We start from the raw sequence: 282,801 nt of genomic DNA on the forward strand, positions 1-282,801 counted from the left end.
ATATCCTATGATGAGCTTTTCACCTTTTCCTGAAATTGTCCAAGAGCCAGAACCCAACAGCTGCACTCTCTCTGGGAACTTTTTCTACAGTGTTCCATCCCATATACCTTGGCTCTCAGCAGCCTTAAACAAAAACGCCACAAAAGAAAACAAAAAAAAAGAAAGTCATATCCGTCAGAACTCTCAAGGGTGCTCCAGTAAAGGGTGGGGTCCATTAATGTAACAGGTCAGCCTCCAAACCAGATTTAAGTTTAAGAAACCAGTCTCTAATGGAAAATAACTGTCAGCCCAAACTGCCTCTGAACAGGAAAGGCAGGGATAGAAGTCAAGGTCAGATGGTAGAATCTGTTTTATGAGCTGCATCTTATGCTTATAACTGAAAAAGCTCATATAAGGTCCCTCTTTCTCCAAGCTTTTAAGGTGATCTAATCAATGTCATCCAAAAAGTTCCAAAGAATGATAATCACTCTGGAACCCTGGTTACACTTCTACAGGCCAACTAAGAACTAGACAGCTTATGTAGCACCTTGCCTCTCTCCAACGCCACACTTGCTGGTCTCAGCAGTCTGGTTGGCTGCTAGGCGCTATCCCAAAATAAGTGCTAAAACTTAAATCAAGTGTTCCACTATCCAGCCTCTATTCATGGGAACTCACCAGGCACTTCAATAGCCTACCATTCCAAAGACAAACTTAAGGGTATGGCCAGTATCGTTCAAGACCAATACTGCTAGTCGTGGTTACTTTTCAAACTGGGAACATCATAAGAATCCCTGCAAGTAACATAAGAATGATCCAGATTATCCTCAGGGATGACATTCTCCTGAAGCAAAGGTCACAAAATGTCTGACAGAGTTGCCCTTTTCATAAGTCACTGAAGTATTAAAACTGAGTTTCACCCTTGAGACTAGAGGAAGAGATCATATCCTCTGACAATGCAAGACAGAAGGGCACCTAATCAGAGCTTCATAAATGTCAGTCAGTCAAAGTGGAAGAATCTTACTTTTGATCAACACTGCTTTTAAAGAAAAAAAAAAAAAGAACCACCAACCTTCTAAGCCCCTTAATTCTGTCCTTCATGAACAGCCTAGACGGACATAAACGTTTAGCAAGCTGCTGTACATTGGTATCAAACATTTAAAAGAAGCTGGAGGGTATTTGTGCAAAGTATTTGTCTGAACAGAAAAACTGTCTCAGACATTAGAGGAAGTGATTTATTTAAAAAAAAAATCACTGACTTGCCTAAAGTAAGATCCTCCTCTGACAAGCACAGTGAATCTCCCTTTGGACTTCTGAACTGCAAAACAAGCATTATCAGTAAAATAGGACTTGACAAGCTTAACAAGTGGCAACATAATTGGAACTTGTGACAAATAATTAAGCAATAAGATCCAACATGCCAAGCTTTGCTGGGGAATAATAATGTGCTTCAGGTGATATTAAAGGCATGAGGCTGACAGCTGATGCCATTTAACCACTTAATTCCATAGAAGGCCACAGTTTATATTATATTATCTTTAATGAAATGGGACAGACTTTTTATAAGGGAAACAGTCACAGCCATTATTATATTGTGCCTTATTGACATGTTTATGACAATGAAATCGCTTCAGAAGCCTTGATTTGTATTTTAATTCTAGTTTCTTTTTTGGTGTAGCGTGTGTTTAAACACTTGTGGGAGTCAATGGAAAAATCACCCTCTGACTTCAGTGACAATGGATCAGGGCCCAAAGCAGTATTATATGCAAGGCTAATTAGATCTATATAAAACCAGTATTTTTAGGGTGAATGTTGGTAGACATGGTCTCGGTCTGAAGTTTTGATTTGTTCAGATTTTGTTTCTAAGAAAACGCTGCTGGATTTTAGTAGGCTCTTTAATGCTCAACTAAAAAGTGATTTAAATTTCTAAAATGGAATTACCAAACACTTATTCCCCCGCCCCCCTTTTCTATTGTTTTATCCACACCCCTGAGAGCGAGGGAAGAACTATTCCCATTTTATAGATGGGAACTGAGCCACAGGTTAGATAAAGTGGCTTATCCAACGTCAGAGTTTGTGACTGAGCTGGGAGTGGAACTGAGGTTTCCTGAAACTCACTCCACTGTACCAACCCATTTCCAAATTAACTATGCAATAATTGCTTTAATTGCAACTCCCATCAATCTCATTGCTCATTTTATCAACCTGTCTCCTCAAGAGCCAGAATGAATATTCCAGTTGTCACTCCAATATAGGAACAAATTTGCATTCCAGTAGGACACCTGCACAAACACTGGGATATTCTCCTGAAAGGTTTAGTACTATAGACCTCTAAGGGAAACTCCCATTGAATTCACTGGAAATTTCACATGCAGAGGTCATACAAAATTAGGATCAATTGTTTTATTATTGTGATGTGATAAGAAGTCTTCAGCTGAAAGTGAGAATCATTCACTGATAATCTCAGACATGATTTAAATACTCTGCTACAGTGGAAAGAGAAATAAAGTAATGGCAGGAAAATATCATTACAGCTTTCAGCAAAATAAATGCAAGTGTCCAAACCAGAACACTCCATCCCTGTAGTCTAGGATGGGATAGCTAGTGACAACACTGAATGTGATACTGGGGTATTATAGATCTGCAGTAACACTTGCAGCCTTTAATTATGTATGGAGGCATTCACAGCCTTCATCTAGTGGCAGTAACTTTCTATTTTTACATCTTTCTGATGTGCACACCCATTTATAGATCCTTTGGTGTTTGTGATGTCTAGTTTGGTGTAATTAAGATACAGCCAACCACCAGTGGTGGCACTATGCATAGTCAGACCAAACAATTGCTTAAGGCCCCGAGCAGCTCAAGGTGGCCCAGATTTAGCATTACCCCTAAAATACCATTCATCTTATTTAATATGGAATGTTTTGAACAAGTGTATGAGTATGTGTTATGTTGGTATGTTTTTGTTTGTGGAAATAATGCAATCAATATTTTTAGGATGTGGATGAGGGGTAAGAGGGGCCCCAAATATTCCTACTTAGTGACCCCAATAGGCTAGCACTGCCTCTGCCAACAACTGAAACCCATCCACTACTGCTACACTAGGAGCTTTCCAACAGACTTTATTCATCCACTTCCATTAAGAATGTACCCCATGGTAGCAGCATCAAGTCAAAACACTGCACTACAGGAATTTGTAAGGACACTACAGTAAAATAGCCAAATTCTTCCATCAAATTTATCACTATTATTTAGCACCTAGGAGCCCCAATGTGCTGGGCGCTGCACAAGTGTATCCCGTGCTTCCACATTGGCTTTAGCCAAGTTGCATGGATGTAAGTGAGGGCAGTTCTGGCTCTATGAGCCTGACCCCTGTTGCTGAGCATCCATAAGGCCAATGGAAGTGCTCAGTATTACAGACCCAATAAGTGTAATCTTAGGATAAATACATTTTAAAAGCCTTGTTTCATCCTGGAGCCAAGTAGCCCTTTCCATCCACCCTTAGGCTGCAGCGGGCACCAGATGTGCTCCCCACAAACAGGACCTTGGTGGGAGTGTGACGGTCCCCTATGGTGTTATCAGACTGGTGATCTGCTAGGTCACTCCAATCCTTGACTCTGGGAGCCAGCCTTACCCTGCTCTGCTGTGAGAACTCCTGGGCTGTTCACGCACAACCTCTGGCATGTAAGTTGCTCCTTGGATTGTGCAACCAAATGACACTAGCCAATATCTCTAGTCCCAGACACAACCCTAGGAACCTTCATCTTGCAGTGTCCAGTTATGCTCACTGGACGCGGCAAGCTTATATGAGTTCATCAGTTTAACAAAGAAATTGATGTGCACCAGGCTTGTTATCCCAAGGGCATCTCTGACATGCTTCAAACCAAACACACTGCTTCAGGTGGAACAAAAACAGATTAGCTACAAAGATAAAATTTAAGAGATTATAAATCAAAGCATAACAAGTCAGATCTGGTCAAATTAAATAAAACGCATCCTAAGCTGATCTTAACACTTTCAGTGTCCTTACAAACTTAGATGCTTTTCACCACAGGCTGGCTGGCTGCTCTTCAGCCAGGCTCTCCCCTTTGATCAGCACTTCAGTCACTTGGTGCTGTGTCTGTAGATGGAGGTGGAAGAGAGAGAGCATGATAAAAGGGAGACATTTGCCATGTTCTTTCCTCCTTCTTGGCTTTACCCCACCCCCCACTTCAGAGTCAGATGAGCACCTCATCGCAGTCTCACACTGACCAAAGGAAGGGGGTTGACTCACTCGAGAGTCCAGCAGATCCTTTGTTGTTGCCTAGGCCAGTATCCTTTGTTCCTGTGAGACTGGGCTGGGTTTGTCCCATATATGCCCTGATAAGGAGTGAACTGCCCCTCTGCTTCTGGAGAGTTTTTGCCTGGGCTTGCTTTAAGCCATGATTACACATTTTCAGCCTCATAACTATGTACACACACACACGAATTTATAACCTATAACATTACTGTAACAACAATGCTCAGTACATCATGAGCCTTCTGAAGATACCCGACATAAAACTTTCCATTAGATACCACACAAATCAATTTACAAGGATGAACATAGAGTGTGGGGTTTTCCCCTGCAGTAGAAAGCATCGTGGGGGGGAGGGGCTCCCTGATATATATCCCTATCTATATTATCCTACTATTCTATGTACAGGCATGAAGAGCCAGAACAGTGCAGTATTCCAGATTTTTCTTTTCTCTACACATGTTGTAGTCTCTCAAATATTTCCTGGAAGTAAAGTTCCTACACATAACCATACTATAATATAGTCATACTGAGGGGGAAGCCATCTATCATAACACCTACAGTATGGTCTTTCTGCAGAAAAAGAAACATGAGACCGGCCTTAGGCCCAAAAGGACCCAGTTCCTTTTGTAAGTTTGACTCAGTCTTTTAGTGAAGTTCCTGAACTTCACTCATCTGAAGTAAGTCTACTGGGACATAACTTCTTGGTTCACCATGCAGACTACTGCAAGTTCCTCCACCCTCAGGTCATTCAGTTACTCAATCTGACTAACACTTGCTGATGCAAAAGGAAATGAGGTACATATTAAACATGAAATACTTCCATGTAATACCCCAAAGTTCTAAACTGCATTATGCTAATTTAAACATAACTGTAGCATGATGAGTGGAACAAGAGTAAAAGATTAGATTTCTGGAGAGCCCTAAATGGGTGGGCTCTCAGCATTGCAGGCCAAAGACTCAGCAATGCAGGCCAAACTCTGGCTACTGGGAGGCAAATAGAGCCTTAGCACTATTCTGGCTTCTCAGCATGTTGAGTAAAGCTCTGTTTCACACAGCTCTGCTTCACACAGCTCTGCTTGCCTGCCCCATCACTTTGCTAGTCAACTAGTATTGTTCAGATTCATCTGTTGCACAAAGCAGGACAGAAAGCTCAGTTCAGTTCCATTTTCTTATAGAAGCTGAATCTACAAGTGGAACCAAGATAAAAATCTTGATTCCCAATTTCAAACTGTTCTGTACTGGTCCTAGGTTTTGGGGCTGGCCATTAAGAGGATACAGATCAGCTGTCAAATTCAGATCTAGGTTCAAAATCTGAACTCACTCTCCCACCTGATGTTGGAAATATTCGATCAGGAGCTTTGGCTCAGGATTCTTTCTAACTGCCACACATTCTACAGGTGCCAAACTTCTTTAAAAACATTTAAGTACATAAATAAAATGCTTTCCACAGGAGAGATCAACATTTCCTGCTCCAAAATACCACACCTTTCCCTTTGCTTGAGAATTACAGTAGGTGGCTTATGTTACTGCACGGTGATTGACAAGTTTGTTGCTTCTGAATAGGGGTTGGTGTATGAGCCCTGTACACCACAAATAAGTACTGTAATGCAGTGGTTCTCAACCAGGATACACATTCCTGGTAGTACGCAGAGGTCTTCCAGGGGGTACATCAACTCATCTAGCTATTTGCCTAGTTTTACTACAGGTACATAAAAAGCACTAGCGAAGTCAGTACAAACTAAAATTTCATACAGACAATGACTTGACTATATTACTCCATGTACTTACTTTTCAGTGTATAATGTAATATCTATATTCCAATTGGAATATAAGGATATGGTAAAAATCAGAAAGCAAGCAATTTTTCAGTACTAGTGTGCTGTGACATTTGTGTTTTTGTCTGATTTTGTAAGCAAGTAATTTTTAAGTGAGGTGTAACTTGGGGGTATGCAGGACAAACCAGACTCCTGAAAGGGGTGCAGTAGTATGGAAAGGTTGAGAGCCACTGCTGTGTGTGTGTGCGCACGCCCACGCGCCCACCCATCCTTCTCCATCCCTCTCTTGGATGGGATCAAACTGCATAACTGCGTGTCAGACTCTAGAGTGTCATGAGTTTAAGAGATTCCTCCTTAGCTTAGGTGGTAAGCACCTGTGTTTTTTGGATCAAGAATATATTGCTGGTTGCTCTGAAGATCTGAGTAGCCATGGTGTGCAACAGTGACATCTGTGAAGTTCCTAGGTAGTGATGGCTCTATTGAAATGACATCGAGCAGAAGAGAGCGAACAGGGAATATATTTAAGGATCTTTGGGGATAGGATGCAGCCGCTCCAACATGGAAGCATTAACATTAGAAAAATATAAATAAGAATATTTGGCAAGAAAAACTGGGTAAAGGAGGGTATGATGGGGGTGTGAAACTTCTATCAACCCATCTGTGACACAGCCAAACAAGATGCCAGCTCTTGCCAAGGCTTTAGGCCTCAGCTGAGCATTGACAAATTAATTGCGGGAAACCAGTCTGTGTCACCTATGTGTTAGTATGGTTGAGATAGGTATTGAACTTATAACAATGTGTTTAGAGTTTATGAAATGCTTATAAATTGCTACATGCATTAATCTCATTTATTATCAGCTTACAGCAGGTAATCAAGGACATTTAAGTTTTTGCTTTGTAACAGTAAGAAAAAAAAAGGTTTGCTCTGAAACGGTAAACCCAGTCCCGAGGGATTGTCTCCTGCCCATCAAGAAGGCCTATCGAAACTAAATGGGCCCTTATGGGACATCACAGTACAAAGACTTTGTTAATTGTTCCCTTGCCCCCATGAGGAGGCTACCTGCAAAAGGGTTGAATTCTGGAAGAAGGAAATAAATATAGCGGACAAGAAATCATCATCTCTTTTGCTGTTTGGACCCTCACAGGGCTGGAGCTACAAAACAGAAGTTGAGATCCCCAGGGTCAGCCTGGCTTAGCCCTAAAAAGACATTCAGAGCTGGCAAATTACTTCACCTGTCATTTTTTAAAACCAAAGACATTTGCGTATATCTACACTTGCATGCTTTAACCTTGATATAAACTCATTTGTATTCTTAGTTAATAAATCCTTAGATAGGCAACACTTACAGCCAGTCCTATAGTAAACTTTGTATCTTTGATCTCATGCCAAATTGACATGGGGTAAGAAACTGGTACTTTGGGACTGGCAATAACCTGAATAGTTTGTGATTTTTGATGGATAGCAACCATCTATCAGTAAGTCCAGCTTGCCGGAGTGGCAAGATAGACTGGAATGCCCACAGGGACTGAGACACTCCATGGTAAGACTGTTACTGCTTTAGGAGTTCACATGTGTTACTGGGTCAGTGAAATCTAAATAAAGAACATACCACCAGTTTGGGGTCTCTGCTTCTTAACAGCCTACCCTGAGTTTGGCACCCATGATCATGAACCTCTCTGGATAGCATGACACCATCTTTGTGAATCTGCGCTATCTGGAAGTATAACTGAAATTAGCCCCACCCTGATTTCAGATAATTTTGGCTGTTAGGCAAACTATTCACAAACAATGACAAGGAACTGCAGTGGAGGGCGGAGTTTGGGGAAGGATGCTGGAAGTCCAGTTCAGACTTTTGTTCAAGTGTAATGTCTCATCATTTGACTAGCCGAGTGAGGAGTTCCTCTCTAATATGGAAATAGTGCCTATATGTAGAGTTGGTGAGAAACCAGAATTTCTGTTCTGTGGGAATTTGTTTTTGGTCTGCATTGGAACAAGAAGAAGTTTCCCAGAGAATAAAAAAGTTGATTTGTGACCAAAAACATTCAAACACTGAAATGTTTCATTTCGATGATGAATTACTACATTAGAGTCAAAATGCAATTAATGGAAACAAATGCAAAATTAAATTTTATCCTATTGAAATGGTGTTCTGCATTGTTTAAACTTGGTGTTTCATTTCTGTGATTCCTTGTGTCTCCCCTGCCTCTTCCAAATCAAAAAAGTTGAAATTAGCATAGAATATCAGGGTTGGAAGGGACCTCAGGATGTCATCTAGTCCAACCCCCCTGCCCAAAGCAGGGCCAATCCCCACCCAAATCATCCCAGCCAGGGCTTTGTCAAGCCTGACCTTAAAAACCTCAAAGGAAGGAGATTCCACCACCTCCCTAAGTAACACATTCTAGAGCTTCACCACCCTCCTCGTGAAAAAGTTTTTCCTAATATCCAACCTAAACCTCCTGCACTGCAACTTGAGACCATTACTCCTTGTTCTGTCATCTGCTACCACTGAGAACAGTCTAGATCCATCCTCTTTGGGAACCCCTTTCAGGTAGTTGAAAGCAGCTATCAAATCCCCCCCCATTCTTCTCTTCTGCAGACTAAACAATCCCAGTTTCCTCAGCCTCTCCTCATAAGTCATGTGTTCCAGTCCCCTAATCATTTTTGTTGCCCTCCGCTGGATGCTTTCCAATTTTTTCCACATCCTTCTTGTAGTGTGGGGCCCAAAACTGGACAGTACTCCAGATGAGGCCTCACCAATGTCGAATAGAGGGGAATAATCACGTCTCTTGATCTGCTGGCAATGCCCCTACTTACAGCCCGAACTGCCATTGGCCTTCTTGGCAACATCTTGCTACATCTTTTTATTTTGACAGAGCTGTGGTTTTGGACTGAAAACTGCTGAAAATTTTTTTGCCAGCTCCACCTATATGGAAGATAAGCTCTGCTACTCCACCTACTGGAAAGAGCCCAGAGCAGCCCAGCTCTTGTAATGAAAAAGCAACAAGTATCCAGAGCCAAGGGACTAGGTCCTGTGTATTTGGATGACTCCATTAACTTTTAATTCTATCTTATAGAAAAACCACCACTGAAATGTATCTGCTTCCAGGGAGGAAGTAGCAACCAACTGGCAGACAGCACATTACACAGAAGTGTAAGGAAAGAAATATTTTGCTGAGGACACCAGGGCATTCACTGGGATGGGGATCCTTAACGTATATTCAGGACTCTTTTTGCTAAAGAAAAAAAAAATCAAATCAAGGGAGCAGATTCCTAAACAAGCCAAGTGTGAAACAACTGAGTGCTTGATTTTCAGATGACTTTAAATATACCAATCCAGCAGTTGCATAAGCTAATAGTTATTGGAGGCCATTTGCCCATGCAGTTATAGGGTTTAAGCAGTCAGGACAGTAACCACATATCGTATGCTTACCTTGCTTAAAAAAATCATCCCCATGGCATCTATGAAATAATGGTTTCCATACAGAAGTACCAGGGATTGCTTTTGCTTAGATTTTGTGGAGAAGGCCAGGAGCACCGGTGAAAAGACCCTTGAAAATCTGATGGATTCTAAAAGATGGCAACCTGTGAATCTGTCTGCTCACATCACAATATTTCCCGAAGCTCCCCTGAAGGCTTTGCAGCTCTGCACAGCCATTAACATGAGCTAGTGCCCAAATGGAACAATTTGCCCCTCTGCTAGGACAATCAGTTACAGTCACATGCCCCAACCCCCAGATTTGCTGGGCTGAGCATTCCAAGTAACATCTGCCAAACCACTGCCCTCACTCTGGGCCCCAGCATCGGCAGCTATGGGTCATCTCTGGGTTACGCTCAGGATTTCTGAAGCAGCAATCTCTGGAGAGAAGCATGAGGAAGTCCGTAGGAATTAGTTGCCTGCAGCCCTGCACAGATGGAGCAGATGTGTAGAAAATTAATCATTTTCCAGGGAATCGTGATCAAATTGGATCACGAGGGATATCTGATTCCAAAAGAAATGTTCCCGATTGCCACTAGTGTATTCCCAGTGACGTCTGAGGAACATATAGAGGTAGCATGGAAATAAAAAGCCAGTTAGTATGCAAGAGCAGTGCTTTAATCTAAATTACATCATGTGGAATCCAATTTATTTCCAGTGTAAATAATTACTCCTACCGACATTCCACATGTTCCGCAAGCTCTGGCTTTAATGGGAAAGAAATAAGGCTTCACAGTCAGGGAATGCATGCAGCTCAGTATTCAAACTTTAAAACTGAGGAGCCACACACCGTTTCCAAAACACCTTTTTGCATGCTTATTTTATGGGTCTCTTGATCACAACCTAAATCCTGACTGTTCTTCAGCAAGCCATTAATCTCCCAGATAGCAACTTCCTTGAATTCCATGTATCAATAAAGAATCAGAGTACTTTCAGAGTCTAATGTTAAAAGAGGCCAGAGGAGAAGGGGGAGAGAGGGGCCTTAATTTTAAGAGATGGTCTCCTGGCATCTAACACCCTAGGCCCTAGTGCTGTCTGCATAGCCATCCTACTTAGGGTCTGATCCTGTTCTCACTGAAGTCTATTGGGGCTTTGCCATTCATTTCAGGGAGAATGAGATCAGCCCCTATAAAGTCAGGCTCAGTAGAGAAGAAAGGTTAGATTATCTGCAGCATCCAGTTTCCACTGAGCTCAGCATCAAAGAGGGGCTGTCAGGGAGCACCGCACCCCCTTCCCCACACCCCGCAGGTCCTGGACACCCGGCAGTGGAGATCACCTACCAGGGACTCCCTATCACTGGGTCAATCACCAGCAGAGGATCTACAGGAAGCTTCTGCTCCCATTGCAGATTGTCACCTCTGTCTCAACACATATCCTTCTACTGAACATTTTAAGGAGGGAATCTAGAGTTCGTGGAAGAACTAAGTCCACAGCCCTGGAAACTGAAGCTCAGCCTCCACAGAACAAACACAGGCAGTGGAAGAGAAATCTTCCCCGCTGATAGGATTCACCGCTTCTCTGATGAGACCACCTTTAGGGGTGAGCCCCATTCTGTCCTTGACCTCTCTGCTGAGCCTGCCAACAAGGGCATCAGCTGTGCTGCAGACACGACCTAATAAAAGCTGCACTCAGATCATGGCCCCTGTCACATAAGTCACCAAAGAACTATAGATGGTAATGGCTACTAGCCTGGTTTTGCAGATGAACTGATGGCCTGTAGTGGAATTAGCAAATTCAGAATCTCACATTCTGACAGTAAGTTTACCAAGCCCCTGAGCCATCCAGCCTCCTATATAGCGAACATCAATTTTATATCAGCGTGACCTTTACGCAGAAGGTATGTAAGCATCTCCATAATTATTCAAAGGAGGGAATAGCAGTAAGTATCTGAAGTGCTAAAGGAATGGGAAGCACTTATGTTCATAGCAAATTGAAATGCCCTAAATCTATACCCTCCATATCGGTAAAGAGATAAGGAGAGGCCTGACAGATTGAATTCCTAGTCCTACAGCTCAGGAGACATTAGACACCTCAAGAACACACAAAAGGAAAGACACTCACTTGCTGTACCTTTGCCAGTTGAAATAGCAAAGTTCTCAAAACAAATATCTGAGGGAAGCACCTTTGTCTGGAAAATCATCAAGAATATATGGAGGGGAAGCCTCCAGCATTTTCACCTATGCTCTACCCCTACCTACACACACACACCCCTTATAATGGGACACTTGTAATTCCAAAGTTGCACACCTATGTAATGCACTGGGTAGGGGCCACTCCCCAGCTGGGGCACTCCCTCTTGGCCAGGCATGGTACAGCAGCCTCTTTGACTTTAGCACCCCTTATCCACAGTCCCTCCAAACCTTAGGTGATTGGCCCTTTCTCACAATTCATCCCTCTGGCCAGGTTGCTTCTAGTCCCAACACATACTGGGATAATAAAAAGAGTCCCAAAAAACAGAAGCCTGGTGACCTTATCTCAGGCCTACAACCCCACCCTGGATTCAAAAGCTCTTCTCTCCTCCCCCACCATCACATCAGGTGCACTTTTACATCTTCTTCCTTGAGAGACAGTAGGTAAACACAAGCACTCCCTCTACTCTGGGTTCAAGTCCAAAGGTGCTGTATTAAGCAGCTAAATTCTGCTTCTTCAAACACACTGCTGTTTCCCTGAGCCACTTCCTACCTTCATCTGCCTTCAGATCCTTCCACAGAGCAACCAACTCCTTCCAGTGCTTTCTCTCAAGAGGTTCCAGCTCCTTGTGCCACTTCCAATTAGTTTGTGGCTGATACTGGTAACACACACATCCTCACAGGATATGTCCTCAACAGCTACCCAGAAGGCTCTTCCCTAAATGCCTTTCCCTAGCAGCTCCTCTTCTCAGAATCTTCCAGCACCTGAGCTCTGGTAGCTTTCTGTCAGGTCCAGGTGCTTATTAGCTGCTAACCAGCCACAAAGCCAGTTAAATACTTCTAGGTAGGCCAAGATGGAGTCAATCTCCTTCAAGAAGGCTGTCATGAATAGACTGGGCCCTAACTGCCCTTAAAGAGGCCAGCCACCCTATGATCTGTCCCTTCTGTTTTATTGATGAAAACAATTTACAGGAGAAATAAAGAATCATGCAGATGAGGCTATAGAAAGAGTCCTTGGCACTAATGGAAGGAATCCCAAAGCATTTTCAGTTTCCTCCATTCATAATTTGTGTCCCTCTCATTTTGGGTCTTTGTCAAATATTGTGTCCCACTTTTGGGCCTTCACTAGGCAAGGGGTACGGGTGCATACACACAATCAAAAGAGTAAGACAAAGAATAGAGCAGGTCAGGGCAAATATCAGGCCATTATCCATCCAAATGCCATGTATGTGTAACCCACACACCTTCTGGGTGTGGTGTTCTGTCCCATTTAGTGGCGCGGAGACCACTTACAGAGAAAGATAAAATGAGTCTGCTCAACAGCTGTAGCTAACAGCCAAGTGGTTTTTAGCTCATGCTGCAGAGGCTCATGCACTAAGCTCCAGAGGCCCCAGGTTTGATGACAACCGGGGTCTGTCGGTGTTACATATGCACCTGCAATTCATTGGCAGCTGCAAAAATTTGAGCACCATCTTTGTGGGCACAAGCAATATGCCCACAAATCAAGAAGCTGGGCCAAGGCCTAAAGCATCACTATTACTTGCTAATACGGTACAGTGGCCCTCAATGAGAGTTAACTGCCACCAGCCATTTTTCCCTCTGGTAAAGACTCACAGCAAATACAGAGCCCTTCTCTTCAACCTAAGTTACATTCATTCCATCCATAGCTTGCTAAATCCAGGTAACATTTCATAGAGAGACTCAATCTGCAGTAATCCTACTGGGCTAAGAACAGTTAATAATAAAATGCAGAACAAGTGCCTCAGAGCAATATTGTTGCTGTTTCTTCAGTGGCAAAACATGATTAATGTTCGTTAAGAAAATAGCACTTCAGTGACTATGACTTATGTGCCGTTAATATATATCACCCACGTGCTACACTGGAGCTGCAGAGAAAACTTTACGCCCGCTGATCAAACCTAACAGCTGCATGACAGATTTCTTGGTATTGCTCAATTTAGAATCCTGTGTACGCAGCAATGGCTCAGATGATAACGTATAAGAAGAGAAAGCAGGGCGATTCACAAACCTTGCCCAGGAACATCATGTAATGGTGTAAGTGTGGAATCACATGGGGAGCATTGCAGCAAGCAAGGATGCTCACTCCCCCTCACTTCCTGCTGCTGCCAAAGATTTCTCTGCTGATCGTTACAGGAGCAGCAAAGTTCTAACCGGCTGGATTGTAATTTTTCAGCATCGTTAGACTATAGCTGCCGCTGTGATAGAAAAATGGCAAAGGGTCACTTTATAGTGTTATGTATCTATATGGAAAATGCCAACAATGATGCCCTGTTTAAGGTCTCAAGAAAAAGATGGTAATAATCAATGCAGACAGCACCTCTACACAGTGCTGGGTTTACAATGGCACCAGTGGCTCCATGGAGCCAGGCTCATACTCAGAAGGGGCCCCGGCCTGCTCCGCTTGCACTGTACCCTGAGACCCTGCTGGCTCCCCCCGCCCACCACTTGCTCCTCTCGGCCTGCCTGCTGGCTGGCTGAGGGCTCCTCTCCATCCCTGTCCCCACCCCCCTCCTTCTTTCTGCCCTCTGGCTGGACCCCAGTGCACCTCCGGCTCCAGGTAGTCTCTGCTTCCCACCACCTGAGGGGCCCCTCCTGTCTCCCCAGAGCTGAGCCGCCTGGGACTGGTGCAGAAGCCTGGCCAGTCTCAGCCAGGTGGAGGGGGAGACAGTGTGGAGGGCTTGGCTGGGCCCCTCCAGGCAAGTGCATCTTGAGGGAGCCCGTCCGGGGCAGGCCCTGGCCCAGCTGATTGTGCCACTCCCAAGGGGCCAGAGCGATTCTCGGCCCTGGGACCAGCCCTGGCTGCGCTACTTGCTCAGCCCAGCAGACACAGTCGCCTCCCAGCAGGGCCAGTGAGTGCAGCCAGGAGGCAGGGCTTAGGGGAGTGGGTTTGTAGGGAGTCTGGGGGGCAGTGCTGGGCTGTGAAGGGGCAGGGAAGATCTGTGTGTGTGGAGGCACTAGGGAGTGGGAGTTCTGTGGGGGTGCTGAGCAGTTGTGGTGGGGCTGTGGGGAGGGGTGGTGTTGTGCAGGGCACTGTGCATTTGTGGGTGGGTCTGAGGGGGCGCTGGGCATAGTGGGTCTGGGGGGCTCTGGCCATAGGGAGTCGGGGGTGTTGGGCTGTGTATCGCGGCATAGGCCACCTCTCCTCTCCCCGAGAGGAAGGGGCATGCTGGCAGCACAGGGCCGGGCAAGCCACTGTGTGTCTGGCAACTACCAGTTTGTAAATAGTGCCCTCGCATTGGGCGGAAGAGGGCTGCCCCTGCCATGCCATGCCCCATTGCCTCTGGCTGGCCCCTTGTTCTGGGGACTGACCTCCCCGCGCCATGCTCCACTGCCTCCATGGGGGCCCACAAATATGTTTGGCGCCGGGCCCACAAAAGGTTAATCCGGCCCTGCTACCATTGCTAGTATTACAGGGCATTTTGGGGGGCTGTGTGGCTAATATTCTAGAATAATATTTCAGTCCAAATATTCATAGGGCCTCATTCACCATAGTGTCTGAGCACCTCCAATGGATTTAAAAATAGAATAATAATAACAGTCACTTTCCGCTTCTTCCTTCCCAGACTGGAAGAAGCCTGGCTTGATTGGTTTACAGTTTTGTGTGTTGAGTGAGTGTAGGGTATAGGCCTGGAACAGAGCCCCTCTTTGTGGGAAAGCAATGTGAAGCAACGAGATTTGCATTTAGTTCTGAGCAGAGTGAACTCCGTGGTCATTCTGACATCATGCAGGAGTGAATTCAAGAGCTTCTTGTGAAAGTTCTGTCTCCCACACTCATGCACCTTCTTCTATTGGGTGACACTTTCATTGTTTCAGTGGAATACAGCTGTCATGGGAAACGAAGATTCTAGGACCAGTCCCATGGGAGACTTTGAATGTCACAACGCATCTTAAACAGAGCCCTGTGATCAATGGTCAGTTGAAGTGATGTGTTCATGTGGAGTAGTGTAGTTAAGCAGTTGAGTTTGAACCAGTTGGAGATTTTTCAGAATGTGTGATTTCTTTGCTAGATATAGAGAGTGACTATCTATCTTAGGTACTCCTCTGGCCGAATTACTGTATTATCTGAGCACCTCACAATCTTGAATGTTTTTATTCTCATAACACCTCTCTGAAATAGGAAAGTGCCATTATCCTATTTTACACATGGGGAAGAGAAGCAGAGAGGGTAAGTGACTTTCATAAGGTCACATAGGAAGCAGAGCATGGAATTGAACTTGGGTCTGCTAAATTCTAGTCCCTGCTTGTTCCCGCCTCGTCCAGCAGAGACCCCAGGTCTCCCTTGGCTGGGGAGTCCCTCCTCTCTCTTACCCACACAGTGACGAGCTGATGCCACCAGAAGTCAAGCTCTCAGCGGACCCCTCTGCACTCCACCATACAGAAACGGACTCCCCATGCACCAGGTCGCAACACTCTTTGGTCCAGACAGACGCGCATTTCTGTGGCATCGCAACCTCATGTGCCAAGTTGCAGCACCACTCATTAAAATTTGACCCAGCTGCCCCTCAATAGCATTGCAACCACACAGATGAGGCAATACTCCAGACCGCTCTGGTAGCAGCTATACTGACTTAGTGAGGGACCACTGCTTAAAAGTGGTCAGCCCATGTCCCCTTCCTCCTCCTATACGGCAGCCTATGGGACTTTGAGCAAGTTCAAAAACCTTTGGGAGGCATTTGCAACCCTTAGGCCACCCTAATTGACTAAAACAACAAGAAAAAGGGTAAGCTTGCTCTGTACTTAATTTGTAATGAAAGAGGTGCCGGGACTCAAGCAATTTTTTTACCTTGATAACTGATGTGGCAAGTCCAGAAGTGCGGGGGCTCAGCCCTGGCACAAATTAAGCACTGATTTGGCTATTATTTCTGGCCCAGGTGTACAAGGAAGTGCAGAGGCATGTGAAGATGGAAAAAAATAGCAAAAATAATTAACCAAATGTGTCCATAGGTAAAACACACTCAGTGATTAAACAACCAATTGTTTGGTCGGCTCTAGTCATTCTTCCAGCTTTCCAGTCCAAGAATTTGCATTTCTTACTTGGCGTAATGTGGATCTAGACTAATAACACAGCTTCTCGGAGGGAAAAAAAGAGCTTTCAGATGAAACCAAAGCATCTAAATATTTTAGCCAATACATGTATGAGCAAGAAATAACATAGGGCCACTGTATGGCCCAGATGTGCTATCATTTCATTCTATGGTACCAGGCAAATTGCTGAGGTGTCCTGTGCCTCATTTTGCCTAGCTATAACACCACTTACTTACCTCAGAGCAGGGCTTCCTTCATATTTATAAATGCTCTGAGATTCTTGGGCGAAAGATTCTATATAAAGGCAAAGTATTATTATACCTTATCTTGACTGAAAGCATCAGTAAGGATGCCTCTGTTACACTCTAAAGAGGATTATGTATTTGAGGCCTGTGTATCAAATATTCTGGAATAACATATTTATGCAGGTACTTATGTGATCGCCATCACCGTCACATCTGAGCACCAGATTTTTTAAACAATAAAATAACATTAACAGTCTCGCCTAATCTCTGTTTCCATCCTTCCCAGCAGCCTGTAGGAGAATTGACTTGATTAATTTATAACTTTATCCTCATATCCCCCCCAGGCAACTGGAAACAGGAAGCATCCGCAGAGCTGAACTCCTTATGTGCAGGGAGCGTATGGTGCCTGTGCGGATGGCAAACATCCTGTGTCCCAGTGCAGTAGACCTACAGCAGCACTGCTCCAGGCAGGGCTCTCTATGTTGGCAGAGACAAGGGCAGGATTTTCTCCTTAATTATTACCTAGACTGTATCTGTTGCAGATGAGAGAGTTGCCTATATGGGTGAGTATAACCCATTCTTTGGCCTGAGGACCCAACATCCCTCAAGGAGCATTACAAATCCACATGCTGAACTTGCTGCTGTATTTTGTTCAACAGGTGATCGCTGAGCTAGTTTATGAATAAAAACCACACATTGTTACCAATGTACGGCTCCATCAAAGAGACTCCTGTTAGCTAATTCAGCAAATAGATGATATACAGTGCTGCCATGAAATGTGTGCCTAATTAATGTGTTCATTTCAGAAAGGAGTATGTAAATAACTGGTGTGTTGGGCTAGAACCTTCTACATTTGGTCAGATTACAAGCCATTATCATCATCTCCAGCCCAGGCATATTAGCCATGAATCAGCCTAATTCACTTGTGGGAAATATCCACACCATTGAAGAATATAACTAAATCAGTATTTTTTCCCTCTAGCTGCCTGTGGACTTTAAAAACTAACTAAACTGAGAAAATATTCTCGCTTTGGTTTACAGTTTGTAAAGAGTAACACAGCCTCCTTTATTTTGAAACAATAACAAATGGTAGCTGTAAGGTCACCAAGCAATCTGTGAAACAGCTTTTGTTTCTGTGTCATTGCCAATCAACTTTTTAAGCTAAATGCTTGTTCTTAGCTTTTTCCTCGGCAAATCTAAGTATTAATTTAAACAAAGACCAAAAGCAAAGGAAATAGATACATGTAAAACGAAAGAGTATATTTTCCCCCTAGTTATGCACAATACCAGGATAGGCTAGAAGTCTATCAGGTCTTTGTCAAAGTGGCCATATTATCCTTCGCACTTTTTAGCTGGCTTCAGTGGTAAAGAGATCCCAGATATTATATTTTACACACTGTATATTTTCTTTTATTCCTCAATTTATTGTACCACAATTTAAGTGCAGAAACAAGCTAAACTTTTGTTGCCGAAGTTGAGCTGTATTATTTTCTTTCTTTCTTTATCTCCAGTGCTGTCAGAAGTCATTCATCAGCTTCACTGGTGTGGCCCCATCACTGCAATATGATTCAATGTGGAAGCTGGAACTTTACTTAACTCTTACCTAACTGGGGAAACCTCTCCAAACTCCCCAGTTCCAGTGCAACTTTCAGCAGATAGCAATGGCCCGTGATGCACTATTAGCCTGAGGGTGAGGGTGATGGCCAGGTCTGATCTATTCCCTCCCTTCCCAAAGGACCCTGACTTGACTCCAGAGTCCTGACCAGCTCCCTTCCTCCAGGCTGGAGGAGAAATGGGATGAGGAGAGCCACAAGCTGCATGGGACAGAGCCAAACAGCCTCACTATGCCATGTGAATGCCCAACACCAATGCCCAGGCAGCCCACTGGATTACAGAGATCTCTGTCAGATCCTTTCTAACCCCACGCTATCACAGTGGCACCTGTCAAGGTTGTGACAATTTTAATGTAAACCTCCCAAACCAGATCTCCAGGATGTTGAGTGGAAGAGGAAAAAAACCCACACAGCAGTTTGCTGATTTTTGCCAAATGATAAAAATCCCTTCCAGTCTCCCAAACTGTCCATTAACCAAGCCCCCTCACAGTGTCCCCAGAGCCCCAGCAAATAGATGAAGGATGGGGCTGAAACAGGGAAGACCACAATGTCTACACCACCAAGGTGGAAGACTGTATCAACACTTCCTCCCTGTCCACCAATACCACACCTGAGTCCAGCACCTCCTCCTGATGGCAGTAGCTGTGAATGGGACAGGCCCAGAGCCTCGGCCCAGACGCAGCCTGTGATCCTTCCCTCCCCCTGTGCCAGGCACCACAAGGATGTATGGAGGGGAAAAAGAGAAGAAGCAGTCCCCGAAGGCTGAAGGTGAAGGAACGGAGCTATGAAGGCTTCCAGCCCCACCCTAGCTAGCGGAGTGAGCAATTTCATAACATGCTTAGCTCATAGTAGTTTACTGGCTACATTTACAGTATAGAAGCCTGTAACTCTGCCTTCACTGGCAGACGTCACAGTAAAAACACTTTAATTTCTATGGGTTTTGTAAGATAAACATGTGTGGAGCTATCTCAAAGGGCCAGACTATGTCAACCTCCTTCACATGGAGTAGTACCTTACTCTATGAGTAGCCCATCTGGTTTCAGTGGAGCTACTTAGAGATTAAAGTCCTATTGAATGTGAGTGGCACAATCTGGTCCTAAATCATTAGTGAAGTTATCATAATTTGAAGTGAACATTCCAACTACAAAATATTGCTGAAAAATATGGAATAGCTGGTGGTGTTTAATATTCCTGTTTAAAATAGCAAGCAAATCTCAGTAATTAAAACCAAACGGTAATTTAATCTGAGTGGTAAAATATAGTAGAAAAGCATTTAAAACCAAATTGGAGATATTATATACAGTAATAGTAATAAATAATACAAATTTCCATTTAGATGCATAGTATCTATGAATCTGAAAGCTCTTTGCAAAAGGAAGGTAGAGAATTCCTACCCCATTTTGGGGGTGTGGGGAGAGGGTTCAGAGGTGCAGACAGAAAGGGTTATTCAAGATGATATCAGAGTCAGAAAAAGAACCTAGAATGCCTGATTCCCAGTTCTATGTTCAGTCCACTATCTCCTTCCACACATGGAGATATGGAAAATCAATTAAACAAGAAGTTAAGAAAAGGACCCATTACTGGACATCTGTTTCGAGTAGTGAACAAACATTACACCCAGGAAAGGTGTTTCTTTATTTAAATAAAAATTAGTGCCAATAAAAACAATAAACTATAAATACATAAGACAATTATATACAACTCAGTATATACACCATTTTTACAGATACAAATACATTTAAACTAAAATAAAAGGAAGGAGGAGAAAGCAATGGAAAATGTGACAACTCACATGTCAGTCTCAGTTGGAAAGTTTCAGGATTCAAGTGATTCCAGGCAAAGTGCCAAACTTAATTTGGCTTCTTTCAAACTTAAACAGCCCCCTTTGGAGTAAATCTATCAAAAGCTTTATATGGTCTGATCTAAAGCTTACTGAAGTCAATGGAAAGAAAATCACTGACTTCAAGAGGTTTTGGATCAGGCCCCTAGTGACCAATACAGCTTTTTCCAACCACAAATATCCCCTGCTGTATAAGAAGGCTGAAGTGATATGTCTGTATAGCCTCTCACATTATATTAACCCTTCAAAGTGAAAACAGCTCCCACTGCTAAACAGAAGAAGTACAGAGGACTTTTGCCTCAGTTAATTTCTGCTGTTGTGTTCATGTTTTTCAAACTGTCTCTCAAGCTCTAATGCCAATGGATAAATCACAGAGCTATTTTAACTCAGGAAATATGCAAGGACATTTTATAAGCATATTCCTGTGCAATGCTTTAAGATTTCAGTTCTTTGCTCTCATGCGTAAGAACTAATCTACGCATAATGTTATAATAAAATTTCATGCATGATTGAAATAATCATACTTTGATTCAATATTAACCTTTGCTTATTTAAAAAAATGAAGTAATTTAGTAGCTAATGCATTTGTAAAACCACAGTGTCATTCGATGAGGAAAATTATTACAACCGTGGTTTAAAAAAATTACTGATCACAATATAGAAATGCATGTGCCACATGCAAGCCAATAGTGGAAGAAAAAGGAACAGACAAAAAATTCAACCTGATGTTTATCTACACTGGTTTCAGTAGAAGAAGGGTCAAATTCTCTGATGGTGTAAATGGGCACAACTTCATTGACTTCAATGAAGAATTTTGCTCTGAATGCTTAGGGTAAAATCCTGGTCCCCTTGAAGTCAATGGGAGTATATTTCACCCTTAATAGTTAAAATTCTGCTCTGAGTTATACCCATGAAAGACCATTTATTTCAATTCAGTGCAACAGAGCAGAGCTGGCATTTTTAGCTCTTACAGTTTGTAGCAAAGATCTTTTAATGTGTTTTGCACTGAAAGATCTCTGACTTTTGCAATCAAATTTATATTGCTAAATGCACATTTCTAATTGGTCACGTGAAGTCTCAGGCATCTTCAAGTAAAACTTCAGTGGTCTGTGGCTTGATAGAAGGAAACAGTAAAAATACTTCTAGTAGATCAAATATCTCTGAGAATGGACATTAACAATGATTCAAAACTAGTCACTTACACTTGGATAACTACTCTCTACATTTCCCAGATATTTGCAGAATTCTGAAATATGCAGAGGATATATCAGTAATAGTTACCTACTGAGAAAAATATTCTCCATGTTCTTAGCACTTACAGTAAAGAAAACAGCATTCAATTTTCTAATTAGTTTTAAAAAAACTAATTTTTAAGTTTCACTTTGATGTTTGTGTATTTGATTCCTCATCTTGCCAGCTTTCAAGAACATATTAGGTTCTGGAGTACAGCTACCTGCTGAGAGTTTGTTGAGCAGGAAAGTAAAACTGAAAGATCTTAACGTTAGTTCCACTCATTCTTTTGCCAGCTGATGGGACTGTTTTTCAAAGGCCTGCAAGTGCTAGGAATTTTTGTGGATGTTTTCCGAAGACCCTTCACTGCTCTCATTGAGAAGGGCTTCTGACGCTTCCCCCAGCTCAGCATCCAGCACTTCCTCTTGAATGGTGAAGTGAATATCTGGTGAGGAAGACTCCGAACTCACACTGCTTCCCTCCATCGAGCAGACAGCACATGACAGAGATGGTACCATATTCTCTTGCAGCACATTTAGCATCATGGGGATCTGGATGGACCTCAGTCCTGACACGGTTGGCAGAGGTTTCATGGCTTCTCCCCAATGCCTTTCCTCATCTTTGTAGAGCAGAAGCAAAGTGGATTTCTTTTCTTTCCTCTTGGATTTCATGTAGCCCAGCATTATTCCCATTAAGAAGATCCCATAGAAAGACATGACAATCAGAATGTAAAAGTACTCATTGCCACTGCTGCTGTTCTTCTCCAGAGTCTGAGGTTCAGCAGTCAACATGGTTTGGGTCATGTTTGTATGATCCATCTTCAACATCAAAGCACTTTTGCCAGAATTTAAGCCTAGAAGAGAACATGTGTGTTGGGTATCAAAACTCCAGATCAGATATTTGAAAACAAGCCCCTATAGACATGCATGAATTAAAAACCCAAGCTGTTCTTTGTCACACACAGTGTGTTATCTTTTAAAAGCTGGCAGACCCCAACAGACTGAAGTTTGCATAGTCTACAGTATTTAGGCAATAACTAATCTTTTAATCTAATGAAATATCATTCAAATACAGAGAGTATTATACAGAGAGCACTCAATATTAAATGATAACAAATACAACTTTAAAATATAACAAAACCCAAATATGGACATTTAGCATTATGAATAAATGTGGAAAATACTCTACGAGTCACATATATGTAACTGAAACTGGCAATTCTCCTGGTTGCCAATGTTTCAATAGGAAAAGCGAAGTTAGAAGTGTTATTGCATTGAATGGTGTGGGAGAAAGGAAAGAGACGTGAGCCACTTACGTGACTATGCAATAATTCCTTACTTCACAAAGCTCAAGAGATCTTTCCTCTGCCAAATGCCGGGTGTTCTGAAAACTTTGCTCTGCTGCAGTCAGAATATATAGTCTCTCAAGAAATGTGTCATCATGAGTCTTGGATGCAAAGTTTATAATAGTTTTGGGTTGGAGTCAACAGATGAACTCAAAGTTCAACCCACTGAACTCTTGACAGCTGTGAAAAGAAAAAGGGTTGGGAATTCAGAGTTGCTTTTTCTTAACCAGCACAGCACCAGATCTTTCAGGTTGCAAATCTGTTTCCCCTCCCCCCCACACACACACAATATTAAATTTGAACACCGAAAGCTGTTGTACACAATGAAAAGTCTGCTAATCATAAACTCCCCTTTATTATAAAATACAGAAAAATACATTCACGGTTTTATAGTACACTGTGGAGAAGGCCTGTTGCAGCCAGGTGCAAAGTTACTGCTTTCCCTGAAGTCTGTGGGGGGCCAGATTCTCTGGTGCCCTGAACCTGATGCAGTCATTTAAACCACAACAAATGGAGAGCAAAATGCTTCCACATTGGAATGGTGGTGGTGTCCGTCTACTTTGCTCTCACTTTGCAGAGGGGGCAGGGCAAAGGAGAGTCAGGTCTTGGATCCTGAATGAACCTTTCTAGGTAAAACACCCTTGTGTATAAATGGTAATTTTCAGTAGCACCAGTAAGCTAATAATACTTAGTATTACAGGGTCATATTCACCCCGAAACAGATTTAGTGAAAGGCCCTCTGCACCATTGAAACCAATGGCTAGGCTGCCACTACAGGGTGCTTCTGTAACTCTGTATGAAAATCAGCGCTGGGGGTAGACTAGTGAGTGAGTGCACAGAACCTACAATTGCACTGATCAATGGACCCTAACCACTCTCTCCTATAAGTGGCACAAGAGGCCTGTGACTATTATGCCACCATAGGCTCCAGTACAAGCTGTAGGAGGCAGGAGGCCAATGTTGCAGCTTGAGGGAATTTCACCTCCCCATGGCCCCCACCCCCACACAAAGCCTGATTAGCCAGGCCCCATGCATATTATGTGAATGTCTGCCGTAGTGGATCACTTCAAGGATGTTTGTCTTCCATTCCAGACAATATTATACCGATGTTGCGGAATTTCCCCATTGTAGGTTCTGAACTTTTCCACAGTAAATTGTGGATTCCTTCAATAGGCTCCAAATGCTTTACAGCATCATGTCCTCTCCGCCTCCCTACACTATATTGGTTTATATTATTATACCCATTTTACAAGTGAGTATGCCAAAGTACAGAGAAGGAAAGTGATTTTTAATGAAATTCTTAAGTCCAGGTGACACAGAACACAAGCCCTATCCATTTTCTACTTTACTATGTTTCCTTTTTCTATAAGGCCCATGGATATAAAGATTAAACCAGAAGGAAGGATTCCCCTCCCCATCCCTTGAAACTGAGGATCTGCTCTCTAGGATGTTGATTTTATCCTCTCCTCACACATTCCCATATGGATAGCTCAGGAGATGTTGATGTTGGACTAATGTCTATTGGGATTTCATTTGACAAAATCTGTCTGCAGCACCCTCTTGCCAAGTCTGCATTTTTCCTCCCTGTTCCCTACAGATTACTGAGCAGAAAGCACTAACATAACAGTGGGCTTAAATGCCTATCAGTGCAGAGCTCCCAGTTGTCTGGTTACCTTTGACGATTTTCTTTGGTATTCCTGTCAGCTTCATATCACAGCCACCTCCCTCCCAGCCAAGAGGGCTAGATGGTATCCTGCCCCAATAGGCCTCCCACCTGGCTGTGGGAATTAAGAATTCAACACATTAAAGCCCATGGGTCATATTTTTCCCTCAGATGAACATGTGAGACTTCAATGGACTTGGACAGAAGACACAAAGATGCATCCAAGGTTAACATTTGGCCCAAGGCAATACATCAGTTAACATTTGGCCCATGCAATACAGGGACAAACCATCCCGATGTGTCGAAAGAATAGTAAATATGGCAGGCGACCAGCTTGGCTTAACGGTGAAATCCTAGCGGATCTTAAACATAAAAAAGAAGCTTACAAGAAGTGGAAGTTTGGACATATGACCAGGGAAGAGTATAAAAATATTGCTTGGGCATGTAGGAATGAAATCAGGAGGGCCAAATCGCACCTGGAGCTGCAGCTAGCAAGAGATGTCAAGAGTAACAAGAAGGGTTTCTTCAGGTATGTTGGCAACAAGAAGAAAGCCAAGGAAAGTGTGGGCCCCTTAATGAATGAGGGAGGCAACCTAGTGACAGATGATGTGGAAAAAGCTAATGTACTCAATGCTTTTTTTGCCTCTGTCTTCACGAACAAGGTCAGCTCTCAGACTGCTGCGCTGGGCATCACAACATGGGGAATAGATGGCCAGCCCTCTGTGGAGAAAGAGGTGGTTAGGGACTATTTAGAAAAGCTGGACGTGCACAAGTCCATGGGGCCAGACGAGTTGCATCCGAGAGTGCTAAAGGAATTGGCGGCTGTGATTGCAGAGCCATTGGCCATTATCTTTGAAAACTCATGGCGAACAGGGGAAGTCCCGGATGACTGGAAAAAGGCTAATGTAGTGCCAATCTTTAAAAAAGGGAAGAAGGAGGATCCTGGGAACTACAGGCCAGTCAGCCTCACCTCAGTCCCCAGAAAAATCATGGAGCAGGTCCTCAAAGAATCAATCCTGAAGCACTTACATGAGAGGAAAGTGATCAGGAACAGTCAGCATGGATTCACCAAGGGAAGGTCATGCCTGACTAATCTAATCGCCTTCTATGATGAGATTACTGGTTCTGTGGATGAAGGGAAAGCAGTGGATGTATTGTTTCTTGACTTTAGCAAAGCTTTTGACACGGTCTCCCACAGTATTCTTGTCAGCAAGTTAAAGAAGTATGGGCTGGATGAATGCACTATAAGGTGGGTAGAAAGTTGGCTAGATTGTCGGGCTCAACGGGTAGTGATCAATGGCTCCATGTGTAGTTGGCAGCCGGTGTCAAGTGGAGTGCCCCAGGGGTCGGTCCTGGGGCCGGTTTTGTTCAATATCTTCATAAATGATCTGGAGGATGGTGTGGATTGCACTCTCAGCAAATTTGCGGATGATACTAAACTGGGAGGAGTGGTAGCTATGCTGGAGGGCAGGGATAGGATACAGAGGGACCTAGACAAATTGGAGGATTGGGCCAAAAGAAATCTGATGAGGTTCAATAAGGATAAGTGCAGGGTCCTGCACTTAGGACGGAAGAACCCAATGCACAGCTACAGACTAGGGACCGAATGGCTAGGCAGCAGTTCTGCGGAAAAGGACCTAGGGGTGACAGTGGACGAGAAGCTGGATATGAGTCAGCAGTGTGCCCTTGTTGCCAAGAAGGCCAATGGCATTTTGGGATGTATAAGTAGGGGCATAGTGAGCAGATCGAGGGACGTGATTGTCCCCCTCTATTGGACATTGGTGAGGCCTCATCTGGAGTACTGTGTCCAGTTTTGGGCCCCACACTACAAGAAGGATGTGGATAAATTGGAGAGAGTTCAGCGAAGGGCAACAAAAATGATTAGGGGTCTGGAACACATGACTTATGAGGAGAGACTGAGGGAACTGGGATTGTTTAGTCTGCAGAAGAGAAGAATGAGGGGGGATTTGATAGCTGCTTTCAACTACCTGAGAGGTGGTTCCAGAGAGGATGGTTCTAGACTATTCTCAGTGGTAGCAGAGGACAGGACAAGGAGTAATGGTCTCAAGTTGCAGTGTGGGAGGTTTAGGTTGGATATTAGGAAAACTTTTTCACTAGGAGGGTGGTGAAACACTGGAATGCGTTGCCTAGGGAGGTGGTAGAATCTCCTTCCTTAGAAGTTTTTAAGGTCAGGCTTGACAAAGCCCTGGCTGGGATGATTTAATTGGGGATTGGTCCTGCTTTGAGCAGGGGGTTGGACTAGATGACCTCCTGAGGTCCCTGCCAACTCTGATATTCTATGATTCTATGATCCTAGCAGGGTGAAATCTCCTCCCCATGCCCAAAAACCCCAAGTAAATGGGCTTTGTGCAGGGAACCAACTGGTGCTTTGGAGGGGGCACAGAGACAGGGAGAAGGGCAACTCTTCAGATCCTCTGCAGTCACTGCTCCAGCTCCTGAACTGAAACAGGGACATGTGAGAACCCCCAGAACAAAGAACTGTGTCTACCTACATACTTGTAGCCTCTTATTCCACCTAAATTATAATGGTCCCACACTGTCCAGTCCTCAATCTTCCCCCATTACACCAAGCTTCCACTCCCTGCACTAGCAGACATGGCATGGAGCCCAGCTCCATCATATGCAGGAGGCAGAGCTCCCCTTTGCACCTGCTCTGTAGCCTCCCATTCCCCATGTGGTGAAATTGTAAGTAAAATAATACTGAATTAAATTGCTGCAGCCAGTCAGAGCACAAGAAAGTTGTGCAGGTACCACAGCCCACACAGTTATACAATTCCTTGAACATTGGCTGAGAGGGGAATGGATGTGCATAATGAGTGAATGGGTATTTCTCAAAAACCATTGTAACCATGGTTACTCAGACTGACTGCTGCCCACAGAATTCCCCCATCTGTCACACCATGTGACCCTACATTAAATACACTTGAATTTCAAAAGAACCATTTTTGCTAGGGGAGAAGACACTAACCCCTTTCAAAATGGTAAAGAGGGGGGGTAGAGGGACAGTGAGGTGAGGCTGGGTAACAGGGTGACATGGTAGAGATGATGTCAGATGTTAGATGGCCAGGTTGTTTCTGGGCTTGCGGATGAGACTTCTGCGGACAATAGTCAACTACAGCAGTGGATTTTATAGCATTCAGAGTGCAGGGGTAAGAGGATGGAGAACACCTTCCAGTTGAGTAATGGCGAGTTTAGGGTGCTTTCCTCAGTCTTTACACAGTAATAATTAAATCCTTGCCTTTGTCCTAAAAGATCAAACCCAGGATATTGTTATCAGCTCAGAAACAGGAAGTACTTTCAAGTTATTTGTTGAATACAAAGTTTATATAGAATCCAAAATTGCACTAACATCAGTGGGAGTTGGGTCTGAGTAAGGACAGCAGGGACTTGTCCTAAAGAGGTATCACATAGTACCGTTTAATTAGCAACTGTTGCTATGAAGGCAGAGTAGTGGTTATATCAGTTATATACAGCAGGAATTATGGGCCCGACTCTGTGAAGTGCTCTTGGCAGGAAGCACTCAGCACACTGTAGGACTGGACCCATTGTTTGATCACAGTGATGGCTCCATGTTCTGCTATTACTAGAGGTGGCTGAACAATTTCTTCCTGAATTTATCTTTCCTATCAAATAAGCAGTGTGCACCACATTGACCAGTGGGAATTGAGGGTGCTCAGTGTACAGTGTCATGTCAGTTTTGATGAAGTTTTGTTTGGAAAAAAAACTGGAATGGATCATTTTCATAAGGTTGACAGGCGACACTTAGTTTTTGTTTCAAAATGACTTCATTTCAATATTTTTATTCTATAACATTTAAATCAGAATGAAACTTTTTGATCAACCCAAAACATTTTTTCCAGAATTTCATTTTGCAGGAAATTTCAATTTTTTTTGTTCCATTTCAAAACAGAAAAAAATTGCAAAAATTACAGAATTTCCTGTGGAAAACAGCAGCTCTGGCTCCTGCACAGCTCTAGTTATTATCCATCTTCACTCATCTTTGTCATGAGGAGAATCTTACTCCCAGCATGGTCTATAAAAAGTAGTTTATGAACAGTCTGCTGTTGCCCCTCCTATTTCCATCCCCTGGAGGTGTCCAGGGCTACCAAAGGTGAGGAGCGGAATGGCCAGCTAATCAAGCAAAATTATTACACATTGAAAAGGTCACCACACCTCCCCCAGATTGCCTTGAGCAGCTAATCTGGGAAAGGCAATCACAGCCTAATGAGTCTTTTGTGACAGTAAGTAACATGAATGGAAGTGGCATATCTTTAAGAATAACAACAAGACTTTGCTCTTCTTTAAACACCCTTCATCCAGGGACTCAAATATTCATTAAGGCTCACAGCATCCCCGTAGGTAGGTATCTATCTGATGACAAAGGCTGTAACAAGGCCCAGGAGATGGCAGAACATGAACCCACACTCAACATAAAGGTTAGGAGAGGAGGAAGGGAAATGGCACAGACAGAATACATTATCAGTACAATGTGAGCCACAGCAAGCAGTTTCCCCCAGAGAGCCAGACAAGTTGCTGCAGGCTGAAGTGGAAAATACAGGCTTAACCCTTTGGGGACCACTGTGCTCCCAGTGCTGAATTTATGTGCCTGTTTCTATCTCGTAAGTCAGAAAGACTGCTGTTACATAATTACCCGGGCTTGATTACATGAGCTGCCGAAGCACCCTCATCTCCCATTAGATCATATGGTGTATGTACAAAGTTCTCTGATGCTTTTCTTCTCTGAAGCAATCGTTTTAAAATTGATGTGAAAGAAAGGGAATTGGCGGGGGGAGTATTGGGAGATATTTGATTTTTTTCTGTGAAGTGGAACTTTAATGGGGATGGCAGGTCGGATATCTAGAGCTGAAGGAGGAATTGGGAGACCTTTTATTGTACAAATATTTACTAAATTGGGGCTCAGAATCCTTGGATACTACAACGGGGAAGGGAGAGTAAAGGATAATTAGTATCTTGAGTTTACATTTATGATTTCATCTAAGCTAAAATTGGGGATCTTGAGGTATCTGACACCTGAAAGAGGAAAGCAAAAGGAGCAGTGATGTTTGATCGATTGTTCCTTTTTAAAAAGACCTGTCACTTTAAAATGTGTGCTGACATTTGGGCCCATTATGAAAGCATAAGCCTGTCTAAAGGTATGATCCAGATCACTGAAGTCAATTTCCATTAACTTGAATGGGCTTTGGATCAGATCCAAAGCAAATATCAGAGCAGAACTGACTAAGCTACTCTCATCAATCTCTCTTGAAACTTGTGAATGCGTAGGAGAAAAAAAATTTTTTAACCTGAGATCTTAATCTTAAAATAGTCTGCTTTTGGTCTAATGGTTGGAACAGGGTATAGTAGTCAGGCAAACACCTGAGTGTTATCCCCATTTGCCATTTCTTGCCTAGAGCAATAAAGTGAATTTTTCAGCAATGTATTAACTTAATCGTTATTCACTTCCCTTGTCTTTCCCTTGATTTACACATTTCTAAAATGGGTATTATAATAATAGCTGCCAAACTCTCAAAGTTGCTATGAGGACATGATGCTATAAAGCATTTGGAGATCCTTTCCTGAAAAGACACTGACATATAAATGCAAAACCATGATTAACCTGCCACATCTAACATTAGAGCACCTCTCACATTGCTCTGTGTTTTGATGTAACTTTCCCTCTCTCTCAGTTGTCTCTCATCATACTATATAAATGTATAACTTTTTTTCCTTACACACACACCTTCCCCACCTCCTTTTCTGGAGCAAAATAATCACCTGCTTCTACAGCAGAATCCACAATGCTGCACACATACCCACTGACAAGAAGTGACTCCCTTTCCAGTTAATAGCTGCTAAAGGCAAACATAAGCCCAGTGTTCATAGCACCAACTGGTAAAATGCAGCATTAATACTGATCTGATAAAACTATGGAAATGTTCATACAATATACAGTGAACTCTCTGTTCTCTAAGTCAAAATATATTTTTTTAAATCAGCAGAGCCTTCCAGTGTTCTGTTTTAAAAAAACAAAAACCAACTACATTAAGAATGTCTCTATATTATAGTATGCACAGTGTGCTGGGCACTTGACAAATATAAAAGACACAGCCATTGCCCTGAATACCTTCCAGTCTATGCACAGAATATTCAGGTGTAGAGATAGGAAGGGAGGCAACACAATCCAGTTTGACAGAAAGAAAAGGAGTACTAGTGGCACCTTAGAGACTAACCAATTTATCTGAGCATAAAAATAAATTGGTTAGTCTCTAAGGTGCCACTAGTACTCCTTTTCTTTTTGCAAATACAGACTAACACGGCTGCTACTCTGAAACCAGTTTGACAGAGGAGTAGAGTGTGACATATGTCCTGTATTTCCATAATGGGTTTGTTTTTTGTTTTGTTATTTAACTGTAATTTTATTTTAATTAATTTTTCAAAACAGTGGTTAGAACTACCTGTCACTGTTCCAGAATCACCACTGGTGAATGGAACTATCGTTTCTTTGGCTTTGTCTATACAAGAAAAATTAGGACCCATCATTCTTAATTGGTGGTAGCTAATCTGGAGTCGGTACAGTTTTTACCACTGTCTCATCTAATGCTGCTCAGGGTAGTTCTAGTCAACCTGGTGGTTAAAAAGGCAGTGGCTTTCTGCACTATCTTTCCTACACATGGTAGTGTAGTGGTGAAAAATTGCCCAGATAAGTCTGGTGTAGATATTGCCGGTACACCATGTTAATGATACTACATTAACTTTCCAGCAGGAAGCAGAAACTTTCGAGGTAGATTAGGTTCCTGCACTGAGGTGTTTACCTTAATAGCAGTGTTTTAGAAAAAGGAAAGGAAAGGAAAGGAAAGGAAAGGAAAGGAAAGGAAAGGAAAGGAAAGGAAAGGAAAGGAAGAAAGAAAGAAAGAAAAGAAAGAACTGTTGTTGTTTTTCCTGGAAAAAAATGTGATTTTTAAAAAAAAATTCCACTGGCTATACTATATATAGAATAGAAAGTGCTACAGGTACCACTGTCGGCTTGACTATGCCTATAGATGTTGATTTAATAGCATAGCACCTACTGTTTATTGTTATTTTTCTACACATAAAGAATTTAAGATGGCTGCTATCCTCCCCTAGTTTTAGAGATGGACTTTTTCTGTCTCAAACTCATGCTGAAAAACAAAATATAAGTTTCTGTTCTTTTAGTGACAGGAATCTGGTACAAACATTTACTTCCATCAGTGTAAAGATGTCTTATCATGGGATGTTCACGTATCCTGTGAAGCTTTCCTGATTTTAACATACTCAGAATCAGCATCAACTAGAAGTAACGGAGGAGGAAAAGGACCTTGGAGTATTGGTTGATCATAGGATGACTATGAGCTGCCAATGTGATATGGCTGTGAAAAAAGCTAATGTCGTCTTGGGATGCATCAGGAGAGGTATTTCCAGTAGGGATAAGGAGGTTTTAGTACCGTTATATAAGGCACTGGTGAGACCTCACCTGGAATACTGTGTGCAGTTCTGGTCTCCCATGTTTAAGAAGGATGAATTCAAACTGGAACAGGTACAGAGAAGGGCTACTAGGATGATCCGAGGAATGGAAAACTTGTCTTATGAAAGGAGACTCAGGGAGCTTGGCTTGTTTAGCCTAACTAAAAGAAGGTTGAGGGGAGATATGATTGCTCTCTATAAATATATCAGAGGGATAAATACCAGAGAGGGAGAGGAATTATTTAAACTCAGTACCAATGTGGACACAAGAACAAATGGATATAAACTGGCCACTAGGAAATTTAGATTAGAAATTAGACGAAGGTTTCTAACCATCAGAGGAGTGAAGTTTTGGAATAGCCTTCCGAGGGAAGTAGTGGGGGCAAAAGATCTATCTTGCTTTAAGATTAAACTCGATAAGTTTATGGAGGAGATGGTATGATGGGATAACATGGTTTTGGTAATTAAATATTCATGGTAAATAGGCCCAATGGCCTGTGATGGGTTTTTAGATGGGGTAAGATCCAAGTTACCCGGGAAAGAATTTTCTGTAGTATCTGGCTGATGAATCTTGCCCATATGCTCAGGGTTTAGCTGATCGCCATATTTGGGGTCGGGAAGGAATTTTCCTCCAGGGCAGATTGGAAGGCCCTGGAGGTTTTTCGCCTTCCTCTGTAGCATGGGGCACGGGTCACTTGCTGGAGGATTCTCTGCTCCTTGAGGTCTTCAAACTACAATTTGAGGACTTCAATAGCATAGATATAGGTGTGAGGTCTTTTTTAGGAGTGGTGGGTGAAATTCTGTGGCCTGCATTGTGCAGGAGGTCAGACTAGATGATCATAATGGTCCCTTCTGGCCTAAATATCTATGAATCTATGAGCATTGTAATGTGACACTGGGGAAGGCTTCTTTCCCAACAGGATGAGGATAAAGAGGTTGTGTTTTCAAGAGTCCCCTTAAGCATAAAAGATGAGCATCTGCTCCAGCTCTCTACATTTTTGTTCTTCTGAAGATCCTCAATGATCTCAGAAATACAGCTTATGCCAGCATTTTAGCAAGTGAAAGAAATAATGGGGCTAAAGAGTATTCAAAACATTTGAGTCCTTTCTTTAAATCCTTGAGTGACAGAGACAAGAACTTTGAGAGTACTCTTCTAGGGAAGTTAAGGTTTTCACAGCACAAAGGGAAAAATGACCTCAGAAATGAATGAGTACACTGCTGTCCAAATAGATAACTGAAACTAAGGCCTTGTCTACATTAACGAGGTAAGTCAATCTAAGTTTTACTAGTTAAGTTACGTAAGTTACGTAACTTAATTCGACGTAGTTTAGATCAACTTGCAGCGCCCTACACCGTGTCTACACCGTGCTATGTTGACAGGAGATGGTCTTCCCATTGATATAGCTTCTGCCTCTCATTGAGGTGGAGTACTGAAGCTGATGGGAGAGCGCTCTTCTAGAGACTTATTGAGTTTTCACCAGACCCACTAAATCAACACCGCTTCATCAATTGCAGTAGCGCCAATTTAGCCCATAGAGAAGACACGCCTTCAGGCTAAGTCTAGATTACAACTCAACTTTGTCTTTTTCAAACAAAACAAGTCCCTGTTAGCACATTTCTTGTTCTGCAGTCATAGTTCATTTACAAATCTTATTGCATTTATCCCTTCTGCTTTTCACTTTTGGTAGCTCAGTGGAAGCCCAGCATGGTTATTTGGGGTTTGTTTGTTTTTTTTAGAAACAACATTTATAACAAAGAAAGAAGAAAAGTGGATTGATGCACTTTATAAGGCTATCTTACACACAAGCCATGAAATGATATAGTAAAGACTGGGGATCCAGTAGCTTTAGAACTGCACTTTATTGGCAAAGATACAATGGGAATTCTCATGGCCTGTAATACTTCAAAGAAGGCTTAAAAAAATAGACAGGAAATTAATCACTGTGGAAACCAAATACCCTGAAGTCAAAGAGACAGTTGTTGCTTAGTTTTAACTAAAGCCAGCCAACTCAGTTACGTTTTTCATGTTACAAGAAACAGTAAAAAGGCCAATGTTTTAGACCAATTAGTGCAACGCTGCCTTACTCCCATTGAATTAAATGGGAATTTGGGGTATGTAAAGAATACAGCATGAGGCCCACTGTATGTTTTCTTCATAGAGTGAGAATGTGTTCTGCCTAGTTTTCTGCCTTTTCTGGGATCTAAAATACCTAACAACATATAGGAAATATTTCCTGTTACTAATACTGATTAACAATAATAATAGTGGTGGAAGCAATATTGGACAGGTTGGACAAAAATTAAAATAAACCACTCCAATAAGGGCATTGTGTTGCCTTCACCAAGGAAAATACTCAAACCAGCATAATCTCTCTCTAGGGCCACCAACAAGCAACTGTACCTAACTAACAGTTCAACAGGAACATCATCCTGACCTTCTCCTCCCGCACACCAAACCAAGCCATGAGAGGAATCTTCAGTCCTCTCTCCTAGAAAACGGTGTGCTGTACAGGATGGGTAGGATAAATTGTGCTTTCTCAGTTCCACCCATAAAATCCCACTGGTTCATTGAGGCAGTAGAACAAGCTGCACTATCTTATTTTTCCGAATCCCGGATAAAATGGTTTACAAAGTAAAAAGCTGTTCATGTTGTTTCACAGCCATCTCAGCATAGCATCCCAGGTCGCTATGACCTTAATAGCAGAACAGATGTCATTTTCACATAGATAACAGATGTTGAACTATATCTCCAACATACAAGGCACTCAGGCTTTCCTTCAAAATAAGGCGTACACATCACATGCATTTGTAACATTTCCTCCAAGATTTTTTCTTGAGATAGTCACACTATTGCAGTTGTTGCAAGGAAAATGCCATGCTTCATTAATGTTTGGACTACACCCTGATAACCTCTATCGTCGTGTGATTATAAATGAAGGCCAGCATTCTGCAGTCATTTTTGTATTGTGTTCTCTTCAAAGCCCAGGTGTTAAAATGGTTGCATTTATTATTCTCCAGTTTTGCAGCTCAGGTGATTGAGTCTAAGGACTGTATTAATTTTTGGCATAAGAATATCCTCAGAATTGCTCTTTGTACCATTATCCCAAAAGTCTGCATTAACACCAATAGCAGGAGGACAGGAAGACCACAGAAAGGAGGATGTATGTGAGTACATTCAGGTGTGTAGGAGAGAGGGCATAGATGAGCGTATGAATTAGGCCCATTTGGAAGGTGACATAGTCGTATATATATTTTTAATTCTGCATGCCAATGAAAAGGGTCTTAAATAGCAAATTCCTAATTCCAAGGCTGAAATTTTGGCCCCATTGAACTCAATGGGAGTTTTGCCATGGGGCCAGGATTTCCCGCCAGGTACATGGAGAGCAAGAAGAGATTAGTAACTAGAATGCACAGTGGTTCCTAGAAATGGGCTCTGATCAACCCATGAGTTATGACCTCAGAAAGCTCTAATGAAACAGTCCCATGAGTCCATTCACTTCTAGTCAATGTGGCTGTGATTATGGGGAATTAGGGCCCAGTCTGGTTGTGACTGCCTTATGAAGGCTCCACCTGGATTAATTAATAAACAAGCACCTGGACCTAATAAAGCTTCACCAAGCTCAGTTAGAGGGATCTCCAAAGGGAGACAGGAGATTTCTGAGGAAGGGAGTTCCTAAGAAAAGCCTGAGCAGGAAGCCTAGAAGGTAAGCTCCCTGGGGAACCTACCAGGACAGGGGACCTGTAAGAGGAGGAAATAAGAGCCTCCTAGATAGAGGGCTGCACCCAGCAGACATCCAAGAGGGCCTGGTCTCAGCCAGGAGTCCACCAGACATTGGCCAGAAGCCTGGCCTGGCAAGGGTCACCCACTGTCCATGGAGAAGAGTTGCAGTGGACAGCCTTCCAGAGAAAGGATATTATTCCAGTAGGGGCAAGAGGCCTAACACCTGAAGCAGAGACTGGTACCAAAAGAACCCTGGAGGAAGAGCCTGGGTAGCGGTGAACGCTGGACTCAGGTGGTGGACATGGACTGAGAATGACCTAGTCGCCCCTCTGGGATGTTGGGTTGAAAGTTTTATGTTCTATGCTGGCTTTTCCATTAATAAATGAGACCCTCCACCAGGAGGCGCTCTTTAGCATTTACTGGCTGTTTGAACTTATTGATAAGCTGTGCGAGGAGGGGAAAAAAATCGAGTAAAGGCTCATCTGCAACACTGGATCAGCCTGGAATGGTGACAGGTTGCAACAGCGTAAATGAGCAGAGAATTTGTCACCACATGCAAAATACAGGTCAGAAGACACCACCACCCCCAGTGACAGACAGGCTCTTTTATCCATACCCTGAATCACCACAACCCCAGGTAGCCTCCATTGTTGGAAGTCCATTGGAGTCCCAGGATCAAGTTACGTCTACTCACTTCCCTCAGAACTGCTGGGCAGAGGTGGCAGTGCAAACATTGCCTTCTAGTAAGGTGGGTGAGTTTCCCCCTCCGAGAAGCTGACAACCGGTAGCAGAATTTCAAGATAAAGGCCTTGACTACTCTAGAAAGTTGTACTAGCAAAGTGCAACAGACACAACTATTTTGACAGCGAGTTCATGCTTGTCTGCTTGCCCTGGCACACTATAGTTCACACAGCAGCCATTCAAGTTGTATGGGCAAAAGCACATTGCATGGTGGGTAGGCATCCCACTATCCTCTGCACTGTCTTCAAGCACCCTCCATTATGGAAACCTGTCACCCAGTATTGTCTCCCCTCCTTCCCCAAAAAAGTGAGTTATGCTGATACAATTTTTTAATGTAGACCAGGTCTATGCAAGTAGGTGGCTAGAAAATGAACTAAGATTTGTAAAAATTAGTATTTCATAATGCTGTAAGAGAAAGTCAAACCCAGTCTGAAAGATATTACAAAATCTGAATCTCTGCTAGCAGCGAGAAGGTTTCTCTGAGTGACACAGAGCCTTCCCTGGTTCCTTTTTCTCAGGCACAGATATTCACATTGAAGCATTTGGTGAGATATGATCACTCCTTGTATATTTTAATAATAATATTGTTAATCCAGTGGAATCACTATTTTCCCTATTTTAATAGTAAATTGTATCTGTTGGCTAATGACATGCAATTAGCCACCTAATGTAAACAAGGCACAGCTGATACACAGAAATGTGTGTGATTTTTTTGCTCTACATGCTAGAAGTGGGTTATTATTTCACAACGGTCAAAAAGAATTCAGTGAAAGGAAGTGGTGCAAGAACAGGGGATTCTGCAGTTTCACAAGCGTCTCTTGAAGTGAAGCACATTTGGGGGAAGATATTTTTGTTCCTGATTGGAAATATTAGAGAATAATATCCTCAGAGATACGTGTCAGAGGTGAACGAAGACTAGTAACATGCTCAATTCATATTCACTTGTATTATGCAGAGAATTTTGATATGCCCAATGTTTATGAATATTCCTGTGTCCCATTTCATGAATATTTGAATGCTCAAGTTTCAATCAAGTGCTAGTGAACAGAAAACATTAAATGTAAGTGTTAATACTTCCTGACAAAATTTTGAACTGTATGTTCAATTATAAAATCAACAGTTCAGGTGTGTTGGTTACTTACATAAAACATCTAATCAGGGAACAAACAATATAAAGGTTTATATAATTGTCCAATGCAGCATGACAAATTCTTTGCTAGCATGCTGCTGACCAGGAATCAATTTGCTGATTTCTTCAGCAGTCATTCTAAAGAAATCCCCATGTTTGAAAGTATTCTATCTGTTTTCAGACAGTTGATGAACAGAAGAAAAGGTCACATTTGGATTTTTTTTTATTAATTGCAAGTTATTCATTCAGCTCCAATACATACTACTCACGCTTGCAGGGATGAAAACCACGAGAAAGTGCACTCACATAATAAATGAATTTACTTGCCATACCTTTCTAGCTACCCACTCTTTTCATTCTGTCCAAATTATTCATCCATGTCCTCCTCTTCTCATGTCTTTTTGATAATTAACCTCATGCTACCCAAAATGCTGCTGCCAGAACCATGTCTCACATGTCACATTCATCATTTCACCCTCCCTCTGAGTCATTTCAGTGGCTCTTTGTTGGGCTATTATGTTAATAGATTTTAAGGGCACAAGAGACCATTAGCATGATCTTGTCTGACCTCCTACACGACACAGGCCATAGAACCTACCTCATCCACTAATAATTGTACTAAGCCCACAACTTCTGGTTAGAAAAAAACAAACAAATCCCATGGCTGTTCTTTCAAGACTTTACATCTTGCAGTCCTAGGCAAAAACCTGACTTTTGCCTATGAAAAGGAGGACAGGGCTAAATTATTGAAAAAGAAAAAAAATAAAGGTCATGATGTACATATCTCACTGAGCAACCATGTAATCTTATTCCTTGTCTTTCTCTTCCCTTGCTCCTTTCTCACATTTCTAGTTCTGAGCCTCATTCATTGTGTCATATCAAATCAAGGTGATGCGTTTTTCTGGGCAGGGACCATGTCTTTGTTTGGTGAGATAGCTACCATATTTCTGGGCACTCAGTAATATGGTATCATGCACTTGTGACTGTCTCACTCACTCTCCAGTCCTAAGCCATCTTGTTGTGATTCTTTCTGAGATTGCAAACAGCTGCCTTTTAAAAGAGAAAGCTGCCAAAAAAACACGTCTTCCTTTCCCCAAAATATGGAATTTCCCTACCACTTTTCCCTGAGGGTTATCAACCTAATAGATTTTAGCTTTTTACCACTTTTGGCACTAGAGCTGGTGAAATTAAACATTCCAAGAATGCTTAACAGGAATAGAGTTCTCTTGTTTTTAACTCCTTATACTCCCAAATGGCTGACTTATTTTTTATCAGACTTCTCAGAAACATTCTCTCTCAAACAGAGACCAAGGCATCTATTTACCTCAGTGCAGGTAAATCTGTGCATCCTCACAGCATACCATTGACTGGTGCATCTTCCCGGACCAGATCCCTAGCCTGGAAAATTTCCACCCAAAATAATCACCATTTGAGAAAACTGTGACCATCTGAAAACAGGAGCTTAGAATGAAAACTTTTATGCAAACCTAATTACTATTTAACAGTCATTATTGCTCTAGACATAATAATCTTAGCTTTAGCATTTGCTACGTGCCTGCACAAGAAAGAGTGATTCACTTTGATTAAAAAATCTTTGCCAATTAAACCTTAAGCCACTGAACAGAACAATATGACTAAAATTAAATTGACCACACTGGATTTTTCTCCAACCCAAGAACCGACAAGTTAGAACTTGGCAAATTCCCATCAGTGTTTTGAGTCAGCATTGATATAAAGTAGGCTTTTAAATATGAAGATTAATTAAAAAGCAGACATTATGCAGGCAGCCACTGCAAAATTGGACAACAGACTATCAGCTGACTGTGTTAGAGTTTGAATAAACAGAATAAAAATAAAATACAGCACAACTGTTATCAGATGTGAAGTTATTCAACAACAGAACATGTCTGAAGTTACATAGGATACACATTATATTTTGAATAATAGCTGCCAGAAATTCTGTGGTAAACAAATCTTTTGTTACTAGAACCTATAGAATTCTGGCTAAAAAGAACTTGCTAAATCAAGAACCAGGGAATCAGTTAATATAAGGGTAATATAAAGGGATTCTTCATGCACTCAGATCTCATTGGCTCAGTCCTCCTCCCATTAAACTGAATGCCTCAGTTCCCATTTATATCCATGGGCTGGGCTTATTGACTCTATCAGAACTTGAGGATGCTCCATATCTCACAGGAGGCAGTCAGCAGCTAGCAAGATCTCACCCAAAGGCAGTGTTTTTATATAATATGATAGATTGATAGACAAAGGAGCAGAAGGTGTCTTATGATATGATAACCAGCCATCCAAACAAAGGAATTCACAGTGTGTCCCATGGGGCTTAAATCTTAAATCCTTACTCAGGCAAAATTCCCAGTGACTTCTAATGGGCAGAATGGGCTTGACCCTGCAAGATGCCAAATGGGAGTTGAGGTTGCTCAGCAGCTTGTAGGATCCAGTCCTCTGTCACGGTTACAGGCATAGCTGCATCTCTGCCCCTTTCTGGATTCTGAGAGCACTCACCTCAGGTGTCAGGCCTCATTCTCATACCTGCCTCAGAGTGGAATCTTGCAAGTCTCCTACTCTCAGACCTGGGTATTCCAACCCCTTCTTACCCTAAAGACCCATCTCAGATTCAGGCAGCTACTTGATCCTCTCTTCAGACACCTGTGACCAGTAATATAGACCAGCAGCTTTCCTGAGGAAAAGTGTTTTTATTTAGCAGTTGTAACAAAGTATTTGAGATAAAAGGATTTTAAAACAAATTAAATACAGTCAATTTTAGTCTAATCTGACCTTATGCTTCGCTACAAGCCATGTCAAATAGGCTTTCCTCTTCAGGTACAGGAGCAGAAATGAACCAACACACAAGCTTCTAGAAAACAAGATCCTCCAGTGACCCACTCTGGTCAGAATGGACAGCACACCCTAATTTTCTCCTATACCCACTCCTCCTTGTAGGGGAATTTGCATTTAGTAGAAGAAAGGCCCTCTCATTCCAGAGGGAATCCATTATTATATGGCTCAGTCAATGTCTTTGTTCCCAAGTGCTCAGGTGTGAAGTCTCCTGGTACCTCTAACTGATTTCTCCCCACTGGCGTGAGCATCCATATGGGCCTATGAAAGAGGGACAACCCCCTCCCACATGGCTGCTCCTTTGTTTGCGTGGTTAGAAGAATTCAGTCTTAATGCATTGCAATCATTGGCCAAATAGCTGTCTCTCCCCACTGCACATGAGGGTGTACCTGAAGGTGTAGTGAGGATTGTATTCTGCCATCATGCGCCCTTAGCAATATGTCCAATTTCTCTTAACACTGTGCAGATAACCTGAGATCAAATCCTGCTGAATTTACTCACAAGAACAGTCCACTAAAGTCTTCTGAGTAAGGCAAGCAGAGTTTGGTCACTAATTGTCTTTTCACCTGCCTCTCTCCTGCATTTAAGAAGCAAAAGATTTTAAAACCACCACTCTCTTTGAAGAGTTTAGGTGCAGACTGTACCACAGTCCTTAGAAAACAGTAATAATTGTATTGGACTCAGCTGTCATATCCCTAACAATGGCCAACTTGGACCTTGCCAACTGCCTGTTGTCATAGTTACCTGCAATGTATGGAAACAAATGAGGCTATGTAAAATAAATTGTCATGGAAGAGAGGACATCTGGATGGTACTGCATAAAGATGTCACATTCAGGGTGCTGGATGACATTCTAATTAATAAAGAAATAAACTGCAATCCCCTTCATCTAGCTAATGCATGGCTTTGAATGAATTGCCATGAAATTAAGATTAAGGATGTGTTTTGCATGGGCTGTTCCAAAAAAAGACAGAGGATCTTGTTCAATAAATATGAATGATAGAGAATAATTCTTTAAAAATATATAAAAAAGAAGCTCATGTAGGATTTATATATAAATGACACATAGTAACTTCCTGCTTTGCACTGGTGTAAATGAAAAGAGAATCAGGGCCCATGTGTCTCAAATACACATGTCCCAAAGAGAAAGATGAGAAGCTTCACAGAAGGAAATACAATGCAAGGGGAGCCACACAGATGAAGCAGTGTAATTGTCCTGAAATTCCCAGTGCTTTCTACAAACGTCAGATGATGCAGTGGGAAATGAGATGCTGTGGTCAGCGGACGAATGCTCGGTCGTCTATTCCTGAAAGCAACAAGGTGCCTGAGTCTTTATTAGCAGAGAAGCATATGGCCATTGAAATTAGTGGGATTTTTGTCTCCCTATGGAGACCTGAAGTAATTCACAAATACGCCTAATAAACCCAAGAACTGCCAACTCTTGTGATTTAATTGAGAGTCGTATGATATTGGGGAGCTGATCTTTAGCTGGTGTAAATTGACATGGAGCTCTGACAGTCTACACCAGCAGAGCCTCATCCCCTTGCAGTTTTGTTTTGTTTTCCTTAAAGCCCCAGCTGCCGGCATCCGGTTATGCCATGAGAACCTCAGCTTTCATTTAAAACAAAAACCTCTTTGTTTCTAGACCTCATGAGTGTGGGGAAAATTTGAAAACATGACCCAAAAGTGCTCCAACACAAGATGTCAAATAAAAAGACCCCCCACAATATTAATTTTTAAATCTCAATTTTTTTGGAGCCCTGACTCATAAATGTTTGTGGTTGGCAATACTGCCAAACAATCCCACTTGGGCTCCCTTTCCTCCCCCCTGAGTATTCAGGAACCTTTATTTTTCATTTGAATCCCTCCTTATTCCCTGAAGACTGTAACAGAGCCTTTACATTTCTCAGCCACATTTCCCTTGTGTTTCAGGAAATGACCAAAGGCTTTAGGCAAGGGCAGGGGAATCAGTCATTCTAGGAAAAGTCTGGGCAGAGGCTTTTCATTAGCTGACTGGGAAAAGTTTACCAGAGCTGTAGCCAATGTGAATGACGGCATGGCCTGAAGTACAGTACAGCTGGCTGTGCAGTGAAACAAAGCAGAACGTGGCGTACATTGAACAGACCAGAGGAAGTTGGAAATTCCAACCAGATACTACTTCATCACTTTGCTGTGACTGGAACGGTCAAACTTTTATGTTCTCTCTATTTTTCATAAAGGGGGCACTGAAAGTGTTTATTATGCTGCTGCTTACCCTTCTGTTAACCCACTTTGGTAGAGATCAGCAGCATTGATCCGCAAGTCTGAGCTAAAAACAAGGACAATCAGCATTGAAATAATTTACACTTATATAGAACTTCTACTCAAAGGCCCTGGAGGTGCTCAATTAACATTAATGAATTAGTCCCAACACCCATATAATGCAAGTATTATTAATACCATTCTGTACAGAATTATTTTTTCACCAATATAAAGACACTGAAAACTTTTTAAAGTAAGTAAAACAGGATTGGGATGAACTTATTTGGAAGTATTACTGTAGGGACTCTGTATCAGTTCTTCTTCACAGGGGGCAGCTTGGGAACAAACATGAGAAAATAAATGAAGAAGAAAAAAGCTTAAACAACTCTTGGAGCATTTAAGGCAATGCTCAAATTGAACTCTGAACTGAAGAGTGGGGCTGCCTGTCCTCCCTCTGAAGTAAGGATGCATTAAGGTCTTTTTATTAAGAATTTGACCTAGTTTTTTTGTCTGAAAGATTCTTCTTCGATGGGTCCAAAAGGAAAAGGAAGGAGGTGAGAACTGTTGTTCATATCATCAGAATGTACAGCTTCTTTGCACTTAGTCTCAGCTGGTTAAACAATGAAAAAACCTGAGAATCTCATAGAATTACTCATAGAATCTGTTGCTCATGAGTATTTGTATGACCGTTGATTGATTTATGAAAATGGTCACAAATCACAGACACTTAGCACAGCTGGTTATTCCACTGACAATTCTAGCCAGAAATGTGTTATTCTTCTGTTTAAAAAAACGGCCTCATACAAATTAGGAGCAAAACCACTATAACACAACTGACATGGCAAATCAAACCCCATGGATGGCAATGGGCAAATTGTGGTAGATATATTGGAAGCGAATCACTTGCAAACAACTTATTGGCTAAAATTTATTCATATCAGTCAGCAAACATTTGTGAAAGCCAAATTCACCTCTAGTAATTAGGATCAGTCACCGTATAATCCATGAGAAGAAGAGTAAAATCACTGGCTGATTTATTTGAAACAAATAATTTGACTAGCTCGATTTTCAATAGAACATGTGGTTTGGATGGTAAGCCTATGTGGTATATTCACAGTGTCTGAATACCTGAACTAGGGCTAAGCACAGGGAACCAGCTTCTGGCACCTCCCCCACTGAATCCGCAACCTGCACCTGGCCAGGACGGCAGCCACGCTCTCCCTGTCATAGAATCATAGAATATCAGGGTTGGAAGGGACCTCAGGAGGTCATCTAGTCCAACCCCCTGCTCAAAAGCAGGACCCATCCCCAATTAAATCATCCCAGCCAGGGTTTTGTCAAGCCTGACCTTAAAAACTTCTAAGGAAGGAGATTCCACCACCTCCCTAGGCAACGCATTCCAGTGTTTCACCACCCTCCTAGTGAAAAAGTTTTTCCTAATATCCAACCTAAACCTCCCACACTGCAACTTGAGACCATTACTCCTTGTCCTGTCCTCTTCTACCACTGAGAATAGTCTAGAACCATCCTCTCTGGAATCACCTCTCAGGTAGTTGAAAGCAGCTATCAAATCCCCCCTCATTCTTCTCTTCCGCAGACTAAACAATCCCAGTTCCCTCAGCCTCTCCTCATAAGTCATGTGTTCCAGACCCCTAATCATTTTTGTTGCCCTTCGCTGGACTCTCTCCAATTTATCCACATCCTTCTTGTAGTGTGGGGCCCAAAACTGGACACAGTACTCCAGATGGGGCCTCACCAATGTCGAATAGAGGGGGACGATCACGTCCCTCGATCTGCTCGCTATGCCCCTACTTATACATCCCAAAATGCCGTTGGCCTTCTTGGCAACAAGGGCACACTGCTGACTCATATCCAGCTTCTTGTCCACTGTCAATCCCTCCAGGGTTACCTGCCATGCAGGCCGCTGCTGCCTCCACAGCCAGGCTCTCAAAGGCAGTCGCCACGCTGCACGGAGGCAGCAGCCTGGAGTGGCCACCCTCCCCTGGCAGGAGAAGTGGCTCCATCGCCCTCCCGCCAGAGACAACCCGTGTCTGCCGATGGGGAATGAGGGGGGCAGAGTGAGGGCAGTCGGCTTCAGCAGTGTTATTGAGCATGCTCAGTACAAGCCAAGCAGCAAATCTGGGGGGACATGTGACCCCACATTCCTCCCCATGCATCACCTCCACCATCCCCTCCGCTCCCCACCCAGGCTTGGATGCCGGGGAAAGGGGCCGAGTGAGCTGGAAATGTATCAGGGTGGGGGTGGCTCAGGGTGAGGACAGAGTCCCCCTGCCACCCAGCAAACTGAGCAAAGCAAGCCTGGGAGTAGCCCACAGGGCTAAGGTGAAGGACCGGGAGCTGGTGGGGGAGAAGCGCTGGGCGCATCAGGCTCACATGGCATATCACACAGAGCCCGGCCAAGGCGGCCATAGGCTGTTTGTGGGGCTGCAGGGTCAGTTCACTGTGAGCCCTGCAAGGGCAGCTTGGTGCTTGTAGAAATCTTGTGGGGAGGGTGCAGGACCTCCCGAGCGTTGCTTCTATTTACAGCAGTGTAACTCTATCCACTTCAACACATTTACTCTGGAATTTCTAGTGTCTCCTGTGCAAAGAGAAAAAGAATCAGAAAAAGATTGTGTATACAATTTCCTTTTTCTCCTCGTGAGTTCTGTTTGCATCAATTGCAATTATTCAGTATAGATGTTAAAAAAATAGAAAAAATATATTTAAAAATAATTAGGTGACATCTCTGTGTGTAGCAGCCTTTACTGCCTAAGTCTCTGTAAGGCCTATAACCCGCAATCCTCCAGGAGCTGGTCTCCCTTTTTTAGCATTCACTTCATTGTAACAAATTCAATTCTCAGGAATGATATTTTTGTTTGGGGGTGGGAGAGAAGGTTAGAGAGGGGCATATTAAATATACAGAGTGAACAAGCAATTTGCGAGGCTCCCAGTGCCCTTAACCTTTCCATTCACCATCATGATCGTTATCATTCATCCTTGGAGTCCTATATATTTCCCATGTGGAGGCACTACCAGTTAAGAATGACAGCACCATACTGATTTATATGACCCAGCTAGCTGCCTACTGAATATTTAGTGTAGCAGACAAAAGTGTTTAACAGCTTTTGCAAAAAAGAGGCTATACAGCCATATTTAAAAAACATACACTCTGTTCTATGCTGAAGTGTTCTTAGAGGTCCTCTGGGCATGATTTACTAAAACTATGGGGTTTCTGAAGGCCTTATTTAATGGACTACTTGGAATTATGACAATATTTGGTGTGCAGAATTTTAAAATAAAGTTGAATACAAAGCTTTCCTATAAATACAAAATATGTACACTAAGTTGTTTGGGACCCAAAACTGTGTGTGTGCGCATACATGCACAGACACTAATGGCTAAGCAGTTAATGATAAAAAAATACCTGCCCCTGAATGACACCACAGTGTCTAGAGCTAGAGTGTCTCCAAAAGAACAAAAAAGAGAGCCTAAATGTGTCTGGAACAGACCTGAAATGGACTTTTTCAATTCACAAGAATTTCTAAAAAATTTCACTTTTATTTTTTTGGAACTGCCTCCAAACCAAAAATGTATATTATTTGCCCAGCTCTAATGAGCATAATTTGCATGAGATTTCTGGTATGAATACTTGTGATTATGAATTTTAAATTTGATTTCTGCAAATATTCAGCAATATTCATATACAGTTCACTGTTTTGGCAAACGTTCCTGCCAGTAAACTTGTTCACTACCATATTCATGGAAAACCAACACAAAAGAGGTTCAGACACAACAAAGCAAACGTGTTGAAAAAATCAGTGACATGTTCATGAATAAAATTTCCAGTGATCACCCAGTCCAATTATCCCCATTCAGCCAGAAGATAAAGCTTACAAATAGTAAATTTCAGAAACAAAAATAATTATCCATCCACCGACTAAGAGAAACGTCAAACTTTTCTCAAGTGAAGGAACCAGGAAAGAGAAGAATGATCCAGTGGTTAAGAAAGTAGCCAGGGACCTGGGTTCAAATCAATCACAGACTTCCACCATGTCACTTCGGTGATATCACTTAAGGCTTGGCTTCAATGAAGCTATGCTAATTTGCACCAGCTGAGGGTCTGCCCCATAGTCTCTCTGTGCCTCAGTTCTCCATCTGTAACACTAGGGATACTAGTACTTCCTTACTTTCTCAGGGGTGTTATGAGGATAAATACATTACAGATTGTGAGGTGCTTAGTAACTATGGTGGTAATGGGGGTGGGAGGCCACAGAAGCACCTAGGACAGATGATAAAGATGCTGCAATAAATGGTGAAAATCAGAAGGGGAAAAATACCTTGGCTTTGTGATCTAGTTCTAAACAAGACTATTTGGATGTGCATGTGCAACCCAGAGACCAGTTTAGTAACTAATAAAAGGTGAAAGCAGGACAGGCTGTGTATACAAACACTGCACGTTGCTGGTGTTCTTGAAAGTAAAACAAATCAGAACAGGTTAAAGATAAATATTTAACCATGATGCATGGAAGTGGATTGAATCAAGTAGCCAAATCCCAGGCATCACAATGAATTACTCCTTCGAGACTGTAACCCCATGTTGGGTTGCTGATTTTTACTGGACACACCATGGTATGTACTCAACTAACGGAGACTAAAATCAAGACCAAAACAAAAAAGAGGAAGGAGCATGACCCCTTCAAATAACATTTTAAGTGTGATTAAAACACATGCACACAGCGGGCTAAATTGAAGGTATTTGCAATTGTAGTCCCAAGTGTTGGTCCTTAAAAATGCTTCTGAGAAGAAAAAAATAATCGGAGATCTTTAAACTAAACAGAAGTGAGGAGTACCTCATCATATCTGCCTCCTAGGACTAGAAACTTATCGTGGAAAAAAAATCTCCCTTAAAAAAATACTCTAGCTACAGGGCACAAAGATGCTCAAATTGTGACCTAAGCTTTTCAAACAACTTCCATTTGAGATGGTCACATGCACCACTACAGGAAATTATTAGAGGTGACATGCTTCTAAATCACCAAGGCTTGAGATCATTACCCTGGGAAATACAAATCAAGTTCATCATTTTAACCTCAGGAAGATTTAGTTATTGATTTTTTCCCCTCTAATAAAACATTGTTTACCTCCCTGGGGAGCTGACTTTACGATAGCCTTCATGATGTTAATTTTCTGATCTTCCTGACATCAAGAATTTACTGGGAATGTTATTTACTCAGGCAGCTGGTATTTATTACTGTGAAGGATTTGGCCTGTTACAGCTCAGAACTACACCCATCTCAAGGTTCCAGAAGTGACATTCAGTGTCATCACGGAAAACTCTTTTGTGAGGCTTGTTAGGACAATGAGTACAGATTGAGGAATGGGAGGGGCCAGCAAATGTAAAGAGGGACTTGAAGAGAATTCAGCTGAAAGCAGATATGCAAGGGATGGCTGTGTGGTACTGGACCTTACTATTCCTTGATTTACTGTCTTCAATACTATTTTTCCCTATGTTTCCTGAAGATACATTTACTCTCCTCTCTCCCTCGCTCCATGTCTAGGAAAACTGGGGACAAAACTATGTTTCTGTGTGGAACATATTTTTCATTTGTAAAATCACTGTGGAGTATTGTGTTTTTATTTAGCAAATAATGATGTAAGTAAACATTATTTTTTATTTTACTACTAGGTCTATATATCTATTTAAAAGAAAAGAAGTAACTGCTAGACATTGAAGTCAAATTCACCATTGGCTCCAAATGGTGCAAACCCATTGACTACAACAAAAGTTGCACCCACTTTCATCAGCAGTAAACTTGCCTGATTGTCTGTAAAATAAATTGGCGCAGAAGAGAACAAAGAGAAGTAAATAGGCTGTGGCTGGCTTAGATAACCTGTCACTAGCTACAAAGTACACAAACAAATGGCCAAGTTACACAAAGTGAGATGTGCACCACTAATGTTGACTTTGATGGCAGTTGTATGTGTGTGACTAAGGACAGAGTGTAAAGCTAACTTGGGATGAGGCCAGTTGGGATGAGAGAGAGAACAGATTATAATGCTGCAGAGTGAGAAGAAGAGGAAGGAATCCCATCGATAATGGAAAAGCAAGGGAACAGCTTGAGTAATGCAAAGAAGGCTTTAAAACAGAGTTTGATAAATTCATAAAAGAATTATGTATTGTATGCAATGTATTGTCTTTTATCAATTTTAAGGAACATTGTTAATGGACATCCCCTTGAAGACTGTGAACTATTAATTATGTTTCTGAGAATGACAGGTACTTGGTATCCACCAGTATTAGACTGGTTTAATCTGGATTTTGTTTTGTTTTTTTAAATAAATTAATTATTCATGCTTATGATTTCAATTTTGTAATAACTGTTGTTAGTTTTTAATCTTTATATGACATATAGAGTGTCAGATAGAACTGTGGATGAAATTCACCCCAGTGCAGAAAGCCTGCACAAAATCTGTGCCCCACTTAATGCCTTAACGCATAAAAAGAAATAGGTTGAGTAGGACCTTCCTATGCAGCCCGTGTTACTGAAGTCAATTGGACTATTCACAAAGTAGCTCACGAATCAGGATGCATCTGTGTGGCAGAATCCGATGGTAAATAAACATAGTAGTAATTGTAATGGAAAATTATTAAAAAGATTACAAAGTATTTATAGATAGTACAGTAAGTTCTATGTGCCTCTGAGTGCTATTCTTCCAAAATTAGAGAGATTATCTAAACACAGTTTATAAATCATTCAGATGCTGAGAAATATAAGAGGGTCTGAAGGCATTTGGTCAGATTATTAATGATTACGGCTGGTTGGTTGTCACTGCAAACAATGGCCAAAAAATGCAAAAAAATAAAAATTTTAGCTGAAGAATAAAAAGGATAATGGCACGGTAACCAATACAGTAATTCACATTCAATTGTTTGTTGTGAGGAATTATGACAAAAATCAAGGCATAGATTTTCAAAGAGGGTTAGGCTGAATGGCAGCCGGAGGCCTAGCTTCCTTTGAAAGTCCCAACCCAAATAAATATCCTTCATTTTACAAAGAATATTGTTTAAACCATATAACAACATGTAAAGAATAATGTAAAGCCATTTAAAAGCCCATACTCAGCTACACTGGACTGCTATAGAGGCAAATTTTTGATGACAAAGAACATGTCACTTCTTATGGAAAAAAAACCCTCAAAGTTATGGTTTTTGTCAAGGAAATTATGTCATAATAAACATATATTCTCATTAATGTTGGATCAGCCTGAACAAGTTTGGATGCTCAGTTAAGTTAAGCACTCCAAAGTTGAGATGTTTCTCCAAATCTCTTGAACAGGTGATCTTGATCTGAAAAATCTCACACCAACAATCTTGTAAGATTTTCAATAGTTCCTGCTTCAGGTATGTCATAAATATAAAGGGAAGGGTAAACCCCTTTGAAATCCCTCCTGGCCAGGGGAAAGTTCCTCTCACCTGTAAAGGGTTAAGAAGCTAAAGGTAACCTCGCTGGCACCTGACCAAAATGACCAATGAGGAGACAAGATACTTTCAAAAGCTGGGAGGAGGGAGAGAAACAAAGGGTCTGTGTGTCTGTCTATATTCTGTCTTTGCCAGGGATAGACCAGGAATGGAGTCTTAGAACTTTTAGTAAGTAATCTAGCTAGGTACGTGTTAGATTATGATTTCTTTAAATGGCTGAGAGAAGAACTGTGCTGAATAGAATAACTATTTCTGTCTGTGTATCTTTTTTGTAACTTAAGGTTTTGCCTAGAGGGGTTCTCTATGTTTTGAATCTAATTACCCTGTAAGGTATCTACCATCCTGATTTTACAGGGGGGATTTCTTTATTTCTATTTACTTCTATTTTTATTAAAAGTCTTCTTGTAAGAAAACTGAATGCTTTTTCATTGTTCTCAGATCCAAGGGTTTGGGTCTGTGGTCACCTATGCAAATTGGTGAGGCTTTTTATCCAACATTTCCCAGGAAAGGGGGGGTGCAAGTGTTGGGAGGATTGTTCATTGTTCTTAAGATCCAAGGGTCTGGGTCTGTAGTCACCTAGGCAAATTGGTGAGGCTTTTTACCAAACCTTGTCCAGGAAGTGGGGTGCAAGGTTTTGGGAAGTATTTTGGGGGGAAGGACGCGTCCAAACAGCTCTTCCCCAGTAACCAGTATTAGTTTGGTGGTGGTAGCGGCCAGTCCAAGGTGTAATATTTTGTACCTTGGGGAAGTTTTGACCTAAGCTGGTAAAGATAAGCTTAGGAGGTTTTTCATGCAGGTCCCCACATCTGTACCCTAGAGTTCAGAGTGGGGGAGGAACCTTGACAAGGTACGACTAGAAATACTTTAAGACCAGCATTTCTTATGGTATTTTATTGCTTAGGCATTCATAATTCTAGTCTCTGGTAAAATTTGGAACTACAGTAGGTGCAAAAATGAAAAAAGTAATGGAGGAAGGGGAAATAATCAAACTTTTTTGAACCTTAAAAAGATTTTCTTCAAATTTGGTGAGGAGATTGAGGCTGTTGCCTATTCTTTTGATTATGCAGCCATTCAAAAAGGATATAAGTGCTTCGTTTTCCTATTTAAAGCTGTAACAGGAAATTTTAGAATCTCTCACTTCGTGGTCTACAACATATTTTTCATGTCCTGGATGTATTTAATCACCAGAGGAACCTGAAAACCACAGCTGGCTGGAATATTACAAGTACAGGTAATTTCCTGCATAATAAGGCTATCCTAAGAAGTCCCGGAGCTTTTTTTGGAAAAGTACATAGAGGGTAAACAAGATGAAAATAATTAAAATCAGAATTACGAAAACAGGGGAGCAGCAGCTCTCAGTTATCCCAAATTGGTTTGGGACTTTAAATGTGATCCAAGCTCCATATAAAAGAGAAAAAAAAACCACTGCTGGCATAAGAAGGTGCAGCTGCCTTGACGTCACATTTATGCCAGCTGTGAATTCAGTCCAAGGCATATGATTGGCTCCAACATCTGTCATGACTTGAGGTTTGGTTTTTGTGAGAGCTTTGGGGCTGGAGCACACACACACACACACAGCTGGAGAGAAACTTATAATTACATAGATTTTAATGACAGGTATATGACTCTAGAGCACCCACAACATCCCCAAAGTCTGAGTGAGCATGTCAGATCAGGTCACCCCTCTCGAGAATTACATAGCACGAACGTAAGCCAATCTTCTGCGGCTGTGAGAGATACTGTGCTATGAACTCAGACAAACATAGAAACTAGCAGAAGAATCCAAGAAAGTTGTTCTCTCTCTCTCTGCAGATGTTGACCTGTAGCGTAGGACCAAAGAACTGTGTGATAGTTTCTATCCAACATTTCTTCAAATTATTTCAAAAAGGCATTCCTCTGGAAATGAGTATAAGGCTTTGCCTGCTTCATTTCATTCTCCTTGGCATTGCAAAGGGTTTTTCCTTTCTTCATCCTCTGCAAAGTAAGCTGAGAAGAAGAACCTCTGTGTTAAAAAATCTTGAAACAATTATTTCCATGCTGTATGTCACCCTCATTTGTCATATGGATGATAGGGCCTGATCCAAAGGCTGCTGGAGACACTAAAAAGATTTTCATTACTTTCCATGGGCTTTGGATCAGACCCACACTCATTTGTTTTGCAATGATCAGCTTCTCTTTGTAAATTAATACATGTGAAACATGCTTTGATGTAAACATGATGCAAGGCTGGAACCTCTAAGGTCCTGAACACCAGCAACTAAGAGTTGCAGGTCCTCCGCACATTTCTGCGTAAGCCCCACAATTCCTAGGCACAGTGGAAAATGGGAGTGAGTGGTAGGTATTGTCCTTTCAGACTAACTACAAATGAAAACTGCTACAAGAAATGGGCCTGACCCTGTAACATGCTGACCATGTTCTGCTCTTTTTGACTTGGGAGAGATGGGGGAGATGCTCAGTACCTCATGGGCACAAGTCCCAAGTATATCTACACCCTTAGATGAAGAGCAAGAAACAAAAATATTAGAGCAATCTACTATCCTGATAAAATCCATTCTGCTTAACATCAGAGAGAGCTGTGTTTCTCATTTCTTAGAGCATGATCCACTAGGGTCGCAAGGGGCCACAGTCCATAGATTTACCCACCTGTGACACCCTGGCACCCCAATATTCACCATTGTCATGGAATTAGGATATGTTTTGTACAAAGTATGCCTTGTGAGGTATCATTCTAAAAGCCTTGATCTGCTACACATTAATATCTTGTTGGATTGTGTGTGCTGTCGTCGTATGTGAAGTCATGAAGTTTGGTTATGTATGTGTTACTGAAACATATTGTGAGGCTGAAAACACCCACAAGCAGCCTTTCAGGTACAATAGTAAAAAGGCCAAACAACATTAATGGCGTGTTGAGGAAATGCACACAAGCACAAGGATTACCCCAGGGACTGTGTACAACAGAAACCTCTCAGCGATAGCACTACACAATGGAAACTGTTTGATCCAGGTCACAGCAAAAGGGAAGAAGATCTAAAAAAGGGGGACAATGACATCATGATGGTACCTCATTCTCCCTACAACACCACACCTGGAAACACCTGAGGAATAAAGACTGGACAGGTGGGAAGTGATAGTCTTAGGCTAAGGGATTGCTAGCCTGTGTATGAAAAATGGGAAACCCAAGCTGCAAAACCAAGGCAGCTTGTGCCTTAAGAATGTGCCAGCCTGTTTATCACGCAGGATGAGAATTTGTTAATTCATATCCTACCTATCTAGTACGTTAAGCTCAATTTGCAGGTTTGTTTATTTGCTGGATAATCTGTTTTGATCTGTTTGCTATCACTTATAATCACTTAAAATCTATCCTTTTGCATTTAATAAACTTATTTTATGTTTTAATCCAAACCAGTGTGCATTTGACTAAGGTGTCTGCGGAAAATATCAGCTGGTTACCACAAGTGCGCATGGTCCTCTTCACATTGGGAGAGAGGCGGACTGGATGTTAAACCCATATACTGGCCAGATTTGACAAGGGCAGGACAGTGCTGCTTTGGGGTCCTACGCTGGGAAGGTGAGTGTGTCCCTACCTGTGTGAATGCTGGTGAAAGTGCGAATTTGGAGGGCTTTGTAACTTGTCATAGCAGCACAGTGTGAGAGGACCCCATGCTGGTGGGTCAGAGGGCTCAGTGACACCCCAGTTCCAGGTGGCACCTCGGGGGGAACCCGTCACACCACCCCTTGCCCACAAAGGCACTAAGACCCAGGTGAGAATGAGCGAAGATACTCCTCTCTCTCCTTCTGCTGCCAAGGCACTACCCCTGCTCAACCTGCAACCTGGCCCTACACAGCTCTTCATCCCTCCCTTCCTCTCCCCAACCCCACCCACACAGCAGGCAGCACAGGCTCCATAGCATCTTCAAGCACCACTTACCCCACAGATGAACACTGTGCAGGTGGGGCAGGAGGGAGGAAGCCCTTTGCCTACCACCTTCTTCATCAGCCCCCCTATTCGACGTCTCTCCTCTCCTTCTTCCCGCCTTCCATTCAGCACATAGTAACTCCCACCTAGCACCCAAAGCCAGCTGTCATTTCTTTCTGTTACACAAAATCTGAGGTTAAAAATAAGAAACTATGGCTGGCGTTGCGATCCTGGATGGGAAAAAGTTGAGAATCCCTGAAAGAGAGGGCTGGAACTCCTGAATTCAACAAGTCCTTGTGACATCTATAGCTGATTAGTTAGTGCAGTGTAGTCAGTACAATATCTGTTGACTGGATTCTTCAGTAGAAGCCTGTCTAGCTATAAAACACCATACTAATCAGGAGTTTACATCTACAGAATACATTTAGCTCCATCAGAACAGCATAATCAGAGCAGAGGAGTTTGCAGCCTGTACCATTTTTGGGAAAAAGCCCTACAAAGGGACCATGCTGCTAAATCATCTGGTATATATCAGGGTCTGTTTCTGCAAGCTTCTCAAGACACGTGATTCATGTAAGAGTCTGTGCAGTTGTTTAACTCACACTTACTCTCACATCAGATAACTGCATTTTCTCTGACCTACTTACTCTATTTACTGAAAGTGCTACTGATGGATGAAGGAACAAGAAATTATATAAAAGAAAGAGGGAGGTTTGTATGCGAATTTGACTGGAAGTAAAATGATCCTTTGTACACATTGTACATCATAGAAAGATGAACCCACGTACATATGTAGATAAAGAATACACAGAAGACAGATAAAGATAGACTGGGCACTGAAGTATTTGCTTAATGTAGATCATCATTAGAATTCTCCTGTAGTACATTTGAAGGTTAGTCTACAGATAGATTCTTGACTAGTATTGGTCTTTCTTTCTGAGGTTTTACATTATAATCAATGCTATCTTCATTAGGGCAGCAATGCATAATGGGAAGCCAGCTAATGAAGATCATTAAACTGATATTGCAAACTATAAAACTGGTTTATGGAGGAGATGCACTGCACAGATCTTTAACATATTAATATATTCAATATATATGGTGGCTTAATCTTATTTTATGCAAAAGTGGTGGTGGGGAGGAAGGAGCTGGGCATAAGTGAAGAACATGTAGTAAGCTAAGAAAAAGGAGGCACATAGAGAGCTGGCACATCCCAGGGCCCACAGAGCAGCCTCAGGGTGAGAAAATCCAGCAACAAACTCCAATGGGTCTGCGCAACAAGCCAAGAGTGGCTCTGCAAGCCTGCAACCAATTAACTGAACCCTCACTACAGTCTAAAAGGATGGTGTAGGAGTGCCATGAGATACAAAACCCATTCAGAATGCACAGTTGTGGCTAAGGAAAGAAGGGTGGCGGGAGGCATCTGGAGAGTGCATGAAGAGGAAGTGGGGTGGCAACCATCTTGAGAGAGGCCAGACAAGCAGGGAGGAAGTGAGATGGTGGCCATGTGGAGAGGGGAGCAATAAGCAAGGAGGAAGTGACCCCAAAACATTCCGGGTTTAAAAAAAAAATAAACACAAGCTAGATGCATGGAAAAGGAAGAAAATCTTCCAATATAAAGATCTTTTCCCTCAAAAACAAAGACAGCACCCGGAAAAAGGGCAGCACCTTCTGCCGCCAAACTAGAGAGGCAGAAAGAGAATCACCAGTAACTAAGCAGAGGCTACACTGCAAGCTAGGGGTGTGATTCCCAGCTCGCGCACACATACGCTAGCTCTTTTCTGCGCTAGCATGCTAAAAGCAGTAGAGCAGCTAGAGTAGGGCAGGAAGTGGCAGCATGGGCCAGTCACGCCAGGTACGTAACCACTGGGTTCAGGTGGGTTTGTATTCGAGGCAGTTAACCTGTGCTGCCACGGTCTCTGCCTGTGCTACCTTGGCATCACTACTACTTTTGCGTGCTCGCTCAGGTGAAAGCTAATGTGTACACAGGCTGGGAATCGCACCCCCAGCTTATAGTGCACGTGTAGCCTAAGGCTGACCAAGAAGGCTTTTGATAAAGTGGGGAGACCTTACCTAAAAACAGGGGTATCAGAGCCAGCATGAAAACTTGGATAAATACATTATATAACTCTCCCTTCATTAGGATAAAGATTAAAGAATGTCAACTACATAGAGTAAACAGACAAGGCTGTTGTTATCCCTCTTAGAATCATAGAAATCATAGAAATGTTGGACTGGAAGGGATCTTAATAGATCATCTAGTCCAGTCCCCTGAAATATTATCTAAACCATCCCTGACAGGTGATTGTCTAACGGCACCTGTTTTTATAAACCTCCAGTGATGGAGATTCCACAACCTCCCTAGGTAATCTTTTCCTGTGCTTAACTACCCTGGCAGTTAGGAAGTTTTTCCTAGTGTCTAACCTAAATCTCCCTTGCTGTAATTTAAGTCCGTTACTTCTTGTTCTGTTCTGAGTGAGTAAGGAGAACAATTTATCACCCTTCTTTTCATAACAATCTTTTACGTATTTGAAAACTGTTATGTCCTCCCTTAGTCTTCTCTTCTCCAGACTAAACAAACCCAATTTTTTCAATCTTTCCTTGTGGGTCACGTTTCATAGAACTTCAATTATTTTTCTTGCTATCCTCTGGGCTATATCCAGTCTGTCCACATCTTTCCAGAAGTGTGGTGCCCAGAACTGGATGCAGTACTCCAGCTGAGGTCTTATCAGCACTGCGTACAGTATAAGAATTACTTCTCTAGTGTCTAGCTTACAACATTCCTGCTAATATATCCCAGAATAATGAGTGCGTGTGTGGTTTTTTTTTTGTTTTGGTTTTTTTGCTACAGTATTATATAGTTAACTCATATTTCATTTGTGGTCCTCTATTACCCCCAGATCCTTTTTTGCAATACTCCTTCCTAAGCAGTCATTTCTCATTTTGTATTTGTGCAATTGATTATACCATCCCCAGTGTAGACTATGGGATTTGGCTGCTCCAGTCCCATAGCCAGAGTTCAATGCATTTGTCCCTACTAAGTTTCATCCTATTTATTTCAGACCATTTCTCAAGATCATTTTAAATTCTAATCCTGTTCCCCACAGCACTTGCAACCCGTCCCAGCTTGGTATTATCCACAAACTTTATAAGTATATTCTCTATGCCATTATCCAAATGATTTATGAAAATACATTGCATAGAACTGGACCCCCAAGACAGATCTCTGCAGGACCCCACTCAATATGCCTTGCAGTTTGATTGTAAATCATGGATAACTACTCTCTGAATATGCTTTTCTAACCAGTTGTGCACCCACCTTATAGTAAATTCATCTAGGCTGTATTTCCCTAGTTTGTTTATGAGAAGGTCATGTGAGACAGTACCAAAAGCCTTACTAAAGTTGAGATATATCACATCTACTGCCTCCCCCATCCACAAGTCTTGTTACATTTTCAAAGAAGGATATTAGGTTGGTTTGTTATGATTTGTTCTTGACAAATCCATGTTGACTGTTGCTTATCACCTTATTTTCTTTTAGGTGCTTACAAACCGATCGTTTGATTATTTGCTCCATTATGTCTCTGAGTACCGAAGTTAAACTGACTGGTCTATAATCCCCTGGGTTGTCTTTATTCCCCTTTTTATAGATAGGTACTACATTTGCCCTTTTCCAGTCCTCCGGGATTTCTCCCATCCTCCACGAGTTCTGAAAGATAATCACTAATGGATCCAAGATACTTCAGCCAGTTCCTTAAGTAACTTAGGATGTATTTCATCGGGCCTTGCTGACCTGAAGACATCTAGCATGTCTAAGTAATTCTTAACTTGTTCCTTTCCTATTTTAGCCTCTGACCCTACCGCAGTTATACTGATGTTCACTATGTTAGTTGTCCAATTACTGCTAACTTTTCTGGTGAAAACTGAAATAAAAAAGGCATTTAAACCTTCTGCCATTGCCACATTTTCTGTTATTGTCTTTCCCTCCTCATTGAGTAATGGGCCTACCCTGTCATTGGTCTTCCTCTTGCTTCTAATGTATTTGTAAATAGTTTTCTTGTAACTCTTTCTGCCCCTAGCTAGTTTAATCTTATTCTGTGCCTTGGCCTTTTTAATTTTGTCTCTACATGCTTGTGTTGGTTGTTTAGATTCATCCTTCATAATCTGACCTAGTTTCCACTTTTTGTAGGACTCTTTCTTGAGTTTCAGGTCATTGAAGATCTCCTAGTTAAGCCCAGGTGCTATCATACTATACTTCCTATCTTCCCTACGTATTGGGATAGTTTTCTCTTAATAACATCTCTTTAAAAAAATGCCAACTGTACTGAATTCTTTTTTCACTTAGACTTCCTTCCCACAGGATCTTACCTACCGATTCTTGGAGTTTGCTAAAGTCTGTCTTCTTGAAGTATGTTTTTATTCTGCTGTTTTCCCTCCTACCATGCCTTAGAATCGTGAGCCTTATAATTTTATGATAATTTTCACCCAACCTGCTTTCCACCTTCAAATACTCAACCATTTCTGCTTGTTCATCAGAATCAAGTCTAGAATAGCCTCTCCCCTAGTTGCTTTCTCCACCTTCTGCAATAAAAAAATTGTCTCCAGTGCATTCCAAGAATTTGTTGGGTAATCTGTGCCCTGCTATATTATTTTCCCACAGCAGATATCTGGGTATTTGAAGTACCTCATCACCACCAAGTCCTGTGCTTTGGACGATTTTGTTAGTTGTTTTACAAAAACCTCATTCACCTCTTTTTCCTGATTAGGTGGTCTATAGTAAACCCCCTACTGCTACATCACTCTTGTTTTTTATCCCTTTTATCCTTATCCAGAGACTTTCAACAGGTCTGCCTCCCGCTTCTATCTCCATCTCAGTTCAACTATATACGTTTTTGACACACAAGGCAACACCTCCTCCCTTGTTTCCTTGCCTGTATTTCCTGAACAAGCTGTACCCTTCTATACCAGTATTCCAGCTATGCGAATTATCCCACCAAGTTTGGCAATGCCAATTATGTCATAATTGTGATTATTCACTAGTATTTCTAGTTCTTTCTCTTCCTGTTGATTCCCCATACTTCTTGCATTAGTATACAGACATACAAAATGTTCATTAGCTTTCCCCTTATCTTTCCATCTTATCTCTCCTTTGTCCCTGTTTTGGTTTCCCACATTGCACCCAGATTCCAATCCTTCACCCTTCTCCATGTTTTGGACTTACCGGCAGGTTTCTGTCTCCTGCTCCCATCAAACCTAATTTAAAGTCCATGAGGTTAGCCAGTCTGTATTCAAAGATACTCTTCCCCTTCCTAGATAGGTGGACCCCATCTCTGCTCAGTAGTCCTTCTTCTTGAACAACATCTTATGGTCAAGAAAACTGAGGCCCACCCTGTGACACCAACCATGCAGCCATGCTCTCACCTCCAGCTGTATATGTCTTTGCATCTATGTTTCTCCAAAATCAGTGCTGCCAACATACAGACTAGCTATAGCCACATGCCTGTCCCACACACAAATTATATTTCTGCCCATGGCAGACAATCTGCATGAGTCATAGGGGAGAAGGCCAGAAAATATGTTTGTTAAAATGTGCCAACCACAGGCCAGATCCTCAGCGGGTGGAAACTGGCATCTTTATATCAAAGTGAATAGACCCACATTGGTTTACAGCAGCTGAGGACCTTACCCAAATCTCTTGACATAATGTGCTGCCCCAAACCTCCCTTCCTAAGTTCTGGCTGTGGAGGACCTAAGGGGGTAGGGGTGGGGAGATGCATGCATGCATGAGAGAGTGTGTGTGTGTGTGCGTGCTCAGCTGGTCTAATTATTAGTTGCAAATAATTTATTGGCCTGGTTTGGCCCTTTTTTTCAATTTATGAATGATCCAAGAATAGATTGGGATTTGTAATAATTTGTTCAGTAACTGTAATTGCTAGATGAAGCTCTTATGAAAATTAAGGAGGTGGCTTTTCAAATTGGCCACAAGAGTTTAGTGGATGTGAATACACTCACATCTATTTAGGCACACTGACCTTCCTGATGCTGTTGTTGTGCATGAACTCTCGCTCATCTGACCAGACCAGAACTGAAAAGGGAAGTGAACATGGGTGGGATTTCAGAGGGGCCCAAGGGAGTTAGGCATCCAATTCCCATTGACTTTCCATAGGTCCTGGAAACCTAATTCCTTTAGGCCCCTTTGAAAACCCCAGAATACACAGTGTGTATTCGGCCTGCATCAGCTAATAAAAATTATGCTCCCTCCAAACTTTCTACTAGTTATACTGAAGTCTTATAGTTTATACACTTATGCAGGTAGATAGAGCTGAACATCTGTGAACAGAGTACACCTCCATTGACCCAAATGACTAGGGGCTATCCAAAAAGCTTTGGATAACCAGGTGTTTGGTTAAAAAGGAACATTTAACTAAAAGGGCTACACATAGATTCAGATAACTAGAATTTTTGAATAAAGGGAATTTGGATAACTGGACTTATACTGTACATAGTATCTGTCTGGACCAATGCCATTGCTCTCAACTCCCCTGACCTTTGGGAAAGTTTTACTCCTAGGGGAATTCTGTGCCAAAAAAATTAAAAATTGTGGGCACAATATTTTAAAATTCTGCAAAATTCTGCATCTTTTATTTTTCAAAATAACAATATAATCACCCCAGTTTAAATTATTTTTGGTCATTTATTTCAAAATACCTGGCATTAAATATGTCTGTAACAAACAACAAAAATTCAGGAAATATTTTTTGAGAAATAGATTCCTTACTAGGGATATTAATGCAGAACTCTGAGTAATAATTCATTTAAACTACAAAATAGAACCATATTTCTGCTGCACCTCAGAAGGAGTGCAAAGGCTTAGTGGAGTCAGGGGTAATGGAGGAGCTGAGGAAGAGAGAAGTAATTGCTCAGAAGGAGCCTGGGTGTGAATTTGGAGGGTTCTTGGGTATGGGTGGGAAATGTATGGAGCAGGTTTTGGGGGGGGGGGGGATGTGGAGAGGGATTGTTAGGGAGCTTCCCCCATGCAGACCTTGGCTGACCCTAACCTCTCCCATTCAGTCAGGCACATCTGACCCATCCCCATGTGTCCCTCCACCCCCACTCAGACACCCACTCCCCCCATCCCCATGTGGCCCTGCACCCCCTCCCCCATCCCCATGTGTCCCTGTGGCCCTGCACCTCCCTCCCCCTGTGCCTGTGCCTCCACTTCCATTCAGCCCCTGCCCCAGTCTGTCCTCCCACACTAGCTTTTGTGTGTCCCTGTCTGACCCCCCAGCAGTCCTATGTTGTCCTTTGCCCCTGTATCCTGACTTGGCCTGACAGGCACTGTGAAGAAGGCAGGCTCTCTCTCTTCCCTAGCTGGCCAGGAGCTGCTGCTCTGTTCTATCACCACAGCACCCTCTGGTGGGCAAAAGGCAGAACTGCAGCAACTTTCTGGCAGACGTTTTTTTCTGCACAAAAAAATAAAAATGTGTGTGGCTCATTAATTATATATGCATGCATATTGGTGCAGAATTCCTCCAGGAGTAAAAGTCTGGATCTGAACTTTGTAGTTCAGGTCCAGCTTTACAACAAAATCCATATTAATTAACATGGAGTATATTCTTTGAAGTGCTTTCATCTAAGACTCTAGGGTGGCTTTGGGATATAGCTGGATTTTATGTGCAATTATTGTAGTAGGCAGAGATATTCTCCTTTGCAGACACTTATTATACCCAATTTTTATATTTCAGAATTATGTTGCTTTCTCCTCAACCATCTATGTATCTTTACGAGTCAAATGTTAGAAACTGTGTGAAAGCCTAAAGAGATCTAAGAGAAGTTTTTACATGCCCTTTATTTTCAGAAGGATGGACATGACTATCTAATAGGCCTCTTCCAAAGTTAGCTAGTATGATTTTATAAATATAGCTTATTATATGGAATTGGGGCTGCTCAAAAATTTTCCATCAAAATGCTGAAAGATGGAAAATGGCTTTGTGATTAAATGAAAATTTCAGCCAAAAAAAATCTGTTTTCATCAAAAAATCTAAGAATTACAGTGAAAAAGGTTTCAAAGAAAAATATGGACATAAATAAAAAAAAGATTTCATACAAAAATTTTCCACAGGAAAAAAATAATTTTTGGTCAGTTTCATAATTTCTATTCACTGCTACAGTCCTCACTCTCCCCCTAATTGCTACCCACACTTTTTGATATCTGCTTTTTACCCTCTGCATTTCCCATAGCAGGATACATTATTAATCATCTTATCTTAATTCACTCACATGGTTTGAACAATTTATACTTGGGGATTCTTTTTAGAGACTAGAGATTAAAGTGGGGCATATGGCTTTTTTCTTGCTGTTGTTCTTGGCAGCACTTAATGGCCAACAGGCTGGAATAGACTTTTTTTTTCCCCTTTCCATGCAATGTGCATGGAGTTCTTCCACTGTCTGTAGTTGCTTTGCTGGTGGTGGATGTATGTTCATGGTGAATGTACTTTCAGTCTTTCTGAGGAAAATGTGATCTTTTCTTTTCTGCTCTACATCATCACACCTACCTTCTGAACTTGACTGTAATAGGTTGCTAAGTGCAAGGGTATGCACAAATTATTACAGTAGACCCTCAGCATTACGAACACCAGAGTTATGAACTGACCAGTCAACCACACATCTCCTTTGGAACCAGAAGTATGCAATCAGGCAGCAGCAAAGACAAAAAACAAAAAACAAAAAAAACCATTGTATCCGCAATGCAAATACAGTACAGTACTGTGTTAAACATCAACTACTAAAAATAAAGGGAATGTTTAAAAAAAGACGTGACAAGGTAAGGAAACTGTGTTCATGCTTGTTTCATTTAAATTAAGATGGTTAAAAGCAGCATGTTTCCTCTGCAGAGTAAAGTTTCAAAGCTGTATTAAGTCAATGTTCAGTTGTGAACTTTAGAAAGAACAACCAAAATGTTTTGTTCAGAGTTACAATCCTTTCAGACTTATGGACCACCTCCATTCCCGAGGTGTTCGTAACTCAGAGGTTCTACTGTACCATTATTACTTTGTATCACAGTAGTGCTTAGACACCCCAAATGAGATCAGAACCCTGTTGTGCTAGGTGTGCCCCTGCCCCAAAGAGCTGACCGTCTAAATAGACAAAACAGACAAAGGAAGTTTACAGAGTGATCAGGTGACTTGTCCAATGTCCCACAGGGAGCCTGAGCAGAGCTGGAACTGAACTCAGATCTCCTGAATCCCAGTGCAATGTCTTAAGTATAAAATCATCCTGCCTAATATTTAGCATTTATAATGCATTTTGCATCTTCTAAGTGCTGAAGAAACTGATGAAACTGACAAACCCTCATGATGCCCTGCAATGTAAGTAAGTAACATCCTCATTTTATAGCAGAGGAAACCAAGGCATTGAAGTGAAGTGACTTGCCCAAGGTCATAGAGCAAGTCCCTGAAAGAACAAGGATGAGCACTCAGGACCATCCTGACTCACAACCCTAAGCTCATTTCCCTTGATCGTGTTGCTTCCCAGTGAAGACTGATCCCGTGCTATTTCCATAACATGAAGTCATTTTAAAACTAACTATATATTATGGACACATACTAGAGCTTCTATAGTTAAAGCTGAGCTGAGCTTTCCACTTAAAGCAGGAATAAAAGCCCTTTTAAAAATCAATCAGTAAGAGAATTTAAGCTTCAGATTTTACACAGAAGCTGCTCCCAGCCTTGTTGAATTTGTATATATTCTCTGTGTGCAGCAGATAAAATTTTGCAGTTTTCTAGAGGAAGCATTTGAAAATGTTCTTTTGGAAGTTTGGGTCATGGTGTCTCACCATTTTTTCAGATCTCTCTAGTTAAAGAACCGTAGCACCTAGAAACAACTGGCTGCATGTGCACACAGTACACATATGCAATGGAACGCTGGTGTGAATTATCTAAATGAAACATTGTCAATGCTGTTCTCCTCATTCATCACAACATTAAGTAGCTCCCTGCCAAGAGCTACCAATGGAGTTCTACTCAAGTCATCCACTTCTTGTTTCTGACCCGCTCTCCCCAATTCATCAGCAAGATTCAGTGCAGAACTCCAGTGAGCCCAGGAGGAGGACTTAGCAGAAAGGGTCAATGGCTGTCTTGAGGGCAGAGGGTAAATCAGCAGTAACAGGACCATAGAGTTGGAATGCCAAAATTGTGGGAACAGATAAGAACAGATATAAGGTAGGTCTGGTTGTGGGGAGGGCGATACACAATCCTGCTCCTTAGCTTTGGGGGAACATGCTTCCCCTCACTATCACTTTTGTTCTGCCAAATAGCCTTTGGTTTGTCAGACAGGAATATCCCAGCTGATGAACTATAGCTCCCCAAAGAGGGATCTGAGAATCCTTTCAGTATCCAGCACTGGGATTGCTTATCATATTTATTCCAGTCTCTTTCTTTGGACATAGTTGGAAGAGACACAAATGGGTGGACTTGTTCCTGAAGCTGTTTTATAAACCAAGCTACCAGCCCTACTGCTCCAAAAGTTTTTCCTTTCTGGTAACTTATTTTTAGCTCTTCATTTGAGAAGTACCAGTCTGAAAAGCCAAAGGTCGTCAGTGAGATTGTGTCTACTGAATGTGAGGGGAAGCACTTCCCCCAGACCCAGCAAGAAGAGACCAGCAGCTCAATGTCAGCTCTGCTCATCTTCTCCCCTCCATTTCCCTATCCAAAATCCTGTTGTCTCCTGGACAGTCCCTTCTTCCTCTCTGTGATGTAGTGCTCTCACTTCTCGTGTGTGCCTCCTGTTGGCTGGGTGCGAGCCTGCACTCTTTCCTTTCTCTGGTGCCCCCTGTTGACTGTTGCCTTCATCAGGCCAGTGATGGACAGACAGGGAGGCCACATGGACAGACAGACAAAGGAGTCTAGCAAAGATGTAGGATTTGCAGGAGCATCCCAAGAATATCAGTCTGTACAGGAAATACTTGAAGAGCTCTTATTTTACTTCCTTTAGCTACTCCAAGAGCTGATCTAAGCTGCTGAAGACAATGGGAATGTCTTTCCACTGAATTCAGTAGGCTTTGGGATGGGAAGGACAGAGGAGACATTTGTGCTTTAGTCCAGTGAATCCCTCCGCTCTGTCTCTGAATACATTGAAACCTGAAGTCTATTGACTATGAAAAGTTTAGCTGGGAAAATAAAATTTGTTAAACTAAAATCCTAAGACTTTAGGACTTTTTTGATTCGAACAATTTTCAAACAGACTCTGACCTCAGGGAATGGAGTCATTATTTGAGAGTATTTTCCAAATCATTTGGACCAATCATTTCCCAGACTTTAGATGAATTATTCCCAATACATGATAGAATAAATTTTCTCTTTCCAATCTTCTGCTTTTCCATTTTTTTCTTATGAGAAATTATTGAACAAGGTGATGTATCATCTACTTGTCATGCATTGTACGTTCTGGTTACAAAGTTTCCTTCTCACCCGTGACTCATTCAAGTCACTACAGAAATCACAGATGATGTTTCACACATGTCAAAGCACTAGAGCAAAGGAAAATGCTGAGAGAAGACAGTGGGGCTACGGAAGGAAAGAGGAATATTTGCTTTGTCAGCACTGGTGTAATAACTCACTGAATGTGTGTGCTCCAGTAAGTTTCCATATTTATTTTATTGCTCTGCAGCCTGAATAGGTCCTTCATATGGGCTATGTGATTACAGATATTGCAAGTACAGTATCAGTTTATTTTTAAATGCTTATTTGATGCCCCTATCATTCCACTGGAGGTATATCATCATTCTACATGCACAGCTGGCCTTGGGTAATTGTTAGATGTCTGCAATTCAAAGCAAGCTCATAGAAGCTCAGTGGCATTGGTGTGGGCCTCTTGTTCCTATGGCTGACTCGAGAATACCCAAAGTCATATTTGATTGTCAGCTAAAGCAAGGCACCCATTTTCACAGTGGAGTGACTTGAAAGCATGTCAGGTTGACTCCAGCATCTGGGAAACATCATCAAAGCGAGATGGCAGATGTGTCATGTCGCCGTTAACTGCTTTGCAGCAAGGCACATTAACACATTATGTGATGTTAGGCAAGAATTAAAAATTCAGTTAGCAGCTGAGGCAGAAACCTACATAACTAACAAGTAGAAATACCAGAGGCCCAAGGACAATGGCAGCTGTAAACACTTGATAACTTAAATGGTCAGATGTCCGCCCAGTAACTCGGCCTCTCAGTAAGGAAGAGCAGTACAAACCCTCCACAGCTCTCCGGATATATGTGAACATTCACCCCCACCCCACCACTTCACCTTAAGGGTAGTCATAGATAATTGATGTAATCAGAATGGTTTCTATGCGTATGTTCTGCTCCTGTCATTGTCATGTTAAGTGTTCTCTCTCTCTCTCACACTCGCTCTCTGAAACAAAGTACAAGATAAAGGCAAATGGATTGGTAAGAAAAAGTATATAATGGGTCACTAACACCATACTTTTGAAGCTGTTTATCAGTCTTCCCGGTGCCGTGAATAAGCCTGTTCAGTATTGTCTGTGCTGCCTGATTCTTGGGGAAAAGAATCTCATTGCTTCACAGTGAAAATCATGAACCATGCAAATCAAAGTTACAAGAGCCTGCAATGGTCATGCACAGTCCTGTCTATCCCACTTGTAACTGTGTTTGCGGTCCCTGCATTGTCCTGACCTTGTATACATGTGCTTGTTTGCTGAATCCTAGTACATTAACATTGACGTGAGACACCATCACAGTATCAGTACAGTGTTGATAATCTTGGATTATTAGAAAGCTGTTCTTACCACTCTGATCTCTTCTTTTTAGATTGGCTTGTTTCAGTCCACATAATGGTGCTGGAGCTTATATTTCATTTTAACTATTTTGTTGGTTTAAAGAAAAATGCACTTATTAATTGTAGGATACTCTAGAAAAAAAGTCTCTTTTCTGCTGTGCATATGACAGGCTCCCTTAGATTCACCAATTAGGCTTAAGAGTAGTTTTTCTGATATGATATGATACTGATATGATACTCAGATATGATGTATATATAGGAGTCCCAAGCATTGATTATAAAGCAGAAAAATCTGCAAAACTATTACCTAGAATCAATATGCTGTGATATAATTGTATGTGTGACATAACCAGACTGATCTGCAACTGAGGGGTTTATAGCACACTAACCAGCATAGCAGGCTGTGGCCCTGAGTTGGTTTCTCCCAGCTGGCCCTTTAAATCACCCTCACGGACTGTACTCAAACAGGCAACAAAGGCTTTTAAATAAACAAACCTCAAAGAAAAACCTTCACGCCAAAGTTCTTTCCACCACAGAGTCTCTGCTGGGATGCAGTTTCCAGTCTTCCTGCACAACTTGGAAGATAGCTCAAGAGGAAAGGTCCAAACTCAGTACTAGAAGAGGTCAGCAGGCAGGCAAGAAGTCCTTCTCCTGCTAGGGACTTGCCAAGTACAGGGAAAGAAAGCACTTGATATGCTGCCCTCCCCTTCCCAGAACTTGCCATGGTTGGCTGAGTTCCTTTTCCCACTTGTCCTGGCTCCAGCCCAAGCCCAAACATCTGCACTGAAATTAAACAGTCCCGTAGCCCAAGCCAACTGACAAAGGCCAGCCGCGGGTTTTTAATTGCAATGTAGACATACCCTAAGATTCCACCCTCTGGCCTGAAAGAGCCAGTACATTGCATTTCAACCAGTTATACACTGAAGGTGCCGAAGGCTTTCAAAAGAGCTAATTAACTGTGTTAAGTCTGGATTCACGTAAGCATAGGAAAGCTATGTTCACACTGCATCTGGGAAGGTGCTTGCCAGCTGTGGTAGACAGACACACTAAAAAGAAGCAGTGAAACCAGGGGCAACACAGGTGTCGGCTTGGCCTTAGCCGCCTGAGTACGTACTTAAGGGGTCTAGGTGGGTTTGTACTCAGGCGGCTAGCCCAAGCTGCCACCAGTACTACCTCCAGCTACACAGTGATTTTTACCATGTAACTTGAGCAAAGCCAGCACGGCTCCCTGCCCACGCTGGAAAGCACAACTGCAGCTGCTGAGTAAATGTACCTGAGGATAGGTCTACAGAGTTTTAAAGCCTGCGGCAATGAGTCTCTGAGCCCAGGTCTACAGATTCAGGCTTGTGCTACAGTGCTAAAACCAGCTGTGTAGACACTGAAGTTTGGGCTGGAGCTCAGGCTCTGAAGCCCATCCTCCTCCCTGGGCTTCCAAGCCCCAGAGACACCCTGAGACCAAATGGCTACAGAGCTATTTTTAGCACTGCCGCACAAGCCCAAGACTGTAGAGCTGGTCTCTGAGACTCATTGCTGTGGGTTTTTAAATGCAGCGTGGACATAGCCTGAGATGCTTCACAGACAATTGCATAGATGTACCCTGGTATTGTTCGCAGTCTATTACTATGTAGTTTTAGTAATTGCATTTCCTCTCTCATTTTATATATATATATATATATATATATATATATATATATATATATATATATATATATACACACACACACACACACACCCCTACCACAGGTTGTCAGAATTCCTTTATTTATCCTAATAAATCTGCAATATTTTTCCAATTTTTTTCCATTTCTGGTTTATTATTTTAAGCCATTTGTGTTTTACCCCTTACCTTTTGTTAGCTAATGTGGAGGCTAAATCTAGATCACTGGAAAGTAGACTTCCAGTTGTATGTGCTCGACTCATCCATTATTCTTGTATCCATTTTTCTACACACGTTTGTCCGTCTCCTGGCAGTTTCCTTAATATAACACCCCTATGAAAATTAAGCTTTCCATAGGGTTACTTAATACTTTATCCCTTCTTAGTACCCAGAGTTAGATTAGCTTCTACAATAATTTACAGTCCTTCACTTCTATTTATTGAATTTAGCATTCAAAGAGCATCCTGCAGAGAGTTTTGCTGCTGCAGGGCCTTAGGAAAATTAAAGTCAAATTATCTAGAATTACTTTAAACTAAAAGTTTCCAGCTTTAGAAATATCTTTGAAGGTTTTGAATACAAGTGTGTACCAGGAGGAGTCTGGCATCTCACACACGGATGAAGGCAAAATAAACGGGCTGTCTGTTCATCAGGAAGGGCTTAGCATTCAGCCAGAGATCATTCTGTCCCACCAGGTCCATGGAGACTAAAAACCTACTGTGAGAGTGGGTGCATTTCAATATGAAGAATAATAGAACTACTGCTTTACAGCAACAAGATACTACTGTGATTAATGCAGAAATATAGGGCTAGTAGACTCACCCCCAAGTTTAAAACTAGACAGTTCACATGGCTGACACTCCGGCCCTCAGCCTGAACCTTTGCCATGTAATCAATATAAATGTGATAGTATCTGAGATTGACTCAAATCTTTGCAACTGATTTCCAGATAATTGCATTCATTTACGACACTCCAGCCCTCCAACACAATGGGTACCATAATATGGTCTAAAAGAGGTAAAATTAATCATTGCAACCAAGGTTGAAATACAAGAAATAAAGATGATATTTACGTATCATTTAGAAATTGCCAAGCAGAGTGTTATAATACTAAATGTCAGCATCACACAACAACACAAGTATTGTTATAAAAATAAGTTTGCATGGTCTGAATGTAATAGACAGTAAAAATGTAAGAGGGAAAAGGAAAAATTATTAGAGGAAGACAGGAATGTTATAGTATGTCACACACTTGTGCAAAAAGGTTTCCAACAAAAGGAGAAAAATTCAGAGTATGTCCCCTTTGAAAATAGCAACATTCTCAATGGTCTTAATTCATTACCATTTTTAAAAGCGGCAAGAACATAGTTTATATGTGAAGGGTTAGATGTGTCCTCAGCTGATGGACAAGTATACTGTTCCACCAAGTTAATGGAGGGACCCTAATTTACACCAGCTATGGTTCTGGTCCAGAATGATTTTTTGTGGGGGGAAAAAAACAACACCCTGAAAAGGTGAAGAACAGGAAGTGCGAGGCTTAATTTGTGAAACTCAATTTTATCTTTCTTTATTTTTGAAACTTAATGTCCAATTACAAATAAATAATTCATACAATATAAATCAGTTATGATATACACTTTTTCAGGCAGTTCACATTAACAACCAAACCAAGATTACATTGAAAATGAGTTTGCATTAAATAACCAATTATAGTATTATACAACTGGTCATTCAATTACATTTTCAGACTGGTCTAATGTGTTCAAACTTAAAAGGAGACCCCTCCTCTTAACCAGTATGGAAGACACAGATGTATACAATTTTCTTACAAGCTCAAACGAATGAATACACCACATTTATTAAAAAAAAAAATGCTGCAACACAAGGTCTAAGTGGAGTTCTAATACAGAAGAAAAGCTTGCCAATTTCAGCAGCATACATATAAAAGTTTACTTCCATGGACTCTTATCCCCTGTGGCAGTTTCTGCCTAAATTTACAAGCTTTGTAGAATGTTTTTATGTAGGGTTTCAATTCCATACATTTCTCTTCATCCTATTTATAAACTTGTTAGCACATATCTATGTGCTATATTTGTAGTTTCAATTGCACACCGCTTTGAACTTCAACTTCAGCAAAATGTTTTACTGCTGAGAAGACACAGCTTCCCCTTGAGGTACAGTCAATTTTTCTGTAAACTGCAATAGTAACAGCATCAATAAACTTGCCAGGTCTTTTCTGACCTCTAATTTTTAATTTCCTAACCACATCCAAACAAGCTTTGTTTATTCTCTGTAAAGAACACTTGTGACATCTAGATTGAAGTGTCAGTCTAAAGTCTTGAAACATTTCAAAAACCAACACCAGAAGATGTGTGCCAACTATTCATCTTCAGTCCTGGTTCTTACTAGGTCAGTTAATCCTCTTTTATACTGCAATTCAAAATTCATAGCTATGCACATTTCCACATGGGGATAAGTAGCTAATGATCACTACTATCCCACAGATTCAGAATTTTAGGAATTTTAAATTGCTTCTTGTCAAGATGCTTCTTTTCAAAGGCCAACTTTTAGGGCCAGAATAGACTCTCAGCGGCAGTTCCCACCCCATGTTCTTATTATGAGAACCTTGAAAATGTGGAGGCTAAATCTATTCCATCAGGTTGCTAGATTTCTTTCACTTTTGAGGGCTGAGAAAAAAGCCCCCCAGACCAGTTCATAATTGGAGTCTGGCATCACGTTGACTGCTACCATTAGGATTCCCATGAACCGCCTCCTAATTGAATTGTTCCTCTGCTAAGCAGCTAGCATGGCCCATGATCACAAGATGAAAGGATGGTGGCAGCTCAAGCACGCAAGAGATATCATTGCTCGATGGACTACAATCACAAGGGACACGTGCATTTTAATGTCAGTTATGACACAGGCTCCTTTTGTGGCCCTGGTCATTTAGTGTAACTTTTCTGCCTTAGAGCCTGCTCCAGAGAAGATCTGAGTACCCACAACAAGTGACTTCAACAGGAGTTGCAGATATTCAGAACCTCAGAGGATCAGGCCATTTGTTCCCCCATCTTTGAGACAGGATAATAATACTTACCAAAAAATATTTTTTAGGCCCATCCAAAAATTCAAAGGCCCTTTTCTCTTTAAAATTGTTCTACCGGTTTATTTTCACGTAGAGGAAACAAAAGCTTTATCTTTTACAAAACCAATCTGATCTCAACAGAAACTGGAACTATTTGTCTACATCAACTTAAAAGTACATCAGAAAAGAAAATTGGACTGAAAAACAGATGCAGAGTTAGATTACAGTTCAACCTTCTGGCAGAGCTGGAAGGAAAGTGAAGACTTGTTTCCAAACTAATGTTAAAACATCTGTTAATTTCTGTGATTTATCCAAAGTGCATTTAAGAACTTAGCATACTTTAAAATACTATTTCTTTCAGAATTCTTCTTCTGGGTTAATCAAATTTAGAATTTTATTAATACACTACAGAGTACAAGTGGTCTTAAGATGCTGGCCATATTACGTTAGCCATTTTTTGGATTATTTTTGTTTTTCTAGGATCACAAAAAAGCCATTTGCAACTTTAAGCAAAGTATATCATTGCTTCAAATGCAGGCTCTATTTATGAACCTTATTGCTTCTTGATGCCATTTGACAGAGTGCAAATCTATATTTTATTAAACATTTTTCTATAACTAAAACATGACGACACTTTTCCTTTGAACTTGACAGTTCATGTGCTCCCATTCTTCAATCAATTACTTTCCTACATTTAGGTTTCAGAGTAACAGCCGTGTTAGTCTGTATTCGCAAAAAGAAAAGGAGTACTTGTGGCACCTTAGAGACTAACCAATTTATTTGAGCATAAGCTTTCGTGAGCTACAGCTCACTTCATCGGATGCAACCTACATTTAGTCTTATCTGTATATATCTACCATGTGTTTATAACTTCTTTAAGATTCAGATCATGTATAGCCTGGATTACAACGGCCTCATTACTCATACAAATGTGATTTTGAACCCCTTTTAATTCTGACAATTCTATTTGACTAAATACACCAAACCTCACCAAAAGGTCCAGAGAGTTCTCCAGCACCAACAACAGTGCAAATCCATGGCAATCCAGTAAGAGCTATTAAAAATACAGCTCATTCTTCCATTATTTAAGTGACTGAAACTAGGTATGATACGTTCAGCTTTCACCAGCACAGGGAACCTACCTGACTTTGGTCTCCGATACAACTGAACAAGGAGTGTCAATTTTCATATACTTCAGAATTAACTTTTTCATCAGAGTTTGTGTGAAACCATCTCCTAAAACTCCCAACTTAAAGCTTTACCAATGTTAACAGCAGAAAAGGTTGGTTTTAGGTACTGCAAGTCTTTTGTACAGCCAATGCTCTGTTATCAAACTATTGCATCAAGCAAGCATGAAGACCTGACTTTTTACATTATAATTTCATACACCCTATGAGGAAAGAAATTTCAGCAAATTAAAGCCCTTTTAATACCTGGTCCACCACAAAATTTACTGATGTATGCCTTTCCATGTTCTCATGTGACCCTGATCAGAATATTTTCTCTAAATTAATATATTAAAAAACTAATAATAAAATACATATCTGAAACCAATCTAGAGGCTCTCACTTTAGACCTAGCTAGCACCCAGAACTCTGGAAATGAAAGCTTCACAGGACTATTTATAATCAACTAAATCAAGAATTTGGGTGCAACAATTAAACAACCAACCAAGTAAAATAAATATGACTCTTAACGTACAATACTTCAGACATCTGCCTTCAAAGAAAAAAAGATGATAAACAAAAACATTAAATTATTAATTTAGGGGGAAGATTTTCAAAGGCACAAATGGCAGTTAAGTGCCCACTTCCAACTGGTACCTAATGGGACATTTTGGGCCTTTAAGAAATTTCCCTCCAAAAGATTTGGGCTGCAGCTAGGTTTGAACATGACTGTTATCAATGATTTACAAGCAACAAAACGGAAAACCTGAATTGTGTACGTAAGACTGATGAGAAAAGAGATGATTTTGTTAAAGTCCCGCCAAACTTTCTGAATTCATTTTACTTAACACTTAAAAGTTCTCACAAATCTTAAACAATATAACTTCTGTACAAAATGGCCTGAAGATATTTTAAAAGTGAATTTCAATATTAGACAGATTATTCACAGATGTAGCTTTTGGTGTGTTAAATAGCATCTTTTGCATTAATAAAGCCTCAAACAACATATTCTCCAGGGCTGTCTGCTTATATACAGTGCTGTGCCATGCCCACCTTTCTTTTTCAGGTAAAAAATAAAATATTTAAGGATCAGCCATCAGGCACATATTTCAGGTGTATTTCATAAGTCAGAATGTCAGACTTTTTCTTTCTTAAATTTACAAAGAACAATTGCACAGCAACAAAATAATCTGGTCTTCCGTCCAACAGTGATTTGATTTATAAGCATTTTCAGATTACATAATTTCACAACATCAATAAGTTTTTATATTTAAATACTTATATAAAAAAGGCCCCCAGAATAACCATTTCTTACATAGCCAAGTTATCTGCCTGTACATCCAAACTTTAAAAAGTTGCAAACCGAACATTATACAGGATTTATAAATGATATTTAAAAACTTGAGGCTTCAAAAATCACACAGTTTCCCAAAAGAACTCAGGAAAATCCAATTATTGACAGGATAGCAGAGAATACTGGAAAGAAGGAGACAGACACAAGTTTGCTGCCTTAACATTTTACTAATCCTGACAGTCAACGATGTTGATGTTATCAGTTTAAGTTGAAAATGAGGAATGGTGTTTTTGTGTGTTGGTCTCAAGTACTGAGACATGAGATTCAAGTATTTCCTATTTGATCCGAGCTCACTGTAGCAAAGAAGCGCAGGAAAAGAATTATTTTGTTTTTCCATACATTCGATCAATGTCCATCTGGTAGTGTGATGTAAGCTCTCTGCGTTTTAATTTGAAGGCATCTGTCACCAGACCAGTCTCAGGGGTCCAAGGATCAGGGCTCAAACGAATTTTTACTGGTATTTCAAATTTCTCCAGATGAGCTGCAATAATAAAAAATACAAATAAGAGAAAGATTTCAAATGTATGTGGGTTTATTTTTGTTGTTTTTTCCCCTCCTTAACTAAAACATAGATTGAGGAGCTAAATCGTGCTCTCACACAGAAAAGCCAGTGCTATGGGGATAAAAGTACTCCTCAAATTTTAGTTTGATGCCACACAGAGAGGTCTTTAAAGCATGTGGCGTCACAGGATCTCTGGACAATTAAATTCGATTACCATGGAATATGTCCCATGTGCTTGGGCTTTTGTGCTGCTCACTGGCTTTGCAAATGCATGCTCGCTCATACACACAGCAGAACGGCTCACTCAAGATCTATCCTGCCAGGCCTGTTTTCTAACCCTGACCCTCTGAAAGTAGAAGGCGGCATGGAATTGAATTTATTTAGGCTCAGAATAGTGCTACTTTCTGCTGTTTATTTCTCATAGTATTTCTAGAAAGTTGCTGGGAGAACGTGTTGAGTACAGTAGCTGATTCCTTTGCTACAATATACTTCCCCAAACCTGCCCAACCCTAATTATACACTGTTTGTGCAGTTGATCTTCAGCGAACTCACTGGAAAGGGACACTGAAGGAGGAGGAGAGAGGGAGAATGTAATTTCCCCCTTTCACTGTTTTCCCACCCTTTTTGTTCTCTATGGAACACAACAGAGAGGAGTGTTTAACTATTACTCTTTAGCATGGAGGCTAAGGTTATGAAGTAATGTAAAAGTAAAGTCAATGGAACGCTGAGCTAATGAAAACAAATAGCCTATTGCATACTGAATGCTCATTAGCTTACACAATACTTAACTTGCTATATTATATATTAAAGTTTCTGAGACGGACAAGGAGAAAAATGTGGGTTACTTACCTGTAACTGGAGGTTCTTCAAGATGTGTAGTCCCTATCTATATTCCATACATGGGTACACACACTCCATATGTCGGAGATCAAAGATTTCTAGCAAGTAGAGTTTGTCAGTCCACACATGGGCAGTTTCTTCATACCAAGGGCATACATGGCAGTGCAGATGGACGTCTCTCCAATTAATCCTCTTACTGTGAATCCGAGAGGATCAAAAGCAGAGGGGAAGGAGGACAGGAAGTGGAATACAAATAGGGACCACACATCTTGAAGAACTTCCAGTTACAGGTAGAGTAACCGAGTGCTGGTCCCTATGTGTACCCCACATGTGGGTGACTGGTAAGCTGTATTCAAAGAGGAGGGTGGTGCAAGGATGCAGTCAATATAGAAGTCTGTAATACACCTCTGCTGCATCTGCAAAAGATGCCTGGACTAAGATGTTATCTTTGAGAGATATGGATGGAACTCCAGACTGCTGCCTTACAAATGTCCAGTATAGGTACTTCTCGAAGACATGCTACTGATGTTACCTGTGCTCTAGTATAGCGGGTCCTCAGCCTGTCCGTGGAAGGGAGATGCGCCAACTGATTACAAAGAGCAACACAGATATCAATGTAGAGAGTCCTTGAGCAGAAAAGCTGGTCCCCCAGAATGCTTTGCTATAGTGACAAATAGTCTAGGAATTTTCCTAATTGGTTTCATTCTTTGCACACAGAACTCTAGAACCCATCTGACATCAAGGGAATGAAATCTCCTCTCCTCATTAGAAGCATGAGTTTTAGTGAAGAATACCAGCAAGCGAAGAGACTGCTTCACATGAAAAACTCAGAAATTACCTTGGGGGTGATTTTTGGGTGAAGGTGAAGGGAAACCTTCTCCTTATGAAACGTGGTGTATGGTGGGTCGCCCATGAGTGCCCCCAGTTCACTCACCTGCTGACTGCTGTGATGGTGGGAAGAAAGACTACCTTCGTGGAAAGATGGGACATCAGGCATATGGCATATGGTTCAAAGGGTGGCCCAGTAAGTATTGACAGTACAAGCACAGGAACAGACTTCTGGTTTTCTCCAGGGGTGCTTCACCCGCGCTCTGCTCTGAGGCCCCGCCCACACTCCGCTCCTTCCCCCAATGCCCTGCCCTTGCTCCACCTCTTCCTGCCCCCACTCTGTCCCATTCCCCAAGGCCCTGCCTCCATTCCACATCTTTGCACCCCTCTCCGAGGCCCCTGACTGCCTGCCACTCGCTGCCCTCCCCCAAGCCCCTCCGTGAGCCACCAAACAGCTGTTTGGTGGCACCCCCAACTAGCTCATTGGGAGCATCGCCAAACAGCTGACTGGTGCTGAGCACCAGCTATTGGTTTTAACATGGGTCCTCCAGCCTCGGAGCACCCACAGAGTTGGCGCCTATAGGTACAAGCCTGAGGTCCCGCTGCAATGTTGGCACTGCTACTGGAGGGAAGATCCTAGTGAGACCCTTCAGAAATCTGACTATTGTCAGGTGACTAAAAATGGATTAGCTCTCTACTGGAGAATAGAAGACATTGATTGCAGCTAAGTGGACCTCCAGTGAGCTAATGAACAATCCTGACATCTTGAGGGTAAGAAAGTAGTATAAAATAGCAGATGCTTTTTCTGAGGATAACTGGCTCTGTTGCATCCACGTAGAGAAACGCCTCCATTTTGCTAAATACCATTTTCTGATGGAGTCTTTTCTGCTGCAATTGAGAATAGTCTGAATGGCCTCTGATCATGGCTATTAGAAGGGTGCTACTCACAGACTGAGGCCAAGGTACACAAGGTTTCCTCTGGCCTGGATCAGACTTGTGTCTCATGGCCTTCTCCATGAGGTTCTTCCTCAGTCGGAGCTCTCGTCTCTCATAGGTCCAGAGAGGGAAGGAGCAGCAGATGCTGCACTTAGTGGAGATATAAGACTCCACAAGACAGTAAAGGTAGTACTGGTGGTCATTGCTGACCAAGATGCGGGAGGGCAGGAGATACGGTTCTTAAATCCTGGAACTCTGGGAATAGACATAGTTCCTGAGGTGGGGACAAACTAAACTACACTAGACTATAAAATACTAAAAACGTTACAACTATATACAATTATACATGCAGATTATGAAAGATAAAGATAGCTTCACACACACAAGATTCCGACTGAGGCCACATGGTGGTAAGAAGGAACTGGAAAAGCATCTGTCCTCACCGCTCTTTATCCTGCCAGTATAGGGTATAAGGGGAGCAACTGTGCAGGTGCAGACCAAGAGACATTACTTACTAGAAATATCCAGTCTCAGACACATGAAGCACATATGTACCCACGTGTGGAAGTCACACAGAGACCAGCACTCTAAGAAGAATTACATAGACTATGTCCCCCACCCCTCCCACACACAAAAAGCACCCTCCAGTTAAAGTCAAATTTTGCAGAAAACACAAATACTTCATTATCGGCGGATTCTATTTTGGACACAAATTACTCATAAAACATCTTTTATAAATTCATATGCCTATTTTGTTTCTACTGTTTTATATTTTATACTTTTACAATACATTAAGTTCCACAAAGCAAATACAAATTTACCTGACTGCTCACCTGAGCTAGCAGCTTCAGTTACTACCTTCAGTACCTCTCTTTCCATTTCAGCACTGGTGCAGATCTCTTCCCACGTTCCTTTAAATCCTTTCTTTCGAGCTAGTTCTGTAAGTTCCTTTTGATTTGGCACAACAAATGCAATGACATAAGACTGGAAACTGAGAAGTATAAAATGTACTTTAGTATGAATTTGGTAGCATTAACAATTAAGTCATTTAAAAACAATTATAAAGTTAAACTTTTTTCTATTTTACATTGATTTTTAACTTTTGTTCATCTAGAATCTCACAGAATAAGTTCACAAAATTGGACCTCTGCCCTTTTTTAAATAGGTAGAAGTTTGTATTACTGAATATGGTTACTTATGCCATAACAGACCCATGTAAGTATTAAGGAGAAATATGATAGTGGAAGAAAACACACAAATTTAGAGTTGTAATTAATACCTAACTATAATGTCAGATTAGCCATTTTTAAATGTAATTTCCTTATTATGAGATAATTTGGATTGCGTATTTACATAATGAATAAAAATAGGGCATATCGGGTTCAAATAATTCATTGAGGGGCAAATCTTAACCTGACCTTTACAGATATGGAAAGTCCTCTTGCAAAGGAATCAGTGCAGTTCTGCTATACTAAGGTGAGGGGAGGCAGGGCTCAGCCTATGCAGAATGTGCACACCTCATACATAAGGAGGATATGCAAAGGTCCATTATAATTGGATGTTGTGTTTTACACAATATTTGTGAGAGCAAGCAGGAAAGCCTTATAGGTAGATGGGAGAATGAAGAGAGGAGACTTGCTCAGAAGTTCGAGCAACCAGCAAGGCATCCCATACAGAACACAAACACCAGGGGAATGCTGTCAGGGATGCCTACTGTTTGTATTTGAGTCACATGCCTGAACACGGTAGCCAGTGCGGTGTGTGTTCAGATGCAAACATTATGAGTGCTGGTGTACTGTGTGTGGGTCGTTGAAGTTGAATGGTCCCTATATCCTTTTGTAAAAGCTGATGCATTATTTCAGGTTTATTTAAAGGATTTTCTGTGTTAAATGCATTGATGACTCATAATGGATATATTATGTATAAATAGTTTTATTATGAAAAAACAATAAAACACCAAATACAAACCTTTAAATGAACAAATGGGAAAAAACTGTATTTGGAACCCCATTTAACCAACCAATCTTCTTAAATAACCAACTGAATACAAACCTTTCACAAGTGCAACAGTAAGAACATTTCAAATGCAACGATTTGGAAGAGGGATGCAGAAAGTTAAAGGCAAGTATACACCTGGCCTCTGTCTCTTCTCATCCACATAGGTTGAGCACTTTGGCTCAAAATTCTCAGAGGCATTGTAGGGCGCAAAAGAACTGGAGTCCCAAGTGCCTAGAGGTTGGATTTGAGAGGTGAATGGGAACTGCTAGAAGCATTGCTGTGGGCATGCAGAGGTTAGGAGTTAGTGCTGGTCCCCTAGCCAGAATTGTCCAGGGTCTGAAGAACATGGCTAGGTCCCAAATTATGGGACTTCAGGGACTGCTGGCCTAGCAGAAGCATGTTTTCAAAAGGACGTTCTGTCTTAGGATAGCATCCATGAGTTGTCTCAGAATCTCTCTGCCTTTTTCCATGCTCTTCTTCACCACGGTGATGCAATTCTTGGCTACAGCCATACTTTCACTGGTCACTGTGACGTTGTCCTTGCTCACTGCCACGTTCTCCTGGGACAGCTGCACTTCTTTCTCCCTCCCTCATATACAGTCTCCACTTCTCAGCCAGCCTGGTTTTCCTCTGTGTCTCTGCCCTGAGTTCTGCAAACACCTTGTCTTGAGTCTTCTTTTTTCTCCCCTTCAAGTTGACCAGCCTGTCAGCAGTTCATATCCTGTCCTTGATGATCTGGCTATTGCAGAGCTGTGGCTGTGGAAGTAGGGGGCAGAGGAGAACAACTGCTTATTGTTCATATCGCAGACAAATCATGATACCAGAAAAAAGCTATGTATATGTGACTTTACCTCCCCGAGACTCTTGCCATTCATGGGGGAACCTCAGAGATGCTAAGTGGTCTGCATGTACAGAGGAATTTGGGTGCATTTGGATTTCAAATCTACTGTATCTGCTTTCATGCTGTTGGGGTGATGTGGTTGGAGCTATGATCCAGGTTTGGTTTTGCAGTTTTGTTTGCGCCCTGGAGGTTCTTCTATGGCATTGGAGGTGTAAAGGAAGGACTATAGGGGGCAAACTGGATAGTAATTCCCTCTACATCGCCTTTAAGCTGTCCTCACTCTCCATAACATTATGCTGACGTGGCTGACTAGGAGGCAGAGAATGGTCTTATTCAAAAAGACAAAGGGCAGTATCTTGCTGCTCAGTTATTCACCAGGATGCCCCCCCCCAAAAAGCACTGCAGGAGTGGAAGGAGCTGACAAGCTATACTGAGAAGCATGGGTGAGTGACTATTCCCTGTAATATGCAAAACAAATATCAAGCTATTTCTCAATCTTAAGGTCTGCTATATCTTCCCTGTGGACATGGAGAAAGTGCAGAGAAGGACAGGGTCCTTCAATGATCATCAGCTACAATGTATTTTACCAGGCATTTGTACCTTAGAAGGGTCCAGTATTGTTTGTGTCTTGACTGGGCAGGCAATGTGCACTTATACCTCACATAAACTATGAAAACTAACCCAATTTCTTTTCCTGCAAGCATGGTCTCAATCAACTGTTAATTTTGCACAAATGAATGCTTTTGTTATTGAAATATGCTATGAAGGGGGGGTGCACCAGAGGAGGAAGAGGGACTAACTGCAATTGCACTATGCTGGCTGGATTTTGAAGCTGTAACAAACGGGATGTGGGTTTCTAGCTCATATTTGCCAACAATAATAAAATAATAAATTGTAAACATAGATACTTACATGCTGAAGTTTCCTTTATGGGATATGAGCCTTCAGGCCTGGCATGGGTTTCTGTCTGGGACTCTGGCTCAGCTGATGCAGGGCAGGAACAAGGGTCTGTTGTAGCAGAGCATGACGGGAGCTGGCTTTCCAGCTGGCCAGAGTCAGGCTCCTGAGTCAGGCTCTCAGGGGGCAGTGCCTCTTCGGCAACCTCCTGCTCATCCTCTGATGGGTCTAGATGGTCGTCCTCAGTGTGGGGGGGAATGCAGGCAACACTCTCAGAATAGTGCCTGAGATGGGTTGTACTATAATCAGGTAGAATCCTGTCTACTTCATGAAAAATGGAGAGATCATGTGCCCCGTCAGATTGTCTCCTTTTTCCCCCTCATTTCAATGTTTCTCCTGAGCTTTTGGCTTCTTATCTGGCACTTGGCGGCATCCTGGTCACAAGCCCCCCGCCCCGACATCTGCTTTGCTATGTCCACAAAAAGGTTCTTATGCCTGTGGCTGGCCACAAGAGTTTTCTGAACTGACACTTCTCCCCCAGTAGTGATGATCCAGGGTCCCAACATGGCTCCAAATAGCTGTGTGAGGAATGTTGTTGGGTTTCTCATGTGCTAGCACGTTTGTATCACCAGAATAATGATACACTGTAGTATAGGAGCAAATGGCCAAATCTGGCTCTGCGCCGCCCTTTAAAGAGGGGAAGGGTCATCCTGGAAACTCAACACCAGGGCAAGGATGGCACACGAGTAAATGGACAAGTCATAACGGTTGACCTGAAAAGCACTGTGGGATAGCCACTGTAAGCATGCAAAAAGGTGGACAGCAACTGTAAGCACACAAACAAAAGACTAAACTAATTCAATTAGGAGCAAACCTAGTTCATTTGCGGAGGATTCCAGAGTTCCCAGGAAATGTGGAGTTAGAGTGCAATGATGAGTTGCATCATGCATAAACAGGAATTTTCAAACCAGATTAACTGGATTTGATTCAGTTTAAAACCCCATGTAGACAAGCCCTCAGCGAGTTGCAACAACATTAGAAGCTGAAGAGCGGTTTTCCACTGCTGCCTCAATGTCTAATGGTGGATGGGTCAGGTGAGTTCTCCCTTCACTCTTGCAGAGATCCTCAACATATTCAGTTACTTGCAGCAGATATGTGGAACCAGATTTAGCTACAAATGTATTAATTTGGTCATGCACAAGTACTTATGCATCAATAAGAGATAGCTAACGCTTAATCTTTTCAAGTCTTAGATATGGTTATACCTGGAGCTGAGTGCATAGGCACAGTGCAAAACTTCAAAAAATACAGAACAAAACAAAAATCTCTTTCAAATGGGCAAAAAACTTGCAAGTTAGCAAAAGAGTTTTATGTGCAACCACTGTAGTTTAAATATTAGAAAATGTTGACCCCAAAGTCTTGGACACGAGCTCTCTTACCTGCTTGCATATGCACAAATATTATCTACCAGTGGAAGATTCTTCAAAGCAGCCTCAACTTTGCCAAGAGAGACGTATTCTCCAGCCTGGAGTTTTACAAGGTCTTTCTTACGATCTATTGATAAAGGGAAAAATTAAATAAACGTTAGTTGCAAAATGAAAACACCAAGGGCTTGCTGATACCCATTTCTGAGATATTAGTGTATAAAAGCAACAAACATATTTCTGTGTGTTTTAAATTGGATAAATAAAGTTCCAGTTTTTGGTACTGCACAGATTAGCAAAAAGCAATCTGCCCAGATCATTAGATGTGTCCTTCTACCAACTGTGATCCATATTTTAAACTACACAGAAACCTTTCCCCAATGAAATATTTGTATGTTTACTATATGTTTTATTCCAACTAGATCTTCTAGTTATATGGTATCTTTATCAGATGTAACAATATCTATCAGCACTGTAAGCGAATATAACTAGACTATAATTAGAATTATGTGAAAAACAGTATTTGGCTGAAAGAGAAGGTTACTCATACTCTGCAGTAACTGAGGTCTTTGAGATGGTTGTCCCCATGGGTGCTCCACTTTAGGTGAATCTGTGCCCCTGCGCTTGTAATCGGAGATTTTTTGTAGCAGTGCCTGGTTGGGTCACACATGCATGGTCCCTGTCCCTCTCTACCGCAGAGTCTCTAACATGAAAACTCCAAAGTAGAGGGGAGGGAGGGAGGGTAGTGGAGTTCCAGTACCTCAGAGATGGATGGTCTCAGTGTGGTCGGTACTGATGGGGTCTGCTGGGTCGGGAACAACTCTTTTTGGCAAATTCCCAAGAAGGGGAGGTCAGAGTTCTTTTCTTTGTCACCTTTTTGGCAAAGTGCTCCTTCCTCTGAGGGGGTAGCAGAGAACCTCTGTCAGATGCCACCATTGGGGACCGGTGCCTGGGGGTCCATGATCCCTAACCGGATGCCGGGCGCAGAGACTTCTCCTCATGACACTGGGATTGAGGACCGACAAGTGAGGCAATATTTAAAACCCAGGGAGTCGGGCATGCCACTTAGAATAGGGTTTCTCCCGTGAGGAAAGGTAACTATACTATACCAAGGGGGATCCTAATAACTGTAACTTAAATTCCTACGTTAAGACTTTTTTTTTTAAGAATAAAAGGGGAAGAGATAGTAGTTAGTTTAGTTTACTACCCTAATTAACTAGTATTCTAAAGTTAAGATAGGCTAAAGATAAATCTCAGAGGTGCTGCCAAATGCTCCATCTCAAGCTGAGAGAGGTGGAGAAGGAACTGGGGGGTGGGTTGGTCACACAGCACTATGTAACCGCCAGAAGCAGCACGGGACAGGGACAGCACATGTGTGATCCAACCAGGCACTGCTACTAAAAATCTCCAATTACAAGCGCAGGGGTGCAGATTCACCTAAAGTGGAGACCCAAAGGGACACTCTTCAAAGTAGTATGTTTCAAGCTGCTTGGCTACTATACATATGACCAGAAACATATGCAGGAAATGCAACGTTTTGTGGTATTTTATTATTTATTCTTTTAATTTATATTTTAACAGTTCATCTATTGCACAAGACACAATAATTAGAGATACAGGCCTCATTTCTCAGGTCTGGCTGAGGTCTCATTAATAAAGGACCCAAGTGGGGAGGATAGTAAAGTGACCCCCAATCCTGGATGTGGTAAGGAGTTGATTCAGACCTTGGTACAAGTGAGAGCAACTTGAAGGCTGTTCTATCTTGCACCAGCTGTAATGGCTTCCAAGGGGCTGTTGCAACAGACGAATTGCCAAGTGCAGTGGCACTTTGGCCAAACCCCCTTTCCCTGGTCATACCCCAACATGCTCTCTGGGGCAGCCAAGTAAGCTACTTTTGCAGCTATAGTGTCCTGAAAAACCACTGCAAAGGGACCTAGGACTTGGCCCATATCACAAAATAAATGAAGTCAATAGCAACAGTCCTCATTTTACTCTTAAATCAGTGCTCTGATTTTCAAGATTACGGAGCACCCAGAAGTTCCCACTAACTTCACTGGTGTTTCACACTTCTGAAAGTCCTGCCACTTATTTGGGTGCCTAAATATGGCCTTAGGAGCCTAACTTTAGGCACTTGTTTAAAAAAGTGTTGCCTGCATGTATTCCTCTTCCATTGTCTGTAGAGGACTCCAATTAATACCAAGACAAAGAAACACACCTTAGAATTACTGACAGCATAATACCATTACAACTTCACCCACCCACCCACCCCCCATCAAAAAAACAACAAAACAAACAAAAATCTCTAGAACTTAATACAATAGTTTAAATAGCTCATAAATCTTGATTTAGGAAAGTAGAGTCCTCTGTTGATGCACCCAATATCACAGCTAAATCTATATTAATATTCTAAAAGAGGGAGAACAATTGTAGTTTAAAATATTAACTGGAGCTTTGGGTTGAAGGATAAACATATTCCTTGGATACACAGAACAACATGAGCCCAAATGCCAAGTAGTCCACCACTTGAGAATTCTAGGTAACAACACAATAAAGCAGTTCAAGTATGTTATTTACCTGAACTGTGTCAATTGATAGGAGTAAATTAATCAAATTCCTTAGGTAACTCACCAATTATTTTTAGACATCCATCTGCATGGAACTCTCCAATGTCTCCAGTATGGAGCCACCTCTGTCCAGTCTCATCCACAGTGAAATCTTTTTTGGTTCGTTCTTCGTTTTTGTAGTAGCCCATGGTCACATTTTGGCCTCCAATAAGAATCTCACCTCTAGGATACGGTTTATCAGTATTATAATATCCACCTAAAAACAGAGTTAATTATTTTCTAAACATGATGTTGATTTAAAAAAATTGAAGTTAAACAAAAAAACTACAAAACAGAAACTATTCCAAGCAAATCTATACAGTTTTCAATGGATTGATGTGTTTGGTTTATCATCAAAATTAGATTTTATAGAGCAGGTTTAGATTAGAATAATTATTTTTGAAAGTATCTTTTTTTACAATAAATTTCTGAATAATTTAACTAGAGTATTAGTGGCTCCAAACCACTTTTAGCATCTAGTTAGCGAGGTGGGTAGGCACTGTTCATTAATGGTGAAATTCCTATGTGTGCAGAGGACCAACTTAAAGCATACGTATCACCTCAGTCCCATTCAGGGGACTTAAGTTAGACATAAGCCTTACACTGGCCCAAATCAAAGGGGTGAATTTCATTCAATGTTGTGAGACAAAAGCGCTCCAAAATAATAAAGCAGCTCCGCCATCCAAATTAGAAGAAACTGTGAAGGGAGGCAAAGGACTGAGAGGTACTTCAAACATCTAATTAGACCCATTAGATTTGGCATCTATTTAATAGGCTTCCATTTCTTTCTTTCTTTCTTTCTTATATTAATGCTAGTAAACTGCACTATGCCTATTGTGAAATTTTCTAACAAGAGGAGAAAATGTGTACTTGTAGTTTAGCTTGAACCACAGTGAATCCAACACCCCTGGTTTGGCACATACAGAATTTTGTCTCCCATTCCAGTGTGTTGACATTAAATAATTCTCTAGATAGGAGGGTACATGCATGCACATGCACAAACACACCAGATGTATGTTCATATATCATGTGACTAACAAAAAGAAAGAAACACTACAGTAGATTATTTATATTATCCTAGTGCCTAGGAGTTCCAGTAATGGACCAGTATCCCATGGTGCTAGGCATTGTACAAACACAAGCTGTAAATCAGAACTGTTTAAAAATATTCAGTGTGTGCTAATAAGCAAATCTATAAATATTTATAACATTTTACAGTGGCTTAGGAGCTGATTTTTTTAAAATCAAACTTGTGTGCAACAAGGTAGGAAAAAACAAACAAATATTCATCTACCAATCTAATATTATTGAAACACAGGAAGTTTCCGTTCATCCTGAAACAAAAACAGACTAATTCCATGGCTTTATTATACTAACCATCACCTATTTAGGCAAATATCAACAATTGTCTACATTTAAATTATTTAAACATTTTGTTCACTTCCTCTTCAGTAAGCAACACATGCACGGTACTTCTTGAGGTAGATTTTTCTCAATCCAGCTTGAGCAAGCTCTATAAGGGAGCTTGGTTGCAGCTCACTAATCCTGTGTCACCCAGGAAACAGCTTTACACTGTGGAGGATTGGGCATAGTGCAGCCAAATAAATAAATACTGACATAAGGTTCTTACGTGCATTTGAGTTTCATTACATAAGAGTTTTCTTACCTTTTTCCCAGTTCATTAATTTGATTTCACAGCAAACCAAAGGTGCTCCTACTCTCCCTGTAGTGTAGTCCCAAACTAAAATTAAAAATAATTTTCAATTAACAATTTGCAAGTAGTGATTACAAATAAATTTTATTTATCAAAACTGAACAGAGTTGAGTTAATTAATGAATTAATTCTTAATTTTAGTTCTTGCAACACAACTTTCAAAATGTGCAATTAAGATACAAGCATACTGATTAGGATATTGATCCTGCAATGGGGGAGCAAGGTGAAGACCTCAAATTAAGTCAATATGGCTCTGGGTAGTCACAGCAGTCCACCCTCATGAATCACATTACAGGACCAGAGCCTACAGCTGTAAATGGATGCTTGTGTGCTTGCTGATTAAGTCAACAATAAATAAAATTTCACAATAATTTATCAATACTGAATTTCTTTTCTGAACTACCTTTGAACAGACAATGAAATTCCAAGATGGGAATCCCCAATGCCAAATGATGCTCCATACCATGTAGTTCCCACTTGTGATCTCCAGAGATCACGTCTGCTCTGGCTCTCTGCCAAAGCATCCACACTCCAGGAAGGTGCACTGGTTGAGAGGGTGATCTGCAAATGCAGAAGTTCCAGAGATTGACTGCTTCTATGCAAAGAGGGGCAAACCATGCTTCCCCTTGTTTTCTGATATAGTAAACTGTTGTCATGTTATCCAATAGGCCTTGAACATGCAAGGTCTGAATAAAAAGTAGGAATCACTTGCAGGCTTTGTGCACTGTATGCAGCTCCAGAAGGTTTATGTGCAGCTCGGATTTTCGTTGGGTCCAGGTACTCTATCCAACACGTTTGCACAGATGGGAGGGGGTCTGTAGTTCATCTTTCTGAGGGTGGGGAGGGACAAAGCGAAGTCCCATGTTCCCTTTTTTCACACCAAGGGAGAGAACACAGAACTCGGGGCAGGGGGGGAGGGGGTGGGCGGGGAGAAGAGGAGATCAATTTGTCTGGACTGTGTTTGTTTGGCACTGTCCATAAATCAAGCCTGTAGACATCGAAGTCTCACCAAAGGGTGGCACATGACCTAGGCAGTTAGGACAGGTTCTAACTGTTGTCTGAGGGCTCAGTCAAAGCTAAGTGATGAAATCCTTTATGGCTTGGAATATGTCCTGGGGTAGGTATGCTTTGGCTCTGATTGAATCTAGGGTTGCTCCAATGAAGTCTATAGTTTGTGTGGAAGCTAAAATGGACTTTTTTATGTTTACTTGGAGTCTTGACAAGTGTAGGAATCTGAGCAGGATCAGGGTTGTCATCCATACTTGATATGGTGTCCCCATGTACAACCAGTTGACACTGCTCTGTGCTAGCCACCATTTTAAGGAGTTGATTCATACTTTTAAGATGAAGCTAGAATGCACGTGATGTCTGATTGCATCCATGGAATGATCCCTATGCATAATACTAGGAGGCCTAACAGTTGAAGGCTCAGTGCAATATCAGGCCTCTTGAAATTCCTAAGCAACACGAGGAGGTTCTGAATTTTCTGGAACCTCTTAAAGACAGACACCTCGACAGCAAAAATATGTTCAAAAATCTATGTTCATTCCCAAATGAGTTATTTGGGTGAACGGAATCAAGCTTTTCTTGATATTGATAATAAAGCCATGAACCTCAAGGAGATTCAAAGTCAGGGATGTAGCTCTATGTGCTGTTGCTGTGGATAAGAGCTCTGATTAGTGTCATCCAAGAAGGAATATAGGTGGATCCCTTGTGACCCGAGTCTGAATATGATTACCACCACCATCACTGTAAAGACAAAGAAGCCCGCAGACAAGCCAAATAGGAGCATCCAATATTGATAATGCTTCCTGACGTACAAAAACCTTAGGAACCTGAGATGGCACAGTCTGATCATGATATGAAGTTATGCATCCATCAGATCCACCAAAGTCAGAAAATTCCCTTCAGATAGGGATGACACCTTAGAAGTTAGGGTCTCCATCCAAAACTTTGTTTTCTTCATCCACTTTTTGAGCCTTTTGGGATCTAGAAGGGCTCAGCTTCTCCCTCCCCGTATGCTTCTGAACAATAAAGAATCTCTCTTATAAGGGAACACTTTCTATTACTTCCATATCCAGGAGGTAAGAAAACAGATTCTGGATTAGACCATGCTTTATGGGGTCATTTGAGATGGAAGACTGGATGAAGAATGGGAGGGGTGGAGCCTATAACTCAAAGGAACATCTCTAACTCACTATCTCCCTGACCACTAGTCCATGGTTGAAACAACCCATTCCCCCAGGAAATGATAAAGCCTGCTCCCAAGCTTCAGCTCCAGGCAAAGACCTAGATGGTCTTCATCACACAGAGAGGCTTTGGGAGCAGCAGGGTTCCTTCTTGGCTTTCCTCCCGAGCCACAGTTTCACAGCTTTCCTCTGGAGAATCTGCTGTCTCTTCATTTCTGCAAGGATGAAGGCCAAAAGGAATGCTTTTATTGCTCTTAAAGACATCCTGTAGCATTTAGAGGGAGCGACTGTTTAGATTTTTGCAGCATTGTCCACCACTACCTTGACTAGCTTCTCTCTGAAAAGCCAGGCTCCCACGAATTTGGTGGAGCACAGAACCTGCTGTGTGTGGCCATCCACCTTTCAGTCACGGAGCTTTAGGTGGCAACTGGTCACTGACCTAGAGACCATGACTTTGGCTGAGAATCTCCTTGTGTCCATTGAGGTATCAGCAATGAACTCTGTTGCCAGGGAAATGTCCTTTAAAACAGAGCCAAAGTCAGGGTGATCTCTATCTTTGAAGACCCTGAGATCTTCCAGTCAGGAGAGATGTGCTCACAAAGCAAGCAGCTGATAGGGATTCACTGAAGGAGACTGAGAAGGTCTCAAAGTCTTTTTTGAGAGTGGCCTCCACCTTTTTTTTATCCATGGGGTCCTTAGGCTAGAACTCCCCTTCTGAGGGGATAACCATATCTGTAGCCAGAGATGCTATGATAGCGTCAATCCTCCTGGCCAAATTGGGAAGCGGGCGGGGGGAACATGGGAAAAATGGACTGGGGGGGGGGTCTATGGACCCTGGTCCATTTTTCCCATGTTGGAGTTGTGGTTACTCCAGTGGGTGGGAGATTCCACATGCCTCTCTGACTCATAGCCCTGAGTTAGAGAGACAGAAGGCTGGGTGGAGGCTGGGCACAACTCACCATCTACTAAGCCTGGGAATACAGTCTCACAGATGGAGCACCATTTGGTGCATTTTAGGCAGCAATGCAATACTTGGATGGTTCAGAGGAGTCAGCAGAAAGGCACTGCAGCTGAGGCTCCAAACAGTTCCAACACCTGGCTAAAAAACTGGCCTGAGAGGAAACAGGGGCTGGGCGGGAGATAACTACTCACCACTACCCCAAATCTGACAAAACACACCCTTAGGCATATGTGAAGGCAGGAGCTGTAAAAATCGCTGTCCACACACTCTAACAGAGGCAGAGAAACTGGAAGCAAGCAAGGTCTGAGGGGACACAGCCAGACAATGTGGCTCCAAAACTCTGATCTGCCTCTGTAGCTTGCGGAGGGGGAGAGTAGCTCATATGTCAAGAATTGTGGGAAATTCTGGGTAGCAGAAAAGTAGGCTTTTATACTGATGTGCAGTGCTGTCAATATTAGCAGTCTTTTTACACCTCGACTGTTTGATGGTACCAGTGAGTTTTGAACTGATGGTCAGGGCAAGATACAACAGTACTGGCAATTCTTAGCCTGTTTAGATTGAAATGTCCTCCAGGGCACTGTATCAAACTCCTGATACTGGAGAATGAACCGGGCTTCTGTCCCTTTGTAGCACTGGCGGTACCAACAACTCCTCTCTCACTTGCAGTACTGACAGCATAGGTAGCATCTGGTTAGGACTGAGGATGGTCCCATCCCTTTGGCTAAGGATGGTTTTGAGGTACTCTTGCCTCTCAGTGACTTGAAACTGGTCCCATGCTCCTTGTGAGCGTCTGACACTTGTATAGTGGGGCACGGAGTCTCACCCGACTTAAAGGGTGTTGTGGAGAAAGTCAAGGTGAGCTTGAGTGAGATTTCTCACATTTCTTGTGAAAAAGTTCTCTCTCTTACCCTCCTCAGGTCTCTGCTTGGCAGGGTCGTTAGCCCTGCTCAGATTATCCTCGGATTCAGAGACACCATGCTCAGGAGGGTACTTCTTGGTGCCCCTGCCTGATGTACAGGGGTGGTTGACAGCCAGAATCAGACCGGGGCCTCATTACATGAGCCCATTGTAATCTTTTAAGCCTGTACTCATGGGCTTGACAAGTTCATCTGGGAAAGGACTAGCAGATGTTGCACTTAGAGGGGATATGAGTGTTGCCAGCTGGGAAAGCCCACAGACGAGACATACAGATCTTGGATCCTGGACATACTAGGCAGCCGTAGAAGGGGTGTCCAGTGGAGTAGGGAGGCAAAGCCCTAAAGACTACTAAACTACTCCAGCTAATTTGAAACCATCTAAAAACATGTTTTAAAACTATGTAAAACTAAAAATTCTGAAGAACGCTAGCTAACACTGCAGATACTGAAGAAGTTCTGTCTCAGAACACGAGCAGTAGAAAGGAATTAGCAGTTTGGAGTATAAGGAGGATAGAAACACGTGTGGACAAATGGATACTGCTAGCAAGAATCTTCCAGTCTCAGGTGCATGTCACACATGTGCACCTCAAGTGGAATACACATAGGGACCATCACTCAAAGAACAAATTTACTGCTGGGGCCTCAGGCTCAATATATGGGGAACGGTGAAATGTAATAGTCTATGATATATAGGTCAGACTAGAGGATATGATGGTTCCTTCTGGCCTTAAATTTTATGAAACATTTTTTTGGAATGACCAGCACAACTCAAAAACGTCTTTGCTACTCATGAGTAATGTAGACATTCCAATAGTATACCAATGAAGTCTTCACCCAATGATGTGGTGTATTCCCTGTTTATTAAGTACATGCATACTGTACATAAAGCAGCATAACCTATAAAATAAGCCTTTCACACAACTGTTGTATGAATGTCAGTTCATCCATAGTAACAAATTTAAATTTTTTTAGCTGTTTTGAAAAAAAACTAGACTTTGTAGTGCACACTTTCTATATTCGTCATGCATGATATGTCAAGGCTTTTTTAACCAGCACTCACTGTAACTCAAGGTATTTCAAGAATCCTGTCGTCAAGTACCGTATATATTCATGGTTCAGCTGAGTTATCTACTGTATATATATTATATATTTTTAAATAGATCTGTTTCTTTCTTATTTGAGTCAATACTATTGGCTTGATTCAAATCCCAGGAATACTGCATGAGTTACTGGATATCTTGGGAAAAAAATGTGACTGCATATTCACAGCAATGTGCATTCACATATTTGACTTATATATTTAACTTAATTACTATATGGTCTCTATCCAAAAGTAGAAAATCAAATTCCGGAGCCTGTGTACACTCAAGAAAGACTGCAGGTCATTGGTGAATGCATTATTCCCATCATGATGCTGGCCAACCTATTCTGCAGGCTTCTTGGAACAAATTTATTCAGTTCAGCTAGTATACACAAATAATTCCAAAATTCAGTTCAGACCATTTCACCTTTGTTTGCTATAATGAGAACATCAATTTATATATTCCTATGTTTTAGCACAAAATCCCCAGATTATGCCTTCTAAAATTAATTTACTCTTCAAAAAGCCTGTCACCTCTCAGTGCTTTCTCACTTACCAGTTTGTGGACATAAGCCCAAATGAATACTCTGTTGAAGATTATACAAACACAGATCACCGCATCCATTTGGACATGCCAACACTAACCTTCAGTGATTGTTCCAGCCCCGGCTGACTCAGTTAGTCCATATCCCTGTCCCACAGGGCAACAGAAACAGATGTTCATAAATCTCTGAGTTGCAGCAGAAAGTGGAGCTCCTCCACATAGTAGGACGCGAATTTTACCACCTAGCAGCAGTCGTACTTTCCGGAAAATAAGACTAAAAATGCAAAGTTAAGAAAAGATGATGTTTTTGTTGCTTAAAAATAGAAGACCAAGGAGATTATCTTGTTTTGCATGGGCACCAAAAACTTCCACTAACTCCAAAGATTTTTAGATGTGCAGAAAATGCAGGATGAGATCCACAAACAGTACACTTAAAATTTAAAGTTTTTAAAAACAATGTTTAGATAGAAAATTTTCAGGTTTTACTTTTGCATTTTACTCTGCAGGATAAGTCGAAGTCTCTTGAATATGCTTTACTGAGACAGCAAAATTCTAATGTTTATTTTGCCCACATTATTGAAAAGGAAAACAAAGTGCAGAAATCTGTTTATACTATATCTTTTAGTCTCAGCAAGGTCTGAAATCATTTAAATCTTACAACTGACTTGAGCTTGGAGATAAGTTGTATGATTTATACACTTTTGCAGAGTTAAATTGGACTTACCCATGTATCACGTGTATGCAAAAGGCTCAGAAAACATTAGCAGTAGTCTGTAAATATTTATGTGCTGTTTATTTTAATTGAAGTTTACAAGAGGATTTGAATTAGCTTGATGCGACTCTACCTTTCTGTCTGCATTTGTGAGTAACTACCTTTTCCCCCCATGTCTTAAGTTCTGACAGAAGCAGGGCCATAATCACAGAAATGTAGGTCTGGAAGGGACCTCAACAAGTCATTAAGTCCAGCCCTCAGCCCTGTGGCAGGACCAAGTAAACCCAGACCATGCCTGACAGGTGTTTGTCAGTATGTTTTTTAAAATATGCAATAATGGGAATTCCACAACCTCACTTGGAAGCCTATTTCAGAGCTTAACTACCCTTACAGTTGGAAAGTTTGTCCTAGTATCTAACTTATGTCTCCCTTGTTGCAAGTTAAACCCATTACTTCTTGTCCTACTTTCAGCGGACATAGAGAACAATTGATCACAGTCCTCTTTACAACAGCTCTTAACATAATTGAAAACTGTTGTCAGGTGCCCCTTCAGCCTTCTTTTCTCAAGACTAAACATGCCCAATTTTTTTTAACCTTTCCTCATAAGCAAAGTTTTCTAAACCTTTTACTGTTTTTGTTGCTTTCCTCTGGACTCTCCAATTTAACCACCTCTTTCCTAAAGAGTCGTGCCCAGAACTGGACATAGTACTTCAGCTAAAGCCTCACCAGTACCAAGTGGAGTGGGACAGTGACCTTCCGTGCCTTTCTTACATCATTCCTGTTAATACATCCCAGAATGATAACCTTTTTTGCACCTTCATCATATTGTTGACTCATATTCAATTTGCGAACCACTATAACCACCAATCCTTTTAGAAGTACTATCACCTAGCCAATTATTCCCCATTTTGTAGTTGCGCATTTGATTTTTCTTTCCTAAGTAAAATAATTTGCACTTGTCTTTACTGAATTTCATCTTGAATTCAGACCAATTCTCCAATTTGTCACGGCCATTTTGAATTCTAAAGCTTCCAGCTTGGTGTCATCTGAACATTTTATAAACATACTCTCCACTCCATTATCGAAGTCATTAATGAAAATACTGACCAGTACTGGATCCAGGACTGACCTCTGCAAGACCCCACTAGCTATGTCTCCCCAATTTGACGATGAAACATTTTTATCTACTCTTGAAGTATGGTCTTTCAAACAGTTCTGCACCTACTTTATAGTCATTTAGACCACACTTCCCAACTGTGCTTATGAGAATGTCATGTGGGATTGTGTCAGAAGCCTTATGAAAAATCGCAATATATCACATCTACTGCTTCCCCAATATCCACTAGACCAGTAACCCTGTCAAAGTAGGAAATTAGGTAGGTCTGGTATGATTTGTTCTTAACAAATCCGTAATGGCTATTAGGTGCTTACAAGCTGAGTGTTTAATAATTGATTCCAGTATCTTTCTAGGTATTGAAATTAGTCTGCCTGCTCTATAATTCCTCTGGTCCTCTCTGTTCCTCTTTTTAAAGACAGGTACTACATTTGCCCTTCTGAAGGATGGGGGAGGTCCCAGAAGAGTGGAGGAGTTCTCAAAAATAATTGCTAACAGTTCAAAGATTGCTTCAGCTAGTTCCTTAGGTACCCTAAAATGAATTGCAACAAGACCTGCCAACTGGAATACCTCTAACTTATCTAAATGTTCTTTAACCTGTTCTTTTCTTTTTCTGGCTTGCATTCCTTCCCCCTTGTTGTTAATAATAATAATGTTGAGTATCTGGTCACCATTAACTTTTTTAGTGGAAAACTGAAGCAAAATAGGCATTATACATCTTAGCTTTCTTGATGTCATCAGTTATTGGCTCTCTTTCCCCTCTAAGTAGAGGGCCTATACTTTCATCTTTCTCTTGTTCCTAATGTTTTTAAAGAACCGCTTCTTACTGCCTTTTATGTCCCTTGCAAGGTGTAACTCATTTCATGCCTTAGCCTTTCTGATTTTGTTCCGATATGCTTATGCTATTCTTTTGTGCTTCCTAGGAGTTTGTGCATATTTCTACTTTTTGTAGGGTTACTTTTTGTTTTTCAAGTTATTAAAGAGCTCCTCATGGAGCCATATGGGCCTCTTCCTGTTCTTCCTATATTTCAGGATAGTTTGCAGTTGTGCTTTTAATATTGTCTCATTGAGAAACTGCCAGCCCTCCTCAACTCCTTTTTCCCTTAGATTTTCTTCTCATGACCTTACGTAACGCTGACAGACCCCGGTCGTCAGCGGGAGGGACCGAACCGGGGACCTCAGTGCATGAACCTCTACCGCATGAGCTAAAAGCCAATTGGCTGTTAGCTAAGAGTGTAGAGCAGACTCATTTTTATCGCTCTGTAAGTGGTTTCGGTGCCACTAGATGGGACAGAACACCACACCCAGAAGGTGCGTGGGTTATACTTACAGACCAGTTGTACGATAAGGTTCACATTATGTTAAAAACAAAATATGATAAAGCCTTGCTAGGTTATAGAAATAGATTTTTCTCTCCAGGTATGTACAAAACCCCAGATTAAAAGCTAACAGGAGCAACACAATGACTTGAATAGGAAAAGATATCTAAGCTTTCAAATTACTGAAAGAAAAATAATAAACTTAACACTTTTATTATATTTATATTAATAAATGCTGAAGTAATCCCAACTGAACTACAGACTCATTGTGTGACTTTAGGCGAGTCAATGTATTGTGCCCCAATCAAACAGTGAGCTTTAAAACTAAACAAAAGTATGACTTCACTGAAGACCACATATTGCACTTATAGCAATATTTTGATGAGCATTTAAAAAGACCCCTATAGAAGTGGAATTGAAAATCTACCTGTCACAAAGTGGTGTAGTGTAGCCATTTGAAATCTGCTCCATTTTGTAATTGTAGGCCAATATAAACAGATTCCTTTGGAAACTGGTCATTTCGTTCACTTTATTCATGACATTTTTGTAGATCCGATCCATGATTTCCTAGTTACATTAAAGGATTAAATACAGATAAGCAAGTTAATAGCAATACTAAATTTAGTGCACTAAAAGGTAAACATGAGACGTAGAAATGCTAGTACATTTCAAGGCACAAATCCTTGCCTATTGCTCCCACTTTTACAGGATACCTGTATCTGGGGTAGGATCTCTAGGACAGACCAAGGTGACAGAGCAGCAGTAAAATGCACTCCCAGTCTGAGCAGGTGCACAGTGCAATCCTAATTTACATCCTGCCTGCAGCATAAGTGCTGTATAGCCAGAGGTCTTAACATCTCCTAACCAGCATCTCATGCTGCACTGGCTATGGTGTGCAAGCTGGCATGTTTGCTAACTCTCAGTGTTCTTAAATGCTATGGAGTTTACTTCTCCTGCTTATACAAGGGTGTGGACACCTCCCCTCACCCCGATCCCTTTCCTATCCCTTCAGCATTAGCAAAGCCTACAGAAGGACACCGTCCTCAATTTATAGTTAAATGGTAAAACATGGATGACCTAACAAAAATAATGATAAAATCTTAATGTACAAAGTACAGTATTACTCAAATATTTTGAGATTTTTGATGTCTTGCACTACACACTATCTGAATTTAGAAGTATAAAACTGTAATCTAATTACTGCTAAATACCACCTTTCCAATGTTTCATTAGTAATATACCTCAAGATGCAAAGCATACCCACTACATTCTTTGCCCACAAAAGGCCTAACTAGCTTGTATATTTTTTCCCTTTAAAATAACAAATGAACGAATGTTTACGCCAAAGCCAATTTTCCACATTCTTTTTACATAATGCTGGCAGACTCATTGCTCTATAAGGAACATTTCTTATTAGGAGACAATAGTATAGCACACTCATGACAAATAGAATAAAATGTCTTCTACAGATCATATTTAGCTAATTTTACTTAAATCATATTTATACTACCTACTATTAGCAATAGTGTGATAAAAGTTGAAATTCCAACGTGTAATTTTCGCATCTGGTTTCACATTTTCAAATAGTGTTAGTCATCTAGTATGTAAGAATGTTCACACCACCGTGTAAATATTTATATACTTTTTTTTAAATACAGAGGACATTATGTAAACTATCAACGCTAAAGGTCTTCTCATCCTTGTAATTTACAGTAACTATCAAGATATTATTCCTCTTTGTCATGTAACATTTGAATGACGAAATATCTTTAAAAGAAAGCATTAAACTTACCGGTACAGATGCCATTAGGGTAGGTCTAAGCATAGTAACATCTCCTTTGCTTCCTTTCTTTATTTTAGAGGACTAAATAGGGAGGAACATAAAGTTTAATGGAGGATTTGTGAAAGGTTTGAATATGTAAATAGAAAAGTGACAGTTTACTTAATTAGAAAACCAGTGATGTCAGTTTATAGAGCCTTCACCTTAAAAATTGCTTAGAAACTAGTCTAATGTATTGATATAGAACAAAAAATATACCCATTTATATTTTGGTATATAAAGATTTTCTTATTGCTTTCCTATTAAAAATGTTTAAACAGCTATTAAGAGATCCATCAAAAGTTGATCTTTTATTGTTATGTTGTGACATATACAAGTTACGTACCTGATCAGCTAATGTCTGGGGTGAGGAGTAACCAATACGGCATCCATGAGACAGACAAACAAGTTCAGCACTTAATTCCAGAACATGAGCAAGAGGCAAATATCCAATATAAATGTCTTTTTCCCTGAAAAGTTTTTAAAAGATACATTCATATTGTACTATTTAGTGTCTTCATGACAATCATTTAAAGCCAAACTGTATTTACAGCCTCCAAAGAACCAGAGAAGGTTAAAGAATATGTGTGTACCTGAAAACCAATCTCAGTATTCTTGAGCATATATGTGTGGTTTCAAAAGTTGTGAAATGTTCATTTTAAATTTAGGGGCACTGAGGAAACTGTGTTATTTACTTATCAGGGAACAAAAGATTCAAAAAGTGATCACTTATAACTAAGACCACAAAGACTTTTCCAGAGGCAAGAGTCTATGCTATACCAACTAGAGGTGCAGCATAGAATTGACAGCTAGAGGGGAAAAGAAGAGAAGGGGGCTTTACCCTACCTTTGTGCTCTCCTGATTCCGGGGTGCTCCGGTGCTTCAGCGGTCCCAGACGTAATTTAGACAGTTCTAAGGGGCTAACTTACATCAGCTTCCACAGACTGACCTCTGAGCCACAATGCTGCCCAAAATCTCTGCAGCACTCCCTACTGAAACTCTGACTCTCATATGCCACTGCTGCCCTGGCTTGTTATTTGGATTTTTGCTAGTCATTTGGATTTTTAAAAAAAAAAAAAATCTTTAAAAAAATAAATAAATAAAAATAAGTCACTATTCCGAATATTCCTAGTAAATGCTTTAACTTATCTTTCAGTGAGATGTCATGCTCTTATCTACCACATAGTAAATGGGCAAATAATCAACAGCACTTCCTTTGAAAAACTTGGATAAAATAGTTGTATGCCTGCTTGTGGTCAACAACTTTGCTGCTGATACAATGAAACTCTCCACATTAAGGGGAAAGATCATCCTTTTGGGACACAGAACTTACTCAGGGGTCAGTCCAAGACTGTGGAATGAACTCCCAATGGAACTAAGGACCACCACAAACCTCACCACTTTCTAGTCTAAGTGCAAGGCCCATTTTTGACCTTGCCATCCCTAACACAAATACATGGGAAAAAACCACATGACTAATATCTGTCAGAATAATAATGCACGACTGAAAAATGCCCAGATACTATGGTGGCAATGAGTGCAGTAGAAGACTTTATATAGAATAACTAGTTATACAATAATTAATCTATGATTGCATGTAATTACAAGCCATCTTTAATGAAAATTTCTATTGGTACATACCCCAAATGAGGAATTCTTTCAGCCATCCCAGTTATACCAGCAATAAGGTTGCTATGAGAAATCATGACTCCTTTTGGAAGTCCTGTAGATCCACTTGTGTACATGATTACTGCAATATCTGAGGGTACAGGCCTGGCCTGCTGTTTGCTTACTGTAATTTTTATTAAAAAAAATTATGCACAATGTATAGAAAGCATATAAAATGTAGCATCTTAAATACTAAAACATATTATAGTGATTATTCTGATAAGGAACCAGACATTACTACTTCTGTGACAATTAATCCCAGGAACCTTCACAGGGAGAAAGAAAATTTGAAGTGCCCCCTAACTTCTCTGCATCATCTATGAATACTGCGTAGCTACACTATGGTAAAAATCAGACTCTGAGTTTACTACGTCTCAACCACACACCTGGATGGAAATGGGTGGGAAGAATGGGGAATGAACAAAGCTTTTGTTCCCACCCTCAATGTGCTGGACAGCAGAGCTGCACTGGCATGCCAGGAGATGTCCGCTGCACCAGATATAGGGCAGGATATATACCCACCAGACCAGTGAGGGGAACCAGGAGCCTGATTGAATCAATCTGCTTGTGTGCGCTCCTGGGGCATAGCAACACACTACCTTACACACAGGGCTCACGGCAAAGCCACAATTGAGCCAATGTCAATTCTCAAAACCGTGTTCTGTTCACCTACTATAACATCTGTGAAGAAGGTGTAATTCATTTGAAATAAGCAATCTACACCGAACTGTAGAAATGTAGGCCCTAATCCTGCAATTTATTTCCTGTAATTAACTTTTTGCTTGAGTAGTCCATTGACTTCAATGCACTAAGTTAAACACATGCATAGGTGTTTGTAGAATTGGGGCCCTTATTTGTATATAAAATTATATTTGCTATATTTGTAAGTTTACTAGTGTTGGGCAAACTAAATCACCTTTTGTTTATTCTTTTGCCCTTGCATACAGGGTTCTGTTTTATATGCAGAGCTGGTAACAGTAAGTCACTTTCCATTATAAGACCCTATTTTCAGTTGCTTATAACATTACCAAATGTTCCATTCCAGGTGTCTGTTGGAGGTTGACTATATTTTTAATGTTTATGCAAAAACGGTTCAGCTGTTTCTCAGAATGAGATAATGGAAAATACACTGTTTTGCGCATGTTAAAAAAGTTTTACAACCATTTCGTAGAGCAGCTCTAGTGCCTATATATCTTGGAGCAGGAATCTGAAATACAACAGAGCAGTCTCCCAGGTGTCTGGGGCATGTCTTTTTCTGCCACCATGAAAAAACTTGTGCCATTTCTAAGCTACTGTTAGAATCTGGCAACTAACACCTCAGAAGATCCCATCTACACAGAACAGGACTATTCCTGCAACTGCTCTCCTGGCAGCCAGGGCCACTGTGGTGTTAGCACAGGGACAGAGGAGGGATACATGCTCTCAATGCTCTTACTGCTGGTATACACGCAAAAGAGGAAACTGCCTGACTGGAATGCAGAGTGGTGAGGAGCAGGTGTGACAGAAACATCTGTTGGGTGAGCAAAGGGGAAAACAGAGGCTGAGTAGGTAGGGAAAGACGGGTCTATAATCAGTAGATATCACTCCCTTCCAGAACCTGGAATAGAACCTGGGATTTAGAAGGGGGAGGGATAGCTCAGTGTTTTGAACATTGGCCTGCTAAACCCAGGGTTGTGCGTTCAACCCTTGCGGGGGCCATTTACACATATGGGGCAAAAACTGGTTAGATGATTTAACTGGGGATTGATTCTGCTTTGAGCAGCGGGTTGGACTAGATGATCTTTTGAAGTCCCTTCCAACCCTGATATTCTATGTTTTCAGAGTAGTGAATGAGACAGCCCTCTGCAGGACCCTGACTTATCTGCTGTAGAGGCTGCAAGGTGCATAGTGAACAATGCAAGGGACTGCAGGGAGAAAAGGGATATTCTTGTGATTCAGGCAGCTGAACGGCAACTTGGAGAACTGAATTCTATCCCTGTCACACAATTCCTATGTATTTAGGAAGTCACTTAAGCCAGATTTTCAAAGATATTTAGGTGTCACCATTGCAACGCCTAACTGATTAAGGAGCCTAAAGGTCATTTTCAAAGGGATTTAGTCACTTTGTCACTGAGATTTTGGTTTCTAGTGCCTAAATCCCTTTTGAAAATGAGATTTAGATTCCTAAATCTGTTTAAGTGTTGCAACACTGAGCATAGCAATACCTACAGACCTTTAAAAATCTGGACCTTAAACCAAAACTTTTCACAAGGGCCCACTAATTGGGTGTTCTTTATTTTATGGATGCTCCACTTGGAACACATAGGTTAAGATTTTCAAGAATACTGAACACTCAAAACTGCAACTGTAATCTACTCAAGGCTGTGCACTGAACATATGAACTGCTATACAAACGCTAAACACTCTAAAAAACCAAAATCAGGCCTTAAGCATCTCCAATTGGGCACCCAAAATTATCAATTACTTTTGACAATCATGGTCTTAATCTCTACAAAACCTCAGTGCCTGGTTTGTAAAATGGGGTAATGCTACCACATAACACATAGTAGTGTTATGAAGGAAAGGCCATTAATGTTTTTAAATGCTCAAATATTATTACAGTGATGAGTACTGCAGAAAAGCCCATGAGAAAAATAATAATTCTGTATTTAGAGAAGGGTTTGCATGGTGTGCAGTAAATATGGAATGGAGCACTGAGGAGTACAAAAAGAAGTATTGCATAGCTACCCAACCAGAGAATATTGTCCATCATGGGCACTGAATGAAACAGGGTCCAATGAAAAAAAAAAAAAGGTGTTCATGTAATTAAAGTGTATATCATAATGCATAGGACCAAGGGGGTTGAATTAAAGTTGCATGAGGAACCCTAATTATGGCATTTTCTAACTTCTGAAAGCTTTACTTTGCAAAGTTATCATTCTTTTAATGGAGTTTTTTGTATGCAATATTAAACAGTTTGAAGCAAGGTGAAACATAAGGCCTTCTATTTAGTAAAGTCGAACCTCAGAGTTACGAATACCAGAGTTACGAACTGACCAGTCAACCACACACCTCATTTAGAACCGGAAGTACACAACTGGGCAGCAGCAGACACAAAATAAAAAAGCAAATACAGTACAGTATTGTGTTAACTGTAAACTACTAAAAAAAACAAAGGGAAAGTTAAAAAAGATTTGACAAGGTAAGGAAACTGTTTGTGTTCTTGTTTCATTTAAATTAAGATTGTTAAAAGCAGCATTTTCCTTCTGCAGAGTAAAGTTTCAAAGCCGTATTAAGTCAATGTTCAGTTGTAAACTTTTGAAAGAACAACCATAACATTACAAACATTTCAGAGTTACGAACAACCTCCATTCCTAAGGTGTTTGTAACTCTGAGGTTCTACTGTACTTTGAACAACAATATTCAACTGATTCAACATGAAGTATAGCTGTACTAAGTTCTGCTGATAGTGGGCTTAACATTTTAATAGCACATAAGGCTAGCTCATCAAAAAGGAACACAATCATTTCTTTAAATGGAGAAATTAAGCCCTTGTAATATTGGGAAAAAAAACTGCCCAAAATATTATTCCCACGTAATTAACAGCATGTACTAACCACACACCCCTCCTCCTAAACAGTTCCATCCAACATTCACATGACCTAATGATTAAAAGGATTGTGTAACCCCAATAAAACACAACACTCAGAACTGGGGGGGGAGGAGTTCAGAGGAACTCCATGCATGACATCTGAAATAATCAGATTAACCAACTTTTTAGCACTAAAAGTGAGAATTTTCTGCCACTTAGTGAGATGCATTAAAACATTTAATGTCAGGGAAATTCAGATTTCTGGTTCTAAGGTGTTAAAGAAATTAAAATTAGAATTCAAGAAATTGGCATAATATATTTTGATACCTTCTAAAATACAGTAAAAATAATTTAAACAAAGTTTTAATAGCTCTTGATTTAAAACAGATTTTACGTGTTACTTCTAGTGGGTATTTATACCCAAATTTACCAAAGTGTACATAAAATACACTATACAGCTTTAATGCAAGTCTTTCCACCCTGCTTTTTTGAAAAACCCAACATGTCAAGAGAAAAAGCCATGTAGCCAAAAAAAAAAAAAGTGAAAGTGTGTAGATTTGTGTGTTTTTCAAATTAAAACTTTTCAATAACAAGTTGCATCAAAAAGCACTTTGTAAGATATATAAAATGTATACATAAATGATTTAACAAGATTTTCAGCAGTAAAGGGCTATCATCTTCCTCTCCTAACTCAGTCAGGTTTAGTTGGACAAAAGTTTCTCCAATCCAAATATTTAAAAGTACATACCATTATCTGCCTTGGCCCCCATTGCTTGCACGGAAGCCATAGTGTGAACAATGACACCCTTGGGGAATTCTGACCATGTTGTTGGTTTGCCATCCACAGTAATAATATGTCGCAACAGTGGAACCTGAGAAACAATTTCCTGTGGAAATGGATACATATGTTTCATTTTGCACAGAAAGCTAGTGCAAAAGTTTGTGCCAGGAAAGAAACAAAATATTTTTACTGAACATGTTAAAATATTATTGATATAAATGACTAAATTGTAATAAAGTCACTCTTTGGGTGAAAACTGCAGATTCCCACGGTCAAGATTTCTGGGACATCAGGGCTAATTTAAGCGTTTCTTTAAACATAAAATTAAGGCCAACATTTTCACAACTGTCCACTAATTTTGGGTGCCTCCATTTTTGTGTGCTCTTGTTGAGACAGTCAGATTTTCAGAATACTGGCCACCTGCCACTCCCACCAAATATTGATGAAAAGGATCACCCTGTCAATTCAAAGGTAACACTGAGCTCAGAATGGATGACTGAGTTTGTCTTCTCGGTTATTTCTTGAAATGCAATGTTTAGTATGGTATTTAAAATATGCTCTGCAGCAAATAGAAGTCTAGCAAAATGAATAGTCAAATAGTATTTATTACCAAAAGCAAAATCTAAGTTTTAGAGCACCTAAGAATACTGATCACAATTCTAAGGATACAAGGCAAAATATAAAATGCTGGTCAGAGAAAATTCTAACACTCATTCATTCTAGTTTTTATTTGTTCAGTACCAATTCTTGTAACTATCCAAAAGAAAATTTAAAAATACAGTTTAGGGATTCCTGACTCTAAATGGAATAACACAATTTTTGGCTTAAAAAAATGTGTTGCACCAGCTCAGGGGTCTAATGGCTGCACAATGTGCTACTAGGTGTGGAATGCAAATTAGAAGTCCCATCTGCAGTCAGTAAGGTCTTGGAGCACTCTGAATATTCTGCACTCAGCTTCTGGAGAAAAATGTAATTTGAAGACCAATCCAACAGTCCTAATGACTAATAAACTGTTAGGTATATATTAAGAATCAGTCTTAATACTACAATTAAGGGTTAGATTCATTTCTGAGTGGGAGGAATTAACTATTTCACAAATAGCTTTCACTAAGTCTATGAAAAATGCTTTCTTTTTAATAAAAAGAAAAGGAGTACTTGTGGCACCTTAGAGACTAACAAATTTATGCTCAAATAAATTTGCTAGTCTCTAAGGTGCCACAAGTACTCCTTTTCTTTTTGCGAATACAGACTAACACAGCTGCTACTCTGAAACCTTTCTTTTTAATCTTATCCAAACCTCTTTATGGAAATAGTTACAAAAATACAGTAACTAGTTATACTACTTTAGAATTTATAAAAAGGTAGTTAAATTTCTGCATATATGTATTAGCTAGTTTTTGGATCTTAAATTATCTAAGACTTCAAACTGAAGCCATAAATGAATGACAGAGCACTTCAGACTTTTGTTTGAGTAAAACTGACGCCACACTAAGTGTGGCCATTTTTAGGCTGGGGAAAATTCTCTCATCAAATTTACTTATTTTTCCAACTACCATGCTAAATTTAACATATTCTTATTTGTAATTAAAAAAGGATGCTATTAGACTTGGCAGGTTCAACCTTTAAGCTACTTTAATAAAAATGTTTAAGCTGATCTCCCATTTCAAAAATGACACTGACTCAAAAACAAAGGCTGCCACTCTGCACAATCCACTGTCTGCTGGGAAAACAATTAATAATAAACTAGGAGTGCTAAATTTTGTCACATTTATTATTGCATATATACTTTATGCATAATTCTGCGCTGCCTATTTGCTTAATTTCTGATCACTTAGGATACTGAAAATACATAACCATGATCTCAGAATGCTTTACAGAATACAAGTAGATCTAACCTCACCTGCCCTGTTTTCTGCTAAAGGTGACAGATTCAAGACTAACTCTTTTATTCTCTTTGGCATTGTTTTCACAAGCCAAATGTGAGCATTTTTCTGCACTAATCCAGCTCCAATGGTGCAAACTCTTTTGTACTGAGGTATTTTAAGCTACCCAGCTCAGTAAGGTTAAATAAGATATTAAAAATGCCTGCACCTTGTCTACATAATAGCCTCAATTGGTAGGACCAGTATAGCTGCACCAGTACAAGTAAAATGGTTACAAATTTTACCTGTGTAGTGGCACTACCCCATCCAAATTAGTCTACCGCAACCATCAACTTAGTATCTGAACGCCTCAACCCTAGTAAGAGAGTTAAATCACTGGGGTAACACTTTCTTAAGTCTTGTTCGGCTACTTTAGATGTTAGTAGATGGATAAATTAACATGTTTTCTTGCTTACTTATATAACTTATGAGTCTGATTCTGCACTGCACTGCTTTGCAAAAGGGTAATGGGATTATAAAGTATGTGTAAACCCCTAACAAAATTAGACTGGTAGCTTTTTACACCTCAGCACTATAACATACAACAGGTGGGCAGATTCCTGCTATCTGTAAGTAGCCCTTCTGGTTTCAATGGGGTTGTGTATGGGCTCACATTCCACCCATGCATTGCATATTAAAAGATTAATGCCTTACTTTGTACTGGTACAGATAACTGTGCAAGAGTCAAGGAGCATAAAATCAAGCCCTACATTTTACTTTAGATGTTTCTTGTTCTCTTATATGGTAAAAAAGAAATAAATCTGTAACATGTTAAATACATGCATTACAACAGGCAAGTAAATCAATAAATTGGGCCATATACATCAGCCTTTAGTCTCCAAAAACACCAGATCACATACACTACAACAGAATTATTCACAAAGAAAAGGCATATTCCTTACCTTCAATTTTGTTTGCATCAGTTCTTTACTAGTAATGATGGTTGTCACCTCACTTTCATTTAATCCATGTACTATTGCTGGGCCTCCTAAAGTAGCATACAGTGTAACAACTGTGGGAGAAAAATAAACGTGATGAATCCTTATAATAAATATTCAAGATATTTCAAAGGTCTTCCAGGAGGGAAAAAAAAGGGCCTCAGATTAGCTTGCCTGAGTTGGTTAAACTGCTAACCTGTGTTGCCAGCTAAGGTAACGGCCAAGAAGATATGTAGTCTTATGGTAAAATATGTTATATGCATTTAAAAGAAATGAATGCAAGTTTTAGTTTCTTATGAGAGAAATCAAGAACAAATGTTGCTTATATGAGTATTTGTAGTTAAGCAAGCAGTAACTGAATATTCCAAAAATCATACGAGCCTGTGTAACCCTCTCTAGACTTGCTCCTCAATCTTCCTAGCTTTTATCATTTTAAATTCAGGAATCTGTTCTTAATTTGTAAAATTTTACATTGTACTTAATCTTCCTGCATAGAAGAGGACTAACTTTAATTGATTAATTTCTTGTTCCAAAAATCATATATTCTATTACTAGACTTTTTGAACTGGTGACTGATCAGAAGCTATTAGTAAGTTGTAATTAATACAAGGTTGAACTTTTCTTAGTTTAAAAATGGGTTCAGGATTTCCCTTCAAACAATTTTGACGAATAGCACTTACAAATTTTTTTTCATCTATACTAACCAGACACAGAAAATTTGTGAATTGGACAGACATTGTAACTGGGAGGCTCTGAAATCAAGCTGCTTTTCTCTCCCTTATCCTCTCCCATCCATTCTCTATATATACACATACATACATATAAAAAGCTCTACCATATGATGCACTTCTAATGATTCCCATTGCTATTATCCATGCACATTATCTATAGCTAAACATCTGAAAACAATTAAATGGAAACAATCCTGATTCACACACTTTGTATGAGTTTGCCCCAAATCATTTCAGCTGTAATGAAGAAATAGGAGTTGGAGTGGGAGGATCAGCACTGGTTGCAATTATACAAATGCTATAGTAAATTCATATACTGATATTATTACTATTAAACAAACCCCTACACTGGTTTTCAATTATATGCAACATTCAGTTAAATTATAATATGCATAACTGTAGTTTTCAGAGGTATGTAGTAGTTAAAGGTAAAAGTCTTCTTGTGCACCAAATGCCAAATTCAAGTATTTTATTTAAATGAACTCACCTCAGATTTGTGTCTTTGAAATAGGGCTCACTGAATAGAGTATAAACATTTGCATAAACAGCATTGCTTTTACTTATAAATTATGTAAGTAAATAAATGTTTAATCTTGAAAGTCTAATTCAGTTATCTGCTAATGAAGTGAAAAAAAAAATTTTATTTCCTGATTTGCATACTGTAGAATATATAGTATGTGACACTTTATAAAGTAATTATTTGAAATATTTGTTCTTCAAAACAACAACTACAACGGTTTCCCTTAAATTTCCTAAGCTTCCTCTATATGACAAAAATAGGATCAGTTATCCTTTTTATTTTTGCGGTGTTTAGTAGATTACATTAAAATCACCAGATCTGAACTGCCTACTGCTGGTCTTTTCAAACATTGATTCCAATTCTGCAATCAGATCTGCATATGCAGACCCTTGTGCCTCTGTGGTAGACCCAATGAAGTCAAAAGGAGTCTGTAGGTTCATCTGTGGATATCCAACAGCACGATCAGAGAAGAATTGTTTTTTCATATGATAGGAAGAACACTAATAAAAGAATGCATAAAACACCAATCCTGGAGGAGGAAGGAGGGGGGGAAGATGGGTAATTTTGAATGTGTATGAGCAAGACAATATACCAATTTTTGTCCTTGTGGAGTGGGGCAGCTGCCCCATTCTGGCATGGAAGGGGTTAAAGCAAGCCAGAGAGGCTGCACAGAGCCCCAGCCAATCTTGGAAGGTCTTACTGGAAGCCAGTCAAGTGGAGGCTTGAAAGCAGCCAATCAGGGACAGGCTGGGCCCTATAAGAGGGCTGCAGGGTAGAGAGGAGCACACACTCTCCCTGGAGGGAAAAGGGAGAAGAACTGGCTCTCAGAGAAACATTTAAGACAGAACAGAACAGGGCTGGGCAGGATCAGTAGAGGCTAGGAGAGCTCTAGGCTGACGACTGCCAGACTGGGGCCCTGACACAACGGGGCAGAGAAGGTGCTGGGGCTACGGGGAAGTGGCCGAGGGAAGTAGGCAGTAGAGAAGAGCTGGAGGAGGGCAGTAAGTGGCTGCCGTTAGAGGGTCCCTGGTTGGGGCCCAGAGTAGCAGGCGGGCTTCTTTTCCCCCAACTTGCGAGTGATGAGCATGGCTAAGCCAGACTGCAGTTTGCCCTTGGAGTAAGGGGCTAGACTGAGGACTGCAGTGAGCCACTGAGGGGAGTGATAGAACCAGAAGCTGCCAGTCCCCCGGAATGGGGGGGGGAGAGGGGAAGAGTCAGCGGAGCAGATACAGCTGGAGAGCACTGTCCAGAAGCGGATGCCGCGGTCCGGGAGTGACATAGGTCCAACTGTGAGGACGGTTGAGACAGAGAGTAATGGTAAGCAAAAACACCACTAGCAAAGGCGCACCGCTTAAAGCACTAATTCCCAAACCAACCAGCAGGAGGCACCACTGTGGTGAGTGTGCGCCCTGTTACACCTTGCTAAAGTGTTTTTACACAGGTCTTATAAAGAACTGAACAATCTGCCTCTTCGTCCAAAATGTTTTGGGTTTCTCTATACCCAGAACATGCAAATGAATGGGCTTACAGCTGAACTAAGTAATCTCATGCACACTTCCATGTCCAGGGACTATTAGCCCAGCATTTTAACCAAAGTATGGTTAAGTAAAGCTTTTCTGTACTGGAAATCAGCATCCACTAGTATTCTACTTGAAACAATGTAGTAAAATATACTCTTTACGGTTGTTTTTTCCTACCTTCCTTATTTTCCTTGGAATTACTTGGGGGAAAAAAATATTTCCTATTGGTGAAGGCTACATTACACCAGAGAGCCATTGGTTTATTGCATTCACACAACTATTTAAGTAGGCAGAATTATAGATACAATGGATTAATTCTCGTCCCACTAAAGTCAACTTCATCAGGGCCAGGATTTCATGGTGAGAAAAACTGCACTATTCTGTTAAATACCTTCCATATTTTAAGAATAACTCATGATTAGGAAAGCTGTAAACCTCAGTAATTACTTCATACTTAAAAAAATTATACACCCAAATTTTATTATTACAATTTGTGGGAAGAGAACAGATGTCAAGGCTGATTCCCCACTCTGGCATTTCAAGTGCTGAAGGTGGGGGCCTGCAAGAATTCTAAAAATTAATACTGGCCACTCCAGGCTTGTATTAAACTCCCAAGATTACAGTTTCTCTCTGACCTTGGATGGGTAGATGCTGCCACCACCCAAATGCAAAAAAATCCTTTGAAACCAGAAAGGTGCACTTGGGAATTCCTTCCTGTGGGGTACCCTCAAGCCCTTTCACACACACACACACACACCCAACCCCCTCCCGGGGAACAACTGAGAAAGAAAAACAAAGGAAATCAGCTGTTGCCACTAGCTAATTTAACAATATATGCACAAACCTCTTAGGACACCAAAAAATCCAGCCCTGTTCTTAAAGGTAAATTTTATTAAAAACCAAAAAAAGAAAGAAAATAATCTGGAATTTAGGCTTTTGCTAGATTTAAAAAACCCACTTACAAAATTTAAACATCAAGAATAACCTTCTTGACATCCAGTTTAAAGATTATAAGCAAAACAAAAAGCATTTGGGGTTAGCATAGAGGAATCCACAAACCAATAAGAAATAAACCTAACTGCATCTTTCTAGACATTCCCTAATTTACAGCATATATATGTGCGGTTTCAGATAAGTAATCTCTAGGTATGATTTGATGGTTTTTCATCTGGCTTAAGCGTCTCACAGCATAACTGCTCCCTGTTCCCCTCTTTCCCGGAGAACCACAACACACAGACAAAGGGAACGTTTTTTTCCCAATTTTAAGAAGTTCTAGTCCTCCCATTGACTCTCTTGGTCAGGTGCCCACTCCTTTCCTTTTACCTGTGGGCTTATTAAGCTTTTACAGGTAAAGCAAATAGAGACCCACCACCAAGAGGGATTCCATAGCCAACTGGCTGGCTGGGAGTCTCCAAAAGGGAGCTATCCCCTCTCATTTATCACAACAGAAGAGGAGAAAGGGGCAGAAAGAACCATTTAAAGGGAAGGGGGGGAGGAGGAATTTACAGTATAAGTCTAAAAACAAATCTAACTTTACTTTTCCAAAATGGAATCCCAACTGAGTAGTGAAGAAAGTTTAGTGCAGTTCACCTCCTGGAACAAGTTGCAAGATCACTAATTCTTTTCACCTTTGACACAATCACTTATTACAATGACAAGTTAAAGCACAGAAGGTTTGTGCCATTATCAGAATCAGATATTTTTAAATTTCACTTGGGCTTTTATCTGGATTTAGTTTGCTGAAATTTTTAACCGGAGGAAAAACCCGTTACAGTTTAATGATATTATTGCATTAGCTTTATTTTAGTAAAGTTAGGTCCCAATACCACCAAAGAAAAAGTCTTAGCCTATCGGTGGATATGTAATTCCTGGAACTAACAACTCACTATGGTATACTAAGAAAAAGGCAAAAGCAGCCAGTTTCTTTTCATCAAAAAAGTTAATCATCAACCTTTATTTTTTTTCCTTGTTAAAACAGTCTATCATAGTTTGGAACTGTTGCAGGGCAAATGCACATGCACATTGTTTTCTTTAATTTGGTGGGAGAAAAGGACAGAAGAGTGCCTCTAGTTCCCACGAGCTCTCTCCACTTAGTCCAGTGACCCCTGTTATACAAACAACTTAGCAAAAATTTAGTTTCCCCGAGCCAGCTAGCGTATTGAAACTCCAAAGTACTTGGAAAGAAAAGTATAATCTCTCGAATAATAATTTATATAATTATTCACCTACAAAGCAAACAAGTGAAAAACAAATTAGTTATGTGACAGAGCTGACTAGGCTGAGAGGTTTATATAGTTTACAAGATGGTGCACTGACGTCATGGAGAAAAAGAAAAAGTGAGCTATGACAGCTGCTTGCCACTATCACCAATGCTGATCTGCAAAGTCATCACTACTCAGCAAAGGTATCTAACACTTTCTCAGGCACATCTGAGACTGCATTACATATACGATATTATTAAGTCTGAAATTTAACTTCTATTTGTATATTTGATTTTGGTACTGATCCAAGAAAAGTCAGAAAACAAAAACAAACTTCCAAGCACTAAATTTGTCAGCTGATATGAGGTGAAATCCTCACCCCATTGAAGTCAATGGGAATTTTTTTCATTGATTTCCATGTGGCCAAGATTTCACACATTAAGACTAGACTCATTCACTCCCTACTATGTGTCAAACAGACAAAGTATATTTTTCATGAAAAAGACTTCTGTGAGGGAGTCAAATCCATCCTAGAAAAAAACCCCAGAGACGTCCAACCTCAGATTATCAATGTATTCGGAGGCTATTAGGGAAAACGTAATACATGACCTTATGTTTTTGTGGTGTTACTTAACACTGACTCAGGTCTTTCAGTTGTTCCCAGTGGGTGGGTAAGAGGTTTTGTACATGAATAGATTTTGAAAGAGGGAAAAGTTCAATGCAACTTCTACATTACCTATTTAAACTAGTCATGTAAATCACTCACACATACACACAACTTCTTTGAAGCTTTAAACAATTTACAGGTCTCAAAATAAAAGGTAAGTATAAAAAACTGAATATGTAGGATTTTTCTAATTATCAAATCATCTTAGTTTTGTGCCATTCATGAAATATATAAAATACACCAAAATACAGGAGTAAGTCTGCTGATGGATAGAATGTTTTTATGGACTATCAGTGAGTATAAAGCTTGTATCACTAGTATGTATTTTGTTCATACTGTACCATAAAAGATATCATATTTTACATTCCAAGTGTATGGTGCAGTACTGAAGGAATAAGTCTTCCTTTCCATATCTGCAAATTGGGAAAATATTAATACTCATATGTATAATTTAGCAGCAGCACAATAAGTGAATCATTTACCATATTGCTAAAGTTAGTTAAAATATAATTCATTCTCTTCTGACTACGTGAACAGTGCATGATACTATCATCTGCCAACAAAAAAGTCAGCCAAGTTCACACAAGATCACATTCTGCTTAGACACTAAATAATATGTCAGACAGTGAGCTGAAGCACGTCTCAATGAGAGAATTTAAAACATTAGGCCAAATAAAATAACTCCACACACCACTCTACACCATGCATTGGGACATTTCACTATGTTAGAATTTTTTAAGACTTCTTAAAATTTGTAAATCTATTTCATTTCCAAGGATAAAATAAATGATCTGTGCATCTGCATCTTATTCCCTTGGGTGTTCATTCAGAAAATAATGGATTCCACAGATGTGGAAGAGGATGGATCTGCACAGGTAACATATTCTGAGGTCTCCAATTAGAGGTGAGTAACCCTGCTCATTTGAGAATTGCCTGTGCAGACCCCTATCCTTGGCAGATTATCTAACAATAGGGATATTTAAAGATTACAGGATTGCTTCCCTAGACTGTGTAGACTCAAACCTTAAAAGCAAAAAAAGACTGATAAAAATATCAGATAAGTCAATTTAGTTGCCCAATTTTAGCTAATACACCTCTACCCCAATATAACACGGTCCTTGGGAGCCAAAAAAAAATCTTACCGCATTATAGGTGAAACCGCGTTATATCGAACTTGCTTTGGCCTTGAGCATTTCCGTTAAGTCACTTCCCACACCCTGACTGACCCCTCAGAACTCCCGACCCATCCAACCTTGCCCTGCTCCTTGTCCCGACTACTCCCTCCAGAGACCCCCGCCCCAACCACCCCTCCCAAGACCCCACCCCCATATAAGCCCCCCTGCTTCTTGTCCCCTGACCGCCCCCTCCATAGACTCCCCTGTTCCTAATCACCCCCAGAACCCCACCCCCTACCCAACCCCCCTGCTCACTGTCCCCTGACTGCCCCATCCCCTATCCACACCGCAGCCCCCTGGGACTCCCACGCCTTATCCAACGCCCCCGTCCCCTGACCGCCCCACTCCCAGAACCTCCGAACCATCCAACCCCCACTGCTCCCTGTCCCCTGACCACCCCCCCAAGACCCTCTGCCCCTTATCCATCGCCCTGGCCGAGCACCCTTAACAAGCCGCTCAGAGTGGTGTGTCAAGCCAGATACGCTGACCCGCTGGAGCACGCAGCCCTGCCCCCAAGAGCGCTGCTTTACCGGGTTATATCCGAATTCGTGTTATGTCAGGTTGCGTTGTATCAGGGTAGAGGTGTATTGTTATAATTTTTATTATAATAGTGCCTACAGATCTCAACTAAGATCAGGACCCCATTGCGTTAGGCACTGTACAGATATTTAGGGATGAAGGGACTGTGTCTCAAAGAGATGATAATCCAAACATACAAGACTGGGGATGGGATGGCACAAAGGGGGACGGGGGGAGTTGTTTTCATAGACAACAAGTCTGTGAACTATATTTGCTATTTCAGCTGTGGATCTGTGAAAAAGTCACATGGGTTCTTTCTTGCTTTTATCTTCCTGATAACACTGAGGACTAGAAGCATAAGAGAGATGACATGGTAAATACTGACACAAGAATCTAGAGAACTGAAGAGAGCGTTGTGTCTAGTGGCAAAATAAATCTATTTGGGGGTTCCTCTGTTTCTGAAATATGGACTTGATTATAGCATCTTTCCAAGACCACTCATCATGAGCATAGTACTTGTGGGTCAGGTGATTTGCTAGGATGCTTTCTTTGTCTTGCAGATGGAGAGATTGTACAGCCCTTAACTGCCCTTTATTCCAATACACCGAGTCTGGACTCTTCCTGCTAATCGAACAGTTGGACTCAGGTGAGCCACCAGCCAAGGCTGGATGTATCTGTTACATGTACAGCTCAGGTAGGAAGAGAAAATGGGGCTCCCTGACCAGAGCTGTCCAGAAAAGCCCATCACAGCAGGGAATCTGCAATACCTTGCTGTGTGTTCAATAGAGCCTGGATTTCATCCTGCTGGGGCCAGTAAAACATGCATAATCACCAACACAGATTTCTCAGTGTGTTCTTGGGCTCTTCCAGCATCTGATCTCTTCTGGATGAGGTCTCCCAAATGAAAGATTCTGAGTCCAGCATTAAACCTTCACTCAAGAGGCTCACCTTATAACTGTTGCAGTGAAATAGGCAACAGAACAGGAATATTGTGGAGGAATATTGTGAAAAGGCAAAAAGGAGACATAGGTGCTCAGTTCATAATAGTGCCTTAAGAAAAAGGAGTAGTTGTGGCACCTTAGAGACTTAAAGTCTCCTCCTACACATCAAATAAAACAGTCTACTTACAATTTTCCCTAAACAATGCATGCATCCTAACAAATGTTATCACAGTCCTTCAAATGAAGCTAACCACTGTTTGCTGGACATCGTAAGTGACTAATAGACATCCTTAAAGAATTAAGAAAACATTTAAATACAGTGCCATAAAGCCTATATTACCACTATATTAAATGTGAAATGTAAGCAAGGAGGCTGCAATGACTCCTGACAGCTTCTGACATTGTCTTGGCTCTGAAATGGCTGGTCCCTATTTTAGGGTCTCTGGTGTAGAGTTTCGGTGCAAATACAGACCTTCTGCAAATGCTAGAGTGTGTACAGATCTCCAAACAGAATCAACATTTTTACTATTTCTTATTTCGTTTCTCCTTTGTTTTCACTTAGATAGATTTTTCGAATGCTGCTTTTACGAACTAGTCTTGAGTGTGTGAAAAATTCATCTCAAGAAACGGCTAGACCAATGTGATCACTTGAGGAAGAACAGCCATTTTCTTCGGCAGATTGAAGAAAAGTGGTGAACGGAAATGCAAGAGATCAGCGGGAATATAAATGCAGTAGGAGAAGAAAAGAGGAAGACGAGAGAATTAAGACAGATAAATGAGGTTTAGGAGACCTACATGGCCATCCAAAACGGGTTCCTCAACTAACATTATTAGTCCTAACCAGAACAATGTAGCTAATTAAAGTACAAGTGATTTAAATCTAGTTAACTTTTACTTAAAACAGAAAACTTAGGGCATGCCTACACTTACCTCCAGAGCGATCGATCCAGCAGGGGTCGAATTTATCGCATCTAGTGAAGATGCGATAAATTGACCGCCGAGCGCTCTCCCGTCAACTCCGGTACTCCACCGGAGCGAGACGCATAGGAGAGTTGATGGGGGAGTATCAATAGTCGACCTGCCGCAGCGAAGACGCCACGGTAAGTAACTAAGTACGTCGACTTCAAGTATGCTATTTTCGTAGCTGAAGTTCTGTAACTTAAACCAATTTAGCTCGCCCTCCCCTGCCCCCTGGGGTAGACTAGGCCTTAATTTGACAGGTCAATTCATGACAGTGAAGTGATAACATATAAGGTTGAAAGAAAACTGGGTAATCTCAGATACACTGATATACACTGTTGGTCTGATATAATAAAATAAATATAAATCCTTATTCAAATCAAGTTTATAACAGTGAAAAAGTCATCTTGTAATGCAAAACATAGCAAGTGTCCAATCTGAAATCTAAACCATATAAAGTGTAGATATACATCTGACTCACTTAATTCAATTAATTCTTATACGGTTTTTTATTTATTTTATTGTAAAGGAACTACAGCAACCTGCACCGATTCGACAGCAAAAAAAAATTGAAGATTGTAAGCAGGGCACAAACTGGTCTGAGGAAGGTATACTTACTTAACTTTTATGTATTTATGGAGACTCTACTACAATTGGGGATTGAGGCTTGATAGAACACACACAGGTTTCTGCATCTAGAGATTTGTAACGTTACACACCAGAACAGAATTGGAAAGACTTAGCTTAGCATCATAGATACTTTTCATTTGAGATTAAAATATTTTATTTTATAGAATATATAAAAATAATAAAACTTCTAATACATGAAGTGACCTCAAGATCAATTTGAATTTTCAGATTGTGTCATGATACCAAAAGGTATTAAAAATATAGGGTCAGTGAAGAAAAGTACTTACGTTGGTAATTGCACATAAAGCAGGCCTGTGCAACGATCATCCACTCTGCTCTAGTCTCACAGAAGATGGCAATGTTAGTCTTCGGTTGCTGCCCCAATATTGCTAAGCCATTTCCAAAATTAGTAGCTTTAATGTAGACTTCATCATATGAGAGCCAAGTGTATTTTCCAAGGATGACCTAATAAAGTAATATAAATTTATGTAAATGTAATTTAGAAAAGGGTAGGTCCCCAAGCTTCAGCGAAGATCTTTATTATGCCTTAACCCATGTGAAAATATGAACAATATAAGTCTAAAAATATTATCAAAGTTTGCCAACATTGTGGAAGTTCCACGTTTTGTCCGTCAAAGTCCAAGTTAAATGGCTCTGTACAAGAAAATTACGTGATTGTTGAGGGACCAGAAATTGGCTGTAGGATGGGTGTGGTATACTGGGAGCACAATACAGATGTAACAAGGAGTCCGGTGGCACCTTAAAGACTAACAAATTTATTTGAACATAAGCTTACATGGGTAAAAACTCACTTCAAATTTTCACTCCATGCATCTGAAGAAGTGGGTTTTTACCCATGAAAGCTTATGCTCAAATAAATCTGTTAGTCTTTAAGGTGCCACTGGACTCCTTGTTTTGTGGATACAGACTAACACGGCTACCCCCTAATACAGATGTAGTTCAAAATGCTAAGACATCCTCTCCTACTCTACTGTCCCTCCCAAAACATTTGCCCACTACCACCCCAGAGAACTGGCACACAGTTTGGGCCCACAATTCACAAGGACTGTGACATCTCCTAATAGATATCACAGTTTTTGTTTCTGCTCCCACACTTGGGAAGAACAGTATTTGAGGCCTTCTGAGGCCATGCTAAACACCACAGTAATTAACCCTTAAGTATTTAAAAGTTTATTCCATGCTAAGAAAAGGATAAAAGCTTAGTAGTAAAAAATTCTCTCCAATACTCTTTTTGCTTTACTGGTTTCCTACCAGTTCACCCACCTGCCAACCCACCCTTCCCAGCACCTCAGCAGCCTATCTTGAGGGCTTCTGGGAAATCTAGGCTCCCCAGTTCCACGGCAGCCATTTGGCTGAGAAGTCTGGGCTCCCCAGCCTTGGCCTAGGAAACCCAGGTTACTGCAAAGCCACAGAGCTTGGGAGCTCAGAAAGCTGACTGAAATGGACATGATGGTTGTCAGTTTCATGACTATCCCCCTCCCCCATTAAATAGCAGCTGTGAAACTGACCTAACTCTAGTTAACTTCATTTAGCTGATGCTTTTTGACAAAGCTGTGAACAAAATATTAGAGGCAGGTACTGGAGTTATTCATAAAGAAAACTCCCTCAACAAAAAATGGGCAACCAAGGAGTCAGGAGCCTGGCAACCCTGGCTCCCAAACTCCCAGCAGATCACCTGACTGGTTGGCACAAAGTCAGGGAGCCCAGGAGCCGATGGCTTATTCTAGTGGCAAAATAAATCTATTTGGTCACACTGAAATATTGGAAACACTGAAATATTCTGGCTGTCTCTGTGTTTTTGAAACAAAATATTGTGCATTTAGCTGGTCTGTAAAAAATTTTAAATTTTTGGATTTTCATCCTGTTTTGGGATGAAAAAATTTCCAAAAGACTGAGCATTCTTTGCAGACCTGGAAATCAGTTTCACTGCCAGCTCTAGATATAAAGTCACCTGGAGCAATGAGCAGCAGGACCCACTTAAGATCACCACCACCAAACTCTATTCTCAGCCTATTATACTAAGGGATCCAAGCAAGGGCCTACTGCCATGTAATATTTATCACTACCTCCCCGTGTGATTTACATCATCCACTCAAACTTAACATTACCTGCCAATATAATTTGCAGAAATACATGTGAAGGTCAAAACATCAAATTACTAGAGATCTGATAAGAGATCCCTAAAATAAGCAATGGAATTTCAACTTTAACCCTTCAACACAGATTTTTGTTTACATGTTATATTTAAAGTTTAAACTAATTTGGCTTACGACATCTGAACAAGGGGAGTCCTGCTTTAGCAGATCTTATGACTAAACCAGTGCTTTCCTTCACCAGAGCTTAGCAATGATACAGGTGTGTTTGGGGAGCTGGGAAGAGCTTTTATTAACAAAGGAAATTTTACCTCTATTAGCTGTCTCAGGTACTGAAGATGCAGCAGCGTACACCCCAGCACAGGTTGTACAAGCCTGCCTGGAACATTGGGTAACAGCACATGCTGTTGTGGCTTCACAAATGGTACTTCAGCTAGTTATATCAAAGCTAGCTTTGGTACATATACATGAACTGAAACCACACCATCTGATTGCTGTGTAGATAGATCCTTAATCTCCCTGCACGTACACATATGCTTCCTTGATTCCCTGAACTCATTTTCCTTACCCCAAATCCCATGGTCCCCTACATCCTTGTTTGTTCCTCTTTCCATGACATGCCAATGTCCTGCCACCATCTGTATGCTACTTCCTCCTGCCTTCCCAAGCACACATTTTCTGAGGATATGAACCAAAGCCTCCTTACCCCCCTCCAGGCTTCCAAATAGAGTGGCAGAAGACAGCTGTGAATGGGGGGGACAGTGACAGGAAAGGGTGCAAGGTGGCGCAAGGAGAGTTAGAGACTCAGCAGCACAGAGGCCACTTGCTCCAGGCTGGGAAGGACAATCCCAGTGGTTCCTACCTGCTCCTTGACCCAATCCTGGGTACTGCAGCAGCCACTCCAGCGCCTCCTGATCCCATTCTCATCTCCGCAGCTTTATGTATGGACAGAGTCCACAAAATATTTCCATTGCCCTTCCGGTTCTGCCACTCCTACCTCCAAGTACCCTAATTCCAAATCCATTTCCCTTCCAATTGCCTGACCTCATGTTTACACTTCTACCTAAACTGCCTCAGTTCAGCAGCTGGAGTTAGAAGATCAATTTATATTATAAGAGGTTGTTCTTTACACACTTGGAGACAACTCTGTCTTTTTCAGCAACATGACCCCCCTTTTTCTTCGCCCCCCCCCCCACACCAGTTAACACTACTCAGATTACTAAGGCGATTTTTTCTCAAGGCATACAAAAAATAACGTATAGATATTTACCTATCAAAAGAGTACTTTAGAATTTTGAAAAATATTTTTAGAATTCCCCTTGCACTGCTTCAGTATTTTTATTAAATGGGGTAGGGTGAAATGATACTTTCTTCCTCGTCATTCACTTTGATAGTTCAGAAAAAAAAAATAAGACACATTGGAAATCACTGGTTCAGAACCTTTGTAAGGTAATGCCTATAATGGATTTTTAAAATTATGATGGGTTAGTTTGCATTTTAATTTAGTCCTTGTTAAGAAAAGGGTTTACTGATTTTAAAAACAATTTACAATAACTTTGGTTCTTAATCCACAAAGAGTACAAAAACAACAAAGTGTGAATGTTTACACAGGTACTTTCCACTGTACAGCACTTAGTGCCAAACTTAATAACCTGTTTACCATATAAAGATCCCAATCCTTCGAACGCTTACGTACATGCTTAACTTTACACACTTCAGCAGTCCCTATGGGGACTACTCATAAGTAAAGTATGCATACAGGTGTTTATAGGCTCTACGAGGTCAAAAGTAATATAAGAATCTCTCTTATCACACATTTACACCCAAACATTGTCAGAAATACTAGGTATCGAGGCAGTGCTTAAAGGTCTCCTGAGGAAGTAGTCAACCTTAAGAGTGGAAAACAAAAAATAAATACTGCCCTCTAGTGCCTCTGATTTTTTAATTTATCTAAACAGCAAATTAACTGCTAAAATTATACTGATTATGAAAATTAATATACATGTTCATACTTTTAGTTAAACAGAAAAAATGTCATACAAATACTAAATATTTGGAAATGTTTTAAAACATTAAAGAATAATCATTTAGTGGTTCTTGGACAAATCTCTTTCACATATTTGTCCATGCAGTGTTGTTGTAGCCAGTCTGCTCCCAGGATACTAGAGAGACAAGGTGGGTGAGGCAATATCTTTTATTGGACCAACTGTTGGTGTGATAGACAAGATTTCAAGTTACACAGAGCTATTCTTCAGGTCTGGAAAAGGTACCAACAAAATAAAAGTTATTACCTCACCCACCTTGCCTCTCTACATATTTGTCCAGACATTTAATATATTAGGAGTGGGATTTTTTAAAAGTGCTCAGCCTTGGACCAACTCTACTCTCACTAAAGTCAACTGGGCTAAGCCAAGTCTGAGCACTTTTGAAAATATCACCCTACAAACATTAGAATATTGTTTTTTCCCCAACATTATTGTTTTAAAAAATAAAAATGAATAATAAAAAAAAAGCCAAGTACGCAAAACCAACTCTTGCTTCCCCACATTCACTGCTATAAATCCAAATGCAGTTTTTTATATATAGATATACACTCTCAGATAGAAGAAGCACCATGCATATATCCAAAACATAGGAATTGCCTATCCAGGAACTGGATCAGACCTATAGTCCGTCTCATTCTCATCCAATGTCTTGTTTCTGACAGTGGTCAGTATCAGATGCTTCCGAGGAAAAGTGCAAGAAACCCCACAATAGGCATAAGCAAGCTAATCTGCCCTCCACATAAGGTCTTTTCCTAATACACCTCTACCCCGATAGAACACGAATTCAGATATAACGTGGTAAAGCAGCGCTTTGGGGGGGGCGGGGCTGCGCACTCCGGAGGATCAGCGCGTCAGCATGTCTGGCTCCAACAATGCTGCTCTGAGTGGTGTGTTTAGGGTGCCGAGCCGGGGGGGTTGGATAAGGGGCAGAGGGTCTCGGGGGGCGATCACGGACAAGGAGTGGGGGGACTGGATGTTTCAGAGGTTCTGGGGGTGGGACGATCAGGGGACGGGGGCGTTGGATAGAGCATGGGAGTCCTGGGGGGCCTGTCGGGCGGGGTGTGTGGATAGGGGTCGGGGCAGTCAGGGGACAGGGAGCCGGGGGGAGGGGATTGAATGCGTTGGGGGTTCTGAGGGGTCGGTCAGGGGGCAGGAAGTGACTATTAATAACGGAAGTGCTTGAGGCCAAAGCAAGTTCGATATAACACGGTTTCACCTATAACGCTGTAAGATTTTTTGGCTCCCAAGGACCGCATTATATCGGGGTAGAGGTGTAGTTAGAGATCAGTTTAAACTCTGAAGAATGAGGTTTACTCTCTCTTCCAAAATTTATGTTAGCATTAACTATTACAACTTCAGATATTTTTGTTATTCATATAAATCTCCAGTCTTTCTTTGAATCATGCTAAGGTTTTGGCCTCAATAACATCATGTGGCAGTGAGTTCTACAGTCCCACATGGTGTGAAAATTGTGTTTCCTTTTACTAGTAGTTTTTAATTTCCCATTTTTTAATTTCAATGCACGTCCCCCTGTTCGTGTTATGAGATGGGGAGAACAGAAGCTCCTGAGCTACCTTTTCTATATTATTCATTATTCTACATACTTCTACCATGTCACCTCTCATTAGTCTTCCAATTCTAATCTTTTTACTCTCTTTTCTTATGAGAGTTTTTTCATTACCCTAATCAGTCTCGTCACCTTTTTATGAACAGCCAAACATTCTATTCTAATTCTGGAATATCCTTTTTGAAATGAAGTGACCAATACCCCATGCAATATTTTAGATAAGGCAAACACCACTGCTTATAATGGAATTAAAATATTTTCTATATTATTCTCCATCTCATTCTTTATGCATCCTAACATCTAGTTTACTTTCATAAACACAGCTGCACAATATCATTATAGATGATGATTTCCTAACTCAAAAAAGTTTCGCAGCCAACACAGGGAAATTCTTTTTTAGACCTTGTCTTAACTGATAAAGAGGAACTGATCACAGAACTAAAAATTAATGGTAGCTTAGGTACCTAATCACGACTTGATCACATTTACAATGTGCAAGCGGAATAACGTTCAGACCAGTAATACATATACTTGTTGCTTTAATAGTACCAATATCACCAAGTTGAAAACAAATTTGAGCAAAATCAGCTGAGAGGCAGCATTTAATCAGAAAAATGTGAATGATAATTGGGAACCATTTAAGAACGCCTCAATAGATGCCCCAAAAGCCACAATCGAGAAAGAACAAAGTCCAGGTTAAAAAACAACCTGGTTTAGAGGCAAGTGAAAATAACTATAAATAATATATAACAAATGATTGTAACGAATATAAATCAGAAATGAGGAACTACAGAAAATAGTTAAGGGAAGCAAAGGGACATAAGGAGAAATCTAGGACCAGCAGAATTAAGGAAAAATAAGGAGTTTTTAAAATATATTAGGAACAAAAAGAATTCTGACAATGGTATTGGTCTATTACTAGATGGAAAAGACAGGATTATCAATAATAATGCATAAAAGGCAGAAGTATTCAATAATTATTTCTTTTCTGTGTTTGGGGAAAAAACCAGATGAGACAGTCTCACTATACGATAACACTTTTTCTATTTGACTGTAATCTCAGGAGGATGTTAAATAGCAACTACTTAGGTGAAGATTTTTAAATCAGTACATCCAGATAACTTGCATCCAAGAGTTTTACAAGAGCTGGCTGAGGATTTCTCAGGATCGTTAATGATGATTTTCAATTAGTCTTGGTGCACTGGATAAGTTCCAGAAGACTGGATAAAAGCTAATGTTGTGCCAATTTTAAAAAAAGGGAAAACAGGATGATCCACGTAATTATAGGCCTGTCCGCCTTTACATCAATCCTGGGCAAGATAATGGTATGGCTAATATGAGACTCGATTATTAAAGAATTAAAGGAGGATAGTGTAATTGCAAATCAATCTGGGTTTATGGAAAATAGATCCTGTCAAACTATCTTTTTTTTTTAAAATGAGATTACAAATCTGGTTAATAAACGTAACAGCGTTGATATAATATACTAAGACTTCTGTAAGGCATTTTACTTGATACCACACAACATTTTAAATAGTTAGAATTAAAAAACTAGAATGATATAAAATTAACATACATTAAATGGATTAAAAACTGGCTAACTGATAGGTCTCAAAAGGCAACTGTAAATGGAAACTGTCACTGAGTGGGTGTGTACCCAGTAGGGTCCAGTAGGTGTGTATCAGTTCTTGGTCCTATGCTATTTAACATTTTTAACAATTATCTGGGAGAAAACATAAAATCCACCACCGATAACATTTGCAGAAGACATAAAAATTGGGGTAGTAGTAAATAATGAAGAGGACACATTACTGGTTCAGAGCAATCTGGATTGCTTGGTAAACTGGGAGCAACTAAACAATATGAGTTTTAATATGGCTAAATGTTAATGCATACAACTAGGAACAAAGAATGCAGGCCATACTTTCAGGATGGGAGACTCTATCCTGAGAGGCAGTGACTCTAAAAAAGATTTTGGGGTTGTGATGGATAATCAGCTGAAAGTGAGCCCCCAGAGTGACGATGAGGCCAAAAGAACTAATGCGATCCTGGGATGCACCAACAGGGGAATCTCAAGTAGGAGAAGAGAGGTTATTTTATCTCTGTATTTGGCACTGTACAATTGCTGCCGGATTACTGTGTCCAGTTCTGGTGCCCACAATTCAAGAAGGATGTTGATAAATTGGAGGGGTTCACAGAAAAGCCACAAAAATGAATACAAGTATTAGAAAACATCCCTTATAGATCAGACTCAAAGACCTCAATCTATTTCGCTTAACAAAGAGAAGTTTAAGGGGTTACTTGATTAAAGTATATAAGTATCTACATGGGGAACAAATAATAATGGGCTCTTTAATCTAGCAGAGAAAGGTATAAGAAGATCCAATAGCTGGTAGCTGAAGCTAGATAAATTCAGATTGGAAATAAGAAGTAAATTTATAACTGTGAGCATAATTAACCACTGGAACAATTTACCAAGGGTCAAAGTGGATTCTCCATCACTGGTGATCTCTAAATCAAGACTGGATGTTTGTCTAAAAGGTATCAGAGTAGCAGCTGTGTTAGTCTGTATTTGCAAAAAGAAAAGGAGTACTTGTGGCACCTTAGAGACTAGCCAATTTATCTGAGCATAAGCTTTCCGATGAAGTGAGCTGTAGCTCACAAAAGCTTATGCTCAAATAAATTGGTTAGTCTCTAAGGTGCCACAAGTACTCCTTTTCTTTTTTTCTAAAAGGTAGGCTCTAGGAATTATTTTGGGGAAGTTCGACGGCCTTTTTTATACAGGTGGTCAGAATAAATTATCACAATGGTCCCTTCTGGCCTTGGAATCTATGAATGGTAACATGTAGATTGCTTTCATGACTGCAGCTGCACAATGAGCTAAGGTCTTAGTTGAACCCTCCAAAATAACACCCAGATTCCTTTCCTGAGTTGATACAGTTAAATTAGCACCTTGTAAGATGTACGAGTTTAATTTTTCCCCCCTTCAATGTGTACCTTACTTTGCATGTTGAACTTTATTTGCCATTGTGTTCCCAGTCATCTAGCCTGGTTAGAGTCCTCTGCAGTTCCTCAAAGCCCTCTCTGAACCTAATCTAAATAACTGTGTCATCTTCAAATACTGCTATCCCACTACTCATCCCCCTTTCCAAATCATTAACATATTAAACTTTGGATCTAGTACAGAACATTGAAACACTCCACTAACCTATTGCCATGATGAAAACTGATCATTTACCTATACTCTTCGCTTTCTATCTCCTAGCCAATTTTTGATCCATGACAATACTTTGCCTTTTACTCATGACAACTTAGCTTCTTTAGTAACCTCTTGTGCAGGACTTTGACAAAGCCTTTTTGGAAATCTAAATAAATTATGTCAGCCAGGTCTCCTTAATCTACTACATAATTGACATGTTCAGAGATACTAGAAAATATATAAATACAAAACAGCTGTTTTCAGTTGTTCATTAGTAATACTAAGCTCTTGTATAGCCTTTTTCATCTGCAGATCTCAAAGCAATTTTAAAGATAGGGAAATTGAGGCACAAAGGCGAATTAAGAGATTTTCCCAAACTTGAAAATCACCTAACCACTATAAAAAGGGCCACATCATATTTATACTAATATTAAAACACAAAATGTATATACATAAAACCCATATGTTTATTTCCTCTTAACTTTAAATGCACAAGGGCCAGATCCTCAGACAGTGTAAACAGTCATAGTGTCATTATGTACCTGGCTCACAGTTTTGAGAAGGACTGAATTCTACTCATAAACCACATGGACAGACAATGGTACAATAAAGTTCCTAAAACACTCTGCCAAAACACTTGAATGTAGCTTTTGAAAGCTAGAGCAAAAATGCAACTTCATGGCAATTCTCAAAAAGAGACTTTAAGCCTTTTAATAAAAATGGTCCTGATCTTGCAAATGGCTCTGCAAAAGTAGAGTCCCTTCATCTGTACAGAGTTCCACTAAGGCCAACAGGTCTGCCTGTAAAAAGTCAGTTGCAGGACTGGCACCTAGATGTACAGAGGTTGGAAGATGCAAGCAAGAACCCTGTTATGAACAATAAGTTAATTTGTATTTCTCTGATTTTAAAAAGTTGGACACTGCTTTCAAATTGTTTACAAAAAAAATTCCTTCGGTCTTTGCAAGCATTTATTGCCAGTGTTAAAACAATTTCATCTGAAGCCAGTTCCTTCTTCAAAAAGCACACACACGCTCGCACGCACACATACAATTTACCAACATATGAAAAAACTCTTGAATTACTTGTTAAAATAAAAACCTATGGAGTTATACCTGTGAAACCCCATTCTAAAAGCTAGTGTGGTGACACCTGTAACTGATGGCAAAATCTGGGCTGCAATGGCTTTATTGATTATGCATGAAAAGGAAAGAACTTAGTTTGACTTTCAGAATCCAGGTTGTTTGCAGGACTAGAAACTGGAAACACACTGTTCTCTTGTAAGCTGAGCAAATTTCATATGGAAGCCAGTGACCCACAAACAAGGAGCACCTCTAGGATTTTTCTACATTCTCCTTCTAGAGTATGAGATCATTTCAAACCTAAGTCACCCCTAGAGAGTGCTTAGCGCACAAATTGCAGGTCTTCCAGCCAGGAACACTGACAGGTAGTATTTCCCATAACTGTATATGCTTACCTATTTGTTCTTTTGCGTGAAGTAAAATTTTCAAAAAAAGTGCTCAGAATTTGCCAAGCTCTATTCTCACTGAAGTCAAGGGGATTTTTACCATTAACTTTAATGGCAACAGAGCCTGACCAACACTGGGTGGGTTTGAAGATTCCTACCGTTGCATTTTTATTCCAAATCTTGCAATAAATTCTCTTCTGCATGTTTTCCTTTACTTTGGAGAGACTAAAACAGCAGGCAAATAATAGAAGATTTAGTCTATTACTATTGCTTTTGAAGCATGTTACTCAATATTAGATCAACCAGATGGACTGGCCTCACAAACTTAGAACATGATCCTGCATCTATGTCTAGTCCCGGAAGGTCCCTGAGATAATGGGCCTTAAAAATCACAACATTTTTACCTCTACAGAAGTTATGTTAATCTGCTTAATATTTTTGACTTTCTGAAGACAGACTCATGGTAGCTAAGGGAGCCTGTGTCTGGAGGTGGATGGAAACAAATTTATCCGAATATAAATTTTTAAAATTCTATAATACATTTGTAAAACAGTATTTCTGTGGCATAAAAAGAGTACATGGTGGTGTATTGAGGTATAAAAGTTTGTCAGCACTTGTTTTAGATGATCTGCATAGTTCCCTTTACCACTGATAAGCAGGTGAGGCCATTTGATATTGAAAAAACCTTTATATTTTTACATGCCATCACATATTCTCCCATGTCTTTCCCTCACTAATGAAACATTTAAGATCTACGGAAAATAAATTTCTGGGGTGAAATCCTTGTTCCATTAAAATCAACGTGAGTTTTGTGATTAAGTTCAATGAGGCCAGAATTTTATGCCTGGTTTATAATCTCATGAATATGTGGTCCAATTTACAGAACTAACCTTCCCATTTTGTTCTACTTCAAATTTGTCAATTTATTTTTTCAAACACAAAAGCATACAAGATGAAGAAAACCAATCCTAAATGTCCTCTTCACAACCTAAATTCACTGAATTTTTCCAATTAAATTAGGCTTCCAGCTAAATTGTCATCTATTTTCAAGATTAGCACATCCTGGCCTTTTGAAAAAAATCCTTGGGGTGGGGAAGGGAAAAAGTTTGCCGGTTCTCTTGTTGATGTTTAAAAGGTATTTTCATCAAGAAAGAAAAACACCTGTCCCACGACTCAAGGGAACTAGAAAACTGAATACAGATTTAGTAGTGTCAAATGAAAAACAAAAAAGGGAAAAACTGTATTTTTTCTAACTGCATTCACTTATAGTACTCTTGGGTATTATTCTCAACTGCAGAATATACAAATCTTTCAAACAAACTGATTTTCTGTTTAGTATCCTTTTATCTCAGTATTAGTTTAATAATCAGTAATTTCATGTGCTATCAGTGACATCAATCCACTTCACAATAAACAGCAAATTAACGTCGGGCCTGATTTTCAGAGATGTTGAGCACCTGCAGTTCCCAGTGACTTCAAATGGAACCATGGCTACTCGGTTCTTCCGAAAATCAGAAGCATAACTTTTTACTTTTTAAAGACGATCTAACTCAACTTACTGACATTCCCACAAGTGAAATGCCTCTTCAAGGAGAGAGCATAGTCCAGTGGACAGGGCTCTTGACTGGCTTTCAGGAGACCTGGATTCTATGCCTAGCTCTGCCACTGACTTATTGAGCGATCCAAAGCAAGTCATTTCTCACCAGTTTGTACTCCGCTTCCCAACTGGCAATAATAATTACTACCCTTTGTAAGTAATTTAAGATTTATGAGTACACCATATAAATAAAAGTTACAAATTATGTAAATGTTCAAACGCTTGCTCTGAACAGTGACAAGCTGCCTTTACAAAGAGAACTAGAGGATACAGAATGATTTTAAATAGGAAAACTAGCAAAAAGACCAATGACAGTTAGTTATTCAACTAAAGTATTAGTTAATATGCTCTAGTGCAGGGGTTCTCAAACTAGGGGTCAGGACCCCTCAGGTGGTCACGAGGTTATTACACAAGGGGGAGGTTCGCAAGCTGTCAGCCTCCACCCCAAACCCCACATTGCCTCCAGCATTTATAATGGTGTTAAATATATTTTAAAGTGTTTTTCATTTATGGGGGGTGAGAAACACTCAGAGGTTTGATATGTGAAAGGGGTCGCCAGTACAAAAGTGTGAGAACCACTGTTCTAGGGGATGGGCTTTATGACTTTAGATCAATTAGTTGAAAAATAAGACTTCTATAAAGACATTACATATAGATTTGTTGTAATATGTCTGGCAGATGCATGTTAGTCTTCAAACAATTTTTAGAATCTGTTCTTTACAGCAGAGTTGCAGGGAATTACAGCAGAAGCTACTGGAAGTATTACTATTGACTTCAGAGACCAAAATTAGACCAAAGTCCCATTTCAAAAAATGTACGAGCCAATTCCTGCTATCCTTCCTGATGAAACTCATTGTCAAAACTCTCAGTGATTTCAACAGGAGTCTTACTAGAAAAATGTGCAAAGTACCTTGTAAAACTTTTACAGTCTGATTTGTTTGCTCAACATTTTATATCGCATTTTAAAGAAAATACAGCATTTCTTAACATAAAATGAAAATGCTAAGAAATTCTAAAAACAATCTTATGCAGCAGTGCCACCCCATGGAACAAAACGGCACAGCATCAAGTGTGGCAATCAAAAAGAACTGTTATCTCAAGTTTCATTAAAATTTCCTGATTGAAGATTTAGAGAGCAAGAAAAATAAGTAGGTCAATTTCTACACATTTTTCAGCTTTCCACTACTTCCAAGACACTTACTTGCATAACAGAATAGTCTAAAGCTTCCTAATGCTTAACCTTTATGGCATTAATTATGCTTAGAAAACAAACCCACAAAGACTACTTGTGGCCAAAATGTTAATCTGTACTCAGAGGCAGGCCCAGTTTGCATGAAACATTAACTTGCTCTTGTGCTTACTTTACAGCCCAACAAAGTTGGGAACGGTGCATCAAGATAGATTATACTCCTTATGAAAGCAAATGTTTCTGTATAGTATTTCCCTTTTACCAGGGCATTATCTCCAGAGCTGTGGAAAAGGTTCCCCATAAATTAGAGCCCCTCTGTAAGACAATTTAAAACAGAACATATGCTAACTCTTGTTTACTATTTTATTTTATGGATATTTTATTATTTTAACCACGTTTTATGTTTTTATAAATAAAAAGCCACATGTGCGTGGTTAAAAAATCCTTGTTAACATTCAAAGTAAAGCAGGTTCCCCACAAAAAGATTATCGTCACCAAAATTAATCTTTTTATTGGGAAGATGGCAACCCTTTCTGGAAGTCCTAGAGCGCACAATACTGCCCTCTACTGGTTCCTGGTCAGCACACACTTGACTGAGAATACTACATCTGCCATGAACTGCATTGGAGCATGCAGATTTCATGTACATATATGCAAGTCCTCATAATACCATCTCAAAATCATGCTATTATAGAGTTAAATAATGTGAAAAAAAATGGAGAAAATATTACTTGACTTATCCCCTAATGCAGTGGTATGTTTCTTAGGAGCTTACAAAAAGCAAGAGTCAATCATCAAGGGAGGCCTGAAGTTACAAAACTACAGAAAAGGCTACTGTACTGAAATAATCCCTATATAGTATTTGAGTTGTTCAAAATGTACTATTGGAATGATTTACGTTTTTTTTTTTAAATCTGTAGTTCACCTTTAAGGTGACTGCACCAAAAAACAATCAAACAAGACTATGCAATTATGATCTGTGATACCAAATTGGAAGTCCTTGTGCAAACAAAACTCCCATTAAAGTCCTGCATGTCTGGTGCATAACTGGACCCTTCATTTACAATTCAGTTTATTAGAAAGGCACATACTAGTTTGTTTTTTCATATTATATGTTGTCTACAAAAGTTTAGAGAAACAGGAGTAAGGTTTTTCACTGACTAAAAATGTCACAATAGAAAACTTAAACCTATTTCCTCCTCCACCTCTAGATTTTTAACAAGCAGTACATTCCCCAAAAAATCAGAGAACAATCTTGCACAATAATTTCACCATCACTTTTTCCTGTTTCACTGAAACCATAAATGAGGATATCTAAAGAATGCAAAAAAGAGATTTTAGATTTGTCTTAAACAGGGATTAATGAAAGAGGGAATTATAACCTTTGCCATGGCTACTTAATTTCAGAAAGAAACCTAGTTTTTCAGTCTGTATCACTCTAGTTAGAACTGTTGCAATGGAGAGTAGTCTTTACTGGTTTTAAAAAAAAAAGTTAAAGGCAGACAACAAAACAACTTACCTTTTTAAAAACTCTTCCAGAGGGCTGGATTTCATCTTCCTCTTTCAAGACTTCACGTGTTCCTAAGAGTTTTTTGTCCTTAAATTTAGTTTTAGCATACTTGAAAGCTTTGTCGAGTGTGTCACATCCAGGATATAAAACGGAAGCTAAGCAATGCAAACTGTTAACAGACCTGTATGAACTACCAGGTTTGTTTGTCACAGGTTTAGCTTTAATTTGTTTTGATTTTGCTAAGGTCTGTCTTGAGCCAGATACTATGTACCATGGAACGTATGTTATAAACGTGTACACCAATATTATGAAGTTTATTAACTGCAGAAAAACAGGATTGATAGTATGCGTTAGCTTCATTTTGTCTGCTTGTGAAGGTTGTAGATCACACGGGAGTTTGACAAATTTGTTGATTACATGTAGATCAGCGAAGACCTGAAAGAGAAAGAAAAAGTCTGTTTGCAGTCCTTTTAAAAAATATGTATTTCCCATTTTCTGATTAAGAGTTACCAAAGTAGTAGGTCAATTTATGCATTTAAGAGTTTAGGGTAAAATCCTAGTCCCTTTGTACAAAGATCAAGCATCTCACAAGGGACCAGGAGTGGGGATAACAATTCTTCTCTTCCAATCTATGACTTGCAGTATTTATTTTGATTTATCTGGCAATTATGCAGAAATCTAGGCACACTAAAAATCTTATTTTTCAACACAATATCTGGATTTAAACAAATTTCCAGTTCCAATTTTCAAATAGATGCACCAACAAAAACTGAGGACACGCTACCCAATCACATCAGAATATCATAAGATTCTGTGCTTAGACATTCACCTGTAATCTTCAACTCCTTTGAACTATCAACCTACTTAAGAGCCTATGAGAAAAGTAGTAACACCCATTGCTCCTCACATAGTCATCAGTAAATCCATCAAATTAGTATGTTGGCCAAGTCCCTATAAAACCCTACATAGTACCTTGAATTGGGCCATTGCAGAGCTCTATTCCAGACTACACAGGAAACTATGCAATTCCACTGTATGGCAGGCACAGTGCATGCAGTGGAACTATATTGCTTCCTCTACATGAGGGCATTACATGGCCTAAAGGATTTCACTTTTGGTACTTGTATGCAAAAAGTGCATTTTTACTATAAACATAACCATCCCATAACAACACAATGGTGCCTATTTCCACTTGGAATTCACAGCTCTGAACTTTCTCCTGGAGTTAGGTGCCTAAGCCTTTTCTTGAAAAAAACTGAAGAGGTGTTGGCCTCCTTATGACCTTTAGCCCAGAAGGTGGGGCACTCACTAAGGATATGTGTTCAAATCTCCTTTCTGCCTGATGTGGGGCAGGGACTTTTACCTGGGTATCCTACATTGCAAGTGAGTGCCCTAAATACAGCGTTATGGGGTGTCTCTTTCTTTGTCTCCTGTTTGAAGCTATTCCACTTTGTCTGAATAATAAAATAGCCATTGGACCAGATAGTAAGAATAATCCAAGGGGTAGGGTGTTAACCTATGGTGTTGGGTACCAAGCTGAAGCCCCTGCTCCACAACAGGGAGAAGGGAGGGGGGAATTTGAGCCCTGGTCTTCCACGTCCTGGGTGAATGCTTTAACAACTGAGCTAAACGTAATAAAGACAACCATTTTTTGAAAGGCCTGATCCAGTCAGTGGCTTCCAAAAACTCCTACCGAGTCAGGCCCTGCTGTAGAGATAGCCAGGGCAATGCCTACTTTGAAGATCATGCTGGAGTTCTGGCATGAGGTAGGTGTTCAAGTGTCACACACTCTTGGTTTCTGTATGCGTACCCTCTGGCAGAGATTTAGGAACCATGGGGATTTTATTGATTGAAATTTAGGCACCATTGACTTCAACAAGGGCAGTATTTAACTCTTTGTCCATAGTGATATGATTAGAATCTTAATTCCTCTGTCATGCTTCCATGTCACTAAGCCCTGGTCTACACTAGGACTTTAGGTCGAATTTAGCAGCGTTAAATCGATTTAAACCTGCACCCGTCCACACAGTGAAGCCCTTTATTTCGACTTAAAGGGCTCTTTAAATCGATTTCCTTACTCCACCCCTGACAAGTGGATTAGCGCTTAAATCGACGTTCCCAGCTTGAATTTGGGGTACTGTGGACACAATTCGATGGTATTGGCCTCCGGGAGCTATCCCAGAGTGCTCCATTCTGACTGCTCTGGACAGCACTCTCAACTCAGATGCACTGGCCAGGTAGACAGGAAAAGAACCGCGAACTTTTGAATCTCATTTCCTGTTTGGCCAGCGTGGCAAGCTGCAGGTGACCATGCAGAGCTCATCAGCACAGGTGACCATGATGGAGTCCCAGAATCGCAAAAGAGCTCCAGCATGGACCGAACGGGAGGTACGGGATCTGATCGCTGTTTGGGGAGAGGAATCCGTGCTATCAGAACTCCGTTCCAGTTTTCGAAATGCCAAAACCTTTGTGAAAATCTCCCAGGGCATGAAGGACAGAGGCCATAACAGGGACCCGAAGCAGTGCCGCGTGAAACTGAAGGAGCTGAGGCAAGCCTACCAGAAAACCAGAGAGGCGAACAGCCGCTCTGGGTCAGAGCCCCAAACATGCCGCTTCTATGATGAGCTGCATGCCATTTTAGGGGGTTCAGCCACCACTACCCCAGCCGTGTTGTTTGACTCCTTCAATGGAGATGGAGGCAATACGGAAGCAGGTTTTGGGGACGAAGAAGATGAGGAGGAGGAGGAGGTTGTAGATAGCTCACAGCAAGCAAGCGGAGAAACCGGTTTTCCCGACAGCCAGGAACTGTTTCTCACCCTAGACCTGGAGCCAGTACCCCCCGAACCCACCCAAGGCTGCCTCCTGGACCCAGCAGGCGGAGAAGGGACCTCTGGTGAGTGTACCTTTTAAAATGCTATACATGGTTTAAAAGCAAGCATGTGAAAGGATTACTTTGCCCTGGCATTTGCGGTTCTCCTAGATGTAGTCCTAAAGCCTTTGCAAAAGGTTTCTGGGGAGGGCAGCCTTATTTCGTCCTTCATGGTAGGACACTTTTATCACTCCAGGCCAGTAACACATACTCGGGAATCACTGTAGAACAAAGCATTGCAGTGTATGTTTGCTGGCATTCAACCAAAATCCGTTCTTTCTCTCTCTGTGTTATCCTCAGGAGAGTGAGATATAATTCATGGTCACCTGGTTGAAATAGGGTGCTTTTCTTCAGGGACACTCAGTATAGCCCATTCCTGCTGGGCTGTTTGCCTGTGGCTGAACAGAAATGTTCCCCGCTGTTAGCCACAGGGAGGGGGGAAGGTTGAGGGGGTAGTCACGTGGTGGGAGGAGGCAAAATGCGACCTTGTAACGAAAGCACATGTGCTATGTATGTAATGTTAACAGCAAGGTTTACCCTGAAAGAGTGTAGCGACTGTTTTATAAAATGTGTCTTTTTAAATACCGCTGTCCATTTTTTTTTCTCCACCAGCTGGATGTGTTTCAATGATCACAGGATCTTCTCCTTCCCAGAGGCTAGTGAAGCTTAGAAAGAAAAAAAAACGCACTCGAGATGAAATGTTCTCCGAGCTAATGCTGTCCTCCCACACTGACAGAGCACAGACGAATGCGTGGAGGCAAATAATGTCAGAGTGCAGGAAAGCACAAAATGACCGGGAGGAGAGGTGGCGGGCTGAAGAGAGTAAGTGGCGGGCTGAAGAGAGGGCTGAAGCTCAAATGTGGCGACAGCGTGATGAGAGGAGGCAGGATTCAATGCTGAGGCTGCTGCAGGACCAAACCAGAATGCTCCAGTGTATGGTTGAGCTGCAGCAAAGGCAGCTGGAGCACAGACTGCCACTGCTGCCCCTCTGTAACCAACCGCCCTCCTCCCCAAGTTCCATAGCCTCCACACCCAGACGCCCAAGAACGCGGTGGGGGGGCCTCCGGCCAACCAGCCACTCCACAACAGAGGATTGCCCAAAAAAAAGAAGGCTGTCATTCAATAAATTTTAAAGTTGTAAACTTTTAAAGTGCTGTGCTTAAAGTGCTGTGTGGCATTTTCCTTCCCTCCTCCACCACCCCTCCTGGGATACCTTGGTAGTCATCTCCCTATTTGTGTGATGAATGAATAACGAATGCATGACTGTGAAGCAGCAATGACTTTATTGCCTCTGCAAGCAGTGATTAAAGGGAGGAGGGGAGGGTGGTTAGCTTACAGGGAAGTAGAGTGAACCAAGGGGCGGGGGGTTTCATCAAGGAGAAACAAACAGAACTTTCACACTGTAGCCTGGCCAGTCATGAAACTGGTTTTCAAAGCTTCTCTGATGCGTACCGCGCCCTCCTGAGCTCTTCTAACCGCCCTGGTGTCTGGCTGCGCGTAACCAGCAGCCAGGCGATTTGCCTCAATCTCCCACCCCGCCATAAATGTCTCCCCCTTACTCTCACAGATATTGTGGAGCACACAGCAAGCAGTAATAACAGTGGGAATATTGGTTTCGCTGAGGTCTAAGCGAGTCAGTAAACTGCGCCAGCGTGCCTTTAAACGTCCAAATGCACATTCTACCACCATTCTGCACTTGCTCAGCCTGTAGTTGAACAGCTCCTGACCACTGTCCAGGCTGCCTGTGTACGGCTTCATGAGCCATGGCATTAAGGGGTAGGCTGGGTCTCCAAGGATACATATAGGCATTTCAACATCCCCAACAGTTATTTTCTGGTCTGGGAAGAAAGTCCCTTCCTGCAGCTTTTGAAACAGACCAGAGTTCTTGAAGATGCGAGCGTCATGCACCTTTCCCGGCCATCCCACGTTGATGTTGGTGAAACGTCCCTTGTGATCCACCAGAGCTTGCAGCACTATCGAAAAGTACCCCTTGCGGTTTATGTACTCGCCGGCTTGGTGCTCTGGTGCCAAGATAGGGATATGGGTTCCGTCTATAGCCCCACCACAGTTAGGGAATCCCATTGCAGCAAAGCCATCCACTATGACCTGCACATTTCCCAGGGTCACTACCCTTGATATCAGCAGATCTTTGATTGCGTGAGCTACTTGCATCACAGCAGCCCACACAGTAGATTTGCCCACTCCAAATTGATTCCCAACTGACCGGTAGCTGTCTGGCGTTGCAAGCTTCCACAGGGCTATCGCCACTCGCTTCTCAACTGTGAGGGCTGCTCTCATCCTGGTATTCATGCGCTTCAGGGCAGGGGAAAGCAAGTCACAAAGTTCCATGAAAGTGCCCTTACGCATGCGAAAGTTTCGCAGCCACTGGGAATCGTCCCAGACCTGCAACACTATGCGGTCCCACCAGTCTGTGCTTGTTTCCCGAGTCCAGAATCGGCGTTCCACAGCATGAACCTGCCCCATTAGCACCATGATGCATGCATTGGCAGGGCCCATGCTTTCAGAGAAATCTGTGTCCATGTCCTGATCACTCACGGGACCGCGCTGACGTCGCCGCCTCGCCCGGTATCGCGTTGCCATGTTCTGGTGCTGCATATACTGCTGGATAATGTGTGTGGTGGTTGATGTGCTCCTAATTGCCAAAATGAGCTCAGCGGCCTCCATGCTTGCCTTGGTATGGCGTCCGCACAGAAAAAAGGCGCGGAACGATTGTCTGCCGTTGCTCTGACGGAGGGAGGGGCGACTGACGACACGGCTTACAGGGTTGGCTTCAGGGAGCTAAAATCAACAAAGGGTGTGCCTGTACATCAAGGAGTATTTCAGGCAGGACTGCACGGAGGGTTCCAATAAGAAATGGTGAACCAAAGTTATCGTTGTTATTGGAACAAGGAGGTTAGCCTGGCCTCTGATTGATACATGGCTAGATTAACCTCGCTGCGCCTTCTCTGTGACTGACTGCAGTGTGATCTAGACAGGGGAGGAGGAAAATGAGTACAAAACAAATCTGGTCTATTTCTTGTTCTGACCCACTCCATCTATCCTTTACATCTTTGGCTGGCAGCAGACAAAAAAGGCGCGAAATGATTGTCTGCCCTTGCTTTCACGGGGGGAGGGAGTGTGGGAACGGGGTCCTGACAATATGTACCCAGAACCACCCGCGACAATGTTTTAGCCCCATCAGGCATTGGGATATCAACCCAGAATTCCAATGGGCAGCGGAGACTGCGGGAACTGTGGGATAGCTACCCACAGTGCAACGCTCCAGAAGTTGACGCTTGCCTCGGTACTGTGGAAGCGCTCCGCCGAGTTAATGCACTTAATGCACTTAGAGCATTTTCTGTGGGGACACACACACTCGAATATATAAAACCGATTTCAAAAAAACCGACTTCTATAAATTCGACCTAATTTCGTAGTGTAGACATACCCTAAGTGTCATTACAGGATGGTTATGTTTATAGTAAAAATGCACTCTTTGTTACAAGTATGGCCTCTTTACATACAAGTACCAAAAGTGAAATCCTACTGAGGGAAAAACTTCTGGCCCTAAGATTTCTGAAGCACTGTTTTGCAGGGCTGATTTATCATGTACAAACAAAAAAATAAGCGTGCATATATACAGATTTATTTATTTATTTTACATCGATACGATAATTCTCTCTAAATAGTGTTCTCTAAATAATGTTTATAACTCAAACTCAAAAGGTGGTGAGGGTGCCACAGAAGAGGTAGTTCAAGTTAGGACAAGTCAGCTTTCTTTGCTAGTTGCTCATTATGCTCATTTATGTTTTGAAAACCTAATGAAAAATGTTATTTTTCTAGCACAAGTTATCCATTATCTTATGGCATTAACAAGATTAAATTATGCAGGAGTATATTCCTTCACCATCAAAGTGGAGGAACTTGTATGTTGATGCCTCCAAGAAAAGACAGTTACCTTTTCCATAACTGGTGTTCCTCAAGATGTGTTGCTGATGTCCGTTCCATATTAGGTGTGTGTGCTCGCCACACGCAACCGTGCCAGGAGTTTTTCCCTCAGCAGTATCTGTAGGGAACCAGCTCTGGCGCCCCCTGAAGTGGCATCTGTATGGCGCAGTATAAGGGGTTCCACCGGACAGAGGACCACGCTGCAGCTCTACAGACGTCCTGGATAGGGATGTGCACCAGGAAGGCTGCCAAAAACGCCTGAGCTCTTGTCCAGTGGGCTCTGACAATTGGCAGCTGTGGAACTCTCAGTAGATCGTAACAGACCCTTATGCATGAGGTGATCCAATTGGAAATCCTCTGCAAGGATACCGGATGACCCTTCATCCTATCCACTATAGTGATGAAGAGTTGAGTCCATTTATGGAAAGGCTTGGGACATTCTAAGTAAAAAGCCAAGGTCCTCTGGACATCCAGGGTGTGAAGACGCCTCTCTTCAGTGGTCTTGTGTGGTTTGGGACAGAACACCGTGAGGAAGATGTCCTGGTACATGTGGAAGGTGGAGACCACCTTTGCCAAGAAGGGGCCGCAACTGAACCTTATCTTTGTCGAAAACAGTGTACGGCAGTTCTGAGATCAAGGCTTTAATTTCAGAGACCTGTCTCGCCAATGTCACTGCCACCGGGAACGCAACCTTCCATGACAGATGGGAAAGGGAGCAGGACCCCAGTGGTTCAAAGTGCGGGTCAGTGAGCCTAGAGAGAGGACCAAGTTAAGATCTCACTGCGTGAAGGGAGCCTGCACCTGCGGGAAGAGTCTCTTCAGCCCTCTCAAGAATCAGACCGTCATGTCTGGAGGGACCCGAGGTTGGGGTGCAAGAGCTGACCGTGGACCTGCAATGGCAGGTCTGGTCGGTTGGACAGGGGCCAGGGAGTGGCCGCTGACAGGCTCATGAGCATGCCGAACCAATGCTGGTAATGCCACACTGGGGTAATCATGATAACCTGCTCCCGGTCTCTCTTGAGTTTTTCCAGGGTCCTGCTGATGGGTGGAATCAGAGGGAACACATACATCAGGCTCCCCAACCACCACAGGAGGAAGGCATCGGCGAGGGAGTCCTTGCTCAGACCCTGTTGAGAACAAAACTGGTGGCATTTCCTGTTCTGTCTGGTAGTGAACAGGTCCACTTGGGGAGTTCCCCACCTTTGGAAGATCATGCAGGCTACCTCTGTATGGAGTGACCACTCGTGGTGAGAGGAAAAGTCCCTGCTGAGCTAGTCTGCCAGTGTATTCCTGATGCCGGGGAAGTGACAAGCTTCTAGGTGGATTTCGTGGCTGAATCAGAAGTTCCACAGATGGAGCACCTCCTGACAGAGAGCTGGCAAGTGCACTCCCCGTACTTGTTGATGATCAAGCTGTCTTGTCTGTCAGGACTCATACCACCTTGCTCAACAGGTGGGGCAAGACGACTCTGCACGCCAGCCGGACTGCTCGGAGCTCTTTGACGTTTATGTGTAACCGTGCCTCCTCCAGGGACCCCCCCCCAGCCAAGGTCTGAGGCGTCCGACTGCAACTCGACGGAGTGAGGAGGGCTGTCGAATGGAACCCCTTCCAGAACTGTCCTGTTGGTCCACCATTTCAGCGAGCTAAGTATAGCCTGGGGAATGGCAAAGATCTTCTCGGGACTGGGAATAGACTGTTGCCTGCCATTGTTGTAGGAGCCTGGCATGGCAGACCACATAAGTGCACACTGCCATGTGGCCCAGCAGGCACAGGCAGGCCCTGGCTGTACGCAGAGGGAATGCAGAAACTTCCACAATGAAGTTTGCCATTGTGTAGAACCTTTCCAGTGGTGGGAACGCTCTGGTGCTGATGGAGTCAAGAACCGCTCCGATGAACTCTATCCTCTGCACCAGCATTAACGTCAGCTTTTTGTCGTTCACCAGTAGGCCCAGAGAGTGGCGTGCGGCTTTAAGCACAGCGACATCCCTTTGGACTTGAGACTTGAACCACCCTTGACGAGCCAGTCATCGAGGTATGGGTAGATCTGGATAATCCGGCACCTGAGGTAAGCTGCCACCACCAACATGCACTTGGTAAACACCCTTGGTGCTGTTGCCAAGCCAAACAGGAAGACCATAAACTGGTAGTGGTGGGGCCCCACTGTCCTCAAAAGATCACTATGTGGAAGTATGTGTCCTTCAAGTTGAGGGTGGCATACCAGTCTTCCAGATCCAGGGAGGGGATACTAGAAGCCAGAGAGACCACGCGGAACTTTAGCTTCTGTTGGTACTTGTTGAGGTCTCATAGGTCCAGGATGAACCGCAGACCGCCCTTGGCCTTTGGGATTAAAAAGTACTGGGAATAGAACCCTTTGTTCCTGTACTCGAGAGGAACTTCTTCCACCACACCCAGCTGTAGTAACCCCTTTACCTCCTGCACGAGGAGACTCTCATGAGAGGGGTCACTGAAGAGTGACGGGGAAGGCAGGTGAGAAGAGGGGTAGAAAGGAACTGGAGAATATAACCCTATTCCACTGTGTTGAGGACCCAGCGGTCCAAAGTTATAGTGGTCCATGCCAGGAGGAAAGGGGAAAGGCAGTCGGAGAACACTGGGAAAGATGGATCTAGGGAATAGTCTGGTAGGTTGCCCTTGGGAACACCCTCAAAACAACCGGTTGGCAATCTGCTCATTACGGGTTGAGCCCGACTGGGCTGAGGATGGAGGCAGGTGGCTCGGGTGGAGCTTGTAACCCTTGTCTTGTTTATGGGGCTGGCCCTGCCGAGGCTGGCTCCCCAGCCCTGAGGCTGCTGTGGTTTGAACCTCTTACACGCTGGGGCTGGGACGTAGAGACCCAAGGTTTTCAGGGTGGTGCAAGAATCCTTGAGGCGATGCAACTTGCTGTCTTGTTTGCTCCGCAAATAGGGCCCCACCGTCGAAGTCCTGACTTCTGGGCCTTGGAGGACAACCCAGAGAGGACCAGCCAAGAGACTCACTGTGTGGAGACAGAGGAAGCCATGGTGCGGGCAGCAGCATCCGATGCCACCTGGAGGGCTGCCCTGGCCGCAGTCGTGCCCTCATCGAGGACTGCTCGGAACTCCTTCTTGGAAGCCTTGGGGAGCAACCCTTTGAACATAGCCATGGCTTGCCACTTATTAAAGTCATATCAGCCAATGAAGGCTTGGTGGTTGGCCACTCTCAGCTGAAGGCTGGAAGACGAATAAACCTTACATCCAAAAGAGATCCAGCCTCCTCGAGTCTTTATTTTTGGGTGCGGCCCCAGGTTGTCCCTGTCTCTCCTTGTGGTTAACCGCCTCAACCACAAGGGAATTACGGGGCTGGGTGGGAGTACAAGTACTTGTGCCCTTTGGTCAGCACGAAGTACTTGTGTTCGGTCCTTTTAAAGATATGGACCTGGGAAGAGGGGGTCTGTCACAAGGAATTAATGATTTTGGAAACCCCTTCATGAAAGGATAGAGCCACCCTGGCAGGAGCTGAGGACATCGAACAGAGTCTGAGGGCTCTTCAAATTCCTCTGCCTGAAGCCCCAGGTTAGAAGCAACCCTCTTCAAAAATTCCTGGTGCGCTTTGGCGTCATCCTGAGGAACTGGGTGACGGGGCTCCCGTTATAGCCTCATCCAGCAACGACAAGGATGATGCCAGTACCATGGCAACCTCCACGTCCATTGGTAGTCCAGCAGCTTGCTCCCCTGGGTCCTCCTCTCCAAGCACAGGAGAGGGACAGGATACTGAGGCTGCTGGCCTCTCCGAGGCTCCCAACACCAATAGGGCAGCCTGGGAAGGTTGGGTGAACCCCCGTGGGTTCCATGGATACCATGGTGCCGGCCACTGCGCTTGGGGCCGTGGGACAGATTTCAGTGCCGATAATGTAGATGGCACTGCCAGTACCAGAGCTTATCCGCAGGCAGGGGACCTTGCTCTGAGCCGGAGCTACCAGTGGAGCGATTGGTACCGGACAACCAGGATTGGGCTGAACGGTGGCTCTTGTCCAACCGGGACCAGTCACTGCGTCCTAAAGTCGACCTGTCCGAGTGAGACTGTCTCTGTTGGGCTCCCGGGGAGCAACGGCGTTTGGAGGATCTGCGTCGGATACCCGACGAGCCATGCCTCACACTACTCGACCGGTATGTCTAACAGGACCAGGAGCTATTACGGGCCAGTTGCCAGGAGTATCGTCCTCAGTAGGGCAGCCTCTTTCTTGGAGCCAGGCAACAACGGCCCAGCGATCGGTGATCCCTAGTGTCTGATCAGTGCCTCAGAGTGTCTGCGCCAATCTACCGGCGAGGTACACCTTGAGTCCCTCGATCAGTGCCCCCAGTGGGGGGGACCGAAGAGGGCTCCACTAAGCCTGCCTCTTCAGTCCTGAGGTGTGACGGCTTCGGGCGAGCGAATGAAGGCGGGATATCCCTCTCGATGGGGATCGGTATTGCTGAGGCAGAAACACACGCATATGTCCCAACGCAGGTTTTCCCCGAGAGGGATACCATGGGAGCCGGTGTGGGCAACACCGGGAGCGTCAGGATCTCTTGAGCTGCTATAAGAGCTTTGGGCATCGATGAGACCTGAAGCTGGCTAGGGCCTGCACCGCTATCCGGGCTCGCAGGCAAAGCATGGGATGGGCTGCACTGCTCGACTTGAGCTGGGGCCTGACTTCTGGAATGGTGGTTGAATTATGAAGGGACATATGAATCTTTAGCACATCTGGCATGTAAATATCTTGCAATGCTAGCTACAACTGTGCTATACGAACACCTGTTCTCACTTTCAGGTGACACTGTAAACAAGCGGGCAGTATTATCTCCTGCAAATGTAAACAAATTTGTTTGTCTGAGCAATTGGCTGAACAAGAAGTAGGACTTAGTGGACTTGTAGGCTCTGAAGTTTGATATTGTTTTGGTTTTAAGTGCAGTTATGTAACAACAACAAAAATCTACATTTTTAAATTGCACTTTCACAAAGAGATTGCACTATGGTATTTTTAGGAGGTGAATTGAAAAAGACTATTTTGTTTTTTTACAGTGAAAATACTTGTAATAAAAAAATATAAAGTGATCATTGTACACTTTGTATTCTGTGTTGTAATTTAAATCAATATATTTGAAAATTTAGAAAACATCCAAAAATATTTAAATAAATGATATTCTATTATTGTTTAACAGTGCGATTAATCACCATTAATTTTTTAATCGGTTGACAGCTCTACTTAATCTCTTTACTTCAGTTTCTCCTTCAGTAAAATGAGGACACCACTACTTACAATTGCCTACACCAAAAGGGTGTTGTGAAGATTAACTGTTTGTAAAAGTAATTTTGCATTTACAAAATTCTGTAGCACTGATATAATTCAAACAGGAAAAACAAAGAATAGCTTTTGCAAAACAGATGGTTGCTGCAGAGGCCAATAGAGCTTCAAGTGTTTTATCTTTACAATTTTCTGGGGGATGACAGAATGCTTAACAAGCGTGACAACTACAGCATCCACTTTTGGTAATTTGGCAGTCAGCATTTAACTTTAGTACAGTATAGATTTTTTGTGCTTGTTTAATGAGAGATATTACCACTCCAATTTGAAAACATCTTCCAAGAGGGAATGAAAGAAAATCCATAGTTCCTTTCTGAAGGAAGGAGGGAAGTAATATTTTAGTAGTCAGTCATACTAAAATGATCGCAAAAAGAAAAGGAGTACTTATGGCACTTTAGAGACTAACCAATTTATTGAGCATAAGCTTTCGTGAGCTACAGCTCACTTCATCGGATGATCTAAATGATCTCATTTGCAAGATGGAAATTCTTGCAGAAGATAAACTGTGACAAAAGGAACTTTTGTTGGCAACATAGAGATTCTGTCTCTTTCCTTGCATGGCTAAAAGGTGGGTAAAAAAAAAAAAACAAACACACATGATACTTTCACTCCTCGTTTGTTTTTCCTTCAGCAGTTTGTCTCCCACACTGACAGGAAAAGGGATCTTAGGCAGCGAATTAAATAGGAGCACTGGTTCTGCATGATTAAACATGGCAACATTTTCAGCACAATTGGATTAACATCATCCCCAACAGATAAACATTTGCCTTAGCCATACAGACCATGGGCCCTTTGTCTCCTGAGCAAAAATGTCAATGAAGCTACCAGAGGAAATAGGGGAAAGCCTCACATCAACTACTCCTGCAACATCCACCTTGTGACTGAAGAAAGCATGTATCACCATAAGAACATAAGAATGGCCCTACTGGGTCAGACCAAAGGTCCATCCAGCCCAGTCTCCTGTCTTCCAACAGTGGCCAGTGCCAGGTGCCCCAGAAGGAATGAACAGAACAGGTAACCATCAAGTGATCCATCCCCTGTCGCTCATTCCCAGCTTCTGGCAAACAGAGGCTAGGGACACCATTCCTGCCCATCCTGGCTAATACCCATAGATGGACAGTGATTCTTGAGCAGATGGTCATATTTATAGGTAAAGCAAACAGATGTTTATATTTTTCCACTGGAAAAATATCTGAATTGTTATCTCCAACCCAGGGACCACTCACGTGGGTATGTTATTGAGCCAGCTCCCCTTTTTGCCAGGTTAATGGCAATTAAGAAGGCCTTACAGAACACAATCCAATCTCAGAACTGATGGACTGTCAGCTAGAGGAGATATGGGCCTATTCCTTCCTGATGATTTATTCAGGATATGATGGCCTAACTGTTCACTTGAATCAAAACCGGTTTGTGAGATACCAAGACTCTAAAAGACGCTCAGTGCACAGAGCACTGTCCCCATCTTCAAACAAGCATTTAAGGACATTTTTCAGGAGACTCCAAACTCTTGTAGGTTCTTTATTCCTGATAATGATGTGGGAGGAGGAAAGAATCCAGTTTCACTGTGAAGAGGCCAAGTTGAGTTTCTAGGGCTAGCAATTACCAAAAAAAAACAAACATTTTTATGTGTAGACTCAGCAATTCTTATATGAATAGAATTCTTATCTCAATGCAGCCAACCACAGAGGAATACACACTGTTGTTTTTACAGAAAAAAATCACTTCCCCTCCCCTCAAGTAGATTTCTTTAAAATCCTCTCAACAAAAACCACTTATATTGACATCTTAAAAAATGAATAAAAGATCATTTTCAATTAAGATACAAATGTTTGTAGACTAATTTGTTCTATATAACAGACTAATTTTTGAATATGAGCTTATGCTTTAACATTAGATATTCCAGAAATTCAAAGTAGGAAAATGTAACTAAATAGTTAGCAGTTGCTGAATATGAAAGCCAAATGCAATTCAGACTGTCCATTTTATATAGGACTGGTTCCAAACATCCGGCTTTGGAGTAACAAGAAGCCATATCGGTCCTGGAGTGGTAGAACTATTTCTGGAATCAGATCCTGATTATTAAGTACAAGATGCAAGATAGCTCAGCAGCATAAGTTAAAATCTTTGAGGAAAAGATGCTACTAATCAATGAAAGAACACTGCAGAAAACTTAAAGAGATAACTCTGTTTACATGCACATGCACACACAATCGCTATACAGTTGTACATGATACTTTTTGATGGAGCAGTACTGAAGTGTGAGAGAGGGAGAAAACAAGAAATCCTCCGTGTTCTCTCCTTCAGTCCTCCAAGTCAATGCAAGTCAGGCATATTTATTTTGGATCTTGGGGAAATGGGACTGGCTGTTTCCAGCGCTGATCCTTCCTTCTTAGACTATAATCTGTGATTTGTCCTGGTGATGTACTTACCATGCTAATACTATTCTACCCTTTACTTTCAAAAGTAAACTTTTGTGAAGTGGGAAAGAAATAAATCCTTACAAAAATGTGTTTACTAACTGATCTGCTTATCTTGTGACAACTACACTAGAATAAATGCACACAGAGTGTCAAAAACAAACAAACAAAAAAAAACAAACCTCATGCAACTTTTCATCGTGGCAGGTAAAGACGTGAAAGCCACTGCCAGATGCTTCAGTCCCAGCTTATCCCACAGGAGCTGTCACAGGCAAGTGTGGTGAAATCTACAGAAGAAAAATCCCAATTAAATAAGGCAATTATAAAAGTATAATATACTGTAACTGTTGTACTTTCACCCAAATCACTTTTGTAGTTTAAGATTTGTAATTTTCCAAGCAATGATATTCATGTTACATAACAATAGCAATTGAGTAACCAGATCTTTTTCAAAATTTAGCAACATTTACTAGTAGAAGTTGTATCTGGGTAAAAACAAAAGGATTAAAAATATCGTATTATTGGCTTGTTTGACTGTAGTGGGGTAGACACCTGCTCCTACCCTGAGGGGCTTAGAACAGCCCAGGAGAGGGCTGTGGCTGGGGCAAGCAGCCCAGGCTGAGTAGGGAAGTAGGCTCAGCTGGGGCCATGCCCCAATTTGGGCTCAGCTGGCCTTATAAGTAGGCAGTGAGCCAGGAGCTGAGTCACTCTCTCTCTTGCCTTTGGACACGGAGGGACCTGGCTGCTGGGAGCAGAGAGTACCTAGATTGGAGCAGGGCTGAAGAAAGGCCAAGGGAGCTGGGGAGCTCCGGCCAGGAAAATCCCAGACTGTGGCCTAGTAGAAGGCCAGGCAGGTACTGGGGTTGCAAAGGGGGCAGCCCACGGGTAGGCCGAGGCAGCAGGTCCAAACTCCTTCTTGCCAGTGATGAGTGGCTTTTACACTGCAGTCTGCCCCCGATACAAGGGGCTAGTTGGTGACTGGCAGCAGCCTTACACTGAGGGAAGGTGAGGATAGTGGGTAGGTACCCTGAGACAGTGGGTGTACTACCAGGAGCAGCCATCCAAGAGACAAGGGGCACTGGGTCTGGGAGGGACACGGGGTCAGCAGTAAGGTGGATCACCAGCCTGCAGAGGGCGCTCCAGAGCCTGGTGAGCTAATTCCTGACTAAGACCAGCTGGAGGTGCCGCAGGGGTGAGCTGGCTGCCTTACACTGACTCAATATGCTAATTGCCAGATGTGATAACACAATGGCAATACAAAATGAAATGTACAATTGCAGTGTGTGTAATAAGAAACCAAGGAAATCCTAGATTACAATCAATTCTACAGAGAGACTTGAAGAATTAGGAAGACAGTGATGGGTTTTCTCAAGAATCTGACTGAATTTTTTTTTTTTTAAATTAAGTCACATGGACTGCAGTCTCCAAACCAAGGACTGCTCTTCTCTGCTTAACAAGTTACAAGTGTCATTGAACTCCTTTTTTAAAATAGTTTAAGACAATCATGCTGAAAGTTTATTCTATTTTTACTATAACTCAGATTCTTCTCAATTCTCATGTTTCTCTACTCTAGCACCAGTTTTGGTGAGTCTACTGGGGCATGACAATGCCACAGGGACAAGATGATTCAGCTGAGTTGCAAATTATAGGCAGCGAACTCTCAAGGACTCCTGGTGTTAGTTTGCATGGTGCCTATTACAATGGGGTCCTGATGCTTCATGCAGGTCCTTAGCTGGAATCACCACAGAAATAATGATGAAGGTTGGTTGTTTTTAAACATACCATTCATCCCTGTTTAAGGGTTAACAAAAGAGCTGAGCACTGACTAAGAAAATTGTGAGGGAATTCTGAATTCATTTGGAGTGAATGCTACACTTCTGTGGAATAAAAAGTTTCATTCAACTGTTTTAAAGAACTAGAACAATGAAATCCCAGTAATTGTCACTGGAATCTTTCTTTGTCACTAAAAAACTAACAAAATAGTAAGAGCCTCAGACAGTAAAAATTGTATCCCCTCCTCTTCAGTACCTCATCTTGAGCAGTTTTAAAGAAAATCCTATAGCAGTTTGTTGAATCCCTAGATCTTCAAACATTGGGACAGATTCTCAGCTGGAGTAAATTGACTTCAGTGGAGCTATACCAATTACGTCAGTCAATAATCTGAGTCACTGAATTATGTTCCCAATTATTCAAACTGAAGTGGGATGTCAGGCCTATATGTTTAACGTAAAGTTGGTCACAAATTTTCTGACTGAGTTTTTCCATTGGAAAATGCCAATTCAACAAAATTTGAATGTTCTGCAGAAACACATTGATTTCATCAGATCTTCCGATGTAAACCAGGTTGGTTTCCCAAGAAACCCTGTCTGGCTTTCTGACAGCTTCCCTGCCTTGCAAGCTGCCACAAAGCCCAGCAACTCTGGCTCAAGCTAGGGCTGTCATAGCTTCTAGACTCCCTGCCATAGAGAAACCGAACAGTCCTGCACCAATGGGAGCCCTGTCTGGAGCCAGGGATCTCTGGTCTGCCAGGTCTGCAACAGGGAGCCTAGAAGTACAGCTACCACGTCTCTGGGGTGCCTCATCAATTTTGTTTTGGTGCATTTAAACAAAAAACTGTTTAGATTTTTCTAAATTAACCTTTAGAATTCCCATTCTATGAGAAAATTTAAAATTGAGGTTTCTTTTGAGGGCAAATTTTTTAAAGAAATTTTGGAAGTATTAATACCCTTTTACAAGGCACTGGTAAGACCTCCTCTGGAATACTCTGTACAATTGTGGCCCTCTTTGTTCAAGAAAGATGAATTCACACTGGAACCGGCGCAAAGAAAGGTTTCTAGGATGATCAGAGAAATGGAGAGCCTATCTTATGAGAGGAGACTAAAAGAACTTGGCTTGTTTAGCCTCGCAAAACAAAAGCTGAGATGGGATATGAATGCGTTCTATAAATAGATCAGGGAGGAAGAAGAGCTATTTAAGGTAAAGGAAAATGACAAGAACAAATGAGGTGAACTGGCCATGAATAAATTTAGGCTTGAAATTAAAACATTTAGAACCATCAGTGGGATAAGGCTGTGGAACAGCATCCCAATAGGAGTTGTGGGTAAACAATCTAACTAGTTTTAAGATACAGCTTGCAAAAATTATGAATGGGATTGTATGATGGGCTTGGCGACCTTGGTCTCTTCTGGTTCTACACGTTATGTTCTTAAAAATATCATGCTTCAGGGCTTCAGCTGGTCCCCTGTAAGGGTCAGGAAGGATTCACTCCCCACAATGTATTCTGGTTTGTTTGTTTTTTTCTTCCTTCATCTGTAACATTAGGGATGGCCATGGCTGGAATGGGATAATAGACAAAATGGGCCAGTGCTCCAAGAATTCTCAGTACCATCTCATTCTCAGGTGCGCGGCTGGTGGGTCTTGCTCACATGTTCAGGACCTAACTAACTGCCATATCTGGCATCTGGAAGGAATTCTTCACCAGGTCAGAATGGCAAGGGCCTCAGGGAGGTTCACCTTCCTCTGTAGCATGGAGTGCAGGTTCCTTTCCAGGACAATCTGGGTTTATCTCACTTAGTGAATTCCATGCCATTGCAGAGATCTTGGGCATTGGTGCACCTCCATCCCTCTTGTTCTCTGCCTGTGGCATAGAACAGTTTAGTCTCCTGAGGACTGTAATACTTCAGACAAGTATTGGGCTTGATGGTCTTGGCTGGGTGGTCTTTAGTAGTCTGTAATATACAGGTCAGGCTGGATGATCTGGTGGTCCCTTCTGGCCTTATATTCTATGACTCTAGGTATGAGGACCTGTTTTGACTAAGTAATGTAGATATTACACAAGGAGTAGAGAGATTTGGGTGGAATACAAAGGAAACAAAAGTCCTTTAGGGCTCAACATGCCAAATTGGATTTAAAAATATTTACTGTTTCAGGCACTTGCCATAACAGCTATGATTTGCCTTACAATGCAACGGGATTGATCCCCAGTGAAGACTACAGGTGTCATTGAAGACATACATTTGGTCTCCACTATCTTTATTACCACTGATTATGCACAAGATGGGGACCAAAAAGAAAACAGCATCACTGTCAAAACTTAAGGGGAATTCATAAACTATTAGACAAAATATTTTTACTTTAGACACTGAAATTAGTGAGACATGATCAGCATGGAATCCCATATATTTTAGTTTACATGCCACTTTTCAGGGTAGACCAGAATTTAAACACTGTTTACCTTTAAAAGTCAGGCCAGGATAGCCATAGGAATTTTGCCTACTCTACAGTTTTGCGAGCATAGCTATGCTGGGAAGGACATAGCTCTGCCTGCAAAACTTCTAAGTGTAGACCAGTCCCAGGAAACATGTAGATTTTTCATCATTGTCCTACATCTAGTGTAGTTGTTCAGACAGAACAGAGTGAGAGAGAAACACTACCACAACGACTTGGTAGCATTTACCACCCACTTTACCCTGGGGTAAAATGGCTGCAGATACAGAACAATTATGAAGTAGGTGTAATTACTGAAGACTTTGCCAATATAGAGATTACATCAACAGTTAGAAATTATGAAATTTCACATTGACAAACTAAAATCAAAAGGGTTTCTCCCCTCTTCCTTTTTAGCAGGATAAACCTTTTAAAATGCAATTTTTTTAAAAAAAAAGAATTATTTGAAGGAACATATTTTCAAAATCAGGACATCAAGTACATTTCACAGATGCGTATACAAAAAAGGTATATATCCAATATGATTTGAACACAAACGTAAAGTATTCAGTTCATCCATGCTATGTTACTTTACACCTGAAGAGAACTGCCCCCACAAAATCTGAGTTCATAAAACGCATTGTAACGTAATAAAAATACTCATCGTTCATGGTCACCTACAAAGTCATGAAAGTCAAGAGGTTTGAAACAATATTAATCACATGCATGCAGATTGTCAAGGAGCCAGTGAGGCAACAATCAAAATTAGCTTTTTTACATTCCCCCTCAAATCTTTCAGTTCATGGACACGAAGGAAATATTTCCAGCTACTGCTGAGGAAGAGTTTGTAATGCATAATTATTACTTTTAGTAAACATGAAGTTTTTATTTATTATCCCTTTAGGTAAATACTGATTCTTGCTTTAAACTTTACATTTGTAATCAATTTAGTCAGCAAATTTACACATTTTCCCTGTTTGGGAATCTGTAAACACTGTTACAGATTAGTTCATTAGCCATATCTGTGGAAATTATTATTTTGTACAAAAGAATTTCAGCTTATGGGTGGCTTACTGTTCGCTCAAAGTACTCAATGTTCTAGATGTTATCACTGGTTACCTAACTCACATCATTTTGTCTCTGTACCCTTATTAGATGACCTAACACAAACCCACAGAAAGATTTCAAGATGGCCACACAAGTACAATTTTGGTTCCAATATACATTTGCATGAATATTCATAAAGCTTTCAAATTCAGTGAACCTTGCAAACAAAAATTAATTTGCTTTTTATGAACGTTGACAGAAAGCAAAGAAAAGGGGTTGAGAGTATAGGTTTTATTTGAAAGAGCATTTGAATATTTTTTTGATTTATTCACCTAGATCTATTTTTAAATAATTAACCAAGTCAATATAAACACTTGTAATACACAAATTTAAATCTAAAAAAGTTTGTCTCTACTAGTTTCCACCTGCATTTTCACTGCCTCCTTTAAGTAGTGACCTACTGCAGCATTTCATTCTACTATATTTCCGCTGAAATCCCCCATTAGCTAGCCAAAACATTTTAGTTAATTTCCAGCAAGTATTTATTACCAAGAGGTGATGCAGTGATAGACAAGATATACTATTTAAGTCATGATTTATATTAGCAACACCATATTTAATTTGATTACTTTGATATTTCACTCAAATCCATTTTACTTAAGCTTAATTATTAAATTCACATATTAAGAATACCACATTAAGAAGTTTCAGCACAATATTTTAATACTTGGAAATTATTCTTCTAAGTGGACAGACACTTGAAAAAACTGAGTTTGACATTTTGAGATGGGATAGAGATTGAGAGTGATTGTAGTCACGTGTCAGCCACTTAAGTTTTTGGGGAGAGGGGAAGCAAACTGCACTGGGTATACTTTCCCAGTGTTTTAAGGTATAACCAACATCGCATTTGCTAATGCGATTCTTAAACCAACCAACCAATTTCAGCCAACATGCAGTGAAATTTACTGTTTTACTGAACTTTTAAAAATGTATTAGTCTAATTCCTGGTTTTAAATTCCTCTTTTTGGACTTAAAATACATTCTTGCTTAGTTCACAGTTTATTGTCTTTGTGGTAAAATTCTCATATGCTCTCTCTTTTCTAGTCAGTACATACAAGTAGGAAACAGATAGAAAAGTGACTTATTTTACCAGGGAAATTGCTCTAAATACACTGAGGTAAAAAGGGCCTCTAGTATGATGGATGTCCTCTGGAAATAATCTTTTCTTCAAACTACCCAGGTCTGGGCTGATGCCCAGTCTTGAAATATGAACTAAACCATGTATTTTTAAAAAGACTTCCTCATAACTGTTTAAAAAATGTTTTCTTATTAAAAAGAACCGAACAACGTCAAAACATTTCACTGATACACACAGCAGGATTTCCCTCCCCAGGAAATGGGAGAAAGTATTTAGTCACTGTCCTTGAATGATGGCCGGGGCACAGGGTCCGTTTTTCTGAATTCTGCCGCAAGCACACCCTTACAGAAGTGAAAGGAAATTGAAGGCAAGGAGCCGAGAAGATCTCGGAACTAGAAGCCGGGGACAAACTACGCTTGTCTCCACCGCTAGAGAGGGTAACTGAACCCCGGTCCCTCCGCTTCCCACTGTGCCCCGGCTGCCCAACGATCTTTTACCCTGCAATCGCTTAAAAGGTCTGTGCGCCTCAGCCACTGACCTTACCTGCGGCCCTCTTCCGAGGAGCCCACTCGCGTTCCCACACACACCCCCGCGAAGTCTGGCAAGCAGCTCCCACAACTGCCATTCATGTAATGGAGATCGGGGTTAACAGCAGCTCTAAGCTAGGCAGCGTCTCCGTAGCAACGGAAAATCTGCTTTGTGACGCGTTCACACGCGCCCGCTTCCCTCCTGTCCCTAGCCCCCACCCCACCTGTGACCCGACAAAGGCAGTTGGTCTTCCTTACACGTAGCTGCTGCAAGTTGTGCTGGTGCTAAGGTCTATCCAATTGTCTTCAGAGGAGTCCTAGCGCCCACCCCCCGCTCCGATCCCCTCAGTCATTTCCCTGTAATTTCTAGAATGCTGGCATTAGCTCCCGGATCCTTTACGTACAGGAACCCCCCTTTCTCTCTCTCCTCCTCATGGCTTGTGCTCTGCGTGGTGCCTCCATTAACAAATTACGAACAGAGACAGTTATTTCAGAACCTGAGGGTAATAAATGCCTCCCTGAAACACAGAAAAACCAATTCACGGCTTCAAACAAAACATTAAAACACCGCTTTAAAATTAATTCCCCAACTGAGCGAGTTTGGGACAGGTCTGCTGTTGTTTACAGGCTTGAAGCTTCTGTCAGTGTTGCAACATACCCTAAGCTATCATCAAGCTTAGGAAGTGGGAAGACTGCCAAAGTCACTTCCAATCAACAATAAATACTTAAAACAATTCTATCTGACCATACATAGGCTATTCAGATTTAACAAAAACCCTTCAGTAAGGGGAGCTCGCTCGCTCTGAAGAGCAGGAAAGTATATTGTAGCTACAACTGAGAAAGTGATCTGCAGTCAAGAAGCTACCCGGCTTTCACAATCCTTGCCAACTGGATACCCTGATCCTCATAATGGAAATTTCTCTGCACCCTCCTCAACCCCTACTTTCTCATTGTAAGAGCTGAACCAAATAAAATGGTTAGAAGACTTTCTACCCCTCCCCAGCACCCTGTGCATGTGTGTGAAACTATTAGTTCACCTTGGAAAAAGGTACATACAAAGGACAAAAGTCACTACACATTTCAGACTTGTTTTTCCTAAAGACATTAAAGCAAGTCTTGCACAGATACTCTGCTTAGTTGAGGACATTTAAAGAACAATCATATTTACTCATTTTGATGCAAGATTAATGTCTGTACCTGCATGTATATTTCAGCAATTAAATATTAAAATTAAAAAAAAAATCACTAAAAACAGCACTCTTATCTTATGATCCCTACTTTCATGATTCAGCCCAATCAACTGCTGCAGGTGCCAATGAAGCTATTTCTAACTCAGCCCTTCCAGCAGATCTCATACAGAGAGAGGCAACAAAAGAGGGGACTGGTAGAATCATTATGGGAATTCCAAAAGCTAGTACTACCACTGGGATCTTGGTGACAGATGCAGCTAACCTGATTATGTGCTGTAGCGGGGGAAAAAATTAAACAAAGAGATCAGGAAGTTCTACACCAAACAATTGTCAAGAAAACAAATCTTTGCATTAAGTGTTTACTTTCACACAGAAATATATTAAAAGCTCTGCTAAAGCGCAGATCCTCTAACCAAGGAAATAGAACAATTTGTTCAGCAACAAAACAGTCATTCAATCAACATTTCTCAATTTCAAGGTTTCATTCTCTGTTTTTTTATGAATGTATTGATTACAAGAAAATAAAGTGGTTTTATGTGACCAGAAAACCCAGCCTGGGTTACAACCCAGGCTAACAGTTATATATGGCAGTTTGATTTCTACTCACACTCCAGTGATTAAGCTGTTTTTGGAACCTTCATGTATGCCAGCTGCACTAGAAAATTTCTCACTATTGTTCAAAAAGGGCACAGGCATTTTTTACTATCAGAAGAACTACTAGACACAATGACAGAAACAAATGCACCCTTAGGGACATACAAAATGCCATACTAGATCAGATCCCAAGTCCATCCAGTCACCTGTGTCTAACAGTGACCTGTTCCATATGATTCAGAGAATAATACCTAGCTCTTACATAGCACTTTTCCTCCACAGATCTCAAGTGCTTCACAATTTTTAGTGTGTTTATCCTCATAATATCCAGTAAAGTATGTAAGTATTATTAATCCCATATTACAGATGGGGAACTGAGGCACTGGGAAGCTAAGTAATTTGACCAAGGTCACAACAGAAGTTTGTGGCAAAGCAGGGAACTGAACTCAGGTCGCCTAACTGCTAGGCTTGTGGGCTAACCACTGGACTATCTTTCCTCAGAGATAAGAACCATGCAGCAGGTAATTGTGGGATAATATGTTCTCTATATTGGCTCTTATCCTGATCTCTAATCACTAAAGACTGGCTTAAGGGTGTTGTGTTATGAGACAGGGAGAACAGAAGCCCTTGATCTACTTTCTCTAGTTTATGTACTTCTATCATGTTCCACTCTGATTGGTCTCCTCAAACTTACACCATAAAAAACAAGTGAGAGATTTCCTACGTGTAGAAACACCACCATTTGATCAGTTTGTTTAGCTGAACCAGTGTTGGCCTCCAAGCGTAGACAAGAACAAATCCATGGTCAGCTCAAATTTCATTAAACTGACTGCTGACAAAAAAAACCCTACTGAAACAGTGCTATTTCAAAGCATTAACAAGGGCTTAGAACATTCTGCAAGGAGACTGATCTTGTGGTTATGGGACTGGACTGGGACTCCAAAGACGTGGATTCAATTCCCAGCTCTTGCACATTCGGTGCATGTGTAACCCTGGGCAAGACACTAAGGTCCAGGATTTTTAAAGGTATTTAGGTGTTGTTACGCTCAGCACTGCAAGGTTTAAGTGACTAAGACTGTTAAGTGCCACTTCCAAAAGTGACAAAAAGGGCTTGATCCTTTAGAGAGAGTCCTATTGACCACAATGGGTTTTGAATGAGGCCTTATCTAAAAGATTTCCCTACTTCATAAGGAGTATTTTGAGGACAAGTTTATTAGTATTTGTAAGATATTCAGATATTACAATGGTAGGGGCTATATAAGTAGAGGGAAAGCCATGTAGGATAAGCAAGGAGTTAACTTGCTCGAAAACAAGGAAGACCGCCAAATTGTGTCAAAAGGCCTTTCAACATTTGACAGATGCTGCAACATTTTAGGGCAAGGTGCAAGTTTTATTTCTGAATTTTTTGACTAATTAATAGGATGAATTAAGCCAGCCAACAACCTAAAGAGTAAGCAGCTTGCTTCAATTTTTATTCTGCATCTCTTTCCTTCATCCTGGAGTGGTCTTTTGGTTTTCATCTCCCTGTGCATTTCCTGCTTGACCACTTCCCCTACTTGTACCCCTCCTCTTTCTGTTGGGTCAGCTTCTTTTTTCTCCTGTCTGCTCCTCCCTTCAGTTACCTCTTACCCTATGACTGCGAAATGAATCACTGCTTCCCCCTCTAGTTACAGTACCGCAACAGCTTTACTTCCCAAACACTGACAGCAGAAAGCAGACTCTTAACCTTTGTAATCAAATGCTGTTGATCTGCCACTACTTTTTATAGCTGCCTGTGCAGAGATGAGGCAAAGAGCCTATACCTCTAGCAAAAGCCTGTTCTAACTGTACTCATACTATAATTACCAGCAGTGTGTCAGGACTGGTAGTAGCAGTGCTTTAAGCACTTCTTTCTCCAAAGAAATGTTTGTAAGAAATACATGAACCCAGCTATACCATTACTACAATACTGGTATTTTTTCTTAGAGCAATTGCACTTTGAACCCATCTACACTGCAAAAAACTCCTCCAGTATAGGCAGGACCCCAGAGACGCAAAGATTTCAGTTAGCACACCAGTGAAATAAATGGAAGCAATTCACATTTCTTACAGGCAAATACAGCTCCTTCCTTTAGGGTAGCACAGGTCCCTTGTACAGTCTCAGTGAAGTTCAACTGTACAGTACAGGAAACAGAGAAGGATTTGGACAGCCCATGCATGGGAATCATTATCCTCTGTGCACTGCACAGCCCAGCTCCATGGAGTAAACCTTCATGTTGTGGTGGAGAAGAAAATGTGGGTATATAAATCTACCATCCATATGGGGGGGAAAAGACCTGAAAAGCTATTGGAGAATAGCTCCCCTTGTAAATACTCTTATGCTGCACTAAGAGTGTCCACGTTTAGCTTACTCCACTCTGGAAGCAAGGTGGATAAAAACAGATTTTTTGTTTAAAGGATTTTTAAAATTTAAATTAAACACAGGCTTGTTTGTTTTTAAATAAATCTATTTAAAATTAAATTTAAAATTGACAATATATGTTAAGGCCTAAACTTATTAAAATCATCTAAATTAATACGTTAAGTAGTACATATTTGCTGCCAAAGTTTTAAAAAAAGTCAAACCACTGAACTGGTAGATGTCACTGGCTAAGCACCTTGAACCAGAGCTTGCTAAAGTGCTAATGTGACCCACACACCTGGGTGTGGTGTTCGGTCTTATCTAGTTGCATGGAGACCACTTAGAGAGAAAGAGAGAGATAAAATGAGTCTGTTCCAGAGGTTCCCTGTTCAATCCTGCCCGCTGATGACCAGGGTCTGTCAGCATTACAAGTGGGGGCTCGTCTGGGATTTCAACTGGGAAGTCTCTGAAGCTTGGGTGCACTTCCTCAGCTAGGGGAAGTATGTAACCCACACACCTTCTGGGTGTGGTGTTCTAGCCCATCTAGCGGCACTGAAACTACTTAGAGAGCGAGCAATTAATGAGTCTGTTCTATAGCCTGAGCTAACAGCCAGTTGGCTTTTAGCTCATCCACTAAGTTCCAGAGGTCCCAAGTTCAATCCTGCTTGCCGACAACCAGGGTCTGTCGACATTACACTAAATCAGCTTTTGACAGTAGTAACGCGTTCTCCAGGTGCAGAGAGAATATACTTTTCTTCATTTCGGTTTATTCAACTAGTTCAGTTCAATGACTGGTTCACTGAAATTTAAGAAACCAACTGGGAGCAGAAAAAGCAGGAGCACTTGTTTTCCTCTTCCACTAGTGAGAGACAATATGATGTACAGTACTAGTTCTAAATCCTTGAAGGATATAGTGACCAGAAGCAATGATCTCAATTCACTACTACAAATCATACTACTTTTATTAGATCAGTTAGTTTTAAAAGAAAAAAATGTTCTGGTAAACTTTTTATAAGTTATTTTTTTTATGCATCCAACACATTTAGTTAATTTAAAAAAAAAAAAAAAAAAAAAAAAGCTTGTTTTTTGCATTCTTAATTGAATTTGAATTTCCATCCAGATAGAGTTTCATGAAAACAATAAGCAAAAAAATTAATCTAGTAAACAAGAAATGCATCATTCACCATTTTCTAACATAATAAAAAATGCAGAAGTTAAGAATCTAAATAAATCCAAATTAAGCTATATAACTGCTTAAATAAATGCAGAGACAGTGTATTCTCCTGGTTATCAAAAAGAAACAAATTTCATGTAAAGGCTACATTTAGTTGTAAATCAACATGTTTTAATTGTTACCAGTAAACAAGAATCAATCTTTCTTCAGGAAAATAGCTAAAAAGGAAACCAAAATTGCTGGCACTTTAAATTAAAAAGGTCGTAGAGCAGTTTTTAAACTAAGGGCTGGGGGGAAGCCGACAGGTGCGGAAGAGCATGTGGTTCGGACAGAAGTATCCTTAAGAGGAGGATCTATTACTGGAGATTCTCTATGTCCTAGTAAGGAAGGGAGGATGGAAAATGATAAAATACAGGTAAAATCTGATCAGAAAAACAGTCAAATGAAAGAGAGTCTCATTTGATTACATCATATAATGGCAGACAGCTAAAAAGTAACAAGTTTTTAAAGTGCTTATATACCAATGCTAGAAGTCTAAATAATAAGATGGGTGAACCAGAGTGCCTCGTAGTAAATGAGGATATTGATATAATAGGCATCGCGGAAACTTGATGGAATGAGGATAATCAATGGGACACAGTAATACCAGAAACAAAATATATTGGACAGACAGAACAGGTCATGCTGGTGGGGGAGTGGCACTATCTATGCTTTCTTTCACATATAATCAAATGAAGTAAAAATCTTAAATGAACCAAACTGTACCGTAGAATCTCTATGGATAGTAATTTCATGCTCTAATAATAAGAATATAGCAGTAGGGATATATTACCAACCATCTGACCAGGATGGTGATAGTGACTGTGAAATGCACAGAGAGATTAGAGAGGCTATTAAAATAAAAAACTCAATAATAATGGGGGATTTCAACTATCCCCATACTGACTGGTGTACATGTCATCTCAGGATGGGATGCAAAGATAAAGTTTCTTGACACCTTAAATGACTGCTTCTTGGAGTAGCTGGTCCTGGAACCAACAAGAGGAGAGGCAATTCTTGACTTAGTCTTAAGTGGAGCACAGGATCTGGTCCAAGAAGTGAATATAGCTGGACCACTTGGTAATAGGGACCATAGTATAATTAAATTTAATGGCCACCACTTCCCGCAGCCCCCATTGGCCTGGAAAAGCGAACCACGACCAGTGGGAGCTGCAATCGACCGAACCTGCGGACGCTGCAGGTAAACAAACCGTCCCGGCCCACCAGCGGATTTCCATGACAGGCCGCGTGCCAAAGGTTGCTGATCCCTGAACTAGCCAAAGACTCAAAAAGTAATAGCAAAAAAATTTTTAAGTACATCAGAAGCAGGAAGCCTGCCAAACAACCAGTGGGGCCACCGGATGATCAAGATGCTAAAGGAGCACTCAAGGATGATAAGGCCATTGCGGAGAAACTAAAAGAATTCTTTGCAACGATCTTCACGGCAGAAGATGCGAGGGAAATTCCCAAACCTGAGCCATTATTTTTAGATGACAGATCTGAGGAACTGTCGCAGATTGAGGTGTCAGAGGTGGTTTTGGAATAAATTGATAAATTAAACAGTAATAAGTCACCAGGACCAGATGGTATTCACCCAAGAGTTCTGAAGGAACTCAAATGTAAAATTGCAGAACTACTAACTGTAGTCTGTAACCTATCATTTAAATCAGCTTCTGTACCAAATGACTGGAGGATGGCTAATGTGATGCAAATTTTTAAAAAGGGCTTCAGAGGTGATCCCAGCAATCAGAGGCCGGTAAGCCTGACTTCAGTACCAGGCAAACGGGTTGAAACTATAGTAAAGGACAATATTGTCAGACATATAGGTGAACATAATAATTTGTTGGAGAAGAGTCGACATGGTTTTTGTAAAGGGAAATCATGCCTCACCAATCTACTAGAATTCTTTGAGGGGCTCAACAAGCACATGGAGAAGGAGGATCCAGTGGCTATAGTATACTTAGATTTTCAGAAAGCCTTTGACAAGATCCCTCACCAAAGGTCCTTAAGCAAAGTAAGCTGTCATGGGATAAGAGGGAAGATCCTCTCATGGATTGGTAACTGGCTAAAAGATAGGAAACAAAAGGCAGGTATAAATGGTCAGTTTTCAGAATGGAGAGAGATAAATAGTGGTGTCCCCCAAGGGTCTGTACTGAGACCAGTCCTATTCAACATATTCATAAATGATCTGGAAAAAGGTGTAAACAGTGAGGTGGCAAAATTTGCAGATGATACAAAACTACTCAACATAGTTAAGTCCCAGGCAGACTGCGAAGAGCTACAAAAGGATCTCTCAAAACTGGGTGACTGGGCAACAATATGCAGATGAAATTTAATGTTGATAAATGCAAAGTAATGTGCACTGGAAGACATAATCCCAATTATACATATAAAATAATGGGGTCTAAATTAGCTGTTACACTCAAGAAAGAGATCTTGGAGTCATTGTAGATAGTTCTCTGAAAACATCCACTCAATGTGCAGCGGCAGCCAAAAAAGCAAACAGACTGTTGGGAATCATTAAAAAAGGGATAGATAATAAGACAGAAAATATAATATTGCCTCCATATAAATCCATGGTATGCCCACATCTTGAATAATGCATGCAGATGTGGTTTCCCCATCTCAAAAAAAGATATATATTGGAATTGGAAAGGGTTCAGAAAAGGGCAACAAAAAGGATTAGGGGTATAGAATGGCTTCCATATGAGGAGAGATTAATAACACTGGAACTTTTCAGCTTGGAAAAGAAACAACTAAGTGGGGGGATATGATTGAGGTCTATAAATCATGACTGGTGTAGAAAAAGTAAATAAGGAAGTGCTTTTTAATCCTTCTCACAACACAAGAACCAGGGGTCACCAAATGAAATTAATAGGCAGCAGGTTTAAAACAAACAAAAAAGTATTTCTTCACACAATGCACAGACAATCTGTGGAACTCTTTGCCAAAGGATGTTGTGAAGGCCAAGACCATAACAAGGTTCAAAAAAGAACTAGATAAATTCATGGAGGATAGGTTCATCAATGGCTATAAGCCAGGATGGGCAGGGATGGTGTCCCTAGCCTCTGTTTGCCAGAAGCTGGGAATGAGCGACAGGGGATGGATCACTTGATGGTTACCTGTTCTGTTCATTCCTTCTGGGGCACCTGGCACTGGCCACTGTCGGAAGACAGGAGACTGGGCTGGATGGACCTTTGGTCTGACCCAGTATGGTCGCTCTTATGTTAAAAGAAGAAATTCAAAACATAATTCAATTTGATGATTTAAAGTAAAGTTTCCTGCTTGGTGATTTAAATCACTTTGATTTATATCAATCCACCCTGTTGGGTAGTGGGATTAAACTAAACCACACAACAGCACTCAGTGCAGTGTAAGGTCTGGTCCACACTACAGTTAGGTCGACGCAAGGCAACTTACGTCAACCTAACTATGGAAGTGTCTATACTTAAATTTTGCTCCCACCAACATAACTGTCCCGCTATGCCAACTTAACTCCTCCTCCAAGAGCAGCGTAGAGCCACGGTTGACGTAGTTAGGTTGACATAGTACTGTCAGCGTAGGTATTGCACTGCTTACATCTACTGTTACTGGCTTTCCGGTGCCATCCCACAATGCCCCACACTGACAGTACAATTGATACAAGCGCTCCTGGTGAGGACGAGCACTGCCAACACAAGGAGCAAAGTGTAGACACGCAGAAGCAGCAGTAATTTAATTTTGTAGTGTACGCATGACCTTTGAGTTTAGATGTTTGAGTTTAATGTGATCTAATGAGTGTGGAATAACTGTTGAGTTTTAAATTCACACCCTAGTTTCTTTTGCAAAAGCTTCCCCAGGTAGACAAGTCTTATTCCTCTCTCGCACACACAAGGAGCAAAAGTGTTGGAGGTTACTTTACCTGGAAGGCTAAAACAACCACCACAAAATGTCCCCATCCCACTACAGTAACTCCCCAGTGCAGAGTCCAGCTACTTAGACCATGCACTTAAACAGTGTTACACTTCCACTTGATAAGTGAGTGAAATCAGATCAAACGGTGTTCAGCAACATTTCAGAAATGATAGTTAAACCGGCACCTGTTACTGACACCCACTGACTGCAACAGGTAAATATCCTAAGGTAGGCAAAGATTCTGTCAGCCAACTAAGGCTACATCTACACTGCAACCTGGGATGTTATATGTAGTTCATGTGGACATATCCGCACTAGCTTTAATCTAGCTAGCTTGCTCAAAATAGCAGTAAGGACATGGCAGCATAGGAGGCAGCCCTGTAGATACATACTTACATTGCTAGATCACATTGAAACCCATGCGACCACGTCCTCGGTGCTTTTCTTTACCGAGCTAGCTAGATTAAAGATACCATAGATAAGTATACATGATCTGCAAATTATACCCTGGTTGCAGTTTAGACAATACTGCAATGCTACATTTGGAAGGGTTTCCTCCAAACTAAAAAGGCTAGAAACTGGCGATCATTAAATAAAAAGTTCAATTTTGCAGAAATTGGTAAACAAGCTCCCTAATATCTAGCTCTTATATAGAGATTTTCAACAGTAGATTTCAAAGTGTTTTACAAGGAAGTCATTACCATTACCCCCATTTTACAGACAGGGGATGTGACCTGCCCAAGGTCACCCAGCAGGCCAATGGCAAAGCGAGGAACAGCACCCAGGTGTCCCAAGTCCTACGCCAATGCTTTATCAAGTAGGCCATACTACCTCCTAAACAGGGAAAATGTATTTTTCACTGTTATTAGGTAAGTGGATTTATCAAGTCTTACTAATTCATGCCCCCCACACTTCCTATAAAAAATTATTAAAATACTTTGAACAAAAGAGAATATAGTATTTACAGGCAACTCTGAAAAGTACAAAAAAGTAAAACAAAATTCGACAGGGTAACAGACTCATGACAGTCACACAATTCTATCATGTTTAATGATCTATACCTTGAAGGCATGGGGCACATGTTCTATTACTTGGGATAAAATTGCATATTCAATTTAGCATCTCAATATTGATATACAAATTTAAATCCTGAAAAACAGGTTCATGGTCAACATGAAACACCATTTTGAATCAGAGGGAATCTCACTATTTGAGAAATTGTTGGTTAAATTGTATGTTGTTTCTCTTTTCTTTTTTTCTGGCAATGTCTCAGAATTCTAACTCCCAATGTCCTTGACATACAGAAGGTCAAGGTACATTGTGGTACTGAAATTGTAACACAAATAATACAATGCATAAAGGCTCTCTACTGTATAAATAAAGTGAGGTGGCAGGAAAGTACTTTTTGATATAATATCAGAATATGGATGTGTAAAGTATTAGGAGATTACAAGTCATTGTGATTAATGAAACATATGGAAGCAAATTAAAACTAGAAGACACCTCCCGACCCAAAAAAAAGTTATAGGAAAGAGTTTGGGGGGGGGAACCCTGAGGCTTTGAGCCACACTGAAGAGGGAAAGATAGCTAAAGAATGAATACATTCTCTCTGAAAACTATGAAGGTAAGAATTATGGAGATTTTATTATTATTATCATCATCTTCTAAGAGTCTCCTTCCAAGTACTTCCACTGGGTGGCAGACTAAGCTTTCGCATGAATGGACGGGGGGAAACGACAATTATTTAAAGAACTTTTCTGTTATACAACTTATTATTTGATCAGTTCTTCAAAGTTTCTCTCCCATTTTTTCTAGAAGCCCCAGGATAAAGGAAGCAGTCCTTCAGGGAGATTTGAAAGTGATAGTGAGATGGGAACAACAAACATGTGGGAGAAGTGAATGGGTCAATACAGAAATTGATTTAAAATACATCAGCAGAACATCTACTTAAGTCTTGGAAAGCAAAGACTAGAAGATTGAAATAAATTCAGCAATGTATATTAGTCCTGAAGGATCTGAAAGGATGAGTACACAGCATTATTAAAATCTTGGGTGCAGCTTTGAGGGGGTTTCTTTTTTCAGTGCACATATTTAAATGTTACAAACTTTCTTTAAATGCATTTAAAAAAAAGTTTCCACTTATTTTAAACAAATTATGACTCATTTTTAAGAATAAAAACTATTTAATTACTGTCTTCTTTGAATTATGTATTTTTAAAAATAGCCCACTGATCCACTTCAAAAACTTGTACTCCCAACTGTGCCAGTGAGTTTAGGAGATCTGTAGATCTTGCCATCCACCTTGTAACATTTTTTAAACACAGCAAGAAGTAGAAGTTTCAGGTATTTTCATTGTGCAGATTTTAAAAACAACTACTAATTTTCAAATTTTTGTTTTGGCAGGTTTAATCATACGTAAGCCTGCAAGTCTGTGACTTTCGTAATGGCTAGTGCTGGCTCAGCTGCTGCCCGGCTTGGGCAGCCCCTGCACCAGCAGTTTGGTTGTGTGGGTGGGGGCTCAGGGATAGGGGCAGGGAGTTGGGGAGTGTAGGGGGGTGCTTACCTCGGGGTGGGGGGGCTCCCTGGCTCCCAAGCAGCTCCTAGGCGGCGGAGCGGGGCTCCGCACCACCTCACGCACTGCTCACACCCACGGACCCCGCCTCCACAGCTCCCATTGGCTGTGGTTCCCAGCCAATGGGAGCTGCAGCAGCCAGCACTTGTGGCGGGAGCAGTGGAGCCCCTGCCCTGGCCCCTGCCTCCGCCACCTAGGAGCTGCAGGGACACAAGAGCCGGGTAGGAAGCCCCTGACAGTCCCACCAACCCCCTTTCCCCCAGCACCAGCAGGGTCCTGGGCCACACACCACAGCCCAGCCCTCCTCTCCCCCAGTACCAGTGGTGGTCCCAGGCCACCTCCCCAGCACCCCTGGTTACCCCCGCAGAGCGCCCATGGCCCCAGTGATGAGCTGGAGCCGGTTCTCAATGGTTCACGCAAACCGGTTGTTAAATTTAGAAGCCGGTCTAGAACCGGCTGTTAAAGGGGTGGGCAAACTCTGGCCCGAGGGTCACATGCGGCTTGCGGGACCGTCCTATCCATCCTGCCTGAGCTCTCGGCTGGCGAGGATCCCCTGTGAATATTTACTCATTCGGTGGCACTCCGAGCCTTCCACGGCAGGTCCTTCAGTGCTGCCGAAGACCCGGAGCAACTGAAGGTCGTGCCACCCAAGTGCTGCCGAAGGCTCAGAGCAACTGAAGGAACCAGTTCTTCAGCTTCTGGCAGCTCATCACTGCACGGCCCTCTGCACAAGTTTTAGTCAGGGCAGGTATTTTTAGTAAAAGTCATGGACAGGTCATGGGCCCGTGAATTTTTGTTTACAGCCAGTGACCTGTCCATGACTTTTACTAAAAATACCCGTGACCAAAACGTAGCCTTAATCATACGTTACTTAAGAACCCTATAAGAATGAGCAGCAGCGACTGCAAAGAAACCAAGCTGGACGGATAAAGTGCTTTAATGTGCTTCAGATAAGACATCAAGGATATTTTCCATAAGCTTTGCAGAGAACAGCCTCACCAGGGTGCATATGGGATAAACAATGACAGGATGAATGACCCACTGAGAAGGAATTTCACAACCATTAGGACATCCATAGCACTATCATCCCATTTTGTTGAAAATCTCATCTGAAGGAATTGAAGGTGTGAGCTGGGAGTTCTCTCATAAGAAACATGGAAGATTGCCACGAGGCACTCCTCAACTCACCTAGTGGTCTGGCTGGGTGGAATTAAAAAATTCTTCCTTCCCATTGAGTCAGGTAGCCAAGAGGACACTTTTCACCCCTCCACAAGAACTAGAGAAGAAGTATTCAGGTAGTTTTTCTCCTAGAAGGTAAACAGAAATAATTTGTGGAGTCAAAACCCTAGAAAGACTGGGAAGCTGAGTCTTCCCCAGACATATGAAAATGCAATATTCTTGTACACTTGTGATAATCTGTGTTATCGAGTGCTACAGATTACAATCTGCTCACAAAGTCTGTTTTCTTCAATTTCCATCAATCTCTGTATTACACTGCATTTATGACGACTAACCTCTACAGTAACCAATACCAGTCCTCCACAGGTTGACAGATGCTGTTTAAAATGCTGATGTGTAACCAACCAAATCACAATTAACTTCTGAGTAACTTATTTTTGGAAAAGTATTTTTCAAATCTATCCTCTACATGAGCTCTCATTTAGCACTAAGAACATATAAAGTAGCTGTATCACAATGCACCAAAAATGACCTTCCTGCCCCCCCGAAAATAGAAAATTTGGTAATTTTTCAGAACTTTATACCTCTGAAGTTACTTAGCTGATTTGCTTCAAGCTTAAAAAAAATGCATCTGTGGAATGATGCAAAGCATTTGAATTTCCATGCCAAAATATGGTTTTTTATAACAAACTTAATACACTGTGTGAATAGTAATGTGTTACAAGTAGGGCTTAGGCCAGATTTTTTTCTAACAGCCTTAACTATGGAATCAGAATTGTTACTTACAACCCCCTACAATCAGAGCCAATCTCCAGCACATGGGGCACACGTACACCAGAAGCAGAATACATGTAAACACCACATCTCAAACTCCACATACTAAACTATTAATTAGGAACTTCGCAAGAGCTCCTAAGGCAAGGCTGGGGACTTCTCTAGCATAATTTTAGATCTACAGTCATGTTCTCAACCCTGTTCTCAGCACTGGCAGTGTTAGCATTTCCACTAGGCTGTCCCAAAAGGCCCCAGTTCTCAAGCTGGACTCTCTGGAAGGTCCCCTGAAGACTGTCACAATAACCGGTTTCAATTGCCCAATACCCTAAGTCCTAGCGCAGGGGCGGGCAAACTTTTTGGCCCAAGGGCCACATCAGGGTTGCAAAACGGTATGGAGGACCGGGTAGGGAAGGCTGTGCCTCCCAAAACAGCCTGGCCCCCACCCCCTATCTGCCCCGCCTACCTCCCGCTCCCCGACTACCCCCCTCAGACTCCCCGACCCATCCAACCCCCTCGATCCTTGTCCCCAGCCCTGCCCCGCATCCATCGCCCCCTGCTCCCTGTCTCCTGACCGCCTCCTCTCCCCTCCCCGAACCTCCGCCCCATTCAACCGCTCCCTGTCCCCTGACTGCCTCCCAGGACTTCCTGCCCCTTATCCAACCTCCCCTCCCCCTATGTCCCACCCCCTTACCATGCCGCTCAGAGCGGTAGGACAGACTTATTGGAAAGCCTGGGAGGTTGGTGGGCGTAAGCCACACTGCCAGCATGGCTGCGGGGGAGGGGCCAGGAGCTCAAGGACCGGGCAGGACGGTCCCGCGGGCTGTAGTTTTCCCACCTCTGCCCTAGCGACTTTGCTCATTCTTTATTCTGAAACAGTGCAAAAAGGAGCAGCAGCTCAGATTCTAGTCTGGTGAGCTCCTTCACAGAAAGGCAGTTTACATGGTAATGTTAAAATCATTCTCTTGTCTCCTCTAGAATTCTACAGACGACCGAAGGGAAAAAAAAAACAAACAGGAACAAACCTTTTAAAATAGTTTTAGACCTTATACTTCATGAAAAAGCAAAAAAAAAAAAAAAAAAAAACCACAAACACACAATTTGTCCCCACTCCCTCTTTGCAGATCACCTTAGGACATAACGCAGGTCTGGAAAGGGTCAATCAAAGAGGATAATGCTTATTGTCTATACCTGCTGGTGGTGGGATAAAGAAAGAATGAGAAATCGTAAACTATTTTTAAAATATAAATGGAATGCAACGTTGTTCACTAACAAAATAACAGGAAGGTGTGGTTTCAAGAAGAATGAAGGAACCCAGTTTTTCTATAAAGTAAAAATATTCACCTTACAACAGTGCCCATTAATGCAACATTAAGAGCAAAACATTAGCGTCAGGAAACAAAATATAAAGTTCTTAAAGAAGCATTACTTTGGCTGTGTTAACACTTCCTATTTATTTTATGAGATACAGTTAACATTTAAAAAAGCACAATGAGATCCAGTGTTTGGAAACTGAAGTAGACAAATTCAGATTAGAAATAAGGCACACATTTTAAGGTACACAGTGAGAATAATTAACCACTGATGTTGTGAATACTCTGTCTCTTTACATCTTTAAATCAAGACTGGAAATCTCTTTAAAAGATATGCTATTGTTCAAACAGAAGTTATGGGCCAGATGCAAACATTATTGGGCATGGTTCTTTGGCCTGCATTAAGACAAATAGATTAGATCAGTAGTTCCCAAACTAGGGGCACCACTTGTTCAGGGAAAGCCCCTGGCGGGCAGGGCTGGTTTGTTTACCTGTCGCGTCCACAGGTTTGGTTGCTCACAGCTCCTAGTGGCTGCGGTTCACCATTCTCGGCCAATTGGGACTGAGGGAAGTGGCACAGGCCGAGGTAAACAAACCGTCCTGGCCTGCCAGGGGCTTTCCCTGAACAAGCAGCGCCCCTAGTTTGGGAACCACTGGATTAGATCATAATGGCCCCATCTAGACTTAAAATCTATGAATCTATTAAGCTAGAATGTTAACTAGATTAGATAGTATGTGCAACATTTAATATCGTTTAACTTTTATAAAAGGCTTTCATAAGAAAGAAAACCCCAATCTAACTTCATTCAGGACCGGTATGTAAGGTTATAAATAAAGTGTCTACTTCAAGTCTGTTCATAGCCCTCTTAGAGTCCTCAGTATTGTTGGATACACTAATAGCTATGGATGCAAAAAAAAAAAAAAAAAAAAAAAAAAAAAAAAGGTCTTTTACTCCTTGCTAGGACACTGCTCCATCCTGTCACACTCTGATATGACCATGGTGATCTATAATGAAAGCTGGTTGTGAAATTTTTGTCAAAAATGCAGAGTCACCAAAACCAAAACTTTTCACAGAAACTGATCAGTTTTGAAAAACTTCAGTAAATAAGTTCTCTCAGGTCCAGGATTGAATTTCTGGTCAAAACAAGACCCCTGCAACTCCACCCCTGGGCCTCCAGAATAGCCAACAGCCCAGTGGTTAAGGCACTTACGTTGTATATGGGAAACCCTGATTCAAGTCCCTCTGAATCAGTCAGAGCAAGGACTTGAGCCTGGATCTCCCACATCCCACTTGAGTGCCCTAATCACTATTAGGCTGTTATTCCATAGAAGGGAAAGGGGGTGGGGGAGGGAGCCTCTCTTTGGTTTTTCATAACAAAAATGTCAAAAAGTGAAACCTTCATCCCAATGCAGAACAGGAAAATTTTGACATTTCAAACATTTTTGCATGATGACAAAACCATTCCCACCCAGCTGTTTGTTACCTCAACTTGACTACTGCATCCTTAGGTATGTTGTGTTTAAATCACTGAACTTAAAAAGACTCTAGCTGATACTAAAGAGAGCATCCACCTACTTAGCAGGAATCTGAAATTATATCAGACTAATTGTTGAACAGCACATATTGTGTTCCAGCTCTGCTCTTAAAAGTCTTCCATGATAAGACCCCAACCTTCAACAAACATTAATGTTCATGGAAATTGAGGTTGTTTTCAGCAGTTACGCTTACTAGACCAATGAAACATTAACTCACAAGAGTAAAACCAGTAAGGGTTGAAGACAGAACTTTCAAGGTAGCTGGCCCACAAACATGGAACTCACTTCCAGAACACAAGATATCACTGCCTTCAAAACAAAACTTCCCTCTGCAACACACATACCCGAACCCAATTTTCCAAGTATTATCTCCCTTAGAATAGCAAGAGAGGCAGTGTGATCTAAAGGATAGGGCACTGATCCAGGAGTCAAGAGAAATGGGTTCTATATCCAGCTCAGACGCTAACCTGTTGTGTAATCTTGAGCAAGTCACTTGGCTGCTCCCCATCTATTTCCCCTTGTGAAGATATGCACTACTCCTTTAAGGGACAGGGTGGAGCCTACAGCGAAGCAGAGCCTGGGGTGTAATCAAGGAGGCTCTGCCCCAACCTAGGGCTGGGTTACATAAACAGGAAGAGGGAAGGAAAGGCCATGCAAGCTGCAGTGGTTTCTCTCTCTTTGGCTCTAGATGAGCCTAATCAGACTCAGAGTATGTCTACACAGGGATAAATAACCCACGGCACAGCTGCGGCTGTCCTAGGTCAGCTGACTTGGGTTCATGGGACTCGGGCTGCGGGGCTCAAAATTGCTGCGTAGACCATTTGGGCTCAGGCTGGAGCCTGAGCTCTGGGACCCACAATTCTCGGAGGACCAGTCATGGGTTTTTTATCCCTGTATAGACATACCCTCAGGGTATGTCTACACTATACATTTAAGTGGTCCTATGTTAGGTCAACTTACTATAGTGGTTCATGTCCACACTACCCTTTTTCTGTCAGTGTTGCGCATCCTCACCAGGAGCACTCCCATCAATTTAAGAGGGGCAGTGTGGGGTGCTGAGAGCCAGGACTTTCAGCTCTGCATGCAGCTCCCCACCAGGAGCCTGACTTACCTCCCCACACACACCTTGGCTCCCCACTGGGAATGGGGCAGCCAACTGGACTCCGGAAACGGAGCTCCCACCCAAGCACAGCTATGCTCCCAGTGGGGAGCAGGGAGCCAAGAGTCAGGCGAGCAGCCGGGCTCCTGGCAGGGAGATCCGCACCCAGAGCCTAGTCAGCTGCCTAGTCCCGGTGGGGAGCAGGGAACTGACAGCCCAGGTGGCAGCCCAACCGGGAAGAGGGAGCCTGAGCCAGGAGCCTGGGTGGCAGCCCAGCTTGGAGTGGAGCAGCAAAGCTGGGAGTCGGCTTTTTGGTCAATTTCACGACTCCAGCTTGATAAGAATGATAGCCAACAGATGTAAGTAATGCAGTGTCTACCCTGCATTGCCCTAACTACACAGGCATAAGCCCCATTACTCTTGTGGAGGTGGAGTTTTATGTCAGTGTAGTAGGGCACTTACATTGGCAGGAGCAAGGCTGTAGTGCACACACTGACATAATTAGGTCAATGTAAGGCAGCTTACCGTACACTGACCGAATACTGTAGTACAGACCAGGCCTCAGAAACTTGGTGTTATAGATTTAAGTTTGGATCCTGAGGTAGAAACCTTATGAACTGTTTACTGTAATGCCTCCTGTCCTGAAGCCTTATTAAAAAGGGAATATGATATTTTGTTAATGTGTATTGACTTCTTCTTGCTCAGGCTATTAAATTGAACATATTGATGCCAATCAGGGGAAATATTAAAGTGGTGCACACCTGCCAGGGAGGATAAAAATCAATGATTTTTCAAATAAAATAAAGAGATTTTTTTTTAATTTAAAATTGCATTTTTTGATAGATTGGTTTTTTCCTCAAAAAGCATTTTAAAGAAAGATGCATTATAGCTCAAAGAGGTCTCATCATGGAATAAGGATTATAAATTCTAATTCTATAGCATGAGAATATATTCATGTAATGTTTAAGAAAAGTTTTCTAAATGAGTTCCAATAGTTCATGGATTAGGGACCCCAATTTTATGGGGTTCTAGGGGCTTCTGTATAGATTATTTAGATTAATCTTTCTATCTACCCAATGGGACTCGGTATCTTCTAGACTGAGCACTATCAGAGATGCTTAGTTTTGCAGTTCTCAAACTGTGGATTTCAGTCTCCAGAGATAACATGCTTGTTAACAACAAAAATGTTTTTAAAATAAATAAATAATAGAGGTGAGAAATAACAGACCTCAACCCTATTGTCACTCTGTAAATTTGTGTACACAGAGTCAATCCCTTACCCCTTTCTAAAAGTGCAAAGTTTCAAAAAGTTCAATGAACAGAAGATTGTTGGGGGCAGAATAGATCTGGACAAGGAGAAGCCTGGAGATAAATATGAGAAGGGAGGGACAGGCAGTAGAAACAAAAGTGAAATTGTTTGAGCAGCATATTCCAGAAATCGTGAGGTCTTTCTGAGTGTAGCCTTCATTGATTTGAGATCTACCATACCATTCTTTCACTAGAAGGGAAAACCTATAATGACAGCAGGCCATAATAGAGACCCAGTTGGGGAATATTTTAATGAAGTTCCTCTACCTGTGGGTAAGACAGGTATGCGTGCAAAATGCAAACAGTACAACAAAGAAATGTAAGGCTGGTTGCCCAAATGAAACAACATCATGAGAAGTGTTCCCTCTCAGGAGGGAGCTGCGTTGAAGATGATGAAAGGAACATGTCTGAACATGTAGAATCTTCAGGTTGGTAAACTTTTTTATTTCATACTTCTTTCTTAAGGACTGCCTGTCTTCCTTCTGGACTATTCTTGAATTCTCACGTTTGAGCAAAAAATATAGTTGTTACTCTATGGTACTATCATTTTAGATGCAGTTGTGATAATAAATAGCTGAAATAGGTAGATCTTCCTTTTACAATTTCACCTTTAAAGCAGTACTGAGTGTCAATAATAATTAAACAACTACATTGACTTATTTTGTTTAGGAGAATCAATCCTCAACATACAGGATTCTGAAGACTATCCACCTTCAAGATCACCACCATTTTCTATAGTTTCAGAGTTATCTGCCAATGATAGTGTTTCAGTCACAACATTTATGTCACATAGTATCACCTGTAGCAAAAAGGAAAAAAAAATCTCCATCACCCAGAAAACCACCATAGATAAGTTTGTGATAAGAACCAGCAGATTACAAAAAGAGGTAATTGATGAAAAACTGCCCAGTTTGTTTATGCAACAAACTCTCCTTTCCCTAGGATTGAGAACCCACACTTCATTAACATGGTTCAGTCATTAAGACCAGGATACAGTCCACCCAACAGAGCAGATGTCGCCGGCAAGTTGCTGGATAAAGTGTATGAAAGAGAAATTGAGCAGTGTGCAAAAGGTCTAGAGGGTGAAATTGTTAACCTGAGTCTTGATGGGTGGAGCAATGTCCACAATGATCCTGTTGTATGTGCTTGTGTGACAACAGAAGGGAATGTCTTTCTTACAGAAACAATTGATACATCAGGAAATGCACACACAACAGAATACTTACAAGTAGCAGTAAAAGCTACAAGAAACTGAGAAAAAATTCAAATGTCTGGTACGCAGCTTGGTCACAGACAACGCTGCAAATGTATCTAAGATGAGAAGAAATTATTTAGAAGAGAGTCCCAAACTAATAACATATGACTGCAGTGCTCATTTGATGCACCTCCTAGCCAAAGACTTCAGTGTTCCAGAAATAAAGGCTAATGTTGTTGAAATTGCAAAATACTTTCATGACAACCACTTTGCAGCAGCTGCTCTGAAAAAAGTGGGAGGAACCAAGCTAACTCTCCCACAAGATGTGCAGTGGAACTCAGTAGTGGACGATTTTGAGCACTATATCAAGAACTGGCCTAATCTGATGACAGTTCGTGAAAAAATTGTGAAAAAAATAGATGGCACTGTCACAGCCAAAGTTCTCAACATTGGGCTTAAGAGAAATGTTAAATACGTGCTGAGTACCCTGAAGTGTATTTCTGTAGCCTTGAACAAAATACAGGGAAATCGCAGTTTTATTGCTGACGCTGTTGAAATTTGGAAGGAATGGAGTGAGATCTTAAAAAGAGAAATATGCAATGACAGAGTTAAGTTACAAGCATTAAAAAAACGAATCGGACAAACACTATCTCCAGCTCATTTTCTTGCAACTCTTCTCAATGCTTGGTACCAGGGTCAAACCTTAACTGCTGAAGAAGAGGAGTTGGCTATGACATGACCATCCAACAATCATCCATCCATCCATAACGTCAAGTATCATAACCTTCAGAGCTAAGGGTGAACCGTTCAAAAAATAGATGTTTGCTGATGATGTTTTAAAGAAAGGCACACCAGTGAACTGGTGGAAGTCACTTAAGCACTTGGATTCAGAGACTGTTGAAGTGATCATCTCACTTTTAAGCGCAGTAGCTTCTTCTGCCAGTGTAGAAAGAATATTTTCTTCCTTTGGACTAATTCATTCCAAATTGAGAAATCGTTTGGGACCTGAAAAAAGCAGGAAAGCTTGTTTTTCCTTTTCCAGATTATGAACAAACAGGAAAATTAAGGTGAAGACGACTGATTCAGCTGCAGAAGCCAGTATTTTAAGTTTCGCACATTGACTTGGCTGACAGTCGATTTTGGGTTTTTTAACTATATTTCATTTAACTATTTTAGTTAAAAACAATTTTAATAAAAACAAACCTGATTTTAAAAAACTTGAATGTTTAACTAAATGTTTACATTCAAAAATTAAATATGCTTGTTTTGTTAAAATATTATGTTTGCTGTTCAAGAAAAAATCCAGAATACATGATATCGTTTTATTTAACTAAAAGAACAATTTAAAATGTCTGTCTGGTGACGTTCTCCTCCTAATACAGCATGGCAAAAAATCCTCCAAATATTAATGATTAACCTGTTGATTTGGAGATAGTTCACCTCCAAATGACTTCATAAATATCTGTTTCAATTACCTTTGGTAAATGAAAAAACGAATCATTCACTAAAATGAATCTGAAAAGTTTTCAAAATAAATTACTTTAAAAATGTACCTTCTAAAAATGAAACCTGAGTTGTAAAGAATACGTATTAAGGTTATAACAATTAACAAGAATGCACTTTTATGCATAAATCCATGATTAAATCGAGTCTTCCTGACTAGTGATTTAAATCAAGTCCACCCTGACACCTACACCATCACACCAAGGCTTGCCCACACTTTTACCCCTCCATACTTGTTGTTTACCACGTCTATTTATAAGGTAAGCTCTTCGCGGCAGGGATTGTCTTACCTTTTTTTTTGGTAGTGCTTAGCCCAACAATGCACCGATCTCAGTTGTGGTCTCTAGGCACTACTGTAATATAACTACACAAAAACATGGTCTAATTTAAGTGAAACAAGAAGCAATTAACTAAAATCATTTTCTAGACCCTGTTTGAAGCTGTATACATTGTAAATTCAGAATTGATGAATTCATCGTGATGGCCTCCTTTGCCTCTTCATGCAAAGGAGTCAGTTTGTCCCACAACAAGAAATTTTACTGAACTAGTACAGCTTGGTAATTAACTATACTCATATGGAGGATAGCTGATGAGCATGACTTCCTCCTCTACATATCTTGCACTCTGTCTCTTGCTTCTGTGGGACTAAGCAAGCGAAATCAGCCCAGCTTTACTACTGTGGGCTGCAGATTCAGTACAAAAATTAGGAACAGTATCCGTATAAAAGTACTTTAATCCTTTTTTAGAGCATTGGGTAGAAATGGTCAGCTGTTTTGGAAGGTGGACTGAAGATTAGGTTCAAAATATATTGGTTGAAAGAGTGGCTTTCCCTTTCCCAATTGCTTGAACTGGACAATGTTAAAAGTCAGCGAGATTTTTCAAACCCCAACAATTTTTCAACCTCAACAATTTCAGGTTCAAAGCTGCCAAGTCTCTCTAAGAGACCTTGTATTTTTCAAGGAATTTGAAGGAGGCACAGTTGTGGTTTTGCTTGCTTTTAACCAGCCAGGAAGGATGCAGATCCATTTCACAGGTTGCAGCTCTAGACATTTTTCAGAGCTCCTGAGCTTCAGTATGTGTGATGGAGCCAAATTCAGCCAGAAGTAATAGGGTGAATAGTACAGCCTAGTAATGGAGTCATTAAGATTAAGCTCAAGTTGGCATTCTATGGCTCTATGTGAGGCTAGAAGAGATCCACACACAAAAGCACAGATCCTAAATATTACCCCTCTAAGGCAGAGCAAGCAATTGTACTTGTATGTATATAGTACCTTCACATAAGGGGCAAGACTTGAGGCCCTGGTAGGGTGACCAGACGTCCCGATAAAATAAGGACTGTCCCGATAATTAGTTGTTTGTCCCGCATCCCAATGGATGTACTGTCCCGATATTTTGTTTCGGCGGCACTCCAGCTTTTTTTTTTTTTTTTGCTTGGGGCAGCAAAAACCTAGAGCCGGCCCGGGAGGGGGTAGCCCCTCATGTGTCCCAATATTTTGTTCTTGTCATCTGGTCACTCTAGGCCCCGGAGCTTAAACTTCAATCATTCCTACAAGCACAAAATCATAGCAGAACAATAAAGGCTCAGTGGAGCTACCAAAAAAAAAAAAAAAAACTAACTATCTGCCAAAAAGAAAAGGAGTACTTGTGGCACCTTAGAGACTAACCAATTTATTTGAGCATGAGCTTTCATGAGCTACAGCTCACTTCATCAGATGCATACTGTGGAAACTGCAGCAGACATTATATACACACAGAGATCATGAAACAATACCTCCTCCCACCCCACTGTCCTGCTGGTAATAGCTTATCTAAAGTGATCATCAAGTTGGGCCATTTCCAGCACAAATCCAGGTTTTCTCACCCTCCACCCCCCCACACACAAAGTGACCACTCTCCCTACAATGTGCATGGTAATCAAGGTGGGCCATGTCCAGCACAAATCCAGGTTCTCTCACCCCCCCCCCTTTTTTTCCCCCGGGGACACACACACACACAAACTCACTCTCCTGCTGGCAATAGCTCATCCAAACCGACCACTCTCCAAGGTTAAATCCAAGTTTAACCAGAACGTCGGGGGGGGGGGGGGGGGGGGTTAGGAAAAAACAAGGGGAAATAGGCTACCTTGCATAATGACTTAGCCACTCCCAGTCTCTATTTAAGCCTAAATTAATAGTATCCAATTTGCAAATGAATTCCAATTCAGCAGTTTCTCGCTGGAGTCGGGATTGGAAGTTTTTTTGTTTTAAGATAGCGACCTTCATGTCTGTGATTGCGTGACCAGAGAGACTGAAGTGTTCTCCGACTGGTTTATGAATGTTATAATTCTTGACATCTGATTTGTGTCCATTTATTCTTTTACGTAGAGACTGTCCAGTTTGACCAATGTAAATGGCAGAGGGGCATTGCTGGCACATGATAGGTAGGAAAAAACAAGGGGAAATAGGCTACCTTGTTTTTTCCTACCCCTTCCCGCAGACATTCTGGTTAAACTTGGATTTAAACTTGGAGAGTGGTCAGTTTGGATGAGCTATTGCCAGCAGGAGAGTGAGTTTGTGTGTGTCTCCCCCGGGGGGGGGGGGGGGGGGGAGATGATCACTTTAGATAAGCTATTACCAGCAGGAGAGTGAGTTTGTGTGTGTGGTTTTTGGAGGGGGGTGAGAAAACCTGGATTTGTGCAGGAAATGGCCCACCTTGATTATCATACACATTGTGAAGAGAGTGGTCACTTTGGATGGGCTATTACCAGCAGGAGAGTGAGTTTGTGTGTGGGGGGCGGAGGGTGAGAAAACCTGGATTTGTGCTGGAAATGGCCCAACTTGATGATCACTTTAGATAAGCTATTACCAGCAGGACAATGGGGCGGGAGGAGGTATTGTTTCATGGTCTCTGTGTGTATATAATGTCTTCTGCAGTTTCCACGGTACGCATCCGATGAAGTGAGCTGTAGCTCATGAAAGCTCATGCTCAAATAAATTGATTAGTCTCTAAGGTGCCACAAGTACTCCTTTTCTTTTTGCGAATACAGACTAACACGGCTGTTACTCTGAAACCTATCTGGGCCAAGCATCTAAACTGCACTAATTGCCCTAACATGAACTGGAAAATAAAAAGATTTTACTACCCACCCCACCCCTCCCAAGAAAAGGGACCTACAGGAGTAGCAACAGACAATAGTGAGTACTTGCTTATACCACCAGCAACAATAAGAAGGAATTATGTAGCAGTTGGTGCTGTGGCTCCTTATAAATAATCAGATACAGGATGTGAGGAGAAATGCAGGGCGTGCATGCAGCTCCTGTGGAGCCCACCATCCAGAAAGTTTTAAACTGATATTTAGATCATCAGCTACCGTACTGTTTTAGGGGTCTATGCACCAAGGCCAGAACACACATTCTAGAACAGGGATCAGCAACCTTTCAGAAGTGGTGTGCCAAGTCTTCATGTATTTACTTTAAGTTTTTGCATGCCAGTAATACATTTTAACATTTTTTAGAAGGTCTCTCTATATAGGTCTATATATTATATAACTAAACTATTGTTGTATGTAAAGTAAACAAGGTTTTAAAAATGTTTAAGAAGCTTCAATTAAATTAAAATGCTGATCTTAAGCCGCCGGCCCGCTCAGCCCGCTGCCAGCCTGGGGTTCCGTTCACCTAGGCTGGCTGCAGGCTGAGCGAGACCTGCAGCTGGGACCCCGGGTGGCAAGGGGCCAGCAGACAGAAACCCAGACTGGCAGTGGGCTGAGCGGCTCAGTCCGCTGCCAGTCTGGGGTTCCATCCGCCGGCTCCTGCCAGCCAGGGTCCCGGCTGCTGGCCCCGTTCAGCCTGCTGCCAGTCTGGGATCCCAGCCCTGCCCATGTAGAGTGGATACCTACCTTCTCCCTGGTTCTAGCCCATTCTCTTCCTCTCTCTCTGCACTGAACTGAGGGTGGGAAGTGCACTGAGCACAGGGCTGGGGGTGAGGGAGCAGGCTGGGGGTTGGGGTGTAGGGTCTGGCCAGGAGCTAGAATGAGGGAGGGGGCTCAGGGTTGGGGCAGAAGATTTGAGTGTGGAGTGCTTATCTGGGCAGCTCCCATTTGGTGCGAGGGTGCAGGTGGGAATGGCGGGGGGTGTGTGCAGGAGCTCCCGTTTGGTGCTCAGGGTGGGGGTGGGAATGTGGGGAGTGCAGAAGTCAGGGCATGGAGTGTGGAGGGCTGGGTATGTGTGGGGGGTGCTGGAGTCAGAGCTGGGGTCTTGGGGGGATGCAGGGGTCCGGGCAGGAGGCTGGGATGTGTGGGAGGTACAGGGGTCAGGGCAGAGGGCTGGGAGTGTGGGCTAGGGTCGTGGGGGTGCTCCCAGCCCCCTGCCCAGAGCGGCTCACAGCAGGGGGCTGGAGGGGATACGCCCTGATTCCACCCCCGCTTCCCCACCTCTTCTCTGCCTCCTCCCCAGAGCAGGGAACGCGCTGGGGCTCCGCTTCTCCCCCTCCTGCACAAGGGCCATCAGCTGATTGGCTGAAGGGAGGGAGAGGAGGAGGAGGGGCAGGAACCCAGCACACTAGGGAAAAAGGCAGGGGAGGTTGCCTGTTCTGTAGCAGCAGCCAGCAGGACCAAGCTTCTTCACCCTGCCCCCACAGGGGGCAGAGAAGAGCGGGCCGGGGCAGGCAGGATTTTTAATTGCACGCTGCTGCCTGGGTTTGACAGCGGGCTGAGCAGGCCCGACGGCTGGGACCCAGCAAGCAGCAGTGTGCCATTAAAAATTGGCTTGTGTGCCATCGGTTCTAGAACAGGGGTCGGCAACCTAACACTCTTTAATGAGGACGTAACGCTGCCAATTAAAAAAAACTAATTGAGGGAAAAACCTATATTAAACTAATACAGATCTAGTTTCCTCAGCTAGCATGCCCATCAAGCTAAAGATGTCAGAGTATGCAGAAACTCAAACTTTGCCACAACTATCAGATTTTTGTAGTGTTGTCGGCAACTGCAGACTGATTTTAAAGCCCCCTGTACTAATAACTGTGTGAGTGAACCGCTGTGCTCAGGCAAAGCCCCTTTTGACTCTCACCAAAGACTCTCAGTGGATGATCGAAGAGTGAAAAAAGTTCAGACCAATATATCAAACAGTTAAAAGGAAAACAAAAGTTCCCTGTTTTTTAAATCTGAAAAGTATAGCACCACCTTTAAGGAATTATCTGAAACCGTATTTTAGCTATTTCTATCTGGTATATACCCCATTATCTATACATTTTTCAACTTTATAAAAGAGCTACCTCACTGATTTAATTATCGTTGAATTAAGTAATAGATGACCACTAGAAATACAGTAACATGTAATTTTAAAGTGCTGATGAAAAAATCATTTTTAGTACATTTTATGGGTGTCACGTAGTTGTACTTGTACAGAGAAAGGCACAACACGACTGGAGAATATCTACAAATTTCCTTTCCCTTACCTAAACTTAAAGAACTAGCAAAACTGAAAATTTTACATGTCTAATTTACTTAAACTTTTTGTTTTCTATATTTTTTCAATTTGGACAATGTAAATAGACTATCTGGTTTCTCTTTTTAGACACTGTCAAGTGAGTGTCAGGTCCTGGTTCTCATGCACTAGTACAATGCTGCAAAGTTTGCATTCGCCACTGGTTGGGAATATTTATTTGTTAAAAAGTTACACTGGAATGTGATATTATACAGTTGGGTGTTTTGGGTTTGTTTTGTTTTTAGCATTGTTGTTTTAAATACAAAATCCAAATTCGGCCTCTCTCTTCTCCAGTCACTTGTTCTCCCTCTCCTACCCCACAAAAACAAAAAACCAAGATGTACCATCAGACAGGACATATTCAGGACAGAACAAAACCTTCTGCTTCATGTCCGTCTTTTTGTGCGTCATTAACTCCAAACGCTTTCCTTGAAATAAGCTACATTCCCACTGTGTGGAGAGATACAGCACCAGTACGATCACCCATGAAATCCTCTCAGCCTAGACAAAATAAAGTCTACTCACCTCATATACAGGTTTCAAAACAACTAGAGCACCACAATAGACATGACTGAGCATCCCCATCCCTTCTCATTGCTCCTACTGCAAGGGTGTAGTGTGCAATAGGAAGTTTTAAAAAAAAATTCTCAGGGATTGTCTACACTTACGGTGCAGCTGCACCGCTGTGGCACTTAGAGAAGACTCTACCTGCACTGAGAGGCGAGCTCATAAGTACTCCACCTCCATAAGAAACAGTAGCTATATCAACAGGAGAAGCCCTCCCACTGACATAGTGCTGTCTACGCTCGGGGTTAGGACAGTATAACTGCATTGCTCAGGGTGTGTGGATTTTCCACATCCCTGAGCAAAGCAGATATAAATACAGAAACTGGTAGTATAGACCTGTGGTTCTCAACCACAGGTACATGTACCCCTGGGAGTACACAGCGGTCTTCCAGGGGGTACATCAACTCATCTAGATATTTGCCTAGTTTTATAACAGGCTACATAAAATGCACCAGCAAAATCAGTACAAACTAAAATTTCATACAGTCAAGGGCTTGTTTATACTGCTCTATATACTATATATCAAAATGTAAGTACAATATTTATATTCCAATTGATTCATTTTATTGTACGGTAAAAATGAGAAAGCAAGCCATTTTTCAGGAATAGTGTGTTGTGACACTTGTATTTCTCTGTCTGATTTTGTAAGCTAGTGGTTTTTAAGTGAGGTGAAACTTGTGGGTACACAAAACAAATCAGACTCCTGAAATTGATACAGTAGTCAAGAAAGGTTGAGAGGCACTGGTGAAGACCAAGGGCGTGTCTACACTTGCCATTTAAAGTCCAAAAAGTCCCTTTTTTGCGCAAAAACTGTGGAAGCGTCTCCCCTTGCCAATTACTTTTTGCGGTGAAACTCAGAAGTTTCACCGCAAATAGAAAACCACCTCCACAAGAGGCATACAGTTCTTACCGGTGATACTTTTGCGGTGATGTGCAAATGGAGACACGTTCTTCCTGTTTACACAGCTTTTAACCTCTGGACGATATCCCACAGTGCCTATGTGACCACTCTCGCCAGCAGCTCTGCTGCTCTGATGCCAGGTAAACTGCCATCTGCCCCTCCCCCTGTAAAGCCCGCCCCTCCCCCTGTAAAGCCTTGGAGAACTTTGAAATTCCCCTTCCTGTTTTCTTGGCAAATACTCACTTATCATCTGGCCAGGTGACAATGGCTGCTCCATGGAGCAGCGGATCCCCTGCTCGGAGCAATGCTGAGCTACTGGAGCTGATCAGTGTTTGGGGAGAGGAGGCTGTGCAAGGACGCAAGATGCCCCACGATCATGCCCCCTCCTTCCCACAAGACCTATCCTCAAAATGGAGAGAGCTGTACTCTTGAATAGCTGCCCTCAGTGTGCTGCTCTCATTGGCAATGGAAGTGCTGCAAATGTGAACACAATCTGTGGAAGTAAGTGAGAACACAAACCAGCACTTTTCTTTTACTGATTCTCTATCACCAGTGAAACTGACAGCGCAAAAACTCTGCAAGTGTAGACATAGTCCAAATCGCAGTCTTGCAATGTTGGGAGACCTAATGTAGCTGGGACTGAGACTTACTCTGAGACTAAAGGTATTTCTATGCTACAGCACTGCACCTGTGCCGCTATAGTGCGGATACTTCCTACATCAACAGAAGGGGTATTTTTGTCCATGTATATAATCCACTTCTCAAGAGGCAGTAACTAGCCCAACAGAGGAATTCCTCTGTTGACCTAGCTGCATCTAGTCATGGTTAGGTCAATTTAACTACGTTGCACGGGGGACAAAGTTTTTCCACAGCTCTGAGTGCTGCAGTTGTCAATCTAATTTTTAGGTGTAAACAAGGCCTAAGTTATTGTCCCTTTAAAGAGTTACACATGTCATTAGACCAACTGCACATGGGAAGCAATATCTGTAGTTTCATTTCCTGGGACTGTTATTTTGCATTGGAGGATCAGGGAAGGAAACTGAAGGGACAACTTGGAACTTACAGCAAGCAGCTCCTAATGCAAAAAGATGCCATTCATGACCCCAGCTCCCTAACTAAATCCCAAATTCCTATTTACTTGCCCTTCACTGAAGCTGTAGCCCAATTTAAACAGCTTCCTACATTCAACCAGTCTCAACATCCCAATCCAGCCATTTCCCTTTCCTGCCATCAACCCCACACGTTACCCAATACATGTGCCATACACTCTTCTCCTCTTGGTCCATCCTTACTCCCCTCCCCCTTGAGCCCTCCCACACCCACCAACTTCAGCCCCACCAGCCTCATCCCCTCCCCCTTGAGCCCCCGCTAACCTAAACCCTCCACCAGCCCCCTCACATCCACCTTCCTCACCCGCACCTACCTCTCTCGACTCCCCACCCCCTTGACCTCCCACACCCACCAAGCACACCGCTCCAGCTCCCACCTCAGCCCCCTCCACACCCACCATCCTCATTCCGCTCTCCCTCCAGCTCTCCCACACCCACCAATCTCGGCCCCACTATCCCCACACCCAACAACTACACACACACACCCAAAACCTAACTCCCCAGCTCCTGGAGCCCCCCCACCCCCCAGCATCGTCGCCGCCACCACCATAAGGCCCCCTCCCACCAACTCACCCCTGTGTCCCCTCCCCCACCTACTGGAGCCCCCGCCCCCACACAAGGCCCCTCACACGAACGCACCCCTGTGTCTCTTCCCCTCCCCCCGAAAATGCACCCAAGCAAAAGAGCAGCTGCCGGCCGCCGGCCGCTCTCACCGCGCCTTGCCGGATCCGGTGTCCAGGCCGCGACGCTGGGGTCCAGCCTAGGCTCCGTGCCCACAATGCCAAGCGGCTCCCTGCACTACCCACCCAGCCGCAGCCCCATGTCCCGGCACCGTGGAGCCAACACAGGCCCGGCTTAGGCCCCGCCTCCCCGGCCGCACACACCTCGCACAAACCGACGCAGCTGCGGAGCACCCTCATTCCATATACATGAGGAGCGCTCAGTGATTGGCCGAAGCGGGGTGGCGCGTGAGGGGCCGGCTCAGTAACATTATTAACGGTTGCCACGCAGGGGAGGGGAGCGCGCGAGCTGCACAGGGGTTACTACAGGGCGTTCGCTGCCGGGGTCAGGCGCTGTAGCGCGCAGGGCGAGGGAAGGCGGGGCCTCGGGACGGGGAAATAGGCTGGTGGGGCTGAGCGCGCGAGTAACGGATTTTCACTGACACTGTGCTACAAGTAACAGTTACCATTCAAATGCACTCGTGTCCATGGAGTAATTTATTATGCAAATAGTGTATATTACTGCACATTGTGTAAATAATTACTATGCAAACTATTGCCTTGCAGGCACCCTCCCCTCATTTAGTGCTGTAATATAATCCCCAATCACTTTGTAAACTCAAAGATTTACAAGCACTTGAACTGTGTCATTTTAGTTAATTTAAAGAAGGAGCAACATTTTAAATTAGGGAGATTCATTTTGTGTTTACAGATGCTGTACCATTTGAAAATAAGTATCAATGGAGCAACATTATAATCAGAAGCACAAAATGAAGCAATTTTTTTTTTTAACTTCTAGAGCATGCATACACTATAATATGAACATTTTACCACTCTTAAGTATGTTGAAGTAAGTGTGAAGTGGTAGAGAGATAACCACTTCCCCCAGGCCACTTTCTCCATTTTTTTTTCAGTTGCTCCTATTAATTTTTAGCAGGGCACAGTTCATACCAAACAGTTAAAATGATTCTGGTACCCTGATCTATTACTCCTGTCTTCTCAGAATACAAGGACTCTTTTTATGTTAGGAGAGAACAGGAATATTCCCCTCAGGTCATCTGAGACTTATAGGCACCAGAAAGACTCATAGCTTGGCCTGGGCTGCCTGCTTCATGGTTTCCTTCTTCTGACATATGTGAGTTGTAGAGGTGTCCTTGTAATTACATGAATCTCCTTCAGAAAGGGAGGAAAATATTGCAAGATGGAAATAGTATATGAGAGATTTCTGAGCTTATTATAAGCAGCATGAAGGATCACAGGCCAATACAGGTGATAGCAACATTATAGGTAATATCACAGCATTAGATTAAAAATTCAAGAGTTCTTCTATAGTCATGAGGATAAGAAAAGGAACAATAGAAGCCTGTGTACCTGGAAATGGAAGAACCAGTCACCCACTTGTTCCAAGGAAGGAAAAAAAATTAATAATTTCAGAAGGAGGGAGTTGAAGTGACATTCTGCCAAGGGATTCACTTGTTTCAACAAACACATGCCAAATTAAAGACAATAGATAGGATGTGAATGCAAAAGGGGAGAATTCAGAGTTGTGATGAACTCTCTGGCTTGAACTTCTAGTCTTTTAAATTTTACTTCAAATCAGTCAAAGGACAGTTCCACAATAAAACAATAGCTATTTTATGTAAACACAGACAAGACTTCACAGGGTTCAGATTGCACTCAGCAAGGGAGAGTGCCTCGTGCATTATTATAGTTGGTGCGTGGATGACAGAATGAATCCTCTTTTTCTTGTGCTTACCTATGGGTGTTCTGTAAGAAATGATCACGCTGGGTCAGACCAATGGTCCACCTCACCCAGGATCCTGTCTTCCGATTGGTTTTGCTGGGAGCCTCCAGAATTACACTCTGTCTCCCGGAGGCTACTGAAGCCAAACCGGGAGATTTTAGGCTGCTAAAAGTCTGTCAGCACAGCAGGGCTAAGGCAGGCTCCCCGCCTGCCCTGACCCTGCCCTGCTCCTGGAAGTTGCTAGCAAATCCCTGCAGCCCCGGGGAAGGTGGGGGCAAGGGGTCTCAGTGTATTGCCCCCATCCCAAGTGTGACTCTGCAGCTCCCATTAACCCAATGGGAGCTGTGGGGGCAGTGCCTGCAGGCACAGACAGTGCAGAGTCCCCTGCCCCATCCCAGGGACGTGCTGGCCGCTTCCGGAAGCTGCACTGGGCCAGGGAGCCTGTCTTAGCCCTTACTGTGCCACCAACCGAGGTAAGTGCTGACCAGCCAGACCCTCACCCCCTCCCAAACCCCAATCTCTTGCCCCAGACCTGAGCCTACTCCCAGACACAAGGCGCAGGGCAAAGGTGTTTGGGTTTGTGTGATTAGACAGTTTGCAAGCCTGCTTCCAATAGGTGCTTCAGAGGGAATGAACAGAACAAGTACTCATTGTGTAATCCCTCCTCTGTTGTCCAGTCCCAGCTTCTGGCAGTCAGAGGCTCAGGCCACCCAGAGCATAGGGTTGCATCCCTAACCATCCTGGTTAATTGATGCCATTGAGGGTCCTATCCTCCATGAATTTATCAAATTCTTTTTTGAACCTTGTTATAGTTTTGGCCTTTACAACATCCCTCAGCAATGAGTTCCACAGGTTGACTAGGTGTGATGTGAAGATGCACTACGCTGAGCGAGAGTCTCAGTTCCAGAGACTCATAGGACACCTAACTTGGAATTAGAAATGGCCCTGACCCAATCCCCTAGATTTAAAATCTACCAAAACTTAGGAAAGAGGGTGAATTTTTTACTCCAAATCTGGATCTCATTTCAAAGTTTGTACCTTGTCCCCATCTTTATAAAAGGCTGAACTAACATGCTGGATCTAAACTTGGCTGAATTTTGACATACAAATGCAAACTGTGTGTCACAGACCCATCTCCACTCTAAGTGGAAACTTCCCAGGACAATGCATTTGTTAATTTTTCCCTGCACAATATGGCAATATCAGGATCTCTAAAGACAACCTCTCCAGAAAGCAAGTCTGAGAAACTAGTAATTGACGGCCCGATTTCCAGACATGCTGTGTACTCAAAGCTCTCATTGACTTTGTTTGGACTCCATTCAATAGAATGTGCGCATGCACAGAGTGCATGAAGCAATCTCTGCTTTCTGTAGAATTGAAGGGAGTGGGATAACAGCAAAACTAGCCTATGCTCCACTCTACATAGCTGCAATACTTTGATCAATTTGCACCCCTAACACTGAGTCCAGAGCACCCAGAATAGATACTATAGTTGGGTATAGATTGCTTTCAGAACACTGAACAGAGAATCCAACCCAGACAGAATCTTGTGTGCAGGACCTCATGCCTGGCAGGCACCCATTATGAAACAGCCTTTACTTCCCCCAAAGGCTGTCCAGCACATTGAGGCTGAAAACTTAGTAAGATTCAGAAAGGAACTACACATCAATATCACCTAGAGTTAGTGAATGATAAATTTTAGGATATTCATACTTCAGGGTTTAAGCCAATCTTTAACAGAGATTAAAAGGACACCTAATGTAGGGGTGAGATTATCTCAAGTCTGCCTAATGCAAGGTTTCTTGCACTGTCCTCTGAAGCATTTGATGTGGCCTACTGCTGGAGACCGATTACTGAACAAGATAGACTACAGGTCTGATGCATTCTGGCAATTGCTATGTTCCTAACTCAGTCCAACAGCTGAGCAGAAAGGTTACCTGGTACAGACTGTGCATGCAGACTGTGCATGCATACGAAATTTCAGACATCTCTACAAAACAAACAAACAAACAAAAACACTGCAGTGTATCTGAAATAGATTTCTATAGGAACTTAAATTAACTCCCCCTGCAGCTCAGGAACCTCTTTGGAAGTTCTTGACACTTTTATGCAGAATGGGCAAAATTCTGCAGCCAAAAACATGCTAGATCTCTTCGGGTACATCTTTACAGGGATAGATTTATTTAAATAAAGACACCCACAAACCCACGCACCAGCAGTTGGCCTGGATCAGCTGACTCAGCCTCCATGGCTCAGGCTGCAGGGCTAAAAATCACTGTGTAGACATTTGGGCCCGAGTGTCTATACAGCAATTTTTGAGCTCCACAGCCCAAGCCCTGGGAGGCTGAGAGAGCTGACCCGCTCTTGCTGCAGCTATGCTGTAAGTCTTATCTCTGGGTAGACATATACCCTGTGTTGTTTTAAGGCAATATTATTCTTCTGGCTAAAATGCACTGCCTACTTATTTTAACAATCCCCTGACTGAGCAGCCTAAAAGGTGCGTATCAAGGGTGGCATGCCACCTGAGGCAAAATCTGGAACAGACCTTTGTTCAGTTCCTTGTGAAAGTACAAAGTAATCAGCTCAAGAAAGGAAAATGTTAACTGTGATTTCACTCTCCACGTGACTTTTTATGTAAGAGGTTTATATTGCTGTCCATTATTGGAGTGTCTGAACACCTTCCATGTAGCAAAGTCCCAAGGGGACTTCATGCAGTCTGCCCTACTTCTCATTGTATGGGGTCAGAACTCTGCTTGGAGTAACTTTTTTGTTTTAAAAAAGCGCGGAGGATGGTGGAATAAAAAGCGTGTTCAAAATGTGAGTGTCGCTTGTGGTGGCATCACTTCCCCTCAAAAAGCAAGGCTTTGCAATGTTTCCCAAAGATGGTCAGACTCAGCTCACCTGATCTCCTCTGGAAGATATTGATTGCTTTCGAAATTAGGACCAAGGCTTTACATGGCCATCACATGCTGACTGGAAGCCAGTGGAAGGACTTAAGCAGAGGCCTGATGTGCTCATGAGGACTTGAGTCATGCAGAAGGTGAACAGCTGGAACTTTCTGTACCAGCTGGAGCCTGTGCATCATCTTCACGTTCACCTTCAAATACAATGCAGCCTGGAGATGAGAAATGCATGGGCAGGTCCTCATCTAGGATGAAAGGTTCAAACCCATGTGTCAGTCCACTGCTTGATTACACAGGGTTTAAGGATTGGTGAGGTAAATGGGGAGTTTTTATGTTTCTCAGTACAAAGGCAGTTGGGCTTCCCTTTGCTAAAAAGTTAGAAATGTTCCTAACTTGGAAAGCATCCTGCAGACTGTGCAGATCTTCCCAGAGAATCAGAGACCTGTAACCAGCTTCTCCTCTCTCTGTTGCACCAAGTGGCCTTATGGTATAAAAGGAACACTTCCTTACTATCTGTTCAGAGCCTAATGACTCGTCAGCTCGTTACTTTCCTGTCTGGGGGATTACATTAAAAAGTGTGAAGCATTTATAATGGATTCAGACAAACTATTTCTTTTTATGTAGAGTTGATACTATCAATCCATTTAGATTAAATACCATGAAATCTTGGATTAGACTATATTGAAAGATGCTGATATTGACTTCTGGAATTTTTTTGCACATTCATAGGAAGTGTATCAGTTGTTAATACTACCACAAGAGGCAAATGTATGGCATCATTTTTGTGTACAGCTAGATGGAATACTTAGAATATTTGTTATTCATTTCTCTGGCATCAATGATTTCAAGTACCAAGAGGTGGGAGTTTTTCCTCTATAAAATGAGAGCATTGGGATTATATTGTATCAGAGAAAAAGATTTTAGTGTCTGTGACACACTAAATTGTTGTTCTGTTGTGATTATGTCAATATTTTTTTCCATCATTGGAAAATATCAATAGTGGGAAAATACCTGGGATCTTGGTCAGAACTAAAGTTTCTCTTAAGTTTTAAATTTGTTGAAGAACCTTGGAAATTTTCACTGTATGATATAATAGTTCCATGCTGAATATTCATAAGAAAACCAAAGTGGAGGGGAGGGGGAAAGGTGATTTTGTAATAAACAGAATTATTAATTTTTAAAATTATTCATAATCTGTATTTATACTTAAAAATCTCAGATGTACAAGAGATATAGGCTAGTACTTTTGGGAAACTCTGAAATTTACCTTTGTTCACAAGCAAAGAAAATGAGAGATGATCAGAGCTCGATGACAAACTAAAGTATTAGCATGATGTTATTATAAACCAAATATTAACATGATCTTGCAAATGAAGGGAGTGAGTGCAGCTCTTAGATTATTCAGGCAATCAATGTGAAAATGTTCATTAACCCCTAAAATTGCACAAATTTTAGTACAAATATTATTTAGTGAAAAATGCTCTGATACAAATTTTCCAATATTCTTATTTCCTGTTGTAAAAAGTTTCAGTCATCCAGTCAAAGAGCAAAAACAACGCCTTGTGGCTTGGGTGACCAACCACAGAACATGAACAGCTAACAGCTCATGAACGATTTTTAGATTGTAAGTATTCAGGATAATTTGCAAACAATACATTTAAAGAAAGTCAGAATCAGTAAGCAAACAACCCACTCTCCAGAAAAAGGGACTAAATAACAAATATTATTGGTAACAAATAATTTGGCCAGCTCTACATTAATATACTGTACACACAAAAAACAAAACCAGGAGCCACATTATGAAACAGACTGTGAATGGGAGAATACACATGGGAAATTCTCAGTTAATTCATTATGAGCAGAGTCTGCTATATCTTGATAGAGGGAGTTCTACAGTTAGAACTAATAGAAATCTAAACATCACAGATGCTCATATATAAGCCCATAAGTAAAACTCCAATGAGGGACATAGTTGAACAAAATAAGTACTTTCTTAAAGTAAACAACAAGAACTAAAATTACAATTGGCAGACTGCATGTAGAGCATGGTGATGATATCACTTGACACAACGGACAACTAAGAATGGGTTGGGTAGGGCTAAGCTTCAAGCCTGGGTAGGATTTAATAATACACCTTAAAATTTCTGAAGGGAAAATGACTATTAGCAAACTTACTATATGACTCACTGGATAACTGGACAATACAAATGATGGAGCATTGCTCATATGTCTCATAGCACTATGACAAAAAAAGCTTTAAAAAAAATGTAACCACATGCTAAGTGAACATTTTAAGAGCAGAGGTGTCAGATTTCTTGAGATTCAACAGCTTTCTCAAATGTATACTGTAGTGAAACAAAGACTCACTGTTGTGGCGCCTCCTGCTGGTTGTCTGGGAATTAGCTCTTTTTTAGCCTCGGAGTGCCCTCTGCTGGCCAGTGTCTTGCCTGCCTCAAGCCCCATGTCCCTCCTGGACCCCAAGGCCCTTTGAGGGGGTACTGCTGGGGCAGAACCCCAGGGTAACTCTAGGTCTCCACTCCCAGGGGAACCCCCAACCCTCTATCCCCACCTCACCTCAGTGGCTACTGCTAGTCATCATCCAGCCCCTATTCACTGGGGAAGTCTGTCATGGCCACTCATTATTGGCAAGGAGGGGGTTGGATCAGCTACCTCTGCAACCCCAGTACCTGCTTTGGCCTTTAACAAGGCCTGCAGCCTGGGGGTTTACCAGGCTGGAGCTCCCCAGCTCCTCTTGCCTTTCCCCAGCATTGCTCTGCTCCTGGTACCCTGAGCTACCAGGTCCTTCTCTCTCCCTACAGCTAGGCCTCCAGCTCTCTTATCAGGGCCAGCTGGGCCCTGATTCAGCCGGCCACACCTGTGGTCAGCTACTCAGTCAGCTTCCCTCAGTTATTCTCACTCCTGTTATTTCAGGAGCAGGGTAACCACCCCACTACACATACATGCCCAATCAGACTCCCATGAGGTTTTGATTTAAAAATCAGCTTACTATAAAATCCCATTCTTATTCCAGGGATCCATTTCCAATAATGTCTGAATAATTTGGCATTTTGCATGCCCTTTTGCAAATTTTAGGGGGCAAAGCTAATACTAAGTGGGTGGTATAAATCAATTGGGCTGAAAGAAAATGAAGAATTATGGCAGCAGAGACAAGCTGGATTCCTGAACTTGTTCATTTCCAGCAATAGTATTATCTGAGGGGAGAGAGAGGTTGTTTGTTTAAGTATAGAATTATTATAAAAGAAGCAATACAGATTGGTAGCTGGTCACCACTGAAATACAAATTCAACTACTTTGCTTACTTGCTTGGGAAAGAAGTTTGCCTACAAATAAAGGAATGAATGAGTGAATCTCCAAGTCTGATTTAGAGAAAATGAAACGTTCTGGCAATATGCCCAAACCAGTTCAGTATTTACTATAATTAGTAATACTGTCAACATATTCTAACATAGTAAGGACTCGGGCTAATCATACCCCTTGACTTTTGACAGTGGAAGACATCATGAGATTTATGACAAGGTGCTCAGTGGTTAAGTGCAGAATTTAACAATCAATTGGCACCAAAAAGGAACAGTTTAGTTTTGATAATGTTTAAGTACTTAAAAGTTCTTTAGGTTCCTTAAATTCATCTCATATTCTCTAATAGCACAGATAAATTTCCAGACTAATGCAAATAAATCAGAATACCATCTGTATAACAATAGTATAATAACCCAAAGAGATTGAAATATCCACCCAAGATAAATATATACACATTCTAAATAGGTTGGGGCCTACAATAAAAACCTGCAAAGCAAAACATGGAATGTTGCAATATTATCAGAATTTTGGCACCAAAGGAAATAGGAGGTAGCATTAAAAATAGGATATAAAACTGTTCTTGAACATTTTGCATGAAAGTCTCAAATAGTTACCAACCCCCGCAACTTTATAGTTTGGTTGATACTATCAAAAGCAAAAGAAGAATCAAAGGCATCAAACATGAACATTGACCAGAGTCTGCCCAGAGCAGGCAATAGTGACAGTCTCTGGACAAAGACATTTCTGTTGTATGCCCACCTTGAAAATCTGACTGAAATTTGTCAGATAGAAGATGCCTTTGTGTGATGGGGTTGGGGTGAAGTCCTGAATGAATGGCATGTGTTATTGTCTGTCTGACATAGTGACCAACTGGCCTGCCTTAGAGAAGGAAAGTGTCCCATTGATGGGGTTGAGGGTAACTGGTCCTGAGTTCATCACATGCCAGAGAATTTTAGTTAGGTCTATAAGACAGCTGTTGGTTTACCATTTATATATTAGAGAATGAGGCAGAGTTGGAGACATAGCTTCTCCCAGAACATACCAAAACCCACCTATTCCTAGAGAAAAAAGGTGCAAAGCACCGCTTTCCATGATACCAAAAAAGACAGGGGTCATCCGATGAAAGTAATAGGCAGCACATGTAATACAGACAAGAAGTACTTCTTCGCACAATGCAGAATTAACCTCTGGAATTCATTGTCATGTGGCGTTGTGATGGCCAGAATTATAACCAGGTTCATAAAAGAACTAGATAAGTTCATGGAGGATAGGTCCATCAATGGCTATTAGTCAAGATGTTCAGGAATGCAACCCCATGCTCGGAGTGACACTAAGCTTCTCTGGTACTGGCCACTGGCAGAGATGGGATATTGGGCTAGATGGGCCCTTGGTCTGACCCAGTATGGCAGTTTTATGATCTTATGTTCCTGCGGCAACCTTGTTCTTTGCTGGACTTTTGACCAGATAAAAATGGCATGGTATGGTAACAGTATTATATAAAGAGATGGGTGTATAACTGTTATGTACAGAAAAGTTGGTTTTAACTAACCAAGAAAACCTTTCCCACCACAGCAGGGTGAAAGCTGACTGAGCTTCCAGTGTTTTCCTGTGGGTTTTTATTCACCTAACTACTTTGAGGTGTTTTCCTAAAATAAAAATGTATTATAAATAAATATAAATAAAAAATAAAAATAAAAAAGTTTATATGACTTCAATCTGGAATCAAACAATCCTTACCAAGACTTTCAAGAATAGGAGCCTAAAGTTAATCTCCTAAATAAGTAGGTTGTTTTTCAACTGTGTAAGTCACTGTGAAATGCTGGGTCCTTCGCACTTCTGAAAATCAGACCAGTTAATCGGGTATCAAGGTATCGAGGTATGAATTTAACTTTTTTGGAAATCTTGGCCTCTGTATCTCACAGCCTTATGCAGACAACCTACAGTCAGATATATCTGCTTCATTCCAACTTATAATAGAAAAAAGATCAATTGTAAGCCTGTAATTAACCACAGTTTTCAGGGAACTTTTTTCAAATGAGGAGACAACACTACATGTTTAGAAAACTCCTCTAGACATTTACTTCTATCAGTTTAGTTAAGACTCCTAAGAATTAAATTATACTAGGCTTGATGTTCATGAGCACAAAGAAAAATTATGACCTGAAGCCAAGTCAACAAGCTAAATCACAGTGAAGGGAATAAATGAATGCATTTCCTCTGTCCAGACAGAAGGAGAAGTGGCTAACAATATAAATACTTTGGAAAAGACAAGCACTAACCCAGATCTAGAGCTATATTATCAGATATAAAAGAGTGGAGATCATTTATTATGAATTAGGATATTGTGAAAATGAGTATCTAGTTAAGTAGAATGAAAGTCTTGAAATTTTTCAAAGCATTGGAATGTGCAAATTGCAGTTCTGATGAACTTCTGATTATGGTGAAGTTGTTCCTGGAAAAAATATGACTTCCCTGTCATGATTCAGTTGTGTTCCCTGTTTTTAGATGGCGATAATTTGAGTCCCAGTCCTATTTTTAGCCCTATATAGCTTTGACTAGAAAAAAATTGGTTTGGCTTGAAAATTGTCAGTTTTCTGTGAAGGCTAAAATGGATTTTCCTATAAAGTTGGGGGAAATGGTAGAAATCCTGAATTAGCAGGTCACTAAAAATATACTCTGATTTGAAATGTTGGCTTTGATTATTTGGTATGGAAAAGAATCAACATAAAACTAGAAATTGGTGTAATACTTGTTTTCTTGGATGTGCCAGGTGCAGACAGAGAGAGATTAATGATTTTGCAACAAAACTTCCAATATATTAGAACATCCTCTGTAGTTCATGTATAAGAAGTACAAAGTGACGCCCCCGACTCCCCATGCACACACCTCCCATCACTATATGTACAAGCAAAGTTATTATTCCTAAATTTCACTCTTCCACCTTTCTCATCTAATTCCCTAACTCCCAAATCCCTAAATCAAACTGAACAACAATCATTTCCCACGTCACTCGACAGCACAACTGGTAACACCCAAAAGCCTGGAATGCCTGCCATGAATACTTTGAGAAGTATGTCACAAATCCTGTTCCACAGGTTGGGTTTTTAATAAGACTTGAACTGAATAACTACAAACGTGGGAAAGGGAGAGAGCTACAAAAGTACTTTATAAACCAATTCCTTCTTGCCTCTCTACTTTACAAGGCAGGAGACTGCCACGGAAATGACACTTAGGCACCCGACTTAATCCATTTGCAAATATCAGATTCTGAATCATGATACCCACTACTGGCAACAGATAAACCAGAAAATTTAACCATTTCCTTGCTTTTATTGGACTACATGCAACTTCCTATTTTCAAGTTTAATATTTAAGTAAATGTGTTGCTTTTGCATGGGGCCTAAAGTCCTCTACCAACAGCACCTGCACTGGCATGTGAAGCTTTCTTTCACCCCATCTGCATCATTGTTGGGACTGATCCAAAGCCCATTCAAGTCAACTGAAAGACTTCAGTAGGATCTGGACCTGCCTTTGTAGAGGCATTATCTCTATCAGTTAGAGGGCAATTCAGTTTCATGCTCATTTATGGCTTCTCTATGGAAACCGTTTTACATGTGATATACATTTTAACAAATTTCATAGGTGGCCTGATCCAGCTCCCACTGAAGTCAATAGAAAAATTCCCACTGGAATTCAATGAGAGCTGAATCATACTCTAAAAGCTCTTTCAGCTAGGCACTGAGGCAGTCATCTCATTAGACAAACTGTACAGAGTGTGAAACATCCTCCAATGAGATCTTGTCCCTGTATTTCATTTGATTCATTTAATCTAGACTTACTAACTGAGCAAGCCCAACAGCTCAGCCACAAGATATGCAGACACCCCGTGCAACCGATTTTAAAATAACCCTTCGCAGAGAAGTGAAAACCACATGGTGCCAGAGCAACACATACTGCAAGTGTACAACAGTTGTCTTTTAACATACCTGATGTGTCAGATTATTCTACATAGTTTGTCTTATGTAAAGTTGCTGAAAAGCAAGATTCCTGTTATCAGAGGTATGAATAGAAACTTTTTGACTGGCTTACAAATAATTATGGTTATAAAACTTGAAATTTTGTAACTGTTCAAATCCTCAAGGGTGTCTGTCTGGCTCTCTCAAAAAAAGTATGTAATGGAAAATACCAGGAGGAAGAATCATGAAGAGTATGATCTAAAGCCCATGCAAGATAAAGGGAGTCTAATTTAGGAGGGAAATTCATCTCTTTATCAGTTTCTCTCTAAATTTATCGATTTCCAGTACTTGGAATACTTGTAAAGCTTCCCCAGAAGAAGTAGGAAATGACTAAGATCAAGACTATTATAGCCACTATATATAGGTCACATGCTGCTCTCCAGAGCTGAGCTTTGCTGGAGGTTAGACTGTGTGTCAGCTCCCTGCCACACCACTCTATCTTCCTCATCAGTTAACTGCTCAAGGCTCTCCCAACCCAGACATTGCCCCTCAGGTAACAATCAGTAAGCTCCAGCCCAAAGCTCCTCAGAGATGTTTCTCTGCAGTGTACAGCCCCTACCGCTCTGTGTTGACAGAAGATACTAAGTTTGCTGCTCTGTTAAAGAGTCAGTACATCACAGTTTATTATTTTAACTGGGGTAAACACACTCTCCCCTTCAAACAGTACTGAGTTGGTTTACAGTAAAAGTAAAACAAGTTTATTAACAAAATAACATGGATTAAGTGGCACCAAGTAAAGCAGATAAAGATAGAAATGGTTACAAGCATAAGTGAAAACACATCTAAGAGTCTAAAACTTAATCTAGCAAGATAAAGTCTTTGTTTAAGATGGTTTCTCTCACCTACAGTCTCCTTTCCAGCTTTTTACTGGCCAGCCTGACCAGGACCCAACACAGAGATAAAAATCACTTGGTTTCTTTATCTCCTTTAGGTGAAGAAGCAAGATAGTCTCTCTCTATTCCTTATATTCCCAAAGGGATGTCTTTTTCTTGCAAGTCAGGGAGGCCTCCTGAGGATTCAGTCTCCTGTGTCTCCGAGGTGCACGAGCTATGTTTCAGAGTAACAGCCGTGTTAGTCTGTATTCGCAAAAAGAAAAGGAGTACTTGTGGCACCTTAGAGACTAACCAATTTATTTGAGCATAAGCTTTCGTGAGCTACAGCTCACTTCACCGGATGCATAAGCTATGTTAATTATCAATCTCTCCAGTTCTGGCTCAGGACAACCTCTGCTGGTTTAGCTTGAGAACTTTGCTTACAACTAATGTGTAAACTGAAATAAACCCACATTCCTTTGTCTAGGACAGACCTGTTCATCACCTTTATCTGGGCTAGGCTGTCTTGTCTTAAACATGTTCTAGTAACTTCATACAGAAGAAATTCATAACTTCACATATGTTAACTTGTGCATTTTACAATGATATTAATAAGCAGAGTTATTAAGATGACAGAGAGAGAGATACAAAATATAGAACTGAATGCTTATGGTACCAAGACAAATAGGAAACATACGGACAAAATAGAGAAGCAGGATTCAAACAGAAGACTCATAAAATGACTTGTTAGTTTAACCTGCTGTAAAATGTGTAGAGAGCACTTTTGTATGATTATATGCTGACATTATCACCCAGTGTTTGAGAAAAGGCGTTAAAATTGAAGGCAGTTGTGATTTCTATGATAAGGGTGTTGCAACATTCTGTGTTTAGATACAGCATGGCTTGGTCTGACCCAGTATGGCCATTCTTAGGTGTATAACATTCCCCTTGCAATTCTGTATATAAATATCTTAATGGTCACAACTTAAAAAGTTTCATTACTGTTTTCATAGACTTCTTCACGAAGCACCCACACTGCCAATAGCTGCTGAGATAAGGACTCAAATTTTGGGGAGTCCTGTTGGTGTAGCATACCACCCACCCTCTCTGAAGCTGCCTTCAGTTCTCCAGAATCTAAAAAACAAAACCAAAAAGCCACACCCACAGATCTTTAGTTGTTGTGGATAAAGAGAAAAGTTTGAAAATCTGCCTGAGTTTGCAGAGATGAAATGCCTGTTCATTTCAATGGATGCCATCTCAGATGCTAATGATGAAACTTTAAGTATCAACATTATTAACAATTTCAGTGATCATCAAAATATGAAGAAAGGTGAAAAACGTATCATATTATGAAGTTCTACATAGTCTACTCTAACTATAGCTTACTTTGGCACTACAGACTTGTGGATTTGGGAAAGCACCACCAGTTATTTTTCATCCCAGTCATGAAGGAACCAGCATAGTACAGGGAGAATACACAATCATATTTTGAACAGCTGCACAATCAGAGAGCAGCGTCTTACTTTGTTGTCCCAAATGGATGCAATTTATGTATGTTATGGTTAGAAAAGTACCACTACTTTCTGGTCCAAATTCAAATCCTGGCTGAGTTTACAAGCACATGTAATGAGTAAATTCCCTTTCTCTCAAAATATTTAAGAACAGACAAGAATGACATTAATATACAAATTTTTAGGTTTATGAATTTCTTCACCCAGCTGTTTCACAGCCCACTTCACTGGAAGTAACAATTAATCAAACAGATGGTACTTAAACCGTGAAAGTAACAGTTATTTTAGAATGATAGAGACTCCAACTTACAATCTTATTTTTTCAAAGACAGGCTTTTATGAAAGCTATTCTACAAACATTTGGGTAAAGCATAGCTCATCATGGTACAGGTTAACTGTCACCATTTCATGTTAGTAAAAATAATATCTGGCATTTACATATAGCATCTTTCATCTTGAAGGATTCTAAAGGCCTGATCCTGCAAGGTGCTGAGTGTCCTCAAGCGTCACTGAAGGGCACCTCTCACAATGTTGCCAACTCGCATGATTTTATCTTGAGTCTTGTGAGAACGGGTGTTTTTCCTAAATTACCAGCTTCTGGAGCCATGTGAATATGAGATAATCTCTCTTTTCAGATTTAAAGAAAGTAAGCTGTTGTGGAGAAAAGCTCACAGAATCCAGAAAACATTTTTAAAATCCCAAATTTTATTTTCTTGGGCTTGAGTCATGATTTTTTGAATGTTTGGGGTTGGCTATGCTGTTCTCAGGGGGCACTCTTTATATATAGGGCCAGGGATCAGTTCAAAACACACCCAAAATTCAGTCATGACAGCTGTGGAACAACACATACCAACATTACACAAAAGCCTAGAGAGGAAGTGAAGAATACTATTCCTACATTTTCAGTGGGATATAGTATCACTTCAATTGGCAATTTGAAAAAGAAAGCACTGAATTTCATAGAAACTGGTCTTTGAAAACATAGGCACAAAACATGTGCCAGGAGAGAAAGAGTCCAAGGACTAAATAAGCATGAGGATGAAACTGTGATTATGAAAATAACATGTAGTTATATTCCAAGAACTGGACACACCCTGGAAATTCAATATTCAGGTGTTGGTAAGGTACATCTTTTTCCCTTAAGTCATCGCTTGCATCACATTTCAGCTGGAAGAAAGCATGGCTGTAAGATGCTTCTTCCTCCTCCTCAATGATTCTCTGAAATAGCCTAGTGAAGGAGGATGGCTGAGTGATAATTTAGTTACTTAACTCTGGATGTAGAGTAAATTCAAATGCCAAAGACACTAGTTGTCCTGAAGAGTCTCAATCAGTAGGAAGGGGCCTATTTAGATTGTAAGCTTCTACTTAGTTTGCAAGCTTGTTAGGGCAGAGAAGATCACCTTTTTGTTCTCTGTTTGTACAGCACTTAGCATTGTGGGGGCCTGGTCCATGACTAGGGCTCTTAGGCAGTCCTGCAACACAAATAATAATACTCTTTTATCTTACAGCTGTTGGGCTTGATTTTAGTCTCACTTACAGCAGTTTTACACCAGTGTGATTCCATTGACCTCCCTGGATTTACTCTTAATTTACACAAGTGTGAATGAACTGAAAATCAGAGCCCTTACCTTTACTCTGGCTTTCTTTACAGTCTGGTATGATAGTTGCACACCATCTTGACTGGAATGTTGTCACCATACACTTCGGTTCTTCCTAGACATGGGTTGGCCCAAATTCCTTATAATGACAGTGGTTCCACTGACTGCGGCATTATGTCTTGACAATATTATGTAAAATCTCGTGGTCTCATCCACAAGGCATGCAAGGAAGAACCTCTGAGGAACAGAGGCCTAGCCCATGTCATGGCTTTGAGGAGTGCAGCACCTTTCTCACACGGTCTTTTTGGCTGGCTGTTATTAGTTTTGCTAATCACTGATGTCACTCTACTACTTTCCACCAACAAGGAACTAGAAAAAAAGAGCCAAGCCAACTTGCCCTATTCCCGCACAAGCTGCCCAGGGACATGGGATTCCAGTGACTTTTGAGCACCAGGCAGCCCCAGCACCTAGTGACGGATCAAGACTAAATGGGGCCTGGAGCCAATCCAGCTATAGGACCCCCTGCACACACACATACATACACACACACAGACACACAAACATACTCATGGGGGTCCTGACTTCTGCCCACCAAAGCTGCCTCCTGTTCCTCCAGCATTCTCAAATGGTGGGCCCACCCTTGGATCCATACTGTATGTGTACACAGACCCCTCTTCTGGCTCAAGGCCCAGATCCACAATTCCTGTTTTCTTCTGCTCCTGCCAGCACCTCCATTTCACCCACCAGCACAACTCTTGCTGCCTACTGTACTCTTTTCTGCTCACCTTTCATCACACCCCTTCTGTCCCTTACTCATTCCATTCTGTTTCTCCCTCTCCTCTTTCACTCACATGAATTCTATTACTTCTCTCCTCCCAATATTTTCTCTGCACACTTCAACCCTTGCAAAGACCATTATGACAATCGTAAACAACTTTATGAAATGTGGGAGGATCAGGATGCTTTTGTAATTTAACCACAGCATCCACCCGACCTTACTGATATAACCCTTATTCTCTTTCCCCTCCTTCTTCCCTTTGTTTATCTGTATCACTCGTATTATGTGTGACCTGGTCCTTGATCCTGCAAATAGATGTGCCAGTGCAGTTAAAATGGGAGTAAAGGTTCATGCCTATATATCTAGTTGCAGGATAGTAGCCTTAGACTTACACTCTTTCTGGCCAGGGAAAATATCTTTATACATCTGTAAGGCCTCATGCACACTTGTGGTGCTGTACAACTAAAATGAGCTTTCACTAATACATATCGACTCATTGTCTTCAGCAGTCATGTCATGTGTCTTTATACATCTGTGATACAGAGGCCCATTGGAGGTTCCCTGCTCTGTGTCAGCACCTCTTATCAGGCCTGGCACGTTCCGTGTACCCCTACACACTGTTGTCATGACATATACCCAAAGGGTGTCATGTAATATATCATTGGAAAACTAATGACCCACTGATCATTAAGATTCTGACGTGCTGTATGTATGGTCAGTCCACAAGGACTTTATTGAAATGCGCTGCAAATATGTTATTAAAATGCATTTGTCAAACAGTCCTAAACCACACCGGTTCCAAACAGGGGAATGTAGTTCCGCCTGCTTGAATGGGTCTCTGGTGTAAATTAGGCAAGATGTGATCAAAGACACATTGAAACGTTTACATACAAGGCCCACAAAGCCATCAGGAGAGCACGTGGGGAAAAGAAGACTACCTAACAATCTTTATGGTGATTGCAGACTGCACCCGTGGGAAACCTTCCTGCCGCTTGAAGGAGGGTCAGGGAACTTTGGGAAGGTGTAAATAGGGAGAAGCAGCCATTTTGGCATCCTTCACCTGAAGGGACAAAGGAACCAAGCACTGAGATCTGTGAACAGTCCTGGCCAGAAAGTCTGGCGAGCCATGTTTGAGAAGAGACTTGGTTGAAAACACTTCTTTGCACAAGAGAGTTTTATTTGTTAGATCAGGTTTTTAGTCTTAGAAACATATTTTTACTTTTGTTTGCTTGTAATCCTTTCTATCTTAATTCCTTATACTTGGTATCACTTAATCCTATGTCCTTTTGTTAAATAAACTTGTTTTACTTTTAATATAAACCAATTCAGTGCACTGATTGAAGGGAAGGGTGTATTAACTGCAGTTAAGCTAACAAACTGTAATGTATTGTCTCTTTGAAGGAGCAACAAACTGACTAACTTCTGAGTGGGTTCCAGAAGAGGGCTGGACACTGCTTGCAGACAATTTCAGGGTGCTGGGGTCATGCTGCAAACAGTAACTGGTTGGTGAAAGCCAGGGTGTGACTTGCATGTTTGTATGCAAGCTGTTGGTGTCCAGGCTGTGAGCCACATCAGCATGGCATTTGAGGCACTCAAAGATACAAGGCAGGTGGCAGCACAATCTCTCACTGGTCTGGGTTGAAGCAAAGCATAACAAACACTTCTGATGGTGTCAAATTAATCACACACACACACCACTTCCTTCAATTTTTACTTACACTGTGGGTTGAGATGTCCCAAGTAGGCAATAAGAACTGGTCATGCATCTGCTGCACTGGAGAGCAAGCCTGCATGTGCAGGAAGTGTGATGGATTTTAAAAACAATTGAAAGCCTGGTGCCCCATTTGTTTCATACTCATGTTCAACACTAATTATAATAACAACTCTCCTTTATAACAGTCTTAATCATCAAGTCTAAATGACTGTATCTTCTGCCCTTTAACTCTGTTATTGAATTCTCCGCTGCTTGGGTGACAGATTACTTGGGCTGAAATTAGAAGGAAGAAGGATTACCAACTGATGCTAGTTCTTTAGTTCTTGTTGGCTCAGAACAGCTCTTACTGTTCGTTTTTGTTCATTCATTCAGTGGATGGTTGAGAGGATGGGATAATAGGCCTTTGATTTGTTCACAGCAATAATTTCCTGGCTCTCCGAGACTTGTATCCAGCATTGACAGGAGAATATTTTTCTTTGGGGGTCTTGCTGTTCCTAGTGAAGGTATTGCTGCTCCCAAAGCAAGCTATTTTAAAGTCATATTTAAACAGAGAACTATTAGATTGAGCTAAGGGGTGTCATATTCAACATTTGTTTTCTCTTGCAGGTTCCACTATAAATGACACATACTACCTACAGGCTAAATTCTGTAGTTCTTAATCAAGCAAAACTCCCATTATCTTTAGTAGTTTTGCCCAAGCAAGAAACTCAGAATGTGGTCCTAGGTATGTGAACAGATGCCACAGATATTGGTCTATTCAAAGGACTGTTTCCACATCTAAATATCAAATACTGAGGGAGTGAAAGGTTCATTTCAAACATTGTTTGGCTTATAATTATCAACATTTTTATTGAGGATGGATGACTCACCCCATTTTCTGTATCATTTGACTAACAACTCCCTACTTTTCTTTTTTCTTCTCCTCCAGTCCATCCCTTAAGTAATAAATTAAAAAACAAAACACCATGGGACTACTTGTCCGAGTACTCACCCAGTGTGAGTAAGAGCTCCACAATCTGCCCCATCTACATTGATTCTCTGCCTACACACACACACACACACGTATTTTAAATAAGAGTAAGTTGCACTGGTCACCATTTCCATCACTGCAGCATGTCTATACCAACACAGCGAAGCTACAACAATGACTATAAACTCAGTGTAGACAAGGCCTGAGGTACATGAATAGGCTGTAAAAATGTTATTACACGTAAGACCAAAAAGTTTACATATTGTATTTATTATGGGGTCAAATCCCAAAGTCTTTACATTTGTTCTCATCCCTAATTCAAGAAAACTTCCACTGACGTCAGCAGGCCAAATGCTACACTCAGCTACCCCAATGTAAATTTATATTGTAACTACAGGTATGGCTGTATATCTCTGATCTCTGCTGAAGTTTAGACCCATACTTTAAAGCTGGGCCTTCCTTTTTACAGGTGAATTAAACCACCATTGGTGAAATCATCTCCCCACTGAAATCAATAAGAGTTTTGCTATTAACTTCAATGGGGCTAGGATTTCACCCCATATCCAGACACCTCCAGACTTGACAGAAGTTCAGATCCAGAGCTGACACTCCTTTCTGAACGTAAGATCTCATTTACATCCAGGATAGAACTATTCAGCCTCATTGTAACTTTATGGTCCAGAATCTAAAATTGCTGTTGCATAAGATTTTGCAGAATTAGGATTATCTATAAATTGGTGGTTTTGGATCACAGGGGTTCATGCAAACTTTATTCTCAGTATTTGATTTGAATGGAATCATCCCCAAGAAATCAATTGAAACTCACCTGAAACTGCTGCCATTCACCTGGTTTGCAGCAAAACAATGCACAGATTCAACTAGCCATGAAGTTAGGATCCAGATCTGCACTTTCACAAAACTCAAAGGGTTGGATGTGGAGTTCCAATTCAGCCTCATCTCCAATTCTTTCTGCAAAACCATTCATTTGCCCAAATTTGCTTGAAAGTGGAGTCAGGTTCATGAACCTTTTGCGGAACTTGGGCTGAATTTCAAGTTTGTAATGAAACCCAAAACCAGGGGAGTTTCAAGTAGTTTTGTGTTTCATAGTGAAGTTTCACCCATCTCCACTCACAATACAAGCAGAGGTGCCCTTGGGGCACTAGGTACATTCATTCATATTTAAAAGATGCAACTAAGCCAAGATCAATGATAGTTGTTTCCACACCTTTGGCTGATTTTTAATCTTAGAAATAAACCTTCAATTTATTATTACTAATGCAGACTTGAAGATAAACATTTCCCTGCTGCACTCAGATTTTAAGGTATTACTTTCAAGCAATTATCTTATAAAAACCCATCATTCAAAAGCTCTAAAATTGTTTTGAGAACAGAAACTAGATCAAGATTCCATTCTTTATCATATATCAGTTGGACTATTCACATGCATATAAAATTGCAAAAGTCTTTGCAGGCGCAGGACCATAATTATACCACCCTTATACGATAATTTTCAGCTGTAGATCATTACCAAAATGTAAAGAGACAGCTGCAAATCTCATTTCAAGCATTAAGGGAGCCAAGAAATATGCTCCAAATTTTATAAATGTGTTAAAAGAGGAAAGTTGAAAAATTGTGCCATAGACTAAAATATCATGTTATATCCAACCCTATGCATGCTATTTTAATATTACCACTCCAGCATCCGACATCTCAAAATGATGCATTTCTAGTGAACACACAACTGACACATAGGCCTTGTCTACACTACCAGGGTAAGTTGACCTAAATTACACTACTCCAGCTACGTGAATGACGTAGTTGGAATTAAAGTAGCTTAGGTCGATTTAGCACAGTATCTACATTGCGCTAAGTCAATGGGAGAGCATTATTCCTCTCGTTCCAGTGGAGTCGACCGGAGATTTCACTAGACCTGCTAAATCGATTCCCCACTGCATCAATCACAGCAGCATCAATCCCCGGTAAGTTTAGACATGGCCATATTTTCCCCCCTGAGATTTAATTAAAAGCCCTCTAAACTCATAATACCAACGGGAAAATAACAGTGTTCGAATTTTGCTGGGATTGAGCCATGCTGCTTTAAAAAACACACCTTTATACCTTTTATGCTTTCATGATAGGAGGCAAGATTAAATTATATGGAGCTCTCCACAGGTTCTAGCAACTGAGTTACAACTCTGGACAATAGCCAAGTATGCAGTTTTCACTTGGACTCAGCACTGCAGTTTAAAGGAGCCAGAAAAAAATCATATGTACAGTTAGAACTAGTGAGAAAGCATGTAATGTCTTGCAGCATGTAATGTCTTGGTGATGGGGTGGAGCACACTAACTATGTCAGGGGGAAGGTCACATCGTACTCAAACAATTTTCATTTTAAATGAAATAGATTAAAAACACAGCTGTCCATCTACACTCACAGATGAAAGCTGCTTTCCACTCTCACTCCCAGATTAAGTCAAAGCTAATCAGTCTTCTGCAATCCAGTGACAACACCAACATTGATTTCAATGGTTTGGCCCATTCCATCCAAATGTTCATTCTGATCCATGATTTCTGAAGGGGAGATAATAATGGAGGCCCTAGGTGCTCAGATTCATAGATTTCAGGGCCAGCAGAGATCATTGTGATCATCTAATCCGTCCTCCTGTATAACACAGACCACAGAACTTCCCCAAAATAATTCCTAGCGCTTATCTTTAAAAAAAAAATCCAATCTTGATTTTAAAAATTGTCAGTGATGAAGAATCCACCAGGACCTTTTCTAAATTGCTCCAAAGGTTAATTACCCTCACTGTCAAAAATTTACACCTTATTTCTAGTCTTAATTTGTCTAGTTTCAACTTCCAGCCATTGGCTCATGCTATCTATTACCTTTATTGGTTATCATGTTACCTTTCTCTGCTAGATTGAAGAGTCCATTATTAAATTTGTTCCCCAGGTAGACACTTATAGACTAATCAAGTCACTCCTTAACCTTCTCTTTGTTAAGATAAATAGATTAAGTTTTTAGTCTGTAAGTCATTTTGTGATCCTTTAATCATTCCTGCAGCTCCTCTCTGAACCATCCAGTTTATTAATATCTTTCTTGAATTGTGAGCACCAGAACTGGACACAGTATTGCAACAGCAGTTGCACCAAGGCCAAATACAGAGGTAAAATAATTGCTCTACTCCTACGCAAGAGTCCCCTATTTATGTATCCAAGGATCATGTTAGCTCTTTTGGCCACATTGTCATACTGGGAGCTCATATTCAGCTGACTATTTACTCTGACCCCCAGATCTTTTCACAGTCACTGCTTCCTAGAATAGAGTCCTCCAGTCTGTAAGTATGGCCTGCATTCTTTGTTCCTAGAGGAGTACGATTATGTAGAGCCATATTAAAATACATATTGTTTGCTTGCACCCAGTTTACCAAACGAACCATATTGCACTGAATCAGTGACCCATCCTCTTCATTATTTTCCACTCCCAATTTTTATCTCCTCTGCATAGTTTCAGTGATGAATTTTATGTTTTCTTCCAGGTCATTGATACAAATATTAAAAAGTGTAAGGCCAAGAACCAATACTTACAGGACTGCACTGGAAACACACCTGCTTGATGACTCTTCCCCATTTACAATGATATTTTGAGACCTCTCAGTTAGCCAGTTCTTAATCCATTTAATGTATACCATATTCATTTGATATCATTCTAGTTTTTTTAATCAAAATGTTGTGTGGTATCAAGTCAAACGCCTTACAGAAGTCTAAGTATATTATGTCCACTATTATCTTTATTAACTAAATTTATGATCTCCTCCAGAAAAGCTATCAAGTTAGACAGGATCTATTGTCCTTAAACTTATGTTGATTCGCATTAATTACACTACCCTCCTATAATTCTTTATTAATTGAGTCCCATGTCAACTGCTCCATTATCTTGTCTGAGATTGATGTCAAGCTGACAGGCCTATAATTACCCAGGTCATCCCATTTACCCTTTATAAAACTTGGCACAACAATAGCTTTCTCCCAGTCTTCTGGAACTAATTCAGTGCTCCGAGACTTATTGAAGCTCAACATTAACAGTCCAGCAACCTCCTTGGCTAATTCTTTTAAAACTCTTGGATGTAAGTTATCTGGACCTGCTGATTTAAAAATGTCTACCTTTGGTGGCTTCTGTTTAACATCTTCCAGAGATACTAGTGGAATGGGAAGAGTGTTATCAGCCACACACACAGGAGAGTTTCAGAAGTTTTCTGGAGAATGTAAGAGGCTTTTCTTTCAGGTGCAGCACTGTGTGATATATCAAGAAGGCCAGCGATGGAACAGTAGAGTAACCTGCAGCGCATGTGCCACATTCTTTATTGCCTGAAAACAGAAGGGACATCATGTGCATGAAGTGTAAGTTGGTGGCTGGACTGGAGGAGAAGATTCTTGGAATGGAGGGGCAAGTAAAGACACTACTGAGAATCAGAGAAGCTGAAGAGTTCCTTGACAGCCAGGATCAGGAAATACCAGTACCTGACAGAGGCTCACTACTCTGTCAGCAACTCCTAGGACACCTGACAAACTCACTTCATCTAACACGTTGCTCTCATAGTATTTATCTATAAAGAATATTGTGTAAGGTGTCAAATGCAAGCTGGTGACACCCTGGTCATTAAATATCATTGTGAAATGCATGTATTCACAGTATATGAGAAATTTCAGAGTAACAGCCGTGTTAGTCTGTATTCGCAAAAAGAAAAGGAGTACTTGTGGCACCTTAGAGACTAACCAATTTATTTGAGCATGAGCTTTCGTGAGCTACAGCTCACTTCATGCTCAAATAAATTGGTTAGTCTCTAAGGTGCCACAAGTACTCCTTTTCTTTTTGAGTATATGAGAAATGTACCTATATCTATATAATATACACCTACTGATTTCATGCTATAAAGTCTGTAACAAAGCAGAGTGCATAAACAGGTCTCCTGCCAGACAAAAGCCTGTCTATGCCAATATCCCTGCCTGTATGTAAATTGAGTATTGTGAGACAAATACAATGGGAGTTAGATTTGCGAGTGGAGTAAACAGGAAAAACAAGTTAATGAGAGGATGTGAAGGCAACATGGTGCCCGCACACTGGAGAACAAGCAAGGGGCCAACAGAGGTGAGTGGGGGTGAAGAGTTGTATCTGTGTGTGCACTTCAAAAGGATACATTTCAAAGGTTTACTGGACAATAAGAGGAAAGGAAAAGAACCCCTTTGATATCTATTTCACTGAGGAACATCATTGGTGGAGTGGGGGAGATTCATTAATGATTGGATCTTGATTCAACTTAAAATCAGCAAGCTCTGCAAAGGACTTTGAAGGTGAGAAACTGTTTGAGACAAAGGAGTGTAGCCCTATGGTCCCCAAACTTTTCACGTCATGCCCCCCAGGAGCCACAGTCAGAAGCCAGGGCCAGGAGCCAGCCTGCGGTTCCTGGGAGTGGCCCGGACAGGGTTAAGGGGGCCAAGGCTGGGGTCAGAGCTGTAGCCAGGCTGGGAGTGGGGCAGGGGCTAGGAGCAGAGCCGCAGCCAGGTCATGGTTGGGGGCCAAGGCTGAGAGCAGGGCTGGGCCTGAGAGCAGAGCCACAATCAGGGCCGGCAGCCAAGGCCATTGCTAGGTGCAGAGCCACAGCCAGGGATGGAGTAGGGGGCACCCGGTCCCCAGTGGGGGCTAGCATTGGCTTCACTGCGCCCCCCTCAATGTTCTTCCATGCCCCACTAGGGGCTGTGCCCCACAGTTTGGGGACCACTGGTGTAGCCTGTCAAAGCTTGGTCCAATAAAAGATATTACCTCACTCACCTTGTCTCTCAAATATCTGGGGACCAACACAGCTACAGCAACACTGCATACAAAGTTATGATTAGTCTTAGAAGTGTGTTATACTTTTGTAGCCATTTCTGTTTCCTTTTTTCTTACTCAGTACTCACCTGAATCTATGAATCTCTGTTCTTTGTTCACAATATTCTTTTTATTATAAATTCATCTCTCAATGTTGTGCTGTTAAGTAAAGTGTGCATCCTCAGTTGAATCAAGCAAGCTGTTGTGTACAATCTCTTTGGAGACAGCAGACTTGGTCATTACTGTGAGTGTCCTGGGGCTGGACAATAGAAAGAGATGCTTCTGAAGTGTTGAGGACTCGGGTACACCAGAGTTACCTGCATGGCAGAGAAAAAGGCTAGCAGAGCCTCTGAGGAGATTGTTTGGATGGCTAACAGACAGGGCTGACAGGGAGCTGACATCCAGTTTAGCACCAACATGCCTCTCTTTTGCTAAGGAAGGGAGTTAAAGTGGCTCTCAGTCCTGGGAAAAGCCCTGATAAAGTGTCACATCCCAAATTCAAGGAAGAATGGCACTGGCCATCAAGGAATTGAAGAGAGAGGAAGTCAAGGAGGCCTGGAGGATCGGAACCACCAAAGCCAGTGGGTCGCAGCAGTATTCTACATGGCTGGAGATAGATGAGGATGGGCAGGCTGTGGCTACCTGAGAGAAGAGGACCAGGAGGTATTCCACACAGCTAGAGGTTTAAAATCAATACCAGGTCCTCAACATGGAAACTTTGGAAGCCACATCTCAAGATCCAGCAGGTTCAAGAGAATGGAGAGATATGCCGGACACATGTGGATGGCAGCTCTGCCCAACCTGTAAGAAAATCAAGTTTGCATGTAAGGAAGATGGATGATAGTTGTTGCAGGTTCAGTACTCAGAAGATCTGAAAGAACACTCTGGTTATCCACACAGGTGGATAACAGGACAGTGTGCTGCCTTACCAGAGCCAAGACAAGAGATGTCACTAAGATTGGATGGTTCCTGAAGTCACTAGGCAAGGACCCATTGGTGATGGTTCATATGGGCACCAATGATATTGCATTGTGGGATATCTTGCAGCTAGATAGTAGATTACTTCAGGGAACTTGGAAGCATGCTGAAGAAGAATGTCTAAACAATCTCTCTGAGCTCCTTCCTGTCCCATGAGCAAAGGAAGACAGAAGGCAGAAAATTCTTGAAATGAACTGCTGGCTAGGAAAGTGGTATAGGGTGGAGGATTTTGGTTTTGTGGAATATGGGCAGAGAAAGCTTCATGTTTTGGATGGCCTCCACCTCATTAGAATGGGGACAAGTCTCCTCGGGGACAGGCTGGCGAGGCTAGTCAGAAGGGGGTTAAACTAATAACAAAAGGGGAGGGTAAAATGAGGGAAGATATGAGCCTCAGCACAAAAATGAGAGGTTGAGAACAAAATTAATCAAAGGATGAAAGGATATGAAGAGAAGAAATTCTTTAATTCCCTATAAACCAATTTTAGGAGCCTGGGTTACAAACAAGTGGAACTGGAATTACTCATTTAGAATTATAAATTCAATCTAGCTGGTATTACTGAAACCCTGGTGGGATTATCTGCATGATTGGAATGTTAAAATCAGTGGTTATAACATATTTAGGAAGGATCAAGTGGACAAAAGGGGAGGGGAAATGGCACTCTATGCCATTATTTGTTTCCAAGTCACTGATAATTCAAAAGAAAATGAACTTGAATGCTTATGGATCAGTGTCCTAATAAATAAAGTACAAGATATGGCATTAGCTTTGGTCTGCTGCTACAGACCACCAAAATCACACTAGGGAACAGGACGACCACCGCCTTACACACTTATCTATAAAGTGTGTGTGTGGGGTGAAAGCTCTGTGGTCATGGAGGACATCAAATTTGAGTGACATGCTGAAGATCTCATGATGCCAGTGCTAAAACATCCTTGGAATCTGCAAACATTATAGATGACAACTTCCTAACTCAAAAAGCATTGCAGCCATCAGGACCTTGGAATCTGCAAACATTATAGATGACAACTTCCTAACTCAAAAAGCATTGCAGCCATTTATTAGACCTTGTTCTAACAGATAAAGAAGAACTAATCACAGAACTAAAAATTAATGGCAACTTAGGTACAGTGATCATGACTTGATCACATTCAAAATGTGCAAGCAGAATAAAATCCAGACCAGCAATATATATGTTTGGTGCTTTAACAGGGCCAATTTCACAAAGCTGAAAACAATTACGAGCCAAATCAGCAGGAAGGAATAATTTAGTCAGAAAAATGCAAAAAAATTGATTTCCTGATTATCAAAGAAAACCTTACTAGATACCCAAAAAGCTTCAATCCCCCAATTAAGGAAGAAGGCTATGCTGGTCAAAAAAAAAAAAAAAAAACCAAGCTGGCTTAAAGGCTAAGCATAAACAAAGGTTTCAGAGTAACAGCCGTGTTAGTCTGTATTCGCAAAAAGAAAAGGAGTACTTGTGGCACCTTAGAGACTAACCAATTTATTTGAGCATAAGCTTTCGTGAGCTACAGCTCACTTCATCGGATGCATACTGTGGAAAGTGTAGAAGATCTTTTTATATACACACGAAGCATGAAAAAATACCTCCTCCCACCCCACTCTCCTGCTGCTAATAGCTTATCTAAAGTGATAACTCTCCTTACAATGTGTATGATAATCAAGTTGGGCCATTTCCAGCACAAATCCAGGTTTTCTCACACCCCTTCCCCCCCCCCCCCACAAACCCACTCTCCTGCTGTATAAGTGTTAGATTAAAACTTAATGATATTTCAGAAAGGAAAGTTTAAATGTAAACAATGAGAGATTCTTAATAGAGATTGTGGTGTAACATAACATTATGCCCTGTTCATAGAATCATAGAATATCAGGGTTGGAAGGGACCTCAGGAGGTCATCTAGTCCAACCCCCTGCTCAAAGCAGGACCAATCCCCACCTAAATCATCCCAGCCAGGGCTTTGTCAAGCCTGACCTTAAAAACTTCTAAGGAAGGAGATTCCACCACCTCCCTAGGTAACGCATTCCAGTGTTTCACCACCCTCCTAGTGAAAACGTTTTTCCTAATATCCAACCTAAACCTCCCGCACTGCAACTTGAGACCATTACTCCTCATTCTGTCATCTGCTACCACTGAGAACAGTCTAGATCCATCCTCTTTGGAACCCCCTTTCAGGTAGTTGAAAGCAGCTATCAAATCCCCCCTCATTCTTCTCTTCTGCAGACTAAACAATCCCAGTTCCCTCAGCCTCTCCTCATAAGTCATGTGTTCCAGTCCCCTAATCATTTTTGTTGCCATCCGCTGGAAGTTTTCCAATTTTTCCATATCCTTCTTGTACTGTAGGGCCCAAAACTGCACACAGTACTCCAGATGAGGCCTCACCAATGTCGAATAGATGGGAATGATCACGTCCCTCGATCTGCTGGCAATGCCCCGACTTATTTATCCCAAAATGCCATTGGCCTTCTTGGCAACAAGGGCACACTGTTGACTCATATCCAGCTTCTCGTCCACTGTAACCCCTAGGTCCTTTTCTGCAGAACTGCTGCCTAGCCACTCGGTCCCTAGTCTGTAGCAGTGCATGGGATTCTTCCATCCTAAGTGCAGGACTCTGCACTTGTGCTTGTTGAACCTCATCAGATTTCTGTTCAGTAGCTTTAAAATACTCCGCATTTTTAAAAGGTTCTTTCTAGCGGTGAGATTCTTTTAAAGGTTACTTGGTGAAAAAATATACATTTCCTGGGGTGAACTGTTATCATACAAAGTTTAGTTACTCCAGACAAACCCAAGATCTTTAGCTTTTACATACTTACATAATATTCATGTTGACTTGGCTGGCAAAACAATTCCCATTTAAATCTCCCAATCTCCACCCTCAATCCACTGTCTGGCAGGTAACACTTGTAATACTTCTTTTCATAGCTGCTTGTACTTCATGAAGTAAACAGAATCAAGGCCAGAGCTTGTGAAGGCAATAGGAGATCCAGCCTCACGTGATATTTAATATGTACTGTAGCAGAGTCCCAACACAAATTGGACTTCATATGAGATTTAGGGGCCTAAATCGATAGCATCCAAAGGCCTTTTACTATCTTAACCCCGCCCTGAAGTAAATCGCACTCAGTGTGTTCTGCCTTAGATATATACACACATGCATGCGAATCATATTGGCAGCTGGCTCTGCCAAGTCTGTCTAGCAGATAAATGCCCAAGAGGGTATGTTACATATATCACAAAGACAAGATTATACATCACTATCCATGGCACTGAGAAAAAGAGAGCAGGCTTAATAGTGAACACCCAGGCACACTAGGTCATAGAAAAGTTAAAGCAAACAGGAGCTGCTGTGGGTTTTTACACTGCCAGAGACATAACTCACTGAACTAAAGAAAGGACTCCCTGTTCTCTTAGCCTTGCAAGTTTCTAGGACAAAAACAGGTTCGCAAACCCTCACAAAGTTAAGGCCATGCTATTTGCTAAAGGTAGAGATGACATTTTTGGTTGACAGGGTAGTGTTGGTGACTATGGGTTTTGCATACCCTGTCATGGGAACTGCTCTTCTGTTGCACGTCATAACATAATGACCACAGACTCCTATTGACACAGTATAAGAATTGACAGTTGAAGTTTGCACAGGATGCTATGTACCTAGGGTTAGCAACCCTCCAGGATTGTCCTGGAATCTCCAGGAATTAAACATTAATCTTTAATTAAAGATTATGTCATGTGATGAAACCTCCAGGAATATGTCCAACCAAAATTGGCAACCTTATATGTACCAGGAGACAGGATTTCATTGCTTTACCCCAGTGGTCCCCAAACTTTTTACCTCATGCTCCCCCCACCCCGCAGCCGTATCTGTGCCCCCTCCAGGAGGGGGTGATACAGACAAGGATAAGAGGGCTGAGGCTGGGACCACAGCTGGGGTGGGGTGAGCAGAACCTTGGCCAGGGGGCCAAGGCTGCCAGTTGGGCTCTGGGTGTGGGGCCAGGAGTGGAACTGGGTGGTGCTCCCTCTCTGCACCACGTGGGGGCTGGCCTGGGCCTCAGCTGTGCCCACCCCACCTCCCCGCAAATGTTCCTCTGCCCCCTCCTTGGGGGAGGCGCCCCATAGTTTCGGGACCTCTGCCTTACCCTGAGGCTTCAAGAAAATGGCAGGAGAGGATGAGAAAATAAATGATATCATCATACAGACACAGACCGACAATTTCCAGTTCTCTTCTCCCAAGAGAACCAGTTAGCAGCAGTGATAAAAAATGGAAGTTGAATGAGAGGTGCCATCTAGTGGAACTGGAGGGACAATGAAAGAAAGCAAATTTTGTCCCAGTACTTGAGTAGAATAATGCCCTTATGTGATACTAACCAAGGTCCCCTTACTCCTTTACAATCAATTGTGCATGCTAACCCAGTTCTCTCTCTCTCTTTCACATCCTTTGCCAACTATACAATGTGTTCCGTCACAACATGTCACTCCAATCCTCCCTCCCTTTCAGCTGCAAACACCTGCTATTCCCAATCATTCATGTAGAATGTGCCATGCTCAGGGTGCACGCACAAAATAATCATTTAATGGGGCTGCTGTCCGAAACCTAAAAACTTTTCAAGACTCAGTATTACAGGGCCTGAATCTGACCTCATTTACTCTTATGTAGCTCCCTTGGCTTCAGCAAAGCTACTGCTAGTTTACACCAGTGTTAATGAAGCCGAATTAAGCCCCCAGCATTCAGGGTCATGCTGAAATCAACAGGAATTTGAGAACTAAATACAGTATAGTGAGTTACAGCTTGACAACAAGCCACATACCGTAGCTTCCCCAGTCTGCAGTACCATTTTAGCAGCTTTGTCCACTCTCAGGTGTTCATATCATATGTATATGATATAACAAGTAAGATAGCATAGTAGGAGAACAAACCATGCTTCATAGCTTCCCAAGGCAGCTCCAACATTCTCCCAATCAACCCCCAATCTCCTCCTTTACACACCCCTGTTATTTTTCTAGCTGCCTACATACTTGAGGTTGATCCCTTGGTGCAGAGATGGGCAAACTATGGCCCATGGGCCACATCTGGCCCATGGGAGAGTCCTGCCCAGCCCTTGAGCTCCCGACAGGGGAGACTAGCCTCCCCTGCTGTCACCCCTGCCCCACAGCCATGCTGCCAGGCAGGCAGTGCAGCTGACTCCGGCCGGGCGGCGCGGCTGCTAGTCCTGCCGCTCTGAGCAGCATGGTGAGGGGGCAGGGAGTGGGGAGGTTGGATATGGGGTAGGGGGTCCGGGGGGGCATGGGGAAGTTGGATGGGGTGGAGTTTCTGGGCGGGCAGACAGGGGATGGGGAACGGGGGGGAGTTGAATGGGAAGGAAGTTCTGGGGGGGGGCTGTCAGGGGATGGGGGGGTTGGATAGGCATGGGAGTCCCAGGGGGCCTGTCAGGGGGTGGGGGTGTGGATAGGGGTTGGGGCAGTCAGGGGACAGGGATGGGGGGAGATTGGATAGGGGGTGAGGTCCTGAGGAGGCAGTTAGGGGCGGGGGGTCCCGGGAGGGGACGGTCAGGGGACAAGGAGCAGGGGCGGGTTGGATGGGTCGGGAGTTCTGAGGGGGGCAGTCAGGGGGCAGGAAGTGGGAGGGGGCGGAAAGGAGGCAGGGGCCAGGCTGTTTGGGGAGGCACAGCCTTTCCTACCCGGCCCTCCACACAGTTTCGCACCCCAATGTGGACCTCAGGCCAAAAACTTTGCCCACCTGTGCCTTAGTGCCTCAGTCCATTTTTTACTTACCTTGCTGATTCTGTCCTTCCATTTCCCACTTAGTCATTGTCTTGGGACTCTCAGAGGCGTGACGTTGACATGTACAGATATACCCGGGCTACCTTTGCTCTAGTTAGCTCCAGTAAAAATAGCAGTAAATCCACAGCAGGTGGGTGGCAGCACAGGCTGGACAAGCCCACCTCGGACCCTGCGTATGTATTTGAGCGGCTACGCTGTGGTTGTTACTCAAACTAGCTTAGGTATGTCTATGCATGCTGCAGTCACACCCCTCATTGCAGACATACCCTCAGTTGTGCACAGTGTGGTATATTTTTAATACACAAACATATCTTGACATCAGTGGGAATCTCCAAACAAATGCTGTACTCTGTAGTATGCTAACAATTACATACTCTCTCTTTCCTGACTGCTGTTGGATGTCCCATGTGCTCCTCCATTTGCTCTGGACATCTGTCAGACAATCTCCTGCTACATAACAATGGATGTGTAGAATACAGATGCAGGAACTTCATTAAAACTTGGATTATAACAAACTGAACAAATTCCAACTTGGATAACTAAATTCAGTTAACCTAGTATTTTGATCAATCTGGTTCTCTTCTTCAGTGCGAGACCTAAACTGTTGTTTAGTGTAACTATTAAATACTTGCTGCATTTTACCCTAGAGATGGATGCATTTCAGTGATAAAAGTAATATTCCCAGTGTATTAGCTTATAAAGCACTTTGGAGATTTTTCAGGAAGAAAGGTGGCACATAAATGTAAGCTATTGTAAAGCCTGTAAGTGTATCATTTTTAAATTTTTTTTTATCAAATCCGCTTCTTGTAGAGCTTTTCTAATAGTTTTACAAGCTTTTTTGTAACCTGGGGTATCTCAGCCTTTTTCTGGATCTAGACTACTGCTCTAGACTGAAAAAGGACACTAAAATGGTACACAGAGGTTCTGTGTTCATTGTCATTTAATGAATCCTGATCAGTTTTGCTCAATTTACTATTAAAAAGATGTTTCTTTTAGCTGCCAGGCCAGCTAACTCAATCTGGAAACAGAAAGTTAAGCTAGATATTTTCTCTTTCATGCACCAACACTAGTTGGCAAGCCCAATTAGGCCTTCAGTTGTAGCTGTGTAACCCACCCCCACGTTCTTCAAATCAAGCTCTCAATTACACCTGTGAAACCTATTGTTTTTCATGGGGTCATAATAACTGATTGTGTAACAGTGCTGTAATTGGAACTTGCTAGCCATTCTGTTAACGTGCAATGAGGAATTAAATCCAGCGCCCTCTGTCTTTACTGTGATGGATCTCAAGTGCTAATAGAAGTAAAAAATAGTTTAACTATATCTTAGTAGCTGTTATGACTTTGAATACATGCAGGGAGCCGATCCATTGAGTAAAATACTGTAAACTTATACGTAGCTACTTTTCAGAAGAGACTGGCACATGAAAATTATTCCTCAATAGTCTAGTGAAAAAATGGCAGGGATAAAATTATATGATGGTACCATTGCATTTTATAATGACATTCAGAAGAGATTGTATTTCAGTGGAATGAAAAGGAGCTTAAAGGAACACACACAATATTTCAGTCCCTATGATTTAAAGTAGTTTCATTTCACTTAACATTCTTCTGCTGGTGGATGGAGAATTTCCATGTTTAGTGCTAAAGTGGGATCCATTTTGTAATGCTTAAGTTTAGAATCAGATCAAAATCGAAACTTTCCCAGAGTTCAGATCTAGTGTTTGGTTCAGGGCCATTCTTGTTGTACTAATGTGCTTTACAACATACATACAAACTTTTGAACTCTGGCTAAGTAATGAAGACTCTGCATTGCATCTGCCATGTTACATATCCAACCAAGGAGGAAAAAGGCTGGACAAACATCTCTGGATAAATTTGAGTAGAGAGAGGTCTCAAAGGAACTGGGCAAGCGAAAGGTATGCAGAACAACACTGAAAGAGGGTGTCTAGAAACAGTAAAAGTTAAACACTGCGTGCCTTTCCCACTTCTTGAAAATCACCAAGGACCTTGATTGGAATATATGCTCTATGATTTCACCAGGAGATGCAGGAAATTCCTTTTGGATCAAGTAACCATTGGAATACACGAAAATTATTCTATGAAAAAGTTTTGCCAAAGAGCTCTAGCAGAGAACAGTCACTCATGGAGCTTAGTGGTGAATTAAACAGAAAACTCATCACATGCTCTATAAGTAGGAGAGTGTTAGCAGCATACGGAAGATAAACTTTTCCTTTGAAAAAGATAGTTGGAGGATACTCTCATATGTGACCCAAGGATCTCTTGATGCCAGCTGGCAGAGGGTTTATAAAAGTTACAGGGATCCCCTAGGTTTAGTATTTATATACTAGTCCACCAAAGAGTGACACATAAGGTCTCTATTGAAAGTCTGTGTCAACTGATCATCAAAACCTTTGGGAAATGTATGTGTGGATAATTTGTAAGGCCATATGTATATATATTGGAGATTATGTTTTTAACTTGAAGCTAAAAACCAGATCACCCAGAGGTAACATGCCTGAAACAGGTTCTACCAGGCAGGAGGTGGGAGATACTTATCTTCCTGGCTGACCAATGGAAACATTTTGCATACTGAGTCAAATGATAATGAAGAAATTGCGGGAAGAAAGAAGTGACCAGGGAGGGAGGGCGCCCTGTTTGCAGATGAAGAACAAAAGACTGGTCTAATATATCTGGGGCTGCAAAGTGACACTTGGGCATCCTTCGTCTGGGGAAACAAGCTGCCAGCAGGCTGAGCCGTATCTTATTTAACAAGAGGGCATCTTGTTAGTTGACTTTAGGTTCTAGAATATGTGTTATGATTTTGTTTTATAAACTATTTGTTTCCATTTATCCTACTTGTTTCTTCTTGAATCTCTAGTCTTTGTTAAAATAAACTTATTCTTGTTTCCACTACAAACATATGTAAGTGCTGTGTGTTAAGTGGAGCAGTGATCCTGAGGTGAAACTGATAAGCTGGTAGTACTGTTCCTTTGGGAACAGCAAATCTGTGAATTCTGAGAGTGTCCAGTGGACCAGGAGCCTGACACAGCAGGGGGATACTCAGAGGACTTGGAGCGTATGTATGACTAACCTGCAAAGGGACAGTGGAGCTTGCTAAGAGGAGAGTGCACCCCCTTCTGGGGTGGAAGGTGTCAGCCATTAAAAAACTGACAGCAACAATCCTGGACAGAAAGTGAAGAATAGTGACTATTCCAACCCATAGTCTGAAACTGATGCAGCCTTCTACTTCAGCTTTGTGCAGAGAAAGGTGAATTTCACCCTAAAAACAATGTCTTCATTGAGATTATTCACTTCTAGACATGTTATTGAATGTATGTTATTTTTTAAACAGGCTTCTTCCACTGGAAACACTACAGAAGACAGAAAATTAAGTGGTCTGTAGCAGCTATGGTCATTTCTGCAGTGAAGCTACTTTCCCTTCCATCGCCATCAGGCTGAGTACAAGAGAAAAGTCAGCAGAGGAAATGATTCAGCCAGCATGTGGTTATCTGTTCTAGAGAACCTTCTCAAAGGCTTTGAAATCAGTCACTTGTACATGAAATGTGTTACTCAAGTGCTGAATAGCCCCATTCATTTGACTTATTTACGATGGATATTTTTGGCTTAATTTCATTTCATGGAAACTTGATAAACAAGTCATCTTGTTCATGCTACTTAGGAAGTCGTGCAAATACTCACTCAAATTTCAATGTAAAATTTCATCAGATAACATTATTCCCTTATCTTAATGCCACACATACAAGAGAGTCCTTAGGAGTGAGTACCCAAGAAGGAAATGATTCTGTTCTCTGTAGTAATACATTCGCTGAGGGAGCATGTACACAGCTAGCAGATACATAGTCTTGACCAGATCAATAACAATGGGCTAAATCCTGGCTCTGTGATTTGTGTGTGCTGGAGCCTGGATGGAGCTGTGTGGCTGAGTTGGGCTCCATGACCATAGAGTGCTGTATGTATCTTGTACAGGATGTAGATACCCCCATCTCAGGATTACTACATAGTGGCTCTGCACTTCTCACCCCCGGTTCCCAAGTGCCTGACTGCACCTTCTGAACCTTCAGGAAGTATGTCGAGGAGGATGTGTGCATGGACAGGGCCTTCCTGGCTCTGCAGACTGAGGCAGCTCTCTGCAACTGACTGTCTGACAGATCACCATGCAGGACCATAAAACAGATGCCTTACCTCTTAAAGTGTGGAATACTAGGAGAAGCACAGAGCACACTCAGCTAAAGAACACATCACACCAGCAGCTGGGTTATAGAAGGGCAGATAGGCATGCAAAGATACATGCCACAACAGGTAACAAGAAGGGAAAGAGGAGACCAGTTGGGAAACTTGAGGATGTGGCTCCCGCCCTTCTCTCACCCCTGAAACAACAGCAGAGACCTCTGACGTCAAAAGAGAAGGGAAAGATATTCAGAAGGCTACCAGGTAGGTGCTGAGAAAACTCATCTGCATGAGCTGTCTGCTCAAGAGGTTCCATATTCTCCTTTCCGCTCAGTTGCTGCTGTGCACTGAGTACTCTCTCTGCACTAGACCCTAGTGGTTCAGGATTCATTGCGCCATTGCTGAGCTTGGCTCTGCTGATGCAAGGGGTTACTGCATCTCTTGCTCTTGTTAAACCAGGGGCCAGGGCCAGTAATACTCACTCCTTATAACAAGCTGTCCATTTTCAAAGCACTGTATAAAAATTAACTAGTCAGTCTATAGATATAGAAATGACCCTGTGGAAAATTTGCTTTCTGTTCAATATATTTGAACAGCTTTAATATGAGAGTTTGCATGATACAGAGTCCCTCAAACAGGTAACTGGTAATATTCTTCTTCCTATGGAAAGGTAAACTTTGCAAATAACAAGGTCAACATTAAAACAATCAGTTTTCTCTAGTGCAGCAGCAGCAAAAAAAAAAAAAAAAGTGACCTAAAGAACACATGTAAATAATTAAATACCCATTTTTAATTTTCAGTTATAAAGGAAGGGATGTATAACTGCAAAGAAGGAGAATTCACGCTACCTAACAAAATAAATGGGAAAATGCTATGTTCCTTTTATTCATTGGAGAAACGGTTCTGTGCTAACAGGGAAACTGGAAAAAAACAATCTCAAACTTGTATAAAGACAGCAACAAGCACCGGGCACCTAACATATTCTAGGATATTAACTTCCACATTAACTTTTTTTTTAAATCAACATTGTATGTTTTTCAATGCCTCTTAGATGTCATACATCCATCATATCTGGTTTTGACTATTGAACTTCCCCAAAATGTGTTGTGCTTGTGAAAGGTGTTGGACGTAAACCTGCGAGCCTGAAGTCCTCCATTTATTTACACCATGGGAAATGGCAGCATAAGCTTCCCCCATCTAGGACAAGTCCCTCCAGGAGTGAGAGAGTAGATTGGTCTCCTTTCAGCCTTTGGCTTATTTATGGAGACTGGCAACACCACTGCCTGGTACTGCCTAGTATTGCCTCTTATGATACAAATAGGTGTCTACCAAGAGATGAATTAAGGCTATCAATGAGTGGCTGCCTAAAATGTTGTAATATTTACGTACCCACCACACAGGATTAATATTTGACAGCACTTTGACAGTATAAGACACCAGTCACCCTCATTTCCCCATTTTTCTCTACTTCTCTCATTCATATGTACTGCTTACTTTGTATTTATATAACACCAAGACATGATATTGAGCCATTGTTTTTAAACCTGTGCGTTTGGTACTGTGATACAGCTGTTGTTTTCATCCATCCAAACAGAAGGACTCAATATTTCAAATTGACATTTGAAGGCATTTGTTGCTGTATTTTTTTTTTTTTTTTTTTTTTAGTTTTATCAAATCTTTCCTTTCCTAATGTGCATTTTAGCTCCAATAAAAAGAATACTAAAAAAGACAGACGCCCGAATCTTAAGTGGACTCTGAGCTTGGGAAATGTCTACACATGAACCTGGCAGAACGGTTGCCACTCTAAAGAGCTTGTCATTGATGATATAGTAAAGCAGCAGTCAGAGAGCGACATGAATTTCAGTCTCTTTCTTCTCCCTTATCAGCAGTAGTCAAGAGCATGATTGCAAAAGGTCTTATCCAAACCAGTGTCGAACCCTGCTGCTTCCCCACTTCTACAGCCATACAAAATTTCTCACCTGATGCTTTGTAATGACTCTCCCTTTCTAGGAACTGGCTTATTAACATTAACAGTTCAAATGATTTCCCAGCCTGCTTCTCCAGACTCGATAGTTCATTAGGTGCTTCCTGGGTTCTGTGGCCCATTGCACTCCTCTAAAGGGTTTTGTTCCTGAGTCTGGCTACAGAAAGCTCCAGCTATGGAGCTTATATATAGGACCCCTTCCTTCTTCTGCCTCTAGATCCCCTGCAGGAGCCTCACTTCAGGTCTCTCTCACTCCTCAGGCCACCTGTCTAGATTCTAATGTGCCTGTAGGGCAACTCTCACACCCTCACACGCTCCTTTGAGTCTCTTCCAGAACTCAGCAGGCCTGATTCTGAGCCACATCACGACACCACTGGTCTCGCTCTCTTTCCCTGGGGAGGTGGGCTAAACCAGGCACAGTGAGAAAACATTTAAATTCAGCTAAACACAAGCCTACTTTGGTACAAAAACACATATATTTCCCCACACCTCCCAACCAGTCATAATTATAAAAAAAACAATATAGGGACAACTGAAATTCATAGCTCACAATTTCCACGACACACATAACAGGTTAAGATATAAAATCCAGTAGGTGGAAGGAGGATCAAAACTTACATTCAAAAGTTTTTGCAACTTCTGTTGGGAGAACTAAGATGTTATGACCACCATCCATAATGGAATACGTGGGCATTAGCAACCCGAGTGAGTAGGGAAACCGCAGATTTTACAGTACTTACTTGCAGGGTATAAAGGAAGCCAGGTTGTCCCTTTCTAGGGAAGTAGCCTTCTCGGTTTCAGTGAGACTACTTGTGCAAGTAAGGCAAGCAGGATTTGTCTCCTAGAGTCAAATCCCCATTGCATTCACCTTGAATACATACAGGGTTGTCAGCAGGAGCTGTCAGTGAGTGGGGTACTTATACTCCAGCTCTGGAGTCTATTCTCAGAGAGAGTGGGACTGATGCCACCTGTTTGGACCAGCATAGTATGCAGGATAACTGTCCTGGCAATCTGCAGTCCACTAGTGCATGCTGAAGCAGGCGGGGCATGTTCAGGGGTGCATAAGAACTGATCACTATGCACACCTGTTTGGAATATGGAGACGTTTTGCTCCTTGAAAGAAAGATCAGTTTGTTCATTGGAAGTGGCTTAGGACCTAGGGATTCAAAACCTTCCATAATGCTGTATTGTATTTGGCTGGGTGATGAAGAACAAGTGTGGAGATAAGAAAAAAATAAAGTGAGAGGCAGATCTGAGAACTCCAGCCTGCTAAGGTGTAAAAGGAAATAGTGCTAGCACAAGAACTGTGGATAAGTTAATAAGGACCAGAGAGGGAAAGGGAGAGGAATCATAACTGCAGACACCCATTAAATGGAGCAGAATCCTTGCCAACATCTAACAGATAAAAGTGACACTGTTCTTCAGAAGGGCTGGGGAACGACATCACAAAAGAAGTTCTTTTCTTCATACTCCAAATCAATGCTTTCTCCCTACTCTTCTCACCTATCCATTTTCAGATCACTAATTTTCTTATTTGACCTCCTCCTCTTCCTTTTTTGTACCCCATGCTGCTCAGAACCTACTCTAAGGGTTTGTCTACACTACGAAATTAGATTGATCTTATAGAAGTCAATTTTTGGAAATCAATTTTATACAGTTGATTGTGTATGTCCCCACTAAGCGCATTAAGTCGGCGGAGCGTGTCCTCAATACCATGGCTAGCATCGACTTACAGAGCGGTGCACTGTGGGTAGCTATCCCACAGTCTTCTCTGCCCATTGGAATTCTGGGTTGAGCTCCCAATGCCTGATGGGGCAAAAACATTGTCGAGGGTGGTTTTGGGTACATGTCGACAGTCGCTCCTTCCTCCCTCTGTTGAAGCAATGTCAGACAATCGTTTTGCGCCTTTTTTCCTGGATTACCCATGCAGGTATATCACGCCATATCACGGCAAGCCTGGAGCCCCCTCAGCTCACCGCTGCTATTGTGAGCATTGTAAACACCTCGTACATTATCCTGGAGTATGTGCAGAACCGGGCTAAGAGACACCAGCAGGAGGACGATTGTGATGAGGACATGGATACAGATGTTTCTGAAAGCACGGGCTGTGGCAATTGGGACATTACAACGGCAGCGGGGCTGGTTGATACAGTGGAATGCCGATTCTGGGCCCGGCAAACAAGCACAGACTGGTGGGAGCACATAGTGTTGCCGATATGGGATGATTCACAGTGGCAGCGAAACTTTCACATGTGTAAGGCCACTTTCCTTGAACTTTGTGAGTTGCTTTCCCCCACCCTGAAGCACAGGAATACCAAGATGAGAGCTGCCCTGACAGTTGAGAAGCGAGTGGTGATAGCCCTGTGGATGCTTGCAATGCCTGACTGCTACCAGTCAGTCGGGAATCAATTTGGAGTGGGCAAATCTACTGTGGGGACTGCTGTGATCCAAGTAGCCAATACAATCACTGATGTTCTGCTATCAAGGGTAGTGACTCTGGGAAATGTGCAGGTCATACTGGATGGCTTTGCTGCAGTGGGGCTCCCTAACTGTGGTGGGGCAATAGACGGAACACATATCCCTATCTTGGCACCGGACTATCTTGCCAACCAGTACGTAAACTGCAAGGGGTACTTCTCAATGGTGCTGCAAGCACTGGTGGATCACAAGGGACGTTTCACCGACATCAACGTGGGATGGCCAGGAAAGGTACATGACGCTCGCATCTTTAGGAACACAGGGCTGTTCGAGCAGTTGCAAGAAGGGACTTACTTCCCAGACCAGAAAATTACTGTTGGGGATGTTGAAATGCCTATAGTTATCCTTGGGGACCCAGCCTACCCCTTGCTTCCATGGCTTATGAAGCCGTACACAGGCAGCCTGGACAGTAGTAAGGACCAGTTCAACTATGGGCTGAGCAACTGCAGAATGGTGGTAGAATGTGCCTTTGGATATTTAAAAGCTCGCTGGCGCTGTCTGCGGACTAGGTTAGACCTCAGCGCAACCAACATTCCCATTCTTATTGCTGCTTGCTGTGTGCGCCATAATATCTGTGAGAGTAAGGGGGAGACGTTTATGGTGGGGTGGGAGGTTGAGGCAAATCGCCTAGCAGCCCATTTTGAGCAGCCAGACACCAGGGTGATTAGAAGAGCACAGCTAGGTGCGCTGCGCATCAGAGAGGCTTTGAAAACCAGTTTCATGACTGGCCAGGCTACGGTGTGACAGCTGTGTGTGTTTCTCCTTGCTGCAAACCCACCCCCTTTGTTGATTTTAATTCCCTGTAAGCCAACCACCCTCCCCCCTTCGATCACAGCTGGCAAAGGAAATAAAGTCACTATTGTTTTGAAACCATGCATTCTTTCTTTATTAATTAAAAAAAGTGAGATAACTGACACAGTAGCCTGGGTGGGGTGGGGTGGGGTGGGGTGCAGAAGGAGGGAATGACAAGGCCATATTACTTATTGTAGCCACACTACAAATCAAAACTGTTTGAATGACAGCCTTCTGTTGCTTGGGCCATCCTCTGGAGTGCAGTGGCTGGGTGCCAGGAGCCTCCCCCGCCACGTTCTTAGGCATCTGAGTGAGGAGGATATGGAACTTGGGGAGGAGGGCAGGTGGTTGTACAATGGATGCAGCGGGGGTCTGTGCTCTTGTTGGCTTTCCTGCAGCTCCAACAAATGCTTCATCATGTCCATTTGCTCCCCCATTAGTCTCAGTATCACCTCCTGCCTCTGCTCTTCATGCTCACTTAATGCTTTCCTGGCCTCTGCCACTGAATGCCTCCATGCATTAAGCTGTGCCCTATCAGTATGGGAGGACTGTATGAGCTCGGAAAACATGTCATCACGAGTGTGTTTTTTTCACTTTCTAATCTGTGATAACCTCAGGGATGGAGATGATAGGGGGAGCAAAGACTGGGGGGAGATAAAAAGGGAGAGTAAAATTTAAGAGGATACATTTCTGAGACCAAACGGGACACTCTTTCACAGTGAATCAAGCAATTCACAGCAGACAGCACATGTGCTTTAGGTACAAGGTCGCATTTTGCCTTTTATATTGAGCACCTGCCAGTATGGTGACACATCACACACGGCTGGGCAACAGAATTCGGTTTCCAGGCAGCCATGGTAAGCCTTTTGATATGCAGGGTTGGCTTCTTCCACCTTCATAACATGTGGGAATGGTTTCAAACTGCAGCGCCATCCTTTTCCATTGCAAGCAATGCTGGTTGGGTTTTACTTTTAAAAGGAGGGGCTGCGGTTTCCGGGTGGATGTGCAGCACACACCTCCCCCCACCCCACCACATGGCTATTCTCTGGGATGATCCCTTCACCCCTCCCCTCACCGCGTGGCTATTCTCTGGGATGATCCCTTTTAGCCAAGTGCAAACAACCCAGCATGAACAGGGTCCTTTTGGATTTGTCCCTGGAGGATTCTCGCTCCATCCCCAGACACGTTAACAGACTTTTCCAGGAGCTGTACTAGCCGCGAATGCATCCCGATTCTTCGGGGCAAATCAAACATTAAACACAATTGCTTTTAAACCCTGTACTATAGTTATAAATGTGCACTCACCAGAGCTGCCTTCTCCAGCTTCAGGGTCGGGGATCCTGCCTTGGGAGGGTATTGGCTCCAGGGTGATGAAAAGGTCCTGGCTGCCAGAGAGAATGGATTCACTGCTTGCCTGCTGCGCATTCTCCTCCTCATCATCCACAAAATCCTCCTCCCTTTTGCGTGAGACTCCCCCCTTGCAGGTGTCCACGGACAGTGGTACGGTAGTGGTAGGGTCTCCCCCTAGAATGCCATGCAGCTGTTCATAGAAGTGGCATGTATGGAGCTCTGACCTGGAGCGACCATTTGCGTCCTTTGTCTTTTGGTAGGCTTGCCTGAGCTCATAGATTCATAGATATTAAAGTCAGAAGGGACCATTATGATCATCTAGTCTGAGCTCCTGCACAATGCAGGCCACAGAATCTCACCCACCCACTCCTGCAATAAACCTCTCGCCTATGTCTGAGCTATTGAAGTCCTCAAATCATGATTTAAAGACTTCAAGGTGCAGAGAATCCTCCAGCAAGCGACCCGTGCCCCATGCTGCAGAGGAAGGCGAAAAACCCCCAGGGCCTCTTCCAATCTGCCTTAGAGGAAAATTCCTTCCTGACCCCAAATATGGTGATCAGCTGAACCCTGAGCATGTGGGCAAGATTCACCAGCCAGATACCCAGGAAAGAATTCTCTGTAGTAACTCAGAGCCCACCCCATCTAACATTCCATCACAGGCCATTGGGCCTATTTACCATGAATAGTTGAAGATCAATTAATTGCCAAAATCATGTTATCCCATCATACCTTCTCCTCCATAAATTTATCAAGTTTAATCTTGAACCCAGAGAGGTCTTTTGCTCCCACTGCTTCCCTTGGAAGGCTGTTCCAGAACTTCACTCCTCCGATGGTTAGAAACCTTTGTCTAATTTCAAGTCTAAACTTCCTGATGGCCAGTTTATATCCATTTGTTCTTGTGTCCACATTGGTACTGAGCTTAAATAATTTCCTCTCCCTCTCTGGTATTTATCCCTCCGATATATTTATAGAGAGCAATCATATCTCCCCTCAGCTTTCTTTTGGTTAGGCTATACAAGCCAAGCTCCTTGAGTCTCCTTTCATAAGACAGGTTTTCCATTCCTTGGATCATCCTACTAGCCCTTCTCTGTACCTGTTCCAGTTTGAATTCATCCTTCTTAAACATGGGAGACCAGAACTGCACACAGTATTCCAAATGAGGTCTGACCAGTGCCTTGTATAACGGTACTAACACCTCCTTATCTCTACGGGAAATACCTCGCCTGATGCATTAGCTTTTTTCATGACCATATCACATTGATGGCTCAGTCATCCTGTGGTCAACCAATACTCCAAGGGACTTCTCCTCCTCCGTTACTTCTAATTGATGCGTCCCCAGCTTATAACTAAAATTCTTGTTATTAATCCCTAAATGCATGACCTTACACTTCTCACTATTAAATTTCATCCTATTACTCCAGTTTACAAGGTCATCCAGATCTTCCTGTATGATATCCTGGTCCTTCTCTAAATTGGCAATACCTCCCAGCTTTGTATCATCCGCAAACTTTATTAGCACACTCCCACTTTTTGTGCCGAGGTCAGTAATAAAAAAATTAAATAAGATTGGTCCCAAAACCGATCCCTGAGAAACTCCACTGGTAATCTCCCTCCAGCCTGACAGTTCACCTTTCAGTATAACCCGCTGTAGTCTCCCCTTTAACAATTCCTTATCCACCTTTCAATTTTCATATTGATCCCCATCTTTTCCAATTTAACTAATAATTCCCCATGCGGCACCGTATCAAACACCTTACTGAAATCTAGGTCAATTAGATCTGCGTTTCCTTTGTCTAAAAAATCTGTTACTTTCTCAAAGAAGGAGATCAGGTTGGTTTGGCACGATCTATCTTTCGTAAAACCATGTTGTATTTTGTCCCATTTACCATTGACCTCAATGTCCTTAACTACTTTCTCCTTCAAAATTTTTTCCAAGACCTTGCATGCTACAGATGTCAAACTAACAGGCCTGTAGTTACCCGGATCACTTTTTTTTCCCCTTTCTTAAAAATAGGAACTATGTTATCAATTCTCTAGTCATACGGTATAACCCCTGAGTTTACAGATTCATTAAAAATTCTTGCTAATGGGCTTGCAATTTCATGTGCCAATTCCTTAATATTTTTGGATGAAGATTATCTGGGTCCCCCGATTTAGTTCCATTTAAGCTGTTCGAGTTTCGCTTCTACCTCAGACATGGTAATATCTACCTCCATATCCTCATTCCCATTTGTCATACTATCATTATCCCTAAGATCCTCATTAGCCTCATTAAAGACTGAGACAAAGTATTTGTTTAGATATTGGGCCTTGTCTAGATTATCCTTAACTCCACTCCATCCTCAGTGTTTAGTGGTCCCACGCCTTCTTTGTTTTCTTCTTATTTATATGGCTTTAAAACCTTTTACAATTGGTTTTAATTCCCTTTGCAGGGTTCAACTCTACTTGACTTTTAGCCTTTCGCACTTTATCCCTACATGTTCTGACCTCAATAAGGTAGCTTTCCTTGCTGATCCCTCCCATCTTCCACTCCCTGTATGGTTTCTGCTTTTTCTTAATCACCTCTCTGAGATGCTTGCTCATCCAGCTTGGTCTACAACTCCTGCCTATGAATTTTTTCCCCTTTTTTGGGATGCAGGCTTCCGATAGCTTCTGCAGCTTTGACTTAAAGTAATCCCAGGCCTCCTCCGCCTTTAGATCCATAAATTCTTCAGTCCAATCCACTTCCCTAACTAATTTCCTTAATTTTTGAAAGTCAGTCCTTTTGAAATCAAAAACCCAAGTCGCAGATTTTTTTTTAATCCTTCCGTTCAGTTTGAACTGAATTAGCTCATGATCACTTGAACCAAGGTTGTCCCCTACAACCAGCTCCTTAACTTTCACGTGGCACTGCTGTGTGTCTCTATTGTAGCCTCTCTCCACCATGCCCTGTGCGATTTTGGCATATATATTGCATTTCTTCTTTTTGATCGGAGTTTGACCTGCACAGATTCTTCTTCCCATACAGCAATCAGAACCAGTGTCTCCCTTTCGGTCCATGCTGGAGCTCATTTGCGATTCTGGGGGGACTGCATGGTCACCTGTGCCGCTGAGCTAACCACGCTGACCAAAGAGGGGATGAAATTCAAAATTTCCTGGGGCTTTTCCTGTGTACCTGGCTAGTGCATCCGAGTTGAAAGTGCTGTCCAGAGCGGTCACAATGGAGCACTCTGGGATAGCTCCTGGAGGCCAATACCGTCAAATTGCATCTGCACTACCCCAAATTCAACCCAGCAAGGTCGATTTTAGCGCTACTCCCCTCACCGGGGAGGAGTATAGAAGTTGATTTTAAGAGCCCTTTAGGTCAATGGAACGGGGTTGGTTGTGTAAATGCATTCATTTTTAAATAGACCTAACGTGGCTAAATTCGACCTAACCCTGTAGTGTAGACCAGGGCTAAGGCAAACCTCCAGCAAACTGACAAGGAAATAGCAAAACTCCCATTGACTTCAACAATGGTAGAATCGATGCCTGGATTTGTGTTACAACCCTGCACTTACAGTGACGGGTCTGACAGCTAGCTTGGCTGGCTGAGGCGCAGCAGAGTTGCCCATGGCAGGATTGCAGGGCTGTTGTACTGACTCAGAATGGCAAGAGGCATTGCTTATATGCTAGAAGGTAACATACAGATTATTTTTAAGACACCAACATTCTGTTTACAATTAGCTTGGGGAAATTTAGCACAAATTAAGTGGAACACGTGTTAATCAATTGTAGATAGAACAGAATCTACATAGTCCATGTGGCTGTCAGTAAACAGCACTTGATAGGACTGATTTTATTTACTTTTTTCCCCCACTTCTTGTTTTGTAATTAATGGAAATACCCCGCTGCCCAACCACAGTAACTCTGTCTCCTTAGTCTGACTGTGCTGCTCCCACCAGCTCTGTTATGCAAAGTCCAAGATTAACCTTCAGATTTAACTGGGAGGTGAATCTATGTCTTTTACACCATGCTGATCAGATATACCCATTGGAATCAGTACTCACATGTTACAGAATCATAGAAAATTAGACTTGGAAGAGACCTCAGGTCAACTAGTCCAGCCTCCTGCTCAAAGCAGGACCAACCCCAACTAAATCATCCCAGCCAGGGCTTTGTCAAGCCTGACCTTAAAAACCTCTAAGGATGGAGATTTCACCTCCTCCCTAGGTAACCCATTCCAGCGCTTCACCACCCTCCTAGTGAAATAGTTTTTCCTAATGTCCGAACCTAGACCTCCCCACTGCAATTTGAGACATTGCTCCTTGTTCTGTCATCTGCTGCCACTGAGAACAGACTAGCTCCATCCTCTTTGGAACCCCCCTTCAGGTACTTGAAGGCTGCTATCAAATCCCCCCTCACTCTTCTCTTCTGCAGACTAAACAAGCCCAGTTCCCTCAGCCTCTCCTCATAAGTCATGTGCCCCAGTCCCCTAGTCATTTTTGTTGCCCTCCACTGGACTCTCTCCAATTTGTCCATATCCTTTCTGTAGTGGGGGGCCCAAAACTGGACACAATACTCCAGATGTGGCCTCACCAGTGCCGAATAGAGGGGAATAATCACTTCTCTCGATCTGCTGTCAATACTCCTACTAATGCAGTCCAATATGTCATTAGCCTTCTTGGCAACAAGGGCACACTGTTGACTTGAATCCAGTTTCTCATCCACTGTAATCCCCAGGTCCTTTTCTGCAGAACTGCCATTTAGCCAGTCGGTCTCCAGTCTGTAGCAGTGCATGGGATGCTTCCATCCTAAGTGCAGGACTCTGCACTTGTCCTTGTTGAACCTCATCAGATTTCTTTTGGCCCAATCCTCCAATTTGTCTAGGTCACTCTGGACCCTATCCCTACCATCGAACATATCTACCTCTCCCCCTAGCTTAGTGTCATCCACAAACTTGCTGAGGGTGCAATCCATCCCATCATCCAGATCATTAATGAAGATGTGAAACAAAACTGGCCCCAGGACAGACTCCTGGGGCACTCCGCTTGATATCGGCTGCCAGCTAGACATCAAGCTGTTGATCACTACCTGTTGAGCCAGATGATCTAGCCAATCTTCTATCCACCTTCTAGTCCATTCATCCAATCCATACTTTTTTAACTTGCTGGCAAGAATACTGTGGGAGACCATATCAAAAGCTTTGCTAAAGTCAAGATACATCATATCCACTGCTTTCCGCATAGCCACAAAGCCAGTTATCTCATCACAGAAGGCAATCAGGTTGGTCAGGTATGACTTGCCCTTGGTAAATCCATTTTGACTGTTCCTGTTCACTTTTCTCTCTTCCAAGTGCTTCAAAATGGATTCCTTGAGGACGTGCTCCATGATTTTTCCAGAGACTGAGGTGAGGCTGAGCGGCCTGTAGTTCCCCAGATTCTCCTTCTTCCCCTTTTTAAAGATGGGCACTATATTTACCTTTTTCCAATCGTCCGGGACTTCCCCTGATTGCCATGAGTTTTCAAAGATAATGGCCAATGGCTCTGCAATCACATCAGCCAACTCCCTCATCACCCTTGGATGCATTAGATCTGGACCTAGGGACTTGTGCATGTCCAGCTTTTCTAAATAGCCCTTAATTTGTTCTTTCACCACTGAGGACTGCTCACCTCCTCCCCAAACTGTGTTGCCCAGTGCAGCAGTCTGGGAGCTGACCTTCTCTGTGAAGACTGAGGCAAAAAAAGCATTGAGTACTTCAGCTTTTTCCACATCATATGTTGTGTCCCCCATTCAGTATGGGTCCCACACTTTCCCTGAACAACTTCTACAGGTATATTAGAAACAAGAATCCCTTCTTGTTACCCTTTCTCAAAATCCCTGGAATCAGTGGTTAATTTGAGCAACAGGAGTCCAAATATCATTCTGCATCCTCTCTTTACACCCACATAGTGTTTTAGTCCACACCCATGCTTGAATGTCATCAAGTCCAGTGGCAGAGAAGTAATTGGTGAACAGCCAGAGATTCCCAGACCATGGCAAGAAGAAAGGTACCAGCAACTAATGTAGATGGTCCAGGACCCAATGTGTGGGTAAAACAAGCATTTGCTCTTCCTTCTCCCCATCTTTGCAACTGTCAACCCCTCCCGAGTTTCCTTCCCTGGACAAATTCTTGATCATGCCCACTGCTAAGTGCAGAAACCCTCCAGACTTTCTGCTAATGATAAGCAGCCAGATGTGACCCCCAAACCCTGATTCCAAAACTCTTTTCCTTGCTCAGTGATGAACAGCCATGCAGATCTCCCCCCACCCAACACCTTCAGAGATCCCAACCCAGAAAGAGGAGCCTGGTGCATCAGGAGGTCATGGGCTTTGTAACACTGCAGCAGTTACAGAACTGCGTATGGCCTGGCAATGAGAAGAAGTATATGTGGCTTCAAGGAGGAACAGAAAAGAGGAAGTGACTGCTGACAATTTGCCAGCAATCTATCTAGAGAGAAAACAGCTGCTTCTCCAGAGAGCAGCAATGCTAGCTCTCTCCAAGGCATCTACAGCCCTGAGAACAGGAAAAAGGCAAGGGAACTGACGGGGTTTTGTTTGGGGCGCGACTTGCCTTGCAACCCTGGCTGCCTCACAATGCTTTACTGCTGTAGCTCCCAATCTGGGATTCCCCCAACCGGCCTACAAGCATGCAGGTCACACCTTGAAGTGTCTGTGTACTAGTCAGCCCTGGTTCAGCAGCTCTGACCCCCGCAGCCTGTCTATACTCCCACTCTGGCTTCCATCAGCCTCAGTTACTACTTACAGGGTGACCCCAACACACCTCCCGTGCTGAACTTTCTCAAAACTGTGTGCTTCCTGGACAGCTCAGAGTAATAATAAGGTCTGTTTGTCCCTCTAAAGACACAAAAGCACATCACCATTTATTAACTTAACTGGGGTAAATACACCCTCAATTTAAACACTGCACTGATTTGGTTTATAGTAAAAATAAAACAAGTTTATTAACAACAAGACAAAGGTTAAGTGATGCCAAGTAAAAGGAATGATGTTAGAAAGGGTTACAAGCAAATAAAAGTGAAAATGCATCTAAAAGTCTAAAACTTAATCTAGCAAAATACAGGCTTTGTTCAAGATGGTTTCTCACCTATATTCAGGTCCCAGACTTCAAACCTCCCTTGGTTGAAGGACCCACCTTTCTCAGCTTGCAAGAGCTCTTTTCCCTTGTGTCTGTCTAGTTATGGATGCCAAAGACATCTGTCTGTGCTTACATCTTCCAAAGTTCAGTGACTTTGTTTCAAGAGGCAGGATGACCGCCTGCTATTCTTTCCTTCCTGTGGGCTACCCATCCCTCGGGATGTAAATGGAACTTCCCTTGTTCTGAGTCCACCATGCTTATTTTGCATAGGTGACAGATATATAGCTGCCTTTGCTGCTCCTGTCTGGGAGAGAACCCGTTTCTCCCTGTTCGGCCACAGATAGTAAAACATAATATCATTAAATATCCATATTTCCTCATATAGTAAGAATACATACACTTCAGAATTATATTAATCACGAGCGTGTCATTAGCTTTCAGAAAAGGCCTCACTCTACACACTTTTATAATACAGTAATATAGCATACAATCATTTGATTCAATTGCTTAGCACATGAGGTTCAGCCCTCATATTTATAGTCCAGTAAACCTTTGCAATATAGTCTTCTGAAGGTTACCCCTCAAAGTAAAGATTATTCAAGCTGTGAGGAAGATTACATGGAGTATGGTAGTGAAGGAAGCTCTATGCTCTTCCTTCCCCTACTTGTGGTTGCTGAAGTGCAAACGATTCTGTTTCTTGCCATCTCCTCCCTCTGCTGTCTTGATGTCCTATTTACTGCTTATATGTAAATTGAGGTAAACATCTATTCCTTTGTTTATGATAAACATGTCTAACAGCTCCCCCAACACACTTGGTTTACACATACTTCAGTCATAATTCCAGCATATATTCGTAACTCTGACTACCCACCACGTACATACATCACAGAAGGATATTAATGATCAGTGAATTATGAGTTTTCAAATGATACCTCACAAGGCATATTCTGTAAACAAATTATTACAATAGTGTATAGGTGTGAATACAGGGGCGCTTAGTGTCACAAAAATATACTGGATTCTGTTGTAAACTAATTGTAGTTGGTTTGATGCTGGCTGCTTTGTATTTGTAGTCCCCCATGACAACATGTGTCTTGAAAAGTTTTTCTCTCTCTTCCTCCTACTGTTTTAACCCCTACATGAATCACACACACATTCCTTTTGCTGAGACTCCCTTCTGAGCCTGTCAAGCAGCTCCTTAATTGTCCAGTGATATGATGCATTCCCTACTTTTGCCCACCCGAACAGCATTGCCTCCAGAGTATACTGGGTGGCACACAGTCCTGGAAGCAGAACCCTGAGACTGGAAATGAAACTCAGGACTCATGCACAGCCAGTCAGAGCTCATGAATGAACTGCAAACAAAGGCTTTCCTCCATGTGGAAAGCATTTACAAATATATACATTACTTTCTTAAATATAAAAAATATTAATATAATTCTCTCCACTAAATGTCATTATTTTTGGGACCCAAGCATTAGGGTACCTGAGAGTTAGGCAAAGATTTTCAGTAATGGGTGCCCAAAGTAAGGCTCCAATATCCATATTTTGGTAACAAATATGTGGCCTGATTTATGGGGAAAAAAATTTCTTCAATCTGCTTACACTCCAACATTGTGCTCACGATGATTAGACACTTACAAAACCACAAGACATCGAGATATTACAGCATTCAGATCATGCCCAACTCCAACTTTTTTGCTGTCTCATTAGGACATTTTTGCTATAACAATACCACAGAGACCTAAATCAGACTAATTCTGCAGTATATAGGAGCATGCGGGCTTACATTTTATTAGGGAGAAATTCATGTATCCATGAAGTGTTAACCTTTCTTCTGAAGGATGAATACAATATACAGGATGGAAGTGAATGTCACTGCTCTGACATTGTGGGAATGGAGCAGCCTACACTTTCCCAGCATCTGGACATGATAAAAAGATTCCCATAAAATGTTGATGATTCAAATTGGGAAAGGCCCACTAGATTATCCCATTTTCCTTCTAGTGCAGGCTTTTGGTGCGGTGAGGATTTTTCTTTCAAAATTTAATTAGTACAAGTCGTCCCTATTTTGCTCAGCACACTGTTCCAAAAGGTCATTTCTGATGAGTTATGTCCCTACAGTTAAGTCATTATGCTTTGATAGGAAGACACATGATTAATGTAGGAGTTTTACTGCTCATAACTCCATTTCAGAGGTACCCACCCAGCATTTCTTAAACTCCCAGAGCCCAGTTGTCAGTTCTGGTTGAGAACTGGTTTGGTGCAGGGAATGCGTGCACGTATGGCGGGGAGGAAGGATCTCTTTCTCTCCAGCCCTCACCACCATGAGTTGATTCCTTGATCCACAGCCAACCCCATCCAACTGATCCTCTGCTCCCCTCATCTGCTCACCACATTGACCCTCCCTCTCAGGTTCCCCCAGCAAATTCATCTTCTACTTTCCTCCCTAACAGCAAACAGATCCCCTTCTCCACTCTCTAAAAATTCATCCTTGTTCCATTCCCAAAATTAATGCTGTGCCACCAACACTAGCAAATTGATCCTGTATCCCTGGCTCTCCCCAAGACAGAGAAGGAGAGGCAGTTTTCATCAGTTTTCATCTGCCTCCCCTAACTTGGCCGCCACTGCTCTATAAATTGGAGAAACATCCTGTGCTAAGCATTCTCCTCCCCCATTGGGTCCAAACAGAGTCAGCGGAGCTCCTTTCCTTGAGCACTGTCCAGCAAGGAAGCAGGTAGATAGCAACTAGAGCAGAGCAGCCAGACCTTCCCTTCCCGCCTTGCTCCTAATCCAGGTAATGGCAGGCAACCAGTGGAGTCACATATTGAGCAACTGCAGCAATGGAGAGAAAGAGCAGCTTTTCAACATGATCAACACTCATTCAGAACCAACTGCAGGGGAGGAGAAAGTGGCAACCCTTATTGCCTCCCTGATCAATGGGCCTGACACTTTAGATGGGGAAACTGAGGCACGGGGCAGTTAAGTGGCTTGCTCAGTCTAACAGCAAGTCAGCAGCAGGGATAACGTTTCAGAATCTGACTCCTGGTCCCTGGCTCTAGCTGCTGGACTCCAATCTTTTTCATCACTGGAAAGAAGTATAAACTAATGTATGTTCTCTCAGTGATGTTTCAGGACTGTACTGAGCAAAATGGGGGCTGTTTTCCTTCTCTTAAAGATGCCTGACCTAAGAGTTTGGTATTCATTTGTAATAGTCACAGCCTAGTCATGCCAAAATTGTATGATTCCTACAGGTCTCCTTGGTAAAGTAGCTCCCAAACAAACAGCTATTTACAGAATGGTGATTGCCTTTTCCTATAAAGTTATTGTATTTTAGAAACCCATGACCCAAAATTCAACCTTTACTAAAAATTACAGTTATTTCTCTCTCATCATGCAACATATGTATGTACATGTACACACACACCCCCAATACTAAAACCTCACAAAGCCCTATTAGCCCTTCAAAATGAGGGGTGAATCTGTTAAATATCATCTTATAGTCTGGGTGAACCACTTTAAGTAGGGCCCATTTACAGGGTGACCATATTTTCCCAAAGAGAAAAAGGGAAACCCCTGGGCCGGCCCATGCCACACCACCCCCCTCACGCAGGGCTCCCCGAGTCTACCCTGCTACCCACCCGCAAACCCCCCTTCCCAGTCCGAGCCCCTCTGCTGCCCGGCCGCAATCCTCCTGCTGCCCGCCTGCCCACAGGCAGGTCCAAGCCCGCCACACGCATGCCCACAGGACTGGTGGTCTAAGCCCCCCCCCCCCCGCATATGGGGCAGGCCAGCCAGCTCGAGCCGCTCTCCCTAGCCCTCCCTCCAGCCCAGGGCTAGCATTGCCACTCTGCCCTCCCCCACTACGTTCCTCTGTACCCTACTAGGGGTCCCATGTGCATGGGGGGTTGGCAGTGAGGTGAAATACTGCTCACAGCCTGCTCCCCACACCAGCAGAGCCCCTCCGCTCAGGGGATTAGGGATCCCACCACAGCTGAGCAGGGACCTGTTAGGATATAGATATTCAGGCCTGTCTGTAAAGGCCTATACTCTAAGAATTTAGGTGTATTCTTATCACTTGGCTAGTGATAGAGGTATAAAAGAAAGAATCAAAACCACTGTCTGCCAGTGTAAGGGCCTTCTCTTACTGTGACAGTTTGTGGCCCTGTGCTTAGGCTCAGGCCTTTGGCTAAGCAGCAGAGGCAGCCATAAACTGGGAAGCGAACGGTCACATCCTCACATTCCAAACTAGTCACATTGAAATAAGGTGCTATTGGGCTGTTAGGCACTATCAGGACAGGATTGTATTCCTATCACCTCCAGAGAAAGGGAAGTGCCTAGAAAATGTAAAAGGAAACTTAGTTTGATAGCATCCTGTCTGGCAAGAACTCACTTATCAATAGCTGGGATGTGAAATCCTCACTTCTGTATTGTTTTGTCATTATAGTTCCCACTTTGCTGTTGTTTGTCTGTATAATCTCTGTCTGGTTCTGTGATTGTTCCTGTCTGCTGTATAATTAATTTTGCTGGGTGTAAACTAATTGAGGTGGTGGGATATAATTGGTTACATAATCATGTTACAATATGTTAGGATTGGTTAGTTAAATTTCAGGAGAATGATTGGTTAAGGTATAGCTAAGCAGAACTCAAGTTTTACTATATAATCTGTAGTCAATGAGGAAGTGACGGGGTGTGGGTGTGGGTGGGGGTGGGCATGGGCATGTGGGTGTGTGAGATGGGAACAGGGAATGGGGGTAAGAAAATTGGAATCATGTTTTGCTAAAGGGGGAGATGGGAACAGGGAATGGGGGTAAGAAAATTGGAATCATGTTTTGCTAAAGGGGGAGATGGGAACAGGGAATGGGGGTAAGAAAATTGGAATCATGTTTTGCTAAAGGGGGAAATGGGAATAGGGAATGGGAGTAAGGAAGTTGGAATCATGTTTGGCTAAGGGCAGGAATGGGAACAGGGACACAGGTGTAAGGCTCTGTGGTGTCAGAGCTGGGAAGGAGGATACTAAGGAAGGAAACTGGAATCATGCTTGCTGGAAGTTCACCCCAATAAACATCGAATTGTTTGCACCTTTGGACTTCGGGTATTGTTGCTCTCTGTTCATGCGAGAAGGACCAGGGAAGTAAGTGGGTGAAGGAATAAGCCCCCTAACAGGACCCCCATCCCCATAGGCTGTCCCAAGCATCTGGCAGAGAGCACAGTAGGTGTACGGAGGATGGGGAGCACACCCTGCCCTGGCTGTTCACCCATGCAAGGTGGGAGCTGCCGGCGGCGTTGCTTCCTGGGGTGGGAAGCGGGGGTGGTAGGGCAGTAGCGGGAACGGTGGAGACCGGGCTGCTCCCCTCCGGCCATGCTCTCGCTGCCCATCCCCAGCCCTGCTGCTGCCACTGGAGGAGGAGGGCAGGGAGACTCTGGTGTGGGCACGCGTTGGGGAGAGCAAAGGTGGGGGCACAGCCACTTGCTGCCCCCCACTGCAGCTCTGTGCTGGGATCCCAGAAAATACGGGACAATTGGCCCGTATTTAACAAAAAGTTGGCACACCTGGAAGAAGGCTTAAATACCGGATTGTCCCGTTAAAAATGGGGTGTCTGGTCACCCTACCCATTTTGGACAGCAACCTCAAACTATCCATTGTTTTGCATATTCAGGTTCTGTTCTTCATGGCCATAAGCTCTATATACATAGCTTCATTTCTACTGAAGATTAGCATGTGTTTTTCTTGGTATTCAGAGAACAACTCAATGTCACACCGAATAGAAGTTTAGTAAATCCCCTAACCTTAACTTACACACTCGTTGAGTAAAAGATAGGAACAAAGTTGCTGCAGTCAAGGGCCTTGTCTACACTAACACTTTTCCCACTGGTGATCTAGCACCAGTGCAGCTCCACCTTCTGAAACTAGGGCTGGACCACATGATGGTGAAGACACCTGTGTTCTGTCTACACTAGCATTCGCACCAGCAGAGCTGCTCAGCCACTAGTGGGAAAAGTACTTACAATTTTCAGTGCTGATTAAGCCACAGGGACCACTCACACAGAGAAGGTCTGCAGGACCAGACGCTAAATGAAGAAGGATTCTCCATGACTAAGAAGATGGGAAGGAATTCTATCAATTTAATCAAACACACACAGAGTTTTCTTATAGAAGAGTGGTTGCAAATTGAGAACTGTTTTGTTTCATCACAAGGCCACTGTCTTACATCTGGACATCCTGAATTTGCAGTTATTTAAAGATGAGCGATTCATGGTCTGGTATCCCATATTTATCTTTGTGTTCTTCAAATAATTTACTTAGTTCTCGCAGGTATGTTTGATGCAGCTGCTCGATCTCTTCAAGAGTAGGATTCAAATTCTGTTTTACAGTGATAGGTTTCCCCACTGCAAACAACAAACAAAATAGCAATGACGTTAGCTACACTGACATCTATTTGCTGCAGATAAAAGTACTCTTTCATATTGGCCAGATGCTTAGTTTTGTTGTTTTACAGATGGTTGATGAAATCCTGGGTCCACTGAAGTCACCAGCAGAACTCCCTTTGACTTCAATGGGGCTAGAATTTCACTGAGCATTAAATCAGCAAGCAGGAAGTCTTGATTTAAATTGATCTTAATCTTGTTTTGCACTTGTACTTTTTAGTTATTTTCCCAAGAAAAGTTGATTTTCAATGGTTGGAAACCATTGAAACATGCTGACCTGCAAATAAATAGAGCCTTTGCACTAAATTTGATGCTTCTTTTTGCTAACCAGGAAGTTACACATTTATTTATATAGCTTAACTTACAATTGTTCAGATCCTTAACTTTTAATTTTTTATTGTCAGAAAATGATGAATGATTCATTTCTCATTTACTAAATGGATAACTTTTTACTTGTGATTTGAGCTCTATTTGGATGGAAATTCAAATTCAATTAAAAATGCACAAAACCATCATTTTAAAGTTAGTTTTATTCCATAAATAAAAATCATCAAATGAGCTGGATACATAAGAAAAAAGTTAATCTAAACATATTTTGCATTTAAAACTAATTAAACAGAGGAATTATTATCTGTAGTTAGTGAATTGAACTGATTGTTTTGGGTCACTATATCCTTCAGGATTTTAGAACTAGTAGATTTCATCATCTCACACCTTGTTTTTATTCATACACTGGAAGAGAAAAACAAGTTTACTGTTTTTTCAATTCCCAATTGATTTTTTAACTTTGAATGAACTAGTCATTGCACTAAACAAGTAGGGTATAGTCTTCATTTCAGTTTATTTTCTCTATATCTGCAGAAAAGGATACTGCTGTCCTAAGCTAGTTTAGCACTTCAACAAATTCTGGTTCCAGGTGATTAGCCAGTGATTTCCACCAGCGCAACGGTCTGATTTTCTTTCAAACCTGGCAGCAAACATACTGCTTTTTTTCTTTCTTTCTTTTTTTTTTCTTTTTCTTTTCCTTTTTTTAAAATTTAAATGAATAGATAACAGTAAGTTTTGGCCTCAACATAGGTTGTCATAACTACAAGTTTAATTTTAAATAGGTTTATTTTTAAAGAACATAAACCTCAGTTTCATTGAAATAAAAAGTCCAGGTTTTTGAATGAATCGATTTCCCCACCACCCCACCCCAGACTATATGGGCAGACAGAACAGGACACAGGGAAATACAGACTGACTAGCGTGTTGGAATGAAGACGGAATTCCATTGTACTAGAAAATGGCTTTACCTGATAAATATCTAGGTTTTCAACCTTTGGCTTTGGGTAGCTTGCAGCATGACCTTGATTAAAGGGTGGGATTTTTCAAAAGCATTCAGCATTGGCCTAACTCCATTGAAGTTCATAGCAGTTCAACACTGTCTTTGATGAGAGAAGAATTGGGCCAATTTTGAAAAAAATGCCCCCAAATTTGATCTGTCAGCACCTTATATATATATATATGTTTCAATTAAACATTTAATGATCTGTCCATTAAAAACTCTTTTTAAAAGAAAAAGACCCATTCTATGGAGCTACAAATCCTGCATGCCACGTGCATCCTGCAGATGTGGAAGAACCTGAAGGGTGCAGAACAGAGATTACAGGAGCTGGAGGAGGCACATTCCCTGACCTGGAGCTGTGCTGTGTGCTGACTTCTGTGTTTTACTGTGGGTGGTGTGGGGACCTGTGGATCTAGCTGCCAAACTTGCCCAGAGAGAGGGATGAGGGGCTAAATATCTTCTGATGAAACTGCAAGGCTATGGAGATGCTCCACTGCTCTTCAATGGATTGGAACATCTCCCTGACTTCCTTAGGAATTCTTGAGCACTCAGCCGTCTCAGGTGGGCTGCATGCTGAGGAAAGGATTTGGGCAGGGATTAAAGTGCAGGGGAGTGCAAACAGCAGAGGGATGCTCCCCTTCCCCTCTTTGGCTTGTGTAAACAGTGCTCCCCTACACCCCACCCCATGGTTGATGCAGTCAAAGCTCTCCTCCTGTTTCAATCTACTGTAATCATTTATTACAGTGTGGCCCAGTTGGCATAAATTATTTATAAAGCCTTTTGCCTTTATCTCCTCCCCACTGCCAACAGAACAGGATAAAGACATTAGGAAAGACAAACATTTATTTCAAACCTCATGTGCTTGAGTTAGATGCACAGCAGCCAATTCTTTCTGGCAGACCAGATTTGTAAAGGAACACCGTTACTGGATTTAACCACAAATCACACATTTTAAACATTCCCATAAGAATGACAGAAACCACTAAGGAACTTACCAACAGTGTGAATAGATTTCCTGTAAGGCATCAAGCCAAAACTGTATTGAAATATTCCTCTAGCATGAAATAGTGGTAAAGTAAACCCCACTGCCTTCCTCAGTCTCTCCTGTAAAGTTCTGAGCCACGATCCTTCGGGGTTTGCAACTTGCTTAAACAGTTCATTTTCACCAAAAGAAAATATTGGAACCAAGTGAGCCCTGTAAAGTAAACAGAATTAATAATCACAGGGCGCTCAATGAAGCATGACTTGCAACTCACATCTACAGTATGATGAGTCAGATTAATAAATGCAGGTAATTTCCTCAATGCTTATAAAATTCATCAGTATTTGCATTATGCATTCAACTCTTCACTGAAATGCAGCTGAAATGCTTCTTTGTGCAGCTGGAAGGGGGCGCAATATTTAGTAAAAACAAAAAACATAGCCACCTACCGCCTCCTGCACAGCGTTCAAACCGCAGCAAACCTAAGTGAAGGTTTCCATTAAAGACAGAGGAATCCCTTTTTTCTGATTTTATGGCAACTGCTAAAATCTTATTCGTGACAAACAGCTGTTGGATTTGGGCCATCACAGTTTCACCGAGTTTGCTGTAGTTTCATAGCACCTTCTCTATCCTTATAGGTGACATTCAATGGGGGTTGGGTGTCTAACTCTATGTAGTGCCTGTGAAAATCCCAGTGTTGATCTTTTAACATTAGAGGCTGAATCCTGTTTGCAGGAGTTGCTCTAGTAGTCTGTTTCAGTTTTGAACTCAGCCTCTCCACATCATAAGGAATTCTTGGTCTTCTCCTCAGTGGGAATCTGTGGCTTGAAAGGGGTTATATAGCACCTGCAAAAACTCTCCAAATTCCACCCCATCCTAAGCATCGGAACTGCAATGGTTCTGCTGTTGTCAGGGTGAAAGGGGAAACCTTTATTGAAAGCCCTGGCTACTACAGCTGAGCTGTCAGTCTGGTAAACGTATGTGGCTATTAGAAAGCGTGTGGAACCAATACAATACTATTGTATAAAATTAAAATAAAGAGTAATCTTAAGTGATCTCTCCAGAAGCTTAACAGCTCTCAGTTTTTTTGCACTAAAATCCTAGGCAATCAATATGTTTCGTAAGCATTTTCATCTTACACCACGTTTGACAATCTCTCTATGGTGAATGGCACATGTCCACATCTTTCAGCACTTAATATCAGTGAATGCAAAATTCACAGAAATTAGGCTTGTTTATACACGAGCTAAATTCTGCTGTTACATAGTAGCTATGTATCTAGCAAGGTATTTCCTCAGTAACTAAACACTACACCTTAACAAGAAAGAGTTGAAATCATGTCAGTTCTTTGGTCATTATTGTCTTGGAGGGAGACTTGCTATAAACCAACCTCAGATTCTTCTTGAAGTAGTAGACTTATAGCCCTGGCTGGGCTGTTAAAATGGCAGTCTTGCAGCAAGATTACTCAAGGTGAAGATTTTAGAACTTGGAATGCATCAGTTGGGTATGCTAATAAGAGTAATGAAAATGAATCCTCCTGAATCAAGGATGCAGCTGTCTGGTATGTACAATGGATAGTCATGAGTTGTTTGCGTGGAACTAAGATAACTATTTATGTGGCTTCTTAGACTCTGGGATTCATAAGAAATACCCTTCCCTACCCCACACCCCTTGCCCCTCGAATGGTGTCTGCCTGGCCTAAAATTTTGAGGCGGCTTTCTCAGCAATGACAGTACTGCATCATACAGCTGCCACTGAAAGAAACATCTGAAGACTCTGTAAGCAGAGTGGATTTATAGGCTGCCAAGTTTTTGTTAGACCACTAAAGATGATGAACAGGAAAACCTTGTGGTGCAAAGGCATTTCTCTACGTGCCTGTGAATGTACTAGCTTTTGTTTTCATCTGAAAGACTTCCTACAGAGGGTTGATACACTGAAATAAGTAACATGGAGTTTTGGTTGTGAAACTCAGGAGAAACTAGTTTATTCTCTACTTGTGCTGTGTAATTATGATTTTTCTGTTTTGTATTCATCGTTTGTATGACCTTGAATCAACTGTCCTTGCCAGTAGTCCCATTGGAGAGAATGGAACTACTGAAATGCTTAAGGGACTTGATCCATCTCCCACTGAAATAAATGGAAAGACTCCCTTTGATCTCCACAGCAGTTGAACAAGGGGAGCAGGATTTGGCTCCTTACCTGAAGTTCTGCGTGTCAGTTAAATAGTAGCAACTCGCCATTGTGAATGACCTTGGACAACTCACCATTGTGAATAAGAACACAAAGCCACACTGTATCACACAGAGCTGCGCTTGGTTTAAATGGGAGCTTCATATAGGAGTAGGACAGGCGTTCTCAAACTTTATTGCACCGTGACCCCCTTCTGACAACAAAAATTACTACATGACCCTGGCAGAGGGGACTGAAGACTGAGCCCGCCCGAACTCTGCCACCCTCGGGAGGAGGGGGGGTGTGTCAAAGCCTGAGCCCCACTACCCCAGGCAGGGGAGACCAAAGACAAAGCCCATGTGCTTCAGCCCCAGGCAGGGTCCCATAACCTGAGTCCCGACACCCAGGGCCGAAGCCCTGGGGCTTCAGCTTTGGCTGCAGGTGAGGAGGCTTGGGCTTCAGTTTCAGCCCTGGGCCCCAGCAAGTCTAAGCCAGCCCTGGCAACCCCATTAAAATGGGGTCGAGACCCACTTTGGGTTCCTGACCCACAGTTTGAGAACCACTGGAGTAGGAGGATAGACCTTGGTCTCTATTTTTGATGATTTCTTCTGCTTAAACAAGTTATTAATATTACTACTATACAGACTTATGAAGGAGGCCTGAAATGCATCTGTATGCTTGGTTTTTACCTCCCCCACTTTGTGGGTCATCTTTAAAGGAAAAAGATGCCCTTTTTTCCCCAGGATTATGGCTCTGTTTCTCCAAAGCACTTAAGTGTGTGCTTAAATCCATCCCGATTCATCAACACACTTAAGCACACAATTCTGCGCTTTGCTGAATCCGGGCCTAAGGGTTATCACAATCAAGTCAAAGAGAAAAAATACTCTTTAAAATCAGTAGTGTTCAGAAGTACAGGAACAGTAGAGTCAGCAGAACTGCTATGGGACAGCCAGTAAATAGTGTGGCTGAGTGACTCAGCAACACAACCTGAGGAACTACAAAATGTTACTACATAGAGCGTCACAGTTTGTTTGCTGCTGTGGTTTAAAACAAGTCAGTCAAATCATTAGGATGTCCCAAAACCGCCACTGACCGTTGGATTATTTCTGGAAATGATAAGAAAAGGGATTTCACAACTGCCCCTGTATTATTTCTCTATTCTGTTTTAATCAAAGTACATCAGTTCTGGCTCTTATTTTAGACATCTGCATCCCAGGTCAATGCACAAATAACATGGTCAGATTCACAGTTTCTATGCTGTATTAACACTGCAAGAAGTGCAGTCACAGCCAACAGTGCTAATGGGACACCCACCCATTTTTCAAAGCCATTTTAATAAAACCTCTCCTCTTGAGGATATTCAGGGTTAAACTTCCGGGATAGGCATCCAAAGACTCTTCTGCTCCTCCAATCACAATCACTGCAATGTTTCCACCTCTGTCATTGTTCAGCACATGGGACAAACTCTTCTTGGAGGCTGACACCAGTCCTTAAGGATCAAACGTTTGTAATAGGGGATCAGTAAACCATTTGTATAACACCAAGAGAAGCTAGACATAGTTTTAAAATATTTTGAATGGCTAAGGCCCAGGATGGAGTCAAGAGACATGGGATTTGATCCTGGTTCTGTAACAAATTTGTATTTGACAAAGTTTTCTGTGCCTCTTTCCCCTTCATGCTAAATTCTGTTTTCCTGCCACGCTGGAACATTGTGAGATCTTCAGAGAGGAGGGGTCCACACAATGTAAATACAAATTCTTAATAATCAGGCATTTCTCATCTCAATGATTCTAATAATGCATTTTCTTCTCAGAAATGCGAGACTACAGAATCATGTGGAGAGAGTCAACAAGCTGAAGCTAACGCCATGGCAGATGGAGGGGTTAATTGAAAAGCAGGCGCATATAAACAATAAAAGAGAATTTGGGAGTTTGAGCAGGGTGGATATAGGATGTTGCAATCTAAACTAGGACCCATAGTGCCAGAACTGAAGTCAATGGAATGACAGTGTAATAAGGAGCAGAATCAGCTCTCTTAAACTACTTCATTAGCTTTTCCTTGAGGCACCCTGGCCATGCCACCTCCCAAGCCTGTGCTGCCCATCCCATTAGTTGGGCTGCACTTCCCATTATGTGGGCTTCACTAATTCTCTATATAACCCATCTCGGGCAAAAGGAGGCCTTCCCTTCTTCTCTGCTGACACAACCAACCCCTCTTCCATGGCTGACTTTCTGCTGCATGGGACCTTCACATCAGCTGAAGCCATGACAGACTTGGACTGAATCTGGCCCTTTGAAGACTGAGCATTACAGAAATTAGAAAGGAAAACATACCTTTGCCTAACCTAACCTAATCTCCCGCAGGATTCTTCCCCACAGCATATTTACTAGCGCTTTGTGCAACCACACTATCTTAGAGTAATATTTTTTAAAGAACAGTCTAGGGATCAAATCCAGCCTGTGCTTCTTTAAACTGGCACTGAATGCCTTTTCTTTTGGATTCAAATAAACAAATGGCCCCAACTTGAGCTGCTGTTTCCCATCTTTTCTGCTATTAGGGAAGTTATAATGTGAGAAAAGTAATGCAATTGTGTTGCTACATACTAAGAGAAATATCTTGCTAACAGACACTGAATTAAGTTTAACTAATGTTCCAGGGAGACTTGTAAATATGACCAGGAATAAGTTAACTGACTAAATGTGCTTCAAATGCTGATAGGAGAGCTCAATGTACAGATTTTTCCATATTCCAGCTGTGTCCTCACAGAGTACACAGCAGTTATTACATTGTTTGAAATGGGGGAAATTCTATGGCCTGTATTATACAGGGGATCAGATGAGATGGTCATAATGGTCCCCTGTGGCTCTAAGACCTGTGTGTCTATAAAAATCACTCAGACTATTCTACAACACTGACAATTTTGGGGCATGTCAAAATTACTTCTCATCGAGAAAGTAAAAGGATTGTTCCTATGGGTCAGAGTGGCAAAGCCGTGTGGAAACACTTCTGTACTGAGCTATATTTAGATTATGAATAACATTCTGTCAGGTCAGATATGCTCAGTTTCCATTACCACCAATTCCTGACCTGTGCAAGTTTAACAAAAATCCACTGAAAAATTATATCTTGGTGGAAGGTGATTCCTTTGCAATGTCATATGATTATAATTGGAAGTACATTCAGATTATGTTGTACTACATATTAGCCGTTTCTCTTCTCTCATACAATAATTAGTTCATTTCATCTGCAGATCTCAGCAAAAAAGCCTACAGATATTCTGATTTTAGCAATGGGTGAACGGAAGTACAGCAAGGTTGAACCACCAGCCTTAAGACACACACACTGAGTTAATGTCAGAGCCAGGAATAGAACCTAAGTCTCCTGGCTACACAGCACTCTTCCCACTATGCCATTTTGCCTTCTTGCTATAACTTCATGAACTTAAATAAAATAACTCATGATTTACACCGTAGCGAGAGGAGAAGCAGGCTCATGCTTCCTTCCATTCCTCCCGCTTTTACTATTATTTACTATTTGTATTGTGGTAACACCTAGGAGCTCTAGTCATGGACCAAGACCCCATTGTGCTAAGTGCTGGGCAGACATGGAACAACAACAAAAAGGATAGTTCCTTCCCCCAAAGAGCTTGGGGTTTATGGTGTAACTACACGTAAAACAAAAGTGTAAGTGAAGTCCTTCAGACCCCGGTAAGTAATCAAGTCCTTCACTGGAATGATGTTTGTACTGAGTAGGACTAGAATGTTCTTGGGACAGGAACTATCTCCAAGCTTGTTCTTCAACACCACAGAACATAGTATCATTGTTTAATAAACAATACTGTACTTAACTCCACCTGCCCTATTCTTCCCATGTAACCAGTACTTAGGACAGGAGTAAAACAGCTCATGGGTAGGCATGGGAAAATAATAGAGAAAGCTCAGTAATTGTCAGAGAGGAAGGATGGTCCAGTAGTTAACACCTAGCCTAGCACTTGGGCTCAAGTACTTGCTCCATCAGAGACTTCCTCGGGTAAGTCACTTTAGCCCTCTCATGCCTCAGTTCCCCATCTGTAAAATGGGGATAACAACACTGCCCTACCTCACAGAAGGATTTTGAGGAGGAATACTAGAGCTGACTGGAAAAATTCTGATGAAAAGGTATTTTTTGTCAGAATTTGCCAATTCATCGAGATCAAAACATTTTGCGGAGACGGTTTGATTTTGATGAAGTTCCTCTGGAAACCAGGCAGAGTTCTGACAGAAATCTGTCTGCATTCTGCCAACCCACCTCCTCAGTAGTCAATGTGGCAGGCTGCAGGAGAACCCACATTTCCAGAGTCCAGTGCTCTGGGTCAGCCTGCCCTGGAGCTGGGGCTCCATCCCTTATTGAGGAAAGTTTTGAAATTTTTGGTTTCCATTCTGAATTGGAACAAACCCAAATTTAGAAATAGCAAAATCTGAGTGAGGCAGGTTATCTTTCCTTAATAAATACAGCTCTGATAAATACATCAAAGGCTGTGAGGTACTCAGATATTGTAATAATAGGGAGGCCATACAAGTACCTAACATAGCTAGTTTCTCCTTCAACTCAAAAATTGATCCCACCATAAATAAAAGCTTTACGCTCCCATCCTGCAATCTGATCCTTGTAGATGAACCTCTGTGACCAGGCAGAGCTCCATTGATTGCATTGAGAGCTCAGATACTAGGGGAAGCTGCAGAAGGCTATCTGGCTCCCAGGGGTGAAAGTAAGTCTAGGGACCTACCGGTACTGGGCTGGGGTCACCTCTGGCCCCCCAAAGGGGTGGAGCCTTGGGTGGAAGGGGCGGGGCGGGGGGGTCAGAGCCAGCTCCGGCCCACCCTGTACCGGTAAGTGCCTCCTTCCCCCTACCCTCCCTTCCCCCCACCTGGGTAACAGTGGCAGCCGGGGGCTCTGGCAGCAGTTTAAAGGGCCCGGGGTGGTAGCAGCGGCCAGAACCCTGGGCCCTTTAAATCGTCCCCAGAGCCTGCTGGAACCCTGGGGAAGCGGCGGTGGGGCTCCGGGGACGATTTAAAGGGCCCAGGGCTCGGCTGCCGCTACTGCCCTGGGCCCTTTAAATCGCTGCCCCAGCCCCGCCGCTGCTACCCCAGGGCTCTGGCAGCAATTTAAAGGGCCGGGGTCTCCAGCCGCTGCTGGAAGCTGCAGGCCCTTTAAATTGCGCCTGGGGAAGCCGATCCACCCCAGTACAGCGCACCGGGGCGTACCGGCTTACTTTCACCTCTGCTGGCTCCTCTAGTAGACCCTGAGGAAGAGTATCTCCCAGGTAGATGGCCTGGAGGAGGGAGACAGGCTGCTACAGTAGGCCCTGAAACAGAAAGGAGAGAGAGGCAAAGGAGAAAAGCCCTTGGAATCTATAGCCCAGGGTGGGCTGAGGAACAGCTCTTGTGTTTGATGTCTGCCTAAATTGTACGTTTGGAGAATAAAACTGTGTCTGGAAAAAGACTCTAGGTGTGGTAGTGAGTTCTTCCTGTGCAGGTGAGATAGACCTACAGGCCTTACTTATCAATATATGTGGGAGGTGCCCAATCCTGCTACACTTACTTACGCATGCAGTTATATTGACCACAATGGGGATTACTTTGCATGAGCAAAGATGACTCAGTTTAGTAAGGGTCGGGATAAGTCAACTGAACCTTGTGTAAGCCAGTGCAACTCATTAAAGTAAATGGACTTGCAACCACTTGCAACAGATCTGAATGTGCAGCTGTAGGCAACTGGTTAATTCTTTTGTTGTGAGTGTCCTGCTCCTACATAATGTGAAATATTATGGTATTCATAGAATCATAGAATCATAGAATATCAGGGTTGGAAGGGACCCCAGAAGGTCATCTAGTCCAACCCCCTGCTCAAAGCAGGACCAATTCCCAGTTAAATCATCCCAGCCAGGGCTTTGTCAAGCCTGACCTTAAAAACCTCTAAGGAAGGAGATTCTACCACCTCCCTAGGTAACGCATTCCAGTGTTTCACCACCCTCTTAGTGAAAAAGTTTTTCCTAATATCCAATCTAAACCTCCCCCACTGCAACTTGAGACCATTACTCCTCGTTCTGTCATCTGCTACCATTGAGAACAGTCTAGAGCCATCCTCTTTGGAACCCCCTTTCAGGTAGTTGAAAGCAGCTATCAAATCCCCCCTCATTCTTCTCTTCTGCAGGCTAAACAATCCCAGCTCCCTCAGCCTCTCCTCATAACTCATGTGTTCCAGTCCCCTAATCATTTTTGTTGCCCTTCGCTGGACTCTCTCCAATTTATCCACATCCTTCTTGAAGTGTGGGGCCCAAAACTGGACACAGTACTCCAGATGAGGCCTCACCAATGTCGAATAGAGGGGAACGATCACATCCCTCGATCTGCTCGCTATGCCCCTACTTATACATCCCAAAATGCCATTGGCCTTCTTGGCAACAAGGGCACACTGCTGACTCATATCCAGCTTCTCGTCCACTGTCACCCCTAGGTCCTTTTCTGCAGAACTGCTGCCTAGCCATTCGGTCCCTAGTCTGTAGCTGTGCATTGGGTTCTTCCGTCCTAAGTGCAGGACCCTGCACTTATCCTTATTGAACCTCATCAGATTCCTTTTGGCCCAATCTTCCAATTGGTCTAGGTCCTTCTGTATCCTATCCCTCCCCTCCAGCGTATCTACCACTCCTCCCAGTTTAGTATCATCCGCAAATTTGCTGAGAGTGCAATCCACACCATCCTCCAGATCATTTATGAAGATATTGAATAAAACCGGCCCCAGGACCGACCCCTGGGGCACTCCACTTGATACCGGCTGCCAACTAGACATGGAGCCATTGATCACTACCCGTTGAGCCCGACAATTTAGCCAGCTTTCTACCCACCTTATGGTGCATTCATCCAGCCCATACTTCCTTAACTTGCTGACAAGAATACTATGGGAGACCGTGTCAAAAGCTTTGCTAAAGTCAAGAAACAATACATCCACTGCTTTCCCTTCATCCACAGAACCAGTAATCTCATCATAAAAGGCGATTAGATTAGTCAGGCATGACCTTCCCTTGGTGAATCCATGCTGGCTGTTCCTGATCACTTTCCTCTCATGCAAGTGCTTCAGGATTGATTCTTTGAGGACCTGCTCCATGATTTTTCCAGGGACTGAGGTGAGGCTGACTGGCCTGTAGTTCCCAGGATCTTCCTTCTTCCCTTTTTTAAAGATTGGCACTACATTAGCCTTTTTCCAGTCATCCGGGACTTCCCCGGTTCGCCATGAGTTTTCAAAGATAATGGCCAGTGGCTCTGCAATCACAGCCGCCAATTCCTTCAGCACTCTCGGATGCAACTCGTCCGGCCCCATGGACTTGTGCACGTCCAGCTTTTCTAAATAGTCCCTAACCGCCTCTATCTCCACAGAGGGCTGGCCATCTCTTCCGCATTTTGTGATGCCCAGCGCAGCAGTCAGGGAGCTGACCTTGTTAGTGAAAACAGAGGCAAAAAAAGCATTGAGTACATTAGCTTTTTCCACATCCTCTGTCACTAGGTTGCCTCCCTCATTCAGTAAGGGGCCCACACATTCCTTGGCTTTCTTCTTGTTGCCAACATACCTGAAGAAACCCTTCTTGTTACTCTTGACATCTCTGGCTAGCTGCAGCTCCAGGTGCGATTTGGCCCTCCTGATAACATTCCTACATGCCCGAGCAATATTTTTATACTCTTCCCTGGTCATATGTCCAACCTTCCACTTCTTGTAAGCTTCTTTTTTATGTTTAAGATCCGCTAGGATTTCACCATTAAGCCAAGTTGGTCGCCTGCCATATTTACTATTCTTTCGACTCATCGGGATGGTTTGTCCCTGTAACCTCAACAGGGATTCCTTGAAATACAGCCAGCTCTCCTGGACTCCTTTCCCCTTCAAGTTAGTCCCCCAGGGGATCCTGGCCATCCGTTCCCTGAGGGAGTCGAAGTCTGCTTTCCTGAAGTCCAGGGTCCGTATCCTGCTGCTTACCTTTGTTCCCTGCGTCAGGATCCTGAACTCAACCAACTCATGGTCACTGCCTCCCAGATTCCCATCCACTTTTGCTTCCCCCACTAATTCTACCCGGTTTGTGAGCAGCAGGTCAAGAAAAGCACCCCCCCTAGTTGGCTCCTCTAGCACTTGCGCCAGGAAATTGTCCCCCTACGCTTTCCAAAAACTTCCTGGATTGTCTATGCACCGCTGTATTGCTCTCCCAGCAGATATCAGGAAAATTAAAGTCACCCATGAGAATCAGGGCATGCGATCTAGTAGCTTCCGTGAGCTGCCGGAAGAAAGCCTCATCCACCTCATCCCCCTGGTCCGGTGGTCTATAGCAGACTCCCACCACTACATCACTCTTGTTGCACACACTTCTAAACTTAATCCAGAGACACTCAGGTTTTTCTGCAGTTTCGTACCGGAGCTCTGAGCAGTCATACTGCTCCCTTACATACAGTGCTACTCCCCCACCTTTTCTGCCCTGCCTGTCCTTCCTGAACAGTTTATAACCATCCATGACAGTACTCCAGTCATATGAGTTATCCCACCAAGTCTCTGTTATTCCGATCACGTCATAGTTCCTTGACATCACCAGGACCTCCAGTTCTCCCTGCTTGTTTCCAAGGCTTTGTGCATTTGTATATAAGCACTTGAGATAACCTGTTGATCGCCCCTCATTGCCAGTATGAGGCAGGAGCCCTCCCCTCACAGACATTCCTGCCTGTGCTTCCTCCCGGTATCCCGCTTTCCCACTTACCTCAGGGCTTTGGTCTCCTTCCCCCGGTGAACCTAGTTTAAAGCCCTCCTCACTAGGTTAGCCAGCCTGCTGGCAAAGATGCTCTTCCCTCTCTTCGTAAGATGGAGCCCGTCTCTACCCAGCACTCCTCCTTCATGGAACACCATCCCATGGTCAAAGAAACCAAAGCCTTCTCTCCGACACCATCTGCGTAGCCATTCGTTGACTTCCACGATTCGACGCTCCCTACCTAGGCCTTTTCCTTCCACGGGGAGGATGGACGAGAACACCACTTGCGCCTCCAACTCCTTTATTCTTCTTCCTAGAGCCACATAGTCCGCAGTGATCCGCTCAAGGTCATTCTTGGCAGTATCATTGGTGCCCACGTGGAGAAGCAGGAAGGGGTAGTGATCCGAGGGCTTGATGAGTCTCGGCAGTCTCTCCGTCACAATAATATATCAATCATAATATATTATGATTTTATTTTGGAATACCAGCATCTACTACCATTATATTTTGAATGACATTTTGCATCTAAGTTTGTCTTTTTATTTACAGCCAATGCAAAAATACTAAATAAAAATCAAAAACACTTGAAAATAATTACTATTATCCATCATGACCAGTGCATACACAACCTGTAATGACTTATCAGCTTTCACTATAATTATGTTTTAAAAAATTAAAGATCATTGCTCAATCAAAAAGTCTTCTAGCTTAGATTCCTCGTATAGTATAGTCACCCGTTCACCAAACAATCTCACTGCATGACAGATTTGCTATGGGCCTGATTCTGCTCCCTTGGCAAAGCTCTCATTGACTTCAGTGGTACAGAATTGGGCTGCGTAACTGCAATTACAATTCCCACATTATTATGTATTAAAATCATTCAAGAATTTCATTACAAGTCGCTTTCAATGATGATTCACTATATCAGAGTTCATTAAAAGTACAACAAAGCATACTGAATTGCTTTTGAAACAATCGTTCACTGTAAACAGATTTTCTACAGGGCCAGTCCTGGTTCTATTGAAGTTAAATGGCAGAACTTTTCATAGACTTCAGTAGATACAGGATAAGACCCTATATCTGAGATCACTTTATACAACTCATTTTAAACAAATGCCGTATCTGAAGCAGTGGCTAAGAAATCTTGGCTCCACCTACCAGTACTCAAAACGTAATCTCTGAAGAAAGGGCATCCGAACCAGACGGGCAAGATGTGAAGATATGGAGTAAAACCAGGGAATAATTCTTTAAAACCTGTATATTCTGTGCAAAAGTTTCCAAAGGCTCCAGCAGCAAGAATACCATGAGGGTGATATCCGAACAGATAGTTATGGCTTGGATCCAAATCTGACGTTTTTATGAGCTGCAAATAATATAAATGGAGTCTGAGTTTAAAACCATTTTCATCACACTGGTTCATAAACACAGGAAGGATTTTAAGAGTAGGGAGGCTGCACATAGTAGATCACTGATACTTTTTTTCCCTGTTATGAGCATCTTAGGTGATCCTAAGCAAAGTAAATATAAAGAGCTTAGTTCTGTCTCAGATTAATAGTTCTGTAATCTCTACAATATTTGAGCTTCTATCTTGTGGCTAGAAAGGTTCAGCTTAAAAGAACCAGTCCCCAGCTACTCTTCCTGTCACTAACCCCAGATTTTCTTCATCTAAGCTCGTGTTACAGAAGAGAGGTCAATTTCACGGCCCAAAACGTTCATGATAAAAAGCCATCTTGAGCTGCATTTTCACAATTTAGTGTGAAACTTTTTACTCACATGAATTGGAAAGTAATCCGTAAAGTACTTCCAAATAGTCCAGTTTCTGACCCACTTTGATCTTCTCCCTCCAGTTTGGGGGGTCTCCCAATCAAGATAGAGCCACAGTGCATAGAGGACAGGTATGAACCAGTAGTTTCCCAAAAGCAAAATGATAAAGACTCCCCAGCAACACTGTGCTACAAGAAACAAAAAGAAAACTACAGTGATTATTCATTACTATCTCACGATAGGAAAGAGTCCTTGGACCCAGTTTTGTTTTCATTTACACCTGTGTAAAACCAGAGGAACTCCATAGCAGTTACTCTGGCTATCCACCAGTATCAAACTGAAGTTGGCCTATTGTCTATTATTTGAATCTCTATCAGTGAGGAGAGATGCTGCCTGACAAAGAAGGTACATATTCACTTGGGTTTATTTTTACCCCAGCATATGTGTGAGGGATGGATCTTGTAAGGTGCTGAACCCCTTCACCTCTAATAGGACTAAACAGGAGCTTGGGGAAAAGGTCTGAGTAGTCCAGCACTCGGCAGGGTGCCAGCAGCAATTCAGGTCAAAGGAGTCTTATTCACTTAAGGGTAGGGGGAAGGAGAGAGCAAGAGTGAGCAACGACTTCACATATTCTGGTGGGTGAGGAGATGGAGCAGGGCTGACTGAGAGGGAGGCAGCATGATGGGGAGGGAGTGGATATACATTCCACACGTATTTTATCAGCCATTTAAACAAAACAGAATCTAACGCATATCTAATTAGATTGCTTATTAACTCTTTACAGGAGTGCTGACCTGCATTCCTGCTCTGGTCCCAGCCAGAGCAACACACAGACAGAGAGAAGCCTTTGTTTTTTCCCCCCCCTCCAGCTTTGAAAGTACCTTGTCTCCTCATTGGTCATTTTGGTCAGGTGCCAGCGAGTTTATCTTAGCTTCTTAACCCTTTGCAGGTGAGAGGGTTTTTCCTCTGGCCAGGAGGGATTTAAAGGTGTTTACCCTTCCCTTTATATTTATGACAGCGTCTTTACTAACTGTGCTAATAAAATTGCTTAAAGTTTGGCTTTGTCTTCAGTGATGACATCATTGTGCACTTTGGGGTTCCCAACCAGATACTGAACTTAACCTGAATTCTGTTGTGCGTGATTCTAGGACTAGAACCCTGCAATACCCTGTTCTTTAGGCTTGTAATTAACTGGAAACCAGTGATAATCAATAACCACTAAAGAACTGGGCAACACCCTGGCATGCCAAACAAGTCTGATATCCCAGATCTCCCCCTTACATGGTGGTCTGGCCTATTATAGGGCCTAGTGGTTATCAGGACTATTCATACAAATGCCACCCCTTTGTCCATATCTAACTTCCTCACCCTAATAATGTTGGGGTGTCTTTATCCTACAGGTTAGTATGTTAATAATTTTAACTTACATACATCAATTCAGCCCCAAGGCAAGTTCATTGTTAAGCATCTGCCAGTATTTCTATCCTAAAATATCTGTCAAGGCTAATTCCCCACTCTGGCACTTTGAGTGCTGAAGGTGGGGGCCCGCAAGGATCTAAAAAATTAATACTGTCCACTCCAGGCTTGTGTTAAACTCCCAAGGTTACAGCTTTTCTCTGAACTTGGATGGGTAGATGCTGCTACCACCCAAGTGCAAAAACCCCATTTTGAGAACCCAGAAAGGTGCACTTGGGAATTCCTTCCTGTGGGGTACCCTCAAGCCCTCCCCCCCCCGCCCCCAGGGAAGAGCTGAGAAAGGAAAACAAAGGAAATCAGCTGTTGCCACCAGCTAATTAAACAACATGGGGATTTGGGCACCAACACAATCGGGCTTGACCACTGACTGTGGGACTCTTCGATGACTCCCAGCTCCAACATCCTTCTTACTCCCTTTTTGCCGCTGGGACCCGATAGGGCCTTAAAGTTACCTTTGCCTCAGGGTCTGTAATAATGTGGTGATATGATTCGGTGGTCCGACCTGGTTTGGTTGAAAACACGTCCTGGTATTGGTTGATCATCTCAGTTACCGCCTTCTTCTGGTTTGGTGTCAGATCAGTGGATATCCTGATCTGCTCCTGCATGTTATTTCCCTGGATCAGGGTCTCTTGGGCCACTACACATGCCTCTCGTTGGTGCCAAGGCTTTAAGAGGTTAATGTGATAAATTTGTTCTTGTTTCCGGCGTCCTGGCTGCCGCACCTTGTAGGTTACTTCCCCCTGGTTCAACCACCTCATAGGGCCCCTGCCATTGGGCCCAACGCTTGCTTTCTGCCATGGGTACCAACACCATCACCCAATCCCCTGGTTGGAACTGTCAGACTTTTGCCTGGCGATTGTAATGGGTTCGCTGGGCCTCCTGTGCCTTTTGCAAATGTTCCCATACAATAGGGGTGACCCGGACTATCCGTTCTTGCATCTGCAACACATGGTCAATTATATTTCTCCCCTCATTGGGTTCCTCTTCCCAGATTTCTTTTGCAACATCTTGTATGCCATGGAGGTGCCGTCTATATAATAACTCAAAGGGGGAAAACCCAGTTGAGGCCTGAGGTACCTCCCGGATTGCGAACATAAGGTAGCGTAGTAGAATGTCCCAATCCTTCCCGTCCAGACTTACCACTTTCCTTATCATTGCTTTGAGGGTTCGGTTAAACCTACCAACCCATTGGTCTGCGGATGATAGACTGAAGTTCTTAGGGTATGGATATGGAGCAGCGTACAGAGGTTCTTCGTTAGTTTCGACATAAATTGGTCTGTTAATATCTCCTTTGGTAGCCCCACTCGGGCAAAAATCCCCACCAACTCTTTAGCTATTGTTTTAGAGGCCGTGTTCCGCAGGGGGACAGCTTCTGGGTAACGAGTAGCATAATCCAGAACGACAAGTATATATCGGTGGCCCTGGGCTGTCTTCTCCAGGGGTCCCACTAGGTCCGTGGCTATTCACTCGAAGGGGACCTCTGTGATGGGAAGGGGTACTAAAGGTGCCCTCAAGCAGGGATGGGGACTGCACAGCTGGCACTCTGGGCAGGATGCACAGTACCTCCACACTTCTTCATGTACTCCGGGCCGGAAGAATCATTGCAGGAACCATGCCAGAGTCTTCTCAAGCCCCAAATGCCCCCCAAAAAGATGACTATGGGCAAGACCTAATACAGCATTCTGGTGTTTTTGAGGTACTAGGATCTGCTGTACGTTCTGCCCCTGTACTGGTACAACCCGGTATAAGAGATTCTTCTTCATTATGAAGTAGGGTCCTGGTCCCTGGGTTTTCCCTTCCATGGGGACCCCCATCTATTTCAGTCACCTCCTTCCTAATGTTGTCGTACTTTGGGTCTTCAGCCTGGTCCCGTCCAAAATTTCCTCTCCCAGGGCTAATCTGCCCGAGATCTAGGAGGCCAGACTCTGTTGCCTCTACTGGTTCAGAGGCATTAGGGTGTGGGTCAGACTCAGGTGCTTCTCCCTCCTGGGTGGCCTCCTTTTCAGCTGCTCAGGTCCGCCTACCTACGAGAGCGACCCTCTGGCTTTGGATCAGTATTCGGGTTCCCAAGACCTTAGCTGCCCTCCTTTCCCTTTTTGACTTTCTACCTTGTCTGGGAGTGGAGAACAAATCTGGGGATATTTCAGAGAAGATTGGGGGTTGACAGTCTACTGTGGATGCCTCACTGACTTCAGGGTTTCCCCCTTTCTCCAATTCCCCTACCAGGAGTAAGTCTCCAAACCCTGGGAAGTTCCTCCCTATGAGCACTGGGTATGGGAGTTTAGGGACTACACCTGCTGCTACCTCAGTAGTGTTCCCCTGAATCTTGATTTTTACTGGGATGGTGGGGTAATAACCAACTGTCCCATGGGCACGTTATCCCCGTACGCTTAGCCAACAGCAGCTGACTACGCTTCACGAGCTTCCCCGAGACAAGCGTGATAGCACTTCCCAAATCAACCAGTGCCATGGTCTCTACCCCATTTAGCTTCACTGGTCTGGTGTACATATGTGGGGTTAATGAGACCCCTACAAGGTGGATTACTGAGCATGGCTCTGCCCAGTTCCCCAGGTTACACTGCATAGGCTCCTCAGCGTTGGGATACTGTGCAGCTATGTGTCCCCACTCCCTGCAGGTGTAACATCTGTATGGAGCCGCAGGCGTTCCCCGGTCTCTTGGTTTGGGCAGTTTAACATCATGATCCTCTACCCCCTCAGTGGTCCGACTCTTTGTGGCTTCTGGTGGACCTTCAGTCCCTCTTTTTCCACCTGGGCTCTCCTGGTGGCCCAGTCACCCGACCTCTGGGGCTTGGTGCTGCTAGTTTAACCCTGGGTGCTTCTTCCTTAACTGATCGGGTCAGCTCCCTCACCGTCCTTCACCTCTCTACTCGTGCGACAACCTCATTGTAGGTGGAGGATTCGTTCTGGCTTACCCAAGCGTGAAGGTCTGGCGGTAGTCCTCTCATGTACCGGTCGATGACAAAAACCTCTAGTATCTCCTCCGGACTCCGGGACTCAGTTTGCAACCACTTTCGTGTGAGATGGATGAGGTCAAACAATTGGGACCGCGGTGTTTTGTTTTCCTGGTACCTCCACTCATGATACCACTGGGCCCGCACTGAGGTCGTTACCCCAGATCTGGCCAGGATCTCTGCTTTCAGCTGGGGGTAGTCTACTGCAGCTTCTTCAGGCAGATCATAGTAGGCCTTCTGGGCCTCCCCACACAGGAATGGGGCGAGGATGCCCCATGATCTCAAGGCCAGGCCTCCCATAGGGCTATCCTCTCAAAGGCCAGGAGATATGCCTCTATGTCATTCTCCCCCATCATTTTCTGCATTGCTGCCCTGTATGATCCGCGTCCCATCATGGCCGTGGTTCATCTCTGTAAGGGCCTTCACTTGATTTACCAGTTCCCACAACATAGCATGGTCTTGAGCAGCCTGGTCCATCAGCAGGCGATTGGCCTCCTGCTGCAGCCGCACTACCTCCTGTTGGGTGGCTGCCTGGACACAGGTAGCCTCCTACTGGGCAGCCGTGGCTTGTATCAGTGGCCGCACTACCTCTTCCATTGTGGTGAAAAAAAAACAACAGAACAAAAAAACCCTCTCTTTTTTTTTTTTTTAAATACCACCACCCTCCTTCTTCCGCCATGCTGTGCACACCAAATCCCACTGCTGACAACAGTTGTGACAAAGTTCCTTCTCTGCCTTGGTGGGTCCTGTGCTAATTGGCGGATTTTCTCGCCTCAGAGGTTCACGGCAGCCCTCAGTTTGGCCACTTTCGTGACGCAAATCTGCCGTTCACTCAGTTAGCCTCATCACTGGCCAGCATGGGGAAAGGAAGAACAATCCCCACAGTCTCTGCTGATCCACCTAGTGGGTCGGGGATCAGGCCAGAGACCTTCCCCTCTGGTGGAACCCACAGACCAGTTCAACTCCTCCGGTATCAAGTAGGGAGTTGGGGGGGATGGAGGGATGGGGGGAACCTGGGTCCACCCTCTACTCCGGGTTCCAGCCCACGGCTCTGTGGATTGCAGCTGTCTACAGCGGCTCCTGTAACAGCTGCGTGACAGCTACAACTCCCTGGGCTACTTCCCCATGGCCTTCTCCCAACACCTTCTTTATTCTCACAACAGGACCTTCCTCCTGATGTCTGATAATGCTTGTACTTCTCAGTCTTCCAGTAGTACGCCTTCTCACTCTCAGCTTCTTGCACCTCTTGCTCCCAGCTCCTTGCACGCACCACAAACTGAAGTGAGCTCCTTTTTAAACCCAGGTGCCCTGATTAGCCTGCTTTAATTGATTCTAGCAGCTTCTTGATTGGCTGCAGGTGTTCTAATCAGCCTGTCTGCCTTAATTGTTTCGAGAAGGTTCCTGATTGTTCTGGAACCTTCCCTGTTACCTTACCCAGGGAAAAGGGACCTACTTAACCTGGGGCTAATATATCTGCCTTCTGTCACTCTCCTGTAGCCATCTGGCCTGACCCTGTCACAGGGGAGAAGAATCCGTGCAGGCAGAACTCTGTTCCAAAAGATGAAATGCCAATATATTTGCCAAAATCTCCAAGGGCATGATGGACAGAGGCTACAACAGGGACACACAGCAGTGCCATGTGAAAGTTAAGGAGCTAGGCAAGCCTATCAAAAAACAAGGGATGCAAACGGTCGCTCCGGGTCAGAGCCCCATAGATGCTGCTTCTATCATGAGCTGCATGCAATTCTAGGGGGAGCCCCTACCACTTCCCCACCACTGTCCATAGACACCTGCAAGGGGGGAGTCTCAAGCAAAAGGGATGAGGATTTTGTGGATGAGGAAGATGACGAGAAGGAGGTGGTTGAGGATAGCGCACAGCAGGCAAGCGGAGAATCCCTTCTCCCTGGGAGCCAGGAACTCTTCATCACCCTGAAGCCAATCCCCTCCCATTCATCTCAAGGCGGGCTCCCAGACCATGAAGTCGGAGAAGGCACCTCTGGTGAGTGTACCTTTGTAAATATAATACAGGGTTTAAAAGCAAGTGTGTTTAATGATTAATTTGCCCTGAAGACTTGGGATGCATTTGAGGCCAGTATAGCTACTGGAAAAGTCTGTTAACATGTCTGGGGATGGAGCAGAAATCCTCCAGGGACATCTCCATGAAGCTCTCCTAGAGGTACTCTAAAAGCCTTTGCCACGAGCCCCGTTCATGCTGAGCTGTTCGCGTTTTGCTGAGAGGGATCTTCCCTGATACTAGCCACACACTTGTGGGGGGGAAGCGCAGATTAGAAGGTGAAAAAAACCGCACTCGCGATGACATGTTCTCAGAGCTCATGCAGTCCTCCCGCACTGAAAGAGCTCAGCAGAATGCATGGAGGCAAACAATGGCAGAGTCCAGAAAAGCGTTAAATGAATGCAATGAGAGGAGGGAGGAGCACGCTGACAGGGGATGGAATGCAATGCTAAGCCTAATGGGGGAGCAAACTGACATGCTCAGGCATCTGGTGGAGCTGCAGAAAAGGCAGCAGGAGCACAGACTGCCACTGCAGCCCCTGTATAACCTCCTGCCACCCTCCCCAAGTTCCATAGCCTCTTCACCCAGACGCCCAAGAATGCGTGGGGGGAGGCTACGGGCACCCAGCCACTCCACCCCAGAGAACTGCCCAAGCAACAGACGGCTAGCATTCAATAAGTTTTGAACTGTAGCGTGGTCTTCTCCTTCCCTCCTCCCCTCATCCACCACCCCACCCGGTGCTTCCCTCCTCACCCACCCCTCCTGGGCTACCTTGTGAGATTTCCCCCCTATGTGTGTGATGAATTAATAAAGAAAGAATGCATGATTTTGAAACGGTAATGACTTTATTGCCTCTGAAAGCGGTGATCAAAGGGGGGAGGTTGGTTGGCTTACAGGGAAGTAGAGTCAACCAAGGGGTGGGGGGTTTCATCAAGGAGAAACAAACAGAACTGTCACACCGTAGCCTGGCCAGTCATGAAACGGGTTTTCAAAGCTTCTCTGATGCGCAGGGCGCCCAGCTGTGCTCTTCTAATCGCCCTGGTGTCTGGCTGTGCGTAATCGGCCGCCAGGCGATTTGCCTCAACTTATCACCCCACCATAAACGTCTCCCCCTTACTCTCTCAGATATTGTGGAGCACACAGCAAGCAGCAATAACAATGGGAATATTGGTTGCGCTGAGGTTTAACTGAGTCAGTAAACTGCGCCAGCAAGCTTTTAAACGTCCAAATGCACATTCTACCACCATTCTGCACTTACTCAGTCTACAGTTGAACTGCTCCTTACTATTGTCCAGGGTGCCAGTGTATGGCTTCATAAGCCATGGCATTAAGTGGTAGGCTGGGTCCCCAAGGATAATTGTAGGCATTTCAACATCCCCAACAGTAATTTTCTGGTCTGGGAATTAAGTTCCTTCCTGCAGCTGTTCAAACAGACCAGAGTTCCTAAAGATGTGAGCGTCATGCACCTTTCCCGGCCATCCCACGTTGATGTCAGTGAAACGTCTCTTGTGATCCACCAGTGCTTTGCAGCACCATTGAAAAGTACCCCTTGCGGTTTACATACTGGCTGCCAAGGTGCTCCGGTCCCAAGATAGGGATATCCGTTCCATCTATTGCCCCACCACAGTTAGGGAACCCCATTGCAGCAAAGCCATCCAATAGGACCTGCACATTTTCCAGACTCACTACCCTTAATAGCAGCAGCTCAGTGATTGCGTTGGCTACTTGGATCATAGCAGCCCCCACAGTAGATTTACCCACTCCAAACTGATTCCCGACTGACCGGTAGCTGTCTGGTATTGCAAACTTCCACAGGGCTATCATCACTCGCTTCTCAGCTGTGAGGGCTGCTCTCATCTTGGTATTCTTGTGCTTCAGGGCAGAGGAAAGCAAATCACAAAGTTCCATGAAAGTGCCCTTATGCATGCAAAAGTTTCGCAGCCACTGGGAATCATCCCAGACCTGCAACACTATGCGGTCCCACCAGTCTGTGCTCATTTCCTGGGCCTAGAAACAGCGTTCCACTGCAGGAACCTGCCCCATTACCACCATGATGTCCAAATTGCCAGGGCCCGTGCTTTGAGAGAAGTCTGTGTCCATGTCCTCGTCACTATTGTGATCACGCTGTCGTCGCCTCCTCACCTGCTTTTGCAGGTTCTGCACATACTGCAGGATAACGTGCAAGGTGTTTACAATGCTCACAACAGCAGCGGTGAGCTGAGCGGGCTCCATGCTTTCCGTGGTATGTCGTCTGCAGGAAAGTAGGAGAGCAGAGTTGCAGCGGAAGCGGTGGATGATGACGGATGCCACGAGAACATATATTTATACAGAACGACGAGAGGACCTGCAAGGGGGATTCATGGCACCAGGAGAGCAGAGTTGCAGCGGAAGCGGTGGATGATGACGACAGTTAGCAGTCCTACTGCACTGTCTGCTGACAGCAGTACGGCGTCTGCACGGAAAAAAGGCGCGAAATGATTGTCTGCCATTGCTTTCACGGAGGGAGGGGCGACTGACGACATGTACCCAAAACCACCCGCAACAATGTTTTTGCCCCATCAGGGAGCTCAACCCAGAATTCCAATGGGCAGCCGAGACTGCGGGAACTGTAGGATAGCTACCCACAGTGCAATGCTCTGAAAGTTGACGCTAGCCATGGAACTGTGGATGCACTCCGCCGACTTAATGCGCTTAGTGGGGATACACACAATCGACTGTATAAAATTGCTTCCTAAAAACTGACTTCTATAAATTCGACCTAATTTTGTAGCGTAGACATACCCTTATTCACCTACCCTAACCAGAATAAGTTATACCAGTATAAGGCACCTTATACTGGTATAGCTACATCCACACTAAGTCCACGAAAAGTGACTGAAAATGAAGTTTTGGATCCCACAAAAGGCATTCTGTTTTTCTGATCAATCAAAAGTATGCGAATACCCCCACAGGTCAAAACCCAGAAGCGCTGGCGTTACTACAGGAGCCCACCATTCAGTGCCCTTTCTCACGCTGCGTCAAATGCCATGCTGAGTACCTGCAACATTTATAGTTGAATTCTGTTCAGTCAGTTTTCAGTCTTAGCCCTGGTCTACACTAGGACTTTAGGTCGAATTTAGCAGCGTTAAATCGATTTAAACCTGCACCCGTCCACACAGTGAAGCCCTTTATTTCGACTTAAAGGGCTCTTTAAATCGATTTCCTTACTCCACCCCTGACAAGTGGATTAGCGCTTAAATCGATGTTCCCAGCTCGAATTTGGGGTACTGTGGACACAATTCGATGGTATTGGCCTCCGGGAGCTATCCCAGAGTGCTCCATTCTGACCGCTCTGGACAGCACTCTCAACTCAGATGCACTGGCCAGGTAGACAGGAAAAGAACCACGAACTTTTGAATCTCATTTCCTGTTTGGCCAGCGTGGCAAGCTGCAGGTGACCATGCAGAGCTCATCAGCACAGGTGACCATGATGGAGTCCCAGAATCGCAAAAGAGCTCCAGCATGGACCGAACGGGAGGTACGGGATCTGATCGCTGTTTGGGGAGAGGAATCCGTGCTATCAGAACTCCGTTCCAGTTTTCGAAATGCCAAAACCTTTGTGAAAATCTCCCAGGGCATGAAGGACAGAGGCCATAACAGGGACCCGAAGCAGTGCCGCGTGAAACTGAAGGAGCTGAGGCAAGCCTACCAGAAAACCAGAGAGGCGAACAGCCGCTCTGGGTCAGAGCCCCAAACATGCCGCTTCTATGATGAGCTGCATGCCATTTTAGGGGGTTCAGCCACCACTACCCCAGCCGTGTTGTTTGACTCCTTCAATGGAGATGGAGGCAATACGGAAGCAGGTTTTGGGGACGAAGAAGATGATGATGATGAGGAGGTTGTAGATAGCTCACAGCAAGCAAGCGGAGAAACCGGTTTTCCCGACAGCCAGGAACTGTTTCTCACCCTAGACCTGGAGCCAGTACCCCCCGAACCCACCCAAGGCTGCCTCCTGGACCCAGCAGGCGGAGAAGGGACCTCTGGTGAGTGTACCTTTTAAAATGCTATACATGGTTTAAAAGCAAGCATGTGAAAGGATTACTTTGCCCTGGCATTTGCGGTTCTCCTAGATGTAGTCCTAAAGCCTTTGCAAAAGGTTTCTGGGGAGGGCAGCCTTATTTCGTCCTTCATGGTAGGACACTTTTATCACTCCAGGCCAGTAACACATACTCGGGAATCACTGTAGAACAAAGCATTGCAGTGTATGTTTGCTGGCATTCAACCAAAATCCGTTCTTTCTCTCTCTGTGTTATCCTCAGGAGAGTGAGATATAATTCATGGTCACCTGGTTGAAATAGGGTGCTTTTCTTCAGGGACACTCAGTATAGCCCATTCCTGCTGTGCTGTTTGCCTGTGGCTGAACAGAAATGTTCCCCGCTGTTAGCCACGGGGAGGGGGGAGGGTTGAGGGGGTAGTCACGCGGTGGGAGGAGGCAAAATGTGACCTTGTAACGAAAGCACATGTGCTATGTATGTAATGTTAACAGCAAGGTTTACCCTGAAAGAGTGTAGCGACTGTTTTATAAAATGTGTCTTTTTAAATACCGCTGTCCCTTTTTTTTTCTCCACCAGCTGCATGTGTTTCAATGATCACAGGATCTTCTCCTTCCCAGAGGCTAGTGAAGCTTAGAAAGAAAAAAAAACGCACTCGAGATGAAATGTTCTCCGAGCTAATGCTGTCCTCCTACACTGACAGAGCACAGACGAATGCGTGGAGGCAAATAATGTCAGAGTGCAGGAAAGCACAAAATGACCGGGAGGAGAGGTGGAGGGCTGAAGAGAGTAAGTGGCGGGCTGAAGAGAGGGCTGAAGCTCAAATGTGGCGGCAGCGTGATGAGAGGAGGCAGGATTCAATGCTGAGGCTGCTGCAGGACCAAACCAGAATGCTCCAGTGTATGGTTGAGCTGCAGCAAAGGCAGCTGGAGCACAGACTGCCACTGCTGCCCCTCTGTAACCAACCGCCCTCCTCCCCAAGTTCCATAGCCTCCACACCCAGACGCCCAAGAACGCGGTGGGGGGGCCTCCGGCCAACCAGCGACTCCACAACAGAGGATTGCCCAAAAAAAAGAAGGCTGTCATTCAATAAATTTTAAAGTTGTAAACTTTTAAAGTGCTGTGCTTAAAGTGCTGTGTGGCATTTTCCTTCCCTCCTCCACCACCCCTCCTGGGATACCTTGGTAGTCATCCCCCTATTTGTGTGATGAATGAATAACGAATGCATGACTGTGAAGCAGCAATGACTTTATTGCCTCTGCAAGCGGTGATTAAAGGGAGGAGGGGAGGGTGGTTAGCTTACAGGGAAGTAGAGTGAACCAAGGGGCGGGGGGGTTTCATCAAGGAGAAACAAACAGAACTTTCACACTGTAGCCTGGCCAGTCATGAAACTGGTTTTCAAAGCTTCTCTGATGCGTACCGCGCCCTCCTGAGCTCTTCTAACCGCCCTGGTGTCTGGCTGCACGTAACCAGCAGCCAGGCGATTTGCCTCAATCTCCCACCCCGCCATAAACGTCTCCCCCTTACTCTCACAGATATTGTGGAGCACACAGCAAGCAGTAATAACAGTGGGAATATTGGTTTCGCTGAGGTCTAAGCGAGTCAGTAAACTGCGCCAGCGCGCCTTTAAACGTCCAAATGCACATTCTACCACCATTCTGCACTTGCTCAGCCTGTAGTTGAACAGCTCCTGACTACTGTCCAGGCTGCCTGTGTACGGCTTCATGAGCCATGGCATTAAGGGGTAGGCTGGGTCCCCAAGGATACATATAGGCATTTCAACATCCCCAACAGTTATTTTCTGGTCTGGGAAGAAAGTCCCTTCCTGCAGCTTTTGAAACAGACCAGAGTTCCTGAAGATGCGAGTGTCATGCACCTTTCCCGGCCATCCCACGTTGATGTTGGTGAAACGTCCCTTGTGATCCACCAGAGCTTGCAGCACTATCGAAAAGTACCCCTTGCGGTTTATGTACTCAGCGGCTTGGTGCTCTGGTGCCAAGATAGGGATATGGGTTCCGTCTATAGCCCCACCACAGTTAGGGAATCCCATTGCAGCAAAGCCATCCACTATGACCTGCACATTTCCCAGGGTCACTACCCTTGATATCAGCAGATCTTTGATTGCGTGAGCTACTTGCATCACAGCAGCCCCCACAGTAGATTTGCCCACTCCAAATTGATTCCCAACTGACCGGTAGCTGTCTGGCGTTGCAAGCTTCCACAGGGCTATCGCCACTCGCTTCTCAACTGTGAGGGCTGCTCTCATCCTGGTATTCATGCGCTTCAGGGCAGGGGAAAGCAAGTCACAAAGTTCCATGAAAGTGCCCTTACGCATGCGAAAGTTTCGCAGCCACTGGGAATCGTCCCAGACCTGCAACACTATGCGGTCCCACCAGTCTGTGCTTGTTTCCCGAGCCCAGAATCGGCGTTCCACAGCATGAACCTGCCCCATTAGCACCATGATGCATGCATTGGCAGGGCCCATGCTTTCAGAGAAATCTGTGTCCATGTCCTGATCGCTCACGGGACCGCGCTGACGTCGCCTCCTCGCCCGGTATCGTGTTGCCATGTTCTGGTGCTGCATATACTGCTGGATAATGCGTGTGGTGGTTGATGTGCTCCTAATTGCCAAAATGAGCTCAGCGGCCTCCATGCTTGCCTTGGTATGGCGTCCGCACAGAAAGAAGGCGCGGAACGATTGTCTGCCGTTGCTCTGACGGAGGGAGGGGCGACTGACGACACGGCTTACAGGGTTGGCTTCAGGGAGCTAAAATCAACAAAGGGTGTGCCTGTACATCAAGGAGTATTTCAGGCAGGACTGCACGGAGGGTTCCAATAAGAAATGGTGCACCAAAGTTATCGTTGTTATTGGAACAAGGAGGTTAGCCTGGCCTCTGATTGATACATGGCTAGATTAACCTCGCTGCGCCTTCTCTGTGACTGACTGCAGTGTGATCTAGACAGGGGAGGAGGAAAATGAGTACAAAACAAATCTGGTCTATTTCTTGTTCTGACCCACTCCATCGATCCTTTACATCTTTGGCTGGCAGCAGACAAAAAAGGCGCGAAATGATTGTCTGCCCTTGCTTTCACGGGGGGAGGGAGGGTGGGAACGGGGTCCTGACGATATGTACCCAGAACCACCCGCAACAATGTTTTAGCCCCATCAGGCATTGGGATATCAACCCAGAATTCCAATGGGCAGCGGAGACTGCGGGAACTGTGGGATAGCTACCCACAGTGCAACGCTCCAGAAGTCGACGCTTGCCTCGGTACTGTGGAAGCGCTCCGCCAAGTTAATGCACTTAATGCACTTAGAGCATTTTCTGTGGGGACACACACACTCGAATATATAAAACCGATTTCAAAAAAACCGACTTCTATAAATTCGACCTAATTTCGTAGTGTAGACATACCCTAAGACTTCTATGGTAGGGGTCTGTGGACACCAGGTTGAATTTCCACCTCCATTTGACATTTTTTAAGGGTCCGCAAATGAAAAAAGGTTGAAAACCACTGTGTTACCTGCTGTGCAAACACAGAGGTGCTGCAACTAGCTGCATCAGTCCCCATGTGAATCACCACTTGGTAATCCACCAGATTTGATAGGAAATATGCCATGCAGAACAGCCACTTCCTGGCTCCTCGACCCGTGGCTCAGTGAGAGCATGCCATAGAGACTCCACTCACTCACTGCCCCACGCCGGCAGACTTAGAGCCCTTTGCACTGTTTTCTTTGCTCCTTAAGCTCCCCCTTGCTGCATGGAGTGAGGCCCCCCCAATAAGTTGCATAGTTTTGTATTTATCTTTGTACACAGCAGTTTCCATTGTCCCTGTGCGCACCTGGTACACGGAAGTTGGCAGTAAAGAAATAAGAATGTTATTGCTGACCTAACTCACCAGCTTGTAAAAGATCTTTAGTTCTTTCACTGCTCTTCTGTAATTTAATTCTTCCAAAATATGGATCAAAGAGGAAGAGAAATAACAGTTATTGCACCTTCACAACAGCTCATAAAACCAAACCTGATAAATGTTATTCACTGTGATTAAATTATCTTCATTTCAAGGGAGAAGGGAAATTAAATCTTTCTTCCTAGACATTGACCGTGTCCTAGCAGACTGATACAAATTGACTTGCTATCATTAATAGATCTGCAGTATTATATCACTCACCCCAGCATATCTGTGATCCTCAAATACAAGGGACAAGTACTGTATGTATACTGGAGTGGACCTACAAGCAATATATTGGGTAGGGGGATGGTGTACGTCACCATCTAGTGGGTTTCCCATCAAGAAGATGTGGGATCGTAGCAATAGCTGAACACATTTCAACAAAGGTTTTGACAAAGTGTCCAAGTCCAAAGTCAGAGGGCTTCTGTCTCCAGGGCTGTTAGCCCAGGACGTTTTGGAAGCATTAAATTTCATTTAATTTCTTTATAAAGGTTAAATAGAAAAATCACACACACAAAAAAGGACGAAATCCGACTCCAACTCTTACTGCCCACCCACGACCTGTGTGATTCTCAAAAGTTTGCAGATTCCACTTTTCAACAGGACTTGCTGCTTTTGAGACATGTGTGCTGTTTTAGTATATGGTTTGTAGGAATAAAGATAGGTTTCTTATCGAAATACTGTTTGTTTCAACTTTTTTCTTTTTGTTTAATACCCAAAGTTCACATTGTTAATATATTGCAAAACTGTGTGTAATGAGTTACTAGAGGATCACTATCAATTTAAAAAAAAAAAATCACATTTCCGTCAGAAGTTTTTTGACCTTCTGTTGTTAAAAGTAGCGTTGATGAATATTACAAGAGAGACAGCCAAGAGCAAAAGGACTTTGCGTATTTTTTTCAGGTTTAATTTTGTGGATTTGACAGCACTCTGTGTATGGTTAATTTCACTGTTTCGGTGCAGTCAGATTCCCATGTTATTTGCTTTAGATCTTTCATACAGGTACATGAGTGTAAAACTATATTTTAAAATAGTAAAATGTGATTATAAAAGCGCGAAAATTGGCTGCAGCACTCATGGATCACCATAGTGTCCAAAAGAAATTTTTAATATGACCAAATTTCACTACTAGATTTCAAATTTACATTATTTTTTTAAAAACACAACTTATTTAAACAGAATGAAAAATTGAAAATAAAAATAAGTCATTAAGAACTTTACTAAACTTTTTTTTAACCTACAGCAACCTTGGCTTTCATGATGATGCACACTGAGGTGAAACATATGGTGTAGTTTTAGCAGGTTCAGAGGAAGAGAATTGGAGGGAGGTTCCTCTTACCTGATCTATGTATTTCTAGGCATCACTCCCAATATTTTTAGGTTCATGTTTATCTCTGATGCTATGTCCCTTACCTTTACGGATGATTAAGGTGATCAGATAGCAACTGTGAAAATACGGGATGGGGTGGAGGGTAATAGGTGCCTGCATAAGAAAAAGTCCCAAAAAACAGGACTGTCCTTATAAAAACAGGACATCTGTTCACCCTACGGACGATTAATAGGAGAACAACTGCTATAATAAAAGTTTACAACAGAATTAGGCATGGGCAGTGGGTATCATAGGCAGGAGGCAGCTGTGCCTCCCTAAACAGCCTACTATGGCCCCGCCCACACTCTGCCCGCAGGCCAGGCCCCCTCCTGTGGTTCCCAGCGCTCTGCCCTGGCTGGCTGGCTCAGGCTGGCTGGCCTGCCTCTCGCATGGATTCAGGGTGGCTGGTTCTGGGGCCATGCCACGCACTGGGGTTGGAGGTGCTGCAGCCATGCCACCTGGAGCACCAGGGCTGCTGCTGCCTGGCACACCAGGGCTGGCTGCGCCACCCAGCCGCCCAAAGGTGGGTCTCGCCGCCCAGCGCTGGGGGCCGCTGTGAGGCTGCTCTGGGATCCTGAGGGGGAAGGGGGCAGAAGGGGAGGGGCAGGGCCTTGGGCACAAGGGGAGAGGCTGGGGGCTAGCCTCCCCCAACTGCTGGGTCACCGACTGCCCATGGAATTAGATAAATTCGTGAAGGATAGGCCCATCTGTGGCAATTAGCCAAGATGGTCATGGATGCGGCTCTAGGTGTCCCTAAACCAGATAGCCAGAAGATGGGTCTGGATAACAGGGTATAAATTACTCAATAAATTGCCCTGTTCTGCTCATTCCCTCTGAAGTATCTGGCATTGGCCACTGTCAGAAGACAGGATACTGGGCTAAATAGACCATTATTCTGACCCAGTGTGGCCATTCTTATGTTCTTAATGTCTTTTCTGCTTTAGGATAGACTTTGGCAGCTTAAAATACAAGAAAAGGGAGGCAAAGGAACTTGGTTCCAGAATTCTGAAGAGGTTTCACTGGCTTAATTAAATGGGTTAAACCAGTGGTTCTCAAACTTTAGCAACCCGAGGACCCCCATTTTGACTTAAATTTTTTGTGGACCCTAAGTCCCCTGCTCAGCCCCAGGCCCTGCCCCCACACCACACCTTCCACCAAGGCCCCACCCCTGCCCCACCTCTTCCAGCCCCAGCTCCACTCTTGCCTCTCCTCTTCCCTGCCTCTTTCTGCCCCTCCCCTGAGTCTGCCCTGTCCTCACTCCTTCCGCTCCCTCCCAGCGCCTCCTGCACACCACTGAACAGCTGTTCCATGGCGTGCAGGAGGCGATGGGAGGGAGGGGGAGGAGTTGCTCAGCAGGGCCAGCGGCCCTGGACATGACTTGCAGACCCCCGGAGTACCCTCACAGACCTCCAGGATCGCAGACCCCCATTTTAGAAACCCTGGGTTAAACCATATGGTATTAGCTAGTGTTAGTCATGGACAAACTGCTTTACACAGGAGAGGTCCCGTCACTGCAGGATATCTGGGATGACTAAACCTACCATGTGACCAATAGCATGCTACCCAGTGAAACCTACCAATAAAGGGAAATATGCCACTTGTTCTAAGCATGTGGGATGATGATTCATTTAAACAAAGACATTTTTGAGATATATAGATCAGGAGCTCTTGAATGATTAGATCATGGCATATCTATATTTGTTCAGTAGAAAAGAATTCTCTACTGGACATCCAAGACAAGAAAGAATGACGACGGTACTCACCTCTATGCCTCATTGTTGGCCAACCCATTATGAACTCTCTCTCCACTCTCATATTATCCACCCAACATTTTTAGATGGATTAGAGACATTTGATTAAGATTCAAGTCAGATAAGATGATCCTCCTGGGTACGGTGAAACATTCTGAGGACAGTTGACAACCTGTGCTTCCATTATGCAAGGAGTACGGACACAAAATGTGGAGGTTACCTTGACAGCTCCCTCAGCATGGAAGCTCTCCCAGCATGGCACCCAGTGGTGAATTCCTATTATTGCCATCCCCAATTTATCCAGAATATCAGACTGATTCTTGCAAGCATGGCCCTTTTCAAAGGCATGTGTGCATTTGTTATATTCAGTTTAGACTACTGAAATAGATGTCTAACTGGACTTCCCCTAAAATTGATCCATGGGGTGCAACAGTTGCAGAACACAGCTGTCTGCTTGTTCGTAGGATTGCAGCAAGGAAGTTCGTTGTACCTCTGCAATCTACACTCGTTTCCAGTATGCCAAAAGGATGTGATCTACTGTATCTGTCTTGGAGAGTGACACTCCATGGTCTTGGGCGGAGCAAGGATTGTGGATTCCTCCCACAACTCCAGCAGATTTCCACTGCACGTGACATTTATACTAGGGTTGTATGAAGGTTCAGGGGTTTGGCCCAACACTATAAAAGCTGCACAGACAATGGGCAATTATGCGACTATAAGCATAAACTGTTCAGACCTCAAATACAATTATTTGTAAACTGGAAAATACATTAAAAATATAAGGGGCTAAAGGCAAATATGTAAAGGTTAAAAAACAACCACCACATACATACACCTGGAAAAAGGGTTAAATTTACATTCTTTTCCCCTTTGTTTGTAGGTAATTAGACCACACCTAAATGTCTATACTGATCCAGACACAATTTTGGGATTTAAAAAAAATAAAATAATATATTGGCAGGCTTTGTAAGGAAGACATGTTTGTAAAACTCAAACTATGGGAATACTGAAATCACCTGACCACCACCACTAATACATAGAATAGTGAGCCTTCTCAGTGGATGCATCACAGTGTACTCCATTGACTTCAGCAAAGCTAAGCCAATTTATACTATCTTACTCATAAAAAGAAAAGGAGTAGTTGTGGCACCTTAGAGAGTAACCAATTTATTTGAGCATAAGCTTTCGTGAGCTACAGCTCACTTCATCGGATGCATACTGTGGAAAATACAGAAGATGTTTTTATACACACAAATCATGAAAAGATGGGTGTTAATCACTACAAAAGGTTTTCTCTCCCCCCACCCCACTCTCCTGCTGGTAATAGCTTATGTAAAGTGATTACTCTCCTTACAATGTGTATGATAATCAAGGTGGGCCATTTCCAGCACAAACCCAGGTTTTCTCCCCTCCGCCCCCATTGGGGGAGGGGGGGCGAAACCTTTTGTAGTGATTAACACCCATTTTTTCATGATTTGTGTGTATAAAAACATCTTCTGTATTTTCCACTGAATGCATCCGATGAAGTGAGCTGTAGCTCACAAAAGCTTATGCTCAAATAAATTGGTTACTCTCTAAGGTGCCACAAGTCCTCCTTTTCTTTTTGAGAATACAGACTAACAGGGCTACTACTCTGAAACCTATCTTACTCATGTGGATAAACATTGATTCTCAGACTTACTCCTATGATTAAACATTTAGTGGCAAGACTCCTAACTGAAATATTAGGAAAAAATCACCATCCAGTGATAAGTTAGTCAGTGGAACTAATTTAGTAAGATAACTTAGCATCACAAACTAGGTTAATTTTAGATAAAAATAAACAAGCATATGAAACAGGTAGAGTCCCATCCCCTGAAGCAGGAGGTTAATGACAGAGTAGTCCCTTATCACTGATGATTTAAGTTCTATTTGCATTGAGATTCACCACAGAAAACTGTCCTACAAAAACAGTTTAATAATCAAAGCTACATCAATCATATACAAATCTTTACATCAGACATTCTGAATTCTTTTTTGTTGTGGGGGTAGGATATTACTCAACATAAATCTAGCTCAGAGTGGGGGATTTGTTTTAATGGGAAGATACGCTCATTGTGAAATTCATTTGTAGCTGCTTTTAAAAAATATATCCATGCATAACAAAAACAAGTAATTTAGAAGAAAAACAGCAACAGCTTTTCAGACAACACAGAGCCAACAAAACTAGAAGTGATCTCCTTACTCCTTCCACTCTGAAATGCCCTGTCTAAAAATAATATAGTAAGAAAGCACCGTGGGAATTCACCAACGTTTACTACATATTCAGTAAGCCAGGCTTAGTCTCCACGTGGCGACTCAGTTTGGAGCAATCCTGCCTGTTGCTTTTTTTTAAATAATAAAGATTAATGATTTTTCCTCCAAGATGTAAGCAGGAAAAAGGCTGTTACCTTGTAAGAGGAAGGAGAAGAGCCACTGAATGACTGCAACTGTCTGAATTCTCCTGGCCAGGGGAATGTTGATGGGAGCAAACTCGACCTTCATGCTGTGTCTGTCCTGTCCTGCAGAGTTACAACCTTCGCTCTTCCTCGGAGAGGCGGATAGCAGCAAAAAGAGGAATGCAAACAACCGACTCCCAGCTCTGATCCCGCCAGGATTAAATCAGGTCCCCAGTGCTCCGGCTGGCCATCGCTCCCAGCAACTTGAAGTTCAGAGGGTGAAGGTTCCCGGCGCCGGGGCAGCCTGCTGCCTTAGGGTGAAACGATCACTGAGCGCAGCCAAAGCCTCGGGGCTTGCATGCGAGTCAGCCAAGCGGCGCAAGAGTGGCAGAGTCAGACCACAGCCCGCATGCACTTACCTTAAGGGAACTCGCTGCCCTCGGCTCCTCCCGCCAGAGGCAGGGCCCGCGCCCGGGAGGGCAGCGAAGGTGGAGAGGGGCAGTCCCGGGCCAGGAGGGCTGCCCGCAGAGCAGGAACCACTTTGCTGGGACGCGATAGGCTGCAGCTCTGGGAGGGGGCCGCCTGCTCCAGCCGTGGAGAGACTGCAAGTCAGCGAGGTGAGGGCCGGGGGAACCCTGACCGCAGGGCAGCCAGGGAGCATTGCAGGCCAGGAGACGATCCCAGCGGGGAGGGACAGCGGCCGGCCAGTGACAAGGGGAGATCCGAGAAGAGGTGGTTGTAATAAGATCTGGCTTGTCGGTACAAATAGGAACCATCAGCTGATCCCTTCTACGTGAAGCTCCACCCTGCACCATTGGACTGTGCAAAAGGTGCCTCGCATTAGGGGCGTGGGTCCAACAACTACGAGCAGAGTAAAAAGAAAAGGAGGACTTGTGGCACCTTAAAGACTAACCAAATTTATTTGAGCGTAAGCTTTCGTGAGCTACAGCTCACTTCATCGGATGCATTCAGCCTACACAGAACTCTTAAAACACCCAAAACCTGCATTAGATTTTCCCCCTAGCTTTAAGCAGCTGCCTCCACATGTCTACGGTCCCTAAACAGTATTGCCAACCCAAAAGGTTCAAAAATCACAAGTCAAACTCCAAAAAATTATGAGATTGGCCCAAATATGATGTTTTAAACTACACTGTAATTTTGGTCTGCCTTTAATCTTTTGAACTGAGCAGGGGGTTGGACTAGATGACCTCCTGAGGTCCCTTCCAATCCTGATATTCTATGATTCTATGATAACTCCCTCTGCCCGCCCTGGTGTGTGTGCATGCACACACGTCCAACCCAGAGTGGGTGTCAGTTACAGCATTAACAACTCTTCCTAATTTAGGGCTTGGCTATGTGACACTGGCAAACCAGGGGCCAGCTCTTGCCAAGGCTTTAGGCCCCTGCCAAGCACTGACAAATTAATTGCTGGGAATCAGTCTGTTTCACCCTGGGCCGGCCCACAACATTTTGGCACCTGAGGCGTGAAGCTCAAATGATGCCCCTCGCTTGGGCCAAAACTTTGAAAGGTCTCAGTTCTGCCTTCTTCCTGTTTTACTCCTCTCGTGGTACTGCTCTGCTACCTACCCCAGTAAAGGAGAGCTAACAACTTAAAATGACTTGTTCAAAAATTTTAAGTAACACTTAACTTTCTACATAGTAAACACTGGCATTTTTATCTGTTTGAATAATCAAAGTGGTGGTTTCCGTGCCTTCCTGGTTGCAAAGATTTGAACTGCTTCCTGAAAGTCCACAGTCTGGGCCAGCTCATGCTCTATTGCAGGGGTTGGCAACCTATGGCACATGTGCCAAAGAAGGCATGCAAGCCGGTTTTTAATGGCTCGCTGCTGCCTGCCGGGTCCCAGCCGCCAGCCCCGCTCAGCGCCTGTTGCCGAAAGCAGGCTGGGATCCCAGCAGGCAGCAGCGTGCCATTAAAAATCCTGCCCGCCCTAGCCCGCTCTTCTCTGCCCCCCCCCACGGGGCAGAGTGAAGAAGCTTGGTGCTGCCAGCTACTGCTGCAGAGCAGGGAAACTCACCCCTCCCCCCCGCCATACTGGGTTCCTGCCCCTCCCTCCCTGCCACCGATCAGCTGATAGCCCTTGCCAGGGAGGGGGAGAAGCTGCTCTGGGGAGAAGGCAGAGAAGAGGTGGGGACAGGGCATATCCCCACCAGCTCCCTGCCATGAGCCACTCTGGGCAGGGGGCTGAAAGCACCCCCACGACCCAAGCCCACACCCCCAGCCCTCGGCCCTGACCCCTGCACCCTCCCCACACACCCAGACCTCTGCCCTCACCCCTGCATCCCCTCACACACCCCAGCCTCCTGCCCTGACCCCTGCATCCCCCCATGACCCCAGTCCTGACTCCAGCACCCCCCTCACATGCCCTCTGCCCGACTCCTGCACCCTTCTCACACACTCCCAGCCCCTGCCCTGACCCCTGTACCCCCCACGACCCCAGCCTTGACTCCAGCACCCCCCACACATACTGAGCCCCCCCATGCCCTGACTCCTGCACCCTCCTCACACACCCCCAGTCCCCTGCCCTGACTCCTGCACCGACACACCCTGTGTCCTGACTCTTGCACCCCCCACATTCTCACCCCCACTGTGAGAACCAAACAGACTACTGAACACACACCCCATTCCTACTTGCATCCTTTGCCCAGATAAGCACTCCACACCCAAACCTCATGCCCCAACCCTGAGCCCCCTCCCTCATTCTAGCTCCTGGCCAGACCCTTCACCCCAACCCCCAGCCTGCTCCTTCACCCCCAGCCCTGTGCTCAGTGCAGAGAGAGAGAAAGAGAATGGGCTAGAAGGTAGGTACCCACTCTATGTGGGCAGGGCCGGGATCCCAGACCGGCAGCGGGCTGAGCGGGGCCGGCAGCCGGGACCCTGGCTGTCAGGAGCCGGCAGCCAGAACCCCAGACCAGCAGCAGGCTGAGCCGCTCAGCCCGCTGCCGGTCTGGGGTTCTGGCTGCTGGCCCCTTGCCATGCCGCTCAGCCTGCTGCCGGCCTCGGTGAATGGAACCCCAGGCTGGCAGCGAGCCAGCGGTGTAAGATCAGCATTTTAATTGAATTTTAAATGAAGCTTCTTAAACATTTTGAAAACCTTGTTTACTTTACATATGACAATAGTTTAGTTATATAATATATAGACTTATAGAGAGAGACCCTCTAAAAAACGTTAAAATGTATTACTGGCACGCAAAACCTTAAATTAAAGTGAATAAATGAAGACTCAGCACACCGCTTCTGAAAGGTTGCCAACCCCTGCTCTACTGAGATGGTTGCAAGGCCCACCAGCCTCTCCTGTGTCATTTTGGAGGGCAGATGTATTTTTATTAACTTCAGCTTGGAGAAGCTGTGTTCTCCACTGGCAACTGTCACAGGAAGTGTTAGAAGTGTGCGCAGAGCAACAAAAGCATTTGGAAAGAGGGTGCACATATATTCCAGAACAGCCTTTGGAGTTGACCCTGCTGAAATGTACCTTGAAAGGGCTTTCAGTTCATCACCTAAAGCACTCCCATCAATATCGCGCAGGTCATCATGTGTCAGCACTGTCTCTAGTGCCCTGCACTGCTGGTGTAGGTCTTCTTCAGGTGTAGTGAGGAGTTAGGGAATATCATACAACATCCCAAATATACTGCTGTGTTCCTTGAGCTCCATGAAACTTTCTTCAACTCACTGTACTGCACAAACTAGCACCTGCTTAAAGAATTCAACTTTGAATTGTTGTTTGGGGTCTCTTATGGGATTATCCCGTGCCTCGTAATCAAAATGTCATCTTCTTCAGTGACTCTTGTATTCTTGAATGGGTGGGAAAATAGCTTCACTGTGAAGTTCCTTTGCCAACTTCTGTGCACTCTTCAGAACATTTTGAAATCCCTCATCTGACCGGTAAGACTGTAGGTATGACTTTGCTTTGTCCAGTAATTCCATTGCTCCAGATATATCAAGGTCAACATCTTGGAGTCTCTTGCTTACAACATTTATTTCAAACAGCATGTCATGCCACAACACTAAGCCACACAGAAATCTGAAGTTATGTATGTTTCTGGTGATTCCATTTCCCTCTGCCACAGTTCTCCCACGAACAGTTCCTGTCATAGCATTATCCTCCATATGGCATCATCTATCTTCCCAATTTGGTGTTTGATAGGCTTTATCGCCTCCACTCAACTTTCCCATTGTGTGACACTCAGTGGTTTCAGTGTCAGAGAGGATGTTCCCAGATGTTGCTTCAAAATTTGCCATCAATGAGTTGATGCAGAGAAAAATACATATAGATGCTTTCAATTACATTAAAAAATTCAGCAGCCTCACTAGAAGCTGATGCTGCATCACTGACCACCAAGTTCAATGAATTAGAACTGCATGGGACAAAAAAAGCTCAAGGGTTTAACTCTCGGATCCGTGTCTGCACTCCTCTGTTCTTTCCTCTCATGTTGGCATCATTATCGTAGCCCTGATCTCTCATGTCAGCTATTACAATTCCTGTATCTTCTAGCTTTTTAAGAAGCACATTTGTCATACCAGCTCCTGTAGTATCATCAATGTCAATAAATTCTAGAAAATGCTCTCTGAGAGTCACCATTGCAGGGACATTTTCACTAAGTTCTGTGGTTGTTGCAAAACACACCATTAAAGTAATTTGTTCCGTATGACTGATGTCAGGTGTGCAGTCCAGAATAACACAGTAATATCTTGCTGACTTGTAATATCTGTTTGACTTTTGTTGCCAGTAACTGTATGATCTCATTTTGAATTGTTTTTCCAAGATAGTGGTGCGTGTACATTTCTTGGGTGGTGACTCTTCTTAGATGCTCCTGGAGTACAGCATCAAACTCAGCCATCAGCGCCACCATTTTAAGGAACTTTCCATTGTTTGGCACATACAGCTGATCTGAAGTGCCACGCAGTGCTAGGTTTTGGGTACCAAGCATTCTCACAATGGCAGTGAGCCTTTTCAGAACATTTTGCCAGTAAAGAGACTCTGATGCAATCTTCTCTTGATGCTGATCATCTATGGTGGCCTTTAACCTTAATCTCATCTCAAGCTCTTTCCACCTATGGATGCTCTCTGGTGATTTGCTGCCTTCTCATGGCATGCCAGATTTCTAGCCAGATTTTTCCAGACCTTTGTTCCTGTAGAACTCAATGTGGCTGGAACATTAGACTGGAAGAGTCTGCAACAAAAACTATATGCAGCATTCTGGGGTTTTGAGTACATAAGCCCTGGCCTCTCCACTTTGTCACCACTGGGGATTCACACCAGTAATGTGTTGGATGGAAACTTCTATTTTCATTGTCTTTCGGGCCCATGCAATACAAGGAAGTCCCTCAGGCTACTTCTCAAGTGGGTCCACAGTCCTGGATCATCTAGATTTAAGGAACTGAACTCAGCAGCAGCTGTTTCTTGCACCTCCACCACTCGTCTCTGATCTACACTTTTCTTCAGGAACGTGCATGGTTACATCCATTTGAGATGGAGATATGGATGCTGCAATAGCTGCCAGGTCACCTGCACTCTGACTAACTGGAAAATCAGGCATCTCCTCACCACTCACATCCTCACTGGGGCCGGAAGGCTCACCGTGAACATTTGGGTCTATCAACAGGTTTCAGAGTAGCAGCCGTGTTAGTCTATATTCTCAAAAAGAAAAGAAGTACTTGTGGCACCTTAGAGACTAACAAATTTATTTGAGCATAAACTTTCGTGAGCTACAGCTCACTTCATCGGATGCATTCAGTGGAATATACAGTGGGGAGATTTATATACATAGAGAACATGAAACAATGGGTGTTACCATACACACTGTAAGGAGAGTGATCACTTAAGGTGAGCTATTACCAGCAGGAGAGCCGGGGGGGGGGAAGAAAACCTTTTCTAGTGATAATGAAGGTGGGCCATTTCCAGCAGTTGAACGTCTGAGGAACAGTGGGGGATAGGCGGTGGGAAATAAACATGGGGAAATAATTTTACTTTGTGTAATGACCCATCCACTCCCAGTCTCTATTCAAGCCTGAGGAAACTACAATCCATCGGTGATCTTCCTGAAAACACCATCCTGGCCACTATGGATGTAGAAGCCCTCCACACCAACATTCCACACAAAGATGGACTACAAGCCGTCAGGAACAGTGTCCCCGAAAATGTCACAGCAAACCTGATGGCTGAACTTTGACTTTGTCCTCACCCATAACTACTTCACATTTGGGGACAATGTATACCTTCAAATCAGTGGCACTGCTATGGGTACCCGCATGGCCGCACAGTATGCCAACATTTTTATGGCTGACTTAGAACAACGCTTCCTCAGCTCTCATCCCCTAATGCCCCTACTCTACTTGTGCTACACTGATGACATCTTCATTATCTGGACCCATGGAAAAGAAGCCCTTGAGGTATTCCACCATGATTTCAACAATTTCCATCCCAATATCAACCTCAGCCTGGACCAGTCCACACAAGAGATCCACTTCCTAGACACTATGGTGCTAATAAGTGATGGTCACATAAACACCACCCTATACCGGAAACCTACTGACCGCTATTCCTACCTACATGCCTCCAGCTTTCACCCAGACCACACCACACGATCCATTGTCTACAGCCAAGCTCTACGATACAACCGCATTTGCTCCAACCCCTCAGACAGAGACAAACACCGACAAGATCTCTATCAAGCATTCTTACAACTACAGTACCCACCTGCTGAAGTGAAGAAACAGATTGACAGAACCAGAAGAGTACCCAGAAGTCACCTACTACAGGACAGGCGCAACAAAGAACATAACAGAACGGCACTAGCCATCACCTTCAGCCCCCAACTAAAGCCTCTTCAACGCATCATCAAGGATCTACAACCTATCCTGAAGGATGACCCATCACTCTCACAGATCTTGGGAGACAGGCCAGTCCTTTCTTACAGACAGCCCCACAACCTGAAGCAAATACTCACCAGCAACCACACACCACGCAACAGAACCACTAACCCAGGAACCTATCCTTGTGTTGGATCATATTAAAGAAGTTCTGTATTAAAATCACAAATGAGTTTGATTCCCCATAGTTTAAATTCCAGGGTATTACGAATTAAGAGGTCTCTTGGTTTTTGGTACTATTTCTCTCCCTCTATGTGTGAAACTTGCAAGCTGCTAATTGTGTTAGTACATTCTAAGACAGAGTCTGTTCTCAAAGCAATTCACAGAGAGAGAGACTCAAAGCAATACTCTAACAACAGAAACAGCACCCAGAGACTCCCCGCCCTTTTGTTGTATTAACAATTGTGATTAAAATAGAGATAGAGGATGTATGTGGATGGATGCTTGGTGTGGATAATAACTGAATGATCAGGGAGGTGCCAGCCTAAGAATCCAGTGTCCATCGGCTGAAGAAGGCGTCAAATGGAAATAACCAGAGGACCGCCAGAGGGCAGACTGGAATCCACCCAACAGCCTCAAGAATGGGAGAACCAAAGAACAAGATAACATCTAGCAGCACGGAGCCATCAGGAATGTGCTATCTGCTGATTGATTCAGCAACAGCATGATGAAGCAATTCCCATAGACTGGCATAGGAAGAAATTCCTATAAAAAGAGACTCTAGAAAGTGAGAACTTTGGGGTCTGATTCTGCAAACCAACTTCCAGGAGCATCAGATGAGCATCTGACAAGGCCCTGCTCCCTCCTCATGTCCAGGTCACCTGGCCAGTGGCTTGGCATGAGCAACTCTAAGGCTGGTAACTATGATAACAACCTTGCAGAACCTGTGTGTGTGTGTTTATATGAATGAATGTGTGAATAAATATGAGATTGAATGGAATGTTATAGCTATAACTAACTGCTTACTATGATTCTTTCTGAATTCACAATAAATGTGGTATTTTGCCTTTTTCCCTTTAATAAGATCCTGCTGGTTTTTATTTTATTGGTATAACACTTGCAACAAAGCCCATTGCCAACTGTGTCCACATATCTATTCAGGGGACACCATCATAGGTCCTAATCACATCAGCCACACTATCAGAGGCTCGTTCACTTGCACATTTACCAATGTGATATATGCCATCATGTGCCAGCAATACCCCTCTGCTATGTACATTGGTCAAACTGGATAGTCTCTACGTAAAAGAATAAATGGACACAAATCAGACATCAAGAATTATAACAATCAAAAACCAGTCGGAGAACACTTCAATCTCTCTGGTCACTCGATTACAGACCTAAAAGTGGAAATTCTTCAACAAAAAAACTTCAAAAACAGACTCCAATGAGAGACTGCTGAATTTGAATTAATTTGCAAACTGGATACAATTAACTTGGGCTTGAATAGAGACTGGGAGCGGAATGGGTCATTACACAAAGTAAAACTATTTCCCCATGTTTATTTCCCACCCCCCACTGTTCCTCAGAGGTTCTTGTCAACTGCTGGAAATGGCCCACCTTGATTATCACTACAAAAGGTTTTCTTCCTCCCCTGCCGCTCTCCTGCTGGTAATAGCTCACCTTAAGTGATCACTCTCCTTACAGTGTGTATGGTAACACCCATTGTTTCATGTTCTCTATGTATATAAATCTCCCCACTGTATTTTCC

At 42.6% G+C, this 282,801-nt stretch overlaps 4 protein-coding genes across 12 annotated transcripts; 1 reads left to right on the plus strand and 3 right to left on the minus strand.

The window, feature by feature from the left end:
- Positions 1 to 20,130: 20,130 nt before the first annotated feature.
- KCNE4 (potassium voltage-gated channel subfamily E regulatory subunit 4) lies at positions 20,131 to 23,007 on the minus strand. 2 transcript variants are annotated; one of them, XM_073358788.1, is made up of 2 exons: positions 22,948 to 23,007; positions 20,131 to 22,462 (listed from the first exon to the last, which is right to left on the minus strand). In XM_073358788.1, the coding sequence occupies exon 2, from the start codon at positions 22,434 to 22,436 to the stop codon at positions 21,939 to 21,941; it is 498 nt and encodes a 165-aa protein (XP_073214889.1). In that variant the 5' UTR covers positions 22,437 to 22,462; positions 22,948 to 23,007; the 3' UTR covers positions 20,131 to 21,938. The 2 variants fall into 2 exon arrangements, with proteins under 2 accessions (XP_073214889.1, XP_073214888.1); XM_073358787.1 differs by having other exon boundaries at positions 22,925 to 22,988.
- A 47,180-nt stretch (positions 23,008 to 70,187) lies between these two features.
- ACSL3 (acyl-CoA synthetase long chain family member 3) lies at positions 70,188 to 183,041 on the minus strand. 7 transcript variants are annotated; one of them, XM_073359942.1, is made up of 17 exons: positions 182,889 to 183,041; positions 165,421 to 165,539; positions 145,654 to 145,758; positions 130,927 to 131,352; positions 116,519 to 116,696; positions 106,332 to 106,441; positions 103,475 to 103,613; positions 99,129 to 99,279; positions 97,834 to 97,957; positions 97,461 to 97,532; positions 96,096 to 96,235; positions 92,625 to 92,797; positions 86,784 to 86,858; positions 85,143 to 85,334; positions 82,530 to 82,644; positions 78,188 to 78,345; positions 70,188 to 74,729 (listed from the first exon to the last, which is right to left on the minus strand). In XM_073359942.1, the coding sequence occupies exons 4-17, from the start codon at positions 131,275 to 131,277 to the stop codon at positions 74,569 to 74,571; spliced, it is 2,139 nt and encodes a 712-aa protein (XP_073216043.1). In that variant the 5' UTR covers positions 131,278 to 131,352; positions 145,654 to 145,758; positions 165,421 to 165,539; positions 182,889 to 183,041; the 3' UTR covers positions 70,188 to 74,568. The 7 variants fall into 7 exon arrangements, with proteins under 7 accessions (XP_073216043.1, XP_073216039.1, XP_073216042.1 ...); XM_073359938.1 differs by having other exon boundaries at positions 78,176 to 78,345; XM_073359941.1 differs by lacking the exon at positions 165,421 to 165,539 and having other exon boundaries at positions 78,176 to 78,345.
- On the plus strand, positions 133,055 to 134,937 carry LOC140917344 (uncharacterized). Its single transcript, XM_073359945.1, has 2 exons — positions 133,055 to 133,810; positions 134,399 to 134,937. Exons 1-2 carry the CDS (start codon positions 133,228 to 133,230, stop codon positions 134,917 to 134,919), a joined length of 1,104 nt encoding a protein of 367 aa, XP_073216046.1. The 5' UTR covers positions 133,055 to 133,227; the 3' UTR covers positions 134,920 to 134,937.
- A 55,853-nt stretch (positions 183,042 to 238,894) lies between the features above and the next one.
- MOGAT1 (monoacylglycerol O-acyltransferase 1) lies at positions 238,895 to 274,935 on the minus strand. Of its 2 annotated transcripts, XM_073359950.1 has the most exons (7): positions 274,621 to 274,935; positions 274,214 to 274,512; positions 254,227 to 254,405; positions 253,612 to 253,816; positions 245,010 to 245,184; positions 241,540 to 241,739; positions 238,895 to 239,178 (listed from the first exon to the last, which is right to left on the minus strand). In XM_073359950.1, the coding sequence occupies exons 2-7, from the start codon at positions 274,305 to 274,307 to the stop codon at positions 239,024 to 239,026; spliced, it is 1,008 nt and encodes a 335-aa protein (XP_073216051.1). In that variant the 5' UTR covers positions 274,308 to 274,512; positions 274,621 to 274,935; the 3' UTR covers positions 238,895 to 239,023. The 2 variants fall into 2 exon arrangements, with proteins under 2 accessions (XP_073216051.1, XP_073216050.1); XM_073359949.1 differs by lacking the exon at positions 274,621 to 274,935 and having other exon boundaries at positions 274,214 to 274,612.
- Positions 274,936 to 282,801: the final 7,866 nt, after the last annotated feature.

Source organism: Lepidochelys kempii, chromosome 9, assembly GCF_965140265.1.
Source record: "Lepidochelys kempii isolate rLepKem1 chromosome 9, rLepKem1.hap2, whole genome shotgun sequence".
Classification (NCBI taxonomy): Eukaryota; Metazoa; Chordata; order Testudines; family Cheloniidae; genus Lepidochelys; species Lepidochelys kempii.

Excerpts from the sequence above, each read along its gene's own strand:
- KCNE4 (XM_073358788.1), bottom strand. The coding sequence starts at position 22,436 with ATGTTGAAGATGGATCATACAAACATGACCCAAACCATGTTGACTGCT.
- ACSL3 (XM_073359941.1), bottom strand. The coding sequence starts at position 131,277 with ATGAAGCTAACGCATACTATCAATCCTGTTTTTCTGCAGTTAATAAAC. Across the intron at positions 116,697-130,926 it reads CTGGAAGAGTTTTTAAAAAG|GTCATCCTTGGAAAATACAC; the intron begins GTAAGTTGTTTT and ends TTACTTTATTAG. Across the intron at positions 92,798-96,095 it reads ACTACACCACTTTGTGACAG|TCTTATTTTCCGGAAAGTAC; the intron begins GTAGATTTTCAA and ends TTGCATTTTTAG.
- LOC140917344 (XM_073359945.1), top strand. The coding sequence starts at position 133,228 with ATGCAGAGCTCATCAGCACAGGTGACCATGATGGAGTCCCAGAATCGC. Across the intron at positions 133,811-134,398 it reads AGGCGGAGAAGGGACCTCTG|CTGGATGTGTTTCAATGATC; the intron begins GTGAGTGTACCT and ends TTTCTCCACCAG.
- MOGAT1 (XM_073359950.1), bottom strand. The coding sequence starts at position 274,307 with ATGAAGGTCGAGTTTGCTCCCATCAACATTCCCCTGGCCAGGAGAATT. Across the intron at positions 254,406-274,213 it reads CTTCTCCTTCCTCTTACAAG|CACAGTGTTGCTGGGGAGTC; the intron begins GTAACAGCCTTT and ends TGTTTCTTGTAG. Across the intron at positions 253,817-254,226 it reads CGGATTACTTTCCAATTCAT|CTCATAAAAACGTCAGATTT; the intron begins GTGAGTAAAAAG and ends TATTATTTGCAG.